Source organism: Lampris incognitus, chromosome 2 (genome assembly GCF_029633865.1).
Source record: "Lampris incognitus isolate fLamInc1 chromosome 2, fLamInc1.hap2, whole genome shotgun sequence".
In the NCBI taxonomy this organism is placed as follows: Eukaryota; Metazoa; Chordata; class Actinopteri; order Lampriformes; family Lampridae; genus Lampris; species Lampris incognitus.
In genome coordinates, this window is record NC_079212.1 from 115,971,616 (window position 1) to 116,250,904 (window position 279,289).

At 43.2% G+C, this 279,289-nt stretch overlaps 10 protein-coding genes and 2 pseudogenes across 18 annotated transcripts; 7 read left to right on the forward strand and 5 right to left on the reverse strand.

The window, feature by feature from the left end:
* Window positions 1–2,666: 2,666 nt before the first annotated feature.
* On the forward strand, window positions 2,667–4,961 carry LOC130108034 (transcription factor 15-like). Its single transcript, XM_056274869.1, has 2 exons — window positions 2,667–3,241; window positions 4,510–4,961. Exons 1-2 carry the CDS (start codon window positions 2,747–2,749, stop codon window positions 4,573–4,575), a joined length of 561 nt encoding a protein of 186 aa, XP_056130844.1. The 5' UTR covers window positions 2,667–2,746; the 3' UTR covers window positions 4,576–4,961.
* A 5,986-nt stretch (window positions 4,962–10,947) lies between these two features.
* LOC130134288 (casein kinase II subunit alpha) lies at window positions 10,948–64,920 on the forward strand. 6 transcript variants are annotated; one of them, XR_008814229.1, is made up of 14 exons: window positions 10,948–11,082; window positions 12,972–13,254; window positions 13,347–13,458; window positions 13,601–13,702; window positions 14,206–14,256; window positions 14,923–14,982; window positions 19,114–19,197; window positions 28,409–28,519; window positions 30,761–30,862; window positions 33,345–33,445; window positions 34,618–34,766; window positions 34,889–34,978; window positions 53,835–53,976; window positions 54,256–54,382. XR_008814229.1 is itself a non-coding variant. In XM_056302200.1 (13 exons), the coding sequence occupies exons 2-13, from the start codon at window positions 13,154–13,156 to the stop codon at window positions 63,402–63,404; spliced, it is 1,182 nt and encodes a 393-aa protein (XP_056158175.1). In that variant the 5' UTR covers window positions 10,948–11,082; window positions 12,972–13,153; the 3' UTR covers window positions 63,405–64,920. The 6 variants fall into 6 exon arrangements, 5 of the variants coding, with proteins under 5 accessions (XP_056158175.1, XP_056158173.1, XP_056158172.1 ...); XM_056302200.1 differs by lacking the exons at window positions 53,835–53,976; window positions 54,256–54,382 and adding an exon at window positions 63,286–64,920; XM_056302198.1 differs by lacking the exons at window positions 53,835–53,976; window positions 54,256–54,382 and adding an exon at window positions 46,397–47,814.
* A 169-nt stretch (window positions 64,921–65,089) lies between these two features.
* Window positions 65,090–69,670, reverse strand: slc2a10 (solute carrier family 2 member 10). The gene is made up of 6 exons (XM_056275266.1): window positions 69,637–69,670; window positions 68,245–68,324; window positions 66,065–67,324; window positions 65,753–65,875; window positions 65,424–65,559; window positions 65,090–65,305 (listed from the first exon to the last, which is right to left on the reverse strand). Exons 2-6 carry the CDS (start codon window positions 68,246–68,248, stop codon window positions 65,209–65,211), a joined length of 1,620 nt encoding a protein of 539 aa, XP_056131241.1. The 5' UTR covers window positions 68,249–68,324; window positions 69,637–69,670; the 3' UTR covers window positions 65,090–65,208.
* Window positions 69,671–72,210: 2,540 nt separating this feature from the next.
* tp53rk (TP53 regulating kinase) lies at window positions 72,211–74,708 on the forward strand. The gene is made up of 2 exons (XM_056275013.1): window positions 72,211–72,433; window positions 73,420–74,708. The coding sequence occupies exons 1-2, from the start codon at window positions 72,211–72,213 to the stop codon at window positions 73,893–73,895; spliced, it is 699 nt and encodes a 232-aa protein (XP_056130988.1). The 3' UTR covers window positions 73,896–74,708.
* A 5,146-nt stretch (window positions 74,709–79,854) lies between these two features.
* Window positions 79,855–107,811, reverse strand: si:ch73-267c23.10 (serine incorporator 3). The gene is made up of 10 exons (XM_056272894.1): window positions 107,554–107,811; window positions 93,823–93,984; window positions 93,225–93,418; window positions 88,303–88,382; window positions 88,035–88,172; window positions 87,643–87,812; window positions 84,680–84,770; window positions 83,429–83,630; window positions 82,879–83,109; window positions 79,855–82,662 (listed from the first exon to the last, which is right to left on the reverse strand). The coding sequence occupies exons 1-10, from the start codon at window positions 107,590–107,592 to the stop codon at window positions 82,524–82,526; spliced, it is 1,446 nt and encodes a 481-aa protein (XP_056128869.1). The 5' UTR covers window positions 107,593–107,811; the 3' UTR covers window positions 79,855–82,523.
* Window positions 107,812–119,511: 11,700 nt separating this feature from the next.
* LOC130131602 (G2/M phase-specific E3 ubiquitin-protein ligase-like) lies at window positions 119,512–124,380 on the reverse strand (annotated as a pseudogene).
* Window positions 124,381–125,600: 1,220 nt separating this feature from the next.
* LOC130131610 (THAP domain-containing protein 6-like) lies at window positions 125,601–134,317 on the forward strand. Its single transcript, XM_056301378.1, has 4 exons — window positions 125,601–125,680; window positions 127,509–127,701; window positions 127,841–127,954; window positions 134,219–134,317. Exons 1-4 carry the CDS (start codon window positions 125,601–125,603, stop codon window positions 134,315–134,317), a joined length of 486 nt encoding a protein of 161 aa, XP_056157353.1.
* Window positions 134,318–135,265: 948 nt separating this feature from the next.
* On the forward strand, window positions 135,266–144,279 carry LOC130131620 (CCN family member 2-like). The gene is made up of 5 exons (XM_056301389.1): window positions 135,266–135,325; window positions 137,837–138,053; window positions 139,037–139,318; window positions 143,001–143,254; window positions 143,992–144,279. Exons 1-5 carry the CDS (start codon window positions 135,266–135,268, stop codon window positions 144,277–144,279), a joined length of 1,101 nt encoding a protein of 366 aa, XP_056157364.1.
* Window positions 144,280–149,288: 5,009 nt separating this feature from the next.
* On the forward strand, window positions 149,289–150,471 carry LOC130108273 (P2Y purinoceptor 1-like). Its single transcript, XM_056275162.1, has one exon. It carries the CDS (start codon window positions 149,366–149,368, stop codon window positions 150,437–150,439), a length of 1,074 nt encoding a protein of 357 aa, XP_056131137.1. The 5' UTR covers window positions 149,289–149,365; the 3' UTR covers window positions 150,440–150,471.
* Window positions 150,472–169,161: 18,690 nt separating this feature from the next.
* On the reverse strand, window positions 169,162–182,308 carry LOC130107641 (serine/threonine-protein kinase 35-like). The gene is made up of 3 exons (XM_056274336.1): window positions 181,754–182,308; window positions 178,546–179,291; window positions 169,162–171,504 (listed from the first exon to the last, which is right to left on the reverse strand). The coding sequence occupies exons 1-2, from the start codon at window positions 182,259–182,261 to the stop codon at window positions 178,573–178,575; spliced, it is 1,227 nt and encodes a 408-aa protein (XP_056130311.1). The 5' UTR covers window positions 182,262–182,308; the 3' UTR covers window positions 169,162–171,504; window positions 178,546–178,572.
* Window positions 182,309–217,736: 35,428 nt separating this feature from the next.
* LOC130131641 (non-structural maintenance of chromosomes element 4 homolog A-like) lies at window positions 217,737–218,589 on the forward strand (annotated as a pseudogene).
* Window positions 218,590–228,835: 10,246 nt separating this feature from the next.
* helz2b (helicase with zinc finger 2b) lies at window positions 228,836–275,945 on the reverse strand. Of its 4 annotated transcripts, XM_056273615.1 has the most exons (20): window positions 275,865–275,945; window positions 253,210–254,711; window positions 252,931–253,114; window positions 251,026–251,133; window positions 245,827–246,341; window positions 245,105–245,743; window positions 244,083–244,881; window positions 243,815–243,896; window positions 240,185–243,596; window positions 239,871–239,956; window positions 237,991–238,128; window positions 237,750–237,905; window positions 237,502–237,646; window positions 237,278–237,409; window positions 235,587–235,779; window positions 233,349–233,495; window positions 233,000–233,209; window positions 232,714–232,867; window positions 230,906–231,073; window positions 228,836–229,119 (listed from the first exon to the last, which is right to left on the reverse strand). In XM_056273615.1, the coding sequence occupies exons 2-20, from the start codon at window positions 254,577–254,579 to the stop codon at window positions 229,007–229,009; spliced, it is 8,751 nt and encodes a 2,916-aa protein (XP_056129590.1). In that variant the 5' UTR covers window positions 254,580–254,711; window positions 275,865–275,945; the 3' UTR covers window positions 228,836–229,006. The 4 variants fall into 4 exon arrangements, with proteins under 4 accessions (XP_056129590.1, XP_056129591.1, XP_056129593.1 ...); XM_056273616.1 differs by lacking the exon at window positions 233,349–233,495; XM_056273618.1 differs by lacking the exons at window positions 253,210–254,711; window positions 275,865–275,945 and having other exon boundaries at window positions 252,931–253,164.
* Window positions 275,946–279,289: the final 3,344 nt, after the last annotated feature.

A 279,289-nucleotide genomic window follows, 5' to 3' on the forward strand; every position in this document is an offset into this window, starting at 1 on the left:
CCAGTTGATTCAAGCTATTTGACCACAGTGTCTCCCAGCAGGTCCCCTCAGAGGAGATAACACAGTATTAGGACTGACTGGCTGGGCAGGCACTCACCATCTCATCACTCACCAGTCTTTCTTTTTTTTAATGCTCTCGCTTTTCTCTCTGGATTTGGTGTTGACTTCTGATTCCAATTAACGTCTAATTTTTTTTGGAGCATTCAAACAATTGTAAGCCATCAATCAATGCCTCTTTTTCTTAGATGTGAAGCGCCTCATGAACCTGGCTTCCAGCTCAATCACTCACATAAACTGACATAAACCGGAGGGGGGGGGGGTCATGACTTCTCCAAATATGTTAGTGAGTGCATCTGTGTAGTGTATAGTGCACAGTAAGGGCATAATGCATATAGTGCACAGTAAGTGCATAGTGCTTAAAGTGCACAGTGAGTGAATAGTGCATAGTGCATACATAGTGCACAGTGAGTGAATAGTGCATAGTGCATAGTGCACAGTGAGTGCATGTGCTGTTGTAAGACTTGAAGATTTTGCATTTTCTTAGATTAACATTATCACTGACATTGGTAAGAAAATTGGTAAAATCTGTTTTTTTTTCTGCACCCCAACCAGTATTCTCTCTATAGACTCTCACTGGTATTGTTCATGAGGTTTCACTCGAGGTAGGATTTCCCACAAACGCCATCAGCATAGATGAAAGTAAGATGTGCTCTATCACCTTTACTGTGCTCAAAAAAAAAATCCATCTTTTGACAAAAGTTTTTAAGTTTTTCTGATGTGTCAGCTTGCTTCTCTGGGTTGTCCATCTGCCAAAAACAGGATTCAGACATCTCAACTTTAGCTATGTTGAAAGCGGTGCAAAAGCATCTATTTTGCAATGTCAGTGCTAAGCGTCCAATCAGGATATTATGTAAATAATATATCTGATGTTAGCTGCTCACATGAAAATGTGCAGTCAATACAAGGTGTACTTCCAATTACAAACTTAAGATGATGATCCTGTATTTTTTTGTTCAAAACAAAGTCAAACAACCACTATGTAGGATTGTTTTAGGTGTGTGTGTGTGTGTGTGTGCGTGTGTGTGTGTGTGCGTGTGTGTGTCAGTGAGCACATGTTAGCTGACAGGTGGTGAATGCACTGAAAGGCTCTCGAAATGCGCAAGCCTTTAATAACAGAACACATCATTGGGGTTTGTTAAAGTTGCGCTTCGCATCTACGACACGATCTGTACTTGGTTTTCCTTGTTACCCTAAGAGTGACTGGACTGAGTTGAAATATGCCCGGCTAAATTCTCAGTGTCATTCTCACATCGACTTTCACACACACACACGTCCCCACCCACCACACACATCATTAGTTCTTTAATCACCCCAACAGGTTTTAATGGCATTCCATTAGGTTGATGGAGGGGGGCGGGGGGGGGGCGTGTAAAGTATTTATGGTTCCAGACTGTGAAGTCGTGTTGGTGGTGGGACAGAGGGGGCAGTGGGGTCGTGTTGCTGGCTGGCTGAGTGTGGTAAAAACACCACGGTGTCCTGCTTTATGAGTGGAACCAGGTTCAGTGCAGGTCGCCATTGTTGGTGCAGCTGAGCCGGGGGCCAGGGGCTGCTGGTGCACAGGTTTGATGTGTCAAGGGGTTGTGTTTGTGAAAACATGCCCTTTGATGACACACTCTCTCTCCCTCAGCCATGCTCTCCCGCCCACCCTCCAGCAGCACAAGTCAATCTGGAAGCCATTTGCTCAGTTTCCACAGCGAAAGTTCAGGCTTGATCACCTCCAGCATCTGCTGAGTGTTTATTTACCCGCACCACTTAACCCATTAGACAAACTCAGCAGAGCTCACTGTAGAGCCACCGATCACATTGGCCCTCTGAGGATGAGAGCCGGGGCATGAATGCATTTTCATGTACTGGGGATTTACCTCCAGTCTGGTTCAGAAACAAAATTGTACTTGGTTAAAGTGCGGACTTCGAAATATTGTTTTTTATTCAGTTCCCTCTGCACAAGCGTGCACACACACACACACACACACACACACACACACACACACACACACACACACACACACACACACACACACACACACACACACACACACACACACACATACACACATCTCATGAGAGTCTGCTTTACTTAGTGACTTGCAAAATGAAACAATACAGGTGGCTATGCAGTGTTTCCCAATCCAGTCCTTAAGGATCCTCTGTCCTGCAGATCTTCATTGTAATCCTATATAGGGAGGGCCGCGTGTACTTACCCAACCAATCATATAACACTTAGTTATGTGACGTGTACCAAAACTGACATAATCAAGTGCTGATCGGTTGATTAAGGACAAGCAGGTCTTCCTATGCAGAGTTGCAATGTAAATCTGCTGGACGGGGTTGGGGTTGGGGTGGGGGTGAGGGGTGAGGACTGGGTTGGGAAACACTGAATGAAAAAAAAATCAAGCATGACATTTCTACTGATTTCAAAGCGCTGACCTACAGGGCATATCGATTAAGGACGTAAAAGAATAAAAACATTTGGGAAAATGATCGTGTCTCAGCCCCATGCATGTCCTCAATCCCTCCCCTTTCTGTCTGAGGGGGCCAAAGCTACCGAGGCTATAAGAGCGCTCCTGGAGATGCTGAAATTCAGACTGGACTTTTTCTATGGGGGAGTGTTTTCACACACCAGGCGGGCTGCAGCCAACTGTTATGTGGGATCGGTTTTCGAGTTAAAGTGTGTAGTGTCCTTATCATGGCTTTCACTATGCTGAGGCCCTTGTCGACACACCACCCCTTCTCATACACCGCCGACCTGAAAGTGATGTCGGACGATGAGGACAACCGATGTGAGAGTGACGGCAGCTCGGACCAGAGTTATGACACATGCTGTCAGCGGAACGAAAACTACCGTCAGGTCTCCGGCGTGATGGGGGTCGGCGTCGTGGTCAAACAGCGGAACGCGGCCAACGCGCGGGAGCGGGACCGGACCCAGAACGTGAACACCGCCTTCACGGCGCTCCGGACACTTATTCCCACGGAGCCGGTGGACAGAAAACTCTCTAAAATAGAAACTCTGCGCTTGGCGTCCAGCTATATCTCCCATCTGGCCAATGTACTCGTTACCGGAGATGGGCGCGCCGACGGTCAGCCTTGTCTGAGCGCAGTGCGCAATAACGCGCCGGGGGACGGAGAGGGCAGACAACCCAGAGCCATCTGCACATTCTGCCTGAGCAACCAGAGGAAAGGGGTAAAGATGTTTGCTGTTTACTTTGCCCCCCCTCCCCCCTCCCCACCGCCGCCTTTTTAAGAAAGTGGTGTATTTTATAGGTGTGTATGCGTGTGACCACGACGCGTATACGCATGTTTCACCATGCAGTGACTACTTCCTTAAGAAGAAGAAAAAAATCGTGCAATTTCTACGTAGCTATATTTCCTAAAGCAGGGCTCAACAATAAGTCGACAATTCAATACAGGCTTCACATGTAGTACAATAACCACGTTGCAAACGATGCCATGTGAGACGTGTTGGGTTCATCAGTCATGGTGGGCTAGAAGGCTCGACAGAAAACAAAACTGAGCAAGTTCTGCTTTTTAATTACTACCACTCTTGAGGAAAGACATTCTGGCAAATAGTGTAATTCAGTCTGATTCAATCACTTCTTGAACCACTGCTTGGTTTTTGCCTCCAAAACTGCCCTAATCAGTGCTGGAATGATACATTCTTTGCACATGGAGCACTGAGAGTCAAAGGCTGCACAGGCCAACATATCTGCTGAAATTAGCTAATAACGCAATATGCAAAACAAATATCAGAATGCTTTTTAAAAGGTATACTAAATGTACATGGAGGTACTCTTAGGTTATTGCTTGGGACTATAAATTGTCCTACTTTTAAGCTTATATACTTTAAAGTGTACTTAAAAGTATACCTGTTGGGACTGTAATGTATACTTAATGTGTACTCAGAAAAGTATACAACAAGAAGTAAAGTTTAAATATACTGTTCTCAAGTTTATCCTTTGCAAGTAGCTCCACTTGCTAATTTCTAGTTTAAATGGGGTAGACTGAAAGTGCACCAAAGTAAACCTCTTCTCTGAGGGCTTTATCAGTGCTTAAAGACATCTTGGCACATCAAAAATAAGCAAGTATGTGGTTTGAGGGATAGTGTTTTTGTGGTCAATGCTGTGAACTTGGAAAAATCCGGCATGCGCCCCATTGCAGCGAAACGGAAAACAATCTTTCTTGGCATCATGGTTGCTCTGATGGGACTTTGTTATTTATAGGTGCCATGTTGAGTGTGCCGAGACATCCTTTAAAGGGGTGCAAGCATTTTTTCATTGCTTCTATATATGTCATTGAACTCAGCTTTACTTGTATACGTGCAAAGGGCCAAAATGTGGATGCAGAAATTAAACTGTGGTCTGGTGCAATTTATTTTCAAAAAAAAGAAAAAGAAAAAAAAAGGTTTCAATTGTGACGGTGAACCGCTGATGTCATTTCCTGTTTGGTTTGCAGGTGAAAGACAGGCGAGAGTGTGTGAAAATGCATGGAGGTAGTGCACTACGACTAAGTCGGCGATGAAGCCATCCAGCTTGGAGTAAACCTTGACTCAGTTCCCGGAGCAGACCTCAGGGAACAGTTCAGCAGTGCTCACCGGTGTGCACCGGCCATGGGGGCCCGCTTTTCTAAAAGCATCTGAATTGAGATGTTCTCAGTCCATTAAACCGGGACGATAATGGAAAGTTTGGCTCAGATTCACATCCTCACCCATCTCTGAAAACAGACTTGTAGACATGGGGGGCGGCCATTTTCAGGAATTATGTGTGAAAGGGAAGCCTACACTAAGGTTGTGTTGTACGCTATGCAATAATGTGACGGTGGTGTGTCACTTTTTTTTTTAAAGACACTGTATTTGGTTGCCTTTTCATTACATGTTGTATTCTACTTTGAAATTAAATCTATTTTTGGATAGATACAGTTGTCCAGTACTTTGCTGATAGTTTTGCAGGTGTATTTTAAGGTAGGATTGGTGAAAACACCCCGTCTAAGAGTTCGTCCATCTCACAGTGCTTAAGTTTGAAATAATTTAAAAGATGTGGATTTATATAGACTATAGTCAATTACAGTTTAACTAAACTACTTATAAAGTGCTCAATATCCTTAACCAAAAAATATGGGTGGTCATCTTCCACCTCTCTAACTCTATACTTACATTTATGTTTTACATTTTTCTCATTTAGCGGATGCTTTTCTCCAAAGCATCTTACAACAGTCTGCAGTGGGGAGGTATGCTAGCGTGTCCACCTACAGCTATCTTTGACCTCTGGATAGGGACCATATCAAGCATGCACGTGGTGTGAAGTGCAAATAGAAGTGCACAATGACATAGCAGGGATGTGAGCGATAGTTAGAAAGGGATTTGAATTACAAAACGTCTGGAAATCGCAACAAATAAGCAGAACGGTCATACTGAGAGACTTTGTAAGGGCAAAAAGGCAGGCCTGGAAAAGGGACATTTTCAGGCCTGCCTTAAATGGAATAAATAGTTCAGGAGCTCGGATGGAAACTTGGATTTCATTCCACCATTTTGGGCCAGGTGAGAGAGGACTCATCTCAGAGCCCTTTCCTTTTGAAGTGCTCATAGATGGCAGCCTTTCAGAGGTCACACACTGGGAAAGCAGGTGAATACATGTTAATATGGGTTTATAGGTAAGTCGGTGTAGTTCCTTGAACTTCAAGGAACACAAACGGCAAGGTTTTAAACTTAATGTGCGCCACAACTGGAAGCCAATGCGAATTTGTTTTTATTTAGAGCTCCGTTAGCTACTATAAAAACTCTGGCTACCCTTCCTGGTGTCCACATAAATGCAGTTTACAAGACTTTATTTAGCATGGTACATACAACTTCTGACAAACCAGACTCTCAATAAAACATGAGAGTACACAAGGGTGGAAAGACAAGGCAATGAGACAGAACAACAGCCTGCATAATCACAAACAAGATCGCTCTTCCTATGATGACTATCTATATGTGTATAGATTCTGCTACTGTATTTATCCATGCTGATACTGCCACTCAAGTTCTCAAGTAAATTGCTCAGTTGTTTCTATTTCAGAAATGCTATGGTCAGTTATAACTCATCTATTTCCTGCATCAGTAAGTCTTTAGTGTGTTCCTCAACTGTAAGGATGCAGAGGCAAAACGTGTTTGCGTCTTGGCAGGGTGAAAATGAGCTACCCAGTATTGTTCATGCATTCAATGCAACTTGCAAAGTACTATTTAATGCACACCTAATCCAGTCAGTTTTCTATTGTGTTCATTCAGAAAGCATTGTTGTTGGAAGACTACTCTTTAGGGGTCCATTGTAGGAATTTTAAATGGGTGATTTTCTTGGCTCTTTGGATCCAAGAATAATTTCAGACATTTTGAAAAAAAAAGCCCTTGGTGGCAATTGAGTCATGGAGGTGAAGCTGATTCTTTTTAAGATAGTCTGACATAGCACTTGATTTAAGGACAGGTAATATGCTGTGAAGAAGCCGACGTGGAGCTTTTCTTTTGCTTTTTTGATAGATTTAAAAGCTTTGAGGCATTTGCTCACTTTTGCAGAGCCGGTAAATATAGGCTACATGACAGTAGCTGTTCCTAAAGAGTAATGTATTCGAATAAGTCGTAGGGAGCTCATTTTCTACCTGCAAACCTAGCTCTGTGGGAATCTCTGTCTCCATGGTTAAAATGGTATAAATCACAGGAAAACAGAAGTCAGGGCGACTGGCCCACAATGAGAGAACTACAGTGACTATGATTTTCATCTTCTGTCTCTAACTACTACAGAGGGGGAATTCCTATACCATTTTACCTTTTCCCTATGTGCAATGCCAAGGAATCTCAAAAGAGGAAGTAATCAAGCTTTCCCTCAGTCAGGTCATTGGCCACAGAAAGGCTTTGTCAAAATGGCAAGTATAGAAGAGTGCCAGTGAGGAAGGCATGAATCACGCAGACTCAGAAAATCGACTCTCAGCAAAGGTATGAGGGCAAAACAGGAAAGACACAAATTAGGGGTGGTGGATCCATTGTAGTTACTATGATTACTCATGGGGATCGTCAAAGAGTGCAGCCCATTGTTGGACCTGTGCCCACCCAGATCAGTCCTCATTGGAAAAAGACAGAGCTGTGCAGAGGTTTGTATTTTTAACACTGAAAACCCTTTTATACATCTGCTCATCCACAATGTCGTGCTTTCAAGCATTAGACGCAATCATCAGCCGGATATCATAAGTGCTCCCCGGTCCTACTGCAGTAGCTGCAACTCAAGCAAATTCAGCATTCTCACAGATGACACCATAATGATGTTTTTGAATATTCAGGGAATGTTTACAGGAGGGTATGGAAAAATAAAGTCTGACCTTTGGCACAATTTAGTTGAAGTAATAAATCTCCTGGGTTGGGATCCACATGTGGTGTTGATCAGTCACAGCTAATATCACCTAGCACCCTGTGTCCAGACAAACACAGCTGCTGATGAATCAGTGTTAAACATCACACCAGGAGATCAGGAGTATGGAACACTGTAATGTGTGTGAGAGTGTTTTCTTATTATAAAAGCTCTGACAGAGAGAGTGTGTTGAGCGCTGTGTGTTACTTGTCTGTGTTATACATTGAGTGTTAGTGTGAATAGATGAGTCAAGTCAAGTCAATTTTATTTGTTCAGCCCAATATCACAAGCTCGACGAGGATGTAAATAATTGTGCGAGCCTTTAAATGATGCTTTATCAACTTCTGAACACTATTGCTTGGTGATAAGAAGGCTTAAGAATTCCTTTTATTAAGAGGATTGCATACAATCGTGAATGCAAAAGATTTATTGCTAAAATAAATGCTGTTAATCATCATCAAGTGATGTTTCCTCATGATCCTTTGGGGCAGCACAAATAACGCCACACTTTAAGCATCTCAGCCTTCAAGTTTCCCTCCACCTGTCGGTCTTAAACTCTAATTAGAAGCTGCTGTGTGAGCTTATCGTGCAGCTCTGGAGGCCCAGTGAGGCCTGCTCAATGGCTCCCAAAGGCCCCTAGGCAGGAAGATGTCATAGAGGAATGGGAAGGAAAAGGGCTGAGTGGCCGACCCTGTCAAAGTCCTCCCTGTGGGGCCTTGGGCCCTGGGTCAGTGCCAGGTTTGACTTCAGTCGAGGCCCAGATGGCCCGCCACTCAGTCGATGCTAATTTTAATTCCTGGGTGGGAAAACATGGCCAACCAAAAAGTATGCAAGTAAATGAAGCTGGGTCAAATGCATTGGGTAGTGTGGCAGGTCAAATAGGTCAGAGCATGTATGTATTTAAGAATCTTTATGTAGCCATTCGATTCCAAGGGAAGGCTTGGAGCAATTACATATGACTGGTGTGACTTCTTATGAAAGCTAGTGATATCCCTGCACAGGACAATATAAAGTTCCATTTAAGCATAAATTATTCTGTCAAAGCCGTCAGCAGAGATTTTCCAATCTGCAGCCCCATCTGGTAGACATTAGTGGGGAATACCATGGGGTACCAAATAGGAAGGGGTAAGATTGTGATACAGTTCCCCTTCACAATGCCTAGCCCTACACAGACCCTCACGGTGCTATTTCTCAAATGCTTGACAAGGTAGACACCTTCCACCCTCTGGCTGCCTCTTGTTAAACCCTATAGCTTCCTGGACAACCTGCCCTGTCAGGGGAGATAATCGCCATCAGACACGCACTGCGGCCCCTTTCATGGGACAAGGCCTTGGATGGGCTGTTTCCGATTTTTATTATTCTTTTCCATTGATGGGTGGAGTGGGAGAGCAGGCAGCAACCCAATCCTAAGCAGCAGCCAAACAGGCCTCGTCTGGGCCAGACAGTGGGAGGACACAGCATTGTGTGTACGTGTGTGTGTGTGTGTGTGTGTGTGTGTGTGTGTGTGTGTGTGTGTGTGTGTGTGTGTGTGTGTGTGTGTGTGTTCTGTATTGGGCGAAGCTGTTGACAAACTCTCTTCCAGGCGGCGGACCCTCTTGGGACTATTGTTTCCCTCAAAACGTGCAGAGGGAGGAAGCGTTGGAATGCCCCGAGACATTAGCGCAGACAATATCTGTCTACCGGTGTGGGCCCCTGATTGCTTTTTCCTTGGCTCCTGCTCCTGCACTGAACGTTAGTCTTGGGGTGGAGCATCTTAATGCAGAGGTGAAAAGGCAACTAATCTTAGAGCTGATTTATGTCTCTGTCAAAATAACGCAGCAATATCAGTGCATGCACAAATATTTGTGAAACAGGCTATCCTCCATGGTAACATTGATAACAGTTTCACAGCTTGTTGTTATTTTGAGTCTGAGATCATAGACTTGCAGGAATTGTCACATGTGGGAAAACTTTTACATGAATGAAACGTATTTCATTATTACATTCTCCCAAAACACTTAAGTCTGCAGTAGGCTAATCAAAGTCCTATCAGTAAAAGGCAAAACCTTTTCATGTTTGTTACCCACCAAACAAACAAAAATATACTCATGAATAATACAAGTTAAACATTAAAATAAGTATATTAGATGAGGAAGGTCGTAGAGCTTTGTATCAGATATGCAGGATGGGGCTTGTGCAATGAATGCAATGGTGTATGACTTAAGAGCTCACTGGAACTGCGTGGGATGGATGGGAGGAAGACAATATGGCACGTCTGAAACTGTTAACCAATGTCAACACTCACAGCAATTGTTCAGCGGATATCCTCAATCAAGGCCCCAAAGAGCACAATGAATCGTCTCAGAGACAGAAACCTGCTGCACCCCTGCAACCTTTTTGGCCAACCTCCTATCCTGTACGTTTCACAAGACTAACTGCCCTACTTCAAACACCACGTCATGATGTTTTCTGAACAAACTATTTTAGTGGATAGTCAAGAATTTCCATAGCTATTATAAGGTATCTGCTATGTTAAACATCCTGCTCCTAAACTATTGTTACAGGTTACTTGTATGAAATAAAACTTAGTACTATTGCTATGGATTGCATTATTATTGAAGTTATTGTGTTATATTTAGTTATACCTGATTTGGTAGTTGTTTTAATGTCTCTCTTGCTGCATTATTGATACTTTACAATTTATTGAGTAGTTTCTCTTGTATTCTATTATCTGCTGCGGTAAAACCCCACACCAAGGACATCATTAAACTTTTATGTAATCTAATAAAGACCTCCTTGTATTGTAACAAACTTCCTACCTTTCTTAGGTCTGTCACCACCACTGAAACTTTTAAATCTCATTTAAAGCCCACCTGTATGCCCTTAAATTTGAGTTTACCTGAGTTGCTCTCTTTGTCATTGTGTAGTCTTGTCCTCATTACTGTGTTTTGTTCCATTTATCCACTGTCTTATTTATTGATGTTGTGCAGACGTTTGGCTGATGTTGGTTGTTTTTAAATGTGCTCCATGAATACACTTGACTCATTCTGTTTTAAAGGAAAAGCCAATCTTTTATTCAGTTTTGCTTATTGTGAAAGCCATTTCCCCTGTTTTATATATATATATATTCAAATATAAATCAGTGTTAAAGTCAATATTGTTATCATTGGTAGATTATGTATCAATCAGGGTGTTCATCAGCTATGCTACCTGAAGTAGTATATGGCTAAAGGTAACAGATTTTCTGATATAAAAAGCCAAAGGGTTAAACTCAATCTCACTCAATCTCATTAGTAGACTGTAACAATCCGGGATTTCATTAGTTAGGCTGCTGAAAGTAGTGTGTGTGGATAAACTGCATTAAGGGAACGACCCCTTTTGGAGAGTCAGAAAAACAACACAGTCCCCCATGTCAATTTATCTTGAATTTCATATGTGTGAAGCTGCATTTCCGTGTTACCTGACTGTATTTCTTTAATAACCCTTGTGGATGGTTTCCGCCGCATCTGTCCCGGTCCCGGCTGAGACGTAGGTGGCGGTAGTCAGCCATATTGTCTCTGATACAGCAGGATTCACACACAAGTGGCAGCACTGGCGTTGGAGGGAGAGGCGGGTCGTTAGCTTGACAAAACTCAGCTTCTCCGCCTGGATCTCGCTTGTTGACTTGGTCAAGGAGGTAGATATTCACTTCCATGCGATCACTTTTTACATATAACCAACATGACCTGCCTCTGGATTAGCCGGCCCCTGTAACCCAGCGGGAGCTAACGAGCTATCCAAACTTAGCTTGTGGCGGCTAACATTGGCCAGTTTAGCTAGCTGTTCCAGCACAGCAAGCTAGGAACCCGGTGGCGTTAGCTTGCAGGCTGTAACCCTAGTCAGATAATTGCGAAAGTAAACCGGTTACATTGTTGTTAGTCGTTTACAATTTGCCTGTGTATCTACTAGTAAGAACATTAGCTATATTCGGTCGCTAGTTTTTAATGACACTTGTCAAAAGGAAGATACCAAAGACAGCTTAAAGTAGCTAGCTACGTTAACCTATATCTATATTCATGGTGTTGCGTAAACTGCGTTAATTGGGATATAACATAATTGTTCGACCCGGAGGGATCAAGCTGCCGCCGCCTATAAGCCTGACAAGTGACGCTTTTTATGACGTTAGCTACATTTTGCGTATTTTAGCTAATAAAACTTGGTCAGTTAACAGTCGTCGTCAACCCATTGGTTAACGTTAAATTTGTTGACCCAGGTCAGATTGGTTGAGCACTTGTTAGAGGCATTACAAATTGCTTCATGGTCGCCTGCATCCTCATGGCAGGCGAATATTTTAACCGGCGTTCCGGTTAAGATATTGCAACCTTAGCTTCTAGCTAAAGCCAGTGACTATCGTCTCAAACTTCAATTATTGGTTAAATCAGATGGTGACGGGGCAGAGATGGTTGCGTGCTTTCTTACCTTAGCTAGCCAATGGGATTTCCAAGCTTGGTGTATTTTTATACCGTTTTACAGCCTTTGGATTTGGAAAGGCCTGACTATGATGCTTTACCAGCCAATTACCATGGCAGACATTATGCTTTATCATTGCCTCAATGTACAGCATTTCACATACAGCTACTGCATTGAATGCATCTGTTAGGCAAACCTGGGCATGAGAATGCTTTATGTAGAACACCCTAGGCACACTGTAGTTCCCCCCTCATGTAGTAATTCCCTTGCTATTTTACTACCTACCATATAGACTTTGCTTTAGTAGGATCAGCTTTTGATATGGGTGAATGTGCTGGGCAGCGTTTTGTTATATTTTTGCTGAAGCCAGGATGTTTGTTCAGTGGAAATCAATGCCCCCCCCCCCGCCCCCATTTATTCAGAAACTATGTCAGAGCTCCACTTTTGGAACATGTCCCCTACCTGCTTTCAAGTGTAACACAATCTCACCACACATAATTTCTTTACCCTAAACACACAAATATAGGATAATGTGGTACAGATCATCCATATGTATTTCTGACCCATTGAAGGACTGCATGGGTAATGCATATGTTTCCATTGTGCTCTGCACTTTAGAGCTCAGTTACTTCAGGGATTTTGTCAGCCTTTGCAATATTTGGTCATGTGATAAGAAAAACAAGTAATTTTGGCAAATAATGTAACAGTGGTTTGAAGCTTTAGGTACTGTTGATGTTAATAAAAAAGAGGAAAATAAACCCCCACTGCCATTTAATTGTTGGTTACTATTTTGCTGGTGCTGAAAAGATTGGCTTCACTACCAGCCATTTACGTAACTAACTAGTCACTGCTTTGGGCTTGTTTGTTGATGTAAAAATTCTTAGGTACAATAGAAAAGTTGAAAGGAAAGCATCCAAATTTTTGCTGCCATTGTCGCAGGTGGACGAAATGTTAATTGCTCACCCCATCTGTAAACCGAGGTGGTGGCATTTTTGTGTTCTAAAATGTGTAGTGATGTACTGATGTATAGTGAGCACATTTTTTTGAACATGATGCTGTCAAATGTTTATTTAGCCTACTTAAAAAACACATTTGTTTCCTTCACTTCTGTTTCAGCTGTTCAAAGGCGCCCCTGGTGGATTCCCCCACCCTCAACCAAAGCCCCCCATACCCCTTGCCCTGTTAGGAACAAAGCCCCTTTCCCCCTGCTTTTCCTCTTCTTCCTCCTTCCCTTCCCATCCTTTAACCATCCTTTGCGGCAGTAAGCAGACCCCACCGCCTCTGCCAAGCTGTCGGACATGTCAGGACCAGTGCCAAGCCGGGCCCGCGTGTATCCAGAGGTCAACACACACCGGCCAAGGGAGTATTGGGACTATGAGTCCCATGTGGTTGAATGGGGGTACATATATATAACGATACCCACACATTGCTCAGAGTAAGCTATTTACCAACTCTTAATTCCAAACTGACACTTGTTTGTTTTATCTAAAGAAATCAAGATGACTTCCAGCTGGTAAGGAAACTAGGGCGTGGCAAATACAGTGAAGTCTTTGAGGCAATTAACATTACCAACAATGAAAAGGTGGTGGTGAAGATCCTTAAAGTAAGTGATCGACATAGTGACAAACTGTCTTCATTAAAGCCGTTAATGTATTGAGAATGTGCCTTGAATATGTTGAGAATTTGAGTTGAGAATTTCACCTTTGTTTCATCTGAAAAGACATTTTTGTTATTACTGTCTTTAGCCGGTGAAGAAAAAGAAAATCAAGCGTGAGATCAAGATTTTGGAGAATCTTCGTGGGGGTCCCAACATTATATCCCTCATTGACATTGTGAAAGACCCTGTTGTAAGTAAGAGGTCATTGACGTGAAGCTTGATAATGCGGCCATTACTTCCGCATCACCTGTACATTACTATTGAAACTTGATTGTAGTATTGTTGCAGACAGCATATTTCAAGGACATATTTTGTGTTACTGATAACTCATATGAATATAATTGCATTCAACATCCCTTGACAGTTTTGATATTCTGAAATAACGTTACTGTACCAATAGCATGGTGAGCTCACTACCTGTGCAAGCTTAGCGGTTTCACTTGGGCTTTGGAAATATGTGTCTGTAAGTACCTAGCTAGCTATGCTTCCAATACCAATAGCTAACCCTATTTAACTGTGCTTATCTTATGTTAGATAGTAAGCTCCCCTTAGAGTAAGGTAGTCCATTTCATTGGTATATTAGCTGTATGGCTGTTTCAGTGAAAATGATAATTTTTGTCAGACCTAATGGTAAGTATGAATTGGTGACATTGAGACCATACACTTTTAATTATAAAAACTTCTCTATTTCAGTCCCGAACACCTGCCTTGGTCTTTGAACATGTTAACAACACAGACTTCAAGGTAGGATACAAGTGCTTGTTTTGACTTTTTATGTGTAGAGCACGAATGATTTTTGATGTATCAAATTAGATTTTTTTTAATCCTCCTTGATGTACCCATTGTTTTCCTGGATATGTGTATGTATGTGATAGAAGAATATGAAAGTCCACTGCCATTCTGATATGTAGAAAATGAAATGCATATCAGGTGAGCAGCCATCGGCAAAAAAAATAAAAAAATAAATCTCCTTATGCATATGGAGAACAAGAATCAACAGTCAAAACATTCAAGAGGAAAAAAAAGTGGGGCATACAAGAACCACATGCCATTTGAGAAGTTTTCTAGGGTGACAGCAGAAACACTTGAATTTGTCCCCATGTCATCATTTATTCGAATGATTCAGTTTGCATTGCTCCTATCTCTTGACAAGTAAGTGTAAGAATGTTTTGTAAATATTATTTTTTGTTTGCAATTTAGCATTTCCATGCTGGTTTTATTATTTACAACTTAAAAAAAGTAATAGAAATAGCTTGATTGAAACAGCTACTTTCAATCTATCTTGCCTCAGTCACTGGCAGAGCCCTGCAACTCAAAGCTGGTGGTACTATCTGTTCATTATAAAATGTTCATATGACTGCTCAGTGAAAATGCGATGTCTTTCATTGCATCATTTTTCGCCATCTCCAGCAATTGTACCAGACCCTGACTGACTATGACATCCGATTCTACATGTATGAAATCCTTAAGGTGAGTTATTCAGGGCTCTACCTATAGGGCATAGTGAGCTTTTGCCCTTTGCAACCAGGGACTTCTGATGCTGCTCAAACCACTTTTGTCAAACATGGAAAATATTTCACAAGCCAAAAATATATTTATATATTTATTTGATAATTTACACATCTTTGTCAAACATCGGCTTGTGAAGCAGGTGTGCAGTTCCATATATTTATATGTGTGAATAGTTTTTGATTGGCTGGCTGCTGTGATGTTTGCCTAGTAACAGACTTGCACATAACCAAGCCTTTACTAGCTATACATTTCTTATGTGTAAACAGTGCAACCCAAATGAATAATCGCTAGATTACAATGCAGGTTTACTGGTTAATACGAAGAACTTGCTAAAGACTATTGCTAAATATCTTTCATGATGACCAAATCACCAGATCTAAATTCCATAAAACTTCTTTGGTAATTTCTGAAGCAGTGTGTTTACTTACTCTGATCTAAAAAGACATGTTTTTGTGTTTTGTTTTTTTCTTAAAGCTGAAATCCTGAAAATTGTTTTGGCTTAACTGACACCTTTGGTAAAACTGGTAATTGCATTGGTCTTTGACCATTCCAAATCCAGATCCATTGAAAATTCAACATTTGCCAGTGTTTTGTCAGCACCTTTTATACTGCTGAACAAAAAAACATGGTTGAACCTGAATTTTGGCTAGTGATGTTGTAGCATTTGTTGGTAAAGCAAGGTTTCTCACAGGAACATGGTTAGTCAAGGGGCTAAGTGCCTCCAGTGGAGGGAGGAGGGCGAGGTGTGATGAAGGACAATGTGACAAGCAGTGGAATGGCATGCAGTATAGCCCTGGCCAATCTGATAATGTGAAACATGACTACACAATGCCCATTTGTTGAATATGTTTACTGTCTTGATATTCAAGATACAGTTTAATAACTGTCTTAATGTCTAAAATATGATGCAATTGATTAATAAAACTGATTAAATTATTTGGAGACTATTTCCACTTCTCATTTCACCAAAGAAAAAGGCCTGGTCCAAAAAGATCAGTCTTATAAATAAAATAGTGCTTGCTTTTGGATTTGAAAAGCTTTGTGAGACTTGGTTTTTATGTGATTATTGAGGTTATCTCGTCTATAATTAGTGCAGGCCACCTCTACAAAGGCTCTCTGAGGCACTCCTCCCTTTACCCTCTGCCTCAGCTTATAAAACCTGTCTGTGAACAACACTCCTTGTTTGTGATGGGCCTGTAATACAAAATGTTAAGAATTTACATCTGTGTGGTAAACGGACAGGATTTTTTTTTTTTAATTAATACCTACTACAGTGGCTACTGTAGGTTGATCACTTTCAACACTATGGCCCGACACTGATATAATCACTTGAGGAATATGAATTTGCCTTTAACTAATTTTTGGCCGACATGTTTTAATTTATTTACACTGTCCTGTAAAGGCCAGAATACCCTAGATGGATTTGAAAACTGATAGTAACCCCAAATTAGCCATGACAAGTGATTTTATTTTATTTTTTTTAATATCCTGGACGGTCTGCACTGGTCTTCGTAAAATAGGGCAGGTCACCAAGGACAATTGGTACACATCAGGGGTGGAAATTAACTTTTTTGTCCACCTGCCACTGTGGCTGGTGGATTCCAAAATATACCAGCCACTTTCTTGTTTTAACCGGCAGTGTGTAACTGCATGTGAAAAATAATAAAACAAGATCTACAATATTCAAGCAATAGGCTATTTTAAATATTTAAACTCTTAAAATACTATTTTCAAAATCTAGTTTACTCTTCTTTGGTTTTCAAAATTGTGTACACTACCTTTAAAACATTTAACATATTTGTCAAAAAATAACCAGTGTATCAGTGCCACCAAAATTCCCTTTATTATTACATAAACCAAGACTGTAACAAGTAGAAGGAATTGTGTCAGTATGGGTCTTAATTCAACACTTAATCTAACGTTAGTAAATGACGATTTACTTGCCAACTACATGTCATGTAACGTTAGCTAGCTAATGACATTACATGACAGCTATATTCTGACCTTAATTCAACACTTAATCTAACGTTAGTAAATGACGATTTATTTGCTAACTACACGTAACGTTAGCTAGCTAATGACATTACAAGACAGCTATATTCTGACCTTACTTCAACGCTTAATCTAACGTTAGTGAATAGATTTTTAAAAAATTATGATTTACTTGCATTGCCACACGTAATCTGTAGATGGCCTTCCTTTTTTCGCGATTGCGTGGGCATTTCTAAACAGTAGGCTCATCTTCTTCAACTGGGACGAGTTCATGGCAGCGGTATCCTGTGGGGTCAATTTTCCCTGTACTATCTTTATTACATGGATGTGGCATTTGGATGATTCATGGTCTTTTATGGCTTCCAATTTTAGGTTTTTAGTCCCAATAATGAAACTGTTAGCTTTCTTGTTGGCATCCGAAGCGTGTTGACGACATACCGAACAGAACATTGTCTGGCTTGTCTCCTAGTAAACTAACCAATCACGGGACTCTTTGTCTCCGTTGTCAGTTATTCTCCACTTCTCATTAAAAAAAAATTTCGTTTCGTCTTCGCCTCTTTAACCTGTCTCCTGCTGGGATGTTTTCTCTGCAGACCTCTTAACCCCTGCGATGTAACGCCACATTGTGTTTTCTGGAGATGTCCTTGAAAGTGTCTGTGTGAATTAGCAGACTCGCAAGACAAGCTTCCCTATACTCTGCCTCTGATTGGCTAACCAACGATGGCAACAAGTACTAGCCAATCAGAGGCAGAGTAGGGCGGTTCATAGGGGGGAAAATAAGGCAGCTTCGTGATTCAGTATGTCACAAATTGCTACTTTTCTTTACCCGCCAACGTGGCTGGTAGGTTGAGCAAATTCACCCGCCAATACGCAAATCCACCCGCATTTGGCGTGTAGCGGGTGCTAATTTCTATCCCTGGTACACATCATCTTGTCGTATTTGCTCGTTTAGAATTCAGATAGATCACCTCCTGATGGAGCCTCGGGCCAGTCAGAGCTGTCATGATGATCTGAAATATGTTTGGTGTTTATGACTAGAATCTACAGTTGTAATCTGCAAAAGTCAGTCGTGTCATGCCGAGTCTTTTCCATGCCAGTAAGTACTTAAAAAGTCCTAGTGTGTTCCCGGCTTCAGTTTGACAACCGCGAAATGTGACTGTTTGGGATGCAGCAACAAACGCATCCTTCTCTGATGCGCCACATTCTCCATTAACTGGTGTGTTCTGTGTTATATAGCTGTTCACAATATTCATTCGGGATTCCAGCTGACAAGATTGTGTGATAATGACCTTTTGATGTGTCTCAGCCATCACATTCAGCAGTTTGTTCCACTTCCCTTGCTGAAAATTGTGACAGACTTTGCCTCTTGAAAATGCTTTTAATTTTTTTTTATCCATCCCAAACACATGCTCGTTTTCTCCCTGACTTAAGCTAGCATCAGAATTGTCAAGAGTATTGGCTGTATAGGTGTAACAATCAAATCATGATCATGTTTTCTGTATTGAATCTTGACAGGCTTGAAGCTCACCATTTCATCTTTTTGAGATCATTTAACTAGGTCTAAACAACAGCCTTCACACATCAAACATGGCATGAGCTGTGAGCATCAGCCTGTTTTTATTTTTTTGAGGCCTTGATGTTTTATTGAATAAGAAAACACATATTTTTTCTGACATTAGTGTAGGCAACTGTGGAATTCAGTGGAAGCGCTGTGCCTCAGCTACAAGCAGTTGTGGGGAACACTGTAAAGGTCTTCTGCAAGCTCAGTCTGCCACATGTGCTTGTTGGCCACAACACATTTGCTTCTTCAAACTTGTGGGTACCCATGTTATTCTTCCTGGATGCTATAGTGAAGACATGAAATGCTGTGCAGCGTGTCATATTCCCTAGGAAAATTTTACTGAACAGAAGCCATTAAAATGAGCGAATACAAAAGCATTCATAATTTGGGACAAGTATATATTAGCTGTTGTTTGTAATACACCAGCAGGAGCATTTTTCTTTCGGAAATCTGTTCTTGTACCTTATGAGGTACTTAATATACATATTTCCATGCATCGCTTTGATTTTTGTCCACATTTTGGCTCTTGTCTGTAGGCCCTTGATTACTGCCACAGCATGGGAATCATGCATAGGGATGTGAAGCCACACAATGTGATGATTGATCATGAACACCGAAAGGTGAGTGTCTACAAATACTTAAGTCCCATTCATAATCTCTGGGTAGCAAGTGCTCAGACAAGAGGATATTTACATTGCTAGTGATGTGCATGTTGACTATGATTGCGGGGCCTGTAACACCTGTGAGTGCAAGTAAAAAAAAAAAATCTTCATAGTGAAGTTCAGGTGGGTTATGAGCGGGTTAGGTTTATGCAAAGTAAAAACATGTATTTTTAGATTATCAATATAAATAAATTTGCAATTATTACCCTTAAGCCACCAAAACTGTTTTCATTTGGATAGTTTATCTTGACCTGTCTAGGCCTGCCTAAGCAGCCTGCACATGTACATCACATGTCAGCTGAGATGCCGTTTCCATTCTCTCGGCTGTTTCAATTACCCAATATATCACAGTTCCGCAACATGTTTAGGGTTTCAGCCTAACCTTGCAATCAATAAGAATGACTTTTTTCCCCCCTGCTCACAAATTTAGCCCATTTTGTACATGTAGATAAATGGTAGATTAAACCATGGGCTTCAGCTACCAGATTAGATATTTTCTTTAATTTATTAGCATTCCCCCCCACCCCCGCTCACAAACTTAGCTCATTTTGTAGGCTTAAATAAAGAATAGATTATACCATAGGCTTAGGCTACCAAATCAGATATTTGCTTAGTATTTAAGCATATTGTTGAAACAGAATACCTTTCTAGGCTTACTGGCATGTGTTATAGATTGAACAGTTAAGATATGCTCATTTGATTGGTTATGAGGCTACAGAGACTAACCCTACAATGAAAACAAGGATTATCCAAGCTTGGGGAAATGTTGGGGAAAATGGCCTGTTTGTCATTTGTTTCTCTAAATTGTGTGTGCAGTTGTGTGCACCGTGAAAACTGGAACTGATATGAATCAGCGCATCTGATCAGGGCATCTGATGCAAGTTAGACAACTTGTATCAGGTGATGCAAGTTCAAAATGGAACTGAAATGAATCGGTGCATCTGTTAGGGCATCCGATGCAAGTTAGTCAACTTGCATCAGATGCCCTAATCAGACGCACTTGTTTTATTTCAGTTCCATTTTGCACTTCACACACACATACAACTGCACACACAATGTAGAGGAACAAATGACAAACGGGCCATTTTCATCAGCATTTCTCCAAGCTTAGACAATCCTTTTCATCAAAGGGGTAGTCTCTATAGCCAGGGTTGGCAACCTATGGCACGTGTGCCACCATTGGCACGTGGCAGCATAATCATTGGCACGCAGGCAAGAGAGTGATTTTTTTTTTTTAAGAAATGTTTAAGTGCCCTTGCAGCTGTATTGGCTGCGTGGCCTGTCAGTTTGATTGACGTCACGGTCTTTCGCTCACGGCCTGATGTCTCCTGCTCGAACATCAGAGTGGCCACGTTTCAGCGGCCAATCAGGTAGCGCTCAGGTAGCTCTCATGAATATTAATAAACCTTCCCCTGCCATCCTACGTTTCGAAAATTCGCCTTCCACTCATAGTGCAGTCCAGCGGTTCAAGAACGGTAATGGCACTATGGCAGCCCCGCTAGCTAAGAAAGCTAAAGGAGACGTTCGGCCTTTCCATCCCTCATGGACAGAGGAGTATGGTTTTGTTCCTCAGAAGGACTGTGCTGTGTGTGCTTTTTGTTTTGAAAGCATAGTTTGCTGAATGTCAAGTGTTAAATGCCATTTCGAGACAAAGCACGAGAAAACTTTCAAAGTTCGGGCAGACAAGGCAGAATCCATCAGACATGCAATGGCCAGTTATGGAAAGCAAGCTAACCACCTCAAACTCTTGGCCGCTGGAACAGCTAAAAACCATGTGACCAACGCGAACTATCGCATCGCTCACTGCATCGCTAAACACAGAAAGCCGTTCACTGATGGTGATTATATCAAGGAGGCTTTTCTGTGTACTTCAGATGTTCTGTTTGACGGCGTACCAAACAAAGAAGCAATCAAGGCAAGAATACGGGATATTCCCATGTCAGCTAGAACCTTAGAGCGACACATCAAGGAGATGGCACGTAATGTCAATGAGCAGCAAACGGGTGGGCTGAAAGACGCGGTAGTGTTTAGCATAGCCCTTGACGAGAGCACCGACGTAAATGACATGCCACGTTTGGCAGTCATGGCAAGATATTGTGATGATTCGGCTGTAAGAGAGGCGCTCTGCTGCTTAAAGCCAATGTCTGACACAACAAAAGGTGAGGACATAGCCAAGGTGTTTATGGAACATTCTGAGAAGCGAGGAATTGACAGATCTTTGGAGTGACAACAGATGGCGCTCCTGCCATGGTTGGGAAACAGAGGGGAGCTGTCAGATTAATCGAGGAAGAAGTTGGTCACCCCATCGTGAAACTCCACTGTGTAATTCACCAAGAAAACCTCTGTGCAAAGATGTCAAAATCAGATCTCTTACTGAGGTTATGGTTACGGTGGTAAAGGTTGTTAAGTTCATAGTTAAGAGATCTGTGCTGACACGCCGACAGTTCCAGTCCCTGCTCGAGGAAATGGACTGCGCTTGCAAAGATATCCCTCTCCACGCAGCGGTTAGGTGGCTAAGCTGCGGAAAGGTTTTGGTGCGGTTTGTTGGCTGCTTTCATGCTATCAAGGCCTTCCTGGCTGAAAAAGGCCAAGACTACCCTGAACTAGAGGACGAGAAGTGAGTTGTGAAACTTATGTTTCTCACGGATATTACGGGACACCTCAACGAGCTCAATCTCCGACTGCAAGGTGCAGGGCAAACTGTTTTCGACATGTTTGAAACATGGACGGCTTTTGTCGGCAAGCCAGTGCTCTTTTCAAGCGATGTTGCTACCTCCACTTTCTGCTATTTCAGACACATAAGGGAGCTGTCCTCACAGCACAACATCAGCAGCAGTACCGCTGAACTAGGCGAATACATGCACGAGCTTGAGTCGGAGTTCACAACATGATTTCAAGACTTTCAGAAGTATGGACCCATGTTCTCTTCCTTGATCAAGCCCGACAGCTTTGATGGACATGAGTGGGACTGGTTGGATACACAAGAAATGGAAATGCATTGAGCTGATTGAGCTGAAGATTGAGCTATTTAAAAAAAAAAAGCCTTTTTAAAAAAAAATTTAAATAGTGGGTAGCAGATCCACTGATGTCCATTGTCCAACCGTGGGCTGGGTTGTGGGTGAGGCTATTAATGGTGAGTGAGTTTGAAGTGGCTCCAGAGCTGAGCCACATGTCACTACTCATTACACCATGGCACTTGCGCGTCATCATCATTGGCGGTCACTCGAAGCGAGTATGACTGTCCTCTCCATTGGGTTGTCTACTTGTGGGTCTTCAGATGGCTGTAGAGGCCGATCCGCGGTCCACATACTTTGGTGCAGTGTGGACAGGGGAAAGTGGTGGTGGTGATTGTGGGTGAGCCTTTTTTTCTCTCTCCTTGTGGTGCTGCTTTTTCTCTGCGGCACAGTGGAGTTCCATTTCATGACTTACAGCTCCTTCCTGCATGGATTTATTCCAGGAGCACCTGTCCAGTGCAATGTGTTCCCAGTTGCTCAATGTCATGTTGAATTTCTTCAGACCAGTGTTGATATTGTTCTTGAAACGTTTCTTTTGCCTGCTGGGAACTCGCTGACCTTCTCAGCTGGGAGTACAGGATCTGTTTGGGGAAACGTGTGTTGGACATGCGGATGACATGGCCTGTCCATCGGTGTTGCATTATTGTGGTGGTGATGCTAGTCATGTTTGCTTCTTCGAGAATGCTGATGTTGTTGCGTCTGCCCTTCCAGCTGATCCTCAGGATCTTTCTTAACGATCTTTGGTGGTATTGTTCCAAGGCTCTCAGGTGCCTGCTCTAGGTGGTCCATGACTCTGCATCATACAGCAGGATGGGGAGAACAACTCTGTAGATCAGGAGTTTTGTTTGGACCTTTAGGTCTCGGTCTTCAGACTTTTTTCCTGAGTCTGGTGTAAGTGCCATTGGCACAACTCAGGCGATGGTTGACCTCAGAGTTGATGTCAGCTTTTGAGGAGAGAAGGCTGCCGAGGTAGGGGAAGTGATCAACATTTTCAAAAATTTTGATGACCACTTTTATGTTGGGCTGGGTAGATGGCTGGTTGGGTGGAGGGTGATGTAGGACCTGGGTCTTCTTGATGATTAATGCTAGACCAAGGGCCCTGTATGCCTTGGCAAATGCATTCAGAATGTCCTGGAGGTCTTCTGCAGAGTGTGCTGCGATGGCGTTGTCGTCTGCATACTGAAGCTCCATGATGGTGGTGTTGCAGACTTTGCTCTTGGCCTTGAACCTATTAAGGTTGAAGAGCCTGCCATCAGTTCTGTATAGGATTGGGATCCCCCATGGCAGCTCTTCACCAATGAGGTGGAGTATAGCAACAATAAATATGGCAAACAGGGTGGGTGCAATGATGCATCCCTGTTTAACCCTTGATTCCACAGTGAAGGACTCTGACTCAGAGCTGCTGTTGCAGAGCACTGTGACTGACATTGTGTCATGTATAAGATGTATTTATCAGGGCAACATTATCTTGATAGTATGCTCCAAAGAGTCTGGCGGTCTACTGAGCCAAAGGCCGTTATCACGTCTATGAAAGCAGTGTACAAAGGCTGCCTTTTTTTGAGGCATTTTTCCTTGAGTTGGCGGGCTGTAAATATGTCTGCTGTACCTCTGGGTGGGCGGAAGCCACACTGAGATTCTGGGAATACTTCTTCAGCCAGTGGTAGCAGTCGATTTGCGAGGATGCGGGCAGGGCCTTTGCCTGATGTTGACAGAAGTGAGATGTCCCTGTAGTTTCCACATTCTGCCATGTCCCCTTTGTTGAATATGGCCACTATTAGAGCATCCCTGAGCTCTGAGGGAAGTTCTTCTTTTTCCAGACCTTGAGGAGAAGGATGTGGATGTGGTCCAGGAGCCCTGGTCCACCTTCCTTTAAGATCTCAGCTGGGATCCTATCTGGACCGGGTGCCTTGTTGTTAAGGCTCCTGATGGCATCTTGAACCTCTGTCATGGTGGGAGGTTCCCCAATGTCTTCTCTGATGGGACTCTGGGGAATGTGGTTGGCAATGTCTGGTTCAGCTGTGCTGTTGCAGTTGAGTTCTTGGAAGTACTCCTTCCATTGGGTGTTAATGGACTCGTCCTTCACCAACTCCTGCCTGGCCTTTGAGCGCAGGGTGTTTAAGCCGCGGTTGCTTAGACCATAGATGGTCTTAGTAGCGATGAAAAAGCCTCTGATGTCACCCAAGTCTGCCAGTTGCTGGATTTCCAGAGCCTTTTCTGTCCATCAAGAGTTCTCAAGCTCTCTCACGTGTCTCTGGACGTCCGCCTTGGCTCCGGAGTGAGCCACTATTCTAGGTTAACAACAGGTTACATCATTTTGCCAGGCACGAAAGACTTTCCTTTTTCTGGAGATGAGCTATTCTATCTCTGTGTCATTCTCATCAAACCAGTCCTGGTGTTTTCTGGACTTGTACCCAAGGGTGGTTTTGTAGGTGTTGAGTTAGTGGATTTGAGCAGGCTCCAGTGCTTCTCAATGTCATCAGGATATTCCTTTTGGAGGGTTTCCCCAAGAGAGGCCTGAAGTTGCTACTGGGTGGCAGTTTCATTCAGGCTTTCACGGTTCAGTGTTGGCTGGATCTGCTTCTTTTGAACTCTTCTCTTCCTCTTGAGTTTGATGGACATCATGGAGTGGATGAGGCGATGCTCAGTCCAGCGGTAATCTGCATCAATCATGGCCCTCGTGATGTTCACGTCATGGTGGTCCCTGGTTCGTACAATGACATAGTCAAGGAGATGCTACTATTTGGAGCGGGGGTGTCTCCAATATGCCTTAAATTTGTTTTTCTGGCTAAACGGCATGTTAGTGATGGTGAGGTCGTACTGAGCACATTTGTTAAGAAGCAGAACTCCATTGGAGTTGATGTTCCTGATGCCTTCCTTTCCTATAGTATCCTTCCAGAGGTGTTGATCTTGGCCAACCCTGGCGTTGATGTCTCCTAGGAGAATAATCTTATCCTCCTTGGGGTTTCTTGACAGCGTGTCATCTAAGCAGGTGTAGAAGGTCTCTTTTACTTCTTCTTCAGAGTATAAAGTAGGGGCATAGGCACTCACAACTGTTGCTATCTGGTTGTTGGCAAGCACCAGACGGATGGTCATGAGACGCTCACTGATCCCCACGGGAAGTTCAGACAGGTGGCCGATGATCTGGTTCCTGATGGCAAATCCAACGTCATGGATCCTGGGCTCATCAGAAACTTTTCCTCTCCAGAAGAAGCATAGACACCCTTCTCCTTCAGTTGTCCTTTGTCTTCCCATTGAGTTTCAGAAAGGGGAGCTATGTTAATCCGGCATCTCTTCAGTTCCCTAGCAATGATCATGGTTCTCCTCTCCGGTCTGTCACTGGTTGCACTATCCATCAGTGTGCGCACATTCCAGGCTCCAGAGTTCATGTTTCTGTGTTTCTGACCGCACGTGGTGATCCCAATGGATGCGGTAATCCAGTCAGGAGGTTTGAGACAGGCTATTTTTAGGGCATCTTTTTTAGCCCCTTCCCCAGGTGGTGTGAGCAGAGTGGATCCTAAAGAGGGCTACTCAGTTGTGGGTGCAGCTGCTGAAGGGCTCTTTCTACTTTGTTCCAAGAGCCCAGTCACTGAATGTAGCACCCACTGCCTGATGTACTGGCTTATGACTATGGACTTCCAGATCTCACAATCCTGCCTCGTCGCTACTTGCCGGTCACCATAGAACCTAATCCGGGATGTTAGGGTGGATTCCCTTTATTGAGGACGCCTATGCATGACTTTGTTTAAGGTGGTAACACTGGTGCACAGACAGCCACCACCATGGGCCAGGATCCAGTGGCATGGAATTCAAGATGACTGGGGGCCCATTTCTGCTGCAGCCTTCATCCGCCTTCCCAGCCATTGTGATACTTCCCTAAAGTCAGCCATCATCCTGCACCTGTTCCACTGTTGAGGTCTTGGTTAGATTGCACTTTGTCAGGGACCTCCCCCTTGACCTTACTGCCATGGGTGACCCTACCCAGGAGCATAGCTCCAGACAGCATTGCTCTCGGGATCTCAGGACCACGCAAGCTTCTCCACCATCAAATCAAATCAATTTTATTTGTATAGCCCAATATCACAAATTACAAATTTGCGTCAGTGGGCTTAAAAGCAACACAACATCCTGTCCTTAGACCCTCTCATCGGAAAATAAAAATAAAGAACATAAAGAACAACTCCCTAAAAAAAAAACCTTTAACAGGGAGAAAAAATAGGAAGAAACCCCAGGGAGAGCAACAGAGGAGGGATCTCTCTCCCAAGACGGACAGCGTGCAATGGATGTTGTGTTCACGCAATTTATGTAATACAACATTGAAAGAGGATAACAGAATTATAATGGACATAACATTTATGAAGAATATGATGCACAGGATGCCAAGCAGTGTCCAGATGCCATCGGAACAGTCCAGGACCCAAGCCACGCGACCAGCATCATCATGTTAAAAAAAAAAAACTTATGAGAGGAGAGGAAGGGCAGGCAGCATCCAAATGGCAACCACCATCACCACGGAGACCTCGGAGGAGAACCGACTGCGCGTGCACACAAGGGAGACTCACATGACACCATTCAAACACAGAAAAAGAGAAAGGAGAAGACATCATTCCGAGAGAGAGAAAAGACATGTTGGAGAAGAGAACAGTTTGCAGTAGTCATTAGTCATAATCAATTAAGTCATCAACTGGTCATAATCTATACTCTGTAATCTCGTCGGCAGAACAGTGGTTGGTAAATTCATTGAGACAGAAAACCAACCTGCCATCCAGTACAGGTTGTGAAGCACTCAACTTAAAGGCAACTAATTGTAAGCTAAGGCAAAAGGATGAGTTTTAAGTTTGGATTTAAAGGACTCAACAGACTCTGATTGTCTGATGGCAGCAGTCAGGTTATTCCACAAAAACGGAGCCTGATAGGAAAAGGCCCTGCTACCAGCTGACTTCTTTTTAACTTTGGGTACACACAGGAGCCCTGTATTTGGGGAACGAAGAGCTCGAGATGGCATGTAAGGTTTAAGGAGAGCAGACGGGTAAGGTGGGGCAAGCGCATTAAGGATTTTATAAGTCAGCAGAAGCACCTTGTATTCTGATCTAACATGGATAGGAAGCCAATGAAGGGAGGCAAGAATTGGTGTAATATGGTCAAATTTCCTAGTTTTAGTTAGGATTCTAGCAGCAGCATTCTGAACCATCTGAAGACTTTTAGTACTAGAATGTGGTAGACCTGAGAACAGAACATTACAGTAATCGAGTCTGGATGAAACAAATGCGTGTATTAGAGTCTCTGCATCAGCCATGGAGAGAAAAGACTGAATTTTAGCTATGTTACGTAAGTGAAAAAAGGCAGTCTTGGTGATTTCTTTAATGTGCTTATCAAAGGAAAGGCTGGGATGAAACTTAACACCAAGATTTTTGGCTGCCACACTTTGTGAAACCACAGAGTTGTCGATTGTTATCGTTACTTGATCAAATTGGTGACAAGGTGACAATCCATGGAGAAGTGGGGTTGTGGGTGGGGCTATTAATGGGCGAGTGAGTTTGAAGTGGCTCCAGAGCTGACCCACATATCACTACTCATTACATAATGGGCGGCATGGTGGCTCAGTGGTTAGTGCTCTTGCCTCATGGCAAGAAGGTTCTGGATTCAAACACCGGGGTTGTCCATCCTTGGGGTACATCCCAAGTCGTCCTCTGTGTGGCATTTGTATGTTCTCCCTGTGTCTGCAGTGGGTTTTCTCCAGGTGCTCCGGTTTCCCCCACCATCAAAAAAAGACATGCATGTTAGGGTTAATACTCCTGTCTGTGCCCCTGACCGAGGCATGACAAGACGAACTGGAGTTGGTCCCCAGGGGCTGCACGGCGGCTGCCCACTGCTCCTAGGTACACAGCTAGGATGGGTTAAATGCAGAGAGAGAATTTCCCCACAGGGATTAATAAATTAGTTTAATAAAAAAGGGCACATATGCATCAAACCACGTAATAATAACTCTTTATTAAGCATCATTTGATGTGTTTCTCTTTATAGATCTCATTATTTCACATTTTGCAGGTGCAGTAATGAAGCGAATGCTAATAACAATAAGGACAGTGGTGTTCAGCACCAATATAATGTCTTGTTTTTATTTGTGTAAGCTAACTGCCTCTTGTGTATACTTTCAGTTGCGCCTTATTGATTGGGGTCTGGCTGAGTTTTACCATCCAGGGCAGGAGTACAACGTCAGGGTGGCCTCCCGCTACTTTAAAGGACCGGAGCTCCTGGTGGATTACCAGGTATGGGAACAAATGTCATGCTGACATTGAGAGTCTTCAGTATGCAGTATTCATATGTGGTGATGATTGATGAAGGATGATGGCTCATTAGGCGGTTTAGCTTAGTTAGCTGTTTTAGGGCTTGATGACGATGTCTCCATGCACACCAATTTTCCAGTATCAGTTGGTTGATTAAGTTGATCTAAATTAAATATGACCATATCAACAGGATAATATGATTGCCATAGTTCGAATTAGGTCTTGGGAGTAAACATATTTCAATCATGCATGTTGAGTATTCTGATATTTTTATGGGTTATTTAGAGGCTGTTAAGAAGCATTAATACCTAATAGCACTTTACTTGTGGAGTTTTCACTGCACTTTATGATACTTATCTGAATCTAACATGACAACATCTGAACAAAGAGCACTTGGGTGTTGGCAAAGTTGTTGTTACCATAGAAAAATTAGTGAAACATAAGTCTCAGCATCTTTGGATTGAATCTTAAACTGTCCTGCTAAAAATGTTAACCCTAACTTTAAAGGCTGCAACAGAAATCCAGGTTGTGGTTTCTAAAATGGAGGGATGCTCCCATGAGTATGCTGTAGAAAGGGCATTAAATATTGTTAATATTCAGACTATTTTAAGCTGAATGTAAAAGTTATGAATGTAAAAGGAAAGAAGTTTTTTTTTGCACAACTCAGATCAAGAGTAAATAAAAAACTTGTGTGTGCATGCAGAGTTTCTCCCTCAAAGCGGCCATGTAATGCAGTCTTGTTTTGTTGTTGTTATTTTGATGAATGTATGACTATGGCATTGGCACTTAGTTTTACCATCCTTTGGGAAATGGGGAAATACCAAAATGATTTCAACTCAAAAAATGTGTATCTACCTTTTTCCTGACTTGGCGAGTTTACCCATGATTCATAGCAGAAGCAAGTTTTGCTCTTGCGGTTGAACACTTGTTTACATTTGCGTAGCTACCAGGGATGCTGCAAAAGCCAGGGTTGAGTCATGGATGAGGTACAAATGGACAAAAAAACGAAGATGGCTACACACTAAAGATGTTTCAAAAAGTCGTGAGGACACTACTGTAACAGTGCCTTACCCGTCACTTCTCATGGAGTGCGTAGATGACATGAGACAGTGGCCCGATGTTAGTTACATCGATATGTTAATTATCTTGTGTTTTCTGAAGGTGTTGATGGCGAAGAATTACACAGTTACAAAAGCATGGAGGCATATGATTATCTGCACAGTAACAAAATATGAAAAGTCCTGTTAAAAAAACACATTGACTTTGTATTTCTGAAGGCAGCAGTAGAGCCCAGCCAAAGCGTCAGTCAAGCTAAGCATACAGCGTTGGTCATACTGAAGGAAAGTGGAGTCGTGGAGACAGTCGGCTGTTCGTGCATTGCCGGGTTAGGGAGGTCATGTAGCCATGCAGCAGCTGTTCTGTGGAATGTAGTCATAAACCCAAATATCTCCTCTCTATTGTTGTATTCAAATCGTTCTGCGTTACTACTTTGCGTCCATCATTCCTTGGCATGGAGTGCAACGCGTAGGGCGCAGGACACAGATATTTTTGTCGAAGTTGTTTATGAACGAAGCAAGACGTTTCAGACAAAATCTTCAACTTCCTTGAATTGTTGTGACAACCAACAACGGCACAAGTTGGACCCGAGCTCGTTTTAAGCGCATTTTAAGAACAAGAACAAGAATCTATGAATTATCTAATTAATGTAACGTTGCCTTGAGCTAGCTGTGGAAATTGCTGTCATGGTGGCACGGTCGGTGGAGGCACTCAACCGGAAACAGAAAACCGGTAAGCAGAAGTAGTCATCTGTCATGTCAGCACCCATTGGCTTCTTAAGAAACAAGTGGATAGGATTTCATTTTAGAGAGCAAAGATGAAAAAAAAAATTTTTTTTTAAGTTCGCCTGCCTTCCACCAATATGTTTTGCTATCTGATCTGTTAGAAATTTGGATGAACTGTGTGGTTTTTTGTTTGTTTTTTTAAGATTGTTTTTTGGGCATTTTTTGCCTTTAGTGACAGTGAAGAGTTAGCATTTTTTGCCTTTAGTGACAGTGAAGAGATAGTGACAGTGAAGAGTCAAGACAGGAAATTTGGGAGAGAGAGGGGTATGACATGCAACAAAGGTTGTCTGCTGGAATCAAACTGGCGACCATGTGGCCATGTGGCATGCACTGTAACCATTCGGTACAGAGGTGCTCCTGAACTGTGTGTTTTATGTTTCAGATGTATGACTACAGTTTGGATATGTGGAGTCTGGGCTGCATGCTGGCGAGCATGATATTTAGGAAGGAGCCCTTCTTCCATGGCCATGACAACTATGACCAGGTAAACGCATGTGCGCACACACACACACACACACACACACACACACACACGCACACACCTACTGGACTTTTGGGCTTTCAGATTGATTTCAAGATTCGAGTCCGCTTTGAAGTAAAAAAAAAAAATCACTGCTTGAATTTTAAATCATGCTTCGAACAGGAAAATGCATCGCCCTTGATTAATTATGATTAGTTTGAATAATTTAAAATATAATGCAGTTTTACAGAAAATGTTGTAACTTAATCCCTGTGTTGCCTCCGGCTTGGTCAGGCATCCCTACAGACACAATAGGTGGGAAGGCGGATGTGGGTATGTGTCCTGGTCGCTGCACCAGTGCCTCCTCTGGTTGGTTTGGGCACCTGTTCGGGAGGAGGGGGAACTGGGGGGAATAGCATGATCCTCCCATGTGCTATGTCCCCCTGGCAAAACTCCTCACTGTCAGGTGAAAAGAAGCGACTGGCGACTCCACATATATCGGAGGAAGCATGTGGTAGTCTGCAGCCTTCCCCGGATCGGCAAAGGGGGTGGAGCAGTGACTGGGACAGCTTGGAAGAGTGGGGTAATTGGACAGGTGCAATTGGAGAGAAAAAAAGAAAAAAAAAGAAAATGTTGTACCTCATGTTCTTATTAAAAAAAAAAAAATCCTCTTTGATTTGTTGCTCATGAATTATTGCTAACGCATTCATATGCTGTAGCCTAGTGTGTCAGTTTTAGTTTTGATCAAGTTATTTTCCTAGCCTTCACAAATGCAGGATCACATGGGGCTTCCATATCTTTTATTCATATATGAATTGTTAATAAATATATTACATGGACAAATTATGTAAGTGTTTTGTTTTTTCTATATTTAGATCAACATGCACCTCTTTGCGCCGGTCAGAGCAGAGCCGTTTGCGCGATGCTGCCCCTGGCCTATATTGAATGTATTAATCACCAAAATAATGATTAAGATTCCCATCTATCAGAATTTTGATAATTTGTAATGGGTGTAGATTTGAATTTGATTTTATGAGATCTTTGACAGCCCAACTGTATTTGTCTGTCTTTACAGGATTGGGTGTAAATAAAAAAACGTCAGTATTTTAAAATTAAATGATTGAGCCATTGAGTGATTATTTAAATACAGTTTAAAAGAACCCAATAGTTCAGTTCATCTAGGAGGAAATACACTCTTATACACTGATCAGCCAAAACATTAAAACCACCTACAAGTAAGTGAATAACATGGATTATCTCGTTACAGTGGCACCTTTCAAGAGATGGGATATATTAGGCAGCAGGTGAACAGTCAATTCTTTAAGTTGATGTGTCGGAAGCAGGAAAAATGGGCAAGTGTAAGGATTTGAGCGACTTTGACAGGGGTCAAATTGTGATGGCTAGATGACTGGGTCAGAGCATCTCCCAAATGGCAGGTCTTGAGTGTTCCCAGTGTATGGTGGTCGGTACCTACCAAAAGTTGTCCAAGGATGGACAACAGTCAAGCCGGCGACAAGAGCCATGGGCGCCCTAGGCTCATTGATGCGAGTGGGGAGTAAAGGCTAGCCTGTCTGGTCCGATCCCACAGAAGAGCAACTGCAGCCCAAATTGCCATAAAAGTTAATGCTGGCTATGATAGACAAGCGTCGGAACACACAATGCATCACAGCTTGCTGCGTATGGGGCTGCGTAGTGGCAGACCAGTCAGAGTGCCTATGATGACCCTTGTCCACCATCAAAAGCACTTAGAACGGCACGTGAGCATCAGAACTGGACCATGGCGCAATGGAAGAAGGTGGCCTGGTCTGATGAATCACATTTTCTTTTACATCTTGTGGACAGCCGGGTGTGTGTGTGTGTGTCATTTACCTGGGGAAGAGATGGCACCAGGATACACTATGGGGAGAAGGCAAGCCGGCAGAGTCTGATGCTCTGGGCAATGTTCTTCTCGGAAACCTTAGGTTCTGAATTTCATGTAGATGTTACTTTGACACGTACCGCCTTTCCTAAACATCCATGCAAACCAAGTTCACCTCTTTATTGCAAAGGTTTTCCCTGATGGCAGTGGCCTATTTTAGCAGGATAATATACCCTGTCACATTGCAAAAATTATTCAGGAATGGGTTGAGGAACATGACAAAGAGTTCAAGGTGTTGCTTTGGCCTCCAAATTCTCCACATCTCAATCCGATCAAGCGTCTATGGCATGTGCTGGAAAAACAAGTGGAGGACCCCCCCCCCCCACGTCTTGGTGTCAGACACCAGAGGACACCGTCAGAGGTCTTTTGGAGTCCATGCCTCGACGAGTCAAAGCTGTTTTGGTGGCACAAGGGGGACCTATACAATATTAGGCAGGTGGTTTTAATGTTTTGGCTCATCGGTGTATATACTCATTTAAAGGCACTTTTACTCCCAAACATAATATTGGGGTAATAGGCTAAGAAACTGCCAGTATAGCTGATGAACCACTGTAACGTGCATTTGCTTAGTTATTTGTTTTTCTATAGTTGGTGAGAATAGCCAAGGTGCTGGGAACTGAAGACCTGTATGATTACGTTGACAAGTACAACATTGAGCTGGAACCTCGCTTCAACGACATCCTTGGAAGGTATGCTTACGATTGCAATGTCCCCCTAGTGATAAAAGACCTGTGGTAGGACCTACTGATTATATGTGAAGAGTTGTGTGGAATGTCTTTATGCATGCTCAATAAGTTGTATGAAGTTGTGTGGAATTTAACTTTTGATGTAGATGCACTTTATGCAATGTAACACCCCGAACTATTAGACTATAGACGCCATATTAAAAGTCTAAAATGGTGGCGCGAACTCACGTTTGCGGTGGCCTCCCCCAGTTCCGGCTATGCAGTGTCTTTATCCATGTCTACGTCTGCATCTGAGTTTGTGTCATCATGTGAAGAATTATGTCTGTGATCGATTTCGATGGATGGCTGGGAGAGCTAGCGTTGGATCGGCTGGGAGAGCTTGGTCTGCTGCGTCCTGTGGGCTGAGGGACCACGGCCCCGCCTGGAGCTGCGCCCGAAGAGGAAACACTGAGGGCGGTCTGACAGGACTCGGATGCAGTGCAGGCTAAGCTAGCTGCTAGCCCATGCAGACCGGCGTTTCCGATAGCACCGAGGGCGGTCTGGCGACGGCTTCGCCTGGCATCAGCTGTGCAGTGTTTTTGTCTGCGTTTGTGTCGTCATATGGAGTACGGGGGAGGTGTCTGGTTTGGAGAGCTGGCATTGGATCAGCTGAGGGAGCCTGGTCTGCTGCATCCAGTGGGCCCAGCGACCACGGCCCCTGCCTGGAGCTGCGCCCAAAGAAGAAATGCCGAGGGCGGTCTGACTGGATGTGGAAGTGGGGCAGGCTAAGCTAACTGCTAGCCCATGCAGACCAGTGGTTCCAAAAGTCTTCCTGGCTGGCGTTGGTTCTATGGACAGTGACATTTTTGGACTGCATTGCAAATTTACAGAATGGACTGTGTTGCTGACTTGTTTGTGTGTGTGTGTGTGTGTGTTTTTTTTTTTTCTTTGTTCTCTCCGTTTTTGTATGTTTTTGGTGGTGTCATTTTCTTTTGGATATGTGTTTCTTGTCTTTTGTGTTGCGCTGCTGTGGGCTGGGAGAAACAAAATTTCATCTCTTGTGTATGACATTACATGAATGAGATGACAATAAATTGTTTCTGATTTCTGATTCATATAGACGTCTATTAATACGGTAATTTATAAAACGTACAATTTTCTTTTGCCTAATTTCATCGTTGGAAACTGTCTCTCAGGCATTCTCGTAAGAGGTGGGAGCGGTTTGTGCACAGCGAGAATCAGCACCTGGTCAGCCCCGAGGCCCTGGACTTCCTTGACAAGCTTCTGCGCTACGACCATCAAGTGAGACTGACGGCGCGTGAGGCCATGGATCACCCTTACTTCTGTAAGCTGGAATGGATGCTCAAAGCCTTTCATTTGTAATTATACAAATTCTTGGACGGAATTGATCGGAACATTATCAGAGTTGTGATGGCGCTTTTTTTTTTTTGGTTTGTCTTCTCACAGTCCCAATTGTGAAGGATCAGTCTCGTATGGCAGGGTCAACAAACTTGCCCAGTGGGAATACTGCTAATAGCACAGCTAGCATGATTACTGGTGAGTTCTCATACCGCTGTGGTGTTCATGTCCGACGTTGCAAGTTGAACTCCTTTCACACTTATGTTGTTTAGTCCGGACTTTCAGACTTTCCAGAAAAGTCCGAACCAGATTGCCAGGTGTGAAACCTCTTGGACCAGGGTACAGGGATCAAAGACTCGGTCTTTGGTCCAAGCTCAGGAGGTAGTCTCGGTTCAGACCAAGGTTCATGAATGTCTAATGTGAAATCAAAGGTTTGGACTTTCGGATCAATCATAGGAAGTGATAAAACAAACACAAACAGTAACACCTAGCAACAGCGAGCGCGCCTGGCAACAACGAGCGCACCTGGCGGCAATAACGAGCCAAAAGTTCAAGTCAAGATAATGGTCAAGATGAGCCGCAGTAGTACTTGGGGGGAGGAGGAGACAAAATATTTAATTGATATATGGTCAGACGATGCCATACAGAAAGAATTGGAGAGCGTCCACAAAAATGCAATTACTTTCGCTACCTTCGCGGAAAGAATGAGAGAGGGGGGTTATGAAAGGACCGGTGAGCAGTGTCACCTGAAGCTGAAGAAGCTGCGCCAGTCGTATTGCAAAGTGAGGGATGCCATGAAGAGGAGCGGGGCATCCTCATCTGAAAAGGAAAAATGTCCTTTTTATGACCTTTTGGACCCAATCCTCAGCACTCGCCCAACGAGCTCACCGGTCAGAGTGATGGAATCCGGTACAGTCGTCAACGGTCGTGCTGCGAGCTGTGACGAGAGCGGTGAGTTAACGTTAGCTAACCTAACGAAAACTAGCTTTCCTGTCCTATCTAGTCCTAGCTAACGTTAGCTTGCTTGGCTACGTTAGCTAACGTTTGCTCTCTAACGTTAGCCTGACTGGATAACAAACGCCACCATCTCTAGCTATTTTATAAGTTAGCACTAACGTTAATACTAAGAGGGGGCAATAGTTAACTAGCTATCCGCCTCAATCAATTGCCAGTTGTGTCAAGCGAGCTAACGTTATGAACTTAGTGCCAGCTTCTTGCCAGGTTTTCTTTTATCAGTGAGTGTTATTAAGTCGCAATGTTTTCTCTGCATGTCAGTGCAGTCTTCTGGTCTCTTACCCTGCCAACGTTACTATGTTATCGGAGAACTAGAGTTGCTGCGGAGAAATGAATTGCTACTTTGTTATCGCCCAACCTCTGGCTAACTTAACGTTACTTCTGTTTTCAAATCACTGGTAGATGTAGTTTTTAGTAACGTACTGTATGTGAACTGTTGTCACGCAGGGCCTAGTTAATCCATGTCTACAGGTCAGGGTATTATTATACCATAGCCTGGGGTTCAGGTGACCCCTACTGACATAAAGAAGCAACTGCACGGAAATATTATTTTAGAATTTATTGCACACTACTGTAGGCTACACTCCTAGGCTATCCAACAAGTACATTATTCCCGGTAGTAACCAAATTTCTCTTTTCACAGGCCCAACAACTTCAGCTGAGGAAGGGGCCGCTTCAGGTTCCAGTGGTCATGAGGAAGGGACCAGTTCAGCTCGTGACCCAAAGAAAAGGTCAGGCAAAAAGAGGGCCAGAGAAGAAGATGAACCCCCTGAGTGGCAGAGGAAGTTTTGGGAGGATTTTACCAAGTCAGAGGACAGTAGGCAGGAGAGGGAGGATGCTGCGATGGAGAGGTGGTTAAGGAGGCAGGAGGAAGCGGAGGAGAGGCAGTTGAGGATGATGCAGGAGCAGCAGATGGTTGCCAGCACCATGTTTCTGAATGCCATTCAGAGCTTGGTGCAAAGCATGCAGCAGCAACCACAACAACAGCCTGCAGCATCCTGGGGTTCAACACCTTCTCATGCCCCCCTGGCTCCTTCTCCATGGGACCAAACACGCTGTCCTCTGGTCCATGGTGGATGGCTTGCACAGAGGTCTCTACACCAACCATCTCACCAACAACCTACCCCAGCTCCTTCTCCAGCTCCACTCCCACCACCAGTTCACTCACCACCACCTATCCCAACCCAACCCCCCAACCCCTTAGAGACAAGCAGAAATGTTCTGTATCCTGATGGTGACAACAAAAATTATTTTTATCAGATTTATTAAAAGTGTCAGAGTGACAAATTGAACTGAGTACTTTAAATTACAACCTGAATGCACTTCTTTAATTAATAATTCATATGATAAATGATAAATTAATTTTCTGTGGCCAAATGAGTTCCCATAATCTTTTGGGTGCAGAGTTGCCTTATCCTTTTGATAGAATGTTTATTGACAGTTAATGATCTTTTATTTGTTTAATAAATGTTGAAGTGTTTGTACAGTATGTTTCTCTCTTCAAATCATTCCTCCTTCCCAACATTCCTCCTCATTGAATCGAACTGAAGTAGCTAGTACGAATTAAAAACAATACCAGTGAATCTGTTGCTCTTGTGTCAATGTTGAAACAATTACTGTAAAAGCAGTTGTAGAAAGAAATAGATTGCCTTTAACTTTTAATGCTAATGTTTAATAGTTTTACTTTTCACAGAATTTGATGAGTGGTGGGGCTGTTAATGTTTCCATACACACATTTTAATCATGAAATAACAGACGACACATTAAATAATTAAATTACAACAAAAGCTTCAAAATTATGCTATTAGATGGTTGTAGCTAGCCTGGCCTCCACTCTATCTGAAGCGTTCTCTTATGAACCGCTCTGTCAGACTGGGGTACATCCCTTTGGGGCTAATTTCTTCCCTTCCAACTTGGAAGGAAAGGATTTATCCAATCATACTGCAGGATTTTTGAATAACTCACTTTGCAACGTGGAGTAACCCACCTTTACAATTTGATTGGTTCATCTGGTTCAGGAAGTACAATGTATCGTTTGTATCTAGCAGTTTGATTGGATAAATCCTTCCCTTCCAAGTTGGAAGGGAAGAAATGAGCCCCAGTGGGATGCACCCCAGTCTATTTGACAGAATGCTTTGTAAAAGAGCATGTTAAATAGAGTGGGGGCCAGGCTAGGTTGTAGCTGTGTGTGTGTGTGTGTGTGTGTGTGTGTGTGTGTGTGTGTGTGTGTGTGTGTGTGTGTGTGTGTGCGCGCGTGTGCGTGTGCGCGCGCGAAATTACACTGGGTGCATTTGATTTCAACCCTACCTACTAGTGCATATACTAATCTATATCGTATGCAAAAATAGTATACTACATCAAGAGATTTCCACTGCTCTCACCTACTATATACATACTATATTTTGTGTGGAGCAGTATTTACCAAATATTATGTAGTATACATGGTGTATATATACTACATTATAATGTAAAAAGTAGTGTTTAATTTGGATGCACCCACTGTCTCCTCATTCCTCACTTGCAAAATGAGCACACAGTGCGTCTCTAATATTCACCCCACTCTCAACACCATTGTAAGGCCGGTGGATGTGGTCTTCAGAGTCTGGTCTCTGATCTTCACCCTCAGTTTTATCATCATATTCCTCATTGTGACTTTCACAAAAATTGTGAAGTACACAACAGGTGAACACAACATCACTGACAAAGCTGACATGAAAGTCTGACCGTTTCAATAGACACCTCCATCTTCCTTTTAAGCGTCCGAAAGCCCTCTCCACGGTCATTTTGGCTTGACTCAGGCGGTAATTGAAAGCAGATTGCGCTGGTGTTATCCCTCTGCTCACTGGGTATGGCTTCATTAACCATGGTAGCAATGGATAGGCAGCATCTCCAAGTACCAGAAGAGGTATGTCCACACCATTCAAGTTTTCTCTCCGGTCTGGCAAGAGTGTACCATCCTGTCCTTGATGATAAAATGAGGAGTTTGCGAACACACGTGCATCATGGACCCTCCCCGGCCAGCCAATGTTGACATCCCAGAATCTCATCCGATGATCTACAACACCTTGTAGGATGATGGAATGGAATTCCTTGCGGTTACGGTAGTCATTTGGGTAGACATCTGGGGCCAGGATTGCAATATGGCTTCCGTCCACTGCTCCGACACACTGTGGGAACTCCCATTTGTCGTGGAATCCCTTTACAATCTCTTCCACTTCGGCAGCTGAAGGTTTGTGGAGGTACAGTGGTGCAAGTAATTCATTGATGGCAGACACAACTTGCTGGGTGAAAACACAAACACTTGACAGGCCAACACCAAAGAGATGAGAGAGGGATCGGAGCTCGAGATTGGTGGCTAGCCTCCACAAGCACACCGCCACGCGTAACTCCACCGATGCTGCCCGGCAGAATCTAGTGTCTTGATGGGTCAGCTTTGGACGGAGTATGTCACAGAGATGATGGAAGGTGGCTTTCCTCATCCTGAAGTTGTCCAGAAACTCTCTGTCTGTCCATACATCTCCTACTTGCTGCCACCATGCCTGACTCCCTGGTCAGACCCAGATGCTCCTGTATAAGGGGGGTATAGCATAGGAAAAAAGGCTATTAAAGTCATGTTATAGAATAATTGCTGTAGCTTCCTGAACTAGCAAAGTATACTATAGAATTTCTAAGATAAGATATGCTGTCTGCTGTTTCTTTGACACTTTTGTTTTTGTTAGGAAACAGATTGGAACTATGCAGCTTACTGCCTGTTTATTCAGTTAATAATAATAGCATTCCTTGAAATACCACCATGCCACCAGAGGGCAGTAGTGGAGTAGTGGTGACAATGGGTAATGGGATTTGGAAAGATGAAGAAGTCAACGTTCACTTGATGTTTGAAGAATGAAGTTACTCTAACGTTTACGAACGAAGCTGCTCGTCTCATAACCTCTTTTGGTTAGAACACAAACTTTCATAGACAAATTGTAGGCTACTCGCCCCAGAATAGTTGATAGTCTACCTTTAGTACCAGACTAAAGGTAGCCTTTGTAGCCTAACGTTAATATTTTGCCCGGAGTCCCAACTTGCTAACTGTAACCATTGGGCTACGTTAGCTACGTAGCAAAGCACCGAAAATGTTAGGCTACATTGTAACTAGTTAGCTAGCTAGCTAACGTAAGACGTTACCTAATCATTCTTGTCCCAATGCTACAAGGTAACGTTAGCTAGCCTAGCGTAAGCGTTTAGATAAAGTTATATGATAGCAAGATGATCAAGGGGCTTGTGTACAGTCGTGGGCATGAGTTTCTTTTAGTTTAAACTGCTAATGATCATTGATAAGAGAGGAAAGATGTGAAAACTTACCTTGTTTGTCTAATGGTTCTGGGAATCTCTTGCAGTATTGTTACACCCAGCAACCTTCGCTTCCTTGCCTGCCGTCTGCGTCGTCTACCGTTATGCAAAAGGCATCTAATTGAATGGCGACGACGAGCTAATCGCAAAAGCACACCTTGGTAATTAAAATGTTGGATGCAAAAGCATATTTGTAACAGTACGATGGCAACAAACTGAACAAAGATTTGATCCATGGCTAGATAGGCAATTGAACCCGCCACGGCCACACAGGTGATTCGGGTGCCTCAATTGCATTGCTCAGGTAACCGTTAACGTTTAGATTTCGTTCTGAGTTGCCAGGTTACTGTTGATCCTTTGGTTCATAGGTCCGCTGGTATGAAAGCAAAAGTCCTGAACCTAATGACTATAAAATAACAGATGTGAAAGCACCAGAACCAGACTCTGGTTCAGACCTTGGTTTGGACTTTCAAGTGTGAAAGGGACCTTAGTGATTGAGTTCAAGAGGATCTGCTCTTTTTTTGCCAACAGATGTATATTTTCAGAAATATAAAGCTGCCGGTTAAGATATTCTTGATCATTCCGAATTTAAACAAGGCCACTCATAGAATGCACAGTTTAAAACCCTGACACACTGTACAATATTGGTCGTCATAAGGCCTTCTCAGAGAAAATTTCCCTGACATGGGCAAATTGTTTGCTGTGAACAGTGGTGAATGGCTGTCTTGAATCATTCACTTTGACAGGGTAAAGAACAGCTGATAGAGTGCCATTTTAGGCTCCGATGAAGTTCTAACATTGAGAAAACTTAATATAATCATAATATAGAAAATAGAATCTGATTCTTTGGCCTTGAAAACATAGCCCTGAAAACTGAATTCAAGACTTAAGTCAAACATGCTGCTATCCGCTTTTATGGGGAATTTCTTGTGGGAAATTCCTGCCAAAAGCTCACTTGCCCACAAAATGTTATGACCATCCATCCGTTTTCGAGATATCTTGCTAACATATACAAACGACGGCAAAAAAAGAAAAACAAAACAAACCACCTTGGCAGATGTAAAATAATAATAATTTTAAAAAAAAAAGTGTTCTTGTCAACAGTGATATGGGGAAGCTCTGAGAGGCAAGTGACACATCTTGTCAGGATCATTTTTCTAAGCGTTTGTTGTTGTAATACCCATTTCGGCCACAAGAGGCTGAAGTGCAGCTCTACCCCATGTTCTAAATATCCCAGTGAGCACCATCTGGGATTTCAGTATTGATTTCTATTTGAAAACTTGGTGATATTCGGTCTGCCATCTAAGACCTCTTTTCAACCAACTAAAATGCAGTTACAACATCCACGTTTCACAAAACACAATTTGTTTAATCATTTTGTTCAGTTGTAGGTTGAAAGAGAGATATTGATTAGTTGAAGGAATTTCTGTAAAGTCATATTACACTTGTAGGCGAAATGTGGTCTACACAAAGATGTACTTTCAACACGTTTGATATTTCATATAAAATGTCATAAATATGGAACTATATCGGAATTACATAGGCTGTGTGGTGCCAAAAAGAAGCTTCCAGGACATTGTAATGGGAGCAGTTCTCTGCATTAATGTAAAATAACTAAATCTTACTTGGAAGAAAACATGAATGCTTTTAATCCTCCCAGTGAGGATTTTTTTGTTGTTGAAGACATTGCAATAGTGATTTTTTTTAACAATATACTCGTATCTTAAATTATTCTTTCCTGATTCCTGATTTTTTTCAAACCCTTAGATGCATAAGTGGGTCAAAAATGACTTTGCAAGGTCGTTTTCTTGCAATATCTTCGTAATGAAAAATGATCATTTCAGATTCCAGCGATTCCTCAAAAAACATGTTTTTGATATCGTGCCATTTACATTTTTAGGTAACTTACCTTTTATACATTTTAAGAAATTGTAGTTTTTGTATTACTACCCCAAGCTTCCATAAGTGGGTCAAAAATTACCTGCATGCATTTTGTATGGAATGTCATGGGAATGAACCTTTGATTCTTATCAACTGTGGCTGTCAGGAATATATTTACTGCGGACCACACTTACGATATCAGAAGTGTCACCCCTCGGGAAGATTCTTTTACGCACAAGATCTAATACATGTAAGTATTAGCTTCATTTTTTACCTCAGAATATATTTGATGTCATCAAATCGATATATTTCAACAACATACTTGCACATTCATGTGTGTGCGTGTCATTCGTAACTATTGTGTGAAAGAGTATGTGTTATCATCTATCAACAGATTAGCCTATTTTATAGTTAGCTAACACTAGCCAGCTAACTAAGCTAGCTAACATTACTGTATGTACTGTGCGTGTGTGTGTGTGTGTGTGTGTGTGTGTATTTCTGTGTCATTCATGACAATCAATCAAGTTGCATTTTATATAGCGCGTTTCTAGCTGCAACAGCCACTCAAAGCACTTTACTTAAACATATAAATAAAAAGAAAAAAACAGTCAGATGTATTCAGGAGTTTACTGCCCTGATACGCGGATTGGAATACTCCTGGATATGAACTAGGTTTGGGGGCCTGCCTCGAGTCATAAGTTGCCATGGTGAATAATCCCCTGGGGGTGCTTGCAAGGGAACATTTGAATTTCACACTTTGGGCCACCAGGTATCCTTCAATTGAGGGTATGCATTCATGTCACTTTCCCACTGGAACAAGCCCCCTCAGCCGCAGTGAGTGGCGAAACATCCCGCAACATGGCTGCTTCTAGTAGTGGGGGAAACAGTGAAACCGGGATTATAATGCATGATTATCTGCTTAAATTAAAGGAAGTTGGACTTGACAGTGACCCGTACAGCTTACCAAATAAACAGTGGTCCATGGACATTAACATTTGGCCACAAATCGAGTTTCCTGATATTTATATGTACTTGATTTTACGCCAGGGAAATACACAAAGCAAAGCCTGAAGGTATAAAAAAAGTCTTGACGCATGGTCATACTTCAAGGCGGGATTTGTTGGCGAAATTAAAGTGATGAGGACACTGGTGGACATTCTGGTTGTATGTTGACAGGTTTGTACAAATATTTATTTTATTTTATTAAGTTACAACTGTGAAAACTGTAACGTTAAGCCAGCCGTTCTCCCCTTTGCTTGTAGAACATAACACAAGGATGTTTTTAAAAAAATATGCTGACAAAAACTTATGAAAGATGCTAAATATTTAATTGATGAGTAGTCAATACAGTATATGACTTTATGATTTTACCATTTAATGTTACCCAAAAATCCAGCATAGCCTAACGTTAGCCTACCTGACACAAAATAGGAACTGCAAATCCACAATTCGGTACCTGGATTCCCATTGTTTCTGTGAATTGCAGCAATCCATTTGTTTCGCTTTACCTTATTTTTCGGTAGTCTGTAAAAAAGATAACTCCGATTTCTTGTGAAATCTATTAGTTCAGTCTATCGCACAATAGCTCTTTCCCATTTTAGATGTGTTTTCGCTGTATTCAAGCTGGACATTAACGCTGCCCCTCAGTCTTTTTGCCACTCAGTGCCGCGTTACCGCGTGAGTTCCGCATCTGTGATGTCACCTGCATACCCTTTATTGGTCAAAAAGTCATACCTTCGATTGGTGGCACAATGTCTTCCCCCGCATATAAAACCCCTACCCATTGGTCCAGTGTGTGTCCCCAGATATGGTTTCATATGGTTTATATTATCATCATTATTATTGCTGTTGTTTTGTGTTCATAGGTCGATTACATTACACAAAAAATTACTATAAATAAATAAAATACAGTATAATGTAAATTATTAGGCATATAAATTGAGTGTATATATATATATATATATATATATATATATATATATATATATATATATTCAACGGTAGGGAAATTGCTCAGTGAATAAGGAGCAAAATAATCCAGTAAGTCAAGCAAAGAGTATGATATGATCATGTATCAACAAATTAGCCTATTTTATAGTTAGTTAACACTAGCTAGCTAAATATTGATCAATGGGTTTGCTTGTCATTCAAAGCATTCTCTTCCTTTTATGTTTCCTCATCCAAGGTGTCCTGGCTGCCAGGTATACAGCTGAAATGGTTCTACAGATGCTGGATGATGGAGAGGCAGTTACAGGGTTGGACTCAGAATCTGAAATCTCAGATGATGAGGACCCAGACTATTGTCCAGGTGGAGATGTCAGTCGTTCACCTAGAAATCCAGCTCTGCTAATTGAACAGGATCAATCAGACACAGAAGATTCCTCTTGTGAGTCCTCTGAAGAAGAAAATTAAGTCCAAAATCACGTCCAACAGAATGAGTCGTAAGGGCTCTTACTGGAGCGAGTTGCCTCCCACCCAGGACAGAACACCAAGCCACAATATCCTGAGAAGTCGGTTAGGGCTTGCACCAGGGCTTACCACCACAGTCTCACCAAACGATGCATGGGAGCTCTTTATCACTGATAATCACATACAAGAGGTGATGAAGTGCATGAACTTGGAGGGACAGAGAGCTAGAGGAAAAGAGTGGAAAAATGTCAACAAAGATGAATTCATGGCCTTCATTGGATTGACCCTTCTTGCAGGAAGTGAGAAGAACTAGGATGTATCAGTCCGTGAGCTGTTTGGGAGTCCTTTACATAATCCCATGTACAAGGCCCTATGGCTGTTGGAAGATTTGAAGATATTCGCCGTATCTTGCGCTTCGATGACAAGAGGACCAGAGCCGTCCGACTGGAAACAGACCATATGGCAGCCTTCCGCTACATATGGAACCTGTTACTGGGCAACTGCAGACAGAGATTCATCCCCAGTGATTGTGTCACTGTGGATGAACAGCTTGTGCCTTTCAGGGGGAGTAGCAGGTTTTTACAGTACATGCCAAACAAGCCTGCCAAGTACGGCCTAAAGATCTTCTGGGTTTATGATGCATGCATCCCCTATGCAGTAGATGGGATGGTTTACATTGGGAGACAACCAGGGGAAGAAGTTCAGAAGAATCTGAGGGAAAACACTGTCCAGTAGTTGTGTAGTAGATTCAGAAACACAGGTTGCAACATCACCACAGATAACTTTTTTTTACCAGTGTGCCTCTTGCACAGCATCTCCTAGAGAGGGATCTTACTATTGTGGGGACTCTACAATAGAACAAGCCAGACATCCCTTCTCTGATGAAGGCTTCCAAGTTCAGAGAAGTTCACAGCACAGAGTTTGGATTCAATGGTAGCCTTACCATGGTCAGCTATGTCAGAAAGAAAGGAATGGCTGTTGTACTCCTGAGCATGATGCACCACGACTAAGTGGTGGATGAAAATAGCAGAAAGAAAAAACCAGAAGTGTTCACATTCTACAACAAGACCAAAGGAGATGTCGACATCATGGACCAGATGGTTAGCACTTACACCTGCAAGCGCCAAACACAGAGGTGTGGCCCATGGTGCTGTGGTACAACATCCTTGACATCACCACCCTGAATGCCTGAAGGCTTTGTCTTTCAGAGAAAGAGCTCAGGAAGAGGTGGGATTCTCTGTGAACCCAGTATACCCGGTACAAGAAACTTGCACCCTCAGGAAGTTTTGAAGCCCAGAAGACTGGCAGGCAGCAATGGATCCTGACCCGGCTGCAGTTTTTAGAGCGCCACACAAAAAAGATCGAGACCACTTCCTACCTAACAATCAGGGTAACTGAACCATCTTATCTGTTGAGTAAAAAGAAAACATTGTTTCTTGCTTCTTTCATTTACTTATTGTAAGTCGCTTTGGATAAAATCATCTGCTAAATGACCAATAAATACAAATTTACAAGAATTGCCCACTGATTGTCCAGGTGGGGGTTTCTATCCCTCATTCACATGTAGCCTTCATACGTTAACTTAGTTTAACACGCCCATTATCTTCAACAATATGCCATGAAGTGCATGTGTAGCATCCGAATTAAGCCAAAGCCTTAATCACAATTCGTATGTACTGTGAGGGAAGCTTATTCACACCAGGCATTTCACACCTGACCACACTCCAACCAAATGGAGCCCAAATTTCAGGTTAATACCAATGATAACAATGCCCTGTTGTTGTTATGAATGCTTGGTGAACGGTTTTAAGAATCCATGGTATTAAATCCCCTTCATTGTGAATGTATTCTTATTTTTTTAAGGAACCTGGCCTCTGATTCTGTTTGTGATATTCATGGACAGGATCTCAAGGCGCAGCCAAGGTGAGGAGTGTGTCCATTTTGGGAACCTCAGAATTGCATCTCTGTTCTTTGCAGATGATGTGGTTTTATTGGCTTCATCAGAACGTGACCTCCAGTGTGCACTGGGGCGGTTTGCAGCTGAGTGTGAAATGGCCAGGATGAGAGTCAGCACCTCCAAGTCTGAGGCCATGGTTCTCTACCGGAAAATGGTGGTTTGCTTCCTCCAGGTTGGGGATGAGTTGTTGCCTCAGGTGAAGGAGTTCAAATATCTCGGGGTCTTGTTCACGAGTGAGGATAGGATGGTGCGGGAGATTGACAGGCGGATTGGTGCAGCATTAGCAGTAATGCGGATGTTGTACCAGACCGTTGTGGTGAAAAGGGAGCTGAGCCAGAAGGCAGAGCTGTCAATCTTCGTTCCAACCCTCACCGATGGTCATGAGCTTTGGGTAGTGACCAAAAGGGTGAGATTGCATTACAAGTGGCTGAAATGAGTCCTCCGTAGGGTGTCTGGGCTCAGCCTTAGGGCGAGGAGCTCGGACATCTGGAGGGAGCTCGGAGTAGAGCTGCTGCTCCTTCGTGTCAAAAGGAGCCAGTTGAGGTGGTTCGGGCATCTGACCAGGATGCTTCCTGGGCGCCTTCCTTTGGAGGTTTTCCGGGCACGGCCAACTGGGAGGAGACCCCAGGGTAGACCCAGAACTTGCTGGAGGGACTACATGCCCAATCTGGCTTGGGAATGCCTTGGGATCCTACAGGAGGAGTTGGAGGGCGTTGTTGGGGAGAGGGTATGTCTGGGGTGCCCTACTCAGCTTGCTGCCACCATGACCCCACCCCGGAGAAGCAGCTGAAGATGAATGAATAATGAGTAACCTTGGGTGGCTGGTGCTTATTCTGATTCACCCTCAGATGGCACTAGCAGTGAGACCTTGACCAGCACCCCAGAGGAGCCCTGCTTCTTTGATGATGCGCAAAGGCCCAGCAGTCCCCTTGCAGAATCCGCCATCTGTGGAGCAGAGTCCACACGAACACATCGCAGAGAGGAACCTTTGCTAAGCACCTCCACCCAGTCAAGCACTTTGAGGTCTCGGGTTAAGTGCAGCAAGAAGATGCTGGACAAGTCTGCTAGTGAGGCATCAACAAACTTGATGCGCACCATTGGTAAAACCCTGGAAAGGTTAGCTTCTCAGGAAGACCACAATATTGCCATCTCCACCTACTGCAAAAACTTTGAGCACAGAATGTGGCAGTTGCCCTCACATTTACTGCCACATTTCCAGCATGAGTTGGACAACTGCCTCTTTAAGTATTCGGTGGACCAGAGCTTTGCATTAGAAACCTCCGGACAAACAGTATAGTCTTCTGTAATGATGTAGTTGTAACAGAGCTGTCCATGTAAATAATTCCTGCACACTTGTATTTTATGTTTTTATTACCTACTTTTTAAAAAAAAAATTATATTTATTTGTGATGCTGTGCTATGCAGTTGTCATCGTTCATTGTCCATTGTACTGCACATTTGATAATAAAATACTTTGACTTTGATAAAGGATACTTGCAGTAGCACTTCTTTGTCAAGAGTGAATACCTGACAAGATAGTATAATGCAAAATACAAAACTGTATTTTGTAATGTATGAAGTTTATGCGGCGGCACGGTGGTGCAGTGGTTAGTGCAGTCGCCTCACAGCAAGAAGGTCCTGGGTTCGAGCCCCGGGAAAGTCCAACCTTGGGGGTCGTCCCAGGTCGTCCTCTGTGTGGAGTTTGCATGTTTTTCCCGTGTCTGCGTGGGTTTCCTCTGGGGGCTCCGGTTTCCTCCCACGGCCCAAAGACATGTAGGTCAGGTGCAGGTGAGTCGGCCATACTGAGATGTCCCTAGGTATGAATGTGTGGGTGTGTGTGTATGTCGGCCCTGTGATGGCCTGGCGGCCTGTCCAGGGTGTCTCCCTACCTGCTGCCCTATGGCTGCTGGGATAAGCTCCAGCGTCCCCGCAACCCTGAGAGCAGGATAAGCAGTTCGGATAATGGATGGATGGTTGAAATTTATGCTGAGTGGTAGAGAGAGAATCATGAAATTAGCAGGCAGGTGTACTTAGTTTGTCAATATTTTTGAGTATGTATAGCTTTTTATGAATAGCTTTTTCTTTTACACTGTAGATCAAGATGCAGCATTTAAAAAAATCGAATTATCAAGTAAATTTTTTTTAATACTATGTATGTATGTCATATTTGGAGTTAACATAGCCACATGTATAGAAATAAGTGGAAATTTGGGTTAATATAAGCTTTCCATCTATTTTAAAAACACCATGTGGAGTACATTGTATGCCAACAAATGTTTTTATTCCAAAGCAGATAATTACAAGCCTGTCACATTTTTACGTGCTAGTATTCATTGTGTTTCATGCATTCAAGTTTTCTCGTCAGTCAGACACATCAGATCCTATAGTACAGCAATTTCCTCCTCCTCCTCCTCCTCCTCCTCTTTGGAGGGAAACAGGATGGGCATACACATTTCCTATGTTTTGTCCCACTGAAAAGGCATCTCACCAATATCGGAACTAAAGTAACAGCATAGATCATCACTGTGCTGCTCGGCTCATGCTGTAGCATTGATGTGTGTGGCAGGGAGGCCTGCCGTAGGTTGGGGTCTTGTCTCTATCTTCCTGGGATAGTGTCATGATCCGATCCTTCCTGTCAACGATTCCCACCATGTATAGGTCACAGCTCTCAGTCCACAAGAAGTTTTGCAGAGTACAGCAAGCCAAAACAATGTCCTCCACTTTGGCAGAATCTTGAATGTTAAGCAGTAAGTGGTGCAGGAGCAGGGATGTTGGATGTTCTATTCTCCAGGTCATCCTGCAGTGAGCATCCACCAAATACTCCGCCATCTGAAATCCGGCCATTGCAACCAACATCTACGTACAGGAACCTGTAATTGCTGTCAACCATTGCCATTAGGACTATGGAAAATGTATGCTTGTAGTTGTAGAATGTTGATCCGGTTCCTGGTGGGGGGGCAAATGTTAACTTGTTTCCCATCCAGAGCACCTAGCCCGGAATCCATCGGCTACTTGCTGCCATTCTTCCACTGTGTCTGGGCACTGAAAAACAATACAATGTAGAACCTATGAAGGCTAGTTTGATATGCCAGCTAGTTTTATATGTCAGACCCTTGATAACTTTTAGCCATGTGGCGACGTGTCACTGTCCAAATGCCTAGAGACTGCACTATAAATCTCAAATTATCTAAAAAAAGAAAACATATCACATACCTTCAGGTAATTCTCTTTTAAAACTTGGTAGATTGCTGCACAGGTTTCAGGAACGAATTGCCAAATAGTTGATACTCCCACTCAGAACTGGTAAGACAGGCTCCTGAAGCTTTCCCCTGTAAATATTAACAAGCACATAAATCAGTTATCTATACTACAGGATTCCTACACCTTTTCCAAAGTCAAATCAAGCATTTTTCAGGCCTTTTCAAGGTGCATTTTTCAAGCTTTTTCCAGCACCTTACAGCTGTAGTAAATTACATATCTATATACAGTACATACAGTATGCTGATTATTGTGCTTCATCACATTACATTAGATGTTATTGTGCAATAAATAACCAACATTATGTTTCGTGACAGCATTCTACAGAAGGGTGACAAATTAAAGGAAAACACAACAAAGTTTCATGTTTCAAAATCCGATATAACCAAAATTTCAAGCAGGTTCAAGCACTTGATCCAAAATCCAAGCACTTTTCAAACCTTAAAAAGCATAATATACAAACTGAAAAAGTGTTGTAATGTTAAATATAGAAAAACCTTTAGCTTGCCTACCTGTTGCCAAGAAGCACAGTGTAATGTTCCCCTACAGAGATACAATCCCGGTAGTTAGTGTTTTGCCTCTGGATGATTGAACTGATAAGTTCCTTCAACATGTGGAACTGAACAGGAAAGAGCCGAGCGAAATTTTTAAAATCGGAGGTTTCATTTATCTCCAGCTCTCGACAAGTTCGGGAAAGCCCCTTGAGCCTGTCGCTGTATTATCTGTGACTTCACCCATTTAGTGCAATTTCACCTTATTTTTCGCCTCCGCCTCTCCGTTTCTTCTTCCACAACCAAAAGACCAAGCGCTGACAACTTCAGTGCCGTTGGCAACTTTTTAGAAGTAACTATATTACGACACCGTCTGTAGTGGGCGAGAGTTGAGTGAAAATGATAAGCAAATGCTGCTTTGTTTACAGTTTGTATATCCGCAGTCCTGGGTCATCTGGCTTCAAATTTTGAATGACGAATACAGACTACCGCCACCTGCTGGTATGGAGAGTTATTTCCTCTCACGCAGGCGCAGAACGTACATGCTAGTTGGCAGTTGGCTGTAGTCTTTGTGGTGTGTTCAAGTGCTACTTTTTGGCCCAGATGCAGGCAACGTGAGGTGACACAACAGTCAACCTTCATCGCCACTAGTTCTCTGATGTCAATTTGGTGTGTCTGGGCCTGAAAAACAAAAAAGTGTATTCATATGGGAATCGAACCCCGTTTGCCCATGGGGATAAGGCTTGGATTTATGGACTGAGCTATTGAGCTAGTGTAAGTAGTTCTCCATGTAGTGGTTATAGTCTAGTCAATACATTTTCAATGAGGTGCACCCTCCAAACAAATGCTCATATCTTCATTTGTTATTTTACATTAATGCACAGAACTGCTCCTGTTACGATGTCCTGGAAGCTTCTTGTTGGCAGCACACAGCCTGTATAGTTCCATGTTTGACATTTTATTAAATACGTTGAAATTGACCTTTGGCAAAGTACCGCCCCAGAACAGTGCTTGTCCAGTCCTACCTTAGCAACGGTTTCTACGTGAGGGAGGTCCGTCAAGCTTTCAAACAGACAGCAAAATGCTGAAACGGTGTGCCTATGAGATCTGCAAATCAGATACTAGATATCTGAAAAGTTTGGAGGGGATGTAATTTTCTTTCCCTTCCTGAAACCCAGAACACAAGAAACGCAATGTTGGCAATGTATTTCGCAGTATAGCAGACCCCATGGCTAGCTTAATCTGTCCAAAATCAACAAAAATATCTGTCTGCTCCAAGCTAAGCTTGCTACTAGCTATTATTGATACCTAATATAGCTAACATATTATGACTGTTACTTTTACCCACACAGTGATTATTACCATTATTAACGTAGCAACGTATTACTAACAAAATAACATTATTAATGTACCAGTTGAACATAACCAGCTTAGTCTATGGCCAGAGATACCTAATTTAGTGATAGCTATTGATAGCCAGCCGAAAAACATAACTTTGTTATACTAGTCACAGGTTAGCCAGGTCCCACCTTTCATTTCAGAGCATAAAGACCCATGGGGAGGGTCGGCTGGGATGGTCTCTGGCCAGTCTGACCTCCCCATATCCAGCCTATTTTAAATGTTGTTACCCCTCTATGAACCCCAGGTGGGGACTGTCCATTCGGAAAAGTCATCCAGCCTGTGGAGGCATCTCGTTTGCCTTATTTTGTTGAAAATACCGGGTCTGGTCCGAAGGTAAAAAAAAACAATCATGGGGCGGTTCCCCCGGTAATGGGGCATGTCCCTGGCTGCACTGCGACCCCCAGGAGCCCATACAGTACCCCTGAAAAAGCATGGATAAAAAAACGCCATGGGGAACCTTGGCCAAAATCAACACTATATTACAGTGATGTTGACAATCGATTATTAAAAATATACCAATAATAGCTGAAATATTTAACTTACGCTACCATGCAAAAGCACAATTGGTCCATAATGTGTTTCAGAATTAGTTGATGGGGTTTCTCATTCTTTGATCGCGACCGGTAAGCTTTACCCTCAATTACAGTCGCACCCGGCAGCCTAGAGTCCGCGTAAGTCAGTTTTACTTTTAATATTCTTAATGTATCCCTGCTGCATACTGTAACCCCTTCTGCCTTTCACGGGATGATATTAAGGATGAATTACTCCAAAATAGTCTCTTATTTTCTCTGGGAATGCGCTGATTTCTTCCTTCATGTTTTGGGGTTTTCCGGCTACTTCCTGAATGGTTCTGAAAAGCTTGATGGACATAGTAACAGTAACTAAGGGGGGGGGGACTTTGCAAAAGGTCAATTAAGTCTTCATGTAGACCACATTTTGCCGACTAGTGCAATATGACTTTGGAGAAATACCTTCTCACTAATCAATATCATCTCTATTTCAACCTGAAACTAAACGAATTATCAACACGATTAAACAAAAATTGGTGTTTTGTAACACATTTATTGTTACCACATTTTAGCTGGTTGAAAACGAGGAAAAGAGGTCTTAGACTTTCAGACCAATATCACCCACTTTTCTACTAGAAATCAACGTTGAAATCCTGGTTGGTGCTCACTGGGCTATTTAGAACATGGGGTAGTGGTGAAATTCAGCCTTCCTTGGCTGAAATGAGTATTCCAACAACAAACACTTGGAAAAATTGTCCTGACCAAAAAAAAAAGTTTTTTTTCCCTTGTCTCTCTGGGCTTCACTCAGTAAGTTTTCATGATGTTAGAAAAAGTCAATTTATTGTTAGTCCGCCTAAAACTGGACTTTTAAAATACATTTAAACGTGTTGGTCCAATTGAAATCATACTAAATCGAATTTGTCGAAGTCGGACTAACTCACCTAGTTAATATGGTTGGGGATCAGTTTACTCTGGTATGTATACGCTTCAATCGGCCCTGAACTGGTCTAGGCGTTCTGCGCATGAGCCATAGTTCCCGTGGCGGTCTTTCACCCTGAAGTCGAACAGCGTAATATCAACAGTGTTAACATGGCGAGTGCTAGAGCGAGACCATGCATTTTTGGACAGACGAGAAAACAAACTTTATGTTGTGTCAGCTAAAGGAGTTGAATATCCTAAAGCACATGGATGGAGGGAAAACGTGGAATGGCGAACTATTTAAGAAAGTGGCGGAAAAGTTGGACGAAGCGGGATTTAAGAACCCCTGAGATCTGTGTTGGGTGGAAGCAACTCAAACAGGCCTACACAATGCAAAGAAAAACAACCAAGCAAGTGGCCACAATCCAGTTTCATGCCCACACGTCAACATATTGGAGGAGCTGCTAGGACGCTGACCTTTGTCCCAAGCCGTAGAGCATGGCGTGGACATTGGTTTTAATAATTCCATCTCAGGTGAGTTGCTAGTACCGTTAAGCTAATATATGATGTAAGAAGCTAGCGCATGAATGGGGAGAAAACAACATAAACATTTGCCTTTTGCATACACCACTTGATGGTGATTAATGTTATAACATTGCATAGAATATAGATGTTGGTTAGTTAGTTGGAGGTACTTTTAACGAGAGAACTCACTGTAAAAGCCTGAGCCCTTACAAATGGAAATATTTTTAGTCATTGGATCACTTTGTTTGATGAATCCTAGCTATCTAGAAAAGAATGAAGCCTGCAGTGAAAACAAATGTATTAACATTAATGTGTAATAGAATTTTAAGCGTTCTTTTTTTGTGCCCTCACTAAAGAGTGTGCAGGAGGGAGAAAATCTCGAGGAGCCATATGAGGATGAGGATTCATTGGAGTCATCAGAGAGGGCTAGTGCTCCTCAACTAGAGAGGGCAAGCAGCGCTCCTCAATCCAGTGCCTCACCTATCTTACATTTACCTGGTGAGCTCTTCAAAGTTCTATCTCTATGCAGTGTATGCAGGTTACTGTTTCAACTATGCGTTGATACAGGTGAGCTGGCTGGAGAGCAGAACTAATTGGGGAAATCAGCTGGTAAACAGTCATGGTTGGAACAAAAGGCTGCATACACTCTGCCTATGGTCAGAAGAGTTTGACGCCCCTGCATTAATGGACTGCATTGTAACCCAAACCCTGCATTAAATTATTTTCCATTGATAAATAAGTACAATTTAAGTATTGTTACTTCAATTCTTTCTGCAGGGATTAGAATGACATCAGCAGGAATGAGGGGATGCCATGCAGCTGATGTGGAACAGCTCTTTGAGAGGATGCAGCAGATGCAGAACACCTGGATACAGCAGTTCCAGCAAAACCAGGAGAGGGAGGAACACCTGGTGAACAGTATCCTAGAAAGCAATGCCAGTATGGTGTCTGCACTGATGGAGGGCATCCGCAGCTTGCGGCCCTCTATGCCACCAACCCTGTCACGGGTGCCACACCCTCCCAGCTACGCAGGGTACGAGTACCCAGCACCTGATGAGCTCTGCCCGGTGTATCACCACATGTAAGGACTGCTCAGACATCAAACTATTTCTCAGGGACCTGCCAATACTTGAAAAATCTATTCTTGATGCACCTTTTGAAAATGACACTAATTGCTTGTGTTGTAATTTTTTTTTAACCTTTTTTTACTGGGCCAGCGATGCACCTTTTTGAATTGTGTACTGCATATTTTTTAAAGTGACACAAATTTTTTGTGTCTTAGATTTTTTTTTTCTCGATGTTTAAAGTTTATTTGCGCTTTGTGGCAAGAAATGTGAATAAAGACCACCACTGTAAATAAGGTCATGACTTTATTGTGTTTATCCTTGACAATTTCATGATACAAGGATGTAACAATCTGAATACTGTATAATGTTTGATTGGATTTAGATACATGCTCGAAAAATAGTTGTACATGTAAACAGATATTATAGGCTGCTGTAATCATTTACCAATCCATTCATCTAAAAAAGTGGCCTGCACAGAGGAAAGTTTGCTTTCAAATGCTCTGTTAGAGCAAGCGTGATTTCCTGACCACCAGAACACTCGGATGCATTGTATGGGCGGACACCTGGCTGTGGTAGGTCACGTTCCAAAACTGCTGCTTCCTCTGTCCAGACAGGATTGATGTTCTCTTTCTCATTTTCACAGAAATTGTGCAATGCACAAGTGGCAATTACATTGGGTGTGAGGGTGTAGCAAAGGTTAATCATCAGCTGTCAATTTGACAGCTGATGATTGCTTATGGGATGAAACAGGCTTATACTGTCTCATAAAAAATGTACTTGACTCACTGGATTATTTTGCTCCTTATTTGTTGAGCACTTTCTCTACCATTGAGTGTTTCTTTTAACAAAGTTATATATATATATATATATATATATATATATATATATATATATATATATATATAGATGTAGGCAAAAAAACCCTTTTAATACATAGCAGTACAAGCTTGTTTCGTGCGTCGCGCACTCATCAGCTGCTAATGTGATTCAACAAAGAAAACAAACGGTATACGTTGCCCCGCGTCACGTCCCTAATTTCGGTGGACGGCAACCAATGAGAGGAGAAAAACATTTGAACTATTACAACCAATGGGGTAGGTAATTATGATGCACAGTAACCAATGGTGGGGTAGAAAACATTACAACCAATGGGGTAGTGGTTGGGGGCTTGTTTTGACAAAGTCTTACCCCATTGGTTGTAATGTTTTCTATACCACCATTGGTTGCTGTGCATCGTAACTACCGTTCAAATGTTTCTCTCCTCTCATTGGTTGCTGTCCACCGAAATTAGGGATGTGATGGGGCAACGTATACTGTGTTTTTCTTTGTTGAATCACATTAGCAGGTGATGAGTGTGCGACGCACGAAACAAGCTTGTATTGCTATGTATTAAAAGTTTTTTTTCCTACATCTATATTGATATTCCGCCCCTCATTTGTTGAGCACTTTTATCAATACCATTGACTGTTTTGGGGAAAAGAACGATATATATATGGTTATTTGCTATGTTATACTAGAAATGGGGGAGGCAATCTCTAGGGAATTGATAGATCAGCCTGGGTTCTCAAGGCTCTGTTTTTGTTTTGTGGTTAGTAGGCAGGGACTTTTTGTTTTTTCTCTTTTGTAGAAAAAATGTCTGACATTCAAAATACAGGTTTTCTTCTTTTTTTGAGCTGGAATATAAAGGGAATTCACAATCCAGTAAAGCGGAGGGTTTTTGTACATTTAAAATCTTTGAGCGCCGATGTTATGTTCTTACAGCAAACTCACCTCCGGTCAAGCGAGCATGCAAAACTAAAGAAAGCTTGGCTAGGACAAATTTTCTGTTCGAGGAATGAGACTAGAACGTGGGGCACGGCCATCTTGATCAGGAAGGGTATCCAATTTGTTCCACTGCTGACTATTTCTGATTCCAGGGGAAGGTATGTGATAGTGACGGGTAACTTGTATGGTACACGTGTGGCACTAGCTAATGTATATGGACCAAACTGGGATGACCGACTTTTTTTTTCCTTCATAGCAGCCCTCCAAGACCTAAATAATTACCAATTGATATTGGGGGGGGGATTTTAATTGTGTATTACACCCATATTTGGACAGATCAAACCCAAGACCTAATAGTAAAGTCTTGAAGGCAAGCGCTGTTATCCATTCATTCATGGAATCCTATACTCTTTTTGATCCCTGGAGAAGAAACAACCCAGCTACTAAACAATACTCCTTTTTTGCCCCAGTGCATCATTCTTACTCTAGGAATTATTTTTTTTTCCCTCCTGGATAGTAGAGTCCTTCCTATGGTTAGGGGGAGCCAATATAATAGTATTGTAGCGACGGCCGGGAAGCGAACCCGTATCGCCCACACCACAGGAGACATTGCTAACCGCTCAACTAAAGGGTCAGACCCGCGAGCCAGCGGCCAGCGTGTCTTCTTATCCATGCACGTTACACTACCCCCCTCCTTCGGGAAGCGCGCCCCCACGCTTAAGCATATCAGCTCCTTCACGCCTCAGGGCGCATACGCTTCCGATGGCCTTACGGTCACTCCATCCCACTTCTGACACAAATGTGGCGAACGTAGAAGCAACGACAAAGGTAACTTTGCAGCCCCTTTATTAAACTCACACAGAAACAAGAACTTATAGAAATGTGACACAATACATGGGGGTCATCTACTCGAACAACAAAGTTGTTCAGGGTTTCAGTTCCAAGGTTACACAACACAACAGAATGACAACTACAATTACACCACAACAAATAGTAATCACATAAACACATAAAACCACATAAAACACTTACAAAACATTTAATAACAACTGACAATCTGCACGCAGTGCCTGATGGGTAAAACAGGACAATTGGCACAATTCTGATGGGGTAGCAACTTCGCTACAGTATTGTTATTTCTGATTATAGTCCTCTACAGCTAGCTATAGACTTCCTAGACTGCCCTAAACCCCAACGCATCTGGCGATTTTATCCTCTATTACTGTCTAGGGACTCTTTTAAAAAAATTCTCTCCCAGCAGATAGATCTCTTACGGAACTCAACAGCACTGTGGGCATGCCACTAACCATTGTTTCAGAGGCTCTTAAAGCCTACCTTAGAGGCCAAATAATCTCATACACAGCAAATGAGAGAAAGAAACATAAACAATGTCTAATAGAACTGTCCCATAGTATAGCGGAAGTGGACCGTCCATATGCTGATTCCCCAACACTGAGCTTTATAAGAAAAAAATATTAAAAACAGAATTCGACAATCTCTCCATTAAACAAACGGAACAATTTAAAAAAAAATCAAAACAGACATTTTATGAACATGGAGAGAAAGATGGAAAACTCGTAGAGGATCAGGTTGGACAGTCCACAGCTGCTAACACTATTCCTGAAATTTACACAGCAGCAGGGGTAAAGATTACCAACCCTGACACCATCAATAACCAGTTTAAACAATTTTATATTACCCTTTATAGTTCAGAACCACCCAACGACTCATCGCATATTTTCACTTTTTTAGACAGCTTTACCATCCCAAAAATTGCCCTTGAAGACTGAGCTCAGATAGACAGAGAGATGTCAACAGAGGAAGTGATACAAGCAATTAAATCCATGCAGCGCAACAAAGCACCGGGTCTGGATGGTTTTTCAATTGAAGTGTATAAAGAATTTGCTACCAAGCTGGCACCGATACTTGTTGTATCAGGAAATTAACCAACAGAAATTACTCCAAAATATGATGCAGGCAATCACATTAGTGTTGCTTAAAATAGACAAAGATCCCCTACTGTGTGGCTCCTATCACCCTGTAAGCTTGTTGAATTGTGACTACAAAATCCTCACAAAAAATCTTGGCCACTCGTATTGAAACTGAAGTCACAACGGTTGTTAACCCTGATCAAACTGGTTTTATACCAGACAGGCAGTCATTCTATAACACGCGCTGCCTATTTAATGTACTGTATGCACCATATTCCGCAGAACAGACAGAAGTAGTGATTTCTTTGGATGCTGAGAAGGCATTCGGTCGCATCGAATGGCAATATCTGTTCGCTGTTCTGGAAAGGTTTGGCTTTAGTTCATGATTCCTAGCATGGCTTAAGATATTATATTGCTCACTGACAGCCGCAGTGCGGACAAATAATAATATTTCCGATTATTTTTTGCCCCACAGCTCTCCTTACCTGTTCAATTTGACAATCGAGCCACTCGCTAAAGCACTTAGGGCAGAGGATGGCATTAAAGGTATCTCCCGAGGTAGTAAATCAAATAAGGTATCGCTTGATGCGGATGACCTGTTGTTATATATATCCAACCCAATAGAATCCATACCAAGATTATTACTTACCCTGGATAACTTTGGTCACTTGTCAGGTTATAAGATAAACTATTCAAAGAGCTTGTATTTTCTGATTAACCACAATGATAGAGACTACTCTAGCTTTCCATTTAAACTTGAACACAATGTATTTACATATTTAGGAATCAAAGTCACCCATACAATGGGGGTGTTATATAACCATAACTTTAAAACACTATTAGAATGAGCAAAACAAGATTTTAAAAAGTGGTCAACGCGACCAATTTCATTAGCAGGCCGCTTTAATATAGTTAAAATGACAGTCTTACCCAGATTTCTCTGTCTTTTTCAAATGATTCCCATATTCATACCTAAGACAACTTTTCAACAACTAGATAGGTTAATTTCATCATTCATCTAGAACAGTTCAAACCCCAGGATGAAGAAAATATACTTGGAGGTCTCTAAGGAGACAGCAGGATTAGGGCTGCCTAACTTTATTTGTTACTTCTGGGCTGCGAACATTGTACAACTTTTACATTGGGCATTTACATATAAGGATAAACAGGGCACAGATTGGGCTCACATGGAACTCTTATCCAATCCTTTACCGATATTCACCTCTCCACTACCACATAATCGTAACATACAAATAACAAACCTGGTGGTTAAAGCTTCACTTAGGATATTGCTACAGTTTAGGAGGCATTTTGGATTAAAGCATGCTAGCCGTTTTTTTCCAGTGGCAAATAATCAATTCTGCTCATCATCTGTGTTGGATAACACATCTCAACATTGGCATAGAAATGGACTTGTGTTTTTCTGCGATCTATTTACAGACGGAATTTATAGTGAATTCGGGGGGTAGTCCGGGAACTGCCGCAGCCGGGATGCGAACCCGGATCTCCCACACCGCGGGCGACAACGTTAACCAGTCGACTAAAGGGTCCGACCCGTTAGCTAAGGGCTAGCGAGTCTATTTATCCACGCGCACGTTACACTACCCCCCTCCTTCGGGAAGCGCATCCCCGCGCTTCAGCATATCAACTCCTTCACGCCTCTGGGCGCACACTTCTGATGGCCTCTCGGTCTCACCATCCCACTTCTGACACCAATGTAGCGAATTCAGGGGGGCAGCCGGGGACTGCCACAGCCAGGACGCGAACTCTGATCTCCCGCACCATGGGCGACAACATTAACCTGCACGTTACACTACTAAAGTGTAAATAAATATTCACCTCATTTGAAACACTTACCAAAGACCATAACATACCCAGATCCCATTTTTTTAGGTACCTTCAAATCCGTAGTTTTGCCAAGAAAGTGTTTCCCTCATTTCCTGATCTGCCACCCAGGAGCCAATTAGACATTATTCTAGAGCGAGATCTTTAGGAAAAAAAAACGTGTCTCAATAATCTACACACTGATACAGGGATTAAAACGGATATCTTGGGACAAAACAAAAACTGCATGGGAGAGAGATTTGGGTGTAGTGCTTTCTGAAGAAGCATGGCGGGACAGTTTAACTTGCATACACATTTCCTCATTGTGTATATGACATGGTTTAATAGATGGGTTTCCTATTTACAAACATTACTGGGTGTGTGCGCAGCCAGGGGGCAAAACCGCTTTTGTAGCTCTCAAAGGGTTATGAGATGCAGTTCAATAATGAAAATGTTCAACATTTGGTAGCTCTCAAAAGATTATGAGAAGCATAATGTTTTGAGAGCTACCAAAGTGGTTCAACAATGAAAATGTTCAATGTTCCAAAGGGGTCACATCCCTTTGCATGTTACCTTTTTGGAATGTTGAACATTTTCCACCCATCCTTTTGGCGGTTTGTGCAGTTTATTGCACAACAACTGCGTATCATCTCTGCTGTATCTGAGCTCTATTTTGGTTAAAATCTCGGCACTGTAGCTGCTTTCTGACCCCTAGTTGCGCACGCATCTCTGTGATGACGTTGCACAGAAATTTAAGGCACTTCACCGTCTTCACTACTCAGGGGACAAGCTTGCCAGAATCTTTCCCACCACAGACCCTGGCAGTCCGAGGTGCAGCCATAGTCCAGCCTTGATGGGACACATGTTCTGGGCATGCCTCTCTCTCAACAGTTACTGGGGACACATTTTTAATGTATTCTCACAAATCTGTAAACAGACCATAACCCATGATTTTCACACAGCCATCTTTGGCATATCACCCCCTAACTGTAAGGTCACAACTTTGCAGGCAAATGCTCTAGCATTTGCTTCATTGCTAGCTTGCAGACTTGTTCTTTTTAACTAGAAGTCGAATAAAGCTCCATCATTTTTGCAGTGGTTAAGGGAGGTGCTGTCCTTTCTATCTTTAGAAAAGTGTAAAACCCGCAAAAACGTTTCTTTGACCTGGAGTTCTTCCATAGACTTTATTGAAGGTTTTCCCTTTTACTGAATGTACTTTTTTTTTACCTGGTTGTAACTACAATATTTATACAGATATACGTGCACACCGTTATATTGTCTTCAGAAACTTAGTTATCATGTGGAATTGGAATAAGAAGTCCCTGCATAGTCCTTTTTTTCTTTCTTGAGCCTTGGCCAAGAAAGAAAAAACAGGTATACATGTTCTTGAGCCTTGGCTCAAGAACATGTATACCTGTTCCAAAAAACTTGAAAATCAGAAAATAAAGTTTAAAAAAGAAAAAAAGATCCTGACAAAAATACAATTTTTTTTTACTTGCCTCTCAGGGCTTCCGTAGTGATATACGGTGGTGCTTGAAAGTTTGTGAACCCTTTAGAATTTTCTATATTTCTGCATAAATATGACCTAAAACACGATGAGATTTTCACACAAGTCCTAAAAGTAGAGAAAGAGAATCTAGTTAAACAAATGAGACAAAAATATTATACTTGGTCATTTATGTATTGAGGAGAATGATCCAATACTACATATCTGTGAGTGGCAAAAGTATGTGAACCTTTGCTTTCAGTATCTGGTGTGACACCCCCCAGCAATTAACTGCAACTAAACGTTTCTGCTAACTGTTGATCAGTCCTGCACATCGGCTTGAAGGAATTTTAGTCCATTCCTCCATGCAGAACAGCTTCAGCTCTGGAACGTTGGTGGGTTTCCTGACATCAACTGCTCGCTTCAGGTCCTTCCACAACATTTCGATTGGATTAAAGTCAGGACTTTGACCTTGCCATTCCAAAACATTAACTTTATTCTTCTTTAACCATTCATTGGTAGAGCGACTTGTGTGCTTTGGGTTGTTGTCTTGCTGCATGATCCACGTTCTCTTGAGATTCAGTTCACAGACAGATATCCTGATCTTTTCCTTAAGAATTTGCTGGTATAATTCAGAATTAATTGTTCCATCATTGATGGCAAGCCGTCCTGGCCCAGATGCAGCAAAACAGGCCCAGACCATGACACTACCACCACCATGTTTCACAGATAGGATAAGGTTCCTATGCTGGATGCAGTGTTTTCCTTTCTCCAAACATAATGCTTCCCATTTAAACCAAAAAGTTCCATTTTGGTCTCATCCGTCCACAAATTTTTTTTCCAATAGCCTTCTGGCTTGTCCATGTGATCTTTAGTAAATTGCAGACGGGCAGCAATGGTCTTTTTGGGGAGCAGTGGCTTTCTCCTTGCAACCTTGCCATGCACACCATTGTTGTTCAGTGTTCTCCTGATGGTGGACTCATGAACATTAATAGTAGCCAATGTGAGAGAGGCCTTTAGTTGCTTAGAAGTTACCCTGGGTTCCTTTGTGACCTGGCCGGCTATTACACGCCTTGCTCTTGGAGTGATCTTTGCTGGTCGACGACTCCTGGGGAGGGTAACAATGGTCTTGAATTTTCTCCATTTGAACACAATCTGTTTGACTGTGGATTGGTGGAGTCCAAACTCTTTAGAGATGGTTTTGTAACCTTTTCCAGCCTGATGAACATCAACAATGCTTTTTCTGAGAAATCTCCTTTGTTCTTGCCATGATACATTTCCACAAACATATGTTGTGAAGATCCGACTTTGATAGATTCCTGTTCTTTAAATAAAACAGGGCAGCCACTCACACCTGATTGTCATCCCATTGATTGAAAACACCTGACTCTAATTTCACCTTCAAATTAAGTGCTAATCCTAGAGGTTCACATACGTTTGCCACTCACAGATATGTCATCATTTTTCTCAATAAATAAATGACCAAGTATAATATTTTGTCTCATTTGTTTAATTGGGTTTTCTTTATCTACTTTTAGGACGTGTGAAAATCTGATGACGTTTTAGGTCATATTTATGCAGAAATATAGAAAATTCTAAAGGGTTGACAAACTTTCAATCACCACTGTATTTGTTGTAATAGATTTTAAGAGTTTACCTGCATTTTATCACAATCTATCACATTTTTCTGCATTATGAAACATGTAGAAGGTGATGGGGTTTTTTTCCCTCCTAGGTATCTCTGCCTTGCCAGCGTCCACTGCCCTGGGCCCCCTCACTGGCTCACCTGTCCTCTCTGCTGCCACCAATGCTTTGAGTACTCCTGTGCCCACTGCAGCGAGTGCACCTCAGTGATGGCATGGTCACAGTGTTCATGTCTCCCAGCCACCACGACCACCAGCCTGGGGAGAGACAACAGGTGCCACTCTGCCAGTCCACGCCACCTTAATCTCAACTCAGTCTGACTGCTCCTTGCCATAGGTCCAGCAATGCCAATCTCCCGGTGGTGATGTCATCAAAATAAAACTTTGTTTCTTTTTCCCCCTCAAATGAACATGTTAACCTGATATATGAAACAAAGGTTCTGTGTATCTTACATATAAAGACAGTTTTTTTTGTTGTTTTGTTTTGTTTTGACCCCTTAAGCTGTAGTGATAGTGAGTGTGTGTGTGTGTGTGTGTGTGTGTGTGTGTGTGTGTTGTGAGAGATTGCAGATGAGTGTTTGTTCATGCTGGGAATGAGTATCATCTACAGATGATCCAATTTCACATCCTCTTTTGTTTTAGTTTGAACTTCCAAAAAGACACTTATAAAAAAGGTACTTAGCCAAGGGCAAAAACAGAGATGCTAGCTACTTGGACCAAAGGAGCACAGTATGTATGATATACTAATGCAATGCTATCAAAACCAGAACTGGCAAGAACACCATAGGTAATTTCCATATTTAAATCTGTGTAAACACCTAATGGAAGACTCAATTTCACAGCATTTTGGAAGTGTTTGGTGCTTTTCTGTGCTCCAGGTGTATGTGAACACTGATGCCGCCTCACTTAATACTGGAAATGACACTTAACCCCTTTGTCTGCCAGAAGAGTTTTGTCCTTTTTTTTACTAAACCAGATAACTAGTCTTCTTTTGATAAATGACCCCAAGTCATACCATGTAAGTTTTGTGGCTAACTTCTTTTATACTGAGATGCCCTTGACTGCTGGATAAGGGTTCATTCATACTTTAAATGGTCTGATGATGCTAGTGTTGTAATACATCCTTGAGGCCAAGGGAAAGGTGTCCATCCAGGTTCATCTGAAATTAATTTTTTAAACATGCTGCTTTCCAGTTTCTTGGACTTATTCAAGTCATGTTCCTTGAATTACTTCAAAACATAACCAAAGTTTGCTCAATTGCTTGGCAAGAGAAGACTGACCAAACTTATAGGGAAGTGGGTTCCATATAGAGACTCTGGTGACTAGTTGATTTAATCACATGTAGTTGAGTTAAGTGTGGTCAGTGCTTCGAGAAAGACGTTTTTATTTCTGTTTTGTTTTTTCTAGATGAGTAAGTTTTATGTTCATTGAAGTATTGGCTTTCACTGACATTAAGGGAAGAATTAAGTTCATGAGGTTGAAAAAAAATTGAAGGGTTAAATTCTCCTAATGTTAAAAGTGCCAGAGACCGAAAAGGTAAGGTTTAAATCCTGCTGTACATATGCATCTTTTTTCCGTTTAAAACCTGAAAATGCAGAGTTCCAAACATGTATACATTGACCTGGAGCTATATGAGTCCCAACATCACTGTATATATTTTTATGTCCTTATGTAGGCGATCTGTATTTTAAAACATTTGTGTAAATAAACACGTGTTTTATTTATCAAGTAAATGATCCACTGCTTTGTGCTGATGTTTACGCAGACTGTGGTCCAGTGTTTTTTACTGTCTCATTTCCCCTAATTTACCAATAACAGTGTTGGTATCATGGTTACAATTATCACAGTATAGAAAAGTAAAAAAAAACAAACAAACTTTATTTACAATTTCACTGACATAAAAATAGAATAAAATCTACCTTTAATACCCCATTAAGATTTAATATGTATAATAAATCAAATAATTAAAATATCCCTGGTGTAATTGCACTATTATAAAATAAAATAGTTTCTCATCAATCAGTGATGCTGAGTTGACAGTCAACTCTCTGGTACTTCAAAGTGGTGACATTCCTCTTAATGATGGTGCAGCAATCCTTACTATGATGAAGCCTACAAAATGGGGCAAAATGCATAAAAAATAAGCTTAGAAAGCCTCTGATCATTGCAATCTTTTTTTCTTTTCTTTTTTTTTTTAAGTTTCTCTATGGAAGTACTCTAGCGGGCCTACCTTTTCAAACATAGCTCCCTGTCTATTGCCTCCAGAGACTTTCCCTTGGTTTCTGGCAGCATGAAGTAGAAGAAAACCCCGGCGGCCACAGCAGTCATCCCATACAAAAGAAATGTCCCCGATAGACCGATCACATCTGTTGACAAAAACAAATTACACCTGACTTTGCTCATTGCCATCCCGCTTGGCACTAGCACAAGAGATCACCACATGTGTATCTAGTAATAGAAACTACAACCATGAATCTGGTCATCTCTAATGGCTGCAGTATATGGACTGTTCCAGACAGGAATTTTGAGGCGAGTTCAGGGAAGGTCACACCTACTTACCAATGACGTTCAAGAAAGAGAATGTAACCAGCAGATTGGCAGCCCAGTTGAAGACATTGGTGAAAGCAAAAGCCCTTCCCCGGACACCGGCTGGAAATATTTCACTTAGCAGCAACCAGGTCACTGGTCAAAAATAACACAAAACAAAACAGCTGGATATTTCAACTTCAACCACCTACCAGAACAAGTGTAATTCTGAATAACATTATTTCTACTATTCTGATGTTAAATCTAAACTCAGTTCTTAAACACAAACTCTAAATAAAAACATCCCAACTTTAAATTAAACACCATGTCATGTGAAATACGAACTTGGTCCAAATCCAATGGCGTACGCGCTGACAACAGCCATCATACATATGACAATGAGCCAGTCCACGGCTCTGCCCTGTAAACTGGGGGAGGCCATCGGCGGGGGGGTGCTGGCCGTTTCAAATTGATCCATGGCAGGATGTGTCATCCCTCCAAACGCTTCGTCAATAAGGTGTCTATTGCTGCCATCGGGAGACAAATCAAATGCTGACCGATTGGTGGGGATCAGATGAGGTAAGGAAGCGTTTACGACGATGTCAACAGACTCGCAAGTCCTCGTGGCATTGAACACCGAGTGTCCACTGAGAAGTCCAATGGCTGCTAAGCACACTGCCATAACAGAGCACCCACCGATGAGCAGCGGCCGCCTTCCCACTCTGTCAGCAAACATCATGGCAATCAAAGTGGCCATTACTTTTACTGCGCCCAAGCCCACGGACGCCAATACTGCTGAGGCATTGCTCTGAAACCCCAACGCGTGAAAGATTGTGGAGGCATAGAACAACACATTGGGTTGGCCTGTGAACTGCTGAAAGATTACCAATCCGAGGCCGATGATAGTCCTTGTCCTCATGTTGTCTTCCTGCTGGAAGAGGTACGTGATTTTGTACTGCATGTTTCTGTTAAGTCTCTTGGGGTTGTGTTTTCCATCATCTACTTCCTGATTTTCAGGGTATTTTCCAGCTTGAGGTCTTAAAGGTTCTGTAGAGTTGGATGGAAGAAACCATATCGAGGCAAACTGAACCAAAGTTGGCACTATGGCTAATCCAAACATATACTTCCATCCTTCCCTGATGTCGGATAGGATGTAGTTGATGGCGTATGCTGCAAGAATGCCCACAGTGATCCCAGCTTCATACAGAGTCACCAGCAAACCCCTGCGGTTGGGGGTGACCATCTCGGACACAAAGATGCAGCAGGACATAGAGGATATGCACATGGCGAAGCCCACTGTGATCCTTCCCACCACTAGAGCCAGGAAGGAGCTGCAGACCAGGAGCAGGCTGCCAGCCAGGATCAGGACATTGCTGATGAGGATGGAGTTCCTCTGACCATGGCGGTCTATTAAACAGCCACCTATGAGGGAGGCCAGAAGGGCTCCCACCAGAAAAGCACTGACCACAGCCTCCTGTTGGATGCAGGAGAAGTTGAACTCAGTTTTCAGCTGGAGCAAGGCGCCTGATATGATGCCCAGCTCATAGCCAAACACCAGACCTCCCAGTGTGGAGACCCCACTAGCCAGAACCAGGATGGAGCAACCTGAGAGAGAGGAAAGGCTTCCATGGTTAATGTCAGTTATAGCGCATACGAGGAGTTTTTTTCTAATGATTTATCAGTCAGTGTAATTTTGGTGCTTCTATATGACCGACATAATCAAACAAGAACATCAGTGAGAAGAATGATCCCAAATGGTTGTCTCAGAGTCGTATTCCCCGCAAAATTTGACGAAACGATTTACGGTATGCAGACGGGATATAATATATCACCGCTCCATATTTTGAAAACAGCTGTTTTTCCCAAAACACCATTACATCGCTCAGTCTTCTCTTCAAAGCAAATGTACGAGCTACCAGAGGATGAATGGAGGCGATGCTCATGCAAAATTAAGTCGTTCTTCTGCAAAACAGCCACTTTTGTCCACTTGGGGTGCAGAAGGTCAGCAAAACTGATGTAGTTTACTACATCTTGAGTGACTTTAAAAAGTAGTGAAATGATTTTCAAAATGGCATTGTTAAAGATGATGAGTTTTAGTTAAATTAATGATATTAAAGCTTCATTTTTGATGAACGATACAGATTCAGCCTTCCAGTCAGTTTAGTTACCTGCTCCTCAGATGTACGGGTAAATCTTTGATGTGCAAAAGTTATTAACATATATGCGAATGACACAGACAAACCCGTTATTCCCATTGGATAGTATAATTATATTTTCCATACACTATTGTTGTATGTGGAGAAAGTTTACTATCAACATAACATTATTTTGTGATATGATGAACTTTGGTTTCCTTGGCAAACAAAATCAATTTAATTTCATGCAATGTTATCACAGTAAAAAACAGTCAGAATATCAAACATGAACTTTGGTTGCTTCATAGTAAAACTATCGGTACTTTACAGTTTGTCAGTTGTTATTCGTACAAAACAGCTGTAAAATTTCAACATGCTGAAATAACTTACCCATGGTTTAGGTCGTTTTGAAGGTATGAGTGTTTTAATATGAGAGTCAATGCTCAATTTCATCTCTTGCGAGACATACTCTGCAAAACAGAAGGAAAAAAGATCATAAAACGTAACATAGCTGCAGTGTCTGGTGCTTTCTGTGCCCAGGAGGATTCTGCTCTGTTCTGGCTCATGAACAAGCAAAGGAGGCACGTAAGAGGAGCACTGCAGACCTGTAGCCATGACAACTATTTTGTTGATTACCACAATGTAATCAAGGAGACCACTTGAGATTGGCTCAGCCAAACAGCCTGCCTCAGCCCATCGGCCCAACACAGCTCTGTTCTTTTATTTCACTTAAAGTGGATACACGATGCTCCATCATGTGATAACGATGAAGCAGCGAACAAAATAAATGCACACGGCCTCGACTCGTGAGTTCTCAAACAGTCGTATTTTCAAGAACCCATGGCTTTCGAGACTCACTGAAAAAGTTATGACAACAGCAGAATGGTCAGACACCATATGCTTATTACACGTCTCGGTTTCCCAGATATATTCTTCATACAGACAGTCAGACTTGTTATGCTAATGGATAAGATGCCTCACGGAGGGAATTGATGTGCATTTTCTGGTACCAAATTGAAAAACATTTCTCATTTGTAGGGGTCCATCAAAAGTAAGTCTCAAGTCAAGTCAAGTCAATTTTATTTGTATAGCCCAGTATCGCAAATTACAAATTTGCCTCAGTGGGCTTTACAGCAACACAACATCCTGTCCTTAGACCCTCTCATCCTGTTCATTACTGAAGCAGTGGCTCCAGATTCCACAGCTGGATGAGATCACTTCCTCTACTTCTGTAGTTTCAGGTTTTTGTATTGTTGTACATGTCAACAGTTTAGGGATAAATTTGGCAGTACACTCTACTACTACTACTACCACTACTACTACTACTACTACTACTACTACTACTTTCAGCTGCACCCGTAAGGGGTCACCACAGGGGATCATCCGTTTCCATCTCTTCCTGTCCTCTGCATCTTCCTCTGTCACACTAGCCACCTGCATGTCCTCTCTCACCACATCCATAAACCTCCTCTTTGGCCTTCCTCTTTTCCTCTTCTCTGGCAGCTCCATATTCAGCATCCTTCTCCCAATATATCCAGCATCTCTCCTCCACACATGTCCAAGCCATCTCAATCTTACCTCTTGCTTTGTCTCCAAACCGTCCAACCTGAGCAGTCCCTCTAATATACTTGTTCCTTATCCTGTCCTTCTTCATCACTCCCAGTGAAAATCTTATCATCTTCAACACTGCCACCTCCAGCCCCGCATCCTGTCTTTTCGTCAGTGCCACTGTCTCCAAAACATACAAAATAGCTGGTCTTACAACCACCTTGTAAACCTTACCTTTAACTCTTGCTGGTAACCTTCTGTTGCAAATCACTCTTGACACTCTTCTCCCCCTGCTCCACCCTGCATGCACGCTCTTCTTCACCTCTCTTCTGCACTCCCCCTTACTTTGGACAGTTGACCCCAAGTATTTAAACTCATATGCCTTTGTCATTTCTACTCCTTACATCCCCACCATTCCACTGTCCTCCCTCTCATTCATGCATATGTATTCCATCTTGCTTCTACTGACTTTCATTCCTCTTCTCTCCCATGCATACTTCCACCTCTCCAGGCTCTCCTCAACCTGCACCCTACTCTCACTACAGACCACAATGTCATCCACAAACATCATAGTCCACGGAGACTCCTGCCTGATCTCATCTGTCAACCTACCCATCACTACTGCAAACAAGAAAGGGCCCAGAGGCGATCCTTGTTGTAATCACACCACCTTGAACCATCTGTCATTCCAGCTGCATACTTCTCTGCCACTCCCGACTTCCTCATACAATACCACACACTTCCGCAGACTTGGAATAACTTTTGACAGCAACCTGTCCTTTGAACACCACATCAATCAAATCACCACAACTGCCTTTTTCCACCTAAAAAACATAGCTCGTCTCCGACCATCACGCTCCTTCTCTGCTGCTGAAACCTGGATCCATGCCTTCATCACATCCAGAAGTGACTATTGCAGCAGCATTCTCTACGGCTCAACATCCAAAGTCCTAAACAATCTCCAGTACATCCAGAACTCTGCTGCTCGCCTGCTCACCCACTCCTGCTCCAGTGACCACATCGCCCCTGTCCTTCAGAACCTCCAGTGGCTCCCTATCCCACAACTGATCCAAGTCAAAGTCCTTCTACTCACTCACAAATCCCTCCATAACCAGGCCCCCTCCTACCTCACCGACCTGCTCCACTACCATACTCCTTCCTGCAGCCTTCGCTCCTCCGATGCCAACCTCCTGTCTCCACCACACAGGACCAAGCACCGGAGCGGGGGCAAAAGAGCCCTAACCCTAACCACTGACCCAATTGGACAAGCCGTCCCCAGTTAACCGGTGTTTAGTCTGAAATGTGTCCCAGAAACTAGTCCAACTCAGGAACACGTGCGCGCGCGCACACACAAACACACACGCACACACCATATCGCGAGCGATGTCAGATGAAATAAGACATGCACTACTTATATGACTGGGTATCAAAACATTGTCGGCATGTTCGTACCAAAGCGGACCCGGTATCATCGGTCGGTATGGTTGTACTCACCGCGTTTTGAAGGCGGTTTGAAGATATCCGCTGGAAATCCTCATCTGCACCAACCACACACACACACACACACACACACACACACACACACACACACACACACACACACACTCTCTCTCTCTCTCTCTCTCTCTCTCTCTCTCTCTCTCTCTCTCTCTCTCTCTCTCTCTCTCTCTCTCTCTCTCTCTCTCTCTCTCTCTCTCTCTCTCTCTCTCTCTCTCTCTCTCTCTCTCCCTGCATCAGGAAGTTCTGCACTACGTGGCAGCAGCGTCTCGAATTGCAAGAGAAACTTATTTGCAAAGTTTGGCGCGGCAGGACGACAAACGTTCCCCCGCAGATGTTAAGAGGGTACTCAGGAAAGTCTCCCTGCAGCTCCGGATAAAGACAACACAAGCAACGACTTAATGATGACGACGACGCTCAGATACCACGAATTAAACTTTAATTACAAGAGGGCGTTTGTTCAGAGACGGAGGAAAAGATATCAGTTAACTAAAGAAGACATTATAGTTATTATTATTGTGTTATTTATTTTACTTCACTGTACAATGTGCAGGGGTCAACCTATATGGATTGTAGATAAACATAGATTTTACAATGGTTATTTCACCAAAGCGTTTTAAAATATTCTCCCGTGTGGGTGACTTTAATGCTGCATTCCCCGAACTCTAGGTGGCAGTGTTCACAATACAATTGTGGAAATAATCGGGGGGGGGGGGCAATGCAAAAAAAGTATCAATTTGTAAACAAGAAGACAGTAATAAATGTTTTAATTGGCTGTAAGAAATATGAAAGAGTGACAGACGCCTGAAAATAGTCCAATTTAGGGGAGAGCAGAATTTAATACTGATATGGTTCTGAAGTTGAATACAAAACAGAAAGCAGAACTCGTCATTGCCAATATATAACACATGTAAGTTAAAAGCTTGGTTCGGTGTAAAACCGTAAAGAGCAGGACACTTTTAAACATAAAACATGCGACAGTAACACTACAGTGTATACAAAGTCTGACAATACACATTAACAATTTACAAGACTACAACAAAGCGCGGACAACAGGAGTGTACACAGTAACAGTGAAAACCATGAACCTGTGAGCACTAAAAGCCATCGCAGCCATGTTGGAGTCTAGCGCCAAGTCCCAAATACAATCACAAACAGAAATTAAAAGAATTTGAGGGTTAAAATCATGAATAAACGGTAAACAGCGGGAGCAATTGTAAAGGCCAGTCTACACTCCAGACCAGTCGGTGGCGGTAGTGCACCCTGTTGCTGTTTGCCGAGCGCCGACACAAGACGAGAAGAACCGCAAACATGGCTGCGGAGCAAGGTGTGACTACTTCAGAGTTCCTGAATGAAACAGATTTATTAAAACAAGGAGCTGAAGCCCGTGTTTACCGGGGTGTTTTCCTGGACAGGCCGACCATAGTAAAAGAAAGGTTTACTAAGCGGTACAGACACCCGGTTTTGGACGCCAAACTCACACATCGCAGGACTGTGCAGGAGGTGCGGTCGATACTTCGCTGCCGGAAAGCAGGCGAGTTGAAAATAATTAGGAGTCGTTTGTACACTAACTTAGCTTTCAGTTGAATTTCTAGCTTCAACATACATACAACTTAGCTTTGACACCAGCATGTATTTAAGATTTGGCAATCTCTACCATAAGAATGATTCCTTGATAAGGGTTTTCTTGTGGCCTTTCTCCTCATTCGGGTCTATGGTCCAAGGAGAGACGGTGTCGTATTGTACTGTTTGTAAAGCCCTTCGAGGCTACCTTGTGATTTTGGGCAAACTTGAAGGCGAGCAAACTTGTAGCGGCCGATCCCACCAAATCAGCTGAGCGCTTTAAGAGTTGGACAGCAATTCAACACCGTCTTCGGTCGTCTCTCAGTAGTAGTATTTTATCAGGATGAAATTCAGATGTTGTAGTCATAAAATGCAAAACCCTTGTCTAAATGAATGAGAATATATTATCTGAATTGTTTTGAAAAACCGAGGTTTGAAATGTTTCATGGAGTAGTATTTGAAATATTTTTGTCTTTTTAGTCAAAACAGATTGTGTTTGTTCATTAATTTAACTTGGATGATGATAAGCCCATGTTATGCAGGTAATTCCAAAGGGTTTGCTTACGTTTTGTTGACACTATATATATATACACATCAATATCTTATAAAATTCCCTATGATTATCATGATAATGATTTTAGTATTACTAATAACAATACATTTTATTTTTATAGCACCTTTCATACACTAAATGCTGCTCAAAGGTGCTTTACATCATAAAGAAGCAGACAAAATAAAAGCTGGTTACAAAATGACTGAATAAAAAAAAGTTTAAAAGTGCATTTAGAGCAACAACAAAAAAAAGTCAAGTAGAAAAACCAAGGATGTACGTAATAAAAATGAAATTTAAAAGTTTGAAAAACAGAATTGGAAAGTGAAAATGACTCAAGAGCATGTAAAATCCAACAGATGGATGTAGGCTAAAATTATTCTAACTCCTTCAAACTCGATTCTCAGGCATAGCTACTCCGGTGGTCTACTTCGTGGACTACACCTCCCACTGCATCTTCCTGGAGGAAATAGTGGGCTCTGTCACGGTGCGAGACCACATTGCATCCCATCCTTCTTCAGAGCAGCAGCTGGAGCTGCTGGTGGAGAGGATTGGCCAAATCTTGGCCAAAATGCACGATGAGGACGTCATCCACGGAGACCTCACCACCTCCAACATGCTGTTGAGGAGTGGCATGGAGGACGGAGAGATGAACCTGGTGCTGATAGACTTTGGCCTGAGCTACATTTCTGCCCTGCCTGAAGATAAGGGGGTAGATCTATATGTGCTGGAGAAAGCCTTCCTTAGCACCCATCCCAACACCGAGGCATTGTTTGAGAAACTGCTGAAGAGTTATACAGCGTCATCCAAGAAGTCCTCTGCTGTCATCAAAAAACTTGAAGAGGTACGGCTGAGAGGGAGAAAGCGATCCATGGTGGGCTGATGGACACTTGTGTGGATTATATGGTGGTGTACAGGAACAAAACATTACTGTGCTTTCCCTTGGGTTTTAAGGGATCACTCATTTATAATACACAAGGAGGAAAAGGATTGTTGGCTTTAAACCAGTGTCACAAAAGATTTTTTTTTATAACAATGACCTTTTTTATTAGTGTTTTTTCAGGTCATTCTTGATAAAGGGCACTGTATTGGGATTTGGCCCAGATAATGCTAAAATCAAAGATTTGCAAGTCATTGAGCGCTGAGGATTATTACATTTTTCTTTTCCAAATGGCATGTACTAGTGATTTTGCTTGCATGCTGACCACATGCTGCTCCCGATGCTAATGAGCAAAAAGGCATGTGATAGTTTGAGCTTTCCTGTGACACTAGTGGAGCACCCATTGGAGGGTGCTAGTAAAGACTGATTTGTCAAAGTTAACCTTTTACAACCGCTCCTAACACTGATCCCTAACTGAGTTTCCGATAAGAAACAAAAACATTCAAATTGGGATAAAACTATGTTTTTGTTTTGCACTGCAGAGGCAAGAGTATAACATTCAATTATTACTGTTTTGGATTTGTGAAGTTCTTTTGTAGAGCAAAGGTCAAAGTTCTGTGTTTGTCTTTTGCACATTTTTTGTTTTGGGTTGTACAGGTGTTTCCCTTGAGCAGTTTTACCGTGAGGGTGTTGAAAGAAAAAAAGCCAGGATTGCTCAAGTGTGGTTAATAAAACGTTTTTAGTGAAAATTGTATTGTAGCTATTCTTTCACCCACTACACGTGCTGCACTGAACTTCAAAATAACATCTCTATATTCTGACCTGTGATTCTTTAGGTAAAACTTTTCTGAGACCACAAAGAGAATTGGCCCCTTTGCTGGCAGTTGTGGCTCCTCACTGCTCGTTTGCTAAACTGCCAAGGCTGTACAGTGGGCTGTGCTGCGGATTGAATGGTACATGATTGCTAAACATTAAGTGTATGTATGTAGTACAGTGTATGTATACTTTTTTAAAATACTTTGACTTTAAACATACAACAGCACAACACAGAACAGTACACAATAACCACCACCCCAGACAGTTATACAACACATCCAAAAAATAGAAATAATTCAATAAGATTAAATAATAATTTAAAAAATTAAACCTAAATTTCCATAGAACATGCATGTTAATTAAGCAAAATATTGCTTCCAGAAGCCGTATCATGTTGTGTGTCCCATAATTTGGGTGTTGTGTTGCTGTAAGCCCACTGAGGCAAGTCTGTGAATGTTCTCATTCATCCAGGTCATGGTTATACCAAGTCCAGTTGCACTCGATTCAATTCCTTTGGAGAGACCCACCCAGGCAAATTTGTGAATAAAATTGACTTGACTTGAGTCTTCCACTCAGAAAAGTGCTTACCCTTAGAAGTAAGTTCTTCAGGTCTGCAGGTAAATAATATAGAAAAGGTGAGCAAACCTTCAGAAACAGCTCTTCTTTTCCTTGTAATCGTTCATGGTGGAGGGTGTTAAAAGGCTCTGTACCAGAGCATAAAACCTGACGAGAAGTCTTTGATCGAATTGTGCAAGACGCACTTTCGAGCAATTAATTCTCAAGAACTTCTCAAGGAGCTGAAGGAGCTCCTCAAGAAGTTTGCAGTGTGGTACAGGAAGATGCAATTCCCTGGAGGGAAGGCTCGAGTGGAAACACCAGGGTCTTTTTTTAATATCTATTTTATATATCCCATTAAGTACCTTGGAAATACATGCCCAGAATCTGGAAATTAATTTACACTTCCAGAAGCAATGGAAATAGGTCCCCCTATCAGAAAGGCACTTAATGCATATAGGAGAACTGGAACTATTTATTTTGTGCAAGATAATGGGTAAGATTGCAGCCTGAAGAATCTTGTACTGAGTCTCCCTCAGTGTGTTACATGTAAATGTGGATCTGATCAAGTCTATAGCCACCTGCCAATCATCTTCAATATTTTCAGTAAGTAAATATCTTTCCCATTTACGAGAAATATTTAGCAACTCAAGAGGAACCGAGAAGTGAATAAAATTATGATATAAAACGTTTTCCATGTTGGCTCTCCAAGATACGTCACTACAATGGAGGTTAACAGAAAAGGAGGTAACCTGAGAAGATACAAAATGCCTCATTTGCAGATATCCAAAGAAATGTTCCTTGGGAATATCAAATGTCTCTTGTAACTGCTGGAAGGACAGTAGAGCACCCTCTTTAAATAAGTCATCACGGACATGAATCCTCTTGTCTTGCCAAGACGAGAACACAGTTGAGCCGGTGCCTGCAGGAAAGTCAGGATTTTGGGACTATAGGGGACAATGATGATTTCACATTTTTCCTTCCCAGATATTCAGTTATATCACACCAGACTCTGATAATGTTGTATGTAACAAGGTTACAATTTACTTCTGAATTTATATTATTTGTGTCACAAGTGACCAGACTCCAATAGGAGTGAGGAGCGCAAACCCAGGAATCAATGTCTCTCTTAAGGTATGTATGTAACCATAGCCAGAAGTAGTGTGCATGACAGGCCCAGTTGTAAAATGCCAAATTAGGCATAGAAAGGCCATCCATATCTGTAGGTAGATGAAATATTTCAAGTCTCTGTCTAGGTTTTTACCATGTCAAATAAATTTAGAAAATGCCATTTCAAAGTCCTGGTTGATTTTTTGGGTAAGTACAGGGGGAGGGAGCATCTATAGGGGATATAAAGTTCAAGGGAAGATATTCATCTTAATGCGACTGATTCGCTCAATCAAGGATGGTGGTAGGCCATGCCATTGCTCTTGGTCTTTTTTAATTGATGCAGAAGGCAAAATTAAGTTTCCACAGATCCTTTAAATCTGGGGGTACTTATATTCCCAGATATGTGAAACCGGAAACTGACCATTTAAAAGGAAAATTGTCCAATTGTCCTGTTATTCAGGGTACCTAATGGCATAGCTTTGGATTTACTAAAATTAATCTTGTAGCCAGATATGTTACAAAACTCACTAACAACTGTCAGGATAGGGTCAGGATAGCCAGAATTAGCTAAGGGTACAACAACAAAAAAAAAGATTTTATGCTCCATGTTCCCCATCATTATTCCTCTTACACCGGGATGTAGCCAAATATTTTCAGCTAACAGAATGCTAAGGCAAAGAGGAGTGGGCTAAGTGGGCACCCATAATGGGCGCCTCTTGCCACAGGAAAAGGTTCAGAGTGCCATCCATTAATTATGACATTTGCTGTTGGTGAATGATTTATGATTCAGATCAATTTAAGGAAGTCTCCCTCAACCCAAATCTCTCCAGTACGTCAAACAGTTTGTCCCACTGGACCCTATCAAAGGCCTTCTCAGCACCTATGGAGATAGTCAGTGCCTTCCGTTTCTTCTGAGTGGTAAACTGCACAATATTCAAAAGCCTTCCTCACATTGCTGGTTGAGTAACATCTATGAACGAAGCCTGTGTGATAAGAGTTGGGATTAAGTTCTCCAGCTGCCTGACAAGAAGTTTTGAGAGCAGCTTGCTGTCAACTGAAATTAGACAGATAGGTCTGTAGGAGCTACATGTCAGGAGGTTTATCTTTCTTCAGAATGACAGATATTGGTAAGGTTTAAACATTGGGGGGAGACAACCCCAGCTGAAGAAATCCAAATACATAGTATATGTGAGGGGGCTTAATAGCATCATACTGAACTTTTTGTAAATTTCAGGGCGGAACCATCCAACCCGTGCTTTACCTCCCTTGAGAGTATGTATGACTTCTGAGACTTCTTCCTTACTAACTGGCTTCCATAAGTCAATTTTTTGCCCATCACATAGAGACAGGAACTTTATCTTTTTAAGAAATTTCTCTCTAGCCTCACCAGAATATGCATTCTGAGCTATAGAGGTCTTTATAAAATAATCTCATTATTTTATTTATATTGGCTGATTTGAGGTGCCTAGACCCATTCCTATCTATGAGAAGGGATTACATGTGGATCAGTTTTACCATGAGCAAGACATGCAAGTAACCGGCCAGGTTTATTGCCTGATTCAAATAACCTGTGTTTAGCCAAAAAAAAAGAAAGAAGCATTTCCGCATTCCTGGTTAAATAGCTGATTTAAAGCAGATCAGGCTGCATCCAGTTGTTTTGCCAGAGAACTATTGCAAGATAGCTTGAATTGGGTCTCCATACTATGTACTGTCGTTTCTAAATCTAACTGTCTCTTAAGAGCATCTCTTTTCTGCGCTGGCATAGTGATAGTATGTACACTTTTGAGGATGGAAATCCACGTATGAATCGAGACGGGTCTCTGTCTGGTGGACAAAACGGGGCTTCTCCAGAACAACACATCTCTACTGCCACACATCATGACTGGCAAAAGAAGGCACTTAAACCTGCAGAATCACAATACCTGTTGTTTACAAAGCAACCCCTCTGGAAGTGTTTGGTATAATTCTCCTCCTTCTCTCAAACCAGCTCCTTTACTTCATTTTATCAATTAAAAATTTTAGTTCATATTTGTCAATGCACTCCGCCACAGGAGTTGATCCAGAGGTGGTTTTGTTTACACGTTACAGTGTAATTATTGACCATGCAAGTTGAGGAGAGCCTGGAGAGATGGAGGTATGCACCAGAGAGAAGAGGAATGAATGTCAGTAGGAGCAAGATGGAACACATATGCGTGAATGAGAGGGAGGACAGTGGAATGATGAGGATGCAAAGAGTAGAGATGACAAAGGCATATGAGTTTAAATACTTGGGGTCAACCGTTCAAAGTAATGGGGGGTGCAGAAAGAGAGGTGAAGAAGAGAGTGCACGCAGGGTGGAGTGGGTGGAGAAGAGTGTCAGGAGTGATTTGCAACAGAAGGGTACCAGCAAGAGTTAAAGGGAAGATTTGCAAGATGGTTGTGAGACCAGCTATGTTATATGGTTTGGAGACAGTGGCGCTGGCGGAGCTGGAGGTGGCAGAGTTGAAGATACTAAGATTTTCGTTGGGAGTGATGAAGAAGGACAGGATTAGGAATGAGCATATTAGAGGGACAGTTCAGGTTGGACGGTTTGGAGAAAAATCAAGAGAGGCAGGCTTGAGATGGTTTGGACGTGTGGAGGAGAGATGCTGGGTGTATTGGGAGAAGGATGCTGAATATGGAGCTGCCAGGGAAAAGGAAAAGAAGAAGACCAAAGAGGACGTTTATGGATATGGTGAGAGAGGACATGCAGGTGGCTGGCATGACAGAGGAAGATGCAGAGGACAGGAAGAGATGGAAACGGATGATCCGCTGTGGCGACCCCTTACGGGTGCAGCTGAAAGTAGTAGTAGTGTAATTATTGACCCTTGACCAACTCAGAAAAGTCTTAACTCATTTTTAGTTTTTGTCATTTGTCTATTTAATATTTATGGCTTTCACTTAGCATTGGATTAAAATGTGTGCCGGAGGTTTGTTTATATAGTTATATAGTGTTTATATAGTGAAGCAGCACTCCCTCTGCTGGATGAAGAGTGCTTTAACACCCCTTTGTTTGGCGTCAGCAGACATCCATCCATCCATCCATTATCTGAACCGCTTATCCTGCTCTCAGGGTCGCGCGGATGCTGGAGCCTATTCCAGCAGTCATTGGGCAGCAGGCGGGGGGACACCCTGGACAAGCCACCAGGCCATCACACAGCCCCCCCCCCCCCACACACACACTCACTCATACCTAGGGGCAATTTAGTATGGCCGATTCACCTGACCTACATGTCTTTGGACTGTGGGAGGAAACCGGAGCTCTGGAGGAAACCCACATATCAGTCAGGAAAAAGAATATCATGTTACACAGCATGCATGCTGATTGATAGTGATAGCAAATAGTAACCTACTGCATTACATGTATCGTTTGCCAGGTCAGGTGTGATAGATGTTATGGACACATGACCAGTCAGCCACATTAAAGTAAAATAAAAGACAAATGGAACCTTAGAAATTGGAATCAAATTTCCATCTTTAATTTTCATGACAGAGCATTTTGGGTGAAATAGAAACTGTCGGGCCTTTGACAAGATAAGATCAGTCGTCCTCACATCTTGCTGGGTACATTTTAACTATAGTATACCTGGATGGCTTACAAGGCATTTAGTTGATATTTGTGTCGCTTAAAATTCCAAAAAGGTGCTATCCTTAAACATTTAAATGTTCAAATAATGATGTCATATATTCCAAATAACAATGTTAGGGTTGGATACATATGCATATTAAAAAAAAATTCATATTTGAAACTGTGGAATGGTGTGCAGAGTATTTCAACTAATATTCACACATCTTAGGTTTAATCATATTTTTATTGTACATTTTTTGAATTCTTGGCAGTATGTTTATATCTGTTCTTGAGTACAGATTCATTCTAAATCCTAAAATAACATTACATCTCAAAGACAAAAATATATTAAACATCTTAAGTGCAAAAAATATTTGGCAGAAACTTAGCTTATATTGAATTATATTTCAGAAATGTCATTTCGGACAAACACTGATAATACTACAACCATGTCTAGAATTGTTCTAAATTCATTTGGTAAAGTTGCCCATTCACAGATTAAGGCATTGAAAGGCATAGCAGCGAACTATCATGACATATAGCACAAAGTAATGGCTTAACTACAAAATTAACAGTTATCACAAGTGCTATTGTCATATAAATATATGTAATACTTAATTTTTAAAGCAAACAATAAAAGGCCTGTATATAATATCTTGCAATATTTAAAGCAGGAAAATGTATTTTAGAAAAAATTAAGCTGTATTTATGTTTTTCCTGTTACGGAATGTGAATAATGTATTTTCTGTATTATTACAAACTGTTGGAGTAGACAAAACAAATTGCTTTAATTTGTTCAGAGTATGAAGAAGAGTATGTTATACTTCATTTTAATCATTAGGTTTGACCCCGAAATTTGTGATAAAACTTTGTTTACAGACATTATCAAACAAGACTCGGTCAAAATCTAGTATTATGGCTGGACCGTGTATGGTCAATGTTCAAAACTGTGGCCAGTTTGTTAGAGAGATAGTCAGTGGTAGTGTCTATAATGTGAATTCCTGGATATTAAATGTTCATCTGCAATTTTATGCAGTGGTCCCAGTAATATTTGTTGTTACAGTGTACTGAAGTAGCATATCGCATGACATGGTTAAGCTATGTTCAAATAAAAAAAAGGCTATAAATGCAGTTGCAAGAACAATACTTTCCACTCATATCTTGGGATGTTTGATTTGAAAGAGAACTTAATTTGATTGTAAGTATACCTATTCTAATTATCTTTTAACTCCCCCTCTTTCATTTGTTTCTATCTGCAGATGTTTTTCCAAGACTCACTCTGTATTGACGGGCGAACTCACAAAGAATGGATCGCAGCTGCTGAGAGCATCATGAATTGCTCATCGCTTGCAACCACTATCTGCCCCGTCTCAAGGTCCGATTCACAAACAATATTGCGCTAATGATATTACAACACAAACATGCCCATAAAGTTTTGCAGCCGAGATAATTTGCCCTTGTTTTGGGTCCGATTGCAATTAACCATGTGGCAAAGTACAAATAGTGGCTTTGCGCCAAGAACACAGTAGGCAGGCTCAATGTCATCCTTGATGTCATCAAGTATAGCAAGAACTGTTTGACCTGGGAATGATTTCGGTCTCAGTTAAATCAAAAAGTGATATTCTCCTTCAAAAATATCCACTCACGAGCACGTCTGGCATGATGATGCCTTCGCCTGGCTACAATCACTGCTGCCGTGATCACTGGAAAGTCTAGGTGCCAGTTACCACCAACGCTCTGAAGATGCGAATCATTTACACTCTACCTGTGTTTGGCTATTAGTGCTGGTGTTTTGCAGTGAGGCTCATTTGCATAGAAAGGGGCCAATTTTGCACCAAATGTATGCATACTACCTAATGTAAATGCGTACAAATAGCACCAGCGCACCGGGACGCTATTTGCTTGGCAGCGCAGTTACAGGTGCATTTCACCCTTTGCAGGTGCTTTGAGAATTACGCGGTTTCTTTTTGTCTTATTTGAGCAGGTTCAGTGGCTGTAAAAGCAACGTAATCCTTTTGTGAATTTGCCAGTGAGTGTTTTGTCAGAGTGATCGTTAATTGGGGTGCTCTAACTGTGCACTCTCCCTCATGCCTCTTGGTGCTCGGCCGACCAATCATGTAACTTCAGTGACAATATTGGTCACCTGATCCAGCAGCCCAGTCGTGTCAAACGTCATCAGTCAGTCAGTCAGTCAGCAACATTTGCATTTGTTGGGATGGCATGCTGACCCGGTCCAGCCAAAAAGGAATGTCCATGAACTTCTTGTGCTTTCATAGAACAAAAGGGATTGGCCTTGAATGTCCAGTTACTGCATAGTTGCTACAATCAATGAATGCAACTGTTATAATAAAAACTTACAGCCCACATAGCATTGGGCCATGTAAACATGGGCTCAAAGTGTTAAGCTAGTAAAACCAGATATGATGCAATCAAAAAACATTTAAGTCAATTTTGATAGTAAAATGCAGGCAATATGGTGGGTGTTTGTGGAAAATTAAAAAGAAAAGAACCATTCATTACTGAACAGGTGAGAATGATAGACTGCTACGCTCAGTGGAGGGACTTCAGCTGAAGTCTCGGTTGGTGAAGATCATAGGGGCCACCAGGGTCCAGATATAGAGGGCCAGACACACCCAGCTGGAGATAATTTTCACCCACACTGTTGGCCACTTACTGGTCATGGAGTTGTAATCTGCATCAGGGCTGTAAGGACCAAAAAAAAAAAAGTGAGTACCAACAGTGTTGTTATATATTGTTTGAAGTATGAAAAACTAGTCAGAACATGTCATCTTCGAGGCAATAAGATGGAGCCACCACCACATATATGTGTTTGAAAAAACTCAATTAATACAATAAGTAATTGTAATTGTGGTGGGAGGAAAGAAGGTGAACTTAACTGTGCGGGTCAAGAACACTCACCTGTACCAGTTGGTGAGCATCATCATGATGTAGAGGGAGGCCAGGAACAACATGAAGTGGAAGAAGGAGTAGCTGTACTGGACCATGTCCTTCTCGTTGTCCTCCACCCGCCTGGGTCCCCTCTCCCCCTCCGATAAGTCTGTGGTGCTAGGGCTGCTCTCAGCCAATATGACTGAATCTTTGGAGGCCATGGTGAGCTTGTTCACCTGGCTGGTGTTGGATGAACGAATGCTGTGGAGAAGCAGGCAAAAAAAAAAAAAAAACAAATTACCAAATTACAGTGTTTCTACATGCCAAAATGTGTATACATATGAAAATGTATTTAATAATAATGTGGGACAAAGGTTATTTGTCATATCACTGGAATGATGAGCCAAAAGTATCAACAGATTAGGGATCAGTGACTGTAGAATGTTAAACGAGATATTAAAACTCTAGTTTCATTGCATTTTGATTTTAAACTTTAACCTTTAAATGCCCACTATTTTTCAAACTCTGTTAGGATTCATTTTCTCCCAGTCCATCCCATCCAAAAAAGGACTAAACCTACCTGGAGTAGAGAATGCACAGCACAAAGATTGTGAGTCCAATGATGCTCTGTGCGTCCCACCACTGCAGGTATGGAGCTGTTAGGGTGGGCTCTTCAGTACCAACGATCACCACAGCTGTCCGGTTTTCTGTCTCCAGAGGAGCCACTGTGGGAGCGGCAATCTGCTGGAAGATGCTGAGCAGGCTGGGGTTACATGTCCTGTCTGAAGGACAGGGAAGAAGATGCCCCATGCAGTAGAGATGGACAAATAAATTGTTTTAATTTAAAATTCAGTAGGAATGTAAATCACAAGTTTCATCACGATACAATATTTGCTGACATCACAGTCTGCCACGATACAATTTCAATTCGGTTCAGGGCCCTGCGATCAATGAGATGATATCATATGCCTATTTAACACAATTAAATACATTTATATCAACTCACAAAAAGCAACCAAAATGTGATTTGACAATTTTATTACTAAGCTCTTCCAGACATTTAAACGAAAAACAATCTATTCTTTTTGATAAAAAGAATAAAACTAGACCTCCTGTTGTTCACTATAAAGTGCCATATATTTAAGTGCAAATGTTTTTTTTATCAGTTAGCATAAACAGTCCTTAACGACCTTTCACTTATGAAAATAAACCATGCACATCTATGCTTCTTCACCTTGGATTTACAAGGTTCTACCTACCTGTGTGCTCAGTGGTTTAGCGATATTGAGCTTTAGAAGTTTCCCATCCTATGTGTATCTTAAAGATGATGATACAGATGTGTTCACTTTGCATCAATGATATTGGATCGTTGATCATTGAATTGACACTCCGATCCAGATTGACGGATCATTACACCCATACAATTCAGTGTTAAAGATCACTAAATAGCTGTATTAATTTCACCAAAACACTTAAATATAAGAATTAGATCTCATTCATTTATTTTTTTTCCCCAGGGACAGATACTTGTGGCTGAAAAGAATGTGATTCTAAAAAAACAGCTTGGAATGTGTACATTTTCCTAATTCTACCCCAACACCCCAGTCCCCTCTGTGTGTATCATCTAAACTTTGCAATGACTTCAGTTCAATCTTAAATTGTTTTGTCATTAAATTTCTTAAGATGGGGTCACTAATGTTTATTTTAACATCACATTATTTATGGATGTTTTTTGTATGAAGTTCATCAATTTAGTTCATTCAAAGTGTTGAGCCGACTGCACCATGAGCTTTAAAAAAATCACTTTAAAGCAAAGAGCAAAGGCTCTCACCAGGCTCATTGGTCATGGCAGACCAAGTCAGATACATGGTGTACAGGGTGATGATGGAGGACTGGAGTAGACCTGACCGTGATTGAGATGCCTGTGAATGCAAAAAGAGATTACATAGTGATGAAATCAAATTATTAAAAGTATTGACTGCATTTGTAACTTTGAGGGACAGTTTGGTTTCTGGGATGTTTACTGTAAAACCTACTCAGATAAAGTCAGACAAACTTGTGGACACCTTTTTTTTGGGGGGGATTTTCACCCCTTTTTCACCCCAATTGTACCTAGCCAATTACCCCATTCTTCCGAGCTGCCCTGGCCGCTGCTCCACCCCCTCTGGCGAGGGCTGCAGACTATCACACTCCTCCTCCGATACTTGTGGCATTGTCAGCCGCTTCTTTTCACCTGACAGTGAGGAGTTTCACCAGGGGGATGTAACGCGTGGGAGGATCACGCTATTGCTCCCAGTCCCCCGCCCCCCCCCCCCCGAACAGGCGCCCCGACCAACCAGAGGAGGCGTTAGTGCAGCGACCGGGACACATACCCACATCCGGCTTCCCACCCGCAGACATGGTCAATTGTGTCTGTAGGGATGCCCAACCAAGCCAGAGGTAACAGAGATTCGAACCAGTGATCCCTGTGTTGGTAGGCAACAGAATAGACCATCATGCTACCCGACGCCTTTTTTTTGTTGTCTGTGCATGTTGTTGGAAGGTACGTTGAACGGCCAGTTTAGCCTGGCTTAGCTCAATTGGTGGATGTCTACTGGGATCATTCGCAGCTCCTCTCAAAAGAAGGGAAATGCACCTTCTCCAAAGCTGATCGTGAATAGCTTTTACTTGTTAGCCTAGCGTTAACAATTATTCTTAACAAACATTTTCACAAGTACATGTAAAGTCCTAAAATTTAAAATATAGTTTTGAACTTATTTTCCATAATACACACATCCGTCATCTTCCGCCGTAGAAGACAGATATGTGTATTACGGAAAAAATAGGTTCTATACTGCCCATCATCAGAGGGAAGTAGTGTTCATAACAATTTGTATAGCACATACATATTCTCATCTTAATAGAATAATTACAGTTAAGGTCAAAATTATTAGCCCCCTTTATGAAATCAAACAAAACCCTTAACTTTTCCATGGAAAGGACCATAACCAAAAGTGTTTATAGTTTGTTTCCAAAAGAACAAAGACAAAATCTCCACTAAGCTTGATTAAGATATTTTACTGATGCGCTGAGTTGAAACAAGAAAAAACAAAAATGACAAGGCCAAAATTATTAGCCCTCTGACAATTAATAGTCAATAGTGTAACCTTTCTGACTCACAACTGACAACAACCTCTTATGGTAGTTCCTAAATAGGTTGGCACATGTCTCTTGAGGGATCTTAGCCCATTCTTCCATGGCAAATTGTTCCAGCTCATCCAAGTTGCATGGTTTTCGAGCATGGACATTAAACTTGAGCTCCCGCCACAGATTCTCAATAGGATTGAGATCTGGGCTCTGAGAGGGCCACACCAGGACCTTGATTTTGGTGCCCTTCAAAAAGTTTTGGACCGACTTGGATGTATGCTTCAGGTCATTGTTTTGCTGGAAGACCCAGCAGCGACCTAAAGCTAGACTGGCAGCAGATTTCTTTACATTATCCTTCAAACTGTCAACATAATCTTCTTTCTTCATGATCCCATGCACCTAAACAAGGTTCCCTGTGCCTGAAGCAGCAAAACAGCCCTACAGCATTATGCTCCCACCACCATGTTTAACTGTGGCAACTGTGTTTCTAGGGTTGAAGGCCTCTCCCTTCCTTCGCCAAACAAAAGCAACATCCATGTGCCCAAACAGTTCAAGTTTAGTGTCATCACACCAAGGGACAGACTTCTAAAACTCATGTCCACATTTCAATTGTTCCCGGGCAAACTTCAGTCTGGCTTTGATGTGCCGCTGTGTGAGCAATGGAGTTTTTCTAGGACGATGACCTCGAAGCCCACCACGATGAAGAGCCCTCACAACAGTCTTCCTTGAAACATCCAAGTCCAGAAGAGGCCAGTTCAGCAACAATCATCTTGGCAGAGATCCGGGAATTGCTGTTGACACCTCTGACTATTTTCCTCTCAAAAGTTTTTGAAATTGTGCAGTTTCCACCACGCCCAGGTTTGTTTCTAACAGAATTTGTCTCCTTGTGCTTTGTAATGATGCAACGCACAGCTGTTCTAGACACTGTGAAACACTTGGAAATGGCAGTATAGCCTTCCCCCTTAAGATGAGCATCCACTATCTTCTTTCTGAGTTCCAGACTGATTTCTTTACTTTTTGGCATGATGAAATTACTTCTTACCAAGAACTTAAGAGTAGTCCCTCTCAATCAAGTGTTCAACTGCCACTTGCCCTGTTCATTGGAGTCCCTTAAGTAAAATTCAATGCTGATTGATTGCTCAGGTGTGGTTTGAAAGCTGATTGATTGGTCAGGTGTGTTTTGAAAGCAAAACAATCACATGGGGTCTAATAATTTTGACCACCTCAATTTTAACTACATTAGGTATAAAGCAAGCCTGAAGATTTATTTTACATTCCAAAATGTACCAAATAGGGGCCCTAACATTGAAGAATGTTTTACTATGTAAAGTTTTATGAATGATGCAAACACTGGGCAGAATTTTATTGAAATGTTCCATAGTTCCTTGGGGGCTAATAATTTTGATCTTAACTGTATTATGTGAAATAAGGAGACTGTCAATAGAAAACCCAATGGGAGATTTTCTGATAAGCTACCATTTTAGAGCACCTGCAAGTGTTTCAAACCATATTGAGATTTCTAGAAGATTTGGAATCTTGTACTGCAACTACAATGTTTGCCAAAATAATCACAAAGCCCATTTCATGCAGCAATACTACAAATTAAAAATTTAAGTCCATTGTTGGTTAAGTGGGCTTAAAAATTTAAATCCACAAATGGAGCCCTACCTGTACTTTAGGAAGAACAGACACCACAGATGCAATGATGCAGAGTAACATGTTGAAGCTGATGAAGAACTTGTTGATGAAGCAGCCCTCAGGCTTGGTGTAGAACACGAAGAACAGTACGACAGCAGTAAACGACATGATGTAGCTAAAGACTGTTACCGCCAGCAAGGCTAAAAACAAAGGACAGTCAAGAAGATCAAACGTAATTCAAACAAACTTAATCTATACAAAGAGTAAGGATGAAAACTTGGGATTTACTGGTAAGTTTAAACTCTTGGAAAAATCATTCAAACTTTAAACTAAGTGACATGCCATACTTATCCAGAGCACCTTACATTTCTAAGCAATATTTTAATATGGCTGGTCCTGATGAATGTTGTCTAATTACAAACCTGCATACCACCCCTTGGGATTGCCAGTCTCCATCCTGTCACACCAAGACTCATTCCAGGAGTGGGCAAAGTCCACCAGCAGCACCAGCTGGATCAGAATAAAGCAAAAAGCTCCAGAGGTGCCCACTATGAACCATGCTGCAGAAACAGAGGCAGGCAGAGGGGCAGTATACACTTATCAGAACTTTGTGTACATTACGTATTTTCCTGAGTGAGTAAAATGAAATGAAATATTTGTTTTAATAAAAGTTGAATATTCAGTTCTTACTGTGAGTAAAATGCCCATCGGGAATATAGAAGGCACCAACAGTCACTGCCACCATGGCAGCAATCTTGAAGAACCAAAACCTTTGGAGAAACAAATCATTAACAAATGATTAAAAATATGCAATTGGACATATAAACAAAATGATGCAGAAGTCAGACAACTACAGTATGGAGCCCAGTATTCACTTTTAATCTCTATTTTCAGTGTTAAAGAAAAATTGGTCACTGACTGAGTCCAGCCCCTCTCCAGGTATTTGGTACCAGAGCCCATGCTATGTGTGGAGGTGAGCCCAACTATATCTAGTTGGTAACGCTCCAACTCTCGCACCAGCTCAGGCTCCTTCCTTACCAGAGAGGTGACATTTCACATCCCAAGGTCCAATCTGCGATGCCGGAAGTCGGCATGCCCCGGTCCCTGCCTTTGCCTGCCGCCCAGCCTGCATTGCACCCTACCCCAATGCTCATCCCCATGTGTGGTGGGTCCACGGGGTGGTGGCTCTGTTGTTTTTTCAGGCTGGGCCCGACCAGGCCCCATGGGCCAAGGCCCGGCCACCAGACGCTTGCCAGCGAGCTCCCTTCCCAGCTCTGGCTTCAGGAGGGGGCCCCGGTTTCCCTTTTCCGGGTGAGGTGCTGTAACTCTGCTGGTGTAATTTCATTTGGTTTCTTGAGTTGTTGTCTCAAGTTAAGGAGTTCAAGTACATATCTCAGGGTCTTGTTCATGAGTGAGGGTAGGATGGAGTGGGAGATTGACAGGCGGATTGGTGCAGCATCAGCAGTAATGTGGACATTGTACCAGACCATTGTGGTGAAGAGGGAGCTGTGCCAGAAGGCAAAGCTCTAAATTTACCAGTCAATCTTCATTCCAACCCTTACCTATGGTCATGAGCTCTGGGTAGTGACCGAAAGGGTGAGATCACAGATACAAGCGGCTGAAATGATTTTCCTCAATAGGGTGTCTTGGCTCAGCCTTAGAGATAGGTTGAGGAGCTCGGACAACCTGGAGGGAGCTCGGAGTAGAGCCGCTGCTGGTTCGCGTCAAAAGGAGCCAGTTGAGGTGGTTTGGGCATCTGATTAGGATGCCTCTTGGGCGCCTTTCTTTGGAGGTTTTCCGGGCACGGCCAACTGGGGGGAGACCCCAGGTAGACCCAGAACTTGCTGGAGGGACTACATGTCCAACCTGGCCTGGGAATGCCTTGGGATCCCCCAGGAGGAGCTGGAGGGTGTTGCTGGGGAGAGGGTCGTCTGGAGTGCCCTACTTAGCTTGCTGCCACCGTGATCCAACCCCGGAGAAGCGACTGAAGAGGAATGAATGAATGAATGGTCACTGACTTACATAGACTTAAAGAGGCCATAATGACTTTTGGGTTTTTCCCTTTCCTTTAGTGTGTTATGTAGCTGGGAGGTGCATGTAAAACGTCTGCAGAGTTACAAAGTCCATGCCAAAGAGAGTTTTTCTATCCAACAGAAAACACTGCCTGAAACGCCTCGTTTGTAGTCCCGTGTTTTCTTCCATTGCTTATCTACGTCTCTATGTAACACATTTTCATAATCCCTGCCTAGCAGCTAGTTTGGCCCGCCCTCAAACAAAGTTAGGTGTAGCGGAGGTGGGAGGACTCAAACAAAGTTAGGTTAAATGGAGCCCGGGAAGAGCTTGGTTAATATGTATTGCAATGTTGAGGAGATGCTGTTTTCCTCGCTGCGAAGGCAAATTCCCTTTTTATGGACTTCTAAAGGAAGACGAAATTAGGAATCAGTGGTTAAAATTCCTTTTTACCATTATTCCTCAGCAGTAAAACCTCAACCTTTTACTGTGTTCCTGTCATTTTACTGAGGACTGCTTCCTGAACCAGGCACAGTACAATGCTGGATTTTAGACACGATTGTTGGCAGTCTGTCCAGGATGTCTCCCTGCCTGCTACCCAATGACTGCTGGGATAGGCTCCAGCATCCCCGCGACCCTGACAGCAGGATAAGCGGTTTGGATAATGGATGGGTGGATGGATGTTTATGAAAGACAAGGCAGTTCCCAATTTGTTGGGCCAATCTGGAGATCCCAACCTACAAGTATGCTTTATTAGTTGTGGATTTGTTATGTTTAAAACAAACAAGGTAGCTACTATTGAGTGTTCAAATGCAGAGTTGTTGGTTTTGGCTACATTATCATGAAGATGTATGCCCCGGTGCAAAAGCTAACTAATGTTATAGTGTTCAAATGGTTTTGCTAATCAGCTGTAGGCTCACTTTTACCTAAAATTGAGTTGAAATATGGCAATGGTTTTTCGATCACAAGATGTTGAACAGTGTTCAAGTGTGGAGGTGGATTTATGATTACAAGCTGTAAAGCCGCAATCCACTTTAATTTGGCTAACTTGCTAGCTATGTTGCTAATACGGGGACTGTCCATTGTTCCGACAGCCCATTATTCCGAAACCCCAACAGTCTGAAAAATGGACTGAAAATGGACATAGCTAATGCTCTTTATTTGTTGAAACTGTTACGCCCTTCATCACTGTTCTCTTTTCCTAACACTGCCAATAGAAAGGTCAGCTAGACCCATCTCAGCAAAAATGACTAACCTATATGTACAAGTGTAACATGCCTTTTACTTAGAGCTCTGTTACATGGAGGTTGTTTACTATACCCAATGGTGCAGTTGCTCTCGAGTTAGACAGTTGGGGCTGTATTTATGTAATTCAATGATATTGTGTGGTTGTGTACATTTGTTTACATAAGAGTCGAGTACCGAACTTGATACTTTTAAGGGTACCGACTGAATTACGTCGGTACTACTCCATGGTGGCTCTATCTTCAGATGTTCTAGGCTGTCCATCAGTATCACAAACAGGAAAGGGCTCAACACCGATCCTTGCTACAGCCCTACTTTAACCTCAAACTTGCTTGTTGTTCCCACTGCATGTCGAACTACAGTCTTACAGTCCCTGTACATGTCCTTAATTATGCTGATGTAATTTTCTGCCACTTCCTTCGCTCTCAGGCAATACCACAACTCCTCTCTCAGCACTCTGTCATATGCCTTCTCCAAATCAATAAATATGCAGTGCAATTCTTTCTCTCCTTCAATGTATTTTTCAGCTGGGGTCCAGAGTACAAATATCACATCTGTGGTACTTCTTCCAGGCATGAATCCAAATCGCTCTTTCCCTATAGTCACTTCCTTCCTAAGTCTTACTTCAATCACTCTCTCCCATAACGTCATTGTATGTCCCATCAATTTTATCCTTCTGTAGTTGTTGCAACTTTGAGCATCACCTTTTTTCTTGTAAATTGGTACCAATATGCTCTTTCTCCATTCATCTGGCATTTTCACAGTCTGTATTATGTTGTTGAAGAGTCTAGTCAGGAACTCTATGTCAGTATCGCCCAAGTATTTCCAGACTTCTGCTGGTATATTGTCTGGTCCCACAGCTTTTCCATTTTTACAGTCAGGGCAATGGCGAGCCAAAAACAGTCGCATTTTTCTAAACTTGATGCTGACAACGCTCGCTGCAATATCTGCAATGCAAAATGCAAAGTTGACTTATTTTTCCCATGGCAGCAGTGCTGTGGGCTATGCATCACAAATTGTGGTCACTCACTCATGGACAACCTGAGAGGGACACAAAACAGCTTGTTTCAGGCTGAGTAAGTATGAGATGCTGCACATGGCCTGTACAGCTGAACTGGGGGCTTTTTGACCATAAAAATATTCAAATGTTTGTAAATAGGCCACATTAATGCATATAATAAATAGGGAAACAGCATGATATGGCCTCTTTAACATTTCAAAAACCTTCTCTGTTCCCGAACACTGAAAATCGTCTGACCAAGTCAAATGTGAATAAGAGAATCTTAAATCTTAGCAAGAATAAACTGGTTAAGCTGGCTAAATCAATTTCAAGCTCTGAGATGGTAGAAGTCATGCAAAATTATCTATTCAAAATGGTTCCTACGCAACCTTTTCTCATGCACAGTGTATCACACATGAGAACCATTGGAGCTACTTAAAAATTAGTCGAAGCTTGGAAAAACACCTCATGTGATGCTTGCCATGAGAGTTTTTTTTTGTCCCTTTAAGTTCGATTTCAATTCAGTGAAGGAGCTTGTAAAATGAAGTGGGACAATGAGTGAATAGTGATTGAGCAGGGCACTTGTAAGCAATTGATTTGGGGGAGTGGCTCCTTGGCCAACAGCAAAAGACAGTGGTTACACAGCACCTGTGAGATTTTTTTAAATTGTATTCTATAAATGAATATAGAAATCTTGCCAAAACACATGGGGCATGGATATGACAGAGGTTCAAAAAGCCAACAGAAGGTTGTAACATTGTGTTATTACAAGAATTATATGGGTATGTTTATTCATTTATTTAAAAGAGGGACAATTACAGTCTACATTGATAGCTGACAGCAGTGTCTGATGTGTATGTGTTTATAGCCATGGCTCGTTTCCAACACCATTACTTTGTTGACAATTCATAAACAGTTCTAAAAATGAACAGGCGGCAATTATTAATTAAAGGACATGTACATTATGAGACTACTCTGTAGATAAAAATACATTAATACAGTACAAATTAAATAGCATCATAATAATATATTCAAGATTTGACATCATTAATAAAGGTGCTGATTTCAAGTGTCAACTTAATCCTGGTAGGTAAAGCCTATTGCCTCTAATAGAGAAAACAGTATGTGCAAAAGATGTTCTGCATTCTGCACTCTAATTCTGCTGCATAATGAGCCCATAATACAGCAAATGCATAATGGGCATTTGTTTACTTTTTTTCATTGATGGAGATCGTATTTTGTGAATTGTGTTGGCTCTGCCGACAAAAGTTTCCTTCTACCTGCCATTTTTTACTTTGCACTGCAACATGATTTCACTCACGAGAAGGAAAGGTGCCGTTGTAGTGATGGTGCTTACCCGTTATGGACGGCGGCACGAGGGTCCCTGCTGGTCTTGACATTGATCATGATGATGGAGAACAGAAGGAAGCACATGCTCATGCCAAAGCACACTCTGTACACAGCCTTGTAGCCCACGAATATTTCACAGTTGACATCAGCTTGGAGACCGGGGACAGAGGAGCCAGCTCCGTCTTCACAGAAGCCCGGAATCTACAGAATATGGCAGGCATTAAAACTTAAACCTGACTAAAAGAGATCTTTTTATGACAAATACACTTACTTATACCTAGGGTTCACCATCCTGAATAGTCTGAAGACAGTCATGGATATTTTTTAACGTGCAGTATTAGATTTTGCTTGCTTCACTGATTATGCACCATGTTTGGTTACAGATTCTGCTTTACTAAAAACACATAGATCCTTCAAATATGGCACTCTCTCATATCAGCTCAAGTTAAGTTCTACAGAGTGAACATAAACTAATGAGTCACCAGAATAATAAAGAGCTCAAATATGGTGTTACAAAGGGACTCATTCTTGCCACGCCTCCACTTAACAGCTCCATTTAACCGTCAATCAGTAAGTGGTCAATCAGTGATAGGCTAGGCCCGTACCCTTTTGAGCTGCTGATCCACCCCTGGGGATAGCATGATGCAGGATACGATGGTCCCTAGCAACAGGATGAAGGCGTAGATGACTCGTGTCACAGTGGAGTTCCTGCTTGTTGGGCAGCATCGGCACATCAGGCATGTGGCGCTGCTGCACAGGCATGGCACCTGGTAGGCACACACACAATTTAAATACATTCATCTTTATGCGTGCTCAATAATCCAGCATCATCATCATCATCCTTCTGGCAGACAAAGGTAAATGCACTGTTTTATTAAACCAGACTATCATGAGAAAGTTATGATGTTACTCAGCAACATAAATACATATGAGCCCCTGAAATGAGATCCAGCCAATGTTACAAGAAAAAGGTGATAAGATTGTCTGAGGCTGTTAGAACAGGACAATGCTGGGGTGTCCGGGTAGCGTGGCGGTCTATTCCATTATCTACCAACACAGGGATTGCCAGTTCAAATCCCCATGTTACCTCTGGCTTGTTCAAGCGTCCCTACAGACACAATTGGCCATGTCTGCGGGTGGGAAGCCGGATGTGGGTATGTGTACTGGTTGCTGCACTAGCGCCTCCTCTGGTTGGACAGGGAATTGGGGGGAATAGCGTGATCCTCCCATGCGCTATGTCTCCCTGGTGAAACTCCTTAATGTCAGGTGAAAAGAAGCAGCTGGCGACTTCACATGCATCGAAGGAGGCATGTGGTAGTCTGCAGCCCTCCCGGATTAGCAGAGGGGGTGGCGCAGCAACCAGGACGGCTCAGAAGAGTGGGGAAATTGGCCGGATAAAAGTGGGGAAAAAATCCACACACACAAAAAAAGAACAGGACAATGCTATTGCCAGAATTTTGTACCATAGATTATACCCAAGAGAAGCTACACCTAGTCCGTATGGTTTATTTAAGATAAATAAACAGGATGTGCCTTTATGACCTATCTCATCTCTCTGGCATCTATACCTGGTCTGTTGGTAGGCAGTTATGAACATCACATTAAGAACACTTTGGATTTTGTGGATAAGGTGAGGGACATCATTATGGAGGGGGATGACACAATGGTCTTGTATGAAGTTACGTCTCTCTTTACGTGCATTCCTGTTGAAACAGTGGAGGTAGTCCATATGAAATTACAGGTAGACTCCACCCTTAGCAATAGGACCACCCTTAACACTGACCAAGTGTGTCCACATACTTCACATACAGGGTACTATAGGCAGAGGCATGAGTGTGCTATGGGTTCCCCAATTTCACCTGTAGTGGTCAACTTGTATATGGAAGAAGTGGAAAAGAGGGCTCTTATGTCCTATCCAGGGAAACCACCTAGCCATTGGTTCAGATTTGTGGACGACACCTGGGTTAAAATTAAAGTTCAGGACGTACCACATTTCACTGACTACATTAACTCTGGACAACCACATCAACTTCACCAGGAAGGATGTGAAAGATGAAAAGTTAGCCTTCTTAGACTGTGAAATTGCAATTGGTAATGGGGGACATTTGATTGTTTTTGTTTACCGTAAACCTATACATACTGCTCAGTACTTAAGGATTGACTCTCATCATCCACTGGAACACAGACTAGGAGTCATCAGGATGCCGTACCACCAAGGTGACAATGTTCCCACTGACACAGCAGCCAGGGAAGGGGAGAAATCCCACACTAAACAGGTCCTGGTTAAGTGTGGTTATCCTAACTGGGCGTTTGTCAAAGCCAGGAAGATGCCCAAACAGTACACCAGCCAATTGAAGAGAGGAGGACAACAGCTGCCTAAACTTAAACCAGTGGTGATTCTGTATGTGGTGGGAGTGTCAGAACAGTTGAGACGCATATTTTCCAAACACCCCGTCTCAGCTGCTTTCAAACCCCAAACACACTGCACCAGAAACTGGTCCACCCAAGGATTGGGTCCTCCAGCACAAACGGAGCAATATAGTGTACGCTGTTAAGTGCTGGGAGGATTGCTCTGACTTTTACATCAGGGAAACCAAACAGATGCTGGCCAAGAGGATGGCCCAACACAAGAGAGAGCTAACATGTCAGGTCAGGACTCTGCAGTCTACACCCATCTACAGGCCAGTAGCCACTCTTTTCAAGGATGAAGATGTGCACATCCTTGACAGGGAGGAATGCTGGTTTGAACGGGGAGTCAAAGAAGCCATCTATGTGAAGAAGGAACAACCATCCTTGAAAAGGGGGGGGGGCTAAGAGTACATTTTTCACCATCTTACAATGCTATCATTGCAACCATTCCCTAATCCTTTTTTGGGGCGGCACGGTGGCCAAGTGGGTAGCACTGTTGCATCACAGCAAGACAGTCCTGGGTTCGAACCCCAGGCCATCCCAGGTCCTTCACTCACTTCCTCTTCTTGGTCTGTAGGATGACTGTGTGATGGTGGTCTGTAGGATGACTGTGTGGAGTTTGCATGTTATCCCTGTGTCTGCACCAGTTCTCTCCGGGTGCTCCGGTTTCCTCCCACCATCAAAAAGACATGCATGTTAGGGTTAATACTCCTGCCTGTGCCCCTGACCAAGGCAATAGGAAAAAGAACTGGAGTTGGTCCCCAGGCACTGCAGCATCCCACTGCTCCTATACAATAGGATGGGTTAAATTCAGAAGACAAATGTCATTGTAACCAAACAACTGTACAATGACAAAAATAAAGTGGCTTGCTCTCTTTCTTTTCAATCCTCTGAATAGTACACATTGCCATTGTAACTCTTGTTAATGGCAACAGTAATTTGTGAAACCGGTAGTTGTTTTCAGTCGTCATGCCACTGTATTGTTTATAAGGGTGGGGATACCTGCAGCCAGTTGAGACTGAAGAGGTCACTTAGATGAATGACGAAACGTTTCTCTCAATAGACGTGTCTGAGTCACCTTTCTGTGATAAAACTTGTATAATTTTAGCAATACTATTTGACACAGTGAAACCCAGTCACTGAGGTTGCACAAGCCAGTGCATTCTTAGTGCTGGTCCCAAGCCCAGATAAATGGGGAGAGTTGCATCAGGAAGGGCATCCAGCATAAAATCTTTGCCAAATCAAATATGCAGATCATAAATAAGATTTACATACCAGATCGGTCGAGGCCCAGGTTACCAACAACCGCCACCGTTACTGTAAGCCAGCAGAGTGCTGGTGGAAACTATGCTACTGTTGGGCGAAGGAGAAGGAGAGGGGGAAGGCATGTCCAGAGGCAGCGAGAGAGGAGGAAGGGTAGGAGTGTGGAGGTGAGAGTAGGAACTTTGAATGTTGGCACTATGACTGGTAAATGGAGAGAGCTGGCTGATATGATGGAAAGAAGAAAGGCAGGTATACTGTGTGTGCAAGAGACCAGGTGGAGGGGGAGTAAGACCAGGAGCATCGGAGGTGGGTTCAAACTCTTATACCATGGTGTGAATGGGAGAAGAAATGGGGTAGGGGTAATTCTGAAGGAAGAGTATGTCAAGAGTGTGCTGGAGGGAGAGTGTCAGCCAGAGTGATGAGTATGAAGCTGGAAATCGAAGGTGTATTGCTGAATGTTATCAGCGCACATGTCCCGCAATTTGGATGTGAGATGGAAGAGAAAGAAGAATTCTGGAGTGAGTTGGATGACGTGGTGGAGAGGGTATCCAAGGAGGAGAGAGTGGTGGTTGGAGCGGACTTCAATGGACATGTTGGTAAAGGGAACAGACGGGATGAGGAGGTGATGGGTAGGTATGGTGTCAAGGAGAGAAATGTGGAAGGACAGATGGTGGTGGATTTTGCGAAAAGGATGAAAATGGCTGTGGTGATTACATATTTCAAGAGTGAGGAACACAGGGTGACATACAAGAGTGGAGGAAATTGCACACAGGTGGACTATATCTTATGTAGAAGGCACGATCTGAAGGGATTGGAGACTGCAAGGTGGTGACAGGGGAGAACATAGCTACGCAGCACCGGATGATGGTCTGTAGGATGACTTTGGAGACCAAGAAGAGGAAGCCAGTGAAGGCAGAGCTGAAGATCAAATGGTGGAAGTTGAAGAAGGAAGACTGTTGTGTGGAGTTCAGGGAGGAGTTAAGACAGGCACTGGGTGGTAGTTAAGAGTTGCCAGATGGCTGGAAAACCACTGCAGAAATAGTGAGGGAGACAGCTAGGAAGGTAATTGGTGTGTCATCAGGACAGAGGAAGGAAGACAAGGAGACTTGGTGGTGGGATGAGGAAGTACAGCAAAGTATACAGTGGAAGAGGTTGGCAAAGAAGAAGTGGGATAGTCAGAGAGATGAAGAAAGTAGACAGGAGTACAAGGAGATGCAGCGTAAAGCAAAGAGAGAGGTGGCAAAGGCAAAGGAAAAGGGGTATGGTGAGTTGTATGAGAGGTTAGACACTAAGGAAGGAGAAAAGGACTTGTACCGATTGGCTAGACAGAAGGACCGAGCTAGGAAGGATGTGCAGCAGGTTAGGGCAATAAAGAATAGAAATGGAAATGTGCTGACAAGTGAGGAGAGTGTGCTGAGAAGATGGAAGGAATACTTTGAGGGGCTGATGAATGAAGAAAATGAGAGAGAGAAGGCTGGATGATGTAGGGATAGTGAATCGGGAAGTGCAGCGGATTACCAAGAAGGAAGTGAGGGCAGTTATGAAGAGGATGAAGACAGGAAAGGCAGTTGGTCCAGATGACATACCTGTGGAGGCATGGATATGTTTAGGAGAGATGGCAGTAAAGTTTTAACTAGATTGTTTAACACAATCTTGGAAAGTGAGAGGATGCCTGAAGAGTGGAGAAGAAGCATACTGGTACTGATTTTCAAGAACAAGGGCGACGTGCAGAACTGTAGCAACTACAGAGGTATAAAGTTGATCAGCCACAGCATGAAGATATGAGAAAGAGTAATAGAAGCTAGGTTAAGAGGAGAGGTGACGATTCGCAAGCAGCAGTATGGTTTCATGCCATGAAAGAGCACCACAGATGCAATGTTTGCTTTGAGGATGTTGATAGAGAAGTATAGAGAAGGCCAGAAGGAGTTACATTGTGTCTTTGAGGATTTAGAGAAAGCATATGACAGGGTGCCAAGAGAGGAGGTGTGGTATTGTATGAGGAAGTTGGGAGTTGCAGAGAAGTATGTAGGAGTGGTGCAGGACATGTATGAGGGAAGTGTTACAGTGGTGAGGTGTACAGTTGGAATGACAGATGGGTTCAAGGTGGAGGTGGGATTACATCAAGGATCAGTTCTGAGCCCTTTCTTGTTTGCAATGGTGATGGACAGGTTGACGGACAAGATCAGGCAGGAGTCTTCGTGGACGACGACGTTTGAGGATGACATTGTGATCTGTAGCGAGAGTAGGGTGCAGGTTGAATAGAGCCTGGAGAGGTGGAGGTATACACTGGAGAGAAGAGGGATAAAAGTCAGTAGGAGCAAGACAGAATACCTATGCGTGAATGAGGGGGAGGACAGCGGAAGGTGAGGATGTAAGGAGTAGAGGTGACGAAGGCATATGAGTTTCAATACTTGGGGTCAACTGTCTAAAGTAACGGGGAGTGCAGAAGACAGTGCAGGCAGGGTGGAGTGGGTGGAGAAGAGTGTCAGGAGTGATTTGCAACAGAAGGGTACCAGCAAGAGTTAAAGGGAAGGTTTACAAGATGGTTGTGAGACCAGCTATGTTATATGGTTTGGAGACAGTGGCACTGATGAAAAGGCAGGAGGCGGAGCTGGAGGTGGCAGAGTTGAAGATGGTAAGATTTTCATTGGGAGTGACGAAGAAGGACAGGATTAGGAATGATTATATTAGAGGGACCACTCAGGTTGGACAGTTTGGAGACAAAGCAAGAGAGGCAAGATTGATATTGCCTGGACATGTGTGGAGGAGAGATACTGGGGATATTGGGAGAAGGATGCTGAATATGGAGCTGCCAGGCAAGAGAACGGCCAAAGAGGAAGTTCATGGTGTGATGAGGGAGGACATGTAGGTGGCTGGCATGACAGAGGAAGATGCAGAGGACAGGAAGAGATGGAAATGTTTGATCCGCTGTGGCGACCCTTGACGGGAGCAGCTGAAAGTAGTAGTAGTAGTAGTAGTAGTAGTATGTGAAAACACCTCAAGACATTGTTAAGCATTTCTGTTACATTATTCTATTTCCATTTGGAACATAGTATGCACCAAGAGTCAGCCTAGATAGGGATGTGATCTGATTAACCCACAAAACCATTAATCTTTCCATTCTAATGTTCTTTCTGATCTCAATAATTAAGTTTTTAATAGTTTAATCAGATTTACAAGATTATATCCCTACCAAGGAAGACATATTTTTGCTCATATTTGTCCATTTGCCTGTCAACAAGATATCTAAAAAGAGAAATTTGTGACCAGGTGGACCATGGACAGAGGAACAACAGATGTGATTTTGGTGGTGAAATTCCATATACTTTCAGAGAAATTTTTACAATTTTTGAAAAAATTTCTTTATGTTTTCTCAATAGAAAACAATGGTTGAATGTATCAAATCTCCAAGACTGCAAACAGTTGGGACCAGATTCATAATACCAATTCAAATCACTGTAAATCACCTTACTGACACTTTAAGACAGCACACTCATTTTATCCCAAGGAAATTTACTTTCTAGTTAATGGATTCAAACAAAATTTCATGAGCAAGTGGGCGTTAGGTAGAGGAACAATTGATAAGATTGTGGTGGAGACAAGATGTAGACTGGGATTCAGGAATGCTTATTTTCACATTGTTTAACATTAGATGAGACTGAATTTGACTTTATAACTTATAAAGAAATAGAAGTTGCGTCCAGGTGGTGTGGCGGTCTATTCCGTTGCCTACCAACATGGAGATCGCTGGTTCGAATCCCCGTGTTACCTCCAGCTTGGTCAGGTGTCCCTACAGACACAATTGGCCGTGTCTGTGGGTGGAAAGCCGGATGGGGGTATGTGTCCTGGTCGCTGCACTAGTGCCTCCTCTGGTCGGTCGGGGCGCCTGTTCGGGGGGGGGGGGGGTCAGGGGGAATAGTGTGATCCTCCCACGTGCTATGTCCTCCTGGCGAAACTCCTCACTGTCAGGTGAAGGGAAGTGGCTAGTGACTCCAAGTGTATTGCAAGAGGCATGTGGTAGTCTGCAGCCCTCCCTGGTTTGGCAGAGGGGGTGGAGCAGCGACTGGGGCGGCTCGGAAGAGTGGGGTAATTGCCAAGTGCGATTGGGGAGAAAAAGGGGGGAAAAAAGAAAAAAATAGAAAATTCTGTCTGGAAAAAATAGGCATAATAGAAATTTTGTGATAATGGGCTATACAAATAAATTGACTTAACTTGTACTCTCTGGGTGCATCTTCTGGAAACAGATATCTTATAAAATGGGTATGGATCAGAGAACCAGTCAGGAGCTGGTGTGACCATTTGCCTCATGTAGCGTGACATCTCCCTCACAGAGTGTTGCTCTAGTTGTTGGCTGGTGTCTCCTGTAATGTTCAGATACTGAATACTGGTGGGAACTCGTGAAGGTCACTGGTGAGATGTGTTTGAGTGTTTTTTATCAGTTTTTGCAGTAAATCTTTAACTGTGTACAACACCAGTTTCATCACATGTCTGGATGGCTGGTCTCAGCTGATCATGCAAGTGGTCCCCCCCTAAGCACGGTTACTCATGGTTTGTGATTATAAGGCTGGTTAGATACACTACCAAATATATTTGAGGGTATGAATTAAAAAGGCACAGCCACAGTGGATTCAAAACAGCTATTTTGTAAGGCTGACTGCAGACATACAGATAGTAGAAATCAGATCATAAAACCAGACACTGGAAAGACAATTGGTTCTACAAAAAGTTGTAGAAAGTCTCCCACTAAGACTTGAAAAATTATTCATCTTTTTATATCTTCTTGTATCGACATTTACAATTCTTGTCTCAAATTGAAAACTGTCTGTCATCTGCATCTGGTCAATGCATTAGCTAGATTCCCAAATGGAAGCAAAAAGAGAGATTATATAGCTCCCATTCTGGGAGCTACTTTCATTGGCTTCCGGTTGATTTTGGATAGATAGGATAGATTTCAACACATCATTGATACCTTTTAAAGCTAGAATTGGTTTGGCCCCAGCCCAACATAAAACAGTGGTTCTCAACTCCAGTCCTTGGGACCCACAGTACTGCTGGTTTTCTATTCAGCAGGGAATTATCTTTGATTATGTGTTGTACCAGGGGTAAAAACTCCCCGGATGCATCTAAATACTGAAAAAGACTAAATCAGGTTCTTTTAAAACAAATATGACCTAGAAGATTTTTTTGTAGCAGCCATGACAAGGAGCATTTGAATTGCCTATTTTGGGAAGGAATGGAGCCTTATGGTTCTTTCTGAACCCTGGTTAGGCCACAAGCAAAAGGATTTTTTTTCATCTTTAGATTGTTTAAAAATTAAATGGGCAAGTATTATGACTGTGGGCACATTTTCTGTTGTCGATTTTCGAATCCCCGTGTTACCTCTGGCTTGGCTGGACGTCCCTACAGACACAATTGGCTGTGTCTGAATTTGGGAAGCCGGATGTGGGTATGTGTACTCGTCGCTGCACTAGCGCCTCTTCTGGTCAGTCGGGGTGCCTGTTCAGGGGGGAGGGGGAACTGGAGGGCATAGGATGATACTCCCACGCGCTATTTCTCCCTGGCAAAACTCCTCACTGTCATGTGAAAAGAAGTGGCTGGTGACTCCACATGTATTGGAGGAGGCATGTGGTAGTCTGCAGCCCTCCCTGGACTGGCAGAGGGGGTGGAGCAGTGACCGGGACAGCTTGGAAGAGTGGGGTAATTGGCCATGCACAATTCGAGAGAAAAAGAGGGGAAAAAATTTAAAAAAAAAACAAACAAAAAAAAACCCCCACTAAAAAGACAAGGACAGTTGCTTTCTGTGGGGAGGTACTGAAGGCCTGGATGAACTTTGATTTTGCTTTAAAATAAATACACCTATCGACTCAAACTGATTAGCTCATAGTACGCCGTTACCTACATAGATCTACATATCTCCTCCAAACCGATCTGCATTTGTAAGAAACCTCCTTTAAGAAGAGAGTGAGGTGGCTTTGAGGATTGTAAACAAGTTAATACCCCAGACAGACAGGCAAGGTCAGATTAGCCGAAACCAGGGCCTGAACCATGTTAGTGTGTGCCAGCGACTGCAGTACATGACTGACAAGTCCACTGGTCCTAATTTGAAACCCAGGTCTAGTAAACTGAGGTCTATTTTATCTGTTATAACCTTCTACCTGGAATTTGAATTTCAATCAACAGTTGTTTAATTCAATTTGGTTCTCATCTAACTTCTGTAAATTTGTTCACATTTGATTCTTTTAAATGGGTGTTTATCCCTGGTGAGTGTGTGTGTGAGTACGCACACACACACACACACACACACACACACATATATATATATATATATATATATATATATATATATATATATATATATATAATCCAGTGAGTCAAGTAAATTCTTTATGAGACAGTACAAGCCTGTTTCATGCCATAAGCAAATATATATATACATATATATATATATATATATATATATATATATATATATATATATACACTACCGTTCAAAAGTTTGGGATCACCCAAACAATTTTGTGTTTTCCATGAAAAGTCACACTTATTCACCACCATATGTTGTGAAATGAATAGAAAATAGAGTCAAGACATTGACAAGGTTAGAAATAATGATTTGTATTTGAAATAAGATTTTTTTTACATCAAACTTTGCTTTCGTCAAAGAATCCTCCATTTGCAGCAATTACAGCATTGCAGACCTTTGGCATTCTAGCTGTTAATTTGTTGAAGTAATCTGGAGAAATTGCACCCCATGCTTCCAGAAGCAGCTCCCACAAGTTGGATTGGTTGGATGGGCACTTCTTGCGTACCATACGGTCAAGCTGCTCTCACAACAGCTCAATGGGGTTCAGATCTGGTGACTGCGCTGGCCACTCCATTACCGATAGAATACCAGCTGCCTGCTTCTGCTCTAAATAGTTCTTGCACAATTTGGAGGTGTGTTTAGGGTCATTGTCCTGTTGTAGGATGAAATTGGCTCCAATCAAGCGCTGTCCACTGGGTATGGCATGGCGTTGCAAAATGGAGTGATAGCCTTCCTTATTCAGAATCCCTTTTACCCTGTACAAATCTCCCACCTTACCAGCACCAAAGCAACCCCAGACCATCACATTACCTCCACCATGCTTAACAGATGGCGTCAGGCATTCTTCCAGCATCTTTTCATTTGTTCTGCGTCTCACAAACGTTCTTCTTTGTGATCCAAACACCTCAAACTTGGATTCATCCGTCCACAACACTTTTTTCCAGTCTTCCTCTGTCCAATGTCTGTGTTCTTTTGCCCATCTTAATCTTTTTCTTTTATTGGTCAGTCTCAGATATGGCTTTTTCTTTGCCACTCTGCCCTGAAGCCCAGAATCCCGCAGCCGCCTCTTCACTGTAGATGTTGACACTGGTGTTTTGCGGGTACTATTTAATGAAGATGCCAGTTGGGGACCTGTGAGGCGTCTGTTTCTCAAACTAGAGACTCTAATGTACTTATCTTCTTGCTCAGTTGTGCAACGCGGCCTCCCACTTCTTTTTCTACTCTGGTTAGAGCCTGTTTGTGCTGTCCTCTGAAGGGAGTAGTACACACCGGTGTAGGAAATCTTCAATTTCTTAGCAATTTCTCGCATGGGATAGCCTTCATTTCTAAGAACAAGAATAGACTGTTGAGTTTCAGATGAAAGTTCTCTTTTTCTGGCCATTTTGAGCGTTTAATTGACCCCACAAATGTGATGCTCCAGAAACTCAATCTGCTCAAAGGAAGGTCAGTTTTGTAGCTTCTGTAACGAGCTAAACTGTTTTCAGATGTGTGAACATGATTGCACAAGGGTTTTCTAATCATCAATTAGCCTTCTGAGCCAATGAGCAAACACATTGTACCATTAGAACACTGTAGTGATAGTTGCTTGAAATGGGCCTCTATACACCTATGTAGATATTGCACCAAAAACCAGACATTTGCAGCTAGAATAGTCATTTACCACATTAGCAATGTATACAGTGTATTTCTTTAAAGTTAAGACTAGTTTAAAGTTATCTTCATTGAAAAGTACAGTGCTTTTCCTTCAAAAATATGGACATTTCAATGTGATCCCAAACTTTTGAACGGTAGTGTATATATATATAAAAATAACTTTGTTAAAAGAAACACCCAATGGTAGTTAGTGCTCAACAAATAAGAAGCAAAATAATCCAGTGATTCAAGTAAATTCTTAATGAAACAGTACAGGCCTGTTTCATGCCATAAGCAATCATATATAGTGTGTGTGTGTGTGTGTGTGTGTGTGTGTGTGTGTGTGTGTGTGTGTGTGTGTGTGTGTGTGTGTGTGTGTGTGTAAAAAAACTGGTCTTGTTTGCGTATCAATGTGCATTTATCTGTGTCTAAATGTTTATGGATATCTTTATCAGCACACCATGCTTGATTGACTGATTTTGAGCTCTAAGCTCATCATGTCCTTCTTGACTAGAACATGAGATAACATACATGCGTATAACACATTTACAAATGTCTACATCCTTCCATCCTTCCTCTTGTTTGCCCCCCCCCCGTGCTGTCCATGCTTTTCCTTAGCTTGTGAAACACCTTGTTGCAAATTGGGTTTATGTTCTAAAAGGCTGTAAAATTAAGTTGTCCAGACAAGACTTCTTTCTATGCTTTCCTCGTTTCCCTGGTTTCTTATGGGATGAGATGTTTTCAACTGCCCTTTGAGTTTTCTTTCCTCTCACAGGTACAATCTATATTTTCATCTCAACATTTTACCATCTTTAAACGTATGCATAACCTGTGCAAATAAATAACCTAAGATAAGATAAAATGTACTTAATTGATCCCCACGGGGAAATTCATGCTCCGCATTTAACCCATCCCAACACACACTGCGGCTAGGAGCAGCCACCGTGCAGCGCCCGGGGACCAACTCCAGTTCTTCTTTCCATTGCCTTGCACAGGGGCACAGGCAGGAGTATTAACCCTAACATGCATGTCTTTTTGATGGTGGGAGGAAACCAGAGCACCTGGAGGAAACCCACACAGACACGGGGAGAACATGCAAACTCCACACAGAAAGAACCTGGGATGGCCTGCGGTTAGAACCCAGGACCTTCTTGCTATGAGGCAACAGTGCTAACCACTGGGCCACCGTGCTGCCTACCTAGTAACCCACCAGCAAACTATTTATTGCTGTTAAATCTGTTGGAGATATACTTTTACACATTTTGTCTTGTGGGCTTTTAGACTTTGAGATGATGTAATTTACTAACTAGGACAGAGAAAAGAGGCAAAGTGTAACCTTTCACTATTTATGGTGCTAAACAGGCAAGTTAGATTGACCTTTAATCCAGAAACTAGATACCGATCTATACTCTAGCTCTACAATTCGATCCACATAAAACTGCAGTTTGTCCTTAGCTTGTGAAACTGGATTTGTTTTTTCAGATGAGGTGGAAGGCTCCCCAAAGCTACAAGCGCCATCATAAAGGTGCTGTGGGGAATGACTTGTTTCATTAACCATTTTATTTTATTTTTTCCCCATTTCCCTTAGTGGGGTGGCTCATTCTGCAAAAAAACAATGATATGTTACAATTTTTATTACCTTTGCCAAATTTTATGCATTAACAGTATATATTTTATGTTACCTCTTTCTGTGTGTAATCTATGATGGTACATGATAATTCTGTTACTCTTGTCGCCTCTGTGCATTCGACACCAATTGCATGTCCGTTTGTCCTGGAAGAGGGATCCTATCTCTATTGCTCTTCCTGAGGCTTCTCCCAATTTTTTTTTTGTCCCTAATAAGATTTCTCTTGTGGAGTTATTCCTCAGTTATGTCAAGGGAGAGTGTCGTATATTGTCATATGGTGCACTGATTGCAAAGCACTTCGGGACTACCTTGTTATTCACTATACAAATAAACTTGATTTGGGTCTGAAAACGATAAAGCAGGCCATATATACAGCAACACATGTCCATATATAATAAATCCTCCTCAAAACTTAACATAATTTTACCTTTATATTGGGACACGAACGCATAGAGGGGTTAGTGTCGGTCTTTGATGCTGTAATCTGTTATTGAATGAACCTCATTCTGAACATGGCCCTTGTTTTGGTATTAGGTCATGGCAACAAATCAGAGTAAATCCAAGTAATCACGTGTGAGCAGATGATGGGGTGTTATGATCAACTCCTTGTTGCGGGCTGGTTCAAGTTGTGGGTCGCAGCCTGCATGTTTGTCAAAGCCTTATACTATCGACTTACTTACATTTAGGACACATTTAAACGCAGTGAAAGCCAGCTACTGCTTCTTTTTTAGATGGAGCCTGTGCAACATTAGTCACACATTGTGAATAGGTTACACACAAAGAACACAGACTTGGAAAACGGCAATAAAAAACACCGGCAACCAACAAGTGCGGGCTCAGATGCTTGATTGAAATCGTGAATACATTTTGAAATATAAAATCTGCCTTGCAAGAACCATTAGTATCCAACATGTGGATCAAATGGGAAGGTTGTGGGAGGTGGGAACAGTCGCTTTAAAAAAAGAAAAAAGATAAGCGCTATGGCTTACTCATGGCCCACTCCTCAACATTATACCGAGTCATTTTAAAGAGCATTAATTATATATTCAAGACAACATTATGCTGTAAATACAAAACATATGGAAAACAACAACGGCTTACCCAGCTTGCGACAGAAAAGGCCCCCAAAACAGCTCCCATCACCGTCCAGTTTACGCACCGGAGCGCAGAGTCTCCAAACTTAAATCCGTTTCCCTCCTAAAACTCTTCTTCCCCTCCAGGTTTTCGGCTCTCTCGGGTGGGTCAAGTAGGTGTGGACTTTCAAATGGCAAAGTGCAAAAGAAAAGGCATACCTAACAGTTACTGTGAGCACAGTGTGTTCGTCATGACAGTTTCGTTTCGTTCAACTTGGTCACAGCACTCGGCGAAGAAAACCAAACCGCAAAGCAAAGCTAACCGGAAAAGTGATACAAAGCACTTCCGGTAAAATTCTCAGAATAAAACCGCCCGCGACGAACCACGGTAAAAATCGATCGGATAAGGCGTTAACGCCACTTTCGATCATAGACTGAACGTATGTCTAGTGAACGAGAGATAGTTTGTTTTTCGCATTGGCTTTTTCTGTTCCCCAAGGTTAAAAAGAACCCTTACAACTACTCCTACAATTTCCGATCAACATAGTTCTTATTTCTAATAAGAACCAAGACAAATAGCTCTATGAATGAAGCAAGCTACACACTGGTGTGTTTGTTTCACTGAGAGCTGTCCCCTCTATTTATGAACCCAACTTAATTAAAATCAATTTCTCTTTGTCCATCCATCCATTATCCAAACCGCTTATCCTGCTCCCAGGGGCGCGGGGATGCTGGAGCCTATCCCAGCAGTCACTCGGCGGCAGGTGGGGAGACACCCTAGACAGACGGCAGGCCATCACAGGTCCCACTCACACACACACACGCACACACGCACGCACACACTAAGGGACAATTTAGTACGGCCGATTCACCTGACCTACATGTCTTTGGAGTGTTGAGTAGCTCTTGTAGCCTATAATACCTGGTGATGGCCTGCCCACCTAAGTATGCAGTCATGTTGAGAGTCAGTTAAAAAATAGTGTGAGAAAAAAAAAACTTCAATAATAATAATTATTGTAATAATTTCAATAATAATAATTTCAATAATTATTGAAATAATAATAATAATTTAACTTTCACTTGGACATTTGAGTTGACAATTGATGTTGATTTGTATGTTTTCTATGGGTACTTTTTATGCTGGTTTCAAAAGGCTTGCTGTTTACTTGCCCCTTTGGTTTACTATTAGTCCGATTTAGTACAAAATGTTGTCATTGGAAAGGATCTTTGTTGATTGTTGTATATAATAATAATAATAATTATCCATCCATCCATTATTCAAACCGCTTATCCTGCTCTCAGTGTCGCGGGATGCTGGAGCCTATCCCAGCAGTCACTGAGCGGCCGGCGGGGACATACTCTGGACAGGCTGCCAGACCATATTCAATATTTACCTGCAACAAAAAATAATTGCAAATTTATGATTTATTTTTCTGTGAGTACCGTGTCTAGCTTGTTTGGTTTATTAAAACCAATTTCAACTTTTTCAAGCTTTTATAACGTTAGGGTTCTGCGAAGGCTTAATTTTCCCTTGTGTTTATGTTTATCATTTAGACTGGATACTATGTGAAACTGATTTTCAAAAACATTAGAGGGAAGCCTTTAATTAGAAGTGTAAACTGCTCAGCTCATATCCTCCATATATTTTACCATTTAGTCCCCTTGCTGGCAAAGTTTAATAGTCCTTCTGTAAAACATAGTTTTTAAATAACTGTGTGCTTTTATTTTGAAGGTAAATCACCATACTTCCGGTATCAATTTGCTATCTCTTGCGGCTTGACTTTACTTTGATTAGTTAGGGGCTTTCTGTCCTAGACACAATGACGTCATTACATTGACGTAATTGTCAGGCAAGTTTTATCTCCTTTTATCTTCCTGTTAAAATTCAGCAACAAGAATAAGGCCAAAGAGATGCTTCTGGTATTTTGTTGCCGGGAAAGACAATGTTGGCATGTAATTTATGGACTTTTAATTCTATGAAAAAGTACTCAGTTTTGTCATCATAAATTTGAAGCATCAAATGAAAATTTAGGAAACTTAACTGGAAGACGATCAAAAACGACGAAGACACGCAACAGGTACCAAACGTGAATATGTGCTGTTAACTACGGTATTTAAAACAAGGGTTTAAAATCTGAGAAGGCCTGCTGCCCCCTTGCGACAACATATTTATTGCATCTCTTAACATCCCGCTATTACCTGTCTGTTGTGTCCAGTAGTACATGGAGTCAGGGGAGCTGGCTCTTTAGTCAAGTCAATTTTATTTTTATAGCCCAATATCACAAATTAAAAATTTCTCTCAAGGGAATTTACAGCGACGCATCGTCCTGTCGTTAGACCCTCGCATCAGATAAGGAACTTCCTGAAAAAAAAGAAAAGAAAAGATAAGAAAAGAAAAGAAAAAATTAACAGAAAAAAATGAGAAGAAACCTCAAGGAGAGCAACAGAGGACGGATCTCTCTCTAATGTGTCCTTTCTGTTTGTGAAACCTTTCTTCACACCCCGCGACGTGTGTGTGTGTGTGTGTGTGTGGGGGGGGGCTCATAAGAAAGCAAAGAGGAACTTACTGCAAGGCAGTTCTTTTCTAAAGAGAGCAGTGGTTGTTTGGGGTGCAGTTCATGGGATGAAATTAGCACTGAACTAGCATGAATATAAAATACAGCCGAAAGGGTCTCATTGTATATTACATATATTGTATATCAGTCTCATTCAGCTGCTTTGTATGGTCCAATTTCGATGGCTCTGATGGGCCGAGGGGCAAAAGAGAATGATGATCAAGAGCTTTGGCTTGTCATTCTGGAGGGTTAATTCAAGCATTAATTCAATACTTGTACATAACATTTATCAGTCTAAAGCTCAGTTATTTTCTCATCTCCAGTTATGACCTTATTAGATTTGGGTGAACAAGATAATTGTTTCTTGGAGATGAATGGTTACTTTGTTTCTGTGAATTCCGTTCAAGTCCTTATTTTGCAGACATGTTTGTCTGATGATTTACTACTCTGGCTTCCGGCTTCACAGCGTAGAAAGCAAATGTGCTTCCCTCAACGGTTATTGGGAGTGGTGTGGGAATGTTCTGTAACTTGTAAACCTCAAGACAACCTCAAGCCAAAAGACAAAAAAATATAATAAAAAATTAGCTGTTAAACAAAAAAGCATGATCAGTCTTGAATTAGGCAGGCATTGCAGAAAATGTATAATTTCACACTCAAGGCTTAAATTAATATTAGCAATGTGTAGAATTATTTACCCAAATTCGTATTTGTTTCAATGTGTCCCAACTTTTGTACAGAGCATTTTGATTCACTGGACAAATGTATCTCTGTGTTCATTTGGAATGGTAAAACCCCAAGGATTCGTAAAGGTTTTATGCAAAGAACAAAACAATTGGGGGGGGGGGTTACAACCCCTGACTCTACAGGGTGCAACCAAAAAAAAGGGGAACACATCAAAACCATAATTTATTACAAAATAAAGAACAAACTTAATATAATAAAGTATGGATGTGAGTGTCAGTAAATCTGTGGTGTAAGGTTGTGGGTGTATTGGCTGATGTGGTGCTAGTTGTCAAGTGCAAAACAAAACCAACATACTGTAGCGAACTCGGGGGGCAACCACAGGAAACCGTCGCCACATCCGGGGCGCGAACCCTTGTCTCCCACTCCGCAAGCGACAACGTTAACCAGTCGATTTAAAGGGTCCAACTCGTTAGTCAAGGACCAACTTGTCTACTTATCCATGCACGTTACATTACCCCCCTCCTTCGGGACGCGCTTCAGCATATCAGTTCCCTCGCGCCTCTGGGCGCACGCGCTTCCAATGATCTCACCATCCCACTTCTGACACCAATGTAGCGATTCGGAGGCAGTTCGGGAACCGCCACAGCCGGGACGCGAACCCGTATCTCCTGCACCGCAAGCGACAACGTTAACCAGTCGACTAGAGGGTCCGACCCGTTAGTCAAGGACCAACGTTGTCTACTTACCCATGCACGTTACAATACAAAGCAAAACGGATGGCAGTGAGAGCCCGGTGACAAAGCGGGCTGCAGCTTTATGCTGAAGGACACACCCGGGTGTATCCTCTCAGGTCTGATGAACCATCTCTCAACCTGAACCCCCTCCCATGAAATGGCATTTCTACCAGAAAACCCAACTACATTACAATAAATAACAATGACTAATAACAATTAATAAATGAAAAAAAATTACATAAGAAAAGACAAACACCATCTGATGTCTCTGGCCGCCTTCCTAAGAAGCAAATGTAAGAGTAAGGGAGGAGACGGGGCAAGAGGAGAGAACATAAGGAACAAAATGCATAGAGTTACTATAGAGGCAAGGAGCCCGAGACAGGGCATCAGCAGCGGCGGTTGCTGAGCCCTTGGATATCAAGCCATGTCCCACCATCTGGTGGCGCCGTGGCAAACGCGCGCAACAGGGCTTTAACAGATGGACATGACAGTGCTGCTTCAACTTTCTGTGATGCGGAGTGGCAGTCAGATCATTTTCATCTGAAACCTGCTGGACTACAGTTTATGGCCCAACACGTTTAGCCTCAAGAGACGAACCCTCTACAGGTGCATCTCAAAAAATTTGAATATTGTGGAAAAGTTCAGTATTTTCCGTAATTTAATTCAAAAAGTGAAACTTTCATATATTCCAGATTCATTACACACAAAGTGAAATGTGTCAAGCCTTTTTTATTTTAATCTTGATGATTATGGCTTACAGCTCATGAAAATCAAAAATCCCGTATCTCAAAATATTAGAATATTACATAAGACCAATCAAAAAAAGGATTTATAATACAGAAATGTCGACCTTCTGAAAAGTATGTTCATTTATGCACTCAATACTTGGTCTGGGCTCCTTTTGCACGAATTACTGCATCAGTGCGGCGTGGCATGGAGGCAATCAGCCTGTGGCACTGCTGAGGTAGTATGGAAGCCCAGGTTGCTTTGATAGCGGCCTTCAGCTCGTCTGCATTGTTGGGTCTGGTGTCTCTCATCTCCCTCTTGACAACACCCCATAGATTCTCTATGGGTTTCAGGTCAGGCGAGTTGGCTGGCCAATCAAGCACAGTAATACCATGGTATTGTAGCGAAGTATATTAAACAGTTACTAGTAGTTTTGGCACTTTGGGCAGGTGCCAAGTCCTGCTGGGAAATGTTATTCATCCCCGAGGGAAAATTACCCAATTTCCCCTCGGGGATGAATAAAGTATTCTGATATTGGTAATTCTTTTGCACAGTTTCCGGAGCAGGTGCAGCCACCAGCTTTCTCATGCAGCTCTGCCGGTCCTGATTATTCTGATTTCTCTCTCTCGATTTCACTCTATCGAATTTGGATCGAGATGGCCAACGCTACAGCCTTCCCCTGCACCCTACCTCCAGATAACCTACCTCTAAGAACAGGACATCCTGCCTTCCAATGTCCCCTACCCCGACAGTAATTACAAACTCCGTTGGGATCAAACTTCTCACCTGATCCACGATCATTTTTGCATGTACTGAACTCCTGTCTCAACCCATCCTGCATCGAGGAATGCCAACCACCTGCCATACGCTGCCCGCAAGCGCGCACGTCTCCAAAGGCGTTTTTGTGCGTCGCAACATACTCGTCGGCTAGGACCGCAGCCTCCGTAGCAGTCTCAACCTTATGCTCATTAATGTGGGTGGCTATGTAGCCAAGGACTGAGTCTTCGAACTGTTCTAGCACAAGAAGTTTGATCAAGTCCTCAAACGTCTTCACTTCCAAAGCGGCGCAACACTGGTGCAAATGAGCGGCTAGTTCCCTAGCGAACTCGCCATGAGCCTGCTTATCTCTCTTTCTCCATGACCTAAACCGCTGCCGGTAAGCCTCGGGCACCAGTTCATACGTCCTTAACACAGCAGACTTCACTTGAACCTAGCTACGGCTATCGACTACACCGAGAGCAGCATACGCCTCTTGCGCCTTACCAGTCATGACGCACTGCGATACCAAGTGCGCTCCGCTTCAGGCCACTGCCTAGCGTCAGCAGCGCGCTCAAACAGGGGAAACAAAGGGATCCCGTTCACTGAACGGTGGGACAAGACGCAAATTGCTGGCAACAAACCGGTCTGGAGAATCACCAGGAGATATATGAAAGTCCATAACTGAATCACCTGTTATTCTGCCTGTCTTAATCAAACCCAGTTTAGCGTATTGCAGCTCCAACCTTACTTTCTCCAATTTCAACTCGGCTTCACGTTTTCTATCATCATACTCGCTTCAACGAGAGCAACTCTTTCTGCTGCTCAAACGTGAGATGACTTCCTACGGGTGGCTGGAGAAGCGGACCAGGCCTCTTCTCTGCCTTACTTAACAAGACCTTCCGATTCAACTTCACTGCGGCCTCAACAGCATCTCTACTTTGCCTTCTATCACCAACAACCAAAGAATAATCATCTGCTATTTTAAGCAATTGGTAATTACTACTACTACTAATAATAATAATTGCTAATGCACCGCTCTATCCACTCCACTGAGGGATTACGGACAAACTCATCAATATCCGCCATGCTGGGCACAGCTATGAAAATTTACACAAGGAAAAAACAAGCAAAACGTGCGCAAAACAAATTCGAGCACTCCCCCTCTAACTGCCTAACCATGAAGATATCCAACTCTCCCCTAGTCTTCAGGTGCTTCTGAGTCTGGGCTCTTTAAACACTAAACCCATAGCCCGAGAAGGCAACCAGTATCTTGCGACCCCACCAGCAGCTACGGAGTGTCCCCGAGACAACAACTGCTACAGGCTGCATCCACACAACACTACCGCTTATACTGTATATACCGACGTGCCCCAAAGGAGACACGCCCTATACCTACCAGGTGAGAGCTCCGAAATTTAATTATCGACCTTGATCAGATTTGCACAGTGCACAATATACCCACCAGCAACAAGCTCCTCTCATTACACACACACCCAAATAGCGCCCAAACAAATAGTCCAACTCAGGACCTACAGATTCTAACAAAAACCAGTGTCCCCCAAAAATAGCGCAATTAACCAAAATGACTATAGAGTTAAATCAAAAAAACAAAAACAAAAAACCAAAAAACAATTCACTTACCAGGCCCTGCTGAAAGTGACCAAACAGCGCTATCAATTAACCAACAAATTACCAAAATACATAGACTTGCCCGAATTGAAGAAAAATAATTACCAACTAATTACTTAATGTAGAGGATAAGCCCCCATGTTACAACCCCTGGCTCTACAGGGTGCAACCAAAAAGGGGGACACATCAAAACATCAACAGCAACAACACAAGGCAGGTGTGGCAGGGGGTTCAGCACATCACCAGCTACAAATCCAGCAACCTTCCAGCTGCTGATGGTGACGCCTCACTGGCAGAGGAGCTTAACATCTTCTTTGCCCGCTTCGAGGAGAAGCCACCAGAGGCAGTCACCTTCTATCCACCAGCTTACAGCAGCCTCATCCTCACGGTGGAGGAGCATGAGGTGAGGCGCACACTGAGGGCGGTGAACCCGAGGAAGGCTGCGGGTCCCGATGGCGTCCCCGAACGGGTGCTGAAGGAATGTGCGGACTAACTGGCGGGGGTCTTCACCAAGATCTTCAGTCAGTCCCTATCCCAGTCCACCATCCCACCCTGTCTGAAGTCATCCACGATAGACCCACTGCCAAAAAAGTCCACTGTCAGCAGCCTGAACGACTACCGACCTGTGGCACTCACACCCATCATAATGAAGTGCTTTGAGAAACTGGTTCGGAGTCACGTCATCTCAAGCCTCTCACCCACTTTTGACACACACCAGTTTACCTACAGAGCAAATAGGTCCACAGAGGACACTATAGCCACATCTCTCCACACTGCCCTGACCCACCTAGAGAGGCAGGGGAGCTACGCCAGGCTGCTCTTTGTGGACTTCAGCTCTGCATTCAACACCATCCTCCCCCACAGACTGGTGACCAAACTGAAAGAACTGGGCCTTGCTTATTTCATCTGCCTCTGGATTAAGGACTTGCTGTCTGAGCGCCCACAGAGGGTCAGAGTAGCCCCCCCCCCACATCTCCTCAGCCCTCAGCCTCAGCACTGGCTCCCCACAGGGCTGTGTGCTGAGCCCACTACTCTACACCCTGTACACACACGACTGAACCCCCGCTCACTCCAGCAACTCCATCGTCAAGTTTGCAGATGACACTACAGTGGTGGGGCTCATCTCTGGGGGGGGATGAGTCTGCATACCGGGATGAGGTGGAGCGGCTGTCTGTGTGGTGCAGGGAAAATAACCTGATCTTTAACACCTCCAAGACAAAGGAGCTGATTATAGACTACAGAAGGACCAAGACGGACAATCATCTCCTTTTCATCGGCGGGGACTGTGTGGCGAGTGTCTCGGACTCCGGTTTCTGGGCATACACATAGAGGAGGGCCTGACCTGGAGCGTTAACACCACAGCGCTGGTTAAGAAGGCACAGCAGAGACTCTACTTCCTGAGGATCCTCAGGCAGAACCACCTTACCGTTTCACTGCTTGTGTCCTTCTACCACTGCTCCAGAGAGCATACGGACCTACTGCATCTGTGTCTGGTTTGCCAGCTGCACAGTAGCAGAGAGGAAAGCGCTCCAGAGGGTCATCACCACTGCCCAGAAGATTATCGGATGCCCACTCCCCTCCCTGGAAGACCTATACAGTTCCCGCTGCCTCAAAAAAGCCCATAGCATCCTCAAGGACCCATCCCACCCAGGACACCATCTGTTTGAACTGCTGCCACCGAGCAGACGTTACAGGACAATAACAGCTCGGACAAACAGACTAAAGAACAACTTCTATCCCCGAGCCATAACCGCACTAAATGCTGCTAAGTCTTGATTCCCGACTTTTTATGCAATATGTTGGTGTCCAGTAGAATCTAGAAATGAATGTGTGTGTGTTTTATGTTTTTAATTCTTTTTATGCTGATCTTTGCACTAATAAGAACTGCACTTTCAAATTTTGTTCTACTTGTACAATGACAAATAAAGTTCTATTCTATTCATAATTTTTTTTGATAAATTTATTTCTAGTTTTTCCCCTTATCCTACCCGATTAACCCAATGGCATATGGCTGGAACTCTTGTTGAATAACTCCCCTGGCTCACGTTTCCACAGGAAGGAGATAGACGTAACACCAGCTTCCTTCAAACTCATGTCGCTGCTCTCGCTCTTTTACACGCAGAAGTATGAGAGGCCGTATAGGCCATATCCTATACTTTAACTCTCACATACACTACTGAAAATGCTCTCACATACACATGTAAAATACTCTCACATACTACTGAAAATCCTCTCACATACTACTGAAATGCAATAGATGTATGTAAGAGGAATTTCAGTAGTACCTGAGAGGATTTCACATGTGTGTATGTGAGAGGATTTCACATGTATATAAGAGCATTTTCAGTAGTATGTGAGAGCATTTTCAGTAGTGTGTGTGAGGCCATTCTCAGTAGTGTGTGAGAGAGGATTTCCACTGAAAAGGGAAGGACTTTGCTGGAAAAGGAAGGCAGGCTAGTTTTTTAATCCCTTTGGTTATATTATGCAAAAACAGGAAGTCTTCAGTGAGGTATAATCTTAGCAACCGCTGGTGCTGTCTCCTTTAACCATGAGGACTTTACATATAGTTTATCTAATTTTTCAAGTTCAGTTGTTTTTGAAGACAACAGCTACAACAGAAGAAGATGTTATATGTTTCTTTAACAGTGCATTGCAATGTGTTGAAGACGTTCAAAGAACAGCTGACTGTGTTGGACAAGAGAGACTACTCAGGGAGCTAGATGACCACACAAAGACCCTATCTACATTTTTGTCTTTTCCCAGATTTATTGATGATCCAGCTAATAGTCAATATAGGATCACATTAGAGTCCTTGTACAGGTGTTTTTGCTCACTTTTAAGTAGATATGAAACCAGACAGAGATCCACTGAAGTGGCCCTGGTCCCACCAACCGCTTCAACTGGCCTTCCAGGCCGTCCTAGGTGCAGCATTTCACTGGAGCAGATATCCCACTGTATGTCGCTTGGCATGAATTGGCAGAGAATTTCTGCATGCTTAGGCATCAGTCGACAGACACTGTACAGACACAGGCAATACTTAGGAGTCCAGCTGTTAGAATACACTGTGCTATCAAGTCATGCTCTGAACAACATCATAAGGGATATTCTCCAGAACACTCCAAATGCTGGTGAAACCTATGTACTTGGGAACCTTCGATCACGGCAAATAAGAATTCAACGTTGGTGTGTGAGACAAAGTTTGCATGAAGTTGATTCTTTTGGGCGGCCATTTAGGCGTCGTCACACCATACGCCGTCGGATTTATAATGTTCAAACTCCTAACCAGTTAAGTGGAATATTAACATGATTACACCTTCTGCTGTTATATATTTACTTTTCTCCTTGTTTGGGGTGCGAGACTTGGATTATGCTGGTTTCTGTTTGTACTGATCATGTTGGTGACCGGTCAGTTAAGTACTGTTTTATGCAGACCAAAAAATGTGGACCACCATGCCTAGAGGAGGTGGTCATGGCCATTTGACTAGGTGGCACTCCAATGTCTTAAAACCCACCAACAATGGACTATGAACTTAATTTGTTCATGTTTGAGCTGGCTGATCTGTACAGTACATTGTGGTTTAGACCTATTCTGACATATTCCACTCCAAATTCAATTAATGTTGGAAATGTAGACCTCAAATTGGCAATTAAACTTACCATAAGGTGTTTGTGTTCCTAATATTTGGCATTTTTACAACCATGTTTTTTTTTCCAGGCACATAGATGGAAATCATAAACTTGTGAGGTGGAGGATGGCATTCCATGGCTGTGTGGATGGGTTCAGTCGGACCATAATTTACCTAAGTTGTGAGGACAACAACAGGGCTTCCACTGTCCTGTCTTTGTTTACCAGAGGTGTACAACAGTTTGGATTGCCTTTGAGAGTCTGAAGCGATCATGGCATGGAAAACATTGACGTTGCCCGCTTTATGCTGGAAAGAAGGGGACTTAACAGAAATAGTATAATCACTGGTTGAAGTGTTCACAACCAGCGAATAGAAAGATTGTGGGCAGAGCTTAATAGAGTGGTATCATCGCATTACTGTAACCTATTCACCTTCATGGAAGAGCAGGGACTCTTAGATTCGTTGAATGATCTCCATCTATTTTGTCGCCACTTCAGTTACTTACCAAGACTTCAAAGGGCTGTTACAGAGTTTAGGTGGAACCATCATGGCCTTTCAACTCAAGGGGCCCACACACCCCTTCAACTGTGGCAGAGAGGTGTTCTGAATGAGGTGTTCTGAATAACGCAGGAGTAAATAATACAGCTATTAAGGGCATATTTACTGTTAACAATGATTTTGGTGTAGAAGAGGATGGACCACTTCCTGAGTTAGAGACAACAAATAATGTTGTTGTTCCATCAAATGACATTGTAATAAACCAGACAACTAGGAATCTCATTCAACAGATGTTTGACCCTATGGAAAACGATGGAAACCATGGAATTGATTTGTTTTGCAGTCTTTTACATTTTATGGAACAGAGACATTCATAAAATATGCATGTCTTGAAATGTTGGCTGTTCAAAATTACAACTGTGCAATCTGCTTGGATGTAAACTACAAAAGGTTTGCTTCATGTTTAAAGTTAGGCTAGTAATGTTGTTGTTCAATAAGTTGGTAATTATGAAATAACAATGAACTTATGTTGGTTTATATTGGTTTCATAGCTGAACTAAATGAAAAGACAAAAACTATTTCTCAAACATCAGTTAAAACTACAGAGGTAAACTGCACCAGTTCATTCAACAACCCTACCCACATTGTTCAATTATAGGGCTTTCAAAAACAAACAAAATTATTCAGGCCCCTTGCTTTTTTCACATTTTATGGTGGGAGTACTTGGAATTAAAACACTGCATTAATGACTTGTGTTGACGCCTTGAGTGTATGTTTATTCCATGCCAAAGCCCTGTGTGTTCCCTATTGCAAAGTCCATACTGTCTGTGAAGGCTTGGTAGGAGGTATGTAAAGGAAACCTGAGGCAGTTGATGTAAATATTGGCCAGTGGCAACCTTGACTCGGGGAATTCATGAAGAAAAGTGATGGATGGCTCGGAGGAGAAACTGATCGGAGGGATCTCACTGGCTCCAGTTGCGAAGGCCAGGATTTTCTGAAGCTTAGATGATCCTTGTGCCTCTACCAAAATAAAACACACCAGAGAATGTTAATTGAAACAATAACATAATAATGTTGATTATCAGCATAAATGAGGAGCAACACACAGAAGCCTACCCAGCAAGCATTGTAAATAGGGGCAATTCTTACAGCATGGTATTACTTACCTTCTACCTCCTGCAAATAGTCCTCCAGAAGGGAATGACGGTCTCTTCAGCTGCTCTCTTGTTTGTCCCTCGTTCAGAAGATCGAATATGGAAGAGATCCTCCAATATGTCAGCAGTGAGTGTATGTGGCTCATGGCAGAGCAAAGGACGGAAGCTCTCTGGGTGCTGTTGGATCACATCTAACATGCCAAGTGTCCTCATTCCTTCCCTGAATCTGCATTCAAGAAAAAACAGTAAGCATGACTACTGCACACTTGGCACAATCCTTAGCATACACAATAATCTGCCCACTGAGTTAAGTTGATTCAGTAAAATTAAATTCCATAAAATGCCCTAATTCAACATGCTGCTATTACAAATAAAGCCGACTGAACTTGAAATCAAGACAAACCTTTTAAATGGTCCACGGACCCTGTGGATCACTTGAAACATGAGGATGTCCTGAACAAGCAAATCTCTGTCCTCTATGCTCGTCAGTGGCCTGAGACAGCCTGCATTTGCCAAGTAGTCCAGTAGTGGCGCTGTAGCCCGTTTCAGGTCATCCAGGGTGGTGCACTCTGAGATCTGACATCAGAAATACACAAAGGCCCCAAAGAATTGTTAATGTGACATATATGAGAGATATATGAAGCAACTTTTAACAGTGCCCTTCTCATAACCCTCAATGCCGAGTGTCCACATACCATTTTTGTTACAACCAGAAATCTTAATGCAATCATTACTCATTGCAGTTGATATACTACAGCTAACAATTCAAACAAATCCATCTAACCATTTTGGGTGGCTCCATTAACATGTGGATTAAAATGACATATCTGTAGAACAACAATCTGCAGAATTACCTTTTTGACCTTGTCATGTAGGTCAGTATCAAAAATGTCTTACAAGACAGGCTTGGCTGGCTCTGGGCCACCAACGAGGCAGGAAAAAAGAGTTGGAGCGAGGAATCCAGGACTAGGACTGCCATGCACAAGGCTCACAGCAATTGCTCTGCCGGCAATGAAATACCTGTCCTCGCTCAGAGCTGGGGAAACATAGGTAATATTACCTCATCAAATGGATAGTTCACTCTAAAATCATATTAATGTCATCAAGCACATATGCTCAAAACAGTCAATTCCCCAAATGTGTATGGTTAATAAATTAAATAAATACCTGCACTATCAAGAGCCAAATCCAGTTTCCCCTCCTTTCCTTCAAACATAGATGAAACTGCTATGGCTTCCAAGAGTAGTCTCAAGAACTCTCTTCTTGGACCGCCCACATCCACAGCCTCTTCTTCTATGCCCATGTCATCAGAAAACTTGATTGACATCCTGTAGTTTGGATTGTAGGATAATCTCTTGAAGCCACGTACAGCTCCATCCATCACGGAAGACCGATTTATGTTGAACTTGCATTTTTGGTCGGTGTCAATTCTGCTCGCAAGATTGAGCAGTAAGTCACGTGCCGGCATCTTATCAGGGGCTCCTGCCGCCTAGTGAATAGAAGACAAAAACTTTTTTTTAAAACCTGTAATATGTTGTATGTTACAACGGTAAGAAATACAACTGAGATGGATCTGCTGGATGACATATGGGGAGATATGAGGTTGAAAACATCAAATCTAGACAAAATATCCAACGCACTATTGCAACATAATCAGATGGTATGTCAGAGCATACAATGACAAACCAGTCCTCAAGGTCTACCGTCCTCACTACATTTTGTCTTTTCTTGCACCAGCATACCTGATTCGACCAATCAAGTGGTTGCTCATGAGCTGAATGTAATGTGCTGGTGGCAGGATAGATATATATGGTTGGGATAGTGGGACTTGAGGACTGGGTCCTAGATCCTCCTAGGTATCTGAGGATGACAGACTATAAAATGAATCCATCCATGTGACTGCTATTTGCACATTTAAGCAATAAAACGTGAGAGGGAGTGCTTTATTAGTGGTTATTGGCATGGCTGTGCTGGCTTCAGTACTCAAGCTAGTGGGGATGCTGTACTCTAAACACTGGGCATATTATTAGCTACATCTCCTTGTGTTGAACACGAGGGGGCAGAATGCAGCATGTCCACTGACCAGTTATCAAAATGAAATGCCAACACACTGGTTATGCTAGCCAGCTACTATTTGTTTCCAAATTAAGCTTGTTTGATGTTATTTGATTGCCTTTCAAAACTATCATAGCTTCAGCAGGCAGTAATAATTGGCACAGTAATTTTTACAGGTGGTATTTGTATAAACAGTGCATCGTTATTTGTCACAATATTGTGTCCCATCACTATCTATGTGGGGTTCCTAATGATTGAAGGCCAGGCCTTTAAATGCTGGGGTAGTTACATTTGACTCTCAAAACTGGCCAGTATTACTTGGTTAAGTTCTTCTTCATCTGAGGACATCTCTGACAGTGAACTTAAGATGGATACGTAGGTGTTATAGTCATCATTGTTCTCTCTTGATGTTGATGGAGCTGGGTTCCCCATAGCCCTGGCGGTGATGGGGCCACTGGACTGGCTTGATGTTAACAGGGTCTGGTCCACCATGGCCCAGTCTATGGACTCTCTTGATGGGGTCTGGTGCACCATGGCCCTGGTAGTGATGCAGCCACTGGACTCTCCTGATGTTGGTGGAGCCTGGTTCACCATGGTCCTGTCTACGGACTCTCTTGATGGGGTCTGGTCCACCATGGCCCTGGTGACGATGCGGCCACTGGACTCTCCTGATGTTGACTGGGTGACGACCTCCACACAACTGTCATTGGAGTCTGAAACATCACACTTTAAAAACAAAAGAAACAAACATCAATAAATAAAAACAAAACGTTTAAACATGTCAGATGATCTATTCAAATTTGAAAGAATGTTAGTTTCTACATCACTAATGTGACTGACTTCATTCCGCTCTCTGCGTTGTGTTTTTGTCACTCATTCATTCGACCCATGTTAAGGGCTTGCCCAGGGTGGGATTCAAAACTGTATATTTCTGAGTTTGTCCGTTTGCGAGACACTGCTCTAGCCCGCTACGCAACTGAAAAGCTAGCTACTAATTGATGATCCAGCCGGGCGCTTTTTATACTGGAGGAGTGAGTGACTTTTGGTAGGTTATACCACAACCTCGGCATCTGCCTCTGAGGATTTACGATGGCTCACAATTAACTCGGTTACACTAAGAAGCTAATTGAATAGCCTAATAACTTACTGGCAAGGGTCTGGATGGCCTGATGTATACAGCCCTTGATCGAAAGACTTTCTGGATCAAAGATGCATTCAGCTCCTGGTCTTCACGCAGCTTAGGACGCACAAGTTTGTTCCCACAACCCATAAGAATTTGCAAACTGAAAGAGAACAGGAAATTCTGTTAACTGCAGTTTAGAATCACACACTGTGAATGTGTGGGTATCAAAGTTTCCCAATTCATGAGTCCTAAATCTTGGCATGGTATAGTAGATGATTGTGCACAGCTGTGTACAATGCCATGTAATTTGTATTTAAACTAACCTTGATGTCATTGTACTGATATGCTCTGACGAAGGCTGTGTAGCCGTTTTTAATGTGTGCCAAACAATAAAGTGGAAAAGCAAGTTATCTGATTTTTGAGTTATTTATGGGATGTATAGTACTACCCTCCTCTCTGTTTAGATCCTTTGAAAAGATAGCTTAGATACCTGTCTTGCTGCAAAGGACATGGTCGCCTTTGTTGAGGAATATGGGGAAAAATACAGTGTGCTGGCAACAGCATTACAATAACAATTACACTGTATAAACTTGCCTCACATCCTGTGGGATTTTATCTTTGAAGGACTCTCTGATCTGTGTAATGACAGTCCTGTAGTCCCAACTCTTGTCAAACTCAAATGCGCTCAAGATGAGTCCCTCTTCATGGAACTCCATTTTGGAACGTTGCTTGCGAACAATCCCCCATGCTGGGTTGGGCAGCAGTATGACGTCTTTGATAAATGTCAAGCGATATTGTGTTTTAGGCCTGTAAAATCAATCACAACAACCGTTTTAATTCTATTACATGGTTAAAAGCACAGCTAGCTAGTGAATCCACATATTATTTACTGATATAGTTAACTAGCTTCTGTTGCAGTGGTTAGCTAGCTAGCTCAACGTTAGCTAGACTAACGTTAGCTAGTGTAACCGGTTATTTTCTTGCCCGGTGCGGGATTCGAGACGGGGTGTATTGCACCACAAGGCGACATCACTAACCGCTCGGCTAAAGGGTCAGACCCGTCAGCTAGGGGCTAACGTGTCTTATTAGTAGTTTACACTAGCTAGCATATCACTACTTCAACCGAATTGCCTAACATTTCCAAAGACGTATCTTTTCCTAGGTCTTGAATTCCATCTTCCAAAGTGTTGCTGTGTGTGATAACAGGGAGTCTGTAGCTGCCCTGTTTGTTGCCGCTCTGCATGGCTCCCTGGTGATGGCACCACTGATGCCTGTGATCGGAGGTTACCGCTAGTGTCTGGCCGGAATGCATGTCTCAGTTCATCTTCCACACCCCCGTGTTCCATATTACCACTAACCGTGTTTGTTGCACATGCTATGGCATTTATGGCACCAGGTGTTGTTAAAATAGTGTTTATCAAGCCAAGAGTTTCACGAAGTTGTAGAGTTTGTCTCTCCTCTTCCATCATACATATTTTTGCACTGGTTTAGTGTTAGTAATTAGCTGCTAAGATAGACTAGACCATGGACTTCCCATTAACTTAGATTGACCAATGAGATTTGAGAACTAGACTGCCTTCGGTTACACTGAAATTGCCTTCCGTTTACACTGAAATTACTCACACACTATTGAAAATGCTCTCACACACTACTGAAAATGCTCCCACATACTACTGAAAATGCTCTTATATACACATGTGAAATCCTCTCACATACTACTGAAATTCCTCTTGCATACAACTATTGCGTTTCAGTACTATGTGAGAGGATTTTCAGTAGTATGTGAGAGTATTTCACATGAGTATGTGAGAAGATTTCACATGTGTATGTGAGAGGTAAAGCATGGAATATGGCCTATACGGCCTCTCACACCAGAAGTCTCGCATGGATTGCATTACCTTCAGGCCGCGAAGAAGACGTAGGGAGAATGCCTTCGGTTGCTTGGCTGCAGGCGCCCGGCTGGGCCAGAGGGGTCGCTGGAGAACGACGAGTCCCCGAACACTACACTGATCTACACTCACTATCCCTCGGGTAAGGGTGGCCTAATGAATGCCTTACCCCGTGGACGCCCTGGCCGTGACCGGTTACGGCGAGTCTGGGATACGCATAGACATATAAAGAGTAGACGCCGCATTGGCTGTTGGGGCGCGAGAAATACGGCTGACATCTTGGACCGGTCATCCTACGAGTTGCCTAGCAGCAGAATACACGACTGAGGGGCGCCCGGGTAGCGTAGTGGTCTATTCCGTTGCCTACCAACGCGGGATCGCCGGGTCGAATCCCCGTGTTACCTCCGGCTTGGTCGGGCGTCCGTACAGACACAATTGGCCGTGTCTGCGGGTGGGAAGTCGGATGTGGGTATGTGTCCTGGTCGCTGCATTGGCGCCTCCTCTGGTCGGTCGGGGCGCCCCCGGATCGGCGGAGAGGAGGTGGAGCAGCGAACGGGACGGCTCAAGAGGAGCTGGGTAATTGGCCGGATACAAATTGGGGAGAAAATTGGAAAGGGGAAAAAAAAATACACGACTGAGAAAGATGCCAGAACACTGTTCAGCATATTCCTGCTCCAATCGACGGACCGTCGAAAACAGTGCTCGGGGGATTACTTTTCACAAGTAAGATTGAACGTCACTATTGGTTGTATTTTGTGAATATAATATTACTGTACTGTATTTATGTCCAACTGTGAAATTGTAGCCAGCTAGCTAGGCCATGCTCAGTGCCGGTGTTCACCCGGCTATGAACTGAGACTTTATAAGTCATATTCCATAACACTGACTTTACAACTGACAAAAGAATGCTGTTGTACAAATAAAACAATATTAACGTTACTGGTATTATATTGACCAGCGAATTTTACACAGGTGGCACAGACTGTATTATTCACATGTAATCCATCCTATCAACAGTAATGTAGCGAATTCGGGGGACAACGTAACCACAGGAACTGTCGCGGCCGGGAAGCGAACCCGTATCGCCCGCACCGCAGGAGTCATCGCTAACCGCTCGACTAAAGGATCAGGCCCACCAGCCAGCGGCCAGCGTGTCTTGTTATCCATGCACATTACAGCAAGATAGGGGAGAACCGGGCCGAAAGTAACACGCCGCGAAATTAGCACAGAGCTTTTTTCGAAGGAAACAAAACAGGACGTGATGCAATTAAGTCAGTGTGTGTGTTTATAAGACCTCTCCCTTCTCTCAAAAAAAATGGCGCGATACGCAGTTATTTAAAAAAGTTATAGAGCGAAAGCTGTTTTTTCATGCGGTAAGTAAAATTACTTTATGTTGCTTTGTTAGCACATTTACTGTCTCGATGACAGAATAGTTTTAAATCGACAGGCTAGCACAGTTAATATGCTAGCCAGGCTAAATGGAGAGGTGACCTGAGAGGGTCGAACGTACCAGAGAGGGGAGGGACAAAAGTAACGTAAATGATTTCCCAAGCAAGCTGCAAGTTAATGTATTTTATTGTATTATACTTACAGAATAGTACAGTTAAGGTAATTCTTTTCAGCCTACATAGCCAATTGTTTTTAATTATTTGAGGACTTACCTTGCTTACGCCTTCACACAAACTGCAATTCTCCAAATGACGACAAAGACCAATTAGCTCCACGTGATGGCGGTGTGCGCATGTAGGTTAGCGCAAAAGCAATTGGTGAATTAAAAGAAATGAACAAAAGCGCGAATGGCTGATTCAAATATAATAACCAACCTCTATCACTGACGTTTTTGTGAAAATGTTGAAAAAATACGAGGCTTGTATCAAAATTGCGTTACACAACATTGATAAATTGACGCTAAGAATATTTATTAGTCTATGAAACTCAAAATATTGCCTTGATGAATTGGCACAGATGTTAAATTGGGTCTGCAAGATTGGTTGATAAAGGTAAACGTGATCAGAATACAAAACCATAATTATACGATGCATCTTACGCTTTATGACAGCCGGTACTTTCGCACCGCAGCAGTGCTACTTTGGTCCCGCAAGGGAGGTGCGAAAGTACCATCGCGCAAGTTGTGTTCTCCGTCTGTTTATGTCCAGATCATTTAACTGAGAAACATATGGAAAGTTTCTTCTGAAAGGGGACACATGTATGTTGTTTCTGATAAAATATGGCATCTATTACTGTCACCATACCGGAGTAAACTCGGAAAAAGTAAAAAGTGGTACTTTCGGCCCGGTTCTCCTACCTCTCATGTCTCATACCCACCTCACTTACTTAAAAATCCAGAACATCTGACTGTAGAATAGTTTGCAAACAAACCTACCGTATTCACAATTTCCCCAGCTTTGGTTCATTGTCAACAAATATGCACCAAAATAGGAGTTTTGTTGAAGAAAGGTTCTATGAAATTTGAAGGAAAAAAATAAGCGTGACCTCCTTTGTAAAATGTTTTTGTGTAGACTCTCTCAAATCTCCCGTTTTCATTTTGAAGGTTTCCCAAAGACAATGTTTTGAGGAAGAAGTGGGAAGTGTCTTTGAGGAGGGAAGGATTCACTGCAAGTGATTCCTCCGTGCTCTGCTGTGAGCATTTTAAGCAGAGCGATTTTGATAGGACAGGTCAGATTGTCCGACTCAGACATGTAGTTATTCCATCCATCTTCAGCTTCCCGGTTCACCTCCAAAGAGTAGGTGTATCATCATAAGACTATTAGCATTAATAAATGTAAATATTCTATTATCAATTACAGGGCTGGGTGAGCTATTCATCCCTGTATATATATATATATATATATTCTTTTCAAGTATTATACTTCTTCATTTTAGCCGGAAAGGGAAAGGACTACGTCTACCTCCAGAAGAGCTGAAGAGAGCCTGTCCGTGGCCTCTCAGGACGCCCCAGAACCTGCAGCCTCACACCCACAACCTCAGCCTAATGATGTGAGTTTCTACTTTAAACATCATATCATAATGGTCCTGGACATATTCAAATCTCACTTGTTTGCTGCCACTCATATTAAACACACTCACAAATTAACCCATACACACAATTAAAGACATGTTGAACATGCATTCCTGACACACACACACACACACACACTGTATACTTCCTACCCTCACATGTAAATATTTTGTGTTGTTGTCAGTGTTTACGTTTGTCCATTGTGTGTAATGTACTGGTCACCTATGTAAGCAACTTTGTACATGTGTAAATATGGTTTGGGCGGGGATTTATATATATTTTCATTTTCTCTGATATATAACATATATTGTTGTTATATATACTGTAGATATATGTGTTCATATATTGTTTATATATTTATATAGCCTAATCATATATTGTTTCTTCAACTTATTAAAATAGCTGACTTTACTGCCACTATCTGCTTCTCTATCATATTTTAGAGTGTGTGTGTGTGTGTGTGTGTGTGTATGTATATATATATATATATATATATAGAGAGAGAGAGAGAGAGAGAGAGAGAGAGAGAGAGTGAGAGTGAGAGTGAGCGTTTTGCTAAATACCGTATTGTTCCGAATATAAGACGACCCTGATTATAAGACGACCCCCCCTTTTTCAAGACTCATTTTTGGAAAAATACTTTTTGAAGAGCAAATATTGGTTTTATAAAGAAAAACATTATTTTGAAAATAATAATAAAAACACATTGAATAAAACAAGGTAGTCTGTTTAACAGCTTTTAAATAAAATTATGTTTTCAATATATTTTAGATGAAATTGTCACATTTAAATAAAAAAATGTAAATACATTTGTAAATGAATGACTTATGGTATTTAAATAGCATACAAATGAAAATAAACTGTAGTCTATTGAGACTATCCATCTCATAGTGAAAAAATAACCATTTCAACATTTCAATAACTGCATTAACCATCGAAGTGGTCTAATTTTAGAACGGTCTTGAAACAAATCTGACTGAGTGAGAATGTATATTGACATTCAAAAGTCTAGACCTCGAATGTAAGACGACCCTCACTTTTTCATACGTGTTTCCAGGGTAAAAACCCCGTCTTATATTCAGAACAATACGGTAGCTACCTATCATACATCACATATATTATATATCAGAATATTCTATTACTGTTAAGCCAACTATGAATATTAAAATACGTCAAACCATGTGTCCTGTATCATAGCTACATGTATGACGTTTTCAGCAACAAAAAAAGGCGTGGAAATCAGTTTGGTATTCAGCGAGTTATGATTGATTAACTGCGCTGACAGTTCATTGCGCCTGCCAAACACATTACACTGAGTGGAGCGGGTGACCGGTCCAAGATGGCGGCCCCACGGCTCGTCAGGCGCCAATAGGCAGTAGCGGTCGATGCGGCGTCTACTCTTTATATGTCTGTGGGATACGAACCTCCCAGCCACATGACGAGCGGGATTGCAAGAACGGCAGTTTATTTCGCTTGGCCATCAGATTGAGATAACGAGAAGTCAATTTTAGCCCATCATCACATTATAGCTCATTATCACAAATTACAATTTTGCCTCAGAGGGCTTTGCAGCAACACAACATCAGACCCTCACATCAGATAAGGAACAAGTCCCTAAAAAAATCCCTTTAACAGGGAGAAAAAATTGGAAGAAACCTCAGGGAGAGCTACAGAGGAGGGAGCTCTCTCCCAAGATGGACAGACATGCAATGGATGTTGTGTGTACAGAATAAAAAATTTACAGAATACATTGAAAGAAGATAACAGAATTATAATGAAATGATTATTTTTTAAGCATTTTCTGCTTTATTTTTTAACAGTGACAGTCGAGTGAGACAGCAAAGGCAGGGGAGAGAGAAGGGATGACAATGCAACAAAGGGCCCGGGCCTGATTTCAACTCAGACCGCTGTGGTAAGGACCCAGCCTTATGTGGTATGCAGTCTACCAGGTGAGCCACCAGGGCACCCCCCCTATAATGGAATTATTAGATATATGAAGAATATGATTAGGAGAAGGCCAAGCAGTGTCCAGATGCCACCGGAATAGCCCTGGACCTGAGCCACCATCACCATGTAGATCTGACAGGGGGACAGACTACACATGCACACAGGGGAGACTCCCATCACACCATTTACATACATGGGAGAAGAGACAAGAAAAAACATTAGTCACACATCGGAGTGAGAGAAAGATATAACATTGAAACAGGATAACAAAATTATATGGATTTATAAGATATATTAAAAAATGTGATGAGGAGGATGCTGAGCAGTGTTCAGGTGGCGACCACTGTCACCATGGATACCTGGGAGGGGGACAGACTACATGTGCGCACAGGGCTGACTGACATCACACCATTCACATACACAGAAGAAGAGAAAGGAGACGACATCATTCAGAGAGAGAGAAAAGACATGAGAGAAGAGAACAGTTTGCAATAGTCAATCTATACTCTATAACCTTGTCGGCAGAACAGTGCTTGGTAATTTCATTGAGACAGAAACTGACCCGCCATGCAAATAACTGCCCTATGAACTCATTGAGCAATAATAAGATGAGATCTACTTCATTAATCCCTGTGGGGAAAATCACCCTCTGCATTTAACCCATCCCAACACACACACCAGAAGCAGCTGCAGCACACAGGGATCAACTCCAGTTCGTCTTTCCATTGCCTTGGTCAGGGGCACAGACAAGAGCATTAACCCTAACCTGTAGAAAATCCACGCAGACATGGGGAGAACATGCAAACTTTACACAGAAAGGACCTGGGACGGCCTGGGGTTTGAACCCAGGACTTTCTTGCTGTGAGGGAACAGTGCTAACCACTGGGCTATGGTGCTGCCCGCTCTTGTGAGCAGAAGCTCTGTTATCAATTAGGATGACAGCCCAGCAGTGGAGATGTATAGAAGAAGGACTGCTCCTATGACCAGGAATTAGGGAGACAGGTAAGGGGTAGCATACCACCGTGACCATAACTAGCGATACAGCGGAAAACTTTACCATGATAGAATATTTCATTTCAGTCGATATTGATAATTATTGATAATTTTAATGACCTATTTTCAATAAAGACCAGGAGAAATTTTTTTGAATTTAACAACTTTATTTTGAATTTAACCACCTTACTTTGAATTTAACCACTTTATCAAGGCACACAGGTAATAATTTTACTCCAAAGGGTGGAAGCGGCTAAGGTGATATAAAATAAGTTTGTTGTATTCCCGCTCTTCGTCGGGAAAGTTGTCCTGTAGTTTACACACAACAGTGTTCTGATATCGGTCAGACTTAAAACAAGTGTGAAACTGTCCAGACCCACAACGCGGCCTAATAAACGTCCCTCACAGGTCGTCTGTGAGTGAGTGATCACAATCTGTGACGCATAGCTCATGGTAGCAGTTATGTGTGCGCCGTGGGACAAGCCAAAAAAACTGCCATACTTGTGCACTGACCTGTCCTTTTGCATCAACAATTTCCTCACCATCTGCACTCATTATTTTCTCTTTCCATGCTGTTTCTGTTGTGTCATATGTTGATGGTGCAACACACCTGTTAAATGATTGGCTGTTTTCATGTCATTCGTAGTATGCTCCATTATCAATGGATATGATAGGCTGTTTATGAGCCAAGGAGGGAGCATGAGTATTTGTTATGTGCTTTCATGGTGGATTGCACTTAATGTATTTAAGTGAAACTATCGAAGAATTTTCTTATTGCTATTGATGAAGTGTCTATGGCCGGTACATAGCTATCATTTTATCGTCCAGGCCTAACCGTAACTCAGACTTGTTTACAATAAGCAAGAGCAAGGTATAAAGGAGGGGTGCTCTCAAGAGATGTTGTGCACTTGGGTAACTATGCTTTATGTGTGCCATGCTTATAAGCATTGATAAAGCGTAATAATACTGCAGAGAACTTTGTCTCTGAATCCTCCGTCTGGTGTTGTATTGTGACGACACACTTGAGATTCGTGGCTTACTCATACCATTCAACTGAGCCCAAAACAATGAGGCAGGTCATGATCCTGTTTATATTTCCTGTTGCACATTGGGTAATTTAGACCAGTGACTACGATGTACTAGGCTCTTTGGGCTTATTGTGCCTGTGAAAGAGCCACAAAGGAGAAGCACATGAAATGTACAAGGCTTGTAAGCAGTGGCGCCCCCTGAAATTTTTCATAGGGGTGGCCAAATGGGGCCACTGAAAATCTTGGGGTGGCACACCAAAACCAAAAGCCATGACTGAATTTCAGGAATTCTATGATGCTGTTGTAGTATACTGAATAGGCTAGTGGAAAACTGTCAATATGAGAGTTAAGCAATCGCATACTGAAATACTTTGGTTTCTTGTTTTTTTACAGTTAATGTTACTAAATATCTGGTGTGCATAGACTAATGCCGGTACAGTTAACATTTTGAGTTCCACAACAATTCTGCTTTAATGTGTTATGTATCTGTATATATTGTAACGTGTTAGACAATACATTGTTATATTGTATATGTGTGACGCAGTGACGGACAATCACAAGTGGCTGGCTGCCTGGCTATGCATTTGTTATTTTCTTTGACATGAATTATTATGAAAAATATACATTATTGATTTAAATGAGCAGCACCTAATGTAAAATATCAGACAGAAGCATATTATGCATAATCAGAAGAATATTCTGCGTATGCAACTCGTGGCTGGGGGGGCCAGCGGGGGGCCAGGGACAGTATCAGGGTGGCTGTGGCCACCCTTGGCCACCCCTTGGGGGCGCCACTGCTTGTAAGGTGAGAGAGAGAGGAATTTCACAGTTTGCAGCCCGGTCCAATGATTTCTTGCTATTGTAATAGCAAATGCCTGGGTGTATTTTAACAGGTTGTGTCATTTATATTCCCTTCTTGCTGAATCTGTGCTTTGAGGATGACCTAATTTCAGAGTCAGGTGAAGATATTGGTGGTCTGTCTGTCTTTGGCAGACAGATGTGGAGAAAGAACTGGCTTGAAAGAATGTCTCTCAAAGATAAGGCGCAAGGTCATTTGTGCAAAGTAATGCATATGCTCCTTTTATGCAGGACACACACACTGCTATTTTTGATCTTGTTAGCACAGCACAAATAACCAGAGGGAGGTCTTCAGGGCCTTCCCTGCAGGCCCTACCATTTTTGAGAGATGTTTTTTTGTTTTTTTGTTAATAATATACAGTATTGGAACATAGGGTCTTATGCTGGGCCTTCAATTGTAAGACTGATGACCCCCCCCCCCACACACACACACCCAAAGTGCACAAATTGCCAGCAGTTCACTGCCTCAAGCTACACCAAAATCAAAACAATATGCAAGCTACCTCATTAATTCCACATAAAAATACCTCCAACTCCTGTTAAGCTATGTGCTCAAACCACCAGCAAAACTAGCTGAAACTATGCAAACCTACTTATTTCCCCCACTTAGACAAATGCATTAGCAGAACTGCCAACCAGCCTTCTAATGGCTAAGACATTCGCTCATGTTGCTCAATAATCAGCCAACAATAAAGGAAAGACTTTTTGAAAGATAGAAATTAGGCCTTATACTATCTCTCAGCAGCCAAGTCGAGCATTGTCAACAAAACTCTTAACCAACTCAACAGATAAGTAATACAACAGTAGGACTCACCAGTCACTTGAAAACAAACTCCATCCTTCGTTCTTTTCTGATGAAATGATCGATCACCTTCAGTTTTGGTAAAGTGCCTAAAGAAGCCCTTGCCTACATGCAGGAGCTCTTCAAGCCTAGGTCTTTGTCTCCCTTTCAGATATTCCTTTTTTCCCACGGCAACATGCAACTGCTGGTGTGGGCTATGTGTTGCAAATAGTGGTAACTCACTCATGGATGCAAATTGGGGTCACTCACTCATTCATGGACGGCCTGAGAAGGACGCTTAGTGGGGACGTTTAGTAGAATGTTCTTGCAACTTGCATCAGGTGTGCTGTGGGTCTGGATGGTTTTGTGCTTGTTATCTTGAAAACTTTGCCTGGAAAATAGAATCTGAAGTAAATCAGCCACGATGCCAATTTCTTCATTAGCCACCATTCTTGTTGGTTCCCAACAATCCCAGGTTATAGCCCATTACGTGTCCCATGGCATGAAGGCATGCCTACACTTATTGGTTGAGATGATGAGATCACTTGGGGCCTTCTAGCAGGCCCTAGGGGTGTCCAAATCACCACAAATCAAATTTTGATCTGTCTGATTTGTCACTCTGTATTTATGCCAAGTACACTTCCTATGAGCAGAGTCTGCAACCAAGGACACAGCAGGTCCTGTATGAAGAAACACAGGCAGAGGCAGGCACATCAACTTCCAGCTCCAGATAGTGGCTTTATGGTTACAATAGTAACTGAAATCTAACCAAAACGATTTTAAAAAATCAAATATATAGCTGAGGCCAAAGTGTGCTTTGAGGTGAATCATCAACTCAAGTAGAAACCTACAGGGCTTATGTTACTTCATACTCTGACACTTTTTTGTACTGCATACAGCTTTTTATGTTTAGGTATGTTTGGGCTTTACCTTTTTTCCTTTTAATTTGTGAGGCAATCCATGACTTGCATCAGAAATTCCACCGAGCCATTCAGTTACTGTCCACTCCCCATTGCAGTTTATGTTCCAATGAAGTCCACAGGATACCGCACATCTGTCTGTTTCATGGAAACACCACCTAATAATAATAAGACAATTTCCAAAATGGACATTTGGACATATGGACATTTCCACAAGGGGCAACTTTCACCAGTAAATTTGAAAATTATAAAGATGACTGTATTGTAGACAAAGTGTTAATCTAGGTTGACAGCACTGAGTTGAAAAAAAGGGGTTGTCAAAAAAAGTAGAACAAAATTTCCTTTAAAAAGTCATTTGTAACACCAAGCAAAACACTCCTTAAAAACTCCATGCAACAGCAAACAGACACATGAATTAAACCCCAACCAATACTTTATCTTTTTTTGCTTCCACAATGCAACAGCCATAATAGAAGTGCTGCATGGAAAAAGCTCCAGCCAGGGTTAGATGGTGGTAGAAGACACAGGTTAGGAATGTGGAATTTAGGACTATTTTTGATTCTTGTCCAATTCCTATTTACATTACAGTCCACCGTCTGTGACATCAGGACCAAGACTTTATAAATGAATCCACGGAGGCAGGCGGCATGGTATTAGCAGCTGTGATAACATCTTCACTCCACTACCAAATTCAGTGGTGGAGAAGAAAAGGGTAGACACAGTGAAAGACAGAAAGATCACAAAGGGGAAGAACCAGCGAAAATGGACAGAAGAGATGCTGTGCTGTTCGGTTCCGTGTTCTTGTGTATCAGCATCACTCAGGTGAGACAAGATCATTTGTGTTTTCTTCATCTTTTCAGTTCTTGTTTTCTGATTTAATCACCAACCAAAGTGAAATGCATACATGGAGTTTGGATGTAAAATACCAAATCATCCTCAATGCATTTGGTAACTAAATTAATTTTGCATTGGTGTGTAAACACTTGATAGTGGCATCGTAGAGCAGGACAACATAGTTGTGCAGATAGGTGTTCTGCAGAAGTAAAGTGTTCTGCAGAAGTAAAACTGGATGTTGGATGATTTGTGACATGGCTGACTTCCTGCCCTTTGATATGGTTTCTGAGGCTGGGGTTTTTCCTGTTGCATTGTCTTTACAATGTGAGATAATGATGGCTGAGCTTATGATGCACAAAACTCGAGTCTTGTATTTCCCAAGGCTTACAACTACTTTCAAACCATCTTGTTGCTCACAATAATGCTTAGTCTGCAGGAGTGCTGCAGAGAAATGCTATAGTGCCTCAAGTTTGGACAGAATAATTTGGAAAAAAAACATAACTCTAAAAACTGGGGTTATTGCACAACACAATGATTTAGTGATGGCCAAAGAAGAGAATTTAAGCATGTTTATTTCATGCCCCAACAAAATCCCATCGGTATCTAAAAGGGAATTTGATATCCACTGATATGCAAGAGTGATTATGGTCCTATTAACTACAACCAGACAGTCCAAATTATGCTGAAGGTCCACCTCACTTTCTTTACAGTGGCTTTCCATTAAACTAGTCACAAACATTTAGGTGTACACTTTTAACAATTTTTTTGTCCCAGAAATATCAATTAAATCGTGAATTGCTCTGGTTTGATCAGCATTTGTACATTGTCATATACCATTGTCTTTGAAGGCAGTAGCACAATAAGGTGTTGGATAAGCAAGTTCCAGAAGTACAACCAGTCACTTTCATTGGTTTTTCTCATGGTTATATATAATAATTGCCTCTAAATTTTTGATGGCATAGGTTGTCTTTATATTGTCACAATTTAGTGGCTGTATTTGTTGCACTATAAAACAAATTTGTTTTATCAGAATATAAACTTTTTCCCCCTTCTTTGGTGTACATAACATTCTTGCCAGTACTGAAATATAATGTTTTCCCCCTCATACAAGACAGCCAGGTTAACATACACAGTGTCAGTGTTATAACACGAGCTGAAATATAATGCTTTCCCTCTCACACAAGACAGCCAGGTTAGCATGCACAGCGTCAGTGTTATAACACGAGTTTAACATGCACAGTGTCAGTGTTAAAACACAGTTATAACACTGACACTTTTATAATAAAATGTGCAGGTTGTCTTGTTATAACCGTGTTATAATAAGAGACCATGCAAGTTTTATTATAAAACTGAGCAGATGTGAACTGGATAGGTTCAATCTACTTTTATATTAATATAAGAAAATATTCATTTTAGATTGCGATTTCAGATGAAACCAACAATTTATAAGATCATGCAGTTGTTTTGTGGTAGAAGATTCAGTTCTGTTTTGCTGTTATTTGCCTCTGAATATTACCTGATAAAGCACATCTTGAAAAAAAGCCTTGAAGTTTGTCTGGAAAGAAGGTGCCACAGTATCAGTTTTCCCATGGAAAAATCTACAGATACATTAACATACTTTATGGAAACATACAACGTATATTTCACACATTGTGTAATTTGCAGACGTACAGTATTTATTGTTTTTGGCCCTCTCTTGGAATGTCAGCAGTATTTAATTTGTCTAGATAAACTGTTATATTCAAAACCACCCATCGCTTCAGATATTTTTTACCTCATCATCTGGACTGTGCATCACAGGGACATTTGGTGATTTCTCAGCCTAAACTTTCAAGAGTTTAACAAAATATTAGCTTATAAATGTTTATTTCTAACCTGGCGGCACAGTGGTGCAGTGGTTAGCGCGGTCACCTCACAGCAAGAAGTCCCTGGGTTCAAGCCCCAGGGTAGTCCAACCCTTGGGGGTCGTCCTGGGTTGTCCTCTGTGTGGAGTTTGCATGTTCTCCCTGTGTCTGCGTGGGTTTCCTCCGGGTGCTCCGGTTTCCTCCCACAGTCCAAAGACATGTATGTCAGGTGAACTGGCCGTACTAAATTGTCCCTAGAGGTGTGTGTGTGTGTGTGTGTGTGTGTGTGTGTGTGTGTGTGTGTGTGTGTGTGTGTGGGCGGGCCCTGTGATGGCCTGGCGGCCTGTCCAGGGTGTCTCCTCACCTGCCGCCCCAATGACTGCTGGGATAGGCGCCAGCATCACCATGACCCTGAGTAGGATAAATGGTTTGGATAATGGATGGATGGATTCCTAACCTGATAAACTTGGTTTATCAAGACATAACTTTACTGAAATGTTTGTTTTTGGACCTGAATCGAGGTTCTAAGGATAGAAGAGTTTGCACATAATTTAATGTGACAGCGAAGCCCCTGGGACTTAATTGTAATTCAAGACTTGATAAATACATGGGACATGACTTGACCTGTGCTACTGCTATCCACCAACTGTCTCAGGTGTGGTGCCAACTGTGTGGCGGACCATGCCAGTGCCAGCAAACCGCGCCACGCTGCCCTCTTGGGGTGCCTCTTGTCCTGGATGGTTGCCACTGCTGCCAGGTATGTGCCAGGCAGGAGGGTGAGGCCTGCACTGACAGGCTGCCATGTGACAGGCAGAGAGGGCTGCGGTGCGACTACAGCAGCAGCTACCCCGGGGAACCTGGGGAATGTGTAGGTGAGTACAGAAACCTTTTCCTCATGTGGCTGTGGCAGGTTGGGTCCAGCAAAGCATTAGATAGCCTTATGGTCAAGACCACTCAAACCTTGATCAAGTACAGACCAAGTCTCTAGGGGGGTGAGTCCGTGTCAAGTTCGAGACTTTAAGGTGGCAAGTCCAACTCAAGACCAATGAGGCCAAAAGCTATGCAAAGATGGCCACCAAAACAATGCAAGCCCAATTAAACACAGTGACTGTAACTGTAATAGTCTACCATGATAGTAAAAGTCAAAATTTCACTACATTGTAATATCTAATTACTTTTTTTTCCTCTGCTGAAGAAAGAATGCTTCAGTTTCCAATTTTTAGAGACAAAAAATTATGCTAATAAAAACAAACAAATCACATTACATTACACTTTGTTGATCTCCTCAGGGGAAGTTTTAAATTTATTTCAAAAAATAAAAAAGTGAATTAAAGTGCCGTACTCAACCTATCTTAAAAAATGATCACAAGTCCGCACTGTCTGGGGGTGAGTCGAAACTAAGTCATTATACTGTGATGTCTGCGAAGAGATGAAGAGCTACGGACCTCCCTGGACTCGAGATGAAGAGCTATGGACCTCCCTGGACTCGAGATGAAGAGCTATGGCCCTGCCTGGACTCAAGTATGGACTCAGTCATACTAAAGTCCTACAACCCTAGTCATAGAAGTTTCTGAGGTTGCCCCTGACATTCTTCTTTTATTCTACTTCAAATGCATTTTCAAAAGTTTTCACTGTTTGGAAAGCCAGCGAATTGACTGATACACTGCAAAGTCTGCACCACAATAGAAGCACCTCTTTTAGAGTGTTTTTATAATGCATGTTACTGAATAGATTTAGTGTGACTCAGAGGTTACTTGTATAAACATGTCTTGCTTTTTGCTGGACTTGGCACAGTAATGGCTTTCAGTATCTTTCATTTGCACTGAAAACCTCTCCCCTACTTTCCCGAGGTCAGGCGAGAATGCACTGGGGTGTGATCTGAATGGCATGAGGCTCGAGGAGGGCCAGACATTTCAGCCCTCGTGTGCTCAGCTTTGCCACTGCCTGGGCGGTGGAGTGACCTGTGTATCTCTGTGCACTGATGAGCTCCAGATGCCAAAGACCAATTGCCCCAACCCTCGGTGGGTGCGCCTTCCAGGCCGGTGCTGTACAGAATGGGTCTGTGATGGTTTGGATAACAATATCTTGCCGGATGCTTCAGTAGGTAAATACACCATGCACATTGGCCTAAATCCTTGCACACAATCATTTTGTTACTTTAGACTGTTATAATTATAATAGGCAGCTGTGGCGTTGAGGTAAGATATTATGGATTTAATAGTGTTTATCAATTTAAAAATCAGATATAGTGGAGCAGAAAGGTGCTGTGGGGAGGTTTAAAGCCAATTTGCCAGGATAAAAAAAACTTGAGCAAAATAAGAGGATTGAATGGTTTTAAGGTATTTCCTATGAGGGATAAAAAGCCGCCTTTAAATCGAAAAACAAATCTTTGGGGAACTGTGAAAACTGATTTTAACCTATCTTTTGGTATTTTGGATTTATGAAGAAACAGGTAAATGTTTCAAATTAAAGAGCACCTTACAGACCAGACACACAGGACACGTCACGTCATGTTGCCATCAACATTCCGTCAACGTTACTTTTGACCTGCCTCACAGCGCACGTCGTGTCACGTCATATTTAGCCCACGCACAGCCGACGAAGGGCTGTAAAAACAGCATCTGCGCACGGCAGAGACATGGGTAGAGCACGAGAGGACGGAAAACAGTATCCGCGCGCGGCAAAAGGCGCGAAAAGGTAGGTAAAAACAGCACGAGCGCGCAGCAGAGAAAGCGAAATGACCAACGTCACTAACGGCAAACGGTAGAGAGTGAGAGGATCTTCAAGATGTGTTAGGCCTATTGCATTGGGATTAAAGAACAAAATTATTTTGAAACAGTAGTCCGTAAACAGCAGAACCAATATCATTATATCAACTTTATTTCTCATTATTACAATGTACTAGGCTGGTTGACGGATCCGTCAGCCATCAAGAATTCAAACTCTGTAATTCTTGACGTTGAACGGAGCCATCGGAAGTGACGGAACGTGGCTAGTGTGACACCTCTCATTGCTTCCAATTAATAATTTACTTGACGTTCGACGGTGGACATGACGTGACGACTCAGTGGCGTAAGTTTCCCTTGAACATTGGGGGGGGACACATTTAGCGGGGGGTCAGGGGGTCCTCTCCCTGGAAATTTTGAGCATGACACATTTAATTTCCTGCATTCTGGTCAATTTGTACCCACCAATTTGCTCTTTTTCTACATCAATTTATTGTGGAAATGTCTTATTTATGTGTAGCGCTATCTATTCCTTTTAACTGTCAAGGACAACACTCCTGAGTTCTCTATACAACTCAGTATCCAATAAACTATTGAAGTATGCTAACTTCACTTCTTATGTGTTTAAAGTATGTTCTAAAGGCTCTAAATGTCTTACAGTGTCATCTGGTAACTCCAACTAAAAAGGCTGACTACCCCTTTAAGGCGCTTAAATATGGCATATGACCCCTGTAAGGCAATCTAACATGGTCTAGACACCTCAATGTGTCACCGAGTAACTTATATTAAAACGGTGGACTAGCCCTTTAAGGTTCTAAAATATGGTGTATTAGCCCTTTAAGGTTATATACTATGGTCTACACATCTCTGGGTGTCACTAGGTTACTTCCAGTAAAAAGGTGGACTAGCCCTTTAAGGTTGTAAAAATATGGTGGACGGCCCGTTTAAGGCTAACTCAACATGTCACTTACCATAGCCTAGACACCACAGGAATAAACACACATGAATAATCCACACTCACACAGGTACATAGAATTATATATACAAATGTATTATGAGTAATAATTATTAGAATGAAAGTAATAAGCCTCAATGGCTAACAAGCACCTGCATTCATATACACACAAATGAATCAGATCAACACATTAGCATACAGCTCAACAACCCTATAACTAAGCCGGCAATAAAATAAAAGAAAGTCAACCCCCAGTTGCAGGCCTGTTTCTTTATCGGGTACGTTGGGACCCTAAACAGCCCTCTTCGCTCCCTTGGGAACCCGCACATCCAGCTTGTACTCACAAAGAATGAATGCTCCTCTTCGTCTCGCGCTTCCCGCCGCAGCGCAGCAGCGAACGTCAGGCAGGCAGCCATCCTAGCTAACTGGCTAGTTAGCCGTTAGCACCATCTCACGGTCGAACCGTGCGCTCGCCTCGGCAGCACAACACGGCAACAGACGACTCCTTCTGCGTTCCTCGATGGTCGCATGAACACAACACTACACTGTAACTGATAACGTTACTTCGCTAAACTAGAAGACGGCCCGACTCACTGTGGGGCAAGCCCCTTACCGCATCCAGTCCATTCGCGCGTCTTGCTGTGCTAACAACGAGCACCGACTGGCTAGCTCGCTCCGTAACGTCGCTGGGTCCACATATGGGACTGACGAGTAGTCAGTTTGTCTCCCCAGTCCACACAAACAGTTCCCGGGATGGGTCTCGGTCAGACACCCGCACACATCACTGTTCACTAAACTTCTATTAAATTTCTCTCGCCGCAAAATAGCATATAACAACTCGACATCGAACTGCTCCATTTTTCTCACACAAGGAACGAGTGACCTCTTTTCTCTCCCAGTTCAGTCTGCTCGCGCCGACGTTCCCTGCTGCCCTCTCAACCAATCACATTCAAGGTAAGTTATTCTCTCCACAGCCAACCAATCACAACAATGGTAAGTTTTCAACAATAAAAGTAAATGCATTTCACATTGGTAAACAACTGTTTTGCAGAACAATATCAACAATATAATATATTCATATTCAAAAGGTAAACAAAATAACAAACATAGGCCAAACTATTACCTAATAGTGCAATATAATATATCTAAGGCCTATAATTTAACCACAGGGTTACATATGTAAAAGAAAAACAACTTTCTAGGTAATTCTCTCATCTCACTCTCTTTTTTTGCACCAAAAAAGCACCGGATACCTTCTGTTACTTTCCTCTTTCTCATGTGAATGAAAGTAGTAGATGCATTTGAACAAATACAATACCCTTGGCACAAATTGGTTTGTAGATGTACCTATTACGTTATCTCATGTGTCCGAAATTATCAGTTCAAGTTCATTTAAGCTAACATAAACGTCTAGGGCCTACTGTTAGCAAGCGCTAGCTAGCTAGCTGAACTGATAACCCCAAACACAAGTTATAAACTAGATAAGGCTATAATTCATCCGGAAATACGTAAGAAAATCTAACTCAGAAACCCCAAAGGTAAGAAAGGGTGGTGTACTGGGCTAGACAAGCAAGCTGGCTAGCTACGTTACTTACACTTGCTTACACGATCATTCATGCTCCGGTCTCCTGGTTGTCAGGAGCAACTGCAAGACAGCAACGAGGTCGGCAATCCCAGTGGCAAGGTTAAAATGGTATGGTCCAAGCATAGGGGTGTATGAAATCGTTGGAAAACAAGTATGAATGACATTTTAAGTAGTTCGACTGTCTGTGTTGTTATTTTACCTTTTTTGGCGAGGGAGTTAACATTATCATTCATGATATATTTTTTGGGGGGGGGTACAAATTCACCTCTTCTAAATATTGAGGGGGACATGTCCCCCCTGACCCCCCATAAGTTACGCCTGTACGTGACGTGTCCTGTGTGTCTGGTCCGTTATGGTGCATGCTGAACTATTCCTACCAAAAAAAAAGAAGAAAAAAAAGACCTCACACAAACAGTCTTCACCATTTCAGACTGTGCACAATTTCTGAATTTTCTCCAACAAAATCTTTTAATCAAAGTCTTCCAGCTCAAACACATGCAACTCTCAGCTGGATGTACAAAGCAAATATTTTTCCCGTATGTGTTCCTTTTAGTGGAGAGGACAGCAGAAAGGGTGGACAGGGCACATCTGGACCACAGGGGTGGGCTGTCCGGCTCAACGTCAGGCCTGATCTCCAACTGTATTGAGCAGAACACAGACTGGAGCCCCTGTTCCCGCAGCTGTGGCCCAGGTGTCTCCACCCGCAGCTCAAACAAGAACTGGGCTTGCCGCCTGCTGACCGAGACCAGACTGTGCCAGGTCAGGCCATGCCAGGCTCTGCCTCATGTAGCCCACAGACTGCAGCGGGTAAGTGGACAGATCATTCCACACACCTTGATGTACCACTCAAAACATCCTACTTGGTTTCCAAATACATTGACAGTAATGACACATTTATTAAAGAAAAACAGTCACCATTTTCAACATTACCTCTATAATGTTGCAGGGATAACACTAGCAGCCATTATACTGAACCACAAGTCGTCTGTGTGTCTCTGAAATGCTGCGAAAATTGTGTTGTCAGAGATGTCACTGGTGGACAATCCGTGAAAATGGCTGCATTGCATGAGAAAATGCGAACAAGAATGCTACATTATACAGCTGTATGTGGTGTTGTCATCACATTTGCTTATACAGCTGTATAACGTAGCATTGGTATCTGCATTTTGTTATGCAATGCAGCCTGTCAGCATACTATGAAGTAACTTTTTACATTCAAAGATGGTCCACAAGTGATGTCACTGGCAGATGCTTTTGCCACCAATTTCAGCAACATTTCAGAGACAGACAGAAGACTACTGAGTATTATGGCTTCTAACGGAGTGATATCCTTTCAACATGCATATAGAGATAATGTTGAAAATCCTGACTGTTTCCCTGTAAGTACTAGGACTTCAAGAACTGAAAAGTGCTAGTCTTAACTACTATTGCTGAAAATATGAAGTGGGATAAAGAAGAGCTCTGTAGTCAGCTGGACTTGAAAACCACAGCTTGTGTGTGAATTTTAGTAGTGCTCAAAACTGGGATTTACTTTGCATTATCAGGGTTCAGGGATGTGTGAGATGAGCTACAGGTCACCGAGCGCCATTCGCCTGGAACATCAGGGCTGCTGGAGCGCGCAGGCCTTCCGTCCCAGGTTCTGTGGGCCAGCATGTTCAGAGGGTCGCTGCTGCAGCCCCCACCACACCAGGACCATGCGTATGGTCTTCCACTGCCCCCAAGGCAGACTCACCCTGCAGCAAGTCATGATGATTGAGTCCTGCTCCTGTGGCAACTACAACTGTCCCCAGCCACTGTCCACAGCACCCTGGAGACCCATGTCCTGGTTATAAGGCATATTTACTGGTAGAGAGACCAGATGGGCAGGTCCTGTCAGCAAAAAAGATAGACCAGACATAGGTAACCGCTGTACAATGGAGGGACACGAATCTGCAGGTTTTCCTTGTAACCAATAACTACACCGGGTGATTTCACCAAACAGCACACCTTCCTAATGTGTGAAATTACCTGGTATAGAGATTGGTTGGAAGGAGAACCTGCATCCTTTAGAAACCCCATGGCATATGGTTACCTATGTCTGAGATAGACAGTAAAAAATAACCATACTATCATCCCTTCTATCAACTCTATATTTTGCCAGTGTGGGAGAACAAGTTCAGTGTTTTGAAAACACCATCTTTGAGAATGGATATTTTCCTTTCTTAAACCAAAGAAATAGACACTAACAGAAGGGATATCATTGAATTGGTATTGTCATCGGTCATTGTTTTATAAAGTTATTAAAAAAATCACCTCTTTTAGCAGGCTATTACAAAACGCATGTCTGACACAACCTACATCTATGTTATCATGTGTAATTGAGACAAACAGCGGTAAGTCATACAGAGAGTGTCAATTTATTGAAGTTATATCCTGGAAATCTTATCAGGTATCAGATAAAGTCAGTTTGATTTTGGAATGGAAAATATATTTATGGCTTGAACTGATAGTGAGGATGGATAATTGTATAGGAAGGTGAAGTGCGGAATGGGATTATTGACGTGCCGCCACCTCACTTAACCGCTAAGTGTATTGGTATTGAACAGGACCCAGACAGGCATTTAGAGGGCCAATAAAAGGGGGTCACCATTCCCGTGGGGAACATTTGTTGTTATCATCAAGCAGTACTGCTATACAGTGTGAATAAACTTGTGTTTTCATTCAGGTTTTGTTTATTTAGCTATTCTGGAAATCAGCGGACATGTGATTTCTGAGTGTCAGATGTTTTATTTTAATGCACAGTCCATTTTGAGATGCACAGTGCAGCACATAATGGAAAGAATCAAGGTTAAACTATCTTAATGTAGGGGCATCCAGGTGGCGTGGCAGTCTATTCCTTTGCCTACCTACATGGGGAGCACCGGTTTGAATCCTCATGTTACCTCTGGCTTGGTCAGGCGTCCCTACAGACACAATTGGCCGTGTTTGCGGGTGGGAAGCCGGATGTGGGTATATGTCCTGGTCGCTGAACTAGCACCTCCTCTGGTCAGTCAGGGCATCTGTTCGGGGGTGGAGGGAGAACTGGGAGGAATAGCGTGATCCTCCCACGCACTACATCCCCCTGGCGAAACTCCTCACTGTCAGGTGAAAAGAAACGACTGGCAACTTGACATGTATCAGCCAGCATTTAGCAGATAAATTCAAATTTTACCAAGTGGCACCACTGAGCGCTATGCGGTAATCATATCATAGCCAAAAGTGCATGTCAGGTGCGTTTACTATAGGTGTACCTAATTAGAGCACCAAGAAGCAGGGAATAGGAAAATCCAAATCCAAAATAGATTGACTTTGTCACAAGTCAGAAAACAGGCATATTAGGCTGTAAAGTGCAAGTAGAAAAGGGTTCAGTAACATACATCAATAGTAATGGTGTGAAAGCAAGTATGGGTGTAATAACAACAGCTAGCACCAATTCATACTCATAGCAAAGTGCCACCAGAGACTATTTAAGGATTAAAGTGAGAGTGTCCGGGTAGCGTAGTGGTCTATTCCGTTGCCTACCAACACAGGGATCACTGGTTCGAATCCCTGTGTTACCTCCAGCTTGGTCGGGCGTCCCTACAGACACAATTGACCATGTCTGCGGGTTGGAAGCTGGATGTGGTTATGTGTCGTGGTCTCTGCACTAGCACCTCTTCTGGTCGGTCGGGGCACCTGTTCGGGGGACTGGGGGGGACAGGGAATAGCGTGATTCTCACATGTGCTACGCCCCCCTGATGAAACTCCTCACTGTCAGGTGAAAAGATGTGGCTGGCGACTCCACATGTATCAGAGGAGGCATGTGGTAGTCTGCAACCCTCCCTGGACTTGCAGAGGGGGTGGAGCAGCGACTGGGATGGCTTGGAAAAGTGGTGTAATTGGCCAAGTACAATTGGGGAGAAAAATTGGGAAAAAAAACTCCCTAAAAATACAAATAAATAAAATAAAAAAGGATTAAAGTGGCTATCAGTGATTTTAATTTAGAACACTTCATAATATTTGGTCAAACTCTTTCTACATGCCGACAGTAGATGCACTGAGAAAACAGTCTGGTCTCTGTGTTCGCCCTATAGGTGCTGTAAACAGAGTCAGAAAACATGCTATGTCCCTGGTCCATTGGTCCCTTCTTGCTGTTAATCAGTTGTCCATGTTCACAAGGCTCTGTGGGAGAAGTGAGGGGGTGGATTCGTTTGCATTATGTTTTCAAAATATAGCTAGCTGTAGTTAAGTTCCACCCAGAATAACTTAAGGTAGGTCTTGAAGAGGAAGGTTTTTAGGACTTTGTTCAAAGGAAGTAAGCGAGTCATCAGCTCTGATGGAGACCAAAGTTTGTCCCACCATTCCACAATCATCATTTCACACTAATGAGGAAACCCATCAAGCACCCGCCTTCAAGTGGTGCTCTAGTTTTTAATACTTTGGAGCTGTATGTGTATGTGGTCGATCTGGAAGTCACGTTTTTTATTTGCTTCTCCAGGTGGACTTAACAGTTCTTTCTTTTAGGTATCTAGGTACAGATCGGAGAGACTGTCAATCAGGGGAGACTGGTGTTAATATAGCCACTGTAGTAAATATAGTTCACATATATAATATAATATATAATATGCTGAATATGAAGCTGCCAGGGAAGAGGAAAAGAGGAAGGCCAAAGAGGAGGTTTATGTGACAAGAGAGGACATGCAGGTGGCTGGTGTGACAGAGTAAGATGCAGAGGACAGGAAGAGATGGAACAGATGATAAGCTGTGGCGACCCCTAACGGGAACAGCCGAAAGTAGTAATAGCAAGTATAGTTCACAATGGTTTAGTGAATGAGCAGCCGTGGTCTGTTAGAAAGTGAAAACCAACATACTTTAAATCTGAGACCAGATAATTAGAAAAAACCTCACTCAATATTCAAGTTATACTTCTGTAGGCCTCTCTGGACATGTTGCAGAAAGGGTCTCCTCACCCCAGTCATTAACATGGATGTTTCAAACACAGCCTATTCAAAAACTACTCTACTCTAAAAGAGGCCACTTGCTATTTTGCAACATTTAACACTGATAAACTCAATAGCTGATAATGAATATGTAATATTTTGGGTCATTTCATCATTCAAATTATAAAGTTAGCATATCAGCTTATTATTATCCATCCATCCATTATCTGAACCGCTTATCCTGCTTTCAGGGTCACAGGGATGCTGGAGCCTATTCCAGCAGTCATTGGGTGGCAGGCAGGGAGACACCCTGGACAGGCCGCTAGGCCATCAAAAGGCACACGCCACACACACACACACACACACACACACACACACACACACACACACACACACACACACACACACACACACACACTCATACCTAGGGGCAATTTAGTATGGCCAATTCACCTGACTTAGATGTCTTTGGACTGTGGGAGGAAACCGGAGCCCCTGGAGGAAACCCACACAGACACGGGGAGAACATGTAAACTCCACACAGAGGATGACCTGGGATGACCTACCAAGGCTGAACTACTCTGGGGCTCAAACCCAGGACCTTCTTGCTATGAAGCGACCGTGCTAACCACTGTGCCACCGTGCCACCCCCGGCTATAATTATAAGTTATTTATAATTATAAGCTATCTATTAATAAGACAAGATTTGCCATGGCACTGACATGTTGGGTTGGCACATCAATCCACAGCAGTTATGAGCTGCCTATTAATTCAGGCGACATATTGGGGAGTGCACTTGCATCACGTAGTGAAAGCTCTCATATCATCCATGGCAGACTAATAAAGTGTTTGCGCGCCAACTCTCCAGTTAGTGTGAACGGTGGTGGTGTGGGCCTCCCGCCTATTTCCTGGCCCCTCGGCCTTCTTCATGTTGACTACAAAGTGAAACTGAACTGAGTTTCACTTTGAAACTGAATTCCAAAATTAGTTTCTGAGTTTTATCAGTTTAAACTGGAAAAAAAAGAAGAAATGAGGCCCACGTTTACAATTACGGAGGACATTTCTTTCAAGCAAATAAGCCTACTAGTTGGAATTAGGTGCCAAATGCAGTTCATGTCATTTGGTTTTACATGTGAATTAAAAATGTTGGCTGGTAAAAAGTTTGCTTTGGACAAACATTAGCTAAAATAAACCTATTAAATCCAAGATAATTATGCTTTATGGAACTTGATAGCTCGACAAGCCCACACATGGTGAGTATGTTTTGCCTTTCGAACTTCCGTTGTTTTTCTGCTGCTGGTGTGTTACACTTATTTCTAAAAAAATAAGCTGATGTTTTCGGTAAAGGCAAGCGTAAGACACAGACACGCGCCATTTCCTGCCCAGGTGTCTATGAAAATTAATATTGTGCATGCTCGACTGAAGACACGTGCTCACCATGACGCACCAAGTGCATTCTCAGTCCATCGTTGATTGCCGAAAGTTTTAAGTTTGGGCTTTCTCAAACCCTCCACGCAAGAGCTGGTTGGCCCGTTGAAACAACACGTCCAGCGGATGTCCAGTGAGCACCGTGTCTGGAATGCTGCCCTGCGTAAATTACGTTTGCGTGCTTCTTACGTCGACTTCCAAAAATCGGGTTCTGCTTTCGCTTTACCAGGGCATACAGGAACAAAATCGTTGCTTTGTTATCGCTCCACATTAATTCACTGTTCATTCAAGTACTGTGAGATAGATGGGCGGGTCTTTCTTGTGTGTGTGTGTGTGTGTGTGTGTGTGTGTGTGTGTGTGTGTGTGTGTGTGTGTGTGTGTGTGTGTGTGTGTGTGTGTGTGTGTGTGTGTGTGGTTTCACATTAAACCTTGCCGGATTCAGGCGTTTTCAACTCAGCCAGTGTCTCTGTGGGAAGAGGACGGTGTTTGTTCAAGCCCAGAAAGGACGTGGTCGATGATGTCCTGTTTATAATCGACACAATATCGAAACTAAATGACGTCCGAAGAGGGTTTGGGCCGGGCGAACGTGTCCGCGTGCGAAAATATAAATATAACCTTTACGCACAAATTCCTCCCCACAGTCTACGTGATTGTGTTCGTTGTCGGTACGTTTTTCAATTTGTGGGGGCTGAGAAGCATGTACACGGACTGGAACAAGGTGGGCAACATCAACATTTTCATGCTCAACCTGGGAGTGGCAGATCTGCTGTACCTGTGCACGTTGCCGTTTTTGGTCGCGTATTACGCGCAAAACAGCAAGTGGACGTTTGGACAAACTTTCTGCAAAGTGACCAGGTTTTGCTTCAACCTCAACCTGTACGGCAGTATCGGATTCCTGACGTGCATCAGCGTGTACAGATACCTCGGCATCGTGCACCCCATGAAAGTGATGGGCAAAATCAGAAGTCGCCACTCCACGGCAATAAGTTTGCTCGTCTGGGTTTTGGTATTCATCCAAATTCTACCTGACATGTTTTTCGACAAGGCTCCGAAAAATGCATCGGACACGTGCTACGACACCACCGCCAACCACCTGATTAAGTATTACCTGTCTTACAGCATTGCCTGGACCATCACTGGATTCGCCATACCCCTACTCATCATTCTGGCCTGCTACGGCCACATCATAGTGGTCCTTGCCACAAACGGGAACGACAACAGTTTGTTGAAGCAAAGGTGCCTCAAGCTTGTCGTCCTTCTCCTTTTGCTTTTCTCCATTTGCTTCATTCCCTACCACGTGTTTAGAAATTTGAATTTGAAAACCAGGATTTTGAAGCTGGAGGGGACGTGCTACAGCAGCTTCGACGACATCTACATTTCCCATCAGGTCAGCCGCGGCCTGGCCTGCCTCAACAGCACATTAAACCCGATGGTTTACCTGGTTGGAAATGAGAGTTTTATGGAGCGCGCCTCTAATTTCAGCAAACAGGCCAGACTGTCTGTCTTCAGGTGGAAAGACACAATTACCTCTCGTAAGTCCACAGTGCCATGCCACGGAGATGTAACACCACCCGAAATACAAACTAACAGTACTGCAAATTCTGTTAGACTCGAGTTGATTGTTTAGTTTGTTCAGTAGGCCTAGTGCATGAATATTTATATACCATAGCTACCATAACTTCCGGTTATATATATATATATATATATATATATATATATCATTGTAATGGCATTGCAAACTTCAAAAACTATATCCCATATGGTTGACCCCCTACACTGCAGGTCCTTTTAATATGAATAAAAAGTGATAAAATTATAACGTAGGCTATCATAGTGTTATTCCACTGTTAGTGATATCTCAGATAGTTGAATCAGTTCATCTGGACACAGGGTTCATTGGGATTTCAGATGAATTGATTAAACTTTCTGGAATTTCCCCACCGGTATTTTTGAGCATGTATCAAGACTGTTAGCTATAGCTTCACTATAGCAGGGTTTCCCAACCCAGTTCTCAATATCCCCCTGTCTCGCAGATTTTCATTCTAACACAGGCAGGCATGCTTGTAGCTGTCCTGTCAATTATGTAACGGGTGTGCCAAATCTGCAACTGGAGTGAGCACACTGTGTTGCAATGAAAATCTGAAGGACAGGCGGTTGGGTTGGGGGAAAATTCCAAAATAGCACATGTTTATGTCTATCTGTTATGTTATATCAAAGCATGTAAGTTGTCGGATATATGGCTTCACTTCTCTGACTTCAACTCTCCCTCGCTCGGTTTCAGTTCTTTTTTGTGTTTGCCCATACAGCCTTCCATCTTTTGTCACCTGTTGCTATTGCTGATATTAAAAGATGCTTTACAGAAAATAAATATGCAACACCATTTTCAGATATTAAAAGCTGGTATGCCTCACCTACCAGGGCATTCCACTGTTATCCAAAGTGGATAGTGTGGCACATAGTGAATACATAATCTAAATGAGGCTTAGTCACACATCTGTGTTCTAGACAAGTTACTTTGGCACTAAGCTTTGTAAAAAAAAAAAAATGCAAGCACAAAGAAGTGCACCGACTGGGGAAATTAAATAAGTTATTTTTGTTAACTTTTCAATTGCTGAGATGACCATGTGATACATTTAAAACAACACAATTCAACAGCAACATTTTCTACTTAGATAAGATAAGATATAAGATACTTGATTGTCATTGTGTACACACAACGAAATTTCATTTGGTGACTCTAAGACCACCAACACTAGACAAGGTAAATGATCGGAAAAACCCCCCAAGATAAAAGCAAGAACAAACAACATTTAGTATAAATAAGTGAGGTAGTAAAAATAAGTGAGGTAGCAAAAATTATGATAAAAGTTAGCAGCGGCTTTTAAAGTTAAAAATAGGGCATGGGGTTATTGCACATAGTTGTCCATATTGCAGCGGCTTTAGTACCAGTTAGTCCTCAGCAGCTATAGGCAGGTGTGTGTGTGTGTGGGGGGGCGATGGAGGCTACAGCTGTTCGTCAGTCTGTTAGTCCGGGTTTTGATGGTGCAGTATCTTTTCCCCAATGGCAAGGGAACGAATGAACAGACAGCGACCTGGGTGTGTTGGTCTTTGCTGATGTTGCTGGCTTTCCTCTGTAGGCGGCCAGTATACACAGCATCCAGGTTCGGGGGCACAGCTCCCACAATCCTCTATGCTGTCTTTACCACCTGGGCCAAGTCTTTCCTGTTCTCTGCTGTGCAGCTGGCATACCACACTGTGACACATTGACAGAGGATGCTTTCTATTGTACTTCTGTAAATGTTGACTAGCAGCTGAGAAGGGAGACTGGCTTGTTTAGGTTTCCTGAGGAAGAAAAGCCTCTGTTGTGCTTTCTTCACCAGGTGGGAGGTGTTGAGTGACCATGTGAGTTCTTTGGTTGTGTGGATTCCCAGGAATTTGATGTTATCCACATGATGCACCTCTTCACCGTTTATGTGCAGAGGGGGTGGGGTGGTCTTCCTGTATCTCCTAAAGTCCACAGCGATTTCCTTTGTTTTACTGGTGTTCAGGACCAGGTTATTGTCTGAACACCACCCACCCAGATGTTGGACCTCCTGTAGTGTGTCTCCTCGTTTTGGTTATGAGTCCCACTATAGTGGTGTCATCAGCAAACTTCACTATAGTGTTGGAGGAGTGAATGGGGGTACAATCGTGGGTGAAAAGGGTGAAGAGGGATGGACTGAGCACACAGCCCTGCGGCACACCTGTGTTCAGGATGAGGGTTGAAGATGTATGGTTACCTATCCTGACATTTTGTGGTCTGTGAGTGAGGAAGTCCATAATCCATGAACAGAGTGAGGTGGTTAATCCTAGGTTGCTGAGTTTGTGTACCAGTTTATGGGGGGTTATCGTATTGAAAGCGGAGCTGAAGTCAATAAAAAGCATCCTGACATATGTGTTTGAATGTTCAAGGTGGGACAGGACTGTATGAACTGTAATTGAGACTGCGTCCTCCGTAGATCTGTTCCCCCAATGGGCAAATTGGTGGCTGTCCAGATCTGTGGGGATGATGTCCTTGATGTGAGAGAGTATAGTCGTCTCAAAGCACTTCATAATAATTGGGGTCAGGGCAACTGGGCGACAGTCAACATAGCCAACTTCAACATAAATTACTTTATTGCAACAATGATTGGGGCTTTACAAGAATCAAGTGGGCAGATGTCAGTGAAGTCCAGTTCTCTTTTAAACATAAGATCATATGAAAAACATCTGAAGGAAAATAGCTCTAAATGTTGGGAGTGCAGTTGGAAGTCAAATTCAGGGGTTGCTTTAGTAAGCGAGTGATATTTTCTCTCTGCTGCTAACTTCACAGTCCACTGAGAGAATTCCCCAGGGGTTGAGATTATTTCGGACAATCTTTCTGAGGAATTCATGGGGTGTTTGTTCATGTTACTGCATTTATTTCCATTTCATTTTTTTGTTTCTCTCTTCAATATTCATATATTCCATGTCTAATAATCCCAGGAAATGGTTGTGTTAACTCCAGTGCCTCCTCTCATGTAGATCTGACCTTTTATTTATTTATTTATTTTAAACCAATCAACAAGAATGACTTACCTACAAATAGACATACTACAGGGCTTTTGGGAAAGGGTGTACTGCCGACAAATAAGGGAGGGGACTAAATATTTCACAGTATTTCAAAATAAAACCCGAATTGTAGGTTGTCCGGGTATCGTAGCAGTCTATTCCATTGCCTACCAACACGGGGATCGCTGGTTCGAATCCCGGTGTTACCTCCGGCTTGGTCGGGCGTCCCTATGGACACAATTGGCCGTATCTGCGGGTGGGAAGCTGGATGTGGGTATGTGTCCTGGTCGCTGCACTAGCACCTCCTCTGGTCGGTCGGGGCACCTGTTCGGGGGGGGGACTGGGGAGAATAGTGTGATCCTCCCATGTGCTATGTCCCCCTGGTGAAACTCCTCACTGTCAGGTGAAAAGAAGCAGCTGGCGACTCCACATGTATCGGAGAAGGCATGTGGTAGTCTGCAACCCTCCCTGGATCAGCAGAGGGGGTGGAGCAGCGACCTGGATGGCTTGGAAGAATGGCATAATTGGCCAGATACAATTGGGGAGAAAAAGAGGGGGGGGGGACAAAGACAAAAAACAAAAACAAAACCCTGAGTTATATAGAGAAGAATGTAACAGAAACACCATACATTTCCCTCTGTATTAGTGGCCCTTTGTTGAGCTCCTCAGTCAAAAGAAGGTGACAACAAATGTAGATCCAAAGATTTAGTTGAAGCCTTTTGAATGATATTCCTGGCTGTCCATTTAAAACTACAATATACCTTTAATACATTAGGAAAGAGAACAGAATGTGATCAAAGCCATTTTGATATCTGCAGTTGGTGGGTCCTTGCATCCTCTGATGGTTGTTGTGTTTGTCAGTGCTCTATGACTGTTCATGACGTAAGTAAACAATGTTTTCTTTGGAAAAGATCTTAAACTGAATTCTCTGAATTGTGTTCCTTGGAACATAAACAATAGAGAGGGGAAGCATCCTGCTCCCAACCCCACTTCACCATACTTGTAAATCCTACCACTGAAACTGGTCAGGGCTGGGCTGATAATAAAAACATTTCAATTAAATACCAATTGGACCCTGGCCATCAAGCCTGGTTCATAGGCCTGCTCTGCCCTTTCGGCCATGTTTGTGCAATGGACAGCAGGATTTCCTGACTTGTTAGCATTAATTAGTCATTATGTTTGTAGTACAGCTGGCTCACAAATCAGGCCAGGATTGTATTATAAACAGGAACATAATACAATAAACAGTGCTGCAAGAGAGTTCTAACATCTCTGTGTCTAGGTGTGCACATAGGGGCCCAAAAACTCATTGGCTTCAGCAAAAAGCAGATTTCTTCAATCCTCATAATGTAATAATGATAACATAACTATATGTTTCACAATATATTTCAGGTGACAATATCGACATTACATAGCTGATACGGTATGCTCTTTTCTCTTTGAGTATAAGTAAGATCTTCTAATGTTTGTCTCAAGCCACAAATATTAGCATTTCAGTGATTTACTTTCCCCCACTCGTACTCACTCATTCAGTCAACAAAATTTGGTGAGCACAACACAAAATGCCATGATGAATAAACCTAATACCCTAGTTGTATACTCCAGCCATACAGGCATTTAAAGCAGCCAGTCGACCTTTATGAAAAAGAGGAACATTTGCCCAACTAACCAAAATAACCCAGCAAATGGAGTCATTGTAAAGTACCATATTTTGTTGTATTTACTGAAACAATTCATAAATACTGCTGTGATTGTTACACTGCCTTCTTCACTGGAATAAATTGAAAATTCAATTGACAATTGTCGCAGGAGAGAAAAGGCAATGTTCTCATGACCATTACTGAGTACAATTTTTGTTTCACAACACAATGAGTCAGTTCCCCTCACAAAATTGAAGAAAAACCACTAAAATACCGTTGCTAACAATGCCTAAACTTGACAGTGTCGGCAGCAGAATCATATGTTGCTGTGTCAGATGTGACAGATAAAGCAAGGAGGACGAGTACTGAGATCTTAACAGCGGATAAGGTGGATCGACCACTCTTAAACCCAGACCACTGATGACTACCACTCTTTTCTGAAGTGGAGGGTTAAGGTGGAGTGACCACTTTTAAACTCAGAACACTGATGACTACTACTCTTTTCTGAAGTGGAAGGGAAAAGTATTATGAGTGAGGAAGGGGGTGGGGGAGGGAACAGGCTCAGCAAGCTGTTTTTGACCTCCTCCTTCACTCCGAATGAGTTTGCCCCCCCATTTCTGTCCTCCAGTTTGTCCTGTTACTCTCCCTGAAGTTTCTTCCTATTTGTTCTCCCTGTTAAAGGTTTTTTTTTAAGGAGTTGTTCCTTATCCAATGCAAGAGTTGACTTGACTAGACATTTTGAGGAGAAAGTGCCAGTCATCAGTGATCAATTCACTCCTCCAACCTTGGTCAGGCCACCTTCTGGTGGTTCTGAGACTTCCACTATGTCCAAATTCCTCCCCCTCTCTGAAGACTGGTTTCCAAATTTACCTTCTCTTACTATCCCATGACATGTGCCCTTAATCCCATTCCCTCATCCTTCCTTCAGTCAATAACCCCCAACGTCATCTCCTATCAAAAGAAACATGAATGTTAGGGTTTATACTCCTGACTCTGCCCCTGACCAAGGTAATGGGAAAAGAACTGGAGTTGGTCCCCGGGTGCAGCATGAAGGCAGTAACCCACTGCTCCTAGCTACACAGATCACAGCTAGGATGGGTCAATTTGCAGTGGCTGAATTTGCCAGAGGGGATTAATAAAGAAAACTTAATTAATTAATAATTAATTAATAATGAATTATAAAGCCCACACTTTGACTCTTGGCTCATCTTGGAGTTTTCCTTCCAGCCTTAAGATTGCACGGGTCACCCAACTGCTGAAAATGCCATCACTTGATCCCATTTTGGCTAAAAAAAAAAAGAAAGAAAAAAAGTTCAGTGTGATTCCCTCTCCTAGTCAAAATGTTTGCAATCAGCTCTCCTCCTTCCTCTCTCAGAAAAACCTGCTCAACCCAAATCAGTCAGCTCTTCTTGCAACATGTCATGCAAGGTTTTCTTGAAGTTAATGAGGAACTCCACAAAGCCAAAGCTGCTGGCAAGTTCTTAAGTCAAGTCAAGTCAAGTCAAGTCTATTTATATAGCACATTTAAAACAACCACAGTTGAACCAAAGTGCTGCACAAGCTTAAAATACAATATAAAATATGTGACACATATGAATATAAAAATATATGTAAAGAAGACATAATAAAATAAAGAATATACAATGTAAACTTAATAGTCATCCTCCTTGACCTATCTGCTGCATTTGACACATTCAATCATCAGATCGTACTGTCAGCTGTGGGGCCTAGGCACTGTTGGCATAGCACTAAAGTAGTTTAAATAGTATCTGACAGGGAGGTCATACCGTGTATCATGGCGGAGTCAGGTTAAAACAGATGTGCCTCAAGGCTCAGTGCCTGGCCCACTCCTTTTCACACACTATACCACCTTGCCTGATCCAATCATCTCTGCACAAGACTTCCTACTATTCCTATGCATCACTGACATATCTACTTGGATAAGGGAGTGAGACCTTCAGCTTAATTTGTCCCAAACAGAGCTACTGGTCATCTCTGCCAGTTCCTCTATATCCATGGAAATATCCATCATCAGTGTTGGTACATCAATAATCATGATTTCCTGTTTTGCAAGGAATTTCAAGGTGACGATAAATAACCAACTTTCATTCTTTGACCACGTCATGGCCGTGTCCTCATGATTTGCTCAGCATAAAATCCCAAAAATGAGATCATACCTATTTGAACATGCTACTGAGCCCCTGGTCCAGGATCTAGCCATCTCTTGCTCAAGACTACAGTGATGCATTTCTCATTGGTTCCCAGCCTGTCCAACTGCTGCAAAGATAAAAAAGTAAGGACTGTTTTTAGCGTTGGTATGCTGTAATTTGTAATATCACTTCTTCTTGCTTTGGATCAGTCTATTCTCCATTGTCCACTGTTCCTTTGTCACTGTTCAAATATCATTTACAGATAAAGCACTGTTTATTGTGTAACTTGCCCAGTAATAAATACACAACCTACTGCCAAGATGTAATTGTTATACCTTTGGATGATCATCTGCATCTTGTACATAATATTGTGCCCTTATTACTGCCTTGGTTGAACATCTGTTTACGAAACACAAAATCTTCAGCAAAGTCATAACATCATGAAATGTGGCTGATACAACATAATTGTAGACATCCTGGTGAATTTTAAGTATCTCTGTTTCTTTTTGTGTAAATACTTGGTTCTCTTTTAAAAACTAATATATGTCCAGGCTTTGTACCTCAACCATTTTGGTGGGGTTCATTCACACTGAGTTGGCAGTGCAGTAGGAGGGTGTCTATGAGCAGAAATCCACCTGTAAGCATTGTTGTTTTGGCACAGCTTCCCCTGTCTTCACTTCATAAGTTGAGATAATCAGAGAATGCTTCCTTATTTGCCATTTGACAAGCTACAAAATATAGGTGCTTACAGCTACTGACAGTTAGACAACCAGTTAGTGCACATGAACAGGATATTTGTAAACAATGACTTGGTCAATTGAAGTTGTAGTGTCTGTATGGAGTTAAATCAGTCTCACCTAATATATTCAAATATCTTAAGATTCAGTGTGAAAATTTTCATTAACATCAAAATGTGCTTAATTTTTTTCAAGCATCACGAATTCTATCTCAGATTTTTGCTGACTAATCAGTATCCATATGAATTCACTGTGTTCATAGTCTATGTTTTTTTGGGGGGGGGGGTCCTTGTGGGCTTTGTCCTTGTTTTCCTTGTCGTAAGGCAGAAAGAGCCAAGGCACAAGAATTTCACTGTATTCCAAATACATATGACAATAAACTTGAACTTGAACTATACAGCTTTAGGGGCTGAGAGAGTCAGGGCACGTGCATTTTATTGCATTTGAAGGCACATTGTACTTTTTATATGTATATGACAGTAAAGTGAAACTTTAATCTTGAACTTACTGCCTTCTTTTACAACGTTCTTCTTGATAGTTCATGAGGTGGACATCTGATTTGTTGATTAAAAAACACGGTGGATACTCTTAATTCATGTAGCAGACCTAAAATAGAGGGTGGGTGTGAGTGCCTTTAATCCATGTATTAATCTAAAACAGCATTGTCTGTTTGCCTTTTTACTACATGTTTTGATGTTTAAAAGCTTGGTGTCCCCATTGTCCTTTCTAAGGTTATATTGTTTTGTTGTCTTACAAAATGCACTTAAGTAAAAGTCATGTTATTGATATTTATTTATATTTATAGTCATGTTATTGATATTTATTTATTGCCATGTTATTCTTAAAGTGCTTGTAAAAGTAGTCAACGATTTCAGAGTGAGCGCTGATAATAAAAATGTTTCCATTCTTTTACTCCTTGATCTGACGGCTGCCTTCGATACAGTCGATCATGATATACTTTTACATGACTTTGAGAATTGGATTGGCCTTTCAGGCACTGCCCTATCATGGTTCTACACATATCTCACTGGCAGAAGCTATTTTGTTAGTCTTTCTGATCATGTCTCAGACAAACGTAATTTTCTCAGCTATTCCGCAGGGTTCCATTCTTGGTCCTTACTATTCTGCCTGTACATGCTGCCGCTTGAGAAAATTATCTGTGATCATGGGGTGAATTTCCATTTTTATGCTAATGATACACAGTTATATTTATCTGTAGCGCCAGATGACCCCAATGCTCTCAATCCCTTGATGAATTGTCTGTGTAGTATTAAACAATGGATAAGTGAAAATTTTCTCAAATTGAACGTAAACAAGATAGAAATTCTCATTATAGGCACTAATGCACAGAGAGAAATTATATCAAGTAGAATGGGAAGTCTGGCTGTACAGAATTAGACTGTAGTAAAAAACCTGGGTGTCATCATTGACTCTGAGTTGGATTTTAAATCACATATCAACAATGTTACAAAAGGTGCCTTTTTTCACCTAAAAAATATTGCTAGAATTAGACCCTACCTCTCCCTGGAAGACGCCAAAAAAGGTGACGCATGCTTTTATCGCAAGTGCAATGCACTTCTTACTGGTTTACCCAAAAAAAAAGTATCGCTAGGCTATAACTAGTACAGAACGCGGCAGCAAGGATCATAACAAAAACCAGGATGAGAGATCAAATTACCCCAGTTTTAGCATCTTTACGCTGGCTTCCTGTAGCATTGAGGATTGATTTTAAAATTATTCTACTTGTGTTTAAAGCTCTACATGGTTTAGCACCCTCATACCTATCTGACTGGTTATCTGATTATGTTCCGAGCCGCTCTCTTAGATCTTCTGGTGCTGGCCTGCTCAATGTCCCTAGAGTGAACTACCAAAAGTATGGCGAAGCAGCATTTTGTTTTTATGCACTGACGGCTTGAAATAGGACTCCCCCAACAAATAAGAGAAGCAATGTCCATAGATAGTTTTAAGAATCAGCTCAAGACCCATTTTTAGGCTTATGCTTTTAATTAATTCAATTTTATTTCTTTTACTCTTATTCTTTATCTTGTACTGTGGTTTTATTTCTTGCCTTGTTTTATGTTTTTTGCCTAGGTCTGTGTTTTATTACTTTTAACTTATTTTATCTGTATTGTTGCTGAGTTTTATTGTTTCCCTTGTTTTTAACGTAAATCACTTTGAGAGATATTTTATGTATGAAAGGTGCTATACAAATAAAGTTTATTATTATTATTATTATTATTATTATATCTTTTGTCTTTTTTATTTGGCATTGAGGTAATCCAAAAGTAACTGAAAGTAGCCAGATTACATTACTATAATATTGGGATTCGTAGAGTAAGTTACTGAATACATTTCTCAAAAGATAATTTGTAATTGTAATGAAGTACATTTATAAAGGAACCCTCCCAACCCTATCTTTAGGCTATTACTATTGTTATCATTAAGTCTACCAAGTGATTTATTTATTTATTTTTTACGTTTCACAACTCAGGGTTGAGTAGAATCAAAAATATATTCTTTTTTTATAATTCATTTCTGATTTTTCGCTTTTTCTCCCAATTTAGCGGCCAATCGATCCCTATTTTAGTTCAAACACCCACCCTCGTACTGCATGCGTTCGCCAACTGCATCTCTCCGGCCGGCAGTCTTGAAGGAGTCGCCTCGCCACTTTCGTGACAAGGCGAATCCAGGCCGAACCAGAGCCCTAGAAAGACAGAGTTACGTCAATGAGGGGTCAGAACGCGAGATGATCACGTGGTTCATGTAGCCGCCGAATAGTACCAAACAAAGCTTGGCGGGTCATTTAAATGAACTGCTTAGCCGCGATTTCTGGTAACTACTAACCAATATTTTCAGATTTTTACATTTATATATAGATATAGATATATTCCAACGTGACACATATTCTATGCGCACTGTTTGGAACTATCCGGGGCTCTCATGATCCGTCATTGCTGTTAAATAATTGGCCCATTGACGTCTACGGAGTTGACATAACGCTCTCTTTCTAGGGCTCTGGGCCGAACCATTGCTTTTTCCGACCCACACAGGCACGCATTCATGTGACGAACACAAGCCGACTCCGCCCCCTCCCGAAGACAGCGTGCCAATTATTGCTGCTTCGTCGAGTCCGGCCATTGTCGGATCTGACGAGACCGGGGCGCGAACCCCAGTCCCCAGTGAGCAACTGCATCGACACAAAGCCGACGCTTAGACCGCTACACCACCCCCCCAAAACTATATTCTTCTGTGCAGTCTTGCACGAATATCTGTAAGAAGATTTCCAAACGTGTTTGTGGTCAATTTTATTTATGGCTCATGTGACAGATGGAATAATGTTCATTACCAGCATTTTCACGTTATATTTTATCTATATTTAAATATTTGTTGTCAATTGCAACAGTTTGAGAACAGTAATTCCTGTGTTTCCACATGTTTTGTGTTGATAATGACATCCTAACACCAGCACTGTCCGTGTTAGGTGTGCTTTTGATGTTTAGGTCTCTGAAGTAATTCTTGTTTTTAATGCACTTTTTGTTTTTAATATTTATTATGTGTTATTTGTTTTTATGTGGCACTGAGGTCCTTGTGAAACATAATTTCGTTCCCTTGTATGTATGAGACATGCATATAAGGCAATGACAAATAAAAGCAGTCTAACTCTAAGCAGTACTGAGTGGTTGTAGTTACCAGAGAATTCCTACTCTACACTATCTAGCAATACTCGACATTTTCTAATAGTAATATATATATATATGGCGTGAGGACAAAGACCTGGTCCTGAACGAAACCAAAACCCAAGAAATGGTCATAGAGTTAAGACCGAACAAGACAACAAAGTCACCCATTCAAATCAACAACTAGCTAATTACCATAACAAATTCCTTTAAATTCCTTGGCACTCACATCAGCAATAACTTGAAATGGGCCATTAACTCTAAGCACCTCATCAAGCCCAACAGAGATTATACTTTCCCAGACAACTAAAAAAAAAAAAAAAAAAAGTCGAACAGCGTTTACTGGTGCACTTTTACACCGCCATCATTCAAAGCATCCTAACCCTGTAAAGAACGGTCTGGTATGGAAGCGCACCCAAACATACAATAAAGAAAATGGAGAGAGTCGTCAACAAAGCATCAAGAATTACCGGCTGTAACCTTTCTTCAGGCAAATTTGCCATTTGTGATATTGGGCTATACAAATAAAATTGACTTGGCTTGACTTTGATGTACCCAGCACACCATTAAGCGTGCGACCAACATAATCAAGAACCCCATCTGCCCAGCTCACCACCTTTTCCAGTACTTCCCTCTGGGGGGCGCTAGAGATCGTTAGATGGAATGACAGGAGGCCTTAACTTCTTTCCTCAGACGATTTCAGAAACAATTCTACCCCTCCTCAACTATTCCCCAATCCTCTGTAAATAGTTCATATGGCCATTGTAACTCTAGGTAATGGTTATGGCAATTCGCATATGAAACCAATCACTGGTTTCGGTCATTGTGCCACTGTATTTATAAGGGTGGTGTTGTAATGTGATCCTTATAAAATTAGTTAATACTACCTAGGGTAATGGTAATATAGCCATACTCCCATTAGGGGTAGCTGTTTGTTAGGAGATGCTGTTTTCGGGAGGTTCCGGGTTGAGGGGTCTGCTCTACTGCGTTTTGTCCCCATGTGTGTGTGGTAAATGCCTTCACCCCCACTAGTCGATGTAAGCCTCTCTATAAAAGTATTGTTTTTGTCCGGCCTAGATAAAGTTGATCTTGGAGCATGAAGTTGTCAGTGGAAGTAGAAGCTACCACAGGTGGAGATACCTGCAGTCAGGTGAGACTGAAGAAGTCACTTAGATGAGAGAGGAAACGTGCATCCATTGTCTTAACCGCTTATCCTGCTCTCAGGGTCACAGTGATGCTGGAGCCTATTCCAGCAGTCATTGGGCTGCAGGCGGGGAGACACCCTGGACAGGCCACCAGGCCATCACAGGGTCCACACACACACACACACACACACACACACACACACACACACACACACACACACACACACACACACACACACACACACACACACACACACACACACACACACACATTCCTAGGGACAATTTAGTACTGCCAATTCACCTGACATACATGTCTTTGGACTGTGGGAGGAAACCAGAGCCCCCGGAGGAAACCCATGCAGACACAGTGAGAACATGTAAACTCCACATAGAGGACGACCTGGGATGACCCACCAAAGTTGGACTACTCTGGGGCTCGAACCCAGGAACTTCTTGCTGTGAGGCGACAGTGCTAACCACTGCGCCACGGTGCCGCATGTGATGAAACGTTTCTCTCAATAAACGTTGTGATGAACTGATTCAACTTTCTGTGACTTCTTTGGAAGGGTGGGGTGGGCCGCAACTAGTCATGCTTCATTTCTGAGGGAGCCACACACACACACACGCACACACACACATATCTGTCCTGAACCCATGTCTGTCTAAAAGTCAAGGTCTTTTACAATCGCTTGGCCTGTTTTCCACCCACCCTCACACCCGAATAAAACACACTCACACACAAACCTAAGGCAGCACTGTGTCCACCATAGAACCGCAGATGCAAATGTCTCACATGTAATTTGGCATAAATTACCCAAACATATCTGTGGAACAAGTTAGGATCTAATAACAATGGGATATTAAATATTGCAATAATGGCATAAAATTACAACCAAAACAGATGACAGTATTCAAAATAAGTACAGTGAGCCTTACATCCGTCTTGCAATATAGCTTTCTGAACACGGCAGCAGGTTTGACAATTTAGGTTGCTATATTTGGATGGACCATTACATAAGCTTATCTTACATAATAGTATTAATATCACTCTGCTACGCATCACAGTCTTGGTTTTGTATTTACCAGATCATTTATTTTCTTACTATTGAATTAGAAAATATAGTCTCAGGTCAATGTCGGTGATTGAATTAAATCCTGATTTGATTTTTCACATTCTGTACTGTTTACCTTGCGTAGTAGTGTGTAGTTGTAGCGTGTGTGATAAAGCAAGGATACCACCGCTAGGGGGAAGTGTTGACATCTTGGCCCGATTTGACCAAAACAAAGCCCTCTCATTTTCTTTGTTTACAGCTGTTAAGACAACACTGTTTTTTATTTGGACACTATTGAAATTATTTCAATAAAGAATGAAATGGCATCATATGTATCACAGATTCACACGTGGTTCTTGGACACATGAACCTGTAGACTGAGCTTAAGTGATTGAAATCTGATCAGTCATCAATACAGTGCAGATGGTCTGTCTATCTCAGTGATCTATCTTTTATCGCTGCCTCTTCATCCACTCTTTTGGTGGCCTGTTCTATTTTAGAAGACATTGTAATGCATAATACCACAAAAAGTAGCCTAATCTAGTATGACTACATTTAAGAATGTTTACATGGGTGGGTGTTAGCCATGTGAATATGACTGTTGTATCTCCTGACTTAACGAAATGAAAGCCACTTTATTTTGTCATCGTTGTACAGTTACAATGAAATGTGTTCTCTGCATTTAACCCATCCTATTGTATAGGAGCAGTGGGCAGCTGTAGCGCTTGGGGACCCACCCCAGTTCTTCTTTCCATTGCCTTGGTCAGGGGCACAGACAGGAGTATTAACCCTAACACGCTTGTCTTTTTGATGGTGGGAGGAAACCGGAGCACCCAGAGGAAACCCACACAGAGGACATACAAACTACACACAGAAAGGACCTGGGATGGCCAGGGGTTCGAATCCAGGACCTCCTTGCTGTGAAGCAACAGTGTTAACCACTAGGCCACCCTGCCACGTACAACCATCGAGAGGTGTCTAATGTTATTGAATAAATTACCTCATTTTAGTAGGTTTTAGATGGATGCTTCAAGAGCTACAGTATGAGACCAAGTGATCCTCAAAATATGACAAAACTATGAAGTAATGAATTGTGTTTTCACCTCAGATTATGGCAGGAGCATAATGTTTCCTGCTTTTGGGGGGGGGGGGGCTCTGTCTGGTGTGAAGCACACAGTAGGAATAGTAGCAGAGCTTAGTTTACTCAAGTTTCAAGTAGACCCATAACTCTGGTTTCCCCTAGGCATTTCAAAGCTATGTGTTGAGAAGTGAAGAGGTCACCAGTTATGTGAAAGAGCAGGGCGAGTTCGCTACTGCATACATCATTAGAATTATTGCAGTCTCTCTCTATAACCCCTTATAAAATAACCCCTTTTCTCCTTGATCAGTTTGACACTATCATCCTGTATTCAGTCCTTTAGTCAGTATTAGTTGTGGTCAAATGCTTAATTCAACGAAACCAAAAACATCTTGGATCCTGTGCTTAGTGTAACATTATATAGGCAAACACCTTGAGAAACCCTCGTGTTATTAATTAATGATTGATATGATTGCTGAGCAACTAAAATGTGATTGATTGTTTTAGCACAGATTCCTTACTTGTCCCCTTTTCACAACTCCCATTCAGATCCAGAGGTATTTAGCATGATCCAATTTTAGATGCAGCCCTCTCTCTGTGTAGGCAGTAAAATTCTATTTTAGTAAGTCCCCCTTCTGCCTTGAGATAGTCCACTGCAGTCTAACCGATGTGACACAACATGATTTTTAACTCAAGACCATGGGAGGAGTAAAGAGGTTGTGTCTAAAGCAGATTTAAACAGACCAAATAGTATGTATCCCATGAAAACAATGAGCGCAAGTGTGAGACATGTCAATGCATGTCAATGTGAATGTTGTCATGTTCAGTACATGCAAACACACACTTACCTTGGAAATTATAGTATAGATATCATAGATATGTTTTTTTAATATAGCAGTGTCTTGTGATATAGCCATATCCTGGATAGACATCCCAATATACTGCACTGCCTGAGTGATTCAGAGTTTGCATGTTCTCCCCATGTCTGTGCGAGTTTCCTCCGGGTGCTCCGGTTTCCTCCCACAGTCCAAAGACATGTAGGTCAGGTGAATCGGCTATACTAAATTGTCCTTAGGTGTGAATGCGTCAGTCCTGTGATGGACTGGCAGCCTATCTAGGGTGTCTCCCCACCTCCTGCCTAATGACTGCTGGGATAGGCCCCAGCATCCGGCGACCCCATTTCAGATAAGCGGCTTGGATAATGAATGGATGGGGGTAATTCAGACCTTTACACTTACCTGTATTGATAAAAGCCAGTGAGACTTGGAATAACTTGAATTTGAATGGCAAAAGAAACACATCACTGAGATGTTCAATTTCTATGGTGAGATTGACACGGCACTTACCTGCTGGGGTCAGCAGCTGAGGACCAAAATGTAACCAGTCTATAACATGGTGTTTTTCACGGCAGGACATATTTGCATGCATCTCTTTGCTTTGCCATGTGTCATTTCAGGACAATAACGCACACGTAATGTTCCTTGTGCACATTACTTTGGTTGTAGAAAGATGTAGGTCCAGTTTTCTTTGAAGTTCATTGCACAGATAATAAGTGTGTAATTTCTAATCTTTATTCATTCATTCATTATCCAAAATGCTTATCCTTACTCAGGGTCATGGGGATGCTGGAACCCATCCAAGCAGACACTGGGTGGCAGGTGGGGTGACACCCTGGAAAAAGCCGCCAGTCCATCACAGGGCCGACACATTCACACCTAGGGACGATTTAGTATGGCTGATTCACCTGACCTGCATGTCTTTGGACTGTGGGAGGAAACCGGAGCACTTGGAGGAAACCCATGCAGACACGGGGAGAACATGCAAACTCCACACAGAGGATGACCCCGGATGACCCCCAAAGTTAGACTACCCTGGGGATCGAACCCAGGACCTTCTTGCTGTGGCGGCATGGTGGCGTAGTGGTTGGCGCGGTCGTCTCACAGCAAGGTCCTAATCTTTATCAAAATGACAAAATTTGTTCAATTTATTGACATGAATGATACAATTAATATGCAGGTAGCAGAGTGAAGTAAAATAAATTTTTCTAACTTTAAGTAAAAAAAAGTAAAAGTTGAAATACAACAAAATCCGTTCCCTCCGCTATACCTAATCAGAATTACAGTTTGCTGGTTTGGGCATTTTATTGGTATGGGAACTCATTCAGTCTTATCTCACATGTATTAGATAATAGGAGCTGATGATTCTGGGCCTCCATACTCCCATCTGTTGTTTACCCAGGCTGTGCTCACTTGTCGAGGCGCAATCTGTCTTTGTAAAGACTACTGAAGACACAAAGCTTGCAGAGCCGGGTCACGTGGTTCAGGGTCGATGGCACCAGATCAGAGCTTTCATAGGCTTCAGGCAGATGCAACCAGCTGTGATTCAACCAAAAGGTCACAGAGTTTAGACATGATGTCTGCAGGGAAGGGAAAGGGGGCTTGGTTAATTTTGAATGTGTTGTCTGGCCAGTTATTACTTGTCATGCAGAAAGCTGAATTGTCAGTCTCACAATCACTGTATATGTACGATTATCTATCTTTCCAGGTGTCTACCGTAGACGCCCTTCCTTACACATCAGCTTAAACACCTAACATTAAGGACAAGTTTAATGGGGGTGTCTTGTGCTTTGAGATTATCCCAGCGTTTTGATTTATACTGAGGAATGTAAAGGCTGATAATGTACTGCAAGTGAACTCAGCTGACTGGTTGGCAAGGGGAAGATTTTACAAAACTTAATGCTTGGACTACCAAAGTATTTTTTCTTTTTTCTGAATACCTGGGCTCATCATGTATAAAGACCATCTGTTCTGGCTACACAAAAGGCTCCCATTTTCTCCAACTCATTTTGACTTATTAAGGCACACTAGCTGCCATTTTCACATCATTACAATCTTTTGTGTACTTGCCATGATACAGCGAAACACAACAGTGGTTTTGTGAGTGCCTTTTTGGCAAATATTTAATCCACAGTACCACTGACAATATGAGCGTCATAGTGGTTTGTGTGCTCTTGCATGTTGAAATCGCATGGCTTGCCAGATGTGTGACTGATCATTGGAGCTGCTGGGCCAGTCCTCCTACTTTACCCGATTCCCTTGTAGTGGCCACCGAGTTCATACTCACACGCACACATGCATGCATACACATGCCACCACATAGAAACCAATAATCAAAAATACAAAACTGAGCTGTCCGATATTTACCCAAACACAAATAGACATTACCCACACAGATGCACCGGAACACCCAAATGCTATCAAACACCTCGTCATTTCATTCTTTTGCTCAACAAAGTTCATAGAAGTCTAGATACTACAACAGCACTAGCTTTTTAAAGTCAGGTTCGCTTGTGTGGGTTTTTGTGCTTTAAGGGGAAAAGCGCTGATGAAACGGCACCAGAGACTGTCTTTCATTTGGAATTCGAGGCCTTTTAACAGCAAAGCAGACATGTAGTCCTCTCATGCATTAGACAACCTTGTAATAAGTACTTCATTTGAGGTTCATGTGCTCTTGGTTGCATCACACTCAACAGCAATCAGATGGCGGTACCCTTTAGGCATAGGGCAAGGCAATGTAGGCACACCCATCCATCAGCTGTCATAGAAACTATGAGCTAATCCCTTACATATAAATTTGAACACTCAGTTCTTTTCGATTATGCCTCCTATATACTCCATCTCTCACAAAAAAACTCCAACCACAAAAACAATTCAGCAATGTTTTCATCCTTTATTAAAGCGGGAAAAAAATTGACAAATTAAATGAAACAGGAGACATTGTCACAGACCCCAATGGCTCTAGCAATGTCTACAACCAGACTATAAATTCTGATGAAAATAAATAAATAAATAAAGGACACGGTTCACCTCACAAATGCAAGGTCTGGTTTTCTACTTCAATCCCTTTGAAGATGTCAAGCAAAAGAGATTTAAAACCAAGCAAACCTGGATTGTTGCACAGTGCACCAAGTGATGCTTGATGTTGCATAGAATAGTGTACAAGTGTGTGAATGAGGTGGAATCACTCTGTTTAGTTAAATATATGTTTCATCTGCACATTTTAAAAGATAGGAAGGACAATGTCCTTAAAACCTATGTAACAAGAGGGCAGCGATATTAGTGTACCTACTACCAAGGGGTACCAACCAGAGGCAGCCACATTAGAAACCCGAGAGAGGGTCGTCCGGGTAGCGATCAACGGATCGAATCCCCGTGTTACCTCTGGCTTGGCTAGGTGTCCCCTACAGACACAATTGGCTGTGTCTGCGGGTGGGAAGCCAGATGTGGGTGTGTCCTGGTAGCTGCACTAGCGCCTCCTCTGGTGGGTCAAGGCGTCTGTTTGGGGGGGAGGGGGAACTGGGGGGAATGGCATGATCCTCCCACATGCTATGTACACCTGGTGAAACTCCTCACTGTCAGGTGAAAAGAAGTGGCTGGTGACTCCACATATATCAAAGGAGGCATGTGGTAGTCTGCAGCCCCCCCGGATCAGCAGAGGGGGTGGAGCAGTGACCAGGACGGCTTGGTAGAGTGGGTAATTGGGGAGACAAGGGGGGGGAGCAACCCGAGAGAGAGAGAAAAAAGATAAACTTTTCCAACAGAGGAAGCAGAAAATATCTTTAATTTCAAAGTTTAAAAAATAAATACACATTTGTCTAGATAAAATGCCATGAAATGAAATTAACCACTTGGAAATCCAAACCAACATCCCAGAATGTAAGAGCAAAAGTCAGAGAAGCGTCTACGCCTCAGGTACGGCTTGTACCTCGTCTCATCTCCACTTCGTGATCACTGCTTGTACACCGAACAAACAACCTAAGATGATCTAGATTGCACTCGTTACTTATACATTAGCGGAAAAAAAGGTATGGAGTAGTGAGGTACCTTGTGACTTAAGTTCAAAAGTTAAAAGCTAATTATGACATTTGCTGAGCAATCTACAGAAAAAGGGGAGTAAACACCTGCTAAAATGTAAACAAAAAGGGTCCAAAAATCAAAATGGGGGCAGTAAAATAAGTAACAGAAAAAGATAAAAATCATATCCATCTCTAAAATGTGTTCATGATCCATCAATGCCTTTAAAACCATTACCATGGAAAATAGACATGCACAAACCAAGGAACAATACTGCAAAAAAAGAAGCATTTTTGAATTCACTAGTATCGTTCGTTAACCAAGGAATGTCTGCAATTAAAATGTGTGCCTTTGAAGAAAGAACAAAGGAAACAATGGCTCAGTAAAAAAAATAAAATAAAGGAATTCAAATAGGCAGAAAAAAATGAGGTAGTTCGGTACAATGAGAATATCCACTACAATCAAATTTTACTAAACTGTGTTACAAGCACAGGCAAAACGAGACTAATGACAAACAAATAAAACTTTCATTCAGTTTCTGAAGTGTTACAAGCTTTGGTTCCAGGACAAAATACCTACACACAACTTGATTTCACAGGATAATATACTGAAAGAGAGTACATTCCCCCGGCTGGTCAAACACCTATGTATCACAAGAAATAAATGATATCAAGATAACCTGCATTTGTTCTGCAGCATAATTTTAAAAGGAAAATTCTAGTTTTTTTTGTTCTTTGTTTTACAACCTGGGAACCAGTTACAACCAGATTTTTCCTTTGATACTTAAAACCATCACACATTGACAAGCAAATTCTGAGCACCAAATTAAATTAATTTTTAAAATGTACATTTTTTTATGGAAATTCAACGGCATTGCTTCCGAATAAACAGAATAGGCAATTCAAATATATATTAAAAGAAATATCAAGAGATTTTTGAGGTTAAAATGACAGGGTCATTCATACTGCAAATAAAATACTTTGATTTCAACCAACACACAACTCCAAGGCACCATAGGCATGAGGAAATTGATTAATGAGGAGAATAAAAGGTAGAAATAGTTTCCATGATATCAACTGCATTCACAAGTTAGCAACCTGCTCATTATTCTCATCTTCAATACAGTGGATCCCATAAGTGGGTGAGAATTACTTCAGGGAACTGCTTTGTCAAAATAACAAGAGGAACAAAGTAACGCAAAGATAACATAAAGTCAGGAGTGTCTCTATATGCACGTATCCTTAAAAACAATGCAAGTGTCAACTCATTCGTGTGTCTAGTTTGTAACACGTGTGTTATTTGAATAGTTTTTTTTAAAAACTTTTTGCTACATTTACATATTCGTTTAAAGTTGTATTGACACAATGTGTGTTGTTGTCGACTACACAAATATCTATCCCTAGCCACAGATGTGGTGAAAAATCCCTGATCCTATTTGAGTGAGTGCAGAGCCAGCAACTGTACCTCATCCCTTGTCCCCCAATTCAGCTTAAAGACAACCATGCCAAGCAGCAAAACACAGCTTCTACCAACAAATAGCAGATATAGAATTTCTCACATTATCACAATATTTCAGAGATGAACATTCTGTACCAAAATCTGTAGCAGACTACATTTTGTAAACGATTAAAAAAAAAAGAATAAAATCCCCACTTCTTACATCTTAAATGCAGAGGTGTCAACATCTGCCTCTGGTCTCTCCTTAGTCTTGACAGAAGGTTCACAGTCTTCAGGCTAAAACAGGGAGGACCCTTTCTGGAAATAGCAGCTCTGGGAAATATGGGGTGTCTGAGAAAGACAAGAGAGAAATTACATTTAGCAGAGGTACTAAAACAAGTCAACTATGTTCCCTGAAAGAATAACTGATGACGCTTGGCCCATCAACCCAAACATCCCCAGACAGGACTTAAAAAAAAGTGTTTTTAGTTCTTTGACACACCAAATTACCAAACTGTAAACAAATTGTTCATACAATGTCTTGATGTATGCTCAATAATCCTGGTAAGAAAATCAAAGAAGGTTGAATCAGTTCATCTGGATAAAACGTTTATTGAGAGATACGTTTCATCACTCATCTAAGTGACCTCTTCAGTCTAAACTGACTGCAGGGATCCCCACCCCTTATAAACAATACAGCTGCATAACGACTGAAACCAACGACCAGTTTCATATGCAAATATGGGCGTGACCATTAAACTACAGTTTCAAAGGCCACATGTAACTCTGTGAATAGTACACATGGCCACTGAAACTGTTAATGGACACGCCCATATTTGCATATGAAACTGGTCGTTGGATTTGGCCGTTATGCAACTGTATGGTTTATAATGGTGGGGATACATGCAGACAGTTTAAGGCACGTTTACAAGACAGCGGTCTTGCTAAAAACGGAAAAGTTTTTCCTTTGCGTTTTAAAAAAGTTCCGTGTTCAGACGACATCGTTTTGAATACGATCCGCATGCCCACGGATCCGCAAAAAAACCGAAAATACTGTAGTATGCATGCCAGGCCAGTAGTTGGCGGTGAAACTTTGTGGTAGAGAGCCCTTCCGGTGGACTCCAAAAGCGTCTTTTGGTTGCCCTCCGTCGACGTATAGGTGAATTGAGAATTTGGCGCATGTAAATAATGCGTCTCCGCTGATCACAGTAATGGTGTAGCAAATCTAAATTTAGCAGAGATAACAGCACAAACACAGCTCGGTAATCCGCCATTGTTCATGTTGTCTCCTTACTCGAGCGTGGCTATTTGACTGAAAACGTAATACGCATGTGCAAAGTGGAGTCGTGACGTCACAGTTTTCACAGGAACAGGTTTCCCTAGGTGTGTGTGGAGGCCCTGTGATGACCTGGCGGCCTGTCCAGGGTGTCTCCCCGCCTGTCGCCCAATGACTGCTTCGGATAGGATCCAGCATCCCCGCGACCCTGAGAGCAGGATAAGCGGTTTGGGTAAATGGATGGATGGTTTTGCTAGTTTTCGTTCAAAAGATTTCAATCTGGAACACAGTTTCGAAAGTTTGCGTTTTCAGCCCCCCCCCCAAACACCGCTGTCGTGTGAACGAACGGCCAAAACGTAACAATACTTTACCGTTTTATGTTAAAAACGTTGCTGTGTAAAGAGGTCACTTTTAGATGAATGATGAAACGTCTGTCAATAAACGTATCCAGATGTACTGATTCAACCTTTGACATTGTTCATATACTATATCATGGTTTAGCTCTTAGTGGACTTTTTTTTATTATCAAAAACGGGGTCTTTGTGTGCATCTTAGACTCAAAGAAGCCAGTGTAGCGTAGTAAAGTTTTCGTTTGTGAGAGAAAAAAAAACTACCGCAGCTGTCTGCCTCGCGAATTCTCGCGAGAGCCTCGGCCGCTGCGCTGAACAGACTGATGGACAGGAGTCGCATAACATCACATTCACTGGTTGAAAATGAAATTTAGGTCAAGCTGAAACGTGCGAATAATAATGTGCGGGGAAGATGTCAGAGTCCACAACCCAACTTGGCCGCAGAGAGACGGTGATTTTCATTCCGAACAATCTAAAAAGCCCCGTTTGGAAATACTAAGGATTTTGGTCAGAAAATGGAAAAATCGTGGAACCTCGAGATAAAGTCGTACTATGTAAGCTAGTTAGCTTACCATTCCACCACTAGTAACCTGAGGGCACATGAAGTTATACGGTATAGGACATTATTTTATTTGTTTATTTTGTAATGTGTAGGTATGTAGCTCTTTTAAAAGACATGTTTACATTGAAATATATCTATACAAGTAGTTACATCTTGTATTGGTTTGCCCTCTTATGGATATAATGTGCTAAATATATTTGAATGAGTGAGTGCTAACTTTTTTTTTTAAGACAGAGGCCGCCAACCATTCATAAAAAAACAAAACAATCACTAGACCTGCTGAGTCAGTACAGCTATGCTCCACTTTGCTGCAGTCCACGTCTGACTCATCTGCAGCAACTTCTACTGCAGTGTGCCCTGCCTGGCGTCATCTCTGCGCGCGCGCTAACACACACACACACACACACACACACACACACACCCACCATCATCATCGGCCTGTTTTTTGCTGCTTGTTCCCAGGTGTTAAGGTCGTTGCCAAACCTTTTGATGTAGGACTTGATGTTATCTTTATATCACTTCTTTTGTCCTCTTGGGGCAAGGCATCCTGTCACGAGCTGAGAGTAAAGGACTTGTTTCAGGAGACGAGAGTCAGACATTTGTTGGACATCGCCAGTCCATCTCAGCTATGTTGTGCAATGGCGACGGTTATAGTAGACATTTTGGCCTCCTCAAGCACTGAAGTTGGTGTGCTTATCTTCCCAGCTGATCTTAAGGATCTTTCTGGGGCATCGCTGTTGGTATGCCTCGATTGCTCTAAGGTGCCTGCTATATGTGGTCCATGTTTCTGACCCATGCAGTAGGGTGGGAAGCCCTACTGCTTTGTATACCAGAATTTTTGTTCTGGCCTGAAGGTCGAGGTTTTCAAAAACCCCATTTATTCAATCTTCAGGATTCGGCTTCGTGAGATTGATCTTCCATTCTTTTCTAAAGTACTAGAGAGAGTTGTGTATCAACAACTTTCGACCCATATAGAAAAAAAAGATCTATATGAACCTTTTCAATCAGCTCTCAGGGCCTGTCACTCCACTGAAACTGCTCTGACTAGAGTGGTGAATGACCTACTACTCCCTTCATTGGCTTCCTATCCATGTTAGATCAGACTTCATGGTGCTTCTGCTGACTTATAAAATCCTAAATGGGGTTGCCCCATCTTGGCCTATCTGATCTCCTTAAAGTGTACATTCCATCTCGAGCTCTTCATTCGAGTTCTTCACCATGGTGATCACCACCTGGACACTGCTTGGCATCTCTCTCATCACATTTTCTTTTTATATATTTTATAAATCCATATAATTTTGTTATCCTGATTTAATGTTTTATCCTTCTCTCACCAAGATGTGCGACTAATTTTTTTTTTTTTTTACATGGTGATGGTGGTCACGTGGTTCAGGTCCTGGGCTGTTCCGGTGGCATCTGGACACTGCTTGGCATCCTCCTCATCATATTCTTCATATTTTATAATTCCATTATAATTCTGTTATCCTCTTTCAGTGTTGTATTCTGTAAATTGTGTAAACACAACATCCACTGCACATTGTCCATCTTGGGAGAGAGATCCCTCCTCTGTTGCTCTCCCCGAGTTTCTTCCTATTTTTTCTCCCTGTTAAAGTTTTTTTTTTTTTTTAAGAGAGTTGTTCCTAATCTGATGTGAAGGTCTAAGGACAGGATGTTGTATTGCTGTTAAGCCCCTCGAGGCAAATTTGCAATTTGTGATATTGGGCTATACAAATAAAATTGATTTGGCTTGACTAGCTATGGACTCTGATTCCACCTCTGTGCGTCTACTACTGGACCTCAGTGCAGCCTTTGACACCACTGATCACGCTATACTTCTTCTTTCGGCTTGTTCCCTGTTTCCCAGGGGTCGCCATAGTGGATTTGATAGTTTCCATCAGTACCCTGTGAATTAGACTGAATAAATTGTAATACACTGTATTAGGCTGCCTCAAGTTTTCCCCAAGTCTTGGAGAGAATGCCAATGGGGGGGGGTGTTCTGCCTTTGGAGGAAATGTAATAAAATACCACTCTGATCACAAATGGCGGGGCTAAAACTGGTACAGCACAAGCAGTACGGGCATCAACATAGCAGTTCAAACCACAATCAACATGACAGTTCAAAGAGCATGAGCTCCGAGTAGCTAGTAGGTGTGGTGGAAAACAAATACATCACTAAGTGTTTAACTGGGGCAATAGGTGAGCTAACATGAATAAATGCCAAGTAAGCAACCGGAGCATCTGAACTAAGAGCCAAATACACAGGCAGAGCACCTGGCAGAAGGAGGAACCGTCCTCAGTTGGGACACAAGACTCAATTAAATGTAATTAAATTGTCTGACAGCATGCTGCACCGTAACCCACACTGATCAGGATTATCACTGCCCTAAGAGACAGACATATTCTGCAATGCAAACAGTCCTTTCCTGTAACAGATTTGTTTTCCATGTTGACCCCCCCCCCCAAACCTGTTATGTAACTGGTTTGGAGAGTTTATAGACAGGGATTTGGCACTTATCCTGCAGAGACCCCATGCTGTGATAGCCCATTGCTGACTAATGGTTTGTGTGGTGGGAGAGTTTAGATTTGGGTTTCATTAGCAGAGTCCACCGTTGTGACATACCAGAACATGTCTCTCGATACAGCAACAAGGCTACTGTGCACACAATGGGGGGTTGTACAGCTGATACTTTGTTGTGATAAGCAAACTAATCAGGCAGTTTTCAATATTTTCATAGGCTTCTTTTTTCTTCCATCCTGAATGTATGTGGGGGCTTAATCTGTGATTATTACCACCATTACTTGTCTAAAAGTAGTTATCTAATCTATCTAATCTACATATTGAATAACTGATTGATAAATGCTTCAAATATCACAACACATTAGTTTCGCATGGCTAAATTCTGCCCCCCTCTGAAGTCCTTTATCTAGGTCAAGGCATGAGGAGCAAGCTTTCTATTTAAGGTCACCTAAAGCTTACTGACGTCATGTATGCAGACACACAGTCATTATTGGAAAAAGCGCTTAATCCTGTATTAGGCTGCCATTAGTTAAATGTGGTGTCAGTGTTTGGTAGACATGTGCGACACAGGAAGGGGGCTGGAGAAAGGATGAATGGAGGAGGTGCAGCAGTGACAGGCAGTTATGGGAGGGGAGCATATCACAAGGGAGGTGTGCGACCAATGGTTCTCTTCGACCAACCCCCTCACTTGTGCTCTTAGCCCGCTTCCCCCAAGGGGATGATGTAAGACACACACACACACACACACACACACACACACACACACACACACACACACACACACCCTACCCCCACAATACGCAGTATGATGTGATGTTTGTTGACACTTGAAGGGAACATAAATCTGGCTGGGCAGAAGGATTCTAATGCCTGCAAACTACACATATTAATTCTGAACAGAGATTTTAAAAAAAGAGAAGAACACTTAAGGTTAATGGATTTGTACCCTGACGGACAGGGGTGGCTGGAACATATTAGTTACATAAGGGATGTCTAACTAGTGCACTGCTATGAAATAATGTTTGTGATATGTTGTGTTTCCATGCATTTCTGTTACTACTCTACTGTCTGTGCTCATGCTAAGCACAGTGGTGGTGGGGGGTTCCCTGCTGTACCTATGTGCTTTTTCATACTGAGCATCCTCAAGCCTGCGTCAGCTGGAACAGGCCTTTAACAATGAAAACGCTGTAAGAAAAGAAGCTCTCCACTGACTCGTACTTAAGCTGACAATGAAGAAGAGGACATGAATCCAACATGACCTCAGATAAATAGTAGAACGTTCTATTTCATAATCTCGCATCTACTGACGATCAACAAAAATCCCCTAAATTACAGATTAATCTGTCAAAAGTCTAAAATAACAGTCATTGGGGAAAAAAACATTTACAGACAAAATACAGGGCAGTGTAGGGCATTCACGACTGCGCTGTTTTAGTAGTTGTCAACTACTCCCAAAAAGTAGTCAAGTAGTTGATAAATCGCAGAAGATATATATCTTTTTTTTCACCCCAATAACAACAATCAATTCTCATCAAAAATGTCTCAAATACAACCAGTAAAGGGTTAACTAATGTAGGCAAGACAAACCTGGGGTTAGATAAAATAGAGAGTCCTTGATTGGCTCTGAGAGGCTGTTTACAAATGAGCCGCAATCTGATTGGACTAAACCCCCAGCGTGCCTGTCTGAGCTTGATACTGTTTGACTGCAGTAACAATGCGACTGCTTTCTTGCAGGTGTTTCAGTTTAACTAGTGACCACGTTAAAGCAATCTTATGCAACTTTTTTGTCTTACAATAACCTCAAAATCATTTTGATTATATACTGACTTGTAATAGGGAGAACGGCGCCTCTTTCAATCCCAGTCTGCACCCGAATGCCTGTTCTTGCACTTTGTCCTACATTATGTAAATTAATCGGCGTCGCCAACAAGAAGCATTCACATTTCTTGAAGTTACTTTCAATGTGGGGAAAACAGATTAGCAGAGCAGCTACCGTCTAATGAGGAATTTGTCATTACAACGTTTCAGGTTAAATGACTGAATATGGGTCACTTTCCGATTGAGGATAACAGTATAAAATACAGCAGCACTGCCAGCTGTGGTTGTTTGCTACATTATAAGAGGCGTTTCGAGAGGTGACTGAGTCTTTCTGAACACAATTTATGTAAATGGATAGAGTAGATATCAAACACGGATGAGTGCATATTTAAAATTGATTAAAGTAAAATTAAAGGCTTTTAAGAGGACACTACTTGTTCTGTGTTTTCAACAGCTGCCGTCACTAAAATCACCAGTTAACATGGTCCCTTGTTAAACTGAAACACAAGGATGGCAGCAGTCTTTCCTTCTCTAAATACCTTAAATTCTGTTTATTTAACATGGTATAGCATAGAAAACGATTGCTCAAACTAAACACATATAAGTTGGGACCACAGCACCCCAAGGGGCATATCTGCTGTAGATGCATTTCCTCCGCTTTATTACTGCACATTTCTAAAACCACAGATGAATGATTAGTCTACAACTATGTAGTGTTGACTAGTGGTTTTGATGTCGACTATTCTGTGAAACCCCTAGGGCAGTTTAATTCATTAATAAACCAAAAAAAAGAGGGGTTAAAAAAAACAAGCAAACTTAAGAAGGTAAGAGGTCAAAAGATGTCTTTTAGGAGAAAGAAGATTAGCACCTGTTAAATGATCCAGTTCAAGGAGGGTCACGCAGCACACATAACCTGGTCCATTCTAGCCTGCAGCTCAAATGCATCCGGCCGGTCCTGAGGATTGACCGACAACATGTCCCGTAAAAGCTTCTTTACCCCCTCAGACATGGACGATCTACGTCTCAGTGGAATATTCAGTACCATCTTTGGGTTCTCTAGAAGTGCCTCACCTACTGGCACAATGTCTTCTCCATGTCTCACATATGTACCCAACAGTTCCCGTTTGGACTCAGCATCGACAAAAGTAATTCTTTCCAGCATAGCCCAGATGATGATGCCTAGGGCAAAGATGTCAGCTTTGGCTGTGTAGTGGCCCTCCCACACCTCGGGAGCCATGTAGAAGTCTGAGCCGCAGGCCGACGACAACCAGAACTTGTTCACGTTGATATTTTTATTCTTGTCCTCCCCTTCTTTCCCCTTGCCAACATTTTCCAAACCAGCACAAACTTTACTGAGGCCAAAGTCAGCAACCTTGAGGACCGGAGTCCCTGACTTCTCTGAGATGAGAATGTTGTCTGGCTTGAGGTCCCGGTGGACAATGTTGTTTTCATGCAAAAATGCCACAGCACTGGTTAGCTGGAGCATGAAGCTGTTGTTGGTTCGTGGGTTGGGTTGGCGAGACAAGATAAACTGGTTGAGGTCACCACCTTCACAGAACTCCATGACAAACCACAGGTAGCAGGGCTCCTCAGGGTGACTGAGCACTCTCTCACCTGAAATGGAATTAGACAATTATGAGGATGTGTTGTGATGACACAGTAGGTTAAATGAAAAATGCAAGACGTCTTTACGCATGCTCTATAATCCAGGTAAGAAAATCAAATAAAGTTGAATCAGTTCATCTGGAAACAATGTTTATTGAGAGAAACATTTCATCACTCATCTAAGTGACCTCTTTAGTCTTAATTGACTGCAGGTATCCCTACACTTATAAACAATACAGTTGCATGACTATAACCAATGATCAGTTTCATATGTAAATAGGTGTGACATCCTTGGTAGGGAAGAATGCTGGTTTGAACGAGGAGTCAAAGAGGCCATCTATGTGAAGACGGAATGACCATCCCTGAACCGGGGGGTGGGGGCTAAGAATACATCTGTCGCCATCTTACAATGCTGTGAGTGCAAACATTCCCAAATCCTCTGTGAATAGTACACATGGTCATTGAAACTCTAGTTAATGGTCACGGCTATTTGCATATGAAACTCAAATTCCAGTTGGCGCATCCTTGAGCTGAGATCTATGTAAGCATTTGTGGAAAAGTGGAAGTCGAGCAATACCTATTTGAAGTACCATGGTTTGAGAAACGAGTTCAAAAGAAGTTCAGACATACTCTTGACAAATATTGGGAACACAGTTACAGCCCTCGTCCATAGGCCACTATTTAGCCTAGAATTAACCATCAGTGGAAGCCTCAGTACCACTCACACAGATGGACTGACTGACCGAAATACACACACATACGAAAGCACGCCATTCCTCAGACAATTATTATTTGACTAGAAGAGATTTACTAAAAGATCTCCCATTTGTAATGTTAGATTTCTGGCTGAGTTGAGAATTTGGGGTACTTTCATGTGGTGCAACCTTATGCCTTTTGACACCGCAGCCTACCAAAACTCCAATCTGGGGTCTCAGTCTCTGCAGTCTCTAAATGCACGATGTAACAGCTTTTCACTGAACATACCGCCCAAACTTCAAGCACTTATATCCAATCTCAGCATAAATATGGCTAAAAATACAAAATCTCAGTTGAAATTCAAGAATATGCAATCTCAGCAGCTAAATATACGATTTTATAAACTTAGTTTGCAATTTTTCACAACCTCAATGCTCCTGTGACATTTGATTAATTCGATAATTTTTCAGGTGTTTTTCATGATGTTGGAACCCTGTTTGTTGATTCCACATTTTTTCAAAAGCGATGAAACAATTCATAGCAATTATCAAGTTGATGCTTGTTGTTTATGGATCATTTCATTAGAGGCATACACAATCATACCTGGTTGATACAATCAACCAAGTATGATTACGTACGCCTGGACACAACTGGTCAGTAATTTAAAATGTATTCAAATTAATTTGAATGGGTAGAATGAGATTGAATGATAGTGGCTGACGGAACTGCAGTTGCCTCAACATTATTTGAAAAACTGCCATGAAACTAGCAAAGGGTAAACATAGAATGAAGGAGCATGGCCGATGGAGTGACACGACTGGGGATAATTGGGAAGGGAAAGACAAGGAAAACTCACTCAAAGGCAGGGGCATGCAAACATGTTGACATGGAAGGCCAAGGGCTGGAATATGAATGTGGGTCATGGAGCCAAAAACATTTAATTAGGCATTAGACATTTAATAAGGCATAAAACCCCCCCAAAACAATCAGGTCTAAGATTTGACTACTTGTGTCATAATTTTGATTCATGTGCTTTGGCATAAAATAGTAAGTTTTAAAAAAACACTCCTCAAATGTCATTAAACAGTATCAAAGTCGATTTAATAGAATATCCAAGCATTTTATGGAATTATTTGGCCAGCAATAAAACAAAAGCTGTTATGAAGGTCAAAATATGGCCCACAGGCCCCTCATTGGACAGCAAATGTATGAAGGTCTTTGACACAAGTGGGGTTAGATTTTACATTCCGAGCCTATAAAACACACATAGGAACGCAGCTATTTTAGCAAACTCTTTTGTCAACTTCAGGACTAACAACACTTAAGTACTGTCCCTCTGAGACATCTGAGTCATGGCGTGATGGAGACTACAAGTCCTTTGGAAGGAGACATTTGGAGGGAGAGTCGGTGTGGTGGGACACAGCCATCGGTTATCTGCCTCCAATATCACTTAAAAACAATTTCTCTACACGCCAGTGACTCGGTTGTGTCGGTGGTTGACAAAGAATTTGTTTCATAAGTGCGGCATGTTGAAATCTCAACCTTGCTGGTGTTTACTAGACTACTGAAAGGCATACGACAGAATGACGTCATTACGTCAGTGCAAAAAAAAGACGTTCTCAACCGAAAATATAATTTTCTGAAAACAGACTCAACTAAACGACCCATAAATGTTATGAAACTCCGCCAACATTGCATGATACACAACAACGCTAGCCTCACAATAGGAACCTGTATTTCAAGCTTGCCAAGTAGGTTCACTGAGATAGGCCTACCTTTCAACGAAGTCTCCACCAACCGCAAATATTGCTTGGATCTTTTATTCCCATGGCTCATTTTCTGTGCCATGCCGTTTCTTTGCAACACACACTCTTCCAACTGCACCACATTCTGGTGTCGTTTCTCCAAGCTGGCCAGCGCCCAAAATTCCTGCAAGGCCAACTCGACACTTTCCGGTGCATCACAGCGGAGTTTCTTCACTGCAACTTTTGCGCCCGACCGTCGGGCAACTGCCTCGTAAACAACGCCGTAACTGCCCCTTCCCACTTCGCGCAGCAAGCTGTAGCGGGGTGCTATGACTCGATGGCACAAACTGCCATTTTTGAGAAGACCAGGATCATCCTCCATGTCATTGTCCTCCGTGTTTCCCACGCTCAGAGATCTCAAAACGTTTGCGTTTCCCCTCGTAACCGATTCATCCTGCGCTCCCGTTTGTTTGCAGTACAATCTCATACTCCTCCGCCGGCGACCGCCTGGTGTACGATCCATGGCTCCCTCCTTCATGTTTCAAGTACAGACGCTATGGAAGTTAACATATTGCCAGTGTGAGACCGTTTCTCGACAACTGTAGTTTCTGCGCTGAACACGGAATGGAGAAGTGGAGGGCATCGTCGGACTCTTCCATTTTCAAAGTTAACGGGAGGGGGCGGGAATGAAACGATTTAAATTTCAATCCAAACTGCAGGATGCAAAACGTATTGCAAAGAACGCTGATTTTAAATTGTATATGACGACCTTTGAGAAATCGTTTTTTTCCCGAACATATCATCATCAGTCGAGCAGGATAAAGACAAAAAAACTGGATTTTGTGTCAGATGTTTCTGTCAAGCCTTTACGGCGAGGCTTTTTCCGACCCTTAGTCAAAGATACATGGTAAGATATCTGCCGTGAATCCTTTAAAGCGTTAGTTTCCAGATGTGATAATTTACTACAGATTCGATTTCCTGAGAAGCGTCACCTTTGCCTGTTGCACAGGCTCACATCAATCCCCCCTACGGTTCAGCGCGAATGGTATCTTCTCTCCAGCGTGGTCCTTCACGTGCCTGCAGTGCGCCAAGGACAACACATGTTGGAACGCACATGGGGATACAGGGCTCATAGACGTGTTAACTATCTCTTAGTTAGACAGACTTTCGGCTGAAATACTGATACCACGCTTCATCAACGGATTAAACACACGAGACTGTAGTGAAGATATCTATATCATTAAGCGGAAAAAGTCTCATAAAAATATGGAAAGGCATCAGAGAAGGGACCCCTCTTCCAGGACAGACACGCCGTAGGTGTCGATTGGACAGAGCAGACGAGCATGAACAGTTTTACAATAACTACTGAATGAGGCACTTAAAAGTTTCACAAGTTACAGTGAAATAACGCACAATACAATCAATATACAAGTTTTAGCGAAACTTAATGATAATACGTTATATAATCTGTCTGTCACAGGGCGCATGGTTGTCAATGTGAAGGTATAATGGCTTTCCTGCACTTAAGCTGTATCAAGAGGCTGCTAACTACGACAGCATTAACAGATAATCAACATTACAAATTCACTGTTACCCATGTACGTTTCAAACTGTATGTGCTCTTCTAAATCATGGAATGCCCAATTTTTTTCCCGTACACTATATTGGAGATCAAAAACCAAATCTGAGGTGAACTGCTACCATGTCCTACGTACAGGAGAATCTGATGAGTCTTCAAAAACATGGTTGGTACTGTGTTGTGGGACTACTTTATTGTTCGCATTAATACAGTGGTGTGGAGTTAGAAGACAACGAGACAGGAGACGTGAGAGTAGACGTAGTCGAGGTAGTTTACTAGCTCCAACTTTGCATGTCATACATTCGACAACGACACTGAACTGTCAACCGGAAGCGGAAGTGCATTATCTGACCCCTCGCCTCTTCCCTTAAAGGTACACTGTCCTCTTAGGTGAATGTCTCTAGTTATATAGATGTGGGTCACCACACAGCCCCCCCCATAATTCACCTACACAAAACAATGCAAAACAGCAAAAGCGCAAGTCATGAACATAAAAATAGACTCTACAACAGAACAGTCAATGACATAGTGCAAAGTCACGGGGAAAACAAGTGACGAGTCGGGGGGCGGACCCTGCGGCCATAACGGCTGCGCTTCACAGGAGGGGAAACAGATGGGGCCGAAACCCGGGCCATAGGCGGGGCCGAAGCAGGAACAGAGGCAGGTGCCGGGGCCGACCTAGGAGGGTGTCCCCGCCGCGGGGGTAGGGCCAATTGCATTGGCTCCCCAATGTCCAAGTGAGCGGGCTTGAGACGGTCTATAGCGACCCGCTCCGGCCTGCCCCCCATGTCCACCACAAAGTTCTTATCCCCCGCCTCCAGGACGCGGAAGGGCCCGTCGTATGGGGGCTGCAGCGGGGACCGATGGCTGTCGTGCCTAATGAAGACGTACCTCGCCGATGGCAGATCCTTGGGGACGTAGGACCGGGGGAGGCAGTGTTGAGACATCCGAACGGGAGCGAAGGCACCGGCAGCGCTCCGGGACGCACTGAGGTGAGAGGCGGCCGACCAGGGAGCCGTAGCATCCGGAAGAAACTCCCCCGGAACTCGCAGGGGCTGGCCATACACCAGCTCAGCGGAGGAGGTCTGGAGGTCTTCCTTCGGGGCCGAACGCAGGCCGAGCATGACCCATGGGAGCCGGTCAATCCAGTCGCAGCCAGTGAGGCTTGCCCGCAGAGCGGCTTTCATGTCCCGATGGAACCGCTCACAAAGTCCGTTGCTCTGCGGGTTGTACGCCGTAGTGCGGTGGATCTTCATCCCCAGGTGCTCAGCGACCGCCGCCCAGAGCTCCGAGGTAAACTGGGAGCCCCGGTCGCTCGTGATGTCACCCGGCGTGCCGAAACGGGCCACCCAGCAGCCGATGAACGCCCGTGCTACCTCTGCTGCCGTCGTGGAGGACAAGGGAATAGCCTCTGGCCACCTGGTGGCCCTGTCCACAATAGTGAGGAGGAACGTCTGACCACGGGAGGGGGGCAGGGGACCCACCAGGTCAACATTGACGTGGTCAAACCGCCTCTCTGGAGCCACAAACGGCGCCAAAGGGGCCTTGGTATGGCGGTGCACCTTGGCGCGTTGGCACGCCACACACGAGCCGGCCCAGGCTCTAACATCCTTACGGAGCCCAGGCCAAACAAACTTGACGCTCACCAGCTTGGTCGAGGCCTTCACTCCCGGGTGGGAAAGGCCGTGGACGGTGTCGAAAACTCGGCGCCGCCAGGAAGTAGGCACCAGGGGGCGCGGTTGACCGGTGGAGATGTCACAGAGGAGGGTGGTGTTGGCCGCGTCGAACGTCACGTCCTCCAGCCGTAGCGCCGTAGGGGTCGACCGGTAGTCTTGAACGGTCGCGTCCTTGGCTTGGTCCGCTGCCATAGCGGCGTAGTCGAGTCCCAAGTGAACGGCGTTAACAACCGCCCGTGAAAGGCAGTCGGCGACGAAATTATCCTTGCCCGACGCGTGTTGTATGTCCGTGGTAAACTCGGAAACCGCCGCGAGATGGCGCTGCTGACGGCCAGACCACGGTTCTGAGGTTTTGGCCATACAGAACGTCAGCGGTTTGTGGTCCACGAAAGCGGTGAACTGTCGGCCCTCCAATAGGAACCTAAAGTGTCTGGTTGCGAGGAAGAGACCCAGGAGTTCCCTATCAAAGGTGCTGTATTTGCGCTCGCTCTCACGGAGTTGTTTACTGAAGAACGCCAACGGCTGCCAGCCCCCCCCACCCACTGCTCACACACGGCCCCCACGGCGTAGTCGGAGGCATCCGTTGTAAGGGCTATGGGGGCGGCAGGCGACGGGTGAGCTAGCAGCGCAGCGTTGGCCAGCGCGGTCTTGGCGGCCACAAAAGCCTCGTCCATCTCCGAAGACCAGTCCAGCTCGTCCTTAGACTTCTTACCCCGCAGGGCCTCATACAGGGGACGCATGATGTGGGCGGCACGGGGCAGGAAACGGTTATAAAAGTTCACCATGCCCAGGAATTCCTGCAGCGACTGTACAGTGCGGGGGCGGGGGAACATGGTGACAGCCTCAACCCTGGCAGGGAGGGGAACGGCCCCCTGTGGAGTGATGTGGTGCCCGAGGAAGGTGATGGACGACTCCCCGAACTGACACTTAGCTGGGTTGATGATGAGGCCGTGTTCGCTGAGCCTGTCAAACAGCTGTCTGAGGTGCGTCATGTGTTCCTCCGCCGACGCGCTGGCCACGAGGATGTCGTCTAAGTACACAAACAAAAATGGCATGTCGCGGAGCACAGAATCCATAAGGCGCTGAAACGTCTGCGCCGCCCCTTTAAGGCCGAAAGGCATACGTAAAAACTCAAAGAGCCCAAAGGGTGTGATGACAGCCGTTTTTGGGACATCCAGTGGGTGGACCGGCACTTGGTGATACCCCCGCACTAAGTCGATTTTGGAATAGATGGCAGCGCCCGCCAGGTGGGTAGAGAAATCTTGTATGTGCGGTATGGGGTACCGGTCGGGGGTCGTGGCATTGTTTAGGCGACGGTAGGCCCCGCACGGGCGCCAACCCCCGTTGGCCTTAGTAACCATGTGAAGAGGGGAAGCCCACGGGCTGTCAGAACGGCGGAAAATGCCGAGGTGCTCCATAGTCGAAAACTCCTCCCTGGCTATTGCGAGCTTGGCCGAGTCGAGGCGTCGGGCCCGGGCGTAAACTGGGGGGCCCACTGTGGTGATATGATGTTCCACGCCGTGCTTGGTCACCGCCGAGGAGAAGGTGGGTGTGGTGAGCTCGGGGAAATTTGCGAGCAGGCGTTGGTATGGATCCCCGGTGGAGAGTGTGTTAGCGAGGCACAGCGCTCCAGCGCCCCCAAGCGTGCAGGGGTATGACGCAAAAGAGACGGCATCAATCACGCGACAGTTTTTAACATCCACCAGCAGGTTGAAAGCACAGAGGAAATCCGCACCTAGGAGCGGGGTGGATACAGCAGCCATCACAAAGTCCCAGCCGAAACGTCCGACGCCAAAACACACGTCCACATGTCTGATACCGTATGTCCGAATGGACGTGCCGTTGGCGGCGTCCGTCTGGGGGCCGTGACTGTCGGTCATCGTGTCCACAGCTTGTGCTGGTAGTATGCTGCGTTGAGCGCCAGAGTCAACCAGCAGCCGCCGGCCCGACAAGGAGTCTCTGATGAACAACAGCTTGCAGTCACGGCCGGCGCCCATAGCCGTTAACGAGCGCCGGCCTTGGCGTTTCCCTTAACCCTGTAACTGCAGGGTTTGCGACACTGTTTTGCTTTTGCCCCAAACCTGGCATGGTAATAACAGAGCCCGTCGTCAGGTTGGCGGCGGGCTGTCACCGCAGCCGCGGTGTCCATATAGTCGTACACAGGTGATGGTGGGGCGGTCTGGTGGGGTAGCAGGGCATGCACAAACTGTTGCCGGTTGGCCAGGAAAACCCTGTCTGCTTCAGCAGCCAGAGAACGGCAGTCCTTGGAGGCGGCGAGAGGAGAACTGGCCAGTGCTGTGCGTACAGGTGCGGGGAGCTGCCTCAGAAAAATGTGTGTGAAAAGAAAGGCCGGATCAGCCGATCCCAGCACAGACAGCATTTTTTCCATTAACTCAGACGGTTTGCCGTCGCCGAGGCCATTCGGGGACAGTAAATGGTCTGCCTTCTCCAGCTCCGACAGTTCAAATAGTTTCAGGAGGAATGTCTTTATAGCATCGTACTTGCCAGCAGCTGGCGGAGCTTCCAACAGTGTCATTGCTCGTGCCGTTGTCGATGTGTCTAACGCCGCCACTACATGGAAGTACTGCGTTGCATCCTGCGTTATCCCTCTCAGCTGGAACTGGGCTTCCACATGTTGAAACCACGGCCGTGGATTATGCTGCCAAAAGTCGGGTAGCTTCACAGTAGCGGTGTAAATGCTAGCGTTAGCAATAGCCATGTTGTTAGCACCGGCGTCGTCGTTGTCAGACATACTCGTATTAGTAGTTCGATCACGTCGGGGTCACCAATGTGGAGTTAGAAAACAACGAGACAGGAGACGTGAGAGTAGACGTAGTCGAGGTAGTTTACTAGCTCCAACTTTGCATGTCATACATTCGACAACGACACTGAACTGTCAACCGGAAGCGGAAGTGCATTATCTGACCCCTCGCCTCTTCCCTTAAAGGTACACTGTCCTCTTAGGTGAATGTCTCTAGTTATATAGATGTGGGTCACCACAGTGGCCTATAAATGCTACGTTGCCGCTAGAGGGCATTCAGTGTAGTGACAGTGCATCTGATTGAAGTGTACCCATGTACCAGTCGTTCTCTATTAAACCAGTAAACTTATATCTTGCCTCCTCGTGATACTGCAACCTACTGTACATGGTGTCAGAAGTCTACGTACCCATAGCCACAGAAGACAATCGGACGAAATGGCGAAATTCTTACCGCCAGAAAACTTGGATTTCACTCACCCAGAACAATGGCCGGAGTGGCGCCAACGCTTCCAACGTTACAGGACTGCAACGGAGCTCCATAAGAAAGACGGAGAAGTACAAGTCAGTACATTGCTATATTCCTTGGGCAAAGAGGCTGAACAAGTCTACAAGACGTTCACGTTCATGCCCAGACACAGCGAAGGTCGAGGCCATCACACAGCTGGGGTCACCAAGGAACACCACAGAACTCAGACGGGTGCTAAGGATGGTCCACTACCTGGGCAGGTACCTTCCACATCTATCGGAAGTGACAAAACCACTCAACGACCTACTGAGAGGAGACACGGCATGGGTCTGGAGTGCAGTACAAGACGAGGCCTTCAGAAAGGTGAAGCTGCTCATCTCAGAAGCACCAGTGTTAGCCTTCTATGATACCACCAAGCCCACAATAGTCAGTGCTGATGCTAGTAGCCACGGCCTAGGGGGGGTTTTACTACAGGACCACGATGGACAGTTAAAGTCAGTGGCATATTGCTCATGAACCCTCATGGACACAGAGGTGCGCTATGCACAAATAGAAAAAGAATGTTTGGCAGCTGTGTGGGCATGTGAAAAATTCTCTAGGTTCCTCTATGGTTTAGATAGCTTTACCCTTTACACAGACCATAAACCACTCGTGCCACTGTTCAACAACAAATACCTTGATTCAGTGCCATTACGCTGTCAGAGGCTACTTATGAGGATGATGCGGTTCAATCCAATGGCAGAGTACGTTCCAGGCAAGCTGCTGGTTGTTGCTGACACTCTCTCCAGACATCCAAGACCGGCAGTCACCCAAGAGATCGCAGAGCTCATCAGCGACATGGGGGCACTTGAGGAGGCAGTCCACACTACGTGGCCCATATCACCCACAAAGCTAGACATGGTCAAAGAGCAGACCGAGCAAGATGAGGAACTACAGATGGTGAAGCAGTACGTGTGTGCTGGGTGGCCCAGACACGCAGCGGACATCCACCAGGTAAAGCCATACTACACCGCACAACAGCACCTCTCTTACTCCCAAGACCTGTTGTTACATGGAGAAAGAATAGTCGTACCGCGAGCTATGCGCAGAGAAATACTGCAGCGCATTCATGATGGCCACCAGGGCATCGTTAAATGCAGGGAGCGTGCCTGACAAAGTGTCTGGTGGCCTGGGATAGGGAAAGATATTGAGAACATGGTCAGTAGTTGCAGACACTGTCAAGAGTCAAGGCCAAGTCAAAGGAGAGAACCTCTCATGACAACTCCATTACCAAACCACCCCTGGGAGAGGGTAGCTGCAGACATCTGTGAGGTAGACAAGAAACATTACTTGATAGTTGTAGATTACTTTTCCAGCTATATAGAAATAGCCTACCTACAGAACCTGTCAGGAGAGACTACCAGAGCACGCTTAAAGAACATGTTTTCACGCTGGGGATGCCCTGATGTTCTTGCAACAGATAACGGCCCACAGTTCACTGGACAAGCCTTTGACCAGTTTGCTACTGACTTTGATTTCCAGCACATCACCTCGAGTCCCCACTATGCTCAATCCAATGGAGAAGCAGAAAGGGCGGTGCAGACAGCGAAAAAGATCCTGAAACAGCCTGACCCCTTCACAGCTCTGATGAGCTACAGAGCAACACCACTTCAAGCCACTGGAGTGAGCCCAGCACAACTCATGCTGGGCAGGCAAATCAAGACAATGGTCCCCACACTCAAGTCAAACCTACAGCCGGCATGGCCAGACTTCGAGCAGGTGAGACAAGCTGATGAAAGGGCAAAACAAAGCTACAGACGTAACTACAATAGGAGAAACAATGTCAGAGACTTACCAATACTCCATCCGGGTGCCAGAGTGGCTGTAAAGCTGGACAATGAGCAGGGATGGGTGAGAAATGCAACAGTCATACGACAAGGTGACACACCTAGGTCTTACCTTGTACAGACGGAGAGAGGGGTCCTTCACCGAAACCGACGTCACCTGAAACCAATCACTAGCACTGCCGCGCTTCCACCTGAAGAAGGACAACCTGAAAGCGATGTACCACACCCACCTGCTGCCAACGACAACGTGCCAGACCTACCTGCTTCCCACGAGGATCTGCCTGCTGCAGCAGAGGTACCACAAGCCCAAGAGAAAATGACATCTTGTGGCCGAGTTGTTAGACCCCCAGAAAGATTTAAAGACTTTGTTCCAGAATAGTACACAGTATGCATTGAGTGGCAGAATAATCCACTGCAACTGTGCTGGTGACTGGCAGTCTACCCAGATCATCTTAGAGTAGGACTAATTCTTGTTTAATGACTTGTTGAGGTTCAGTTTGGAAATGCAATCATTTTGAAATGTTTCCTGAGTTAACTTTAACAAAAGGTTTCCTTATAATATGTTCATATAGAAAGCACTGTCTCAAAGGCTCAAAGGAAAGGAGATGTGTTGTGGGACTACTTTATTGTTCGCATTAATACAGTGGCCTATAAATGCTACGTTGCCGCTAGAGGGCATTCAGTGTAGTGACAGCGCATCTGATTGTAGTGTACCCATGTACCAGTCGTTCTCTATTAAACCAGTAAACTTATATCTTGCCTCCTCGTGATACTGCAACCTACTATACCGGTACCGCTGCCAGATGAGAAGATCACCATGGAACCCTTGTGTAACTGAAGAACAAAAAAAAGCCCATAGTTAAAGATTTCTATGATTGAAGGAAGCAAGGCATATCAAAGATGTCTGAATCGCATGCTCAGTGTGTCAACTCTGGATAAGTTTAAAATGTTGATATGGTGAAATTGTTATTTAACATGGGCTTTTGACCGCCATCTTCCTGCAGTGTTTTAAGTATTGTTTCTCAGCCCACACTGACAGCCTTCTGAGGGCAGCAGAGGTCTTGGGCATTATGGCATCCATCGTTTATTAAATCACATGAATCTTGTTTTTTTTCCCCTGTGAAATTCTTCAGAATAAAAACATTCACCTGGGAAGGGAACACACAATCAAAAGACTCTTAATTGTCTCAGTTCATAACCAGAAAAGCTCATGAGTTGCTATGTAAGTGAATGCATGGACCTCGGGTGATACAATTGGCATCGTATTGTTAAAGTACATTATGATTTAACCGCTTGTTCCATATGTTGAGGGCCACATTAGTAAATATAACAATGTGCAAGAACGTCACAGAATGTTGAATCAGTTCATCTGGAAACGTTTCCATCTAAGTGACCTCTTCAGTCCGAACTGACTGCAGGTATCCACACCCTTATAAACAAAACAGTGTCATAACGACTCAATCCTCTGAATAGTACACGTGGCCACTGTAACTCTAGTTAATGTCTTTATGCGTGCTCAATAATCCAGGTAAGGACATCACAAAAAGGTGAATCAGTTCATCTGGACACAACGTTTAGTGGGAGAAACGTTTCATCACTCACCCAAGTGACGTTGTCAGTCAATGCGTTCACATGCACAGTTAAGTCGAGCTACGGTTATAGCTCGATTAGGCCATGTAATTTAATTGGACTACTGTCGTTGTCCCAGTATACAAGAACCGGGGAGAATCGATTTATTGACGGAAGTATATCCGACCCCGGTACGATAGGTGGCGATATGCCCCCTTTCAGCTGGTTGCTATACGCCCATTTCACGCCGCGGCCATCTTGGATTAAAAAAACAAAAACCAAGCGGTGGGAATTTAGCCACGCCCCTTTCTTACTTCATTGAAAACACTGCTGGAACGAACATGTACTGCTGTGTACCATCCTACAATTCCTATCAAAGAAGGGAAAGAGACAAATCCTTGACGTTTCACCGCTTCCCCAAACGCCTGCACACCCGTAAGGCATGGGTGGTGAAAATTAAGAGGGATACAGGGCCACATTTTCAGGTAACTACCAATACCTTCGCCTTTACCTAGCTAGCTGGCTGGATAGCTAGCTAGCTAGCTCCCTAGCAACGTTGTTAGCTAGCTTTCTGGTCTAACTACAACCATAACAGTTAACATGTTGCTGACAGTAACGTCAGATATCATTTGTCATTATAGATCACAGACAACACCAGGGTGTGCTCAAAGCACTTCACCGAGGACTTTTTTCGCAAGACGTTTCTTGGGCTGACAAAACTGAAACCCGGAACTCTACCGACCATTTTCCCATGGTCAAATCAACCTACGCCGAGGACGTAGCTAAGTTCACTAACTTTATGTAACCGGTTATTTACTTGCCCGGTGCGGGATTCGATACGAGATGTACTGCACCACAAGGCGACATCACTAACCGCTCGGCTAAAGGGTCCGGCACGTTAACTAGGGCTAATGTGTCTTATTAGTAGTTTACAGTTACTAGCAGACACACATCACGGTAGGTCATGCAGAGCTATAATAACGTTAGCTGGATGTTGTCATGAAAATGATTTTAGGATGTTGATGAAATGAAACATAATACCTGCCATTAATAGCTTGTATTTTTAGGGTTCCTGTTCGTGGTGGTCAACCTGCTGGAGAGGTGACACCCGAGTCAGCAGATGAGTGAGTAATGTTTACAGTTGTGCACTCATGTTTACAACTAAATTCCACATTAAGATGCCATATGGCTAAATGTTTACTCCTCCTGCTATTATTGCAACAGACATTATGTACATGAAGGCCTACTGTATGCATTGAGCTGCTGAGGTTGCATGTTCATTTAACGTTACTGTATGCATTGAGCTGTAGAGGTTGCACCATGTACAGCCAGTTAAATAATATTGGGGTGACCAGTTTCACTGTGACTAAAACATTAGAAGGGAGACAGAAGTTTGACATTGAAAAATGTTTGCTCCTGTTTGTAGTCGCATTGGTGACTTAATAGCGGAAGAAGATGAAGAGGAACATGAAGAGGAACATGAGGGAGATAGGTGAGTTGTTACTGTCAGTACAATACAATTTTTCAAACATGTAGATTACTGCATTGTATAATATATATATATATATATATATATATATTTTCACTAATCTTTCAATAGTGGATAGCTCTGTTCTGACACATCATCTTGATAACAGGAAAATGTGTGGATTTATATTGCTTCCCACATGTATGACATATCCTCATGTGTCCAGTGAGGTTTGGGCGACTCTACCTGATCTTGACTACGACGTGAAGCCCCTTTCTGTGGAAGACCAGCTTGATGCAGTAAAGAAACGCATCGCTTTCCTGGAGGACGAAAATAGAAAGCTGAAAAGTGAGCGTTTTGGTCTAGAATGCTTCCAGTGTGCACCCAATCTGATCAGGTTTTACACTGGTTTTAAGGATTACCACACCCTCAAAGCACTCTTCCTAGCTTTACAGCCTACTGCAGAGTCCATGGTGCGATGGACTCAAATGCAAAGGAACAGCCATAACCTAGAACACATTTCTGTGTCTGGCTTCCATGCAGAGCATTTATCGCTGATTGATCAGTTTTTCCTGTTCTTGTGCCGTGTGAGGCAGGGCTTTTTTGCTCTGGATTTATCTGTACGATTCAATGTGTTGCCGGCCACAGTCAGCAGGAACTGTACGACGTGGGCCAACTATTTGCTCTTTATGTTAGGGACCCTCCCAATATGGCCTAGTAGAGCAGCAGTAGATGAGCTAATGCCACCAGTATACAGGCAGTCTTAAAGGCTTCTGTTGAATCTCTCAACTTCTCCATTAACTCTTGGATAATAAACTGAAAATCTCAGGTGTCTGATTTCCCTCTTTTTGAGAAAGTCAACGAACTCAAAGGAGAGGAATTGAGATCCATTATCACTGACCAGTTCTTTTGGATTCCCTTCTCGAGAGAAAACAGTGGTCAGGAACTGGATGACAGTAGCTGTGTCAACACGGGGAGCAAAGGCTACTTCAGGCCATTTATTATAGTAGTCTACCAGTGTTATGGCATATCTGCAATCAGCAGGTGCTATCTCAAATGGACCTACAATGTCAACGGAAACCTTTTCCCAGCCAGCAGCTGGTAGGGGAATGGTTTGGAGTGGAGCATCGTGGGTTACAGTCGACTTATCATTCTGTCTGCAGGTTGTACAGTTCTTAATCAATGTCTCTATCTGGGAGTCCATTTTGGGCCACCAATACAGTTCTCTGAGGCGTTGTTTAGTGCGCACAATGCCTTGGTGGGTTTCATGAGCGATATTAATGAGTCTTTTCTGCAATGACTCAGGCACCAGCAACCAATGAGTACCTCTGACAATACTGTCATCCATGACTGCAAGCTCATGGCGGATCAGGAAGAATGGCTGTAAGTCAGGCTCAGTTGCTTTCTTTCGTGAGGGCCAGCCCTTTTGTATCTGTGCATGGAGCTTTGTGAGCACCAGGCAGGCACAGCACTCAGACTGGAAGTCATCCACAGACACAGCACTCTGATCAGTGAGAATGGTTGCAACGGATTCCACATTCTCTGCACATGCAGTGTCTGTCTTGGCAAGTGGGAGTCTAGATAGACAGTCAGCGACATAGTTCAAAGATCCAGTTCTGTGTTCAACATCATAGTCAAACTCCATCAGGCGAGCAGACCATCTGGCTATCCGGAGACCAGCGCGGTTATTCCCCTTGGTAGTCAGGAGTGTCCTAAGTGCTTGATGATTGGTGCGTAACAGGAGTTTCCTTCCCCAGAGCCATGTACGCAATTTCTCCGCACACCAGACCTTTAGACACATATCCATACCTACAACAGACAAAAGAATTGTAGCGAATTTGATGGGCAGCCCGGCCGGACCGTCACAGCCGGGACGCAAACTCGGATCTCCCGCACCGCGGGCGACAACGTTAACCAGTCGACTAAAGGGTCCAACCCGCTAGCCAAGGGCTACCGAACCTATTCATCCGTGACCGTTACATTTCCCCCTTCCTTCGGGATTCCCCGCGAATCGCCACAGCCAGGACCTGGGGCTCCCGCACCGCAAGCGACAACGTTAACCACTCGACTAAAGGGTCCGACCCGCTAGCCAAGGGCTACCGAGCCTAATCATCCATGATCGTTACAGTATAGTTTAACGTTACCTTACTTAACTGATATGAAGTGTGCGCTACAAACACGAGCATTTTTGATGATCTCCTCAGTCCAATCCTTCGTCTGATCGCGTTTAACCACAGTTGTCGCCGATCTTTTTGACTGGGAGTGGCAGCTGGTATGCGATAAAACTTCCGAGTTTAGTTTATTACTTCTTCGATTCTGGCACCCAAAAACACAGCATGAAGACATGTTCGCTAACGTTAGCTAGATGATGTACGCTTGCCTGAGGACGTGATTCGTATTTAACGTTACCGTTTTGGCTTTGTTTTGCCTCCAGCTGACGCCCTGACGTAATCATTACGTAGGCTCTAAAAGGGTCTATTGCGTCACATACCAAACAAGCGACAAACAAGTTAGCAAGTGGCAGTTGCTTACCAACACGGGGGTCGGCGGCTCGAATCCCCATGTTACCTCCGGCTTGGTCGGGCGTCCCTACAGACACAATGGGCCGTGTCTGCGGGTGGGAAGTTTGATGTGGGTATGTGTGTTGGTCGCTGCACTAGGGCCTCCTCTGGTCGGTCGGGGCACTCCCCGGATCGGCAGAGAGGGCGTGGAGCAGAGCCGTTGAGAGTTACGACACTGATTGTTCTCGCCGCTACGCGATCACGTGGTTCACGTCAATGGTGCCAAACAATCCCCGCGCTGTCAAGTTCTCCTATGGGACAGACAGCAGCAAGTGCGATATTAAACGATAAATACTAAAATATGAAACATGAAACCATTTCTTTATACTTTTAACTGCTGAGTGGCGGAGTGAAAACTTCATAAGTTACTTATATCAGATTTATTTTTTGGAGGGAAAGAGTTCGATCGTTCATATTAGCATACACTATGTTAGCACACATTACATAACCAAGTTTCTTGTAGTAGTCGGCTTTATTTTAAGCATCAATCAACCTCCCTTTACATTCCTGTTGATAATCACCGGTTTTAGACATACACTACCCATCGGCTATGTTAAGTGATGTACAGTGCAAGTTCGATCTACTTGCACTGTACATCACTTACCTGCATTGTCAAAAGATCTGTCAAAGATTTGATGTTGGAACGTGTTAGTGAGTGGGCATTCAGTGTGTTGGTGTCCAATTTTTTGATGAGACAAAGGTGGCAACCCTAACTCCACCACACATCCCTGATATTATCCTGATATGATCCCTGACTTTCACATAAATTGTAAGCATGCATAATGACGAATAAAAATCAATGAATACCAATAACTGCTCACTGTAAATAAGCAAGTTTGACCAGCAGTGCAAAAAATACAAGACAACAAACTGCATTCAAGAAAACAATCGTAATGTAGAGCCGAAGTAACGGAGAAGACCGTAGGTTCACACTTTAGCCGTGTAGGCAACTTTCTTTAATCCACGGTAAATCAGCGAGACAAACAAAACCCACAGCTCGACTGAGCGGAGGTGGCAAGAATAACCAGAAAACTGGCTGGACAACCATAACTTAACCCTGCGTTAACCTGCCAGGGCAACCATGACTTAACCCTTAGTTCCTGGGTTGAATTCTGTCCCCAATACGTGTCCACCACATGAGCCCCCCCAGAATTCGCCCTAGTAATCGAAGTCAGGCAGGCGCGGGTGGACGACAGGCCGTCCGCGGCGGCTCCGGATAACAGGGGCCGGAGTGTCTGTGGGAGGCATTGACGCGGGCCTGTGGAGGTCGGCCTCAGGAGCAGAAGAGGCAGCTCGCGCCTCCACGGGGGGAGGAGGCGGAGCCGGGGGACGACCGCGACGAGGAGGTTGGGCTAACTCCAATGGCTGCGTCAAGTCCAGGTGTGCGGGTTTAACTCGGTCCACTGAAACATGCTCGGCCGTGCCCCCAAAATCCACCACCAGGTGCTTAGTTCCCCGTTCCAGGACGCGGAAGGGGCCGTCATAAGGGGGTTGCAGAGGGGGGCGGTGTGCGTCGTGACGGATGAACACGTAGTCCGCTGACTGCAGACCTGGGGGCACCTGGGACACCGGAGCGCCGTGTTGGGCGGTAGGGACGGGTGTGAAAGCTCTGACCCCGTCCAGCAAGGAGGCTCGTTGGTCCACAGCTGACCAGGGACGCGTTGCATTGGGCATGAAATCGCCTGGGACTCGCAGCGGCGTGCCGTACACCAGCTCCGCAGAGGAGGCTTGTAGGTCTTCCTTCGGGGCGGTCCGCAGGCCCAGCATGACCCATGGGAGCTTGTCAACCCAGTTGCAGTCCTTGAGAGTAGCCCGAAGCGCAGCCTTCATGGACCGGTGGAAGCGCTCACATAGGCCGTTCGCCTGAGGGTGGTAGGCGGTAGTGCGATGAAGCTTGACGCCCAGAGCCTCACCCACAGCATTCCATAGCTCTGAGGTAAACTGTGGCCCACGGTCAGATGAAAGGTCGGAAGGCGTACCGAAACGTGAGACCCACGACCCAATAAAAGCCCGGGCCACATCAGCAGACGTCGTGGATGCCAGGGGAACAGCTTCAGGCCAGCGCGTAGTCCTGTCCACCACAGTGAAGAGGTAGGTGAACCCATGGGAGGGGGGTAGGGGACCAACCAGGTCGACGTGGACATGGTCAAATCGTCTCTCCGGCACTGCGAAGCGTTCCAGGGGCGCCTTAATGTGGCGGTGTATCTTAGCCCGCTGACAGGCAACACACGAGTCGGCCCACGCTTTCACGTCTCTCTTAAGTCCCTCCCACACAAACTTAGCAGAGGTCAGGCGCACGGATGGCTTACCGCCTGGATGAGAGAGGCCGTGCACAGCTTCAAATACGGGGCGTCTCCAGCTGTGCGGGACGATGGGCCTGGGCTGTCCTGTGGAGACGTCACACAGGAGGGTGACACCTGTGTCGCTGAAAGGAACGTCCTGCAGGCGGAGCCCCGTGTCGGAGGCCCGGAGACGGAGGATGCTCGGGTCCGTGGCCTGGTCCGCAGCCATCTGTGCATAGTCAAGGCCTAGGTGGACCGCTCCAATCACTGCCCTAGACAGGCAGTCAGCTACCTGGTTAGACTTACCAGCGACGTGCTGGATGTCGGTAGTGAATTCCGAAATGTAGGAGAGTTGTCGCTGCTGGCGAGCGGACCATGGCTCGGCCGTCTTGGACATGGCAAACGTGAGGGGCTTGTGGTCCACGTACGCAGTAAACTCGCGGCCCTCTAGCAGGAAACGGAAATGCCGGACGGCGAGCCAGAGACCGAGGAGTTCCCTGTCAAAAGTACTATACTTGCGCTCTCGGGGTGTAAGCTGGCGACTGAAAAAGGCCAAAGGCTGCCAAGCCCCCCCCACCCACTGTTCGTGAACCGCACCAACAGCATAGTCCGATGCATCCGTGGTTATGGAAATAGGCGCTGTAGGTGAAGGATGCGTAGCAGGGTAGCCTGGGAGAGCGCAGCTTTAGTCTCGGTGAACGCACCATCCCGCTCTGCTGTCCAGTCGACCGCCTGGTTGGGGGACATGCCTTTCAGCGCCTCGTACAGTGGCCGGATGATAAAGGCGGCTCGAGGAATGAAGCGGTGGTAGAATGTCACCATCCCGATGAACTCCCTGAGCGCACGAGCTGTTTGGGGGCGCGGAAAGGCCGCCACCGCTTCCACCTTTGAGGGCAGGGGGACTGCCCCGTCCCCAGTGATGCGGTGCCCGAGGAAATCAATGGCTGTCAGCCCGAACCGGCACTTCGCCGGGTTGACGATCAGCCCATGCTGGCTGAGGCGTGTGAAGAGGGCATGAAGATGGGACAGGTGTTCTTCCTCGGAGGCGCTGGCGATGAGTATGTCGTCCAAATAGACGAAGATGAAATCAAGGCCACGGAGCACTGAATCCATCAGCCGCTGAAAGGACTGGGCCGCGTTTTTGAGTCCAAATGGCATTCGTAGGAATTCAAATAGGCCGAATGGGGTTGTCACCGCTGTCTTGGGGATGTCTGAGGGGTGCACGGGAACTTGATGATAACCACGGACCAGGTCGACTTTTGAGAAGACGCATTTTCCAGACAGGTTTGCAGAAAAGTCCTGGATATGCGGGACAGGATAGCGGTCAGGCGTGGTGGCGTCATTTAGTCGGCGGTAGTCCCCGCATGGGCGCCAACCTCCATCAGGCTTAGCGACGATGTGGAGTGGGGACGCCCACGGGCTGTCAGAGCGGCGGATGATCCCCATGCGTTCCAGGTGCTCGAACTCAGACTTGGCAATGGCGAGTTTGGCGGGGTCGAGGCGCCTGGCTCTGGCGTAGACCGGGGGCCCCTTCGTAGCAATGTGATGCTCCACCCCATGCTTAGCGGTGGGTGCAGAGAAGGTAGGCTGGGTGACGTCAGGGAACTCAGCGAGGAGGCGGGTGAACTTGTCTGCCTCTGAGAGAGAGTTGGCTAGACCTGCATAGGCCGCTTCCCTCCGCGTACATGCGAAGGAGGAGAAGGTTAAGGCATCGACCAGACGGCTGTTCTGAATGTCCACTAGCAAACCGTAAGCGCACAAAAAATCAGCTCCGAGGAGGGGAAGCGTTACATTGGCCATGACGAACTCCCACGTGAAACGTTGTCCACCAAAACACAGTTCTACAGACCGCACGCCGTAGGTGTGGATAGGGCTGCCGTCAGCCGTCGCCAACTGGGGGCCCCGCTCCCCGCCCATGATGTCGACGTCAGTAGCAGGGAGCACGCTTCTCTGTGCGCCCGTGTCACAAAGAAATCGCCGACCGGAGATGGTGTCGAGGATGAAGAGTAGCCTGCTCGTATCGCCAACACTCATGGCCACTACTGAGTGTTGGCCCTCTCGTTTCCCGTCGGCCTGTAGTTGCAGGGGGAACGGCACCGTTTAGTTTTCGCACCAAATCGAGCGTGGTACATACAGAGTCCAGAGGGCTTGTAGCGGTCTGATGCTGTGGCGCCACCGTCGGGCCACGCCCGCGATGTCGGCGGGGGGCCAGTGAAGGTAGGAGCCAGCACCTCGGCATGGGAGGAACGTTGTGTAGCGACGAAGAATCGGTCAGCCTCCTTTGCCAGCTCACGGGGATCAGTGATGGTGGAGTTAGCGAGCGCAGTCTGGACGTGGGGCGGCATGTTGCGCAGAAACAGCTCCATAAACAGGAAACATGGCTTTTCTTGACCCAGTAGGTTTAACATCCTGCTCATTAGCTCCGATGGTTTGCCATCTCCCAAGCCCTGAATTGCGAAGAGGCGACGTGCTCTCTCCGTTGCTGACAGTTCAAAAGTTTCAAGGAGGAGATGTTTAAGTGCGGCGTATTTACCATCGGCCGGTGGGTTGGTTATGAAACCGCTTATCCTGGAAGCCGTAGCGCACCCCAGCGCTGCCACTACGTAGTAGTACCTGGTCTCGTCTGCTGTTATGTCTCTGAGCGCGAACTGTGCCTCAGCCTGCGCGAACCATGTAGCCGCGGAAGACTCCCAAAACTCCGGCAGTTTAATTGCAACGGCGTTCGTAGCCATAATGTGTGTGGTTTCAGAAAACTTATCCGAAAACCGACGTCGGGGTCACCAGTGTAGAGCCGAAGTAACGGAGAAGACCGTAGGTTCACACTTTAGCCGTGTAGGCAACTTTCTTTAATCCACGGTAAATCAGCGAGACAAACAAAACCCACAGCTCGACTGAGCGGAGGTGGCAAGAATAACCAGAAAACTGGCTGGACAACCATAACTTAACCCTGCGTTAACCTGCCAGGGCAACCATGACTTAACCCTTAGTTCCTGGGTTGAATTCTGTCCCCAATACGTGTCCACCACAGTAATATGTTACAGCCTGGCTAGTGAGCCTGCAACATAAAAGGGAGGCTAACACAAACTTAGGTTTCCAGTAAACAGAAGAATTTATTTAATGGTATGGCAATGTAAACATGATGACAAGGCAAAATTGAGTGTGAGTACAGTAAGGGTAGGTCTCCATGTACTGGGCACACCTTACTAGGTGTGACTAACTAATAATTCCTCCCTGTTACCATCATAGCCTGAAGAATAAAAGAGGGATACTGTGGGGAAATGAAACTGTAAAAAAGCAATACAAATCCGCTTCACTACAGGCACACCAGGCTACATGCCCATATACTGCCAACTGCCAGTGCACTCCCACTGCAAGGCCAGTTGGCCAGGGTGCACAGGGGCACCACATCTCTCATGAACGCTGTATCTGTACTCAGCACAGTGAGGCCTACCAAAAAAAGAAAGGGTGTCAAACACACAAAGTTGAAAAGAACACTCTAACACCACTGGTATTGATATTCATAAGAGAACAAAACTATATCAAAGGTAACAATATAACACAATCGATACACAATTTTCTGTGAGGATGTTTTCCTGGTCTTGTTATGACCTCTGGCATCTCACCTTATCTAAGTCAGGGAGACATGAGTGGATAGGAAGAGGTTGTCAGCCGCTGTCTGTGGTCTGCACTTCCCAAAGGATATGGACAGAAGGAAGAAATGGTTGGCAATGGTCAGCAGAAACAACCTGAAAATCAAAAGAGACTACAACAACAGAAAACTGTGTCAAGTAAGTTGTGTTTGCATAGGTGAAACAGACAAGCTACTTGTGGTCAACAAAGGGTTTTGTGTTTTTAAATGGAGAGCACAATGCAATTCCAACTGACGATTAAGGGGGATGTCTGGAATATGGGGGGACCCTGAATTTGCATGCCTCTCTACAGGCGCATTTTGAAGAGGACCAATTCATTGCCACAAAAAAAGGCCAAATGAAGTTGAGGCCTGACACTATGGCCAAATGAAGTTGAGGGCTGACGCTGACACTGGGCCAGTGCCATTCAAATTATGCACAGTCAACCTCAGTGATGTGTGCATTCCTCTGCTGTTGGACACTGGCGCCAGCGTGTCTCTTCTGAATGTTGATACTTACAGACAATTTTTCAGTTCACTACCGCTGTCCGCACCCTCAGCTGCCCTCTGTGGCTATGGTGACTCCAGAATCGATCTGGTCGGCTCTCTCTGAGTGACTGTCCGCTATGGAACCAAGCTTGTGCCCAGTGTTGTCTTCCATGTTGCCCACCGCAGGGCCAACCTGATGGGCCTGGACCTGTTCTCTGCTCTGGGATTATCCCTCTTGGACACAGGGGGTCAGTAATCCTGACTGTTGCCATGCCATGGCAGCAAAAATGGCCATCACTGTTTGAGGGTCTGGGCTGCCTCTCCCTCTCTGCCTTTGCCCATCAACCTCCCTTCATCCTTCTTTGAAACCTGTCATCCAGCCACTGCACCACATCCCGCTGGCTCTCCATGATGGGGTCTCGGCCGAGCTGCAACAACTGCTGGAAGCTGGCATCATTGAGCCAGTGGACGCTTCACCCTGGGTCCCAAACCTCGTGGTGGCTAAGAAGAAGTTGGGGGCCCTGCGTGTCTGTGTCGATATACATGCAGTGAATAAGGCGGTGATCCCTGACAAGTATCCACTACCCACCTCAGAAGAGCTCACAGCTCAGTTTTATGGCTCTATGGTGTTCTCCAAGCTCAACCTCAGACAGAGATATTTACAGGTGCCTCTCCAAGCCGGCAGCAGAAACCTGACAGCCTTCATGACACATGCAGGAGTGTTTCGCTACACCCAGATGCCGTTTGGCCTCAGCTCTGCCCCTTAGCTGCTTCCAGAAGGTCATGGTCTCTGTGCTGGCTGGCATACTGGGCATGGCCATATATCTGGACGATATAGTCATACACAGGACCACCACTGAAATCCATGACAAGCGACTCAACAGGGTCTTCGCAGCCCTAGCCAAGCACAAGCTAACTCTCAATGCTGAAAAATTTGTCTTTTCTGTGCCAGCCATTGAGTTTGTGGGGTTCTGGCTGTCAGCAAGTGGCATAACCCCACTCCAGTCCAATGTGGATGCCATTCAGGCCATCCCCGAGCCCAGCTCAGCCGCCCAGGTCTCCTCCTTTGGGAGTATGACAGGATACTACCTGAAGTTTCCGCCCTCAGTACTCTGCCACCACAGCCCCCCTGCGCCAGCTGCTGCGTAAGGACGAGCCCAGGGTGTGGTCCCAGGCATGCAGTGACGCTGTATGTGACTTCAAAATGCAACTGACTTCACCATCAGTGTTGGCTCACTTTGACATCTCCGGCCCGACCCTCGTGACCATCGGCCACAGTGATAGGGGCTGTGCTGTCGCAGACCCAGAACAGTGTGGAGAAGTCCACTGCCTTTGCCTCCCGTGCCCTTAACCAGACTGAGCAGCGGTACTCTGTGGGTGAGCGTGAGGCATTAGCCTGCATCTAGGCCTGTGAAAGGTGGCACCTGTACCTTTATGGCCGCTCCTTCACCTGGTCACAGACCCCTGAGGCTACGCTGGTCTGATCGCCTCCGCCAGTACACGCAATTCACCCAGTTCACCCCAGGCAGAGACAATGTTGTGGCTGACCTAGTCTTTTGCTCCATCTCTGCCCCAGCCCTACACACGGGCACTGACTTTGTGGAACAGGATATTATTCAAATGCTACACACACCCCTCCAGGCCACTGTCTCTCTGCAGGAGCTGAAGGAAGCCTCCGAACAGGACCCTGTCCTCTCTCAGCTCTGCACCTACATCCAGAATGGCTGGCCTCACAAGGTCCCAGAGGAGCTTGCTGCATTCTCCCGAGTCAAACAGGAGCTCTCCTGCTTGAATGACACCTGTGTGGCATGTGGGCTTTGCACAGTGGTTCCAGGTGCTCTGCGTGTGTGTGTGTTGACTATGGCGCATGAGGGCCACCTAGGCATTGTGAAGCTAAAACAGCACTGCCGAGACCTGGTGTGGTGGCCAGGGATAGAGACATTGAGGCCCTGGTCAAGGACTGCTCTGCCTGCCTCATGAGTTGCAAGACTGGCCACCAGGCTCCCCCACCCCTGCCACCTCTTGCCTGGCCCTCTCAACCCTGGGCACACCTGCAGCTGGACATCTGCGGAGAGATCCATGGGGTTCCCCACCACCAATGCTTCTTGATGGTTACCTACGACCTACACTCAAAATGGCCTGAGCTCACCACTACTGGCTATTTGACCTCTCAGGTCATCATCTATTTCCTGGACTCTCTCTTCTCTCGCTGGGTCCTCCCAAAGACCATCACCACTGACAACGGTCCTCAACTGGTCTCTGCAGAGTTCACTGCTTACCTTGAAAGCATGGGCATCTGTCATGTACGCACTGCATATTATCACCACCAGGTCAATGGCGGCGTTGAATGCTTTCACCAGTCACTGAAAAACGGCCTCAGAGCACACCTGGCCCAAGGGTTCTCCTTCACGCATGCCATCCGTCACATTCTGCTGCACTACAGGGCCACACAGCACTTGACCACGGGTGTCTCCCCAGCCTCTCTCATGCTGCACCGGGGGCTAAACATGCCCCTCAACAGGCTCTGCCCCTCTACACCCCATGAACCTCCCTCTAGGGTCAGAGCCTCAGTTACCCATCAGCAGGGGTGGATGAAGCAACGATTTGACCAGTCAAAATGAGCCAGGGTGCCAGACATCCACTCCTCAGACTGGGTCAGGGTCCGTAGGCCACACCGGGACAATAAAATGGCCTCATACTGGTCCTCTCCTCACCAAGTCACCCGTCAGTTGGGCCCAGCCACCTGTCTCCTCAACGACGGCACTCGGTGGCACTCCAGCCGCCCTGGAAGGTGCCAGCTCTGCCACACACAGCTGGTGACACACCCCAAACCATTCCCTCAGCATAGCAGGATGCTCCGGTGCCTCATGCAGCCCCTACACAGGCCCCAGACATTCCTGGGCCTCAGCTGCCCCTGCCTTCTGTCTCCTCACCTTGGCCTGCTCAGCCTCAGCCTCATGCTTCCCCACGACCTGTTTGCACACGTTCACACCCTGGCCACCTAGAGGACTTTGTGTCAACTTTTCATGTTTGAAACCTTACTGGGGGGGGGTGTTATGTCTGCACACTGGGTCATCAGTGCTGCACTTGGGTTAGTACTGTTCTATCGTGCTGCAATCGGTATGTGATGCCTTTATGGTTGTTCTTAAATTGATTGATTGAGTCTGCGGTAAGGGGTTTTGGAAACGAAGAGCAAAACGAATGTTGCGTTGACGCTGATAGTGTGTCATGGTGTGATCCTTCAAACATAATAGGAACGACCATCCCTGAACCGGGGGGCCAACAGTACATCTGTCACCATCTTGTTAACTATTCCCCAATCCTGTGTGAATAGTACATATTGCCATTGTAACTCTAGTTAATGGTCATGGCAATTTGCATATGAAACCGATATGGGTGGGAATGCCTGCAGTCAGTTGAGACTGAAGATGTCACTTGGTTGAGTGATGAGACATGTCTGTCAATGAACGTTGTATCTAGATGAGCTGATTCAACCTTCTTATATTTTCTTGCCTGTGCTATTGAGCATGCATTAAGACACTTTCTTTGATTTGTTTACCTTTATTATTGGGCATGCATAAAGACATTGTGTTGTTATATGCCCAGATGCAATTGTCGAAGTCTGCTCAAAACAAAAGAACCAAATCGAAACAGTGACACCTCTGAAAACACATCTAAAGACACAGTGGGACATGCCAGCAATCAACAGGTTTGTTCTGGTTTACCGAAGCAAACAGAAGCTGCAGGTCCTGAGGTCAAAACATCTGCTGAAACATGCAGCAGACCGAGAAGGATTATTAAGAAACCAAATAAATTAATTGAAAGTATCTGAGATATATATAAAAAAGTTTTAAATTTATGTTTATTGTATTTTAAGATTCATTTCATGCTGTTCATCCTTAAGGAAAGACTTGTTTATTTATGTATTTATTTATTTTAAGAAGGGAAGATGTGTTATATGCCTTTGTAACTGCGTTACCAGAATCCTAGATGTCATGTTGCAGGCTAGTGAGGTGCTGAGGTCAGAGGTCGGAAGGTACGAAGAATGAGTCTGGCATGTAGGATAAATGAAAGCTTCGGCGTGAATTTGGAAAGGGTCTCGGTCCATTCATTTTAAAACTACAAACAGACATGTAAACAGCAAAGTCGCATAACGACCAAAACCAACGATTGGTTTCATATGCAAATAGTTGTGACTAGGGCTGGGTGACCAAGAATTATATCTCGGTATTTGTAGGCTGAATAGCGATACACGATATAAATCTCGGTATTTTCTACGAAGTGGGCTAAATGTTCAGTTGTAAGTCAAAGCCACACGTGAGAGGTCACAAGCACTTTTATTAGAACAGATCAAAATAAAACGTAAAGACAGGGTTTCCTTCCATGTTTTAAAATATACAGCTGCACAATATATCAACATGTAAATGAAAAATGATCTAAAATAAATAGCCTACATTAAATAAAAATAGGCCTATCTCCGAGAAAGCAAACTGCCTTTATGACCAATTTGGATTTTCAAAGTTTAATAACTGTGGGAAAAAGATACAGACCTGCCGTTCCCTGAATTCTCTTAAAATTGCATATATTTACATTTAAAATTAGTTTTAGATCAATTGCACAAACGTTAAAAGATCTACCTAAAACGACCATGAGCGGTCAACACGACCGTCTCGTAATTTGCGCGTGATCGTGCGCGTCATGTCACTATTTCTGACGTGTTTTGGTCGCATCATTTATTGTGTTGCCCTAGGGAGAACCCCCCCCCCAAAAAACTAGCGTTTTCCAGTGAAGAGTAATAGTCTAAATTTGATTGTTGATTATTGTCAACATGTGTGGTTACAGACGCCGTTTCAGATGCATCATGACTACCACGGACGCGTTGCAGTATTTACAGGCGTTGGACAGCGGCCATTTTAAATTGTTTGAAAAATAGTATTAAAAGTTGTTAAAATGTTAATTTTGGTGTCAGTTAGTTTCTTAACAGACATACTAACATATCCATCCGTCCATTATCCGCTTATCCTGCTCTCAGGGTCGCGGGGATGCTGGCACCTATCCCAGCAATCATTGGGCGGCAGGCGGGGAGACACCCTGGATAGGCCGCCAGGCCGACACCCCCCCCCCCACACACACACACGTTCAACACAAAAAAACTTAAAACGTTAGCAATATATCATGGTATAATTTACAGAAAGTTTCTCTCACCCTGAAAATAGAAACACAATAGGTCTATCCTATGTTTGCAGTTTTTCTTGTCCCTTGTCAATCTACTTTCCATTTGTGCCACATTTTCTTCTCTTGCCTCTAGCTTGGAATAAAAATGTCATTTTTCAAAATTAAAATTTTACATGAATTAGCATAGGCTAACTGACTAACTTAAGTAACGCATTAATATCTCAATTGGGTATTTATCTTGACAGAATATAGTTTAAAAAGCATGGCGTAAAATGACCGCCACGATCGTTCTAGTAGTTTTTAAGTTCCATCGTTGTTTGGGACTATTTCAATATTTACTTTCAGTTCTTTTTTTTTTTACATTTCACGTTTTACAGGCCTTGTTATGTTTGTTGGATTAGCAATATGTGTTTTCCGTTTTGTTTTTCAGGTAACATTTTCACTTTTTCAATTTTGCTATTCGAGTTCGACCACGTCTCTCAGAAGTTTACATTGTTTAAAAATAGTATTATAGCTGTTAAAATGTTAATTTTGGTGTCAGTCGTTTCCTAACAGACATACTAACATATGCAATGCATTAATATCTCAACTGGGTATTTATCTTGACAGATTATAGAGTTTAAAAACCGGCCGTCAATTTGACCGCCTATGGTCGTTTTAGGTAGGAGTGAAATCCTGGTCGTTCTAGTGTTAAGAAACAGGTTATGTATTTTAATGCAACATCAAACTATATCGATATAAACGGTATTGTCTCATCCTATATCTTGTTTGAAAATATATCGAGTTAACGTAAAAAGTTAATGTACCGCCCAGCCCTAGTTGTGACCATTATCTACAGGCCAGTGGCCACTCTTTCAAGGATGAGGATGTGCATATCCTTGATAGGAAGGAACGCTGGTTTGAACTGGGAGTCAAAGAGGCCATCTATGTGAAGAGAGAAGGACCATCCCTGAACCAAATTGGGGGGGGGGGGGGGGTTAGAGTGCATCTGTCGCCATCTTACAATGCTGGGATTGCAACTATTCCCCAATCCTCTGAATAGTACACATGGCCATTGAAACTCTAGTTAATGGTGACGCTTATTTGCATATGAAACCAATTGTTGGTTTTGGTCATTTTGCAATTGTGCTGTTTATAAGGATGGGGATACCTGCAGTCAGGTGTGTGGTGACGGTGGTTGGAATGATATATGGGTTCAAGGTGGAGGTGGGATTACATCAAGGATTGCCTCTGATTACGTTCTTGTTTGCAATGGTGATGGACAGCTTGACAGATGAGATCAGGCAGGAGTCTCTGTGGACTATGATGTTCACGGATGACATTGTGATCTGTAGCGACAGTAGTGCGCAGGTTGAGGAGAACCTGGAGAGGTGGAGGTATGCACAGGGAGAAGAGGAATGAAAGTCAGTAGGAGCAAAACAGAATACGTATGTGTGAAGGAGAGGGAGGACAACAGAATGGTAAGGATGCAAGGAGTAGAGGTGATGAAGGTTGATGGGTTTAAATTCTTGGTGTCAACAGCTCAAAGTAATGGGGAGTGTGGAGTGGAGAAGGATGTCAGGAGTGATCTGCGACAGAAGGGTACCAGCAAGAGTTACAGGGAAGGTTTACAAGATGGTAGTGAGACTGTAACTGACTAACAACTGCTTTTTGTCTCTACATTGTGTAGTTGAGTGTGTAGTTGAGTGAGTACTTTTCTTCAGAAGAAAAAAACACGGGCATCAATCACATAGCTTGTCCTCTGCATCTCTCCATACAGCTCTGAGCATAGGTGCTCACTCACAGTAGGTCATGTAAGATGTAATATGGCTTATTATGCATACTGACCACAGTATAAAAACATAAAAAAACCTATAAAATAAAAACATTATAAAATATAATTAATGCACAGTATAAAACAGTATTTTTCTTTTTATAGTGCAAAAATATAAGAAACATAGGCTAAAATAAATACTTCCAACCAGCATACCTTCACAAGAAAAAAACATGGGCATCAGTCACATAGCTTGTCCTCTGCATCTCTCCATACTACCAAAAAAAAAAAAAAAAAAAATATATATATATATATATGTAGGACAGGATTATGAATGAGTATATTAGAGAGACAGCTCAGGTTGGACGGTTTGGAGAAAAAGCAAGAGAGGCAAGATTGACATGGTTTGGACATGTGTGGAGGAGAGATGCTTGGTTTAATGGGAGAAGGATCCTGAATATGGAGCTGCCAGGGAAGAGGGAAAGAGGAAGGCCAAAGAGGAGGTTTATGGATATGGTGAGGGAGGACATGAAGGTGGCTGGCATGATAGAGGAAGATGCAGAGAACAGGAAGAGATGGAAACGGATGATCCGCTGTGGCGACCCCTAACGGGAGCAGCCGAAAGAAGTAGTAGTAGGAGACCTGCAGTCAGCTGAGACTGAAGAGGCCACTTATGAAACGTTTCTCTCAATAAACATTGTGTCCAGATGAACTGGTTCAACTTCCTGGGATTTCCTTACCTGGATTATTGAGCATGCATAAAGACGATGTGAAAACTTGTGTTGATTGCATATCAGTATTTCTATAATACTTTTTTGAGTAAATACACGTGGTTGTCATCTTTTAATTTGGTATTATAATGGATCTTTGGGACTAGACTTTAACATCTGACTGGCATATTTGTTTTTTTCCTTTTATTTTGTTTTGCTGAGGTAACTCAGGAAAACAGTCTTCCCTTTATTCTCTTCAGACGTCACCCCTCACAATATGAATACACGATGGTCACTGATGACTTCAGCTGTCCATTTTGGCATGTATCCCCAATGACTGAATGTCTCGGGTGTAATGTCTGGGCTAAAAGTAGAAAACATTATAGCTTGCCTTCTCTTGCATTCATATAGAATCCATCTGAGCTACAATCAATCCCTGATTCAGTTCACTTTTATTGATATGGTCAAAAGGGAGGAGACAGGTTAAAGAAGCATTTTGTGAGATTAAGTGAAATTGAGTGAGTGAGGTAATGTGCAGCTCATCGCACCTTGATATGAGCAGGGTATGGCATTTAACCATCTAAAAGTTTCCCTATATTCACCATAATACAAGAAACTGGTTGTCGTTGAGCATGAAACAAACATTTCCTGGTCTGAGGAATCCTGGTTCCTGCTGTTTCACACTGATGGGGGACTAGGGTACACGGAAAAGCACATGGTGCATTTGGGTAGTGGCACTATAACTATGTGGATTGTGTTTTCATGGCACTCACTATTCCCTTGACAAAAGTAGAGCAACATTAAAAATCCCTCAGCATATATGAGCATTACTGGCAATCAAATGCATCTCTTCGTGGCAGCAGTTGATCAGTCTGTGAATGGATGTTTTCAGGAGGGGTAATGCCTCAAAGACTGGCCAGGCAAAGGGTTTTTTAAGCCACTTTTTGTCATTGTACATTTGTTTGTTACAATGAAATTTATCTTCTGCATTTAACCCATTCTATTGTTTAGGAGCAGTGGGCAGCTGCAGCACCCAGGGATCAACTCCAGTTCTTCTTTCCATTGCCTTGGTCAGGGACACAGACAGGAGTATTAACCCTAACACGCATGACTTTTTGATGGTGGGAGGAAACCGGAGCACCCGGAGGAAACCCACGCAGACACGGGGAGAACATGCAAACTCCACACAGAAAGGGCCTGGGATGGCCTGGGGTTCAAACCCAGGATCTTCCTGTTGTGAGGCAACAGTACTAATCATTGAGCCACCGTGCTGTTCCACAAACAAGACAATCATGTCATCTTAGAAGTGCCCTGCCCAGTTAATAGATACCTACTCTGAACTATGCCCTTCGCACTGCTCCAAACTCCTCCTCAGCAGTAATCCATCGTGTGTGTGTGTGTGTGTGTGTGTGTGTGTGTGTGTGTGTGTGTGTGTGTGTGTGTGTGTGTGTGTGTGTGTGTGTGTGTGCACAAATAACAGAACGCAAGAGAAAAATTACACTTTTTAATAAGAAAAAGTCATAACTTTCTTAAACTCAAAACAAAGATAACCATACACACAAAATCCATGCAGACTATGAATTAAAGAGGTATTGTTGAAATGACACACTTAAGGTGCCGTATGACCCCTTGTGTGCATTAGGAGCACTACATCTGGTAAAACTTATTTAACCTAGCATCTGACACATTTCTGAGTGTTATTCGGTCTATGCACAATCCTAAGTAATGTCCCTCTTAACAAGGCATTATGCAGGTTGCATTCAGCTGGTGAAATCTATCAACAAATTCTGTGGCACTCTTAGCATAACCACTGCATTCAAACTTTAGTAAAACCTTGTCATTCGCCTGGCATTGAACAGTTAATGTTTACAGCAATCCATTAATAAGTCGAGTTAAAGCAACAATCCTGATGGTGTGTTTTTGTTGAATCCTCAATGGTGATACTTGAGTACATTGGGGATTGGCCTCTCCAAATCTCAGTGATCCGGTCAAAATTAAACGGTCACCAGTACTCTGTATCATACTGAACCGATCGTAGCGTATGTTGCTAAAGGTTTTAATCAGGTTTTAATTCTGGTAACTTGATCAACCACTTCTACCTGTTAGCCACAGCTTTGGTTTTCCTTCATACTTGCCTCTACCTACCTTATTCTTGTCCATTTGGCTGCAATGATGAAGACTTACACGCTGCTAAGCAGCATGTCATTTATACAGAAGCTGATATATTGGGGTAATCACTAAAAGCCAGTATTTGAAGGGTTTACATATGTAACCCATATGACATATAGGGCTACCAATAGTCATTGATTCAGAGGTGTAGTGACATGCCGCTCCTTAAGGGGCGCACTATGCAGCTCACAAGGGTAGAGACTGCTACACGCAGTCGTCTTTTTTTTGGGTGAGCGTTCTGGAAATTGTGCTCTTGAACCGACGACCGAATTTCATTATATATAGCCACAGAAAGTTAGAGTATTGACATTTTTTTTATTTTTACAAGTGTTATGTATAATCAGAATCTCATCTGTGAGCTTACGAGACGAAGGTCTGTCGAGTTTTACGTATTTGGAACTCCGGTGAGTAAAGCACGTTTTTGTGCTAGTTTATTGCTAACCACTGAAGGGAAACGATAACGCTGGATCATATAGCTGTTAAGATACTCTTCATAAAACCAGTCGGGGTTATAAGAATGTCTAATGTTTGAATACCCTGTACTTTGGTACGTATTATATTGTAGCGAAGTTGCTACCCCGTCAGAATTGTGCCAATTGTCCTGTTTTACCCATCAGGCACTGCGTGCAGATTGTCAGTTGTTATTTAATGTTTTGTAAGTGTTTTATGTGTTTATGTGATTACCATTTGTTGTGGTGTAATTGTAGTTGTCATTCTGTTGTGTTGTGTAACCTTGGAACTGAAACCCTGAACGACTTTGTCGTTCGAGTAGATGACCACCATGTATTGCGTCACATTTCCGTGAGTTCTTGTTTCTGTGTGAGTTCAATAAAGAGGCTGCAAAGTTACCTTTGTCGTTGCTTCTACGTTCGCCACACTGTTGTCAGAAGTGGGATGGAGCGATCGTAAGGCCATCGGAAGCGTAGGCGCCCTGCGGCGTAAAGGAACTGATCTGCTTAAGCGCGGGGACGCGCTTCCCGGAGGAGGGGGTAGTGTAACGTGCATGGATAAGAAGACACGCTGGCCGCTGGCTGGCAATTCTGAGCCTTTAGTCGAGCGGTTAGCAATGCTTCCTGCGGCGCGGGCGATACGGGTTCGCTTCCCGGCCGCGGCTGTTCCTGTGGTTGCGTTGTCCACCGAATTCGCTACATTATCATAGTTATGAGAACGTTACTTTTTAGAGCTCACTTTGGTGCGTACTGTATCATTGTGTCATGTTGAATGTTTTATAAGATAGCTCACGTCAATAGTTAGCTAGTGCTAAGCGCTAACTTAGTCGGTGAAGCATTGGGGAATTGTGTAGCATTAAAGATGCGTGGCACTTATCCTGTTGACGTTAAAGCCATTCGGTTTAAGTGGTTAGCGCACTTAAATGGTTTGTATTGAGGCTACACTAGGATTGCACTGATTTTGTGTAACAGAATTATATATATATATATATATACACTACCGTTCAAAAGTTTGGGATCACCCAAACAATTTTGTGTTTTCCATGAAAAGTCACACTTATTCACCACCATATGTTGTGAAATGAATAGAAAATAGAGTCAAGACATTGACAAGGTTAGAAATAATGATTTGTATTTGAAATAAGATTTTTTTTACATCAAACTTTGCTTTCGTCAAAGAATCCTCCATTTGCAGCAATTACAGCATTGCAGACCTTTGGCATTCTAGCTGTTAATTTGTTGAGGTAATCTGGAGAAATTGCACCCCACGCTTCCAGAAGCAGCTCCCACAAGTTGGATTGGTTGGATGGGCACTTCTTTGAGCAGATTGAGTTTCTGGAGCATCACATTTGTGGGGTCAATTAAACGCTCAAAATGGCCAGAAAAAGAGAACTTTCATCTGAAACTCGACAGTCTATTCTTGTTCTTAGAAATGAAGGCTATTCCATGCGAGAAGTTGCTAAGAAATTGAAGATTTCCTACACCGGTGTGTACTACTCCCTTCAGAGGACAGCACAAACAGGCTCTAACCAGAGTAGAAAAAGAAGTGGGAGGCCGCGTTGCACAACTGAGCAAGAAGATAAGTACATTAGAGTCTCTAGTTTGAGAAACAGACGCCTCACAGGTCCCCAACTGGCATCTTCATTAAATAGTACCTGTTAGAGCCTGTTTGTGCTGTCCTCTGAAGGGAGTAGTACACACCGGTGTAGGAAATCTTCAATTTCTTAGCAATTTCTCGCATGGAATAGCCTTCATTTCTAAGAACAAGAATAGACTGTCGAGTTTCAGATGAAAGTTCTCTTTTTCTGGCCATTTTGAGCGTTTAATTGACCCCACAAATGTGATGCTCCAGAAACTCAATCTGCTCAAAGAAGTGCCCATCCAACCAATCCAACTTGTGGGAGCTGCTTCTGGAAGCGTGGGGTGCAATTTCTCCAGATTACCTCAACAAATTAACAGCTAGAATGCCAAAGGTCTGCAATGCTGTAATTGCTGCAAATGGAGGATTCTTTGACGAAAGCAAAGTTTGATGTAAAAAAAATCGTATTTCAAATACAAATCATTATTTCTAACCTTGTCAATGTCTTGACTCTATTTTCTATTCATTTCACAACATATGGTGGTGAATAAGTGTGACTTTTCATGGAAAACACGAAATTGTTTGGGTGATCCCAAACTTTTGAACGGTAGTGTATATATATATATATATATATATATATATATATATATATATATATGTAGTGATTAAGTAATGATATTGCAATTCATATACATGTGAATGAAAAGAAATTAATGAGTTATCATGTTAGAAACAGATATAGAATAACATATTGTAGCGATTCATGAGGCAATCATAGGAACTGCCGCGGCCGGGACACGAGCCTGTATCATCCGCACCGCGGGAGACACCGCTAACCACTCGACTAAAGTGTCAGACCTGTCATCCAGCGGCCAACGTGTCTATTATCCATGCACGTTACACTATTTACTATTTTGCACTATTTGTGTAGATTGGGTTTTTTTTAACTACCAGATAGAATTTGGAAGCTTGTGATGGCGAACCCAGCCCAGTGAGACTGTGGACGATCATAGAAGCGGTGGCCTACCTTAGGATCTGTCCCAGGAAGCATCTGACAAGCCTGAATCTTCATCCAGATACCAGATGAGAACTCATACACATTAGCCTATTTCCTCTACCAGGGTAGAAATAGTCATCGTTGAAGTATATTCAATACACTCACGGATCAGGAACTGAACTCTTGGACCAACACATAAACTCAAGGACAAAGAACTGGATTTTTCTTTCATCTAAAAATGCTAACACTCATTGAGGGTTGTGATTTGAATGAGGTTTTCTTTGGTTTATTATTTTATTTATTTTAAAGAGCTCTATTTTGTTTTATTTCAATTCTTTTATGTAAAAGTCAGCGTTGTGTATATTTTGCTGTTGTGAGGCAATAAAATTGTCAACTGTTCAACTACACATCAACTCCTCTCGTGAGTTAGTCAAGGCAAACCCCTCACCGAACCTAGTTAGATGTTAGCGCCTTTACTGCTACCCCTAGTTTGCACTGGAGGCGCTACGCATAGTTTGAGATATTTTTCTCTAAAACCCAGATACACATTGATTCTTTTCATAATCACTTTATGGTGTATAAGCTATTTCAATACTTCCTGTTTTCACTGGCAGTAATTGCCATGACCTGGCCTCAAGCAAACCTGTCAAGTCATTTTGTATATCCGTCTTTGGATTTTTTAATCATCATGTGGGCGTTATTGCATAACACAACAGCACGCATGTTTCTACCTGTCATCCTATTTGAAAGAGCCAGCTAACTGCATGTGTGTGTGTGTGTGTGTGTGTGTGTGTGTGTGTGTGTGTGTGTGTGTGTGTGTGTGTGTGGCAGGAATGAAAATATCTATTTATTTGCATGAAGGTTGTCAAAATATTCCGTTTATATTCCCAAGGGAATAACGTTTAATGTGATATTTCTTATTTCTTTGTGTTACGTTACAATGATGCCCCCTTCAGGTATAACCTGGCTGTCTTTGCTACAGTCATTCCCTTTCTGTGGTGAAGACGGTACGTCAAAATATGAGCTCTGCTTCTGTTTTGTGATATAAAGTGTCAATCTGCTTACAAGTTTTATCTATCTGAAAAGTGCCTTATGAATATACGTAGATGACAGTGCATGGAGCTCAGATAGTTGTGAATGTTTATTTTGCTTATTTTTATTGAATATATTTATGCTAGTTGAACACGTTCTGAAATGCTAGCTAATAAGGTGCGAAGGGCTGTTGCGAACATTTTAAACAAACTGACTATTTTATTATCAGGTACAGGAGCACTATTTATATTCTAACTTGAACTCTAAAAGCGGTCTATTAGTGACTGATGCAAGTGATCATTTGCCTGTCTTTACAGTGTTGGAAATTAACGAGTTAAAATTAGGAGCAAAGAAGCGTCCGGGTAGCATAGCGGTCTATTCCGTTGCCTACCAACACGGAGATCGCCGGATCGAATCCCTGCGTTACCTCCGGCTTGGTCGAGCGTCCTACAGATACAACTAGCTGTGTCTGCCGGTGGGAAGCCAGATGTGGGTATGTGCCCTGGTCACTGCACTAGCGCTTCCTCTGTCAGTCGAGGCGCCTGTTCGGTGGGGAGGGGGAACTGGGTGGAATAGCATGATCCTCCCACACGCTACGTCCCCCTGATGAAACTCCTCACTGTCAGGTGAAAAGAAGTCGCCATGTGGGCCATGTGGAGGAGCCATGTGGTAGGCTGCAGCCCTCCCCGATTTGGCAGAGGGTGTGGAGCAGCGACCGGGATGGCTCGGAAGAGTGGGGTTTTGTTCACGAGTGAGTGTAGGATGGAGTGGGAGATTGACAGGTGGATTGGTGCAGCATCAGCAGTAATGTAGACGTTGTACCGGACCATTGTGGTGAAGAGGGAGCTGAGCCGGAAGGCAAAGCTCTCAATTTACCGTCAATCTTCGTTCCAACCCTCCTATGGTCATGAGCTTTGGGTAGTGACTGAAAGGGTGGTGAGATCGCGGAATGAGTTTCCTCCGTAGGGTGTCTGGGCTCAGCCATAGAGATAAGATGAGGAGCTCAGACATCCGGAGGGAGCTTTGAGTAGAGCCACTGCTCCTTTGCATCGAAAGGAGCCAGTTGAGGTGGTTCGGGCATCGCCTCCTGGGCGCCTTCCTTTGGAGGTTTTCCAGGCATGGCCAACTGGGAGAGACCCAGGGGTAGACCCAGAACTCGCTGGAGGGACTACATGTGCAGTGTGGCCTGGGAACGCCTTGGAGTCCCCCAGGAGGAGCTGGAGGGCGTTGCTGGGGAGAGGGACGTCTGGAGTGCCCTACTTAGCTTGCTGCCACCGCGACCCTACCCCGGAGAGGTGGCTGAAGATGAATGAATGAATGAATGAAAAGTGTATTATACATTCAGACATTTGCTTTAGGTCACCAGGAAGAGAGAGTGCGTCCGCCCTTGTAAGTATTCATCACAAACTACTGGATTTCCTTTAAATTGGACCAAGTACTGACAACACATCTTTTTGCTGGTGCATTTTGCTGGGGCTTAAGCCCCGAATGTTTAGTGTAGCCCCAAATATAATTTTAAATTTAAGCCTATGTGAAGCCCGACCAAGAACGTAACGTGTGTGAATGAGTTTTTGCCGGGCAATCACTTTATGACACGACCCGGCGCAGATCGGTCAGGAAGCTTAATCCCAGCCACAAATGGCACCTTCTTCGTTTGTCCGAATTATTTCCTTACCACTGAAACATTGCGGTATTGACGTGTTTCCGTGTGGTTGCATGTCCGACTCAACGTATTGTTAAAATGAGGAGAGGTCGAGATGACGGTAAGGAGGCCTCCCAGCAGAGCGTTGCGGGCGGCAGCTGCGGGAGAAGAGACGAGGTAGACTTTGGTGGTATTTTAGGAGATGGATGACAATGACGAGCTGGCCTACCGGAGGGAGATCAGGAGCAAATACAGGGACCTGATCAGCTCTGTTCAGTAGAACAGAGAGGCCTTGTCGAGCCCCATCAGTAACAAACTCACCAAGGTTTTAAGAGGAGGCCAACAAGCTTGTTAAAAATGTACGCCAGCCTCGAGAGGCAGCTCTGGATGCCCAGCTCCTTGTTGTGGTCACAGACGTGGGTAAAGAGAAGGCCAACCAACTGTGTTGATGGCATTGCTTTTGACCCTTCTGTCTTTGGTGAGCATCTTCTGTCCTTCATGGGTCTAAACCAACTGGAAAATGCAGAGGAAGAATAGGAAAATGGACCTGGAAATGATGGCTACCTTCCCAGAGATGCCTGGCATAGGTTGGCCAAAAGAGTCGTTTCAGAATAGCACCCACCTTCCACTATGTGATGGGTTCATTCCATGCAGAGCCCCCCCCCTTCCGAAGCAGCGGGTAGTGCCACAAAAGAAGTCACCCAGCATGGAGGCCAAAGGAATCATGCCCACACAGCTGAAGAAAATGGAAGAATCGCACCACGAGTCCACTGAGAAGGAAGTGGAGAGGATACGAGAGGTTACTTTGAAGACTCAAGTTCACCAATATTCAATAATGAATTTGTCATTGACCCCCACTCCTCTTCTCGGACAGTCGAGAACATTTTCCATACATCTTTTCTGATAAGGGATGATTTGGCAATGATGTACTTAAATGATGACGAGTTACCCTGTATAGCTCCTGTCATGGAGGGGGCGGCGGAAATTGCAGCAAACAGTACATCATCTCCATCAGCCCCAAGAGTTGGATGGAGCTCATTATATGTTGGATATAAGAACCTTTGATTCAAAACCCAGAGAATAAGTGATACATGTCACCCTTTTCATCTGTAAATTAAAATGTGTTCAGTTCTTTAATCTTTGCAAAAGAAAAAAAAGGGCAAATACCCGGAAACGTAACGTGTGTGTGTGTGTGTGTGTGTGTGTGTGTGTGTGTGTGTGTGTGTGTGTGTGTGTGTGTGTGTGAATGTCCGACAGTCTTCGTAACATAGCCTGTCCAAATAAATGCAGGTCTCTAAACTCCTTGTGTGTGAGTGAAAGAAAATTTAATGTCAATAAACTAATGTTAAAATTAATTTTATTTTCCTCTAGTCTGGTACTGTAGCATGTCAGTGTTTAATGATAGCAAGTGTTCTGCATCTACGCAATACCAATAACTAACTATTAATATTCTTATCACAATTCATAATTAATCTGGAGAGTAACCAACAATTTGAGGTACACATTTCAATGATTAAGATGTGTACTTTGAATGTAAATAAAAGGTGCCAGAGTGCATAAAGAGCATCAAAATAGAGCTTATAAAAAAAATAAAAAATTCCGGACCCCCCCCAAGAAGTCCGGGCTAAACCCCGAATGTCCTCAAATCCCAGAAAAAAACCCTGTCTGGGACGCTGGGCAGCTGAGACTTCAGGGCTTGGGATAATCAGGAACTGGGTTACTATAAAACTGCCACCAGCAAAAAGCCATTTCTTGGGCAAACACAGGGCCTCTCTTCCAGATGGTAGTGAAGAGTTTCAAGAAGCCTGGCTTTTCATTGAGGAAGGTGTCCCCTTGACACACCGAAATCCTCCCAAGTATACGGCAGGCTGAGCAGATCTGCTGAGCCCCTAGTTGGTCAGATCATACTGCCACATCGGGAGCGGGAACAGGATCCAAACGCAGACAGCGGAGACAGGCTGGTCTAGAACAATGCTTTAATAAAAACATAGATACAGGAAGCAAGGAAGGCTCGAGTCAAGGTGTGAAGCATCTGGCTACCAAAAGTCAACATAACGATCTGACCAAGAGTCTTCTACTTGGTGTTTATTGGTGGTTGGCAGACAACGAATTGGTGCATTACCGCCTGTGGCTCAGAATGTCTATTAGTTACGCCCCCCCAACCCCCCCCCCCAACTCTAATTACTGTAAGATACTGAAAGAAGATCCAAACTTCAATTACCAAATATTCCAACTCTGTTCCTTTCCTCAAAACTATTGCACCCCTTGCTTCAAAAATATAGTAATATACCCTCCTCCATTGCCCTCACCTCCATCTCTGCAGAAACTATCATATATTCTTTTAACAAAGTCTAATTCTGGTTTAAGCCAGGTTTCCTAAACACCTTTTTTTTTAAAAAGCTCTTTAATGAATCCTTTAAACTCTTGGCCATTCACTATCAAACTTCTTGCATTCTATTGTAAAATAGTCAGATTGTCCCATCACCTGGTCTTCCCAGCTTTCCATCTGCTTCAAGTCTTTTATTAATATGCTCCCAGGATACATATTTTATACCCAAAAACTTCTCAGCTCCCTTAAATTTTTAAATTTTCTCTATTTTGTGTTTGACTTGATCGGAACAGTTGATAACATAAGCAATGAACATAATCAGCTTATCCACCGTCAGTGCTGTGTTAGTTTTCTTTGTTTGACCGACTTCTGATCTCAAAGGTTGATTAACTTTGTCCGTTTCATCCCTTCTCCTTTGTCCTTGTACCCACTTAACTACTTCTGCAAAGTTTTTGTTAACAGCTTTCCCTTGCCCTTTATGACTTCACAACCATCATATGTTACCCTGTGTTGGCTACCACAATTACAACACCTTTTCTGCACATCATCTCTGCAATCTTCAACTCTGTGCTCACCTCCACATTTGGGACACCTCTATGTTCCTTTGCAAACTGCTGCTATATGCCCATATCTCTGGCATTTGTAACAGCGAAGCAGAGGAGGGCTATAGGGCCTAACTGGAAAGCTCATACATCCTATTCTAACTTTTTCTGAAAGTACAGACTCCTGAAACTCCAGAAGCAACCCTTTCGCCATTAAGTGTTTTCAGCAATCTATTTATTCTGCTCACCTGGCCCCCACAAATACTCCTGTTTGAGTCCAGGTTGCTTTGATAGCGGCCTTCAGCTCGTCTGCATTGTTGGGTCTGGTGTCTCTCATCTTCCTCTTGACAATACCCCATAAGCCACAGAAGGTCATTGCTGAAAGGGCTGGCTGTTCGCAGAGTGCTGTATCAAAGCATATCCATGGAAAGCTGACTGGAAGGGAAAAGTGTGGTAGGAAAAGGTGCACAAGCAACAGGGATGACCGCAGCCTTGAGAGGTTGTCAAGCAAGGCCGACTCAAGAACTTGAGGGAGCTTCACAAGGAGTGGACTGAGGCTGGAGTCAGTGCATCAAGCACCACCATGCACAGACGTGCCCAGGAACTGGGCTACAAGTGTCGCATTCCTAGTGTCAAGCCACTCCTGAAACAGAGACAATGTCAGAAGCGTCTTACCTGGGCTAAGGAGAAAAAGAACTGGACCGTTGGTCAGTGGTCCAAAGTCCTATTTTCAGATGAAAGTAAATGTTGCATTTCATTTGGAAATCAAGGTCCCAGAGTCTGGAGGAAGAGTGGAGAGGCACAGAATGCAAGTTGCTTGAAGTCCAGTGTGAAGTTTCCACAGTCAGTGATGATTTGGGGTGCTATGTCATTTGCTGGTGCTGGTCCACTGTGTTTCATCAAACTCAGAGTAAACGCAGCCATCTACCAGGACATTTTATAACACTTCATGCTTCCATCTGCTGACAAGCCTTATGGAGATGCTGATTTCATTTTCCAGCAGGACTTGGCACTTGCCCACAGTGCCAAAACTACCATGGTATTACTGTGCTTGATTGGCCAGCCAATTTGCCTGACCTGAACCATTGTCAAGAGGAAGATGAGAGACACCAGACCCAACAATGCAGAAGAGCTGAAGGCCGCTATCAAAGCAACCTGGGCTTCCATACTACCTCAGCAGTGCCACAGGCGGATTGCCTCCATGCCACGCCGCATTGATGCAGTAATTCGTGCAAAAGGAGCCCCGATCAAGTATTGAGTGCATAAATGAACATACTTTTCAGAAGGTCGACATTTATGTATTATAAATCCTTTTTTGATTGGTCTTATGTAATATTCTAATATTTTGAGATACTGGATATTTGATTTTCATGAGCTGTAAGCTGTAATCATAAAGATTAAAACAAAAAAGGCTTGACATATTTCACTTTATGTGTAATGAATCTAGAATATATGAAAGTTTCACTTTTTGAATTAAATTACGGATAATAATGAAATTTTCCACAATATTCTAATTTTTTGAGATGCACCTGTATATTTAATGATGATGCATTGGTGAGAATGAGAATGAGAACATTCACCGACATGCATTGGTGGTTAAAATAGTCTATACATACAAACGCCCTACCCGAATGTTGATTTGGGTAACATACGAGATGACAGGATACTTGTTACAATTAACATGATTTTGGCGACTGTACATGGTTTTATTGAGTGTTAATTAATTGCCTGATGTATATCTTTTGTGAATAGATTTGCAAGCTATGACCACCTGATGGCGTTTTGGTTTTTGATTGAGCCTTCCATTTATAAAATGGTCCGGGTCTCAAGAGTCAAATCAGCTGCCAAGATGAATGAAATGGTCACACAGGCAGTGGTTACTCACTCATTAATAGTTGTTTTCTTGCCTTCGTAATTGTGAATGTAGGATGCAGCATACAACCTAAAGCCCTTGTCCAATTTGCTGGTTGGTGTTGTTTGCTGGCAAGTTCTGTGGACATCTGTTACTTTGAGCTTTGGGAGCTCCTGCAAAGAACGGGTGTAAAACAGCGCCATCGATAGACTTGAAACACACAAGCAGTATTAGGTAGAATGCGGAAATGATTGTGCAAAGAGCGCTTTCAAGTCAATGTGGGCATGAATTTGATTTTGACAGTTGTCTTAGCCAATCATATTTTGTTGAGTTGTGGGCGGGACAATATTCCAACATCTTCCGGGTATTCGTGAATTTGATAAGCGACCAGCGAAAGTATTCAATGGGTGAGCACAGGTTGTAAGTGACCGCAACCCTAATGTCATTTTTTTTACCTACTTTTAATTTGAGATAGCTATACCTATGTATGGGGACTTTTATGTTGAAGAATGTTTTTCCTTGCCGTCCGACTAGAGCAGGGGTCGGGAACCTTTTTGACTCGGAGAGCCATAAAAGCCAAATATTTCTAAATATATTTCATTGAGAGCCATATAGTATTTTTAACGTATAATAAATTAAATATGTCTTACTTTTAATGCGACTTCTGGTGCTGCATGGTTTTGCTGATGGCCTTGTAGTCTGGTTCATACGTGGTGAGGTTGAGCTTCATGCAGGCGTTGAGGCTTCCATCAGTTAAACGTGAGCGTAGGTTGGTCTTAATGTTCCTCATATGCGAGAAAGACTGTTCACATGCATATGTAGAGCCAAACATGGTCAATACGGCAATACTCACACGCTGCATTGTGTGGTATGTCACAGGAAGCTCGTTCCAAGTTTTAAGAATCAGCTGGTCTTCAGGTTGAAGATTTTTCATTTCTGTCCACTTGTGTTCCCTCGCCAGCTCTGCTCGCTGTCGCGCAAGACTTTCCAACTCTCCATTAAGTGACTTGAACTTACTCATCCACATGTCTGATGCCTTCAGGTCAGCAACTTCCAGCTCAAAGTCTCCGATAGAGACCCCGGGGATGCATGTCAGGTCGATTTTGTCCACTGCACACTCATGTGGATGAGTGATGAACTTGAAAAGACCAGTGCGCGCACGAAATTCTCCAAAACGTGCTTTGAATGACTGCAGGAGATTGAACGTAAAGCCAGCTAGCTGCTGGAGATCCAGATGTTGAGTGGAGTCACTTGCTAAGCATGCATCTCTAAATTGTTGCAGTCTTTCAAAGTGCAGAAGACGACCTGTTTCAATGTCCCTGAGAAAGACTTCCAGCTTGCTTTCAAATGCAAACACTGCTTGTTGAAGGGATGAGATTGTATTTCCAATACCTTGCATTTTCACATTGAGCTGGTTCAGATGGCCAGTTATGTCCACGAGATAGTGAAACTGCAGGAGCCAGTCAGTGTTGTCTAGCTCAGGATGCCTGACGCCTTTCCTTTCAAGAAAAGTCCGGATTTCACTCAGACAAGCTGCAAAACGGCTGAGCACCTTCCCCCTTGACAACCAACGCACGTTGCTGTGTAAAAGCAGACCAGGATAATGATTCCCAACTTCTTCTAACAGAGCTTTAAACTGGCGATCATTTAAAGCTCGGGCAACAATAAAGTTGACCACTCGAATGACCAGAGACATCACCTCGCCAAGCTCCTGGCCACACGTCTGAGCGCAAAGCGCCTCCTGGTGCAGGATGCCATGAAAACTTAGGATGGCTCTCTTTTCATGTTCACGGAGAAGCGCTACAAATCCTTTGTTCTTCCCCAACATACAGGGTGCACCATCAGTACAGACAGAAATAAGTTTATCCATCGGTAGTTTTTTTTCTTTAGCAAACTCCATGAAAGACATGAATAAATCCTCTCCTCTTGTTGTCCCTTTCATTGGCAAAACAGCCAAGCTTTCCTCACGCAGTGTGTCACCTGCAGCATACCTGGCAATGATACTGCACTGAGATAGATGGCTAACGTCTGTTGACTCATCTAACGCGAGAGAAAAGTATGTCCCGGCGTTTATGTCCTTAATTTGTGTTTCCTCGACTTGATTTGCCATCATGATGCTACGATCGTGCACAGTTCTTGCTGACAGGGGCATGTCTTTTATTCGTTTGATTATCTTGTCTTTATTTGGGAAGTCATCAAACAGTTCATTGGCCACATCAAGCATGAATGTTTTGGCATACTCGCCATCTGTGAATGACTTTCCATTCCTTACTATTGCCAAAGCCCCCGCAAAGCTAGCGGAATTCCCGTCACCTTGCTTGGTCCACACACGTAGTTGCTGCTGACTCGTCTGCACTCTCCGCTGTAGCTCCTCGCATGCCCTTTTCCTGCTGTCCCCCGCTGGAGATTTCGATGCAAATGAAGCATGGTGCGTATCGAAGTGCCGCTTTATATTTGACCGTTTCATCGATGCAATTTTATCATTGCATATTAGACATACCGCAGATCCTGCTCTCTCCACAAATGCAAATTCCTCTGTCCACGCAGCCTGGAATGCACGGTAATCATCGTCTTTTTTTCTTTTCGCCATCTTTTCCGTTACAAGGGTTGAAGCGGATAAACTAGTTGGCTATCTGATAAAATTGATTTCTTCACCTTTACAATGACCCGGACATGCTCGCGAGCCATTGGTTCCCGACCCGACCCGGAGGGTGACCCGTGACCCGTGAAATTTATCTTCAAAACTAATTTCTGTTTACTTTAAAATGACACAGTATTATTAAGAAATATCACAAGTATTTTAAAATCAGTTCCAAACTGATTTTTTTGAAAAAAAAATAATTTTCAACTCAAAATTGTCTGGGAGCCATATGCCGTCACCGGAAGAGCCATATATGGCTCGCGAGCCATAGGTTCCCGACCCCTGGACTAGAGGAAGTTCACGTTGGCTCAACGATAAAGCAGGTGAAGGCATGTGCATGTGAGATTACAATATGAAAAGGATCGTAGTGTTCACTGCATAACTCTAGAATTAGCCTAAATGTTTATGATTACTGAACAACAATTGAGTCGAAACATTGATAAGCAGTTTAAAACGTTTGCGACCAGAAGACTGTTAGATATGAAGAGCACGTTGCAGAGTTTCTGGCAAGTTGCTAGCTGTTTCAAGACGTATCTCAAGATGGCGTTCTAATATTTTCCTAGCCCCTTGATAAGCGGAGCGAGGTACGTCATGTTTTACGTTAAGTATAGTCTACTATTGCTCATGTGTTTTCTTTTGTGGTACATTCCTCTAAATGTATATTATTTTGTGAGGCTATGAAGTAGTTAACCTAATTGTATTGTGACTGCCATTCTGTTCTTTATAGTTTTCACGGTGCTCGACAATAATGTACCTGTGTGGTGTTTGAAGCAATTAATGCACCCGTTGAGGCTCTCCACGTTTCGTCTTTATTAAAAATATCGAGGGCAGCTACAGTGAAAACTCGCTGCTGAGCATCGACGACAACTCAACGCCTCATCTGCCGTCTGCCATCTGGTGTGTCGAGAACGCCTGAAGTCCCGTCATCAGTCCATTGGCCCACGTTTGTAAACAGCACGCAAGCAAGATCATTACAGTAGGCTACCGAACGCACAGATGCAGTGGGAGACCTTTTCTGACAAAAGTAGCCAAACGTTGATATCCACGTATTGGACTGAAAGTTACCTGAAAATGACTGTATATTTTCTGATTGTAAAGAGATTTAAAGACTTTAGTTACATGATCTAAGAATAGGCCTACAGTTAATTTCATCTCTTAAATTTAGAACTACTGAACCTGTGTTATTGTAAGACAGTCAAAAGGGGAAAATTGTGTAATTGTGCTGTACTCTGAGATTTGCTCAGTGTTTGTCTGATAGAAATCCTTTAGGTGTTTAAAGTAGTATATGTCTAGTGGTGTCACTCAGTGCTAAAAGAAAGTCTATATTCACTGAAGTTCCAACCCAGACTCAAGACACTCTAAAATCATAAGGTAATCATACAGCTGTACAAGCCAAACAAAATGTCGATCCCTGAAGAGACAACGGTTGACACACAACAGGTTAGGTCAAGCTTTCGTGAAAGAAGCTTAACAGACAAGGGCAGAGAGATGCACGATCAGGAAACAAAGAAACATGCGAAGGCATTTAACAAGGCTTATAATTCCTGGAAGGAGGTAGCAAGAGAAGCTAGAACAGCACTGAAATCATTCTGTTCACATGAAGACCTTGATAAAATTGAAAAGGCTATTCAAGCCAGGCACAACGTAATAAGCCAACATTATGAGCTCATCCAACACAACTGCACTGCTACTCCAGATATTGTTCATAAAATGGATGCCTGTCTTATAATAACTGCAGATGTGACATTGTAAGTAAACGGCTAGAGACCGTTGATGAGGCCTTCAATGTCCATCTTGAGAAGGAAAGAGTGAGGATGGTGCTAAATAAGGATGAGTATACGTCTGTCTTTGGAGGTACGAATACAGAAACCGTAATCTCAGGGTTGTCGCAGAGATCAGAGAACCACTCAAATTCCTCCTCCAAGGCTTTCAGCAACCACTCAAATGCCACCTCCAAGGCCTCCAACAAGCGAGCTGGAGTCCTACAAGAGAGGTATGGAAACCTCTTCATTGTACAGAAAGCCTTTCGAGACAAGCTAATGAAATGGCCCAAGGTTATCCAAAGGAGTTGAATCAAGTGCAACTGGACTTGGTATATATCCGTGAAGACGTTTCGCCTCTCATCCAAGAGGCTTCCTCAGTTCGTGCCTTTCTGACTAGACCAAGCAAGTCTGACTGGCTGGTGATGAGACTCAGAATTTATCCTCTCGGAGTCGTTCTCAGAGCTATTGATATGCGTGGCTCTTTGTGATCCGATGTTTACCAACGCCCGTCGCTAACAGAGCCATAGATATGAGTGGCTCTTTTGTGTACCGATGTTTGGCTGTGCCCGTCGTTATCGGAGCTATTGATATGCGTGGCTCTCCTGTGCTCCGATGTCCAGCCGTTTTGCATTTGTTTAGCAGCGACGGTCGTTGGGGGTGTTAGTTTCGACTTCATTATTCAGTTGATTTCTTTTATGAACACTAATACTGTTTTTAGTAGTTTCCAGTCTGGTTTTAGAGCACTTCATAGTACCGAGACGGCTCTAGCTAAGGTCACTAATGACCTACTGCTGACTGCAGACAGAGGTGTCCGCTCAATTTTAGTTCTTTTAGACTTAAGTGCTGCCTTTGACACGGCCAATCACAGTATCCTCTTACATCACTCAGAGACTTGGGTTGGCATCAAGGGCTCACTTATTACGCTCGTACCTCACCAACAAAACTTTTTCTGTTGTTCTGGGTAACTCCTCGGTGGCTCAGTTGAGTTGTGGTGTCCCTCAAGGCTCAGTTCTTGGCCTCTTGATGTAAAGCACTATACAAACTCAATCTATTATTATTATTATTATTATTATTATTATTATCATATATACATGCTGCCCCTTGGCCAGGTCATTCAAAATCACAATGTGCTCTACCATTTTTATGCTGATGACACTCAGTTATACATGCCACTAAAAGCCACAGATCCTAGTGCCCTAGCAAATCTCCCTTGCCTCTCTGACATTAAATCCTGGATGTCTGAAAATTTTCTCAAATTTAATGATGATAAGTCTGAAGTCATTCTGTTTGGTCCCAAAAATTCCATCAGCACTTTGGTTACTAATCTTGGTGGTCTGTCAGGTAGTCTTAAGCAGGCTGCTAGGAATTTTGGGGTAATATTCGATGCAGTTTTGATAATCAAACATGTTGTTCAGTCATGCATTTTCCAGCTCAAGCTAATCTCCAAAATTAGGCCATTTTTATCAATTGCTGATCTGTAAAAAGTTGAACATGCTTTTATTTATTCTCGGCTTGACTATTGTAATGCACTTTATTCCGGTATCAGCACGTGCTCCCTCCACCGTCTTCAGTTGTTACAAAATGCCGCTGCTCGGCCCATTACCAGGACAAGGAGACATGACCATGTCACCCCTGTGCTTGCTTCCTTTCACTGGCTTCCTGTTATATTTTGAATTGATTTTAAAAATATACTGCTCACTTTTAAGGCTTTAAATGGTCTTGCTCCTTCATACATTTGCAATTTATTGATTTGGTATATGCCCCCTCAACCATTAAGAACTGCAGATTGAGCCCTGTTAGTTATTCCTAGGTCTTGGTTTGTTACAAAGGGTGATCGGGCTTTTGCTGTTAGAGCCCCCACGCTATGGAACTCTCTTCCTGTTGAACTAACACAAACCAAGTCTCTAGCTTCTTTTAAATCTCATCTTAAAACTTTTCTTTTCATGACAGCTTTTAGAAATGTTTGATATTTTTATTTATACTGTTTTTTATTTTTACTCTTACTTATTTGGTCTTACTCTTGTTTTTGCCTTGTCTGGTTTTGTTTTTCTTGTGAAGCACTTTATAACATTGTTTTAGAAAAGTGCTATGTAAATAAAATTATTATTATTATTATTACTTGATATTTTGATAAACTTGTATTTGATTAAAACAGACTGATAGATATATTTAATTGTTTTCAATTATATTTAATTTTCAGTAGTATCAAAATCAGCAACGACGTCAATAAAAACCTAGCATTACAAAGTGCTAAAAATACATTAAAAAAAAAACAACAACTAGAAAATATATTTAACAACTTGTACTATCACAGAGTGCCAGTCTGGTGCCTGGGAGGAAAACAATTATCTGACGGAGCGAACACAAATGTTGTTTGCATCTGTGACCGAGCTTTTCGTCTTGTAGAAGTTAAGGAGTTGTCTCCACGCTGGACTGCAGTTCAGCAACTCTTGATTTCCTTTATGAAAAGAGGAAAGAAAATATATTAAAATCCATGGTTGTGCATCTTACAGGGGGGGAAACTATTTACAGTGTCGTCTTCATGCATGCTAAATAATCCAGGTAAGACGATCAAAGAAGGTTGAATCAGTTCATCTGAATACGTTTATTCATAGATGTGTTTTATCAATCATCTAAGTGACCTCTTTAGTCTAAACTGACTGCAGGTATCCCCACCCTTATAAAAAATACAGTTGCATAATGACTGAAACCAACGACCAATTTCATATGCAAATATGGGTGTGACCATTAACTAGAGTTTCAATGGCCATGTGTAATATTCAAAAATGTTATTAAAATTAAATCTCCGGATGTACCACATTTCACTGATCACATTAACTCTGTGGACAACCACGTCAAGTTCTCCAGGGAGGATGTACAAAATGACAGGTTAGCTTTCTTGGACTGTGAAATTGCTATTGGTGATGGGGAACATTTGATTGATGATGTTTACTATCCTACACATACTGATCAGTACTTAAGGTTTGACTCTCCTCATCCACTGGAGCACAAACTAGGAGTTATCAGGATGCTGTACCACTGAGCTGACAACATCCCCACCGACACAACAGCTGGGGAAGGGGAGAAATCCCACATTAAACAGGCCCTGATTAAGTGTGGTTATCTTAACTGGGCATTTGTCAAAGCCAGGAAGACGCCTAAACAGTGCACCAGCCAATCGAAGAGAAGAGAAGGACAACAGCTGCCGAAGCATAAACCAATGGTGATTCCATATGTGGCGGGAGTGTCGGAATAGTTGAGACACACATTTTCCAAACACTGCGTCTGTTGCTTTCAAACCCCAAAACACGCTGTGCCAGAAGTTGGTCCACCCCAAGGATCCGGCCCCCTGGCACAAACAGAGCAATATAGTGTACGCTGTTAAGTGCCAGGAGGATTTCTGTGACTTGTACATTAGGTAAACTAAACAGACACTGGCCAAGAGGATGGCACAACACAGAAGAGCTAACGCGTCAGGCCAGGACTCCGCAGTCTACATACACCCATCTACAGGCCAGTGGCCACTCTTTCAAGGATGAGGACGTGCACATCCTTGAAAGGGAGGAACGTGGGTTTAAATTTGAACGGGGAGTCAAAGAGGCCATCTATGGGAAGAGGGAACGACCATCCCTGAGCTGGGGGGGGGGCTAATAGTACATCTGTCACCATCTTACATCTCTGTAATTGCAACTATTCCCCAATCCTCTGTGAGTAATAATAATAATAATAATAATAATAATAAATCAATCTTATATAGCGCTTTTCTAACACTCAAAGTCACTTAACAATAAATGGGGTGAATAGTTCACATGGCCATTGAAACTGTAGTTAATGGTCACACCCATATTTGCATATAAAACTGGTTGTTGGCTTCGGTCGTAATGCAACTGTATTGTTTATAAGGGTGGGGATACCTGCTGTCAGTTAAGACTGAAGAGGTCACTTAGATGAGTGATGAAACATATCCGTCAATACACGTATCCAGATGAACTGATTCAACCTTCTTTGATAATCACAGTGATGTTATCGTCATTCCTCAATACAGCTAAATACTACACAGACCACTTTTCTGGAGCGATTAAACGAGCCATCAGCAATCCTCCTACTACTTTATCCTCATATATTCTTGACTTTAAAATTAAAATGTATTTTGTTGAACTTCATTCAAATAAATGTTTTTATTTCCACACCGAAGTCTTAGCTGCAGACTAAAATAACACAGAAGTTCGTATTAGTAGACTCACCCACAATGCACAGTCCCTCTTTGGCTCTGGTAATGCCCACGTTTATTTGGTTAGGATCACCCACAAAACCCACATGTTTGGAAAGCCAGGCTCTGTTTGGCTCATGCTCAATCTCCTCGCTAGGCAGAGAGCGCACAGTGGATATAATGACGTAACGCCATTCACTTCCTACAAGACAAAATTGTTCATTAGGTGGAAGGCAAAACAGCTATGTCAGGGTTGCAATGTTTTCCCCATGACCTAGGTATTGTAACAGCAGATTTGCATGAGTAGTGTATAAGAAAGACAATTTCAAATGCTTTTAGGTTGGCTTCAATTACATTAGCCTCCTTAGATCAAGGCTGGATTTTGGACCGGACATGCCAGGCGAGTGCCCTGGGGCCCCGGACCACGAGGAGCCCTAAAAGGTCAGGGGTCTTGTGTTCGCATATAGTAGAGATACCCAATCATACCCTACAAGGGACATTTGTTCCAACCCAATTCGCATTATATGAGTGACTTAACTTTGTGTAGTATCACCATAACATCATCATACTTTCACAGTCTGCGACATAGACAGTATAAGAAACCTGTTGTCGAAGCAGAAGCCTTTTTTGGTTGCTAGGGACTCGTTTGAAGCACAGCCATAGATATTACAAATATAATATACCATACTAAATATGCCAGGGGTGGTTTCTAAATATATCACAATGCCGGTTTGAAGAGTTTACACCTTATGTTTACATTGTAGCAATTAAGAGTGCAACATGTGCCTCGTGTTTACATTGTAGCATTGAGAGTGCAACAAAGTCTGTCATAGGGCAAACTTGATGCTTATGATCAAATTCATTGTTTCATTGTGTATAGTTAAACAAATGTCCATCCATCCATTTTCCAAACTGCTTATCCTGCTCTCAGGGTCGCGGGGATGCTGGAGCCTATCTCAGCAGTCATTGGGCGGCAGGCGGGGAGACACCCTTGACAGGTCACCAGACTGTCACACAGGGCTGACATACACACACACACACACACCGATTCATACCTAGGGACAATTTAGTATGGACGATTCACCTGACCTACATGTCTTTGAACTGTGGGAGGAAACCAGAGCCCCTGGAGGAAACCCAGGCAGACACAGGGAGAACATGCAAACTCCTCGCAGGATGACCCCAGAGGTTGGACTACCCCGGGGCTCGAACCCAGGACCTTCTTACTGTGAGGCGACCGCGCTAACCACTGTGCAACCGTGCCGCCATTAAACAAATGTGCTAGCTAGAATGACCATACTGAAAAAGAATTAAACAGATAGTTTTACTAAAATACGCCCATATTTCACTAAATTATTTGCTCTAAAATAAACATTTATTTCCTGTTGGTAAGCCGTTGTAAGTGGGAAGAAGGCTTCACAATATGTTTGCGATGATGTGAGCTGCTATTCTCATCTTTGTTTGTTTTGTGATTCAAAATTGTGTTGTACTTTGTAGTCGCCATCCGAATCCCATGCAGATTGGCATAGCGTCGACTACCATGTTGGGTATTTGCATTAGTTTTACATTTAACGATGTTTAGTATTGTTTGCGTAGCCTATCTGGGGGGGGGGGCAATGGACGTGCTTGCCCCAGGGCCCCCTGGTGTGTTAATCGAGCCCTGCCTTAGATAGTTAAGGTAAAAGTTTGTACTGAGCATAAGGTTCAAGAGACTGAGAATCATTGGATAAACATTAAGTTTGTCTACATTATGGGAACCCCCCCCCCAAAAAAACCCTTCCACTTGGTTAGGATCACCCACAAAACCCATGCTGGGTGGGAAGCAGGAATGTATCGTGTCACCTTGACTTTTGGTGATGGTTGTGACGGTGATTTCGCTCAATTTGATTCCCTGCAGGTAAGCTCTGACTTCTGACACTTGGGCATTGTAGGGTGACAGAATCACAATACTTTGTTGTTTGACACCTTTTTCCACCAGTTTTTTAGCTATCTTAACCTGTGTAAGAACCAAACCAAAAGCAGTATTAAAATCATGAGGAAAAAACACAATGTAACTCTACATTTATCTGTTACAATGACATGTTTTAATGCATGTCAATGCAGAGGAAATTAGAGGTTAATACTGTACCACTATGTCTCTCTCTTCAATATTTGCTTTGGAGTTCTCATTGCCCTTTGCTGTGCTTACAACCAGGCTGATCTCCTTGCCTTTAATGTCCCCAAAAACAATTGGTTTTGGTCTGTTATCAACAAGGAGAACACTACTTGGGTGTTCCACTTCTGTTTTGAGAAGTCCATCATAATACTCCATGGATGGGAACTTGCATATATCATCATGCTGTGAAGGCATATGATTGACAATTGTTGAATAGAATCCACTTATTGAATTGCAAACACTAATAAAAATAATCAAATATTACAGACTTGTACAAAGTGACATGTAGTGTGAATGACTGATAAAATATTGGTGTTCTCGCCATTCTGTACTGGGTGTCCAGAATCACTGCCCTGCTCTTGTAAATTGTAAAGCAGCGTTCAAACAAGGACTTAGACATCCCCAACTTCCTCACATTCTCATTCTTGACAATGGGACGTAATTGCTTGTGGTCACCAAGCAAAACAATCTGAAGAGGAAATGGAGGTATTATTTCAAAATTCAGCATGACCTGGATTCAACAACTAGATGAACTGTCCTCTACATGCAAATGAAACACAAGGATGATGCAAGGATCATGCAGGTAATCATGTAATGATCAAGAGGGAACCAAATTTTGCGGAAACATATTTTCAAGAACATTTCCAATAGCCTAAAAGCATACCCTGATCCTCAGCGTGAGAACAACTTCCAGATGTCATTTTGTATGATCAGTCATGTTTCCCCCATTTCCCAATTGGCTGGAAGTGAAAAACTATCTGCAGCTGAACTTTAAGGGAGCAGCACCAGTTCAACAGGCATGCAAGTCTACGAATATCAAGAAATGCCCAGCCGACTGATGTCACAATATCAGTGCTACAGCTTGCAATCAGCCTGCTCAATTCGGTCAGTGAGCAGCAATATGACAATATGGTTGCTTAAGTCCAAATGAGTAAGACATGTACTTTGCAAGTGTCTCAGAAGACATGCACAATAATTGATGTTAAAAAAAATCTTGCTGCGATGACATATTTTTCCTATAAATTCTACTCCACTATATTCAAAAGTTATAAACATTTATGCTACAATGACTAAATTGTTTTGATTTTTAGACGTGCATGGCGTAAAAGCTGAAAACATCGACTCCCGTATTTTCACAACGTGTGTCTGGTGTGTGTCTGTGTGGGAGTCTATAAACGGCCAAACTAAAGCACTTGGGGCCTTGATTCTTTTTGGAGGTTATTGGGGATGATCAGGGGCACCTATAAAAATAGCAGAACATTAAAAATATGCATAATATGCGGAATATGCATAAAATATGTGGAATCCCTTCAGAATCCTGAGCAGTTCAACAAGATGGCGGGCTCTGGCTACGTCACGCCTCGGCTCTCCGCCGTTCGCACAAACCTCGCGTTCTTAACGGGTTGCTGGATGGCGGTCGGAGACAGCGAGCAGCGTTGCAAATACAAAGCGTCCGTGAAATAAGCCACAACGTCAGAGTCGCATTTGCATGGGTCGAGCACGGGCGTATATGGAGGCTGTCACGTGAAGTGAACTCAATAAAGTTTTCTGTTTTTCAATGTAAATCAGCGCGTGCGGGCGGTTCGGGTTTTGGCGGGTCTGACGAACAATAAAGTTGTCCGCTGTTGCGCGCGTGCAAGTGTCCGAGTGTCTTATCTGATGAATCAGATTTAAAGGCCCAAACATACTCGGGCGGAACATATGCGGAGCGGACTCCACGAGGAATGTCCGCAGCCATTTGGGCTTCCATAGTCGAGCGCACTTCCGCGTTGTAGTTTCCTGTAAAACTGTCCGTGAAACACTACATTATCCACAATGCTTGCGTGTTGTTTACACTCTTCTGTCATGGCGTCCGACGCTGACGACGAGGAAGAGATGCTCTTGCCTGCTGGCTCTACAAGAAAATAAACTGAAGAGACGGTGGTATGTATCCTCTCTGTGACGTGTCGTAGAGGTGGGGCTACTTTCGCACCTTCTACTCACATATTTTCGGAATGTGTGTGTGTGTGTGTTAGTGTAGATAGCGGGACCGAAAACTAAAGCATTTATGATCCTAATTCTTTTTGGAGGTGGTAGGTATTGTCTCAGAGAGTAAGGGAAAAATCCCAGAAAATTAAAATTATGCATAATTACGCATAAATATGCAAAATATGCATTTTCTAAAAATGGCTAAAAACCACTTCTCGGCATTTCAGATGATTCTGAGCATTTGGGGGGGGGAGTTGGAGTGGGGGGAGGGGTTAGGGGCAGGGGGAAGGCGGTTAGCTGGCAGGATGAAGAGGAGGGAGATTTAGACGGGTGGAGAGCTAATAAACGTCATGATCACCGCAACTTGGTTGCGGGTCACTTACTAGTGTTAATTTATAAGATTAAAATCTTAGCAAATCACACACAATCATGAACATACTGAGGAACCCTGCAGAGGGCAACAGATGTGATCAGATCAAGCCAGCTGCTGTCGAGCTGAAAGGAACATCCAGCTTCATTACAAATAAACATCAAATAAAAAAATTCAGTGATATATAGCGGCAGAATACCTCTTAATAAAAGAAACACAAACCTTCTCTGGGTTGTTACATACTAATGGAACTATGGCCTGGGGTTCAGTGGCCATTGCACATTCGTCAATGAGGATTTGGCGTGCGCTGACCGTTTTGGTCAAGCTGGGGGAGGAGGATGTTGTACACGTACAAAGTATAATATCATGGTGCTCCAGCTCATATTTCCTAGCACTGCGGAGAATCTTTCTGTACCTAAAAGGAAAACAATACAGATTGTATGTCTGTGAATGTTCTCATTCATCCAGGCCATGGTTATCCAAAGGAGTTGAATCAAGTGCAACTGGACTTGGTATACACTCGCCGGCCACTTTATTAGGCACACCTGTCCAACTGTCCAACATGTAGACATGGTCAAGACGATCTGCTGCAGTTCAAACCGAGCATCAGAATGGGGAAGAAAGGTGATTTAAGTGACTTTGAACGTGGCATGGTTGTTGGTGCCAGACGGGCTGGTCTGAGTATTTCAGAAACTGCTGATCTACTGGGATTTTCACGCACAACCATCTCTAGGGTTTACAGAGAATGGTCCGAAAAAGAGAAAATATCCAGTGAGTGGCAGTTCTGTGGGCGAAAATGCCTTGTTGATGCCAGAGGTCAGAGGAGAATGGCCAGACTGGTTCGAGCTGACAGAAAGGCAACAGTAACTCAAATAACCACTCATTACAACCGAGGTATGCAGAAGAGCATCTCTGAACGCACAACACGTCGAACCTTGAGGCAGATGGGCTACAGCAGCAGAAGACCACACCGGGTGCCACTCCTGTCAGCTAAGAACAGGAAACTGAGGCTACAGTTGGCACAGGCTCACCAAAATTGGACAATAGAAGATTGGAAAAACGTTGCCTGGTCTGATGAGTCTCGATTTCTGCTGTGACATTCAGATGGTAGGGTCAGAATTTGGCGTCAACAACATGAAAGCATGGATCCATCCTGCCTTGTATCAACGGTTCAGGCTGGTGGTGGTGGTGTAATGGTGTGGGGGATATTTTCTTGGCACACTTTGGGCCCCTTAGTACCAACTGAGCATCGTGTCAACGCCACAGCCTACCTGAGTATTGTTGCTGACCATGTCCATCCCTTTATGACCACAGTGTTCCCATCTTCTGATGGCTACTTCCAGCAGCATAACACGCCATGTCATAAAGCTCGAATCATCTCAGACTGGTTTCTTGAACATGACAATGAGTTCACTGTACTCAAATGGCCTCCACAGTCACCAGATCTCAATCCAATAGAGCACCTTTGGGATGTGGTGGACTGGGAGATTCGCATCATGGATGTGCAGCCGACAAATCTGCAGCAACTGCGTGATGCTATCATGTCAATATGGACCAAACTCTCTGAGGAATGTTTCCAGTACCTTGTTGAATCTATGCCACGAAGGATTAAGGCAGTTCTGAAGGCAAAAGGGGGTCCAACCCGGTACTAGCAAGCTGTACCTAATAAAGTGGCCAGTGAGTCTATATCCGTGAAGACGTTTTGCCTCTCATCTAAGAGGCTTCCTCTTGGATGAGGAAGCCTCTTGGATGAGGAAGCCTCTTGGATGAGAGGCGAAACGTCTTCATGGATATATACCAAGTCCAGCTGCACTTGATTCAACTCCTTTGGATAATACAGATTGTAATGTTCTATGCATTAGAGAAATATACTTTTTTCAAAGCAACTGGACCATCCGGGCTTCTACACTTACACCTCTACTTGTTCATCCGTCAACTCCTTTCCCTTTTTTTCAAGGGCACATTGTATTTTGCGGTCAAATTCTTTTATTTCAGCTGAAAAAGGATTTTGATCCTGTCGCATGCGGTGATGCAAGGTGATGTCCCTAAAAATAATGGAATACATGACAATATTCAGAAAAAAATTAAATAATTTAGGAGTCTTAATTTCTCAGCCAGAATACTGTGAATATAGTACCTGAGTTCTGGTTTAGAGTGCTCTTGGCGACTTGACTTGTGAGAAAATTGAAGGGTGCCACCTGGGAAAGGGTAGTCTAGCATCTCAACTTGTTGGCTGTAGACTCTCAGGGGCTTCAGGTCACTCCCAAACTTTAACAGGTACTCTACATGTTGATGTTCAAAGACATATATTAAGCATTCATATATGAGAGTAAGAATTAAAAGGAAATGCCATAGAAACTCCAGATGAAGGAGTATGGAACTTGCCTGCAACAACATCCACAGACTTGTTGGAAGGACCACAGTAGAGTATCACTTCCTTCTTATTTTTGTCCTTTGGGTCGGTGAATTTTTTGTTTATTTTTGAGTTCTGCTGAAGAAACCAGTACACAATGTACACTCCTACAACTGTCTTTCCAGTCCCTATGAAACAAGTGTGAAAAATGCTTTTAAAAAGTGCCATGAAATAAGAAAAAACATGAAGGTAAACATAAGTTATTGTCCTTACCAGGTGGTCCCTGTATAAGTGTGAAATTGTGATTTAGAGCTTTCTCCAGTGCATCATATTGACTATCGTTAAGCTTTGGCAGTCCCTTTGGTGGATCTCTTCTAATAATCTGCGCCCTTGGCAGACTGTGTTGCACTGCTGCAAAACAAAGTTCACCAAACAACTCAAATCCTGAATAGGTTTCTTAAAGTGGAAATAAACAACTTTTTTTGCTTTGCTTTTGAAATACTATGCTTTCAGCTCTGTGATTGGTAGTCCAGCTATAATTTTACAGAGGTCTGAGCAATAGTAATTCAATGAGGGAGTAATTTCAAATGACAGTAAAGTTGACTGATCATATCTTCCTTCTAAATGGGTGGGCTTCGTTATCGCTAACTTTATGACAAGTTCCACCCGATGTGGGGGAACAAGAATTATAAGCTAGCGGGGGGGGGGGAGCCAATAAACTAGCTAGCTAGTTAGTCTGTTGGTTCACGACAGAAGCTGCAAGTAATGTTACTGCTAGTAAGTAGGACGTCGATGCACATTTATTATCCACACCATTTTCAAGATTAACTTTTAATGAAAAGTTGGAGTTAATCGGCAAAGGAAGCCCTACATCAGAGCTTAATTTGGTAAGTTATTTAAAATCTAATAGGCTGTTGTGCCAATTGATTTTATTTCAGCTACCGCTGGCACTGTTTTGGGAAAACGGTCATTATGTGGAATTTCTGGACAATTTGTAAATTTACCAACTCAGCGGTCACTATGCACATTTACAGTAACATATCTACTTAATAGGCCACTGTGCCAATCTAATAATATTATTAATGAACAATATTTTTTATTCGTGGTGGTGGGTTCCCAAAATGCCATGATCGCTGTTCACTGTCCATGGTTCTGAAGTGTCTTTTGCTAATGGTTGCTTGGCTGTGTTTGCACTGTTATAATGTAGGTTTATGTGAAACTTTGTTGATTTTGTGTGGCAGGTAGGTGTGGCTGTCATGCGTTTTGCAGAATTTTGCACCCCGGCCTGTTGTCACCATATTACACTGAAGTGCACACACAGCTTGTGTGATGATGCGATTATTTGTAAGGAGGATTTGCATTTTGTTTAGAAATGAACTGTTTTGGTGATAACGCTCACTCTCTCCATGCTGTTTGCTCATTGCATTGCCTAGGCTGGATTAGTGTTTTAATTTTTGTTTCAGAGCTGGAATTGTCATAGGTAACTTTTGCAGTACTATAGGAGAGGACACTGTAAGCTAGGCTGGTAGTTTGCTTTTTTTTTTTTCCTGATGAGGGGAGTGTGGTCAGAGGGCCAAGGCTTAAGAGTCAGGAGTGACAGTGGAAACTACCTGGCAAGAGAAACGGAACCCCATTGATGGAGGAGGCAAAAAAGGCACAGATGGAGAGTGATAGAAACAGGTAAAACAAAAGTGAACCTCATATGGGCATTCACTCACTGGAGAGAGCTCCAGAACTTGAGAGGGTTCCGAGCTGACATTCAATTGGTATTCTTTCTACTGGATCAGTAAGCAACACAACACGCCTACTTATTAATACTACCGGATGTTTTTCTCTGCCTTTATCATAGCACTGAGATCGGAGTTTCTATTTCAAATTGCGATTCTTACGGTTGATTCTTGCTTTGGATAGCAGAAAACGGAAAGTGATTTGGTTGTCTTTACAACAGTGGCACAAACAATAATACCACTTGGAAACGCTGTGAGGGGGGGGGTTGTCTGTTTCCACTTTAACTAACAAGAAAAAAAAACAATAGATCAAATTTACAAGATGTATGAAGAACCAAAAATGACATCTTTTGTGATTATGTGTGTTTTACATGGATTTGAATAGCCAGAATCATGCAGCCAGTGACTCATTATCAATGTATTTACCTTCTTTAGGAATGCGTTGTCCAAGCGCAATTTGCTTGACAAGATTACACGCAGACTCAATGTTGACCACAGCATTTTCTTTACGTCTGAAAGGGAAAGTTTAAATGATGCTTGTACGTGAGCTTTGGTAACAGTTTAATGCTTAAAAAGACATTTTGTTGAGTATGTTCACAGCAGCTTATTACAATGAAATTATGTAAAATTGATGAAATATCTAATTATAAATAGAGCTCATAAAAGCTGTAGTGATTCAGTTGCACTACAGTAAACAATTATGCCTCGGTATGGTAACAGGATGTTAAATTTAGACTTACATGTCTGGTAGCAGCTTTGGGATTAGTTCAACTGTGAAAGTTTTATCACTCTGAAAAACACATTCTGGAATATCCTTCATGGGCAAATGTTTTATGTAGAAGTGCACTTTTTTTGGTTTATTTGTGGACTTCTCTGGCTCTTCCAGTTTGTATGTGACACCATGTGCCACCCATGTGAAATTGCCAGGGTCCACATCTTGGCAATGGTCAAGAGTTGAGGTCAGTTTTAATCCTCTTTTCCTTATGCACAGCAAGCACTTTGCAAGGTCACATTCAATGGCCCATTTCTTGATATATGAGAGAGGCAGGGTAAAAATTCCTCTCAGTTCATCTCTTTGATTTTTATAGAAGTTTACAGTCAAGTCTGCGATGATTATGCTCTCACTTTCAGAAACTGCTGTTTCTGCAGACTCCATTTCACACAGTGGTTTCCAGACATTTATATAATCACTAGTGTCACGATAATTTGACTTGGATGGAAGGAATGCATATTTGGAGAAGCACGTGATCGGGCTGTGAGAATGATCCACACACACCTCAAAACTTGGTTTGATGCACAGCAATTGAACAGTGGGAGTTGGGTAAGCTCTTTTAATCTCTGATGTCATTTGGATCTTAAGAGTGTCACCTGGCTGCAAATTGACACTGAGGTCAACATAATGATATTGTTCTGCGGTACATAAAGTATTCTCAACCTGAACCATCCCTCCAGATTCTGAGAACATCTTTGGTTTCTCCAGTTGCTTTTCCTCAGCTGTCATTATGAGTGACTTAGCTTTATGCCAGTTTTCTTCATCTATCGCTTGAATAATGGCTTTCCATGTTGCTAGTGGAAGTTTAGTGCATGGACCACAGTCTAGTGGTCTTTTCAGTTCTTCATGGATGTGTGTTGATTTAAATGAGTAGATCCGTCTTCTCCATTTAAGAACCATGCAGTTTTTTGCTTTGTCATGAAAAGGTTGGTCTTCAAGTTGTAAATCTCTGTACATGATAGGTAAACTCCCTGGAAATATGTTCTTGTCAAAAGGAAATGACACTCTGAAACTGTCTCCATCTGAATCTGCGCTAACAATGAATGCTAGCTTTGGAACACTCTCTTTCTTCGAATTCAGTGCGAAGGAGATCATCTCGTACTTTTGTTCATAATCCTTAGCCATCTTGTTGCTCTTTTCAAACTGCAGACATAAAATGTCAATCTCACGTGGAGAGTATTGTACTGGAGTACCACATATAAATGTGTGCAAAAGTCTCTGCAAGACAACGTCATTGTACCGCCGTAGTGGTGATGATGCTTGTGTGTAAGAGCTCAGGCACAAAGAATAATGCCCAATCGTAGCATTGGGGGAAGAGTTAGAACGAATTACATAGCTTTCCCCAGGGCACCTTTTGAATTTAGATATGACTGGTAGCAGCTGTGGGTGGACATCATCTGCAGCAATGAGGTCGACTATTTTGTCTGTGTCAGTGCCTTCTCTGGCAGCTAATTGGATGTCCCTCCACACTTTTGTTAGCACGCAGAATGTTTTGTTGTTGGGGTCTAGTCCATCGTGGTCTGGTATCACATGTTCCGTTTCAACCCTGTGCCTCAGGTGAAAAGACAAAGGTATGAGTTCTCTATACATCTCCGTTAGTTCTTTGATTTTGTCACCATGTGGTTTTGCCTGACATCGAAGGGGTGTGCAGTCCATGGTTTTGCCTGATTTGCGCAACATTTCCGCTGCCCATTTATTGAATAATACATTGAGTTCCTCAATCATCAAATGGGCTTTCCTCTTCCCTGGTATGCGCTGATCATCAGATTGAGCATAAACCCAGTCAACAAGTCTGACCTTTCGCTGGCATTTTGCAAAAATATAAGCCACTGTGACACAGTCTTCAACTGTATCAAACTTGAGTTCCTTCAGAAATCTTTTACAGATTATGTCTTCAGCCTCTTCGTAAGAGATTTTTCTGTTAGATTTGATCAGAGACAGATGAAATGTTGGGTTCTCTGTGATCTCGTTGTTTTCCTTTTTGACTGTAAACATCAATGAGACCACCTTGCGATCATGACCTGGCAGAAGACTCCATTGTTTACTGCTCAGGGTTTGGGGGAAGATACGAATAGGTTCATTCCCTCGGCGGTAATATGTAGCACCAAGATTTTTTGCATGCTCATCAAGTGTATCCCCTGGACGTACATAACTGGCCACATCTGCAATATGCACACCCACTTGGTATTGGTCCCCAATATCCCTGACACTGATGGCATCATCTAGAGCCTCAGCTACTGCTGAATCAACAGTGAAAGTGATGATATCACGCAAGTCCACTCTCTCCATCCCCTTTTCAACTCCCCAAAACCAATTTTTTTTGGACTCCTGTAGAGGAGGGACAGGTTTGAATTCCTCATTCAGAATTCGTAGGGCATCACTCAAAGATCCTCCATTTGGAATAATAGCTATGACTTTCCCTAATGGAAATAGACATTTTTCTTTCCAACATATCACTTGCACTACAAATGCATTGTTCTGCTTAAGCTTTTCATCAATCCTTTGAGATGTTAGAATTGTCCACTCTCCTTCAGTATTCTCCCACACTGGAAGATCATGTCTTCTCTTAAGCAATATGGTTATTTTAGGAGCATTTTTAGTAATGGGTATCATCATTTTATACAATCGGTCCTCAGATGTCAATTTTCGTTTGCAGTAATCTTCATCTTCAAGTGTACATACAAATGTACGGTCTGATTCTGAATTTTTGGTGACACCTATGACCTTTATTTCTGGACTGCCTTTAGTCTGAATGACAATTTCATCGCCACTGAAGGAATTGCCCATGTTTTTTCTTCCTTTGAGTCTTATAGGTTTGGTGGGGTTGCCAAATGGTATGACATAACCTGTGGAGGATGACTCCCTGACCAAGGTTCCTTGCTGGTACATATTTGGTTGACTTTTACATAAGTCCAAAAGGGCATTTTTCTGACTGTCGTGGATACTGTAGGATGCTTTGTACTCAGCAGGGAACTCCAGCCTGTCTTCTTGTGGGCTACAGTCTGTTTCTAACTCGTCATTATCTTTCAGTTCTTGAAGAATTGCATCTATGCGAAAACTATTCTCATCTTGGTGATCAGACCTTTGAAAGCGTAATATTTCTTCAATTTCTATTTCAAAGAAATATTTGGTAAAATACTGTGGTCCAACACTTTTTTTGTGAATGCAGTGGTCTATGTAGCTCTTCCATATTCTTGAGCATTTCCCAAAGCAGCAAAGAGCAGCAGCATCTCCAACAACAACCACTTGGGACTGAGCCCTGGTGATGGTAGTGTTTAACACACGGGCATCATTGAAGAGCTCCAGACCAGACGAATGGGCTGATTTCAGACTTTCACGTGTTTGAACTGTTGTCAGTATAACTGCTCTGAATTGTTTGCCTGTTGACAAAGTAAGAAATATTTCAGAACTGTAGAATGTACCGAAAATTATGTAAATATAAATAAAAATGTCTGTCTTAAGATAAAAATGCATTCTAATATCAGACACACTGATGTAAGAAACAAGTTTCTTAGAGAAAAAAACTGAAATTGTTTTATGTTTGTTAATCAAAATCAATTTGAAGAATTCATGGTGCTGAATATTGAATACTGAATACCTTGCACATTTGCGACATTCTGAACAATGACTTCATTCTGGCCTTTGATTCTTTGCGAAAGAGCAGTCCTGATTTGTCGAACCTATGAGAAATCCATCATAGACATGAGATTAATTTGCTGAGAAATAAACTTTTACAACGCTGACAAAGCCAATATGCCCCATTTCTTGTTTTCATAAACAAATAATCGTCTTGTTAATTATGGTATTGAAATATTTTGAATCATTCTAATGATAATTTGAGTGAAACTAAAAAGAGCTCTAGTTACCTGACATCCTTCTGAGAGAACACAGATTGAGCTTGGGTCCTTGGTCCCCCAGATGGATGGCCAGTGTTGGAGAATATCTTGCACAACCTCAACAACTTTGGCACACTCTTCCCTATTAAACCAAGTCATAGATATTGTGTCCAGCTGGCATTCTCCCCTAACATGATGGAACTTTAGGGAATGGTCATTTGGATGACCAGGAATATCTCCAGCAGCCTTGATAGCATCATTCTTGCCAAGATAGAAATGAGTTGATACAAACTGCACTATTTCTTGAGTTGAGCGGTAGTTTTCATTAAAAATGATTCGACTTTTCTGGGCAGAATCATTCCTTTGGCTTTGATAGTAGTGGAATAGCCGATTCAGAAGTGTGTGATCTGAACGTTGGTGATCCTCCACTGAGAAGAGCTTGGGTCCCATCTGCATGTGATCTCCTGCTAAGACAACTCTTGTGTTTGGCCCAACTAAACCAAGGGGCATCAGAGCTTCACATTCTAGCATCTGAGATGCTTCATCAATTAGAATGTGTGTGAAGTAACCAGTAGGGAGCTTAAGGTCATGAAAATGTCTTGTTATTGCTGTGGTAGTTATGACTATTTTGTGCTGATCCAAGGCAGCCTTTGTAGCAGGTAGAAATTGCTTTCTCTCTTCTGAAAAAAGGCAATATTTCAAAGTAATGTCATCCGTGGCATCAAAAGAGATCCCTTGTCTATTTGCTTTTATTCGAATTGGCCTTATTCCATGGTGCCCTTTGTTGATGAATGGATGGAAGTAGTCTTTGACATACAGATCTGCAGAACTACAAAGAATCAAACAATATGACTGAGGAAACTGTATGGTTAAACTTGGAAGTAAAGTTAACTCTCAACAGCAATGGCTAAATATATGGTAAATATAGATTGAGATAATGACCTGGCCATAGCACAGTTATCAACTGGCGTTAGTTCATTTATTGTTACAGAATCAAGTTTTAACAAGCATCAATCCATGGTTGTTTCTAACTGAGTATTCAAAACAATTACCTGTTGGTAAGGGTGCAGATCAACACTTTGTTATGAGGCAGATGAGCCAGCTCTCTGGCTGCTGTAGCAAGGGTGAATGTTTTCCCTGTTCCAAATGGTCCATATATGAGAAGTGGTGCCACAATTTTTCGTTCATCTGAATCCCCCATTATAAAATCAATTGCTGACTGCTGCTTTGCATTTAAGTTGTCGTCATATTGAGTCTTGTTCACAGGAATCCCACAGTTGCTGAAGTCTGGTAAGACATTTTTTGTGCCTGGGAGTAGATCGACAGCCTTGTGCATGTTGCAGAATGTGCGACGGTTCATCTGAAATTGCACTTCCATTTGATGTGTTTCATTGCTTTTGAGTGAAAGGTCTGAGCAACATCTTTTGAGGAGTTGCAAATGGATTTGGTTCTCACTTTTGATGTCCTGTAGGATGATGGCTTCATAGACTTTATGGTTTTTATCAGCTGAAGATAATGGTGCTATAAGAGCAGACTGGATGCTTCTTCTTAGTACAAATCCCTCTGGGGTGTCTGGTGTGAGATTACAGGGAACTGAGACAGTGCAGAAAAGTTCTCCTTGAGGAGCCTCGATGAGAAATTGCTTACTTTGCAGAGTGGGTGTCATGGTAACTTCTCCACAAATACTGAGTCTAAAATGCACGAGAAAACATTTTTTTACTAAATGTGTACAAATCACAAACATGAAGAAAATTGTCATTAGTAAATGGATTACCTTGAGACTACCTGGTCTTCTGCTTGTTCCTCATTGAACAGAAAACTGTGCATTCGCTCCCTATAGTTCTCTACATCCAAAGGTTTTTGGCTGTCATTTGTGGGTTTAGGCAGAAAACTAATCTGAGGAGGCTTGTACTCTTTTAACAACTCCTCCTGTTCTTCTGTCCTGGTCATACATGGGATGATAGTCCTGTTCCCTCGATGCCACCGTTCAAGACTTTGTGATGTGGTAGCATGGTTCACAGTTGGTTCTCCAATGTCAGTTAAAGATAGATGTCCTACTCTTACTTTGAGTTTCCGCAGGAGCACTGGCCTCATGTTAAAATCAAATACCAGCCACTGCTTATACAGCCCTGGGATAATGGATGTGAATGACACAGTGATACTATAGGTTATGTCTGTGGTTTGGAACTGTTCACCTGGAGAGTATGTGCATGGTTCAGAAAGATTTTCCCCAATGGAGAATGATGCTCCTGGCTCTACCTTCAGCAGTGCCACGTGCACAAGTGGTCTCTGTATACACACAAAAAGGGTATTTAGTCTAATATGACATTTTTTCTGGGAATTATTTCATTAACAGTAGACAAAATAATAAATGGACTGTAGAGAAATGGGCTGACATGCTATAAAGGCCCTGAACCAGTTTTAAACACAGGGCATTGTGGTAGGATCATTAATAAACATTCTGAAAATACTCTCAAAAACTTCTTTACTTCACCTAAAAAATCTCAATTTGCAGAATTTAAAATGGATTTAGGAAAGAATTCAGACCAACTCTAAGCAAAGAATGAACAAGGAGTTTTATCTTTATGAAAAAGTGTAGCTGACCCCAATGCTGTGACACTGGCTTTTGGACATAATTACCTAATTTTGGACATAATTACAAGTCTAGGGCCTGTAGTTAACCAGTGTCTGAGTAGAAAATCGGTCCTAAATACCTGAAAAGTCTCAAAGTTACACAATTTTGGTCCTACTTATATGAATAGGAGTGAGGCCATGTTATTAGCATCCCTTTCTAAGGTAACATATTATTTCCATCAGTAGTTAAGTGAACTGGAGAGGTCTCCTAACCCATTAGGAGTTCCCAGCAGATGTCACTGAAACAAAAAGGTATGTGTACATTTGCTTTCAGGAGGGATGTATTAGGAATGCTTGACAATTATGAGTTTATGAAAAGATAATGACTTGATCCAGACTCAACTTATGAAAATGATTGTGGGTGCTCATCATAAACAGCAAAAAGTGAATGTAGCTTGTATTTTTCCAATATTCTTTGCCCCGAAAAAAAAAGCTTGATTATGCTCATGAAAGTAAAAAGGGAATTTTTATGTATATATAACCCTTCTGTACACCAAAATGGTTTTTTGTACCTACATTAAAAAAAGTAATGTAGCTTTTTTTGGAATATTTTATTTTTCCTTTTCAGGTCCATTTTAACAACCACACAGAACACCAAAACACCAAAGAAACCCCAATTCCCGACACTTCTTATAAACGGAAGACGGGGGGGGGGGGGGGGGGGGCAGCGCATCGAGTGAAATGCAGAGACACTGCACTAACACAGCGTTATATCTTTTAAAGAGGCCTTCTGGCTAACCAAACATGATCACATCCCTATGGTGGTGTCAGCCTATGTAACTCTAGGTAAGGCTGCCAAATTTTCAGAAAGGTGTTGTATCCTTTACCAAGATTATAAGTAATCTTTCCAAGACGAATACAACTGTTCATTTCCGAAGACTATCTGTCAATGAGAGGGGAATCAGATTTCCATGTCACTGTTATGCATTTCCTGGTCACACATAGAGCAAATTTATTTCCATAAATTTAATTTGGGAATTGGTTGAGGATCTACTGACACTTGTGAAATTCCCCAGTAAGCAAAGCTCAGGATCTAATGGGAAGGTAACTCCTGTGATCTTGGTCAAGGTGTCACAGAAGTCATACCAAAAGGGCCTCGCCTTTGCACAAAGCCAGGTACGGTGCAGGAAGGAGCCAACCTCTATACCACATCTGGAGCACATTTCTGACAATTCAGGTGTAGATTTATGTAGTTTTTGTGGGGTGAGGTACAGTTGATGGAGGAAATAATAGTGAACCAGTCTGTACCAGGCATTAATGGTAGCTGACAAACTGCCTTGACATAAATCTGACTAGAGTTAGGGAGTTGTTCCTTATCCAATGCGACGGTCTAAGGACAGGATGCTGTGTTGCTGTAAAGCCCCTTGAGGCAAATTTGTAATTTGTGATATTGGGCTATACAAATAAAAATGACTTCACTTGACTTTATGATGTCAAGTCTCCGGAATCTTGTTGTTTAGAGTCATGGGTATGAGTTCATTTTGTCTCAGAGGTGTTTTTGGAGACAGTCCCGTTTTCAGTCCAAGACTTTCATGAGTCTCACACCATATTTTAAAATAGAATTGTCTGTCCTGTTGGATATAATTCTGGAGTTCCACTTATAAATAAAATCACTGGATACCTTTTGTTTCAGGTAGTGCAATCCCATTTGTGTCCAGGAGGGGATGCTGTCACCCTCAAAAAAATGACGAAATAATCGCATTCGAGCTGCCAAATTAAAACTGGGCAATCGAAGGCTCCTAATCTATAATACCATGTTAATTTTTCTATAGATACTCTGGACTCTTTACAATTCCATATAAATTGTTTAACGTGTTTTTTGAGGGTTTTAAATAAAATTTTGGGTAGTGGAATGGGCAAGGACTGGAAAAGATGCCGTAACCTCGGTAATAATATTCATTTTCACAAAGTTAACTCTGCCAATTAGAGTAATGGGCAAACTCATCCACCTATGTATAGCTCATCTTCAATTCTACTGAGCAATGGGAGGTAATTAAGTTTAGGTACTATTTAATGAAGATGCCAGTTGGGGACCTGTGAGGCGTCTGTTTCTCAAACTAGAGACTCTAATGTACTTATCTTCTTGCTCAGTTGTGCAACGCGGCCTCCCACTTCTTTTTCTACTCTGGTTAGAGCCTGTTTGTGCTGTCCTCTGAAGGGAGTAGTACACACCGGTGTAGGAAATCTTCAATTTCTTAGCAATTTCTCGCATGGAAAAGCCTTCATTTCTAAGAACAAGAATAGACTGTCGAGTTTCAGATGAAAGTTCTCTTTTTCTGGCCATTTTGAGCGTTTAATTGACCCCACAAATGTGATGCTCCAGAAACTCAATCTGCTCAAAGAAGTGCCCATCCAACCAATCCAACTTGTGGGAGCTGCTTCTGGAAGCGTGGGGTGCAATTTCTCCAGATTACCTCAACAAATTAACAGCTAGAATGCCAAAGGTCTGCAATGCTGTAATTGCTGCAAATGGAGGATTCTTTGACGAAAGCAAAGTTTGATGTAAAAAAAATCTTATTTCAAATACAAATCATTATTTCTAACCTTGTCAATGTCTTGACTCTATTTTCTATTCATTTCACAACATATGGTGGTGAATAAGTGTGACTTTTCATGGAAAACACAAAATTGTTTGGGTGATCCCAAACTTTTGAACGGTAGTGTATCTATATGAATTAATTGGTTTTTCAGGCATCAAGGTAGACAGGGTCAAAGGTGAGTGATCTGACAGGGTTCTAGATAAGCATTCAGATTCTAATGTTATATAAATTAGCTGGGCTGATAACAGAAAAAATTCAAACCTTGTATGAGAGCTATGGGGGCAGGAATAGGAGGAGTAGTCCCTGGTTTGAGGGTGGATTTGTCTCCACACATCCATCAAATTAAGATCTTTCATAAAAGCCAAGGTAGTTTTGGCCGCTTTTGTTTTGGATATTGTCGAGGTTGACTTGTCCAGAATAGGATCTAAGCAAAAATTAAAGTCGCCCTCTACGAGTATATTTTGTCGTCCCCCGATACCTTGAGAAAGATATCCTGAATAAAGGATTCATTATCATAGTTGGGTGCATATAAATTTAAAAGTGTCCAGGGTTCTGAGTAAATCTGACAATTAATTAATACATATCAGCCTGATGGATCAATAATAGTTTCTCTAATCATCACTGGACTGTTTTTATTTATCAAAATAGCTACTCCCCTGGCTTTGGAATTAAAGGATGATGATAATACGTGGGCTACCCCTTGTCTCCTCAGTTTCTTATGCTCCTGTGTGGTAAAATGGATTTACTGTATAAAAGCAATATCAATTGGAAGTTTTTTTCAGTTGTGTCGAGACTCTTTTCCTTTCAACCGGTCCGTTTAGCCCATTCATGTTAAAGCTAACAAATTTCACTACCCTATTCATCAACAATAATATATAGTGTCTTGGTAGTGGGTGTTGTTTGGAGTATGGTTTGTGTGAATGTGTGTATGTTCTAAGCTAATGTGATTGGGATTAAAATTTCAGGACATTGTCAAGGTGCAAGCAAGGGTAGGAGAATCGTGTGCAAGCTCTCAACCACCCACCTCACCTCCACTCAATGGCTCCCACCTCACCCGTCCCAAATAAACCCTAGGCCTATCATTTGGGGTGTGTGTGCTGCATATGCATTCCAGAACTGGGAGAGAAGGGTGAGGCACAGCGAGACCAATGCAGGTGTGCAGCCAGACAGAGATCGGCCAAGTACACCCCTCGAGACCAGCCCATGGCTTATCCCCGGTACCGGAAGGCAACACACCTGCAGCGACCAGCTGAGGGCATTCAACATCTCACCAAGCACCTCCATTATGGTGGGCTGTCCTGTGCCTCCAACAGGCCTCTGACCAGGACCCTGCCACCGCACACACACGCCACGGACATGGATATGCCCAGCATCCCCCTACCTGCCACCCGGCTTCCCAGCGAGAAGTACCCCATGTGTCAAGATCAGCAAAGAGGCCACAGCCAGGCAGCCCAGGATGACCACGGCCCCCCCCCCCGAGCGCCCACGAACAGACGGCATATCCCAACCCCCTCTCCCCCCACAGCACACAGGCATGCACGAGAACCCTGATAGGGGTGCCCCTGTGGCGCACCCGCCCGCTGACCAAGTGGCCCAACCCGACCGAGCAACCCGATCTCACTTTTTGTCGATAGTGAAATTATCTTTGTGATGATGACTTTCGTTTGGAGATGAGAGGAAATGTAGGGGAAAACACCTAATGCAATTGTCAAAAACAATTGGATTATGGGGAGATGGGGCGATGATGGGGAGTAACTAACTTCACAAATGGTAATAATTACATTTTATTTGATCTTTACCTCTGTGTTGACTTGGAAATGCCATTGCAGTCTTGCATTAGTCTCCTTACAGTCCACAGATAACTCCTCATCACAAGTGACACTGACATCATCAACTTCCTCTGAGATCTGTTTAACAATTCAAATAATAGATTGCAGTATAATAAATCAGATTGAGTGATATATGATATGATTAAATAATAAACTCAGTGAAAAAAAATCCACTTTTTTCATTTCCAATTACACTGCTCAAAAAAATAAAGGGAACACATAAGCAATGCAATGTAGCTCCAAGTCAATCACACTTTTGAGATATCAACCTGTCCAGTTAGGAAGCAACACTGATTTGTGAATCAATTTCACCTGTTGGTAAATTGTCTAATTTCCACCAGGTGGAAATTAGACAATTTGCAAGACAACCCCTATAAAAGGAATGGATTTGCAGGTGGTGGCCACAGACCATTTGCCTGTCCTCATCTTTTCTGGCCGATCTTTGGTTAGTTTTTCATTTTGCTAGTGCCCTCACCACTAGAGGTGGCATGAGGCGGTATCTGCAACCTACAGAAGTTGCTCAGGTAGTGCAGCTCATCCAGGATGGCACATCAATGCGTGCTGTGGCAAGAAGATTTGATGTGTCTCCCAGCACAGTGTCCAGAGCATGGAGGAGGTACCAGGAGACAGGCCAGTACACCAGGAGACGTGGAGGGGGCCGCAGGAGGACAACAACCCCGCAGCAGGACTGCTATCTGGTCCTTTGTGCAAGGAGGAACAGGAGGAGCACTGCCGGAGCCCTACAAAACGACCTTCAACAAGCCACTAATGTGCAGGTTTCTGCTCAAACAGTGAGAAACAGAATGCATGAGGATGGTATGAGGGCCTGACGTCCACAATTGGGGCCTGTGCTCACAGCCCAACACCGTGCAGCCCGATTGACCTTTGCCAGAGAACATCTTGGTTGGCAGATTCGCCATTGGCGCCCTGTGCTCTTCACAGATGAGAGCAGGTTCACACTGAAACACATGTGACAGACGTGAGAGAGTCTGGAGACGCTGTGGAGAACGTTCTGCTGCCTGCAACATCCTCCAGCATGACCGGTTTGGCGGTGGGTCAGTGATGGTCTGGGGAGGCATATCCTTGGAGGGCCGCACAGACCTCTACGTGCTAGGCAGAGGTACCATGACTGCCATTAGGTACCGGGATGAGATCCTCAGACCCATTGTCAGACCATATGCTGGTGCAGTGGGCCCTGGGTTCCTGCTCATGCATGACAATGCTCGTCCTCATGTGGCCAGAGTGTGTCAGCAGTTCCTGTATGTCGAGGGCATTGATGCTATGGACTGGCCTGCACGTTCCCCAGACCTGAATCCAATCGAGCACCTCTGGGACATCATGTCTCGTACCATCCGCCAACGCGATGTCGCACCACAGACTGTCCAGGAGTTGACCGATGCCCTGATCCAGGTCTGGGAGGAGATCCCTCAGGAGACCATCCGTCGTCTCATCAGGAGCATGCCCAGACGTTGTAGGGAGTGCATACAGGCACGTGGAGGCCACACACACTACTGAGCCTCATTTTGAATCGTCTTGAAGAATTTCCACAGAAGTTGGATCAGCCTATGTTCTCATTTTCCACTTTGATTTTGAGTATGATTCTGAATCCAGACCTTAATGGGCTAATGATTTTGATTTCCATTGATCATTCTTAGGTTATTTTGCTCTAAACACATTCCTCTGTCTAATAAATAAAGATTTTCAGCTGAAATATTTCATTCATCAAGGTCTATATTGTGTTTTTAGGTGTTCCCTTTATTTTTTTGAGCAGTGTATATACTTTTTTTTTACTTAGCCACCAATATCTGAAATTATATATATATCTATATCTATTTCAGAAGTTATTCTTCATGTATAATGTTCCTTTACACTTACAATGTATTCTTTATTGCTGTGGTTTTGGTATTCCACCAAGAACTTGTCACAGTAGGGCATGAGTCCTTGGGCATCAATGTTTTTTCTGATCTCCTTTTCTTCTTTGGCACGCATCAGCCACTCCTTCAGTTCCTCCACAGAATGAGCTTTTAGACAGAATTCGCCATACTCACAGGTATCTGGCCTAGAAGGAGAAATCAGGGTAAGTTGCATTGTGCAATGTTCAGAAAAGTTTTTACTTTACAAAAATGTAAAAAAAATGTATGTAGATCTGATTACCTCTCACACAGCCAAAATTCTGCTCTGCGATTGTGAGGAGGGGGACGAGTTTTCCACTTGGTAGTAGTGTCCTCAGCGATAATTCGGGCATGCTCCAAGGAGGCACAGTGTGTGAAGAAGCTCTCCTTGGTGTATAGGACAAGGAGGCAGGCTCTGCAGTAGAAGGTTACTGTTCTGGGTTTTCTCTCACCCTCCTGGCTCAGTTGAATGAGTTCTGGGCGAATTGAAGTCCCGCTGCTGTCCTCTGCCTTCCACACTGCCATTTCAACCTCACTTTGAGCAGAGTGGCACTTGGTGGGTTCATGCCAGCAGGGCTTACCCTGCATGACATGGCTGCAGTATTCCAATTTACAGTCTTGTGTAAAAGGGCGCACCTGGTTGTAGATGTGCTTTCCTTGATTCTCCGCTAAGTGATGGACTAAAATTGGTTCCCAGGTATGTGCTGCATCTGCTGAGCAAGTGTTGTTCCACTTTTTAATGGTTACTTTTTGAGGAATGCTAAAAAAACAAACTTTACAGAGCTCAAGGAATTCACCTGAAAACTCTTCAATGATCTTTTCTGGCATTAGGGAATTAAACTGAGATTCGGTTACAAGTCTAATTAACTTGGCATTATCCAGTTTCTTGTCCCTTACAAAGTTCCATATAGTAGCTTCTTCAAAGCTTCTTGCAAATGTGCATTCCTGCCCATGTTTTGTACACCCAGAACCCTCTTTATAGAAACTGCATACTTCAAAATGGACATTGGAACCAAATTTTCCAGTTTTGGTGGGGTGCTCAGAAATGGGTCTCCAAAGTTCACAGCCTTTCTTTTTGGCTAAAAGCAGATCTCTGTGGCATTGGTGACAGACTGACAGAATTTTGTATTCTATTTCTGTATCTTTGTTGCAACACAAGGAACACACAACTTTCAAGTCTACAATTGGTAAGAGGTCATCCAGTGATTCAAATTTGTCATGTTGAGCAGCATTCCGTTGAGCAGGATCGCTTTCAAAATGAAGAACGAGGTTGCATAAAGATAAGCGGTCTAATTGACTAACCTTTTCATAGTTCCACACTGTGGCTTCCTCATTACTTCTGGCAAAAGTACACCTGTTCTTGTGTTTTGTGCAACCAGAGCCTTCAACAAAGAACCAGCATACTTCATACTGACTTGGGTTTGACAATGTGGGCCTTCGTGAAATAGGCCTCCATTTGCTCTTGCCTTTGGCTCTGCAGATTAGAATGTTGTGTGCACACTGATGGTGGACTGAGTTTAGCGTATATGTGATTTCATTTTCTTTGACAGAGCATTCAGAACAAACAAGTTTTAGATCATGCATCAATAAAAGTTCAGTCTGTTTGGACCCATGTGTTGCTTTCGCTGACATGACGGGTGTATAGTCCTTTCCAAAGTCACAAAATTAACATGATGAATGTCTTGTAGCTCTGCAGGAAGTGAATGTAAGCTGAATGTTGCTGTCCAGCTCCAAGAGAAACAAAAATCCTTTGATTTATGGCACCTAAAGGAAATAAAGAAAATAGCACTGTGAGACTCAAGCAACTTCCATCACCACTATGCTGCTGATTTAAACTTTACTACTTAAATCCTAGAACAATTTTAAGATCAAAATAGGGAGATATTTTATTAATTTGTTTACTCCAACAACACTCCAACACAGAGTTGGAGTATGTCCTTCCATATTCTATCTATGGTTAAGTGGCTAGACAGCCTTTTGTAATGCTCTAACCCACTGGCGTAACATATTTATTATGGGCCCTGGTGCAAGCAACCCTCGTAGATCCCCCCCCCCCGTCTCTCTCTCACTCGCTCACACACAAACACCACCACCACCATAGGTGGGTTTAGTAAGTAATTTTAGTAATTTATTTGTGTAACACCTTTCACAGATATACAATCACAAAGTGCTTCACAGCATAACATATAACAAATAAAATAGAAATATCAAAGTAACATACAAAGTTTACACAGATTAGTTATTGTAAAGGTCAGTACGTCAAAGATTGGCTACACTTCAAAACCAAGGAGAGCGGACGCACCGCGGACAGAGTTCGGAAACCTAAACAGACGGTCTCTAAATCAAATCAGTCGACAAGGCAATGAAACAAGTCAACAAAGCAACTAGGCTGTAATATAGCTAATAGCCTTGTCATTTGACAGTAACAGGGGTGCACACATCAGACTCAAAACCTGGTAGATTGCATGGTTTGGCACGCACGCAGCACACATTGCAGCTTTCCTTTTTTTCCTTTCTCTCCTTCCTCTTTTTACATCCACTTTTATGTGTGTAACTCATGCTTGCTTGCTTGATTTTATTTTTCTAACGTTACTTAGGTAGGCTAGATAGGTAAATGATATTGCGCACGCTAAACAAGCTATCATCACATGCTCAAAACAGACACGTAACATTGGACTAGGACCACGCATGCAGAAATATTGACGGGCCCCCCCTAGCGACGGGCCCTGGCGCTACTGCACCGGCTGCACCACCTATATTTACGCCAGTGCTCTAACCAAAAATCACATAAAGTTGAATCAGTTTATCTGGATACAATGTTTATTGGGAGAAACGTCTCATCGCTCATCTAAGTGACCTCTTAAGTCTCAACTGACTGTAGGTATCCCCACCCTTATAAACAATACAGTGGCATAGCGACCGATAACAATGATCGGTTTCATATGGAAATTGTTGTGAGCATTAACTAGAATTACAATGGCAATGTGTACTATTCACAGAGGATTGGGGAATGGTTGACATCACAGCATTGTAAGATGGTGACAACCCCCCCACCACCACCACCAGTTAAGGGCAGGGGTGTTTTACAGGATTTGAGGACATTCGGGGCTTAGCCTGGACTTATGTAGGGGGGTCCGGAGGGAATCCTCCCCCCGGAATTTTTTTTTGATAAACAAGCTCTATTTTGATGCTTTTTATGCACTCTGGCACCTTATTTACATTCAAAGTACATGTCTTAATCACTGAAAATTTGAAATGTGTACTTCAAAAACTATTGTTTACTCTCCAGATTAACTTGTGATGTTAAAAATATTAGTAGTTGTTAGTAATTGGTATTGAGTAGAAGCAGAATACTTCACAACTGCTATCATTAAACATTTATTGACATACTACAGTACCAGACTAGAGAAAAAAAGCTAAATGTTAACATTAGTTTATTGGGATATAAAATTTTCTTTCACACACACACACACACACAAACAAACAGAGTTAGTTTAGACACCTGCATTTATTTTGACAGGATGTTATGTTACGAAGACTATCGGACATTCACATGTTACTTTTTTTTTGTCGGGCTTCACACGGGCTTAAATTTAAAATTTAATCCGGGGCTACATTCAAAACGTTCAGGGTTTAAGCCCCGGCAAAATGACCTGGTGACACCGATGCTTCAGGGAGGGCCTCTCTGACTCCCCGTTCAAACCAGCGTTCCTCTGATCAAGGATGCGAGAGGCCACTGGCCTGTAGACTGAGGGTCCTGGCCTGATGCGTTAGCTCGTCTGTGTTGTGCCATCCTCTTCGTCGGTGTCTGTTTAGTTTCCCCAGTGTCACAGCAATCCTCCTGGCACTTTTTTCATTTTTAATTATTCTCCATTTTCCTCCTCAGTTGTATCCCGGTCGCTGCTCCACCCCCTCTGCTGATTTGTGGAGGGCTGCAGACTACCACATGCCTCCTCCGATACATGTGGAGTCGCCAGCCGCTTCTTTTCACCTGACAGTGAGGAGTTTCGCCAGGGAAACGTGGCGAGTGGGAGGGTCACGTTATTCCCTTCAGTTCCCCTTCCCCCCCAAACAGGCGCCCCGACCGACCAGCGGAGGCGCTAGTGCAGCGACCAGGACGCAGACCCACATCCGGTTTTCCACCTGCAGACACAGCAAATTGTCTGTAGGGACGCCAGACCAAGCCAGAGGTAACGTGGGAATTTGATCCGACGATCCCCGTGTTGGTAGCCAATGGAATAGACCACTATGCCACCCAGACGCCCCCTCCTGGCGCTTAACTGCATATCCTCTATTGCTCTGTTTATGCCGAGGGAGCCAGTCCTTGGGGTGCACCAACTTCTGGCGCAGCGTGTTTTGAGGTTTGAAAGCAAAAGAGATGCGGTGTTTGGAAAATATAGTCCATGGGCCAGAGCCCAAAATTTCCCATTTCGGTACACTCAAGGTGGCAAAACTTACTTATAATTTTTGAAAGGATCCATGTCTGTAGATGATATTTTGGTATGATAACCATTCCTGAGTGGCAGCTGTATCACAGTTATCAGCTCATGAAGTTAACCACCCCCTAAAGTAAATTGCATTTTAGACGCTGGTGCATATCCTGGTTTAGCCTCATGGTCAGGACATTTTTCAATGTTCTATAATATTGTCTTTGGTATCATTTTAAAGGGGACCTTCTTAGCTTTCATTCAAGCCCTGTTGTGGATATTTCTCACAAATATAGAGGTCACTTGAGCTCTTCAACCCGTCAATAACACACATCTTTCTGCAATGTTCGCCTAAACTATATACTTTCTTTTAGCCCTGTGGCATCTAGGAATATCAGGGACACAAAACACAAAAACTGGAATACTCATAGGACTGTAAAGATTCAGGAAATGTATAATATACCCATACTATTTCATTGTGTGAGGTGATTGTGAACCTTAAATTAGAAGGGCATTATTACTAAGAAACTAACTAGACCAAAGCCAGTTAGTCCATGGGTCAGACCAGATATCGATATCACCCAAGGTGACACAACTTCACTGGTGCCATTTTATTTGGTACACTAACAGAAGTAAAATAATACATGATAACCTTTCCAAATGAGCAGCTATTTCATTTTTCTTTCAGGAAACCTGTTTCTGTGCCTCTCACGATTGTGTATTTGCCCAGATTTTTACAAATATAGCATTTCAACACCCCTGGTACTGATTAGCCTAGCTTAAACTCTGGGACAGTTCTTAGTTGGCCAACAACCAAGGATAACCAGTACTGTGTACTTCCATTCATTGTGCTAAGCTAGGCTAACGTGCAGCCAGATAGCTTTCTACTAAACACATATAGAGGAAACTGGTATCTATCTTCTTGTCTCACTCTGGAGAAGATTGTAAGCTAATTTCCCATAATGTTAGCATGTTCTTTTAATGTATATGTTAATATGATTAGTTAAAGTGGCTACGAGGAACTTTCATCTTGTGTTGATTTTAGCGGCCTCATGTGGACAAAATACAGCTGTTGCATAGCAACTAGGTAATGTATCTATTTGTGGCTATGTAAGATAAATAATGGTAATATGACGCTGGTGAAGCAAAGTAAACTTTGTTTTAGTAGTGTTCATACACCTAAGTTACATGTATTTGTTTGTATGTGGCAGGTGAAAACTGACTGAATATGGCCACTGGTGAACAAGCAAGTTTTTACCCAATACCAAAGCGCCCACGGGTGGAGTGCATTATCCACTGTTCTGATGATACAGATAAGCTGGTTTCACTACAAAGTGTCGACTCATGGAGAACTCTGCTCAGGGCAGCTCAGATACGAAATCATGCACCAGTTTTGAAACTGGCAAAAGACATTCCTGAGGGACAGATTCCAGCAATCTACTACCACAGAAAGTGTCGCAGTATCTTCACTATGAAGCAAATTCTTGATGGCCTCCTTGCAAAAGAAAAGAAAAGTTGTGTCTCTGCTGAAGAGAAACAATCTAAGAGAGTAGCTCGACATGCTCCAAGTACATCTAGGACTTATGATGCAGAGTGCATATTTTGTCAGAAAAACAGCAAATATTCCAAGAGACAGAATACGAGAGAAGTACTGGTGCAGTGTCGAGAACTGCGAGCTGATGCAAAGATCAGGAGTGCAGCCACAAAGAAAAGGGACAGCAGAATCCTTGCCATTGTGAGTAGAGACCTTGTAGCAGCTGAAGGGCACTACCACAGGTCATGCTATAGACTTTACACCAAAGAAGAGGTTTCCAAAGGAGAGGTTGCCAGCAATGAAGATGATGATGCTGCAGCCCAGTATGAAGCTGCTGTGAATAAGGCATACAATGAGCTGTTCCTCTTCATCAGGATGGAGCTTTTTGGCAATCCTCAAGTGATGACAATGACCGATCTCTCTTCTAGACTGGTAGCTTCAATGAACTCCCAAGGCATTGCCCAAGTCAAGGAATCAACCAAGAAGCACATAAGGCGAAACCTGGAGAGTGAGTTTGCTGGAGCCTTGCAGATATTCCCTGATGAGAAAGGAAAATTCCTCCTCTATCCCGATAACTTGTCCATGAGGGAACTTGCCAAAGAAAATCAGTCTCTCAAAAGGGAGCTGCAGACCCTGAAAAGTGTCAGTGCACAAGATGTTATAGCCAAAGCAGCCATCAAATTGAGAGCAGACATTAAAAGTCAAGATGTTCCTCAAACCTGGCCGCCTGAAGTCAAACCAGAAGCAGAATGTCCTACCATTCCAGAGTCGCTCATTATCTTCCTGTACTCTCTACTCACAGGCTCAAATGATCCTGATCATGCATCCCAGAGAGTGCAGTGCCTTCTGCAGTCATTTGGCCATGACATAGTATATGCAGTGACATGTGGAAATACCAAGCCTTCCAAGCACATTGTTCTGCCATTCAGTGTCAAATCGTTGACAGGAAATGTAGAGTTGATAAACATCCTCAACCGACTTGGTCACAGTGTGTCCTATTCACAGATGGAAGAGATCAAGACTGCCCTGTGTCTCCAGAAACTCTCATCATCAGGGAGTGGCATTGCCCTTCCAGCTAACATCCATCCTGGCATATTCACAACTTTAGCCTGGGACAATATCGACCGTCTTGAAGAAACTGTCAGTGGTGAGGGAACATCTCACAGAGTCAATGGGATTGCTGTGCAAGCAAAGCCAGTCAACCCACTTCCTGTCCAACCCATGCCCACTGTTCCCAAAACAAAGAAGAGAAGCATTGATGGACCCCCACCAATGTTACCAACTTACAATGCTGGACAACGGGTAGGGCCACCACAAAGCAAAAAGTCAGATGCCGATACTGCAGCCAATACTAAGCTTGCTAGAGAGAAAAACCTTCTTTGGGTCCTAGCACGCATGTCACAACAAGAAGAACAGTCAGTCAGCAGCTGGACAGGCTTCAACATCCTGACTCGAGGAGAGATGACGGTCATCCCCGACAATATAGGCTATCTGCCTACCATCAATGCTCCAGCGACACAAATGTCTACTGTCAACGAGGTGCTTAACCAGTCACTGAGCATCATGCAGTGCTTAGGCCTGAGGAAGATTGTCTGTGTCTTTGTCCAAGCCCTGTATGCGAAGGCTGTCGAGATCACATGGAAACACCATGACAAGTTCCATGATATCATCGTTAGGCTTGGGGTATTCCACACCATCTGCACACTGCTGGCAATAATAGGAAAGCGTTTCCAAGATGCTGGACTCAAAGACCTCTGCATTGAGTCTGGCATGATTGCAGAAGGCTCAATTGCTGGTGTTATGGATGGCCACAAGTACAACAGGGCAGTGCGACTACACAAGCTCCTGTATGAGGCTCTCATGCGACTGACCTTGAATGGTTTCCTGTCCTGGTTGGAAGAAACTCACAGGAATGACATGGTTCACCTGAATGAGACACTGAAGACCATTGACAGCCTTGGGAAAGAAGTCTCACAACATGCTTTGAAGGAGGTCCTCGAGAACAGCTCTTGTACACGCATCATGGATCTATTTGAAGTCTACCGTGAGTTCCTTAGAGGTGGAAACGGCAGCCCCTCGAACTTCTGGATGTCCTATTTGGACATGGTTGAAATCTTGTTGGGGCTCATCCGAGCATCCAGAGAGGGAGACTGGATGCTACACTTGGCTAGCATTCGAGCAATGATCCCATGGTGCTTTGCTTATGACAGGATGAATTATGCACGCTACCTCCCCTACTACTACGCCCAGATGTCTGAGCTGCCCATCACACACCCAGATGTGTACACAGAATTCATGGAAGGAGGCTTCTCAGTCCAACTGGGCTCCACCAATCCCTTTGGCCGAATCCCCGTTGACCAAGCTATAGAAGAAACGGTGAACAAAGACACCCAAACAGCTGGAGGGACAAAGGGACTCAGCTTGAAGCCAGGAGCTGTGACCAAATATTATCTCACAGCTGAGTATAGAAGCATGTACCTCAGACAGCTGAGAGACCTGACAGGTCAAGGCAGGTGCAAATGGTCTCATCCAGATCTACAGAGTCCAAGGATCAAGAGAGATGAAGCAGATGTCCAGTCTCTCATGGACCTTATGGAGAATAACTGGCTCAATCCTATGTCCCCTGATGAGATTGATTTGGTTAGCCTCTCCACTGGCAACATGGCTCCACCTGATGTGACCATAGATCTCTTGAGAGCTCTTGAGAAAGGAGAAGAGGCCTACCAAGCATTCCAGCAAACAAGGTAAGATGCAGACCCACCACCTGTGAAATTCCACGACAAGATGACCAAGCAAAGTCTGAAAACATTCTCCAATGTCAGCACAAAACAAGCTCATGGAAAGAAAGCACAGGATGTGGTTCTGAAGGCAGATAGAAACCCTTTCAGTCACATGATCCTGGTGGCTGAAAGCAGGAAGGTGAATCTGAAGGATGTCCTTGCCTACCCATTGGGCCCACTACCATGGGCACTGGCAAATGCTGATGGGTCCTTACGAAAAACAAACAAGGCTGCACTTGCCAGAGAGCTTGAAAAGAATGTATCTCCTGCAGAAGACATCCCAATCCCATCTACTTCCATCATTGATGGGATGAGCCTGGTCCAAAAAATGAATGGCAACAACAAAACCTTTGCACAGGTGGCAGAGTCAGCCTTGACCCAGGTCCTCCATGAGGGAGCACAGAGTGGGAGGATTGATGTTGTTTTTGATGTCTATCACCAGACTTCGATCAAAGATGCTGAACGACTGAACCGGGGTGGAGACATCACTCTCCAGTACAAGAATCTTGCAGGGGGACACCACGTCCAGCAGTGGAGAAAATTTCTGTGCAGTTCCTCCAACAAGACCAGTCTCATCAAGTTTCTGGTGGAAGAGTGGAAACTCCCACGATACAGAGCTATGCTGCATGGCAAGGTGTTGTACATGACCTGTGAGGAAACCTGCTACAAGTTGACAGAAGATGGGTGTGAGGAAGCAGCAGAACTGCACTCCACACATGAAGAAGCTGACACCCGTCTGCTCCTGCATGCATTGCATGCAGCAAATGCGGGCTCAAAGTCAGTTATCATCACAGCTGAGGACACTGATGTCATGGTGCTTTGTCTTGGCTTCCAGAAGGACATCACCTGTCCCATCTACCAGAAGTGTGGGACTCAGAACCGCACACGGTTTGTCGACATCACCAAACTGGCAAGTTCACTTGGAGACAGCATCTGTGACAGCCTAATTGGCTTACATGCCTTCACAGGCTGCGACACTGTCAGTGCATTCGCTGGTCGAGGGAAGCTGAATGCCCTGAAGATAGTGAGAAAGCACACTTCCTGCCAAGAGACTTTTAGTCAACTGGGACAGACATGGAATGTGAGTGATGAGCTGTTCCAGAAAATTGAGCAGTTCACCTGTCGGATGTATGTTGCTAATAGCAGCACTGCTGAGGTGAACAAACTGCGTTACCAGCTCTTCTGCACCAAAAGGGGAGAGGTTGATTCCAGCCAGCTGCCACCATGTAGAGACTGTCTCTTTATGCATGTTCAACGAGCCAACTATCAGGCAGCAATATGGAAGTGCTGTCTGCAGGCTAACCCTGTGGTGCCAAGCCCTATTGAGTATGGATGGACAGACGATGAAGGCAAGCTGGCCATTTACTGGATGCGCTCCCCACCTGCACCAGATGTGGTCTTGGAAATGCTAACATGCAAGTGTGTGCATTCATGCAAAATGCCAAGCTGCATGTGCCTGTCAAATGGACTTCCATGCACAGACATGTGCAGGTTACAGACCTGCAGTAACCAAAAACAGCAGGATGGTCCAGAACTGGACTTTGAACTTGGGGAGTCAGATGATGAGAGAAACGAGCAGTTTGATGAATGACAGTGTGATGATTCTGATGGTATTACTGTGGTAGTAGTCTATTGATGCACAGGATGTTGATTCTGGGCTTGGTTACCCAGAGCTTGATAACAATAATGTAACCATATTCATATATACCCATTACCCTACCCATTACCATTACATATACCCACTAATGATATGGGATTACATGTATCATTGACTAAGTATATATGTAAATGTCAATGTTGTTTAAAATATTAAAATAGTTCATTACCTCACTATGGTATTCCTTTTTATCATGTATTTTGATTGTGTATTTAAACAAATGTATAGAGACCAGTTTGTGACCTAACTGGCTTTGGTCTAGTTCTCATTTAAGGCTCACAATCACCTCACACAATGAAATAGTATGGGTATATTATACATTTTCTGAATCTTTACAGTCCTGTGAGTATTCCAGTTTTTGTGTTTTGTGTCCCTGATATTCCTAGATGCCACAGGGCTAAAAGAAAGTATATAGTTTAGGCGAAAATTGCAGAAAGATGTGTGTTATTGACGGGTTGAAGAGCTCAAGTGACCTCTATATTTGTGAGAAATATCCACAACAGGGCTTGAATGAAAGCTAAGAAGGTCCCCTTTAAAATGATACCAAAGACAATATTATAGAACATTGAAAAATGTCCTGACCATGAGGCTAAACCAGGATATGCACCAGCGTCTAAAATGCAATTTACTTTAGGGGGTGGTTAACTTCATGAGTTGATAACTGTGATACAGCTGCCACTCAGGAATGGTTATCATACCAAAATATCATCTACAGACATGGATCCTTTCAAAAATTATAAGTAAGTTTTGCCACCTTGAGTGTACCGAAATATCGTCTGGCCCATGGACTAATATGTGTATCAACTTTTCCGACACTCTCGCCACATACAGAACCACCACTGGTTTACACATAGACAGCTATTGCCCTCCTCTCTTCGATTGGCTGGTGCACTCTTTGGGCATCTTCCTGGATTTGACAAACGCCCAATTAGGATAACCATGCTTAACCAGGGCCTGTTTAATGTGGGATTTGTGCTCCAGTGGATGATGAAAGTCAAATCTTTGTTTTGTTTGTTGTAAAATGAATGGACCCCGTGGGCCCACCACACGTGGGGATGAGCATTGGGGTAGGGTGCAATGCAGGCTGGGCAGCAGGCAAAGGTGGGGACCGGGGCGTGCCGACTTCTGGAATCACAGATTGGTCCTCGGGACGTGGAATGTCACCTCTCTGGCAGGGAAGGAGCCTGAGCTGGTGCGGGAGGTGGAGCGGTACCAACTAGATATAGTTGGGCTCACCTCCACACATAGGATGGGCTCTGGTACCAAACACCCGGAGAGGGGCTGTACTCAGTACTTTTCCAGAGTTGGCCAAGGTGACAGGCGCCGGGCAGGTGTGGGGATACTCACAAGTCCCCGGTTGAGCACCACCGTGTTGGAGTTCTCCCCGGGCAATGAGAGGGTTGCCTCTATACGACTGCGAGTCGCTGGGGGAAAGGCTCTGACTGTTGTGTGTGCTTATGCACCGAATAGCAGTTCGGAGTATCCGGCCTTCTTGGAGTCTCTGGGTGGTGTCCTGGATAGGGCTAGTTCTGCTGGGGGACTTCAATGCTCACGTGGGCAATGACGGAGAAACCTGGAGGGGCGTGACTGGGAGGTACGGCCTCCCCGATCTGAACCCGAGTGGTGCCTTGTTATTGGACTTCTGTGCGAGTCATGGATTGGCAATAACAAACACCATGTTCGAACATAAGGTAGTTCATAAGTGAACTTGGTACCAGAACACCTTAGGCTGAAGATCGATGATAGACTTTGTGGTCGTATCATCAGATCTGTGGCCGTATGTTTTGGACACTCGGGTGAAGAGAGGAGCATAGCTGTCAGCTGATCACCACCTGGTGGTGAGTTGGATCAGATGGCGGGGAAGGCTGCCGGACAGATCTGGCAAACCCAAACGTGTAGTGAGGGTGAATTGGGAACGTCTTGCGGAGGCTCCTGTCTGTGAGGTCTTCAATTCCCACCTCCGGAAGAAGTTCTCGTGTATCCCGAGGGAGGCTGGGGACATGGAGTCTGAACGGGCCATGTTCAAAGCCTCTATTGTAGATGCAGTTGGCAGGAGCTGTGGTCAAAAGGTCCTCGGTGCCTTTCGAGGCGGCAACCCAAGAACCCAATGGTGGACACTGGTGGTGAGAGAAGCCATCAGGCTGAAGAAGGAGGCCTTTCGGACTTGGTTGGTCCAGGGGTCTCCTGAAGCAGTAGACAGGTACCGGGAGGCCAGAAGGGCTGCCGCTTCAGCGGTCGTGAAAGCAAAAACTCGGGTGTGGGAGGAGTTCGGCGAGGCTATGGAGGAGGACTTTCGGTTGGCCTCAAGGAAGTTCTGGCAAACCATCCGGCGACTCAGGAAGTGGAAGCAGGGCTTGATTCAGGCTGTGTTCAGCCGGGGAGGGGAACTGTTGTCGAGTGGTGGAAAAACACTGGTTCTCTACCAGAAACACTGGTTCTCTACCGGGAAATGGTGGATTGCTCTCTCCGGGTTGGGGATGAGTTGTTGTCTCAAGTAAAGGAGTTCAAGTATCTCGGGGTCTTGTTCACGAGTGAGGATAGGATGGAGTGGGAGATTGACAGACGAATTGGTGCAGCATCAGCAGTAATGCGGACGTTGTGCCGGACTGTTGTAGTGAAGGGGGAGCTGAGCCGGAAGGCAAAGCTCTAAATTTACCAGTCAATCTTCCTTCCAATCTTCACCCATGGTCATGAGCTTTGGGTAGTGACCGAAAGGGTGAGATCGCAGATACAAGCGGCTGAAATTAGTTTCCTCCGTAGGGTGTCTGAGCTCAGCCTTAGAGATACGGTGAGGAGCTCGGACATCTGGAGGGAGCTTGGAGTAGAGCCGCTGCTCGTTCGCGTTGAAAGGAGCCAGCTGAGGTGGTTCGGGCATTTGATTAGGATGCCTCTTGGACGCTTTCCTTTGGAGGTTTACCGGGCACAGCCAACTGGGAGGAGACCCCGGGGTAGACCCAGAACTCGCTGGAGGGACTACGTGTCCAATCTGGCCTGGGAACGCCTTGGGATCCACCAGGAGGAGCTGGAGGGCATTGCTGGGGAGAGGGATGCCTGGAGTGCCCTACTTAGCTTGCTGCCACCGCGACTCGACCCTGGAAAAGCAGCTGAAGATGAGATGAGATGAGATGTAAAATGAATGTACCAGGATCTTTTCCAAATTCACGTCGAAGCTTTTATTTATCCCACATACCACATTCCCATGTTCGTACCTCCCAATCTCTGACCTCAAAACATCACTAGCCTGCAACATAACATCTAGGATTCTCGGTAACGCAGTTCCTAACAAAGGCCTATAACAACACATCTTCCCTTCTTAAAAAAAGTCTTTCCTTAAGGATGAACAGCATGAAAGATCTTAAAATACAATAAACATAAATAACTTTTTTTTTTTTTTACATCTCAGACACTTTCAATTGAATCTGTCCAGTTTCTTCATAATCCTTCTTGGTCTGCTGCATGTTTCAGCAGATGTTTTGACCGCAGGACCTGCAGCATCTGTTTGCTTTGGTAAAACAGAACAAAACTGTTGATTGCTGGCATGTCCCACTGTGTCTTTAGAGGTGTTTTCAGAGGTGTCGCTGTTTTGATTTGGCTCTTGTGTTTTGAGCAGACTTCAATGGTTGCATCTAAAGATCTGCCCCTCCTCCGTTCTCACAGTGAATGACCGTGGAGCTACTTCTGGAAGAACAGTGGCTTTCATACTCCATCCATCAGGATCCTCAATCCTGACTGTATTCAATGCAGTTCAATTCAATTCAATTCAGTTCAATTCAATTCAATTCAATTTATTGTCATTAAAAACAATGTGCAGGCACATGTTAAAAATTAAATGAGGGCTGTGGCTTCACCAAACAAACAGTGCAAGACAGACACAGACAAACACAGCAAACACAGTATAAGATATACACACATGAAAACCAAAAGCTAAAATAAGTTAAAAAAGGCAAAAGTACAAAATATTTAAAAATATCTACAGATATTCAGTGGGTGGCCAGGTTCAGGTGGGCAACAGCTTGTGGAAAGAAGCTGTTTTTGAGCCTGGTAGTGCGGGCTCTGAGGCTCCTGTAATGCCTCCCAGAGCACAGGGGGGAGAACAGTCCATAGTTGGGGTGGATGGGATCTCTGCTGATGCTCAGACCCCTTCGAAGGCAGCGTTTGTGATAAATGTCTTTTATGGCTGGGAGCTGGGTACCGGTGATATGCTGGGCCACCTTGACGACCTGCCGCAGAGCTTTCTGGTCTACTGAGGTGCAGTTGCCGTACCACACTGAGATGCAGCTGGTCAGGATGCTCTCTATGGTGCAATGGTAGAAGTTGGTAAGAATTGTGGGTCAGAGCAAAGTGCAGGGCAGTGGCAATGGCATCCTCAGTAGACCTTTTGGGACGGTAGGCGAACTGATGTAGGTCGAATTTGGGGGGGGGGGGATAATGTTTTTGATGTGATCCAGAACCAGTCTCTCACAGCACTTTATGGCAATGGGGGTGAGTGCTATGGGTCGGTAGTCATTCAGACATGTGGATGTTGGTTTCTTGGGGACAGGAATGATAGAGGTGGTCTTAAAGCATGTCGGGACTATGGATTGGGACAGTGAGAGGTTAAATATAGTTGTGAAGACCTCAGCCAGCTGGTAGGCACGTTCCCGGAGGACCCGACCCAGTATGCCGTCTGGTCCGGCAGCCTTCCGTGTGTTCACTCTGCACAGTGATTCTCTGACCTCTGCGATCGATAGAGTAAGCACCTGGTTTTCTGGGTGGCTGGGGATTTTTGTGGCTGGGTCAGTATTGTCCTTGTCGAAGCGGGCATAGAAATTATTTAGCTTGACTGGGAGGGAGGCATTATGGACAGTGGGACCGCTATAGGAGCTTTTGTAGTCTGTGATAGACTGAATGCCTTGCCACATTCGCCGGGGATCGGAGTTATTGTGAAAGTGGTCCTCTATTCGTAGGGAATATTTATGTTTGGCTGTTTGGCTGTATCATTACTAGACAGTGGTGGAAGCTGCTTGGCTGTCTTGTCATAAAACGACTTCTGCTTCATCTTTTGTTGAAATCTGAATAATAGTCGACTAGCAGGAGGAAATCTTTGCCACCATGCTGGAACAGGTCTGGGCTTACAATCTGCCAGGGGCGTGTTGGCAGCTTGTGCGACATCATTGTCTCCTTGGGAGCTCTCCCGCTTCTAATTCAAAATTCTCAACTTCCATTTCCATTCGTGAGCGTCATCTGCTGAGGTTCGTCACCTAAACGTCCGCATTATTTTCCCACGCATTTCGCGAAGACACCCACCCCCCACACTGCATCTGATTGGCGAACCCTAACTAACCCCAGCTTAACCTTTACCAACCTTACCAACGGAGGTAACGAGTGCTAGCCAATCAGATGCAGAGTAAGGCGGGTCTTCACGAAATGCCTATGGGGAAAAAATACAAGATGACACTCAGACCCTAAATCACAGAAAGGGCAACTTTGGGTCTTTTTCTTAAAATTATAAACGTAATCCCAAAACAAGAGAGATGTGGCTGCTAAATTAACTTTTAAATTAATATTTGCACTTACATTTAGGATTTACTCATTTGGCAGACTGCCAACATCTAAATCGAAAGAAAAGTTTAACGCTCACTAGCGCGGTCGCCTCACAGCTAGAAGGCCCTGGGTTCGAGCCCCGGGGTAGTCCAACCTTGGGGGCCGTCCCGGGTCGTCCTCTGTATGGAGTTTGCATGTTCACCCCATGTCTGCGTGGGTTTCCTCTGGGTGTTCCGGTTTCCTCCCACAGTCCAAAGATAAATACTCCCTAGGTGTGTGTGTGTGTGTGTGTGTGTGTGTGTGTGTGTGTGTGTGTGTGTGTGTGTGTGTCGGCCCTGTGGTGGACTGGCGGCCTATCCAGGGTGTCTCCCCGCCTGCCGCCCACTGACTGCCTGGATAGACTCCAGCATCCCCGCGACCCTGAGAGCAGGATAAATGGTTTGGATAATGGATGGTGTGATGGGTAATCTATGAAAGTAACTACTGTCTTTCCCTCGTCTCGCTATTGAGCAAGGGCACTGGCAGCAAGTGTCACCACCTTCCTTACATTACGACTCTGAAGACGGTTAGTGTCGCCCACAGGTTTAATAATGTTGGAAGCTGAATATACTACATACAGGCGATACCACTAAAGATGACAGCAGATGTAAATGGATTGTGGAGAAGTCCATCAAAATGTCATCTCAATGTAAATAAACATACCTCCAAAATAAATAAATGGATAAATAAATAGATAAACATAAATATACTCCCTGGTTGATTAACGTTCTGTGTCCTGAAACTGTATACAAAGTGTATTACTAGAATTCACCATTAGATGGCAGAATAGTGCTAAATTTTACTACTGTAACAGCGCAGTAACTGTGCTTATATTGATGTTATGGTTGCCAAAACACTCGGTAAAAAAAATGTAAGTTAAATTTTTAGTAATTTCAACCAACCCGCACCATTGTGTTAAATAATCTTAAATAGCCTGTATTGTCCACCCACTACATGGCTGTGTATGCACCCATTGCGCAATGGGTGCTTCCCAAAGTGATCCAGAGATGCATGCGATGTCTTGGAAAATCCCCGAAATTGTTTTTACAGCAGAATATGTACGATTGATCATTTTGTGAATATAAAAACGTGTTATGAGAACAATGTTTAAGTAACACATGATTTTGTCATGTAGGCATATGTAGATGACATGAGTTAAATGATATAGGATACTTGGGGAGTTGGCAACACAATTTGGATAAAAGCGAGATGGTCAAAACACCTGATATTCCCTAAATGGTTGTACAAATAAACATGTGTTTCAATTCAATCTACTGTCATCAGGCTGCTGGTTTATTTTATTTGTACAACACAAATTGCAAAACATTACAGCGGTCAAATAAAAATGTAAAAATAGGACAAAAAAGTAAAGTAGCAGTTAAACACTGGTGCTGCAAGTTTGAGAATTCTCAGCTGCCCTGCAGATGTCCATTTTGTCCAGACCAATTGTCTTAACATTACTATTAAAAATCAAAGTGCAAATTAAATGTAATGTTTGCAGTAGTCATACAATGCAGTAAAATTAAATGAAATATAGGCAGTAGTGTTCCTGGCAGAACAGCAGGGGCACTGCTGTTCTGCCAGGCCCAGATGGTCTGGGCTTAGCCCCGGACCTTGTCAACTAGAAACACCCCTGATCTGGCAATCATATCCCATGGATCCAATACCCAGTTGTAAAGCTGTGCCCGGTAGTAGCCCCATTTTCAAGATCTCCACAATGAAGCTGTCGAGTATAATGATATCACAACTGATTTGCAGGTTGGCAAAAACCACAACAAAAAAAGACCAGAGTTGTAAAAGAATGGAATGATCCTTTAAAGCGGGGCGACACCCTGAACTGGTTGCTAGTCCATCACAGGGCCCACACGCAGTCATTCACACACCATTCATACCTATAGACAATTTAAAACTCCCATTCACCAAACATCTTTTGGACTGCAGGGGTATATAGATCTGCACAATCACAGAGAGAACATGCAAACCCCACACAGTGTTACATCAAAACTTGTGACCCTACTTTTAAAACACACTATTTCAGTCAGGATACGGCAGTTACGGTGGTCCCTTGCCAACCATACAGGACTTGCACAGCTCTAGAGCCTGGATATGGAAGGGGGGGGCAGAATCAGCACAGACCCCCCCCCCCCCCCCCACTCATCAACCCAGAACACAGTTTGTTTGAACTCCTAACCCTCTGGCAAGCGCTACAGAGCAATGTGCACCAAAACCATCAGACACAGGAACAGCCCCCCCCCACACACACACACACACAGGCCATCTCTGTCACGAACACACAGCAGCACAGTGCAATAATGGTCACTTATTGCGTAATAGGACACTTTTTACACAGCCCCTTCTGGTCAAGATGTCTCACCTACATATCTACAATGCACACTACCTCTTTATTTACCAGATGTGCAATACAAATATAAAATTGTAAATACACATACAACTGCTGGTTATAAATTGTTATTGTTATAATTATAATGTAAATATGTAATATAATATATATTACATAATATATAAATCGATATATAGTATATATTTTCAGTATATAATATAGTATTGACATATAATATATAAGTATTATAAGTTATAAATTATTCAGCCATAAAAACTATGTATGGTGTGTGACATACCTTGTAATGTACACATACGTACCTACAGTATTCTATTTATTATTCCATTTATTTTTGTTTTTCTTGTTTGTTGCCTCTTTTTTCTTTTTTCTTTTATTCTATTTTTTATATATTTTTGTGCATGATATATATGTAAGTACTAGAAGCTATTGTAAACCAGAGTCGAATTACTCGTATGCATAAACCCACTTGGCCAGTAAAGTTGATTCTGATTAGATTAGACATACAGTCAAATTTAAACTTCTCTGTCTCAGTTTTTTTTCCTCATGCGTTCTTGATAAAAACTAATTTTTGGAAAAAACGTTTATGCATGAAGTTCTACTACTACTACTGCTTTGGGCTGCTCCCATGCATTAGGTTCAAGATGGTTAAATTTAGGCATTAGGTCGGAGGCGGGCGGTTCATTTTAGACGTGGGTTCAGGCTGATTAAAATGGGCACAGATTTTAATCATAACACCAGAGCTGGCTCCATGATGCTCTTGCTCCATTAAACGCAAACGCCGGTTTCCGCGAAGCGCAACAGCTTGTCGTTTACCCCGGAAGCTGAGCAGGCGTGCAGATCATGGGCACGTCTCAATAATGTATAACAGGATGAAACGACCACACATCTGTTTTCATTTCCATGATTAACAACTTTTTTTTTCATCTCTAAAGTGTCAGCGTATCCGGGTTAACTTCGTTGAGTGTCAGTCTAAGTAGCGCGTTTGTACGGGAGTGTGTAGGGACCGTCTTAAAAGTTCTGTTTTCATAAATTCAACTTGCAGTAACTTTTTATTTTATTCATCAAAACAACTCAGAAAAATTATGCTATGATTAACGATTCTCACCTAGCCTGTGTTTTATATATTATATATTACAATTGGCTTTTGTAATAGCTTTCAGTTTTCAACATGTCAACTTCAAACCACCTCGTAACTATTTCACATCTAGTTTATGAGTTTTACTGGCTGTTGGAAAGCGTAAAACCAGACATCAATTCAATAATCCCCAATTATGGCTATCCCTCAAAATATATTGATATCAAATAACCTCTCATATGTTATTCAGGCCCTCATACTTATTCACAGCTGTTAGTTAGTTTGTCAAAAAACAAAACAAAAACTCACTAAGTGTCATAAGATCCCCCAGGACAGAGGTAATTCTCATTGCCTTAATTAAGATAATGATTTCCTGTTTATATTTTCAACAGGAGAAAGGTAAATTGAAATTAGATGCATAGAATTGTCATAATTAAAGAATTATTGCCCTGTGATCTGGTTTGGTGCCTTTTTTGAAAAACTAACAGCTGTGAAAGTTGTGAGAGGACTTGAATAACATATGAGAGGTGTACTGATATCAATATGTTTTGGATCGATAAAGCCACTGGAAAAATGCAAGTAACAGTCATAATTAGGGATTATTGAAGTGATGTATAATTTTAGGCTTTTTAACAGCCAGTAAAACTCAGTAAACTAGATATAAAATAGTTTCTTGTTTCTTGTTCTTTTTGTTTCACTTACATATACATATAAAAATATACATATAAAAAAGTACAATGTACCTTCAAATGTAATGCATACACCCTGGCTCTCTCAGCCCCTAAAAACTATATATAAAGAAATGATAAGAAAATCAACAAATAAGAAATCCTACAAAATAATAAATCACTGAAGTTATGTAAGGTGCCTACTGTTCATTATTCTGAGCTCCTGGGGGTAAAAACTGTCTTTGAGGCGGCTGGTTGGAGCTCTGATGCTCTGTAAGCGTTGTCCTGATGGGAGGAGGGAGAACAGACCATGTGCTGGGTGGATGGTGTCCTCCACCATACTTACAGCCTTCTGCAATGGGTTTTGTACATGTCCTGAAGCTGTGGCTGTGCCGCTCCTATGATTTTAAAGTCGTTTCTACTATCCTACTAGTTGTTTGTGGTCCTGTTCAGTCAGGTTGCCAAACCTGACTGAACAGGACTGCAAACCACAAACCACAAACCACAAACCACACCAATATGCTTTCAGTAAGGATGCTTTCTATGGTAGTCTGTTAGAAACTGACCAGGGTTTTTGTGGATATTCTGAATTTTTTTAGACATGTCAGAAAGCATCGGTGTCGCCAGGTCATTTTGCCGGGCTTAAGCCCCGAACATTTTGAGTGTAGCTCCAAATATAATCTTCAAGTTAAGCCTATGTGAGGCCTGACAAAAAACGTAACGTGTGAATGTCCAATAGTCTTCATGACATAACAGCCTGTCAAAATTAATGCAGGTCTCTAAACCAACTTCGTGTGTGTGTGTGTGTCTGTGTGTGTGTGTGTGTGTGTGTGTGTGTGTGTGTGTGTGTGTGTGAAAGAAAATTTAGTATTCCAATAAACTAATGTTAACATAAATACATTTAACTTTTTTTTCTCTACTCTGGTATTGTAGCATGTCAATAAATGTTTGATGATAGCAGTTGTGAAGTATTCTGCTTCTACTCAATATTAATACTAATTACTAACAACTATTAATATTTTTAACGTCACAATTCACAATGAATCTTGAGAGTGAACAACAGTAATCTTGAAACCATATGGATGGGTCCATCACCTTCCTAAAGACGTCTTCGTTGTTGTCATTTATCAGTTCAGTCACTGTGGTGTCATGTGTGAATTTCACTATGCGGTTATGATATTTGGCAACACAGTCGCGTGTGAAGAGATGGTTTGACGTTGATATGTTGAAAACTGACAGCTATATATAAAGGCCATTGTCTAGGGTGACCAGACGTCCTGATTTTTTGGGGCAAATTCGGGACAGTCCCAAAATTTTGAGCAGTTGCCCCGAATCCCGAACCCTGTCCTGCTTGTCCTGAAAATTAGTCTAAACCCGAGTTTTGATTAGCTATAGCCTAATAACCTCCTCTGCCACATATGCCACCGGCCCTCCGCATTCCAGTCTTCCTGTGAGGTAGGATAGGTGAATTGTGTGGTCTTCTTCTTGAGTATTACGCCATTATTAGACAGAGGCAGACTTGTCGGTGCTGCCGTGGCTGATTTATTTTTTTACCGTGTGCCCTCTAGCAACTCGTGTTATTCTTTGCACGTGTTAGTAAGAGGACATAAGTCCCAACATATAACACATTTAACTTGGACATTGTGTCAACAGCATTGTTGTAGCCACAACATAACACACTATCCATGCTCTTTCCCTCTCTTTGTTCCCCTGTGTACATGCAGACAGCAAAAACTGCAGTTGCGAGAACAGGGCAAGTGTAGCTGCAGGCACCGCACTGATACAAATAAATAAAATAAAAATGAATTTCATGTAATGGATAATGATTTCCACACTGTTACAAACAATACAGTCATTGTGTTTCTTTTTACTAATTACAGACAGATGACTTCATGTTCATGAACAAAAATTATAAAATTTTGTTGCGTTTTGGCTTTCACGCGTTGTACAGCCACCGTTACTGTTCATTCAGTCAATGTGATGTACTGGAGGCAACGCCCACATTGGCCACGTGACCCCCCCCCCAACTCTCCTGTCCCGAATTTCGACCCATACTAATCTGGTCACCCTACCATTACATAACATATAAAACAGGCTAGTGGCAATCCAATGGAGGTGAAAGGTAGAGGGAGAACAATTAATCATAGAATAATTAGTCTGAGTCGTTTCGATAAATAAAACAAAACGTTATTGCAAGTTGAATATACGTAAATATAATGTTTTTTTTATGTCGGGCTCTACACACTCCCGTAGACAAGCGCTACTTGGACTGACACTCGACGTAGTTAATCCACGATTCCGTCACAACCGCTGAAGCTGCTGAGTTGAACCAGACGGTGAGACATCGGCTGTGTTGTGCCTCTGCACTATTAAACTAACCACAAAACCATCGGTTCCGTTCACTTGAAGCTATCGAGGTTCGAAGGGGGAACTACTACCAAACATTGAATGTGGTTAGGTTATAACTTACGTTGGCGCTCGTGTAGGTACCTGATAATAAATAATAATCATGAAGAAGACACAAGTGTAGGCTGCCAGATGATAGTGGAGTACACACCAGGCCGAAGCGCGCTTCCCTGACGCATGTTTGGCGAGAGCGGCGCGCGCGCGGCGAAAAGAATAGACGGTAAGAGAATGGACAGCGTCGCAGCGCGTGAAGCCATTATAACGCACTGCACAAAGTCCATGTAAAAAAACAACAAAAAAACGTTTAACAAGTATCTACAAATTGACGTCGTGAGTCATCCTTATTGTATAGCCTATGCGACGAAAAGCAAGCTTTACTTGGAACAGTTTAACGGATGTTCCCAATCGTACTAACGTGTAAATGGTGAGAAGCCAAGAAATGTTACCTGTTTGGAATTAAAGTCCCAATGAACAACACAAACGCAGCCCCCTTGAGTTGACGAGGACTCCGCACGCACACAACGATGCATGCCCGTAAGAATAAGGTGAAGACGACACCCGTTTCTAAGTTTCGTTTCTGTAATTCGACGTCACAATTGCTTGGGTGGAAACAACACACGTACCTCTGTCGGTCGGTTTGCATTTATTCAAATAACCGAACCGAACTGCGCCGTGCTATTGAAGGAAGGAAACACCTGCACACAAACATCATGTCAGTGTGAGGCTACCGTAACAAGCTATAATGTACACACATATCAACAACGTCAGTGATCCCCAAACCCTCCTGCATCCGCAGGGTAACAGAGAGAGAGCTGGCTCGCAAGATGTCACTTCCTAGCTTTTTTTTTTTGTTGTCTGGTAGTATCTATTTATCTAGTAGGGCTAATCAGAATCAGAATCATGTTTTTGGCCATGTAGGTTTAAACTACATGGAATTTGACTTCGGTTTTGTGGCTCTCTCAGTGTACTTAACATAGAATAACAACACTACAACACAACAATCTTCAGATATGTACACAAGGATTGACTTATACAGGTGAAATAAGAGGTGATATAGGGCAATGGTGCAGCGGCCTGTCCAGGGCGTCTCCCCGCCTGCCACCCAATGACTGCTGGGATAGGCTCCAGCATCCCCGTGACCCTGAGAGCAGGATAAGCGGTTCGGATCAGGGATGGATGGATGCTGAAATAGATGTTAGCAGTTTACTTACATACATACCTGAGGTAGATGGACATGACAGAGCGTACCAGCATACATACAATGTACAATACAGCATATAAAAAATGGTTAGATTTATTTGACAGTGTTAAGCATTCATTTGAATGACAGTCCACGGAAAGAAACTGTTTTTATATCTGGTTGTTTTAGTGTACCGTGCTCTGTAGCGCCTACTAGAGGGGAGGCGTTGGAACAGGTTATGATCAGGGTGTGATGGGTCTGCAGTGATGTTGCCTGCCCGTTTCTTGGGTCTGGAGGCGCAGAAGTCCTGAATGGAGGACAGGTTGCCACCAATGATTTTCTCTGCTGATTTAACTGTCCATTGTAGTTTGTCCCTGTCCTGTTTGGTGGCTGATCCAAACCAGACAGTGATGGATGTGCAGAAGACAGACTGGATTATTCCAATGTAGAATTGAATCAGCAGTTCCTGAGGCAGGTTGAACTTCTTGAGCTGGCAGAGAAAGTACATCCTTTGCTGGGCCTTTTTGATGATAGTGTCCATGTTAGATGCCCACCTTAGGTTCTCGGAGACTGTGGAACCCAGAAATCTGTAGGTTTTCACTGAAGACACCATGTTGCTGCTGAGTATGGTGGGGGGGGGGCAATGTTGGGGACTCCTTCTGAAGTCCACTGTCATCGCCACTGTTTTGAGCATGTTCAGCTCAAGGTTGTTATGGCCGCTCCAGAGGGCCAGCTGATCAACCTCCCGTCTATGTGCAGACTCGTATCAATCCCGGTTAAGGCCAATGATGGTTGTGTCATCCACAAACTTCAGGAATGTAACAGCTGGGTCACCTGAGGTGCAGTCATTTGTGTAGAAGGAGAAGAGTAGAGGGGAGAGCACCCATCCCTGGGGGGCACCAGTGCTGATTGTCCGGGTGCGGGATGTGATTTTCCCCAGATTCACCAGCTGCATCCTGTTTATCGGTAAGGTTTTAATCCACTGGCAGATGGGGGCTGGTGCAGTGAGTCGGGTGAGTTTGGAGTGGAGGATATCTGGGATGATGGTGTTGAATGCTGAGCTGAAGTCCACAGACAGGGCCCTTGCATAGTATGTCCCTGGGGAGTTAAGGAGTTGGAAGAGGTAGTGCAATCCCATGTTGACTGCATCCTCCACTGACCTGTTTGCTTGATAGGTAAACTGCAAGGTGTCAAGCAGGGGGCCTGTGATTTACTTCAGGTGGGCCAACACCAGTCTCTTGAAGGATTTCATGATCACAGACATTAGGGCAATGGGCCTGTAGTAATTTAATCCTGTGATACAGGGTTTCTTGGGGATTGGGATGATAGTGGAACTCTTGAAGCAGGAGGGGACTTCACACAGCTCCAGTGATCTGCTGAAGATCAGTGTGAAAATGGGGGCCAGCTGGTCAGCACAGATTTTCAGACAGGAAGGTGACATGCCATCCGGGCCCGGTGCCTTCCTGGTCCTCTGTCTCTGGAAGAGCTGGCGCATGTCCTCAACACAGATCCTGAGTGCAGGTGGGGGTTTGGTGAGGAGGGGGGAGTGGCTGGCAGGGAGTATAGTTGGTTGTGTATTGAGGCTGGAGAGGGTGAGGTGTGTGAAAGTTTGCTTTTCAAATCTGCAGTAAAACCGATTTAGGTCATCAGCCAGTTGATGGTTCCCTGCAGTGTGTGTGTGTGTGTGGGGGGGGGTGGTCTCCTGTAGCTGGTAATGTTTTTCAAACCACTCCAGACTGATGATGGGTCGATGGCAGGAAACCTGTTTTGCAGCTTTTAAGGGTAGCACCTTTTTGCCACTCATCTCCCTTGTGGGTGTATTTCTGGCTTTGTTATACCGGATCCTATCTCCACTCCTGTAGGCTTCCTCTTTGGCCTGACGAAGCTGCCTGAGTTTAGCTGAGAACCAGCGCTTATGGTTGTTGAGGGTACAGAGAGTTTTGGTGAGCACATGCATGCCCTCACAAAAAATTTAGACAGCACAGTCTTTACTCTTGACTGCATACAGGTGCGAGATCTAAATACAGTCTCAAATGTTAAAAAATCACTTTAATTAGTACAGTAGGAGACTCAGGCACATCAATTCAAAATGAATTCAGTAGTGATGTACATCATAGAGTACTGATCAGCTCATTTCAGCTGAAATGAAAACATGTTTTTATATTGTCTTTATGCATGCTCACTAATCTAGGTAAGAAAATCAAATAAAGAAAGTTGAATCAGTTCATCTGGACACAATGTTTATTGAGAGACATTGTGTCCAGATGAACTGATTCAACTTTCTTTCTTTGATGCTTTTATATTGTGTTCTCTGCATATCAGCATCAGGCAACTGTTGGCCTAAAGAGTAGGGCTACTACCAATACAACTTGATATGCATATGTGGTCGATTATGATATTTTGCCTTGGATTATAATGAAGGACCACATTAGTCTAAATCAGCATATATAATTGGCTGTGGTATTTTTTATCACACAACCCCTTTTTTTCCCTTCTGTATAGCCCCTCTCCTTCCACCGTCTCATGACTTTCCATTATTATTTGTCATTCAAAGTGGAGGTGGACTGGCTGATCTGAAAACAAGCATGGCAAATGTTAGACCATGAAACGTTCAACCTAGCATCTGGCCATTCATGTTGTGTTTTGGCTAAATATATCTCAGGTTTTACTCCAAAAGTAATTCAGGCATAT

Coding starts and splice junctions, on each gene's coding strand:
- LOC130134288 (XM_056302197.1), top strand. CDS start 13,154: ATGTCAGGACCAGTGCCAAGCCGGGCCCGCGTGTATCCAGAGGTCAAC. Junction 33,446..34,617: donor TTCAACGACATCCTTGGAAG/GTATGCTTACGA, acceptor ACTGTCTCTCAG/GCATTCTCGTAAGAGGTGGG. Junction 34,979..36,437: donor CACAGCTAGCATGATTACTG/GTGAGTTCTCAT, acceptor CTCTTTTCACAG/GCCCAACAACTTCAGCTGAG.
- helz2b (XM_056273615.1), bottom strand. CDS start 254,579: ATGTCAGCGAAAGCAACACATGGGTCCAAACAGACTGAACTTTTATTG. Junction 251,134..252,930: donor ACAGCAATAAAGAATACATT/GTAAGTGTAAAG, acceptor ATTGTTAAACAG/ATCTCAGAGGAAGTTGATGA. Junction 237,410..237,501: donor CACTCTAAACCAGAACTCAG/GTACTATATTCA, acceptor CATTATTTTTAG/GGACATCACCTTGCATCACC.
- LOC130107641 (XM_056274336.1), bottom strand. CDS start 182,261: ATGAAGGAGGGAGCCATGGATCGTACACCAGGCGGTCGCCGGCGGAGG. Junction 179,292..181,753: donor GGTGGAGACTTCGTTGAAAG/GTAGGCCTATCT, acceptor ATTCCATTTCAG/GTGAGAGAGTGCTCAGTCAC.
- LOC130131620 (XM_056301389.1), top strand. CDS start 135,266: ATGGACAGAAGAGATGCTGTGCTGTTCGGTTCCGTGTTCTTGTGTATC. Junction 138,054..139,036: donor GGAACCTGGGGAATGTGTAG/GTGAGTACAGAA, acceptor TCCCGAGGTCAG/GCGAGAATGCACTGGGGTGT. Junction 139,319..143,000: donor GCACATTGGCCTAAATCCTT/GCACACAATCAT, acceptor TGTTCCTTTTAG/TGGAGAGGACAGCAGAAAGG.
- si:ch73-267c23.10 (XM_056272894.1), bottom strand. CDS start 107,592: ATGGGAGCTGTTTTGGGGGCCTTTTCTGTCGCAAGCTGG. Junction 88,383..93,224: donor CGTGCCGCCGTCCATAACGG/GTAAGCACCATC, acceptor GTTTCTCCAAAG/GTTTTGGTTCTTCAAGATTG. Junction 83,631..84,679: donor TGCCATGACCAATGAGCCTG/GTGAGAGCCTTT, acceptor CCTGTCCTTCAG/ACAGGACATGTAACCCCAGC.
- tp53rk (XM_056275013.1), top strand. CDS start 72,211: ATGGCTGCGGAGCAAGGTGTGACTACTTCAGAGTTCCTGAATGAAACA. Junction 72,434..73,419: donor ACTTCGCTGCCGGAAAGCAG/GCGAGTTGAAAA, acceptor CTCGATTCTCAG/GCATAGCTACTCCGGTGGTC.
- LOC130131610 (XM_056301378.1), top strand. CDS start 125,601: ATGCCAGAACACTGTTCAGCATATTCCTGCTCCAATCGACGGACCGTC. Junction 125,681..127,508: donor CGGGGGATTACTTTTCACAA/GTAAGATTGAAC, acceptor TTCATTTTGAAG/GTTTCCCAAAGACAATGTTT. Junction 127,702..127,840: donor TCCCGGTTCACCTCCAAAGA/GTAGGTGTATCA, acceptor TCTTCATTTTAG/CCGGAAAGGGAAAGGACTAC.
- LOC130108273 (XM_056275162.1), top strand. CDS start 149,366: ATGACGTCCGAAGAGGGTTTGGGCCGGGCGAACGTGTCCGCGTGCGAA.
- slc2a10 (XM_056275266.1), bottom strand. Junction 65,876..66,064: donor CGCCATTGGATTTGGACCAA/GTTCGTATTTCA, acceptor ATTTTTGACCAG/TGACCTGGTTGCTGCTAAGT. Junction 65,306..65,423: donor AGGGAGCTATGTTTGAAAAG/GTAGGCCCGCTA, acceptor CCCATTTTGTAG/GCTTCATCATAGTAAGGATT.
- LOC130108034 (XM_056274869.1), top strand. CDS start 2,747: ATGGCTTTCACTATGCTGAGGCCCTTGTCGACACACCACCCCTTCTCA. Junction 3,242..4,509: donor TGAGCAACCAGAGGAAAGGG/GTAAAGATGTTT, acceptor TTTGGTTTGCAG/GTGAAAGACAGGCGAGAGTG.